Source organism: Taudactylus pleione, unplaced genomic scaffold, assembly GCF_031769625.1.
Source record: "Taudactylus pleione unplaced genomic scaffold, aTauple2 ptg000212l, whole genome shotgun sequence".
Classification (NCBI taxonomy): domain Eukaryota; kingdom Metazoa; phylum Chordata; class Amphibia; order Anura; family Myobatrachidae; genus Taudactylus; species Taudactylus pleione.
Window position 1 is genome coordinate 7108662 of NW_028284614.1, and position 238501 is coordinate 7347162.

General features: G+C 46.1%; 1 protein-coding gene across 1 annotated transcript; it reads right to left on the reverse strand.

Moving 5' to 3' along the window:
* Nucleotides 1-47618: 47618 nt before the first annotated feature.
* On the reverse strand, nt 47619-179953 carry ATXN10 (ataxin 10). The gene is made up of 11 exons (XM_088478372.1): nt 179785-179953; nt 158266-158451; nt 156071-156153; nt 126483-126579; nt 122833-122997; nt 106938-107018; nt 105195-105360; nt 103097-103205; nt 101801-101970; nt 73305-73368; nt 47619-47871 (listed from the first exon to the last, which is right to left on the reverse strand). The coding sequence occupies exons 1-11, from the start codon at nt 179922-179924 to the stop codon at nt 47690-47692; spliced, it is 1443 nt and encodes a 480-aa protein (XP_088334498.1). The 5' UTR covers nt 179925-179953; the 3' UTR covers nt 47619-47689.
* Between the last annotated feature and the right edge of the window lie 58548 nt (nt 179954-238501).

The window sequence follows — 238501 nt, forward strand, 5'->3', positions numbered from 1 at the left end:
TCTGGATCGTGATAGAGTGCACACACTGGACTATATGAACGAAATGTCATTTCGATATGTCGGATATCGTCTAGTGTGTAGGGGCCTTTAGGGTTAGGCTGTGGTTAGAGTTAGGGTAAGGCAAACCCTGTTTTAGGTATAGGAGCTCTTTTTTTAGGGTGAAGTTCATGAAAAATGCATTTTGGGAAAGACTAGCGTAATTAGCATCATCTAAAAAGGCTTCGCAGAGATTAAAAATAAGGAAGTTCATCGCATCACAGATCCGAAAACCACTGTTGTAGTAAATGCCATGTTTAATTAGAAGACCTGTTTTACTGACTAGGAGTAAACTTACTGATAGTTGGCAGCTCAGCTGGTGAAACTAGAGGGTCTGTTGATTGATTACACACAAAAAAAACACATACTGGGAGAGTGTCTTTATCAAAACCCACCTAATAAACTCACTAAATTCCAGGCCTCACCTTTGTGAGAGTTATGGATTACAATTGAAGTCTAATGGTGGGCCTTCTGTCCTAGTGGTCAAAGAGCAAATGTCCATTTTGCCCCATTACTAATATGGCCCCGACAGCACACGACTGACATTTTTTCCCAATGAAAAGGCTGGAAGGGTTCAAATTTTGTGGGTCTGAGAGGGCTTTCCAGGACCCTCATAAGTTGCCTGGTCTAATACGGGTCACTTGAATGGCACTTTCTCTGTCAGTCATAACGGAGACCTTTGGGAAAGTGAAGTTGGGCATGTTGGACCATCGGAGGTAGAAGGTGGATGCCCAGTTTTCCCCCTGATGGGCCAACGATAGGGCTGCAACTCCCAGGCTTCCTAGACATGACACAAGTAATAGCCTACAGGCAATAAGAAAAGAAGGTTATACATTCTGCTCCAAGAGGATGTATCATATATAAGCCTGATTTTAGGGGTTAATTGTCACCTGGGTGGTAAAATGTTTAATACTGCTTCAAACATGAGCGGATTACGCAGACTGCCTTTGGTCAGAGTAATTTGAAGTCCTTTTGTCTTCCTAATACCGTCCTATGTTTTTAGCAGAATAGAACGTTGTCTTCAAAAGGCCTGAGATCCATAATAACGTTTTTAAGCATCAAAGCCCTTTTCAGCGGTTTATAGGTGAGCCGGGCGGGCCGGCTGCTTTTGTCGTGGCCGCACTGAGCTGCTGTAATTATTAGGCTTAGATACTTTACAAGAATGTGGAGCAAGGATATTTGCAACGCTGTGATTCAGTGATGAAAGTGGGTTCTGGAACAAAATCTAAAAACACTAAAACAATGCTGGGCGACTCCTTCATGAGCCCAAAAAATTATCTGGAATTAGGGCACGTTTTTCCCCTCGATTTTGTCTATAGTTGAAGTAGACGGTACAGCAAAACGCCTCCTGTGAGTTTACGTTTATTATAGCTCTATGGTGATGTAGACAACCCAAGTCATTGACTTGGAAGAGAAGTGGAATAGGTGGATTGTGTCACTGATTTTATTGCTTGAACAAATTAATCAATCTAATTACTGTTGGATCAGCCCACAAGCTTGCTATCTTCTGCTGTGACGGGTGCACAATTTGTGAGGCGTATATGAGCTAAGGGCCTGATTCAGAGCTGAACGCTCTGACCAGAGCGCTCGCTCTGAATCAGGGCCCTCCTACCTTTTTTTGGAGCGTCCTCATGGACGCTCGCATAGCTGTGGGCTACCACCCACAGCTATAGCGAGCGTCCATGATGATGGCCGCGATGGTCTTGATCATTGGGCTTGCGACGGAGACCCTGCGGTAGGGTCTCGCTGCCGCAAGCCCTGGAGTGATTTTGGCTCTATCAGAGCCAAAATCACTCCCACTGACATCACTAGTGATGTCAGTGGGGCCGGCTTCAGACGGTAGGCGTTCCCATGGGAACGCCTCCGTCTGGCAGGCACGCCCCCGGCACGCTCACCAAAGGGGGCGTGATGTCAATCAACATCGACAGCACGCCCCCTTTGTGCGAGACCCGGAGCGATGGTGAGCCCGTCGCTCGCCGGGTCTCGCGCATGCGCACGACGGAGCTCCCTCCGTCGTGCGCATGCGCAGTGGGGAACATCGACCCGCTTGCGAGCGTCCTGCCGCTCGCGAGCGGGTCTGAGTGACCCCCTAAATCTCTACTGAAAGAGTTAGAGGAAGGCTCTCTCCCCACTTCTCAGATTTTAAGAAGAGGTTAGCTACAAAGAAATCACTTATTTTTCCAGCAGTATCTCATTTTCCACCAGGTATCGCCATCCACAGACACCTCTAAAGGGAACAGCAGCCATAGTCAATTTACTAAGCGGTAAGCGAATTCAGAGCATGATTGAGAGGTGTACGTTATGCACACGTCAGCTGTGAATTTGGACGCAGTTGCCGTATGCATATAGGTTAATGGTGCAGGAGGTTGCCCCTGAGTAAAAAGCATCTCGGATCCAATGAATGCGTCCGAATTCGCAGGATCGGATCAACATCGCGACCTTTGGTCACGATGTTTGCAGCATCTGCGATCTGAGTAAGCCTAAGGCTACTCAAATTAGTCGTCTCACCGGCGCTGCAGAAACTGGATTTGGCACTCCCAGAAAACGAGTACAAGACCCCGTTTTTGGAAACGCTGCCCAGCGCCACCTCTTCCCTTCCCCCACATTGCAGGGGGAACTGCATGCAGTGACACTGGACCCGTTCTGGCCATTTGCATAACGGGTTCTGTGCATGCGCAGTTCTCAAGCCATCACAATTTTACGCGGGATGTAGTCAGGATGCCGGCGGTTGAAATGCCGACCGCCAGAATTCCGACACTGAAAGCCCAGCATGGGACTAAAGATAGGCGTCTAAATACTGACACCTATCATTAACTCCACGCCGAAATCCTGATGCCCGGCATACCGAACGTAGGTTAGCCGGGCATTGTGACCTGTTAGCCATGAGGGGGGGGAAGGGTTAGGTTTAGGCACCCCCAGGGGGACTTAAGTTTAGGCTAGGGGAAGGGGAGGTTAGGGTTAGGCACCCCCCCGGGAAAGGTTAGGTCTAGGGTGCGGGGAGCAGGGGTTAGGCACCACGGGGAGGACTTAGGGTTAGGCACCACCCCCGGAGTCTTAGGGTTGGGCACCCTCAAGGGAGGGTTAGGGGGGGGAGGGGAGGGTTAAATATATTTACCAGCCGGCGTTGGCATTATGATCTGTCGGGCTTCCAACCCTTATACGCAAACCGTCGGGTTTGCGTACAAGCCTTGACCGCCCCTCACTACACAATGCCGAGATTACTGGCATTGTACAACAGGGGGTGAGGCCATGATGACGCAGTTCAGCACCAATTGGCAGCCGGCCGGGAAACTTGTCCACCTTTCCAGGTGGCCAGGAGCGCGACTAACATTTTTGGGAGTTCCGTGAGGGTAGGCAAGTATGAGTAATACCAAATAGCAACAAAAACTTTTGTTGCTGCCAGCTAGAGGTGAATGCAGTACTGGTGCTGTTCAGAGCAGCTGTCCCACCACCAAAGCATTACTAAATTGCTCCGATGCATTGGTGCCTGCCACCGTAACTCGCAGCGAGTTCGATACGTAACACTGGGCAATCTGGTGTTAATAATGAGTAGGGCCTTAAGACAAAAAAAAAAAGTTGCTCCACGATAAGCCAGCGATAAAAATGGTGCCTTAGTCCTGGATAATAATACTCCCCGGATGAAATGTATTTACAACACTTTTCATGCCTGAACTTTAATTTACAGTTGTCTTTTTGATATTTTGGGATTATGTCTCGTTTTCATTTATACATGTAAAAACTTTTGCTTATTATGTCCTATTTATATGCGATCACTTTTGTGCATTTACCGTAGGGCTTTCACATGCTCTGTACTACACAGGAACTTATGCTGCTACTGTGGAGCACATTTCCTTGCACTCTCCTGCCACAAATGAGACAATATGCTGCAAAACCGTATAAAAGGTTTCCCGACCTCCAGTGAGTCTGTTGTATCCTGCACGGAGCACAACGTATGTCCCGGGGACACAGATAAAATTAATGAGAGAACTCCGTTTAATTAATTAAATCTCCATACTTGCGGTTGACAGAAGCAAGACAAGTAAATCTTTACAAATATTTAAATGTCTCCCAGGTAACCAGAGGCTTCAGAAACGTTCCACATTCTGCTGGTGTCTTTCATTAAAGGGCTATATTTCCATACACCTCTTACTTCTGCTAGGGAAGATTAAATGCTTTTAAGTAAACGGATTGAAGTGTTTAATTTTTTTTTTTTCATAATGGGCACACAAGGTAATCTTTTCAACATCAATATAGTTGACAGAGAGTGAAACTGAGTCAACAAGTTGGCGATTGGAGATATTAATTACATTCTACGGGAATGTTATCAAATATACTGTATGAAAACAGCTCTATGGGCCAAAGGTAATAGCCAGTGACAATGGCACAATTTTCAGCGAGATCAGGTGCTAGATTTAAAGCAGCGATAAGTTTTAGGACAAAACCAGGTTGGTTCTAACTTAAACCGAATTGCCGCTTTAAACTAACATTCATGATATTTTTCTTTCACACAGGTTTTAAAGACGGAATGCAGTCACCTTCCCGGCGGTCGGGATGCCAGTGCTCAGAATACCGACGCCAGAATCACATCCACCGGCATCCCGATGTCAAGCATTAGGATTAGGGGGAGGGTTAGGGGCTAGAGTAAGGCATTAGAGGGGAGGGTTAGGGAAAAGCAGTGCCAGATTAAGGTCCAGATGGCACTGGAGCTGAAATTTATTAACGGCCTATTGTGTGATGACGCAAGGGGTGTGAATTCGGATGTGTATACACAGGGGCTGTGGTCTGTACTGTGGGGAGTGGCTAGCACCATAGAGGGCATACTGTAGCTACTGCCGTCAACCACCTAAGTCTCCGTCCCCTCATCGCTTATATGAAGTATGCGCCACCTGTTATATTATTGAGCACTAAATAAATTTTAATAATTTATTAAAGTACACACGCATATTATATATATATATATATTTATTGTGACAAGGTAATTGGCATCATAGTGGAAGGCATGTATATTTGCCCTAGATTCCTGACCTATGGCCCTGTTTCAGAGCCGCTCGCTCTGAATCAGGGCCCACCTCCATTAATATGGAGCGTCCTCCTGGACGCTCGTATAGCTGTGGGTCACCACCCACAGCATATACGAGCGTGCAGGATGATGGTCGCGATGGTCTTGACCATCGCGACCATCGCCACTGCGAGCAGAAGCCTGCGGTTGAGTTTCTCAACCGCAAGGCCAGGAGTGATTTTGGCTCTATCAGAGTCAAAATCACTCCCACTGACATCACTAGTGATGTCAGTGGGGCCGGCTTCTGACGGTAGGCATTCCCTTGGGAACGCCTCCGTCTGGCAGGCACGCCCACCAAAGGGGGCGTGCTGTCAGTCAACATCGACAGCACGCCCCCTTTGAAGAGACACTACGAGCGAAGGAAAGTCCTTCGCTCGTCGCGTCTCGCGCATGCGCACGACGGAGCTCCCTCCGTCGTGCGCATACGCAGACCATCGACCCACTTGCGAGCGGACAGCCGCTCGCGAGTGGGTCTGAATGAGGGCCTATGTCTTTTGAAACCTCAGGAAGATGTTTGTCTTAGGAGTTTTTTGGGTTATTAGCTTCACAGGAGGTTAATTAGGGTTTTCAGCTGTGTAGCTGTTTTTTAGTGCTGTGAGGCTGATCATTACAGGGAGACACTGCCTGGGGAAAGGACAGACTTTTGTGTCTCTGTGTGAGAATCAGGACTGATGAAAGCAGATAAATTAAACCTGAAAAAGCCTTCTAATACTTTGTTTAATAGTGAGCTAGGATCACTTCTGTATAGTTAGTGCCAGACGGCAAGGTGTTTATTTCTGTTTATTTTGTTTGTTTGCCTAAAGGTGCCCACACACATACCAACTTTTCATCCAATTTGGCCAATTTCAACGAATCGCGACGACAGGTCATGTAAAAAATGGCCAAATCGTGAGTTTCTACTCTTGATCACGATGCCGATGCTCGTCCCCGCTCGTCGTACCTCGCATCTTCAGATCTGCCATGCTGTAGGGCAGATTAGCCAATCTGGGATACAATGCACTAGCTGCAAGATAGATCTTAAGTCAGATTGGACATTTTTAACTCCAAATCATGACCATGACTGCCTGTGGAGAGTTCAGGGGAAATCGTGTACATCGGCTGATTGGGAGCAAGTCGGTATGTGTGTGGGCACCTTAATAAAACTGGTGGAGGCCAATTGCACCAGACCAGTGGACTTTGTGTGATTTCTCAGCTGCTGCGCAGTGCCATCTACCCCAGGAGATGGTACAAGTTTCCTGACCTTGCTACATGTGATGGAGAATGCGGGCAACAATGGTCTGCGTATAGGTGAAGATAGTAGCACCTTTGAGAGTTCTGCAGAAAGCAGGTCTGTGTCTGTCTGGACTGAAATTAAATGCAGCACAGAGTAAAACTGCAGGTGTGATACTCGGCAGAGGCTTTTGCACAGTGGGACATGCTGGGAGCTGTGGTGCCACACACATAGAAGCAAGTACAGGTGGTGCTTTGCCTGCAGAGTTGTGGAATCTGGTTCAGTTAAAGGGCCAGACATTCCTTTTTGCTGGAAACCAGTACTGATACATGTCCTTGGTGAAAGAGGCTACAAAGTTGCTGGAAAAACCCAGCAATATGGAGGATATTGTCAAGGCCTTGCGACAAGCGACAGCAGTACCGCAAGAAGCCTCTAGGGTACAGCAACTGGAGATTGAGGCGATAAAGCGGCAACATCAACTGGAAGTTGAGGAAACCCGGCGGCAACAGCACGAGGACCGTGAGGTCCTAAAAGAGGTGGTGCAGCATCTTGCAGCATGGCCTGGAAATGCTTTCCCAAATGTTCAAAACGGCTCCATAAGAGCAAGCCATTTCTTCCAAAAATTGACTGAGACTGATAATGTGGAGGCGTACAGTACTTGACTGCCTTTGAGAGGACTGCCGAGCGAGAGAGTTGGCCTAAGGATCAGTGGGCTGGATTGCTGGCCCCTTTCTCTCCGGCGAGCCTCAAAAAGCATGGCGGATACTTTGAACTATGAAAAGCTAAAAGCAGAAATTCTGACTCGCCTGGGAGTTACCTTGTCGGTCCGAGTGCAACGTGTGCATAGCTGGGTGTACTACTAGGACAAACCTCCCCGCTCACAAATGCACAACCTAATTCACCTGGCCAAAAAATGGTTACAACCAGAGACGCTAACTGAACCCCAGATGGTTGAAAGAGTTGTCATGGACCTTTACTTGAGGTCCCTGCCCATGGCTTTACGCAAGAGGGTGAGCCACAGATAGTGGAGATGGTGGAAAAGTATCTGGCGGCAGAGGAACTGCTGGCTATACCTCAGCGGTCCCAATATCCACGACAGCCCACTTCGGTGAAACCCGGTAAGACTGTTCCATGGGAAAAGGGTCCTGGGCGGTTAAGAGGACTTAAAACTGAAGAGACTGTGAGTGCTCGGTTAAAAGATGGCTCAGTGGGGCCAGAAAGGTCTCACATGCCTAAAAGACTTCACAGTTACAGATGTGCCCAGCTAGTTTGCTCATGACGTGGCGTTCAGGTCTCTGAGTCGCGCCATGGAACGTTACGTGATGGCAGGACTTTAGGCATACCGTGGTATTCTTCAACTAAGGAAATGCCACGGTATGTAATACAGCGCTTAATCGCTGGGTGGCTAGTGCTCCACTGTTGTAATTTGTACTGAATACTATACTGTTAAATTGTATGGATATCACATTCACACACTGTACAGTATTTGCATGTTCGCACAACCAATATTTTTAATGTCACATACATACAGTAAGCTCTTAGAACGGGACGCAAATCAGTACACATATTGTACATAACTGTACAGTAGTGAAGTTGCCCGAGTTGTTATCACGGTATAACCGATACTGTAGATTAATGAGATGCACGCACAGCTTTCACTGAGATGGGATGAATTATTATCTAATGGTGGAGTACTGTATAATATTTGGAAAGAAAAACTATTTTTTTTATTATTAAAACAGCAGCGGGTGGGTGGAGTGCAGAAGGATGAGGCCACTCTGTGCGGTTCTTAATATAGCTGGCTTGTGGGCTAGTGGTTAAGTGATCGATTTGCAACAATGCTGGTCCCGGGTTTGAGCCCTGGAAAAGAATAATCTTTTTTTAGCACTGTCGGATCTGGACACTATAGTGAAACTACTGTAGTAGTGTTGTTGTTTAAAAGTAAGACATTACAAACTGATTGTGCATTTAAAAAGTGCAAACTTGCGTCATGTCAGCTCCGAGGGGTTGCAATGGGATTTCTTGCGCATGCCCAGTGGAGGGGTTACAGTGGGATATGTGGCGCATGCCCAGTGGAGCCAAGCCATACGCCATGTAGCCCTATGCTATGGCGCATGGAAGATCATCACTGCGCATGCCCAGTTGTCTGTATTACTACAGTATGCTGTTGAAATTTCACACTTGCGCTGTCCCAGACTTGTACACAATGGTCAATTCATGACTTCAGAAACTGCTACAGTAGTGGGCTCTGTTTGAGAGGGAAGTCTCTGTATTACAAACTGACTGTGCATTTAAAGCGCAAAATAGCACCAGTTTCGATGCTGTCCTAGACTTGGACACTATAGTAATTTTAAGAGTTCAGTAACTGATAGGGGGTTCTGTTTGAGAGAGGTCCCTGTATTACAAACTGACTGTGCTTTTGAACCGCAAACTTGCATCAATGTTAGCATGGTTGGCGCTGTGGTGGCTGTCAGCCAGCTCCGCCGGGTTATAAATGGGATCTCTGGTACATGCCCAGTGGAGGGGTTGCAATGGGATTTCTGGCGCATGCCCAGTGGAGGGGTTACAATGAAAATGGAACCTGTGGCGCATGCCCAGTGGAGCCAAGCCATACGCCATGTATCTCTATGCCATGGCGTATGGAAGATCACCACTGCGCATGCCCAGTTGTCTGTATTACTACAGTATGTTGTTGAATCTTTACACTTGCACCACTCTGCGCTGTCCCCCAGACTGGTATACAATAGTCATTTCATGACTTCAGAAACTGCTACAGTAGTGGGCTCTGTTTGAGAGGGAAGTCTCTGTATTACAAACTGACTGTGCCTTTAAAGCGCAAACTTGCGACATTGTCGATGCTGTTCCAGCCTTGGACTCTATAGTGATTTCTCATGACCAGTAACTGGTAGTGGGATCTGTTTTACAGAGAAGTCTCTGTATTACAAACTGACTGTGGGTTTAAAGCGCAAACTTGCATCAATGTCAGCACGGTTGGCGCTGTGGTGGCTGTCAGCCAGCTTTGAGGGGTTATAAATGGCATCTCTGTTGCATGCCCAGTGGGAGAGTTGCAATGAGATTTCTGGCGCTGAGCAAACACAAGATGGCCGCTAGGACAAGACGGTCACTCACAGGAGACTAAAAGGGGCAGCGGGTGGCTAGGAAACGATCAGCGGTATACGGTGTGTGATAGACGGGCAAAGGACGGGGCATACTGAGGCAGCAGGACATTAAACACAGCAATATTGCGATTGAAACTAAGATGACCGCTGAGGAAACACAAGATGGCCGCTAGGACAAGACGGTCACTCACGGGAGACTATGAGGGGCAGCAGGAGGCTAGAAAAAGATGAACGGTATAGGGTTTGTGTGATAGAAAGTCTATATTTGAATAAGCGTCTACGGGGACGGGCAAAGGACGGGGCATACTGTGGCTGCATGTACAGCCCAGATACACAAGCAGTGTAAAGGGTGGAGATGTTTCCCATAGCAACCAGTTTCTACATACCATTCTATAGAAAGTACTTATAAAATACTACCTTGAAGCGGATCATTGCTACGGGCAACTTGTCATCTTCTCCTCTCTTTACATTCCTTGAGACATCTCCCCCTTGAAATGTGTTATTTATGAGATATGGTACAGTACTGTAAATAGGCACATCCCATATTGTACTGCATCATTTTGAGGATGCGGACCACCTATTCCCAGGTACGCACTTTGCCTTGATCTCTGGGCCGCTTTGTGCAGCATAATAAACAAAAAAAATAAAAAATAATCAAAAAGCAAAATAAAATAAAAACCTGCCATGTGTGTTTGATTTAGCTCAGTTTGATCGCATCCTGCAACAGATAGTAGCCTATAAACACAAAAGAGCAGACGTATCATTACACTAAGCCACAGCTTTCAGATTCTGATCAAAATTGGCGAAGAAGCCAAGACTTGCTTCTGTAATTATCACAAGGCACTGGGGAGCGCATTCAGCCCCCAGAACTGAAGACCTCTGTGGTCAGGGAGAAAGCCTTTGCCCAAACCTCTTGCCTGTAATGCAACATTTAATGCGAAAATCCCTACAATTATAAACTCTTGGGGTATGTGTTCCCCCGGGATTGCTAAACCTTTAAACCCTTTTTGAAGTGAAATGGTATCAAAAAGCAATGTCCTTTGCACATGCCTCCTCTCACACCACAGGGTCAGCAGGGTACTGTACAGCTCACTGAGTAGAGGAGAGATTAAAAATACAACATGTAGCATTACAAGTATTCAAGACACATAGGGATAGATTTACCATCAATTCTAAAGAGGAAATGTGGAAGTGTGCGCATAGAAACCAATCAGATTGAAGCCATCATGAATGTAGTACATTCTGGAAGATGATAGCTATAATCTGATTGGTTGGTTTAGGCAACACCTTAATATTGCCTTTTTAGAAGCTTAATAAATGCACTGAGCACAATAAAATTGACGCTAACGCGATTTTCACACAGTTCCAGCGATTGTTTGCCATTGCGAATGCGTACAAGTCGCACAGAGGATCCTATCGCAAAGTGACTGACAGGTTGTCAACGTTTGGGGGTGGTAACAAGTTGGTCAGAAAAACGCAGGCGTGTGTGACCGTTTAAACGGCGTTACATGGGCGTGCATAAATTAGCCCTTGTGATCTCCTACGCCGCATGAGAGCCCTCTGCATTATTAGGACAGCTGCCGAGGCTGCGGCTGTCCAGACCTTCCGCAAGGGCAAGATGGCCGCTCTATGTGCGTCAATGTTACAGATATTTACGCAGGTAAGCAACATCGTATGCAGGTAAGAAGGCAGCAGTGGGCGTCCCTATGCTAGAGTGATTTTTTTGAACCATTAGGATATTTTTGCAGCTGCGTTCTGTACGAAATCGCAGCTGCGATCGCATTAGCGGCCATCACTAAATCAGGCCCAAATCAATAGTCAAAATATCTCTGTAACTCTGTATACGGCCCTCAGTTATTAGTCCGCTGGTGGGTAGCTCTGAGTTAGAGAAACAAAGTGCAGATCTAGTAAACATGATGTGTATAACATTAATGCTCAGAGTCCTGTAAACCGCCATTACTTAAACACATTACGTACAATTTATCTGGGCGGTAACTAAGGCGCATACCTGAAGGACGGCACAGGGAATGAATGTTTTTATTTATGACCAGAAAGGATCAAAGCCAAAGGCTGCATCATGAGCTATTCTGGGTAAACCTAAGGGGGTTTCTGCATACTTGTTGCTTATACACAAATGAAGCCGCCATTTTGTGGGCAGAGGCAATATTTAACTTATCCATTCACCAGGACCTAGTGACATCACTGAGGCGTGACCTCTAGGTGGCGTCACTTGTTTCTAGAGCAGTCACATGTTGCATTCTCATGGATACATCATCCACTCATAAAATGGCTGCCTCCACTATGTCTATAGGATCGATACCCCCCCATTCCTTTAAAGCCTCCAGCGTTCTCTATAAATAGAATGCAGAGCCTACTTGAGGGGCCCTTAATAAAGGTCCAGTTGCCCATACCTGTGCTGAAACTACCACAGCATGTAGGAAGGTTAATCTAGAACTTTGCAAAGTGTACAAAGAGTTAATGATCTCTTCTAGCAAACACAGCTAAAAACTACAAAAAAACAATAAAGAATACTGATTTACAGATAAAACATAGTAATTGTAAGTTTCATTGCCAATAAAATAATCCAAGTTGAGTATTCCATTAACATTTGAAATACATTTTATTTATTTTTTTTACTGTAAAGCTCGGCCGGGCTTTTGTTGTCAGTGGGACCGAGCCGCACGCTGGTTACTACCCGCACAATGAAGAGGGGGCTTTCAGTAGCGGAGCGCGGTGTCACTCAAGGGATCAAACACAAAGGCAGCTGCACATTTTTGGCATTGCAGACAGTAGGGAAGCCACCCATAATTGGAAAGATTGTCTTGGTTTAATTGGGGAAGTATCTGCCCAACTAACCAGTAAATTATGCACTTTACAAAGGAGCCCTCTGCAGTATATTGAACTAATAATGCCATGTGTGCAAAGTGGAGGGTCTGATGTCAGCAGACGACCTGGATTGGATATTTGGGGCTCAGGCAACTAGGGAAAACCATAATTTAACTACTATGTCCAGGATCTCTATTGTCTGCAGTTATGCACCGAAATTAAGTACGCTTTGCAAAAGATTTTGGAGCAGTTAGTAAAGAGCAAGTAAAAAAAAAAAATATGAGATATGGTAAGAACTTACCCTTGTTATCTCTATTTCTACGAAGTCCATAGGGTTCCACAGGATACCTTGGGGGTATAGGTGTGACGTCAGTCATCGGGCACCAAAGAGTTAAGCTTTCAGCCTCCCAGGATGCACTAGGTCCCCCTCCTATACCCCGCCCCCGAGCCAAGGCATCTCAGTTAGTTACCAAGCCATAGGCCGGAGGAGGAGAAGGAAGAGAGAGAACAAAGATCTTTACACATACAAGAAGCACATTCTCACCAGAGGGAGACGGAAAACCGGTGACCAGAGCAAAGCCCATCTGCAGCACAGGTGCGACAGGGCGGGAGTCCTGTGGAACCCTATGGACTTCGTAGAAATAGAGATAACAAGGGTAAGTTCTTACCATATCTCATATTTTCTACTTCAGGGTCCATAGGGTATCCACAGGATACCTTGGGGATGTCCCAAAGCAGTATCCTTTAAGGGTGGGGACGCTCCTGTGCAGAAAGGAGAATCCGCCGCCCGAAGGAAGCATCCTGAGAGGCGAAGGTATCAAACCTGAAATACCTCACGAAAATATGGACAGAGGACCACGTAGCAACCTTGCAGATCTGGACTGCAGAGGCACCACGTCGAGCTGCCCACGAAGGACCCACAGACCTAGTGGAATGAGCCTTCACAGAAGGAGGAACCTGCAGGCCTTCATGAAGATAAGCTTCAGAAATAGCCATACGGATCCAGGCTGCCAAAGTTTGCTTTGAAGCAGGCCAACCCTTTTTACGGAAGCCATAGAGGACAAACAAAGCGTCCGACTTCCTAAACGAAGAAGTGCGGTCAACATAAGTCCTTAAGGCCCGCACAACATCCAAAGAGGCCTCACCCACGGAAAGACCCGGTGAGTTAAAGGCCGGAACAACGATTTCCTCGTTAACATGAAACTGGGAAACAACTTTGGGAAGAAACTCGGGCCGAGTGCGGAGCACTGCCCTGTTCCCATGAAAAACCAAGAAAGGGGGTCTACAAGAAAGAGCCCCTAACTCAGAAACACGTCTGGCCGAAGCAATAGCCAGAAGGAAAACAGTCTTAGCTGTTAGCCATTTAAGATCCACTGAGCCCAGTGGTTCAAACGGCGGTCCTTGGAGAGCCCTCAGGACCGCAGCCAAATCCCAAGGCGCCACAGGTGGAACAAAGGGCGGCTGAATGCGGACAACACCTTGCATAAAGGTGCGCACATCCGGGATTGTAGCAATCCTACGGTGAAACCAGACAGACAGGGCCGAAACCTGTACCTTCAAAGAAGCAAGGCGAAGCCCATGATCTAGTCCCGCTTGTAGGAAGGCGATAATCCGAGACAGACGAAACTCCTCGGTCGACACCACTGGAAGAACGTATGCCACACGCGATGGTATATCCTCGCGGAAGACGGTTTCCGAGCTCGCAACATGGTACGCACCACAGAGCTGGAAAACCCCCGGGACCTCAGCATGGCCGTCTCAACAGCTACGCCGTCAAAGACAGCCGAGTCAGGTCCGGGTGAAGACAAGGACCCTGAGACAGAAGGTCCGGTCGTAGCGGCAACCGCAGAGGACTGACCACGGACAGACCCTGAAGGTCTGAGAACCAGTGCCGTCTGGGCCACGCGGGAGCTATCAACAGGAGCGTCCCTCCTTCCTGTTTGAATTTCCGGATTACCCGTGGAAGAAGGGAGACCGGAGGGAACAGGTATGCGAACCGGAACGTCCACCGGACGGACAGAGCATCCACCAGAGACGCCCCTTCGTCTCTTGTGCGAGACCCGTACACCGGCAACTTGTTGTTGTGCCGGGACGCCATGAGGTCGATCTCTGGAAGACCCCACCTGTCCGCCAGCAGTTGAAAAACGTCCGGGTGCAGGGACCATTCCCCCGGATGAACGTCCTGGCGACTTAGAAAGTCCGCCTCCCAATTTAGCACTCCCGGGATGAAGACCGCTGATATGGCCGGAAGATTGCGCTCCGCCCAAACCAGGATCCGAGAGACCTCTACGAGAGCCGCCCGACTGCGGGTTCCTACTTGCCTGTTTATGTAGGCCACGGTGGTAGCGTTGTCCGACTGGACCTGTACCGGGTGACCCTGGAGAAACCGATGTGCCTGCTGGAGAGCATTGAAGACCGCACGGATTTCCAAGATATTTATGGGACGCTCCGCTTCTGTCGGCGTCCACCTGCCCTGGAACAAGTGTGGACCCAAAACCGCTCCCCAGCCCCGAAGACTGGCGTCCGTTGTCAACAGGACCCAATTTGGAACCCAGAACGGACGTCCCTTGTTGAGGTGGGTCGTCTGTAACCACCAAGCAAGGGACAGGCGAACTTCCGGGGTGAGCACAATCGTCTGGGACTTCAGAGACTGAGGCAGCCCGTTCCACTTGGACAGGATCAGGTGCTGCAGAGGTCTGGAGTGAAACTGGGCGTATTCCACCATGTCGAACACCGACACCATGGAGCCCAGTAACCTCATCGCTGAGTGTAGGTACACCCGGCGGCTGTGCAGACAATTGCGCACCCTTGACTGTAAAGCAGAGATCTTGTCCTCCGTCACGAAGATCCTTTGCTGTCCAGAGTCCAATAAGGCTCCAAGATGCAGAATCCTCCGAGACGGGATTAGAGTGGACTTCTGCCAGTTGATTAGCCAGCCGTGCCGTTGCAGCAGTGCAATGGTCAGGTCCAAGTGGCGTAACAGGAGCTCTGGAGATCCTGCCACCAATAACAGGTCGTCCAAGTACGGCAACATGCGGACTCCCTGCAGCCGCAGAGAAGCCGCCATGACCGCCATCACCTTGGTGAAAACCCGTGGTGCTGTCGCCAGGCCAAAAGGTAACGCCCGAAACTGGAAGTGGCCGCTGCAGATTGCAAACCTGAGGAACTGTTGATGGCGCAAAAGAATAGGGACATGCAGGTAAGCGTCCTGTATGTCCAATGACACCATGTAGTCCCCAGGTTCCAGCGCCAGAATGATGGACCGTAGGGTCTCCATCCGAAACTTCGGTACCCGCAAAGACCTGTTGAGTGCTTTGAGGTTGAGAATCGGACGATACGACCCATTGGGTTTCTGTACCAAAAAAAGATTTGAATAGAAACCCTGGCCCCTCTGACAGAATGGAACAGGCACTATAACTCCAGCCTGGAGCATAGTGTGCAATACCTTCCGCAGCTCCGTAGCCTTGTTCCCGTCTGATGGTAGACCCGTGGTGAAGAATCGAGTCGGGGGTCTGTGCCGGAAGGAGAGGGCGTACCAGTGGGAGACCACCTCCAGAACCCAAGTGTCTGTCGTAGTGGTCGACCAACACTGGGCGAACTGCAGCAGGCGGCCTCCCACCCTGGGATCCCCCAAAGGGAGGCCCGGACCGTCAGGCCGCAGGCTTGTCATCTGGCTTGGGGGCCGGACGTCTGGTACTCCATGTCTGCTTCCGGGGCTTGACCGATTTCTTAGGGCCAGCCTGTCGAGGAAACGACTGTGGTTTGGGCCTGCCCTGGGCCCTAGATGACCGAAAGGACGATGGTCCAGAACCAGAAGGAGCAGCGGCCGACAGGAGACAAGCCGATTTGGCTGCCGCCAGCGTGGCCACAATCTTATCCAGATCCGGACCGAAGAGAACTTCTCCGATAAACGGCAACGCCTCCAGACCCTTTTTGGAATCTGCGTCCGCCTTCCAGGATCGCAGCCACAAGGTGCGACGAGCAGCTACCGCTGCAGAAGAAATCCTAGACACCAGAGTACTAATGTCTAGGGCCGCCTCGTTGATGTAGGTGGCCGAATCATGGAGATTGCCAATCAACTCCGCCTGTTCAGCCGGACAGTTGGACTCAAAAGAAGCCTCTAATGAATCCGCCCAGCGCTCCATTGCTCTGGCAACCCAGCAAATGGCCATAGCCGGCCGTGCTGCCCCCCCTGCAAGGGAATAAGCGGACTTCAGGCAGATCTCCACCTTGCGGTCCGTAGCATCCTTAAGGGAGGACATGGATGGCATCGGCAATGTGGCACTACGGACAAGACGGGTCACGTGAGAATCCACCTGTGGAGGGGATTCCCACTTTGCAAAATAATTATCCGCGAACGGATAAGCCACCGCCAGGCGTCTCTGCGGCTGGTATCTAAATGGTCCACCAACTGACCCGAAAGAGGAAAGACTGTGGCATCGCCCTTCACATCTTTGAAAAAGGCATACTTAGATTTAGCCGCTGGGGGAACTTCGTCCTCAATCACCAAGGCTGTGCGGACCGCCCGAATAAGTCCAGGAATATATACTTTGGACTTAGCATCAGCGTCCTTAGCATGGAGAGGTTCCTGATCGTAAGGATCCAGAATCTCCCCATCATCAGACGTCCCCTCGTCATCCTCATAAGGAGCCGACAGAGACGCCACCGGCCGTTTATGCGGCCGCATCACAGACTCCCCTTGCAACACATCCGACAAGTGCTGTACAGAACTAGTCAGGGAGTTAACCCACGCTGGCTCCTGAGAAACCGGGAGCGGGGAAATAGGGAGACTGTGGGGTACCACCAATTGTCGTGGGAAACCCTGCATGGGTGATGACACCACTGACTACTGGGACAAACCCCAATCGGTGTAAACGCGGGCTGCGGAGCTAACTGGCCCACTTAGGCTGTAAGCGCTTGAGCGAAACAAGCCCAGGGCGGCTCCTGTACCGGTGCAGTAACCGTAAGAGGCCGCGCCATAGACAAACACTGCCGGCAGAGGCCCTCCGCGCTACCCTCCCCCTCCGCTAACGGTACTTTACACGTAGTACACTGTAGCCGGAGGGGAAAATCACTTTCAGACATGATGGCACCACGTATGTGACCCCTCTCACCAATTATATATTTAAGAGGCGAGAGACCACCCTGCAGCACCGCACCGCAAGGGCTTAGCAGAAAAAACAGGGACAGTATAAAGCTGACAGTTTAGAAAAAAAGTTACAGGCAGCGGCGCTAGCACAGTCACATACAATGCAGAGAAATAACAATTCCTGCACTAAGCACTGATCACTCAACTACACAGACACAGGGCCTGGTAGGACACAGCGCTGCATACACAGACCTGACCACAGCGAAGGAGAGGTATGCGGGGGGACCCAGACCACGATGCTTCCAATGCAGGCTTCCAGCAGCGTTCACCATGCTTCAGAAAAGATGGCCACCGAGGAGCAGAGAGAAGGCTGGCCTGGGGGAGGAGCGCTGACACAGGGCCAGTCAGCACAGTGCAGAGAGGGCTGTGTGCAGCGGGGGAGGCGCCGTCTGTGAGACAGGGAAGGCGCACTCCCCTGGCATGTATTTAACCCCTGGGACGCCGCAGCGCTACCGCTCTGCTGCGGTCCGCTGTCCCAGGGGGTAGTGGAAGCGCAGGTTGGTCGCCTGGCTCCACGCTGCAGCCAGTCCCCAGGGAGCCCCCTGCCTGGGGACTTAGGACCATGTGATCAGCGGGGACCCTCCGCGGGACCCCGCTGCTTACCTCTGTCCCCCTTGAATCCGGCCATGGTCCGGAACATCTGGGGTCACCGCTAGCTGTGACCCCAGATGTCCACCAGCATCCCCGGATCAGTACCGGCGTTCTGGTACCGGCGGGGTGTAGGGAAGACAGCATGGACGTCAGGACTGACTGTCCATGCTGTTCATCCAGATGTGCAGCCACAGCTGCATGAAGAAAAAGCTTCAGGGGCTCTTCTAAGCCCCCCTCTAGCAGGTGCCTCCGACTACGGCCGGGCACCAAACGAAACTGGGATGCCTTGGCTCGGGGGCGGGGTATAGGAGGGGGACCTAGTGCATCCTGGGAGGCTGAAAACTTAACTCTTTGGTGCCCGATGACTGACGTCACACCTATACCCCCAAGGTATCCTGTGGATACCCTATGGACCCTGAAGTAGAAATAGTGTATATATATATATATATATATATATACACACACAAACACACACACACACACATACATACATACACATACAGTCAGGTGCATAAATATTGGGACATTGACAGAATTTTCATATTTTCGTCTCTATTCACCACCACAATGGCTTTGAAATGAAACAAACAAGATATGCTTTAACTGCAGACTTTCAGATTTAATTTGAGGGTAATTACATCCAAATCAGGTGAACGGTGTAGGAATTACAACGGTTTCTATATGTGCCACCCACTTTTTAAGGGACCAAAAGTGATGGGACTATCAACTCAAAAGCTATTTCATGGACAGGTGTGGGCTATTCCCTCATTATTTCATTATCAATTAAGCAGGTAAAAGGTCTGGAGTTGATTCTTGGTGTGACATTTGCATTTGGAATCAGTTGCTGTCAACTCTCAATATGAGATCCAAAGAGCTGTCACTATCAGTGAAGCAAGCCATCATTAGGCTGAAAAATTAAAACAAACCCATCAGAGAGGTAGCAAAAACATTAGGTGTGGCCAAATCAACTGTTTGGAACATTCTTAAAAAGAAAGAACGCACCGGAGAGCTCAGCAATACCAAAAGACCCCGAAGACCACGGAAAACAACTGTGGTGGATGACAGAAGAATTATTTCCCTGGTGAAGAAAAACCCCTTCACAACAGTTGGCCAACTGAAGAACACTCTCCAGTAGGTAGGTGTATATGTGTCAAAGTCAACAATCAAGAGAAGACTTCACAAGAGTGAATATAGAGGGTTCACCACAAGATGTAAACCATTGGTGAACCACAAAAACAGGAAGACCAGATTAGAGTTTGCCAAACAACATCTAAAAAAGCCATTACAGTTCTGGAACAACATCCTATGGATAGATGTGACAAAGATCAACTTGTACCAGAGTGATGGGAAGAGAAGAGTATGGAGAAAGGAACTGCGCATGATCAAAACATACCACCTCATCAGTGAAGCATGGTGGTGGTAGTGTCATGGCGTGGGCATGTATGGCTGCCAATGGAACTGGTACCCTTGTATTTATTGATGATGTGACTGCTGACAAAAGCAGCAGAATGAATTCTGAAGTGTTTCGGGCAATATTATATGCTTATATTCAGTCAAATGCTTCAGAACTCATTGGACGGTGCTTCACAGTGCAGATGGACAATGACCCGAAGCATACTGCAAAAGCAACCAAAGAGTTTTTTAAGACTAAAAAGTGGAATGTTATGCAATGGCCAAGTCAATCCCCTGACCTGAATCCGATTGAGCATGCATTTCACTTGATGAAGACAAAACTGAAGGGAAAATGCCCCAAGAACAAGCAGGAACTGAAGACATTTGCAGTAGAGGCCTGGCAGAGCATCACCAGGGATGAAACCCAGCGTCTGGTGATGTCTATGCGTTCCAGACTTCAGGCTGTAATTGCCTGCAAAGGATTTGCAACAAAGTATTAAAAAGTGAAAGTTAGATTTAGGATTGTTTAGTTTGTGCCATTACTTTTGGCCCCTTAAAAAGTGGGAGGCACATATAGAAACCATTGTAATTCCTATACCGTTCACCTGATTTGGATGTAATTACCCTCAAATTAAATCTGAAAGTCTGCAGTTAAAGAACATCTTGTTTGTTTCATTTCAAAGCCAATGTGGTGGTGAATAGAGGCCAAAATATGAAAATTCTGTCAATGTCCCAATATTTATGCACCTGACTGTATATATATATATATATATATATATATATATATATAAACAAATGTATTTTTTATATATTTTTTTACTTTCAGACTAGCTGCTAAAATTGCTCACGAGTTGCTCATGGGATGCTGCCATATTCCTCTTAAGGTGCGTATCCACTACTAGACTTTAAAACGACTGCACGATTACGACATCGTTTCAAAGTCTGTGATGTGCATACAGTGAACGATCAGTCGTTCAGTGTAGGCACATCAAACAACCCCGAACATGGGCAGCCTGACGATGTCGTCAGGTTGTCCAGCCTGTACGGGCGATGACAGATGTCTAAAACGACCTGCGGGTGCGCGCACTGCTGGTCGTTTTAGACATTTAAATGCCCGATTCATGCACAATTGAACGATAACGAAATTGTTCAATCGGGCATAGAAATCGTCAAGTGGATATGCGACTTTACACTCCACCCCACTATTCCAGTTGCTGATTTGAATGAGTAATTTCCACTCCCCCCTGGTTAGCAGCTGGCTACGTTATAGCACCACCTCTAACTTGTTTACAGAAAATATTTTGTCAGATTCCATCAGAAGAAGCATTTCCACCATCCTAACAATTTCCTTGTGTTCGGATGACACATCAACACTCTGAGGATTCTCATACACTAAAAGCTAAGAGTGGAGAAGAGAACTGATGACTGCATGATGTATAAAATTACCCAGCTACCCACATTCAGAGAAGAGGGTTAGAATAATACTCGAGCCTGAAATTTGACTTAAATCATTAGACCTCCAAGTGAGGCTCAGTGCCTAAACAATGGACCTTCCCCTCGGGGAAACGATATACTTTATTCAAGAAAACGTAGGTGATAAGAGGCTGGAAAAAACAATAGGCAACGGGAAATTGCCCCCCTTCTCGGATTTAAACGCTGCACTCCGAGAGAGTTTGTTGGCAATTAATTTACTTGGGAGCAGATAACATCACTGAGATCCTTAATTAACAACATTACTGAGAGAATGGCTCCTGAACATTGAATGAGACACAAAAATATTAGCCACACTGGGGTTTCTTCTAAGAAGTGCAAAACAGCCTAGGCGCAGTGTGAAATCCTCTTTGGAGCGGCTGTGTGACCGTGTGCCTAGAAGTTTTCCAAAGCGCTCAGGATTATGGAGTAAGATGGCTCTGTATATGGAGGAGCAGGTGATCACACCAGTTGGAGGGAGAACTCAGAGGTAGGGTCTAGTGAGGGTGATTTTTGAAAAGTATGGGAGGCAGGGCAAAACGTTTACCGAGTATGTTTATTAAAATGAGATTAAAAGGGTAGGTGGGACGCTTTGTAAAGATAGCACAGACCACCATACTAGAAAATGCCATTTAGGCATCAGCACTGAGCTGGCGAACTTCAGTTCCTGTCTTCTACTCAGGGGTACCAATGGGCGCCGGATACCAATTACCCAGGCATGGTTAAGGGATTCGAGCAAGCCATGGATGTGGACCAACGGCCCCTTTTGCTTTGCAGCTGCGTACACAGTCTTTGTAGGAATATAACTTTCCGTGCCCGTTGACCACGCTCCCACATGAAGTCTAGCACCGGTGCCTGCAAGGATCTACTTTTACCCGTATGCCTTTGGAGGAGAAGTGCTTTTCTAGATGCACTTTGCTTAATGTAGGACAGCCCCAATGCCCCTCACTCTCATGATTCAATTAAGTCATTACTAAGGCTCCGACGAGCTGTATTTTAGGAGAAAAAAAAAATTAAAAAGTTTATATAAAACAAAATGAAATATTTAATGTAATGAAAGGGGTGATGGTCTATCGTGCTAGGTGGTTGGACTTTGACAGAGCCGTAACTAGTGTGCCCCCACCAGAGGCTGAAGAGACTCAGTAGACACTGTATGAACTTTTCGAATTGAAAAGGGTGAAGAGCTGCTCCAACTGCCACTACGGAGGAGATGTATCACCAAGGAGTGGACAAGTGGAGAATTGCCCTACAGTAGGAAGCATTCTATAAAAAGATAGGCAGAAGTGGATTGGTTGCTATGGACAATTTATGCACTTTTATGAAAGCAGCTACATCTCCTCCATAAGCCCTGACAGTTGGGGTGGCTCTGTGACACCCGACCGGTTCGGTCTCTGATTGAGCTCCAAATGGACACCCATCCTTAGCTTTCCTGATGAGTGCCATCTACTCCATTAGCCGGAGTGCCTATGTGAGACCTGTCAGTGGCATACTGTACCTTAGCAGGTGAAGACAATTTAGCTCCTAGGAGAGACTGGCATTTTTGAAATAATCCGTGTGCTCAAAAACCATAATGCACCTTAGTCATAATATTTAACAAAGGGCTGTTTACCGTGCAAAGAGGCTAGATGTATGCGGAACACATCTGTATATATTACAGAATAGTGTCATTCATAAACACAGGAGTCAGATTTACCATTCAAAGTATAATAAAATAGGACTGCCTCTTCCTGTAATATTTAAGGGGTCTATTTATTGAGCCTTAGATGGAGATTAAGTGGACGGAGATAAAGTACCAGCCAACCAGCTCCTAACTGCTGTCACAGATTGTTTTTTTTTTTTAAAAAGGACAGTTAGGAGCTGATAGGTTGGGACATTACCTCCATTCATTTTAGCTCCATCCAAAGGCTTAGTAAATAGATCCCTGAGAACCTTAAAAGTATTAGGGCTTGATTCACTGTGGATCGCTATCGTGATTACGGCAGCGATTACGCACGCAGAACCACTGCGAAAATATGCTAATATCTGCAACCGCTATGCCGTCGCAGCACAACATAAGGACGCCCACTTCCCCTTACTCACATCCGTAATACTTAGCAAAAACAGCAAAACCATTGGTAACATCAAGTCCCATCGGAGCCTCACGCACAATTGCACAAGGTCAGACCTTACTCAGAAATTGCTAACCTCGTTGCAGGCAGTGGGGGCCCAAGTTGTGCAGGCCAGCGCAGTGGCTAATTTATGCACACCGTTGAAACTGCGTTCCAACGCACTGACACGCCTGCGTTTCGTCAACCTCCCTCCCATCACCACCCCCCCAACCGCTCATTTCCTGTCAATGACTTTGCGATGGGTCTGCGTACTGTCTGTGATCGCTGTGTGATTGCAGTGAGACTTTCGTGCACTGCGACTCATACGCAGAACTCAACAATCGTCCGTTTGCATGCGTAATCACAGTTGCGATCGCTAATGAATCAGGCCCTAAGAACCTTTACGAATCTTAGCAATGGATACCACCTCTGTGTGAGGTGAATCTTTGTTGTTTATAAATATTTAATTGCTTTCTTTCTTTAATGTTGCTGTTGAAAACTTGCAGTTCGTTCTACCTCATTTTCTGTTGCTTTTTCTTTGGTTCTCATGTCGAAAATTTCTTTTACACCATTGAGGAAGCTGAAAAGTCTATTTACACGGAAAAGACTTTCAATACTTTTAATAAGGTGAAATAAAGTAGGTACAGGTAGTTTGAGTTGGGGCAATTTGCGTATTGAAAGGGGAATTGAAGAAAAACAAAACAATTCTCATAGGTAAACGATTAACTTGCCAGGTTTGATTTAAATTAACAAAATTCAATTCTAACAGGGAAGTATTTAGCTAAGTATGTGCAATTATTTTGTTCCACAGTTGTGATTGTGTCCCTTTTTTTGGCACTATCACAGGAGTCCGGGTATACTAAGGACGTGATACCAAGGAAGCATTTTTGTGTGTTGGAGTCAGAAGAGAAAATAGCTAAACAAGACAAGAATGCTCTATTGTACAGCAGAGATAATTTCAGATGGATAGCAAACATATGAGGAATGCTGGATTTATGGCATAAAATGCCGAAATCTGACAAGTGATCAGATGAGGTCCATTAAGTAATCCCAAATTACAGATCTGCTTGAGTAAGCTGAAAGCCAGTGACCGTGATCGGGGGTTGAGGCTGATAGCAGTGGTGTAATGGGAATGTTCGGGGCCGCAGCTTATGTATGAAATTAAAAGCAGGAGCTGAGTTTTCAGAAAACAAAGATGTTCAGATCAGTAGGATCTCAAAGTAAATCAAGTGTTAGGACAATTGCTTTTTTTGGGGTATGGTACAGGTACATGATCTGCAGGGGAGATGCTGTTTTTGGGTATGGTACAGGTACATGATCTGCAGGGGAGATGCTTCTGAAACGGAACCTCTATTTATTATAGGCTTGTGATGCAAACGTTTGTGGCCAATCACAAGGGTCTTGGAAACATTCTGGGCGCACACACAGGTTCTGTGTACTAGCACTGGGTAGCACACACATCCCTTGTAATCGGCATCACTTATCACTACGGGGAGCACATTCTCAGTAGCCACAGTTTTCATACTAAGGGGAGATAAAGTACCAGCCATTCAGCTCCTGTCATTTTTCAAACACAGCCTGTGACCTGACTGGCAACCTATATCCGTTCACTTAGACCCCTAAATGCTACTTGCACTCATGATCATCCAGAGTTATGCTCATGATTAATCCAGAGTTTAGTAAGAATGCTGTGGTACAAGGCAGGGCCATAACTAGGGTAGTGCGACCAGTGCCATGGCAGGGCAGGGGGCGCTGATTGGGCCTGTCAATTTTCCTATTATCATTCTCACTTGTAGCTTCCTCTTCTTTTATCCCCAGCATCTCCTGGCCTCTCCTATCTCTTCCCTGGACATTCCCCATGAGGTCATGGCCCTTTTTCAGGTGCAGTATCTTATGTCCCTATTTAAATATTTAAAAAATGGGGGGGGGGGGGGGTTACGGCTCGATTTGGGAAAGGGCATCTAGATTTCTGCCACAGGGTATAAATTTACTAAGCATATGAATGTCCTTGGTGAAGGAGCAGAGATTTGCATCGGTCAATGTGCAAAGACGGGTGAATCGAAGGTATAGCTTGGAAAGTAGGGAGTGGGTGGACTGCTGCACCTACTTTTCTGTAACAGTGCAAAACTGAGATTTACAGATATGTCCACATACATCTTACTACCTTGCACTTTTAACAGCCCATTCACATTGTTTTGTGAATAAGACACTTTTGAAGGCAAAACGCCTCACGTAATTACGCTACACTACAGTCACGCCACGGCATGGTGCAACTAGAAGTTGCACCATGCCGTGACGTGACTCTGTAGCGTAGCGTAATTACGTGAGGCGTTTCGCCTTCAAAAGTGTCTTATTCACAAAACAATGTGAATAGGAAGCACAAGCAGCTTCTGCTGATTAAAATGATATGCGGAGCCTATATATTGTGTGCGACTGCATGCAAAATGCTACGTTATACTACCACAGCCGCTGACACTGTAACGTAGCATTTGGCATGCAGAACCACCCGCAGCCGCACCAGCAGAAGCTGCTTGTGTGTCCCATTCGCATCATTTTGCGAATAAGACACATTTGAAGGTAAAAATTTGCACGAAAATTCGCTTGCCGCTTGTGCGTTATGTTTAACGCAGTTTGTAGCGCACGGAGGTAACATGTATGTGGAGACATCTGTATTTTCATGGCATTGAAATTAGATAAATGATTCAGGGTGGTATTTATTTTTTTGTGTGAAGTCTACACTGCTCTTCTCAAGGGAGCAGACAGCCATTTTCACCCCACAACGGAAACTTGATTTTGGAGTCATCTCTGAGCTGGTGGAGCCTGGGTGGTGTACTATACGTGTCCGCTCGCTTTTTCCAGTTGCATTTTGGATGAGACACACATTTCTTGGGACAGTTTGCCCCAATGTTAAGCAGATGTCACCTATAGGAAATGACCGCTTATCTCGAAGAACATCCCAAGGTACCTTCACTCTCAATTATGAGGTAACAAGACCTCTCATGTGTGTCATTTTCTTTATTTCATTCTAATTTATGCCATAAATGAGGTTAAACCGAGTAGTGTTTTATGAGAAAACAGTTTTATTGAATTAATTGGCTGGTTCTAAAGGGGTACAAGGTTGGACCTCGACGTGACGTTTACAATTTGCACAGCCATTTCTTTGTCTCTATGCGCACCTAGATGCACTTCTAGTTTGGAGGGGTCTGCAGAAGTGCGCGTTGTGAATGTAGTCCTTACGGTACTTGCCAATAAATCACTATGATGTGTATGCTCCGCTGACCATAAAGATGCACAACACGCTCAGTGGGCCTGATTCAGACCCGCTTACAAGCGCTATGCGCTCGCAAGCAGGTCAATGGTGGCCCAGTGCGCATGCGCATCGTGCGCACTGCGCGTGAGCGAGAGCAAAAAGCACTCGCTCCGGCGCTCGCATCCAAAAGGGGCAGTTGTCGATGTTGATTGACAGCTGCCCCGTTTGGAAGGCGGGGAAGAGGGGTGGCTGAGCAAACGGAGGCGTTCCTGCAGGAACGCCTGCCGTTTGTGGGCGGCCCTACTGACATCACTAGTGACGTCAGTAGGTGGACTTCCTGCTCTAATAGTGCAGGAAGTCCACTGGGGCTTGCGGCAACCAGACCCTACCGCAAGGGTCTCGTCGCAAGCCCGATGGTCGCGATGGTCTCGACCATTGCGACCATCATCATGGCCGCTTGCATAAGCTGTGGGTGGTAACCCACAGCTATGCGAGCGGCCAAGAGGACGCAACTAAAAAAAAAAGCACACGTCCTGATTCAGAGCGAGCGCTCACTTTTTGCGAGCGGCTCTGAATTAAGCCCAGTGTTCCATGGACAATGGACAAGTACCACATGTATGCTGCCTAAGCATACATGTACATTCGAGGGACAGCACACTTCATCTGAAACATAGGGCCTGATTCAGAGCCGGACGCTATTTGCGCTCTCTCGTTCAGAAAAAAGGGGTGGCTATTCAAATGAACCGTTCGCTCTTTGCGGTCTGTTCACACCTCTAGGTCTGAACGAGCGTACAAAACATGCGGTCGTTTTTTGGAAAACTACAGCCCCTGGCCGCTCGCATCCTACGTCATGTCCGCTATTTATTAGATTAACCGAGTACATCGACCAGAGTATGAACTGCTCGCTATTCTTGTGGTTGGTTTTTCCAACCGCAATCTTGCGAGCAGTTCTGACTATATAATAACCCAGTGACGTAGTCAATGACGCTGCTGTATTAATTATGCACACCCATAAAACGCCCGTTTTGACCGTTTGGCACTCCTGCGTTCAGATCTCCACTCCCCGTTTTCAAGCACCTTCCCCTGTTACCACCCACATACGCCTCCTCCTGTCACTCAAATTAGCAGGCATTCGCTATTTAGCAAACAAACGATTTTCGGCCGCACTGACTGGTTCGCGCATGCGTATTATGATCCGTACGCATGCGCAGTTGGGGAAACATCGCTCGGAACGAACGAGCGTCTGCTTACGAGCGGCTCTGAATCAGGCCCATATTCCATTCAGCTAAATTTAAACAGAAAGGGATTATTAAGAGGCTCTCACTGTCCCTGCAATCCTAATAGATCACTGATCCCTTTTTAAAGGAGCAATCCAATAGAGGGAAAAATAGTTTGGTAGTTAATGAGAGATATTCCTGCACATTTTCACGGTTATCACAGAGACGCTTTGGAATTCTGCTCTTAGCTCTGTTTTCACTGTAAAATCCTCCCCCTCTGGAATCGGATTGAAATACCGGCGGCTGAAGGTTCAAATCCCGACAGTGACAGGCCGACAGATGAAGATCCCGACGCCCGGTGGTAAGTATGCTAACCGTCCCCTCTCCCCACCCCTAACCCTCCCTTATGGGTGCCTAACCCTAACCTCCCCCCATGGGTGCCTAACCTTAACCCCCCCTCCCTGCACCCTAACCCTCCCGGGGAGGGTGCCTAACCCTAACCTCCCCCCTAGTGCCTAACCCTAACCCCCGCTTCCCCTAGCCTAACCCTAAATCCCCCTGGGGGTCTCTAAACCTTACCCCCCAATCCCCGGGCTAAGTGATAGGACGATCGGTCTGGTGTCCTCGGGATTAACATAGGCATTGGTATTTCGATGCCTATGTTAAATCCCTTGACAGGATTATGCTGTCGGAATTAAGATCTCATAACTACATCCCCTGGAATCACTAAGAGCATAAGTCTATGTAGCAGACTGTCTGGCAGCCATACTTTTGTGAAGAGGAGACAGGATTTACAGGACCATATCGCTGAAGAAAATGATGCAAAATTTAGCCCTTATTTGGAAAAAGTTTTTTTTTGCGAGATTTCTGTTTTTAATCTTTCTGAACTGATCCAATGGTCTATAAAACTGTACCTCCTGATGAAGTGGGGAGACTCCCTTGTGACTTGGGGCCTGATTCAGGTTGGATCGCAACTGCAACAGCGTACGCAGACGGCCGATTGTAGCGTTCTGCGCAGGCATCGTAGTGCGAGTGCGCAAACCAGTCACTGTGATCGGGACTGTGATCGCAGTGACTACGCAGACTCATCGCAGAGTGATTGACAAGTACCATTTGTGGGAGGTGACGGGGGTCGACGAAACGCAGGCACGCCAGTGCGTTTGAACGCCGTTGCAGGAGCGTGCATAATTTAGCCACTGCGATGGTCATACGCAGCATGAGCTCTCACTGCGTACCAGGAGGTTACCAATTTCTGAGTAAGGTCTGACCTTGTGTAAGCGTGCGTGAGGCTGCGATGGTACTCGATGTTACCGATGTTTTCTCAGTCTTGCAAAATATTACGGCTGAGTATAAGGTAAGGGTAAGGCGTCCTTAAATTGTCCTGCGATGGCATAGCGATTGCAGTGGGATTAGCATACTATCGCAGTGAGACTGCGGCATCTATTTACTGAGCAGTGTTAGGAGACAGAGTGAAAAGTGATAAGAAAGTGATAAGGTACCAGCCAATCAGCTCCCAACTGTCATTTTTCAAACACAGCCTGTGAGATGACAGTTGGGAGCTGATTGTCTGGCACCTTGTCACTTTCTTATCACTTTTCACGCTGTCTCCTAACACTGCTCAGTAAATAGACCCCTGCGTGCATAAATCACAGCTGCGAGGGCAGCTACGATCCAACCTCAATCAGGCCCTTGGTTACTAGTCACATCACAGTGCACCAAGGGGCACAACTCCCGGCCACATTCAGGACAGCCTCTGCCGCCATGTAAAAGCATGTCTTCATGCACCTGTCTACTGTTTAAAGTTCAGAAATTAAACAGAAAATGTTTAACTAACACCTTCGCTGGGAAATCGGGACTGATTCCACTAGAACGAGGACTATTTCCCTGTCATAAAGAAGAAGAGGGAATGAAAAAAAAAAAAAAAAAAAGCCTAAAAAAAACATAAAAACAACAAATAAAACTTCTGTTTGTTTTTATCTTCAGTAATGAGGATCCCATTATTAATTTATTAAGAGTTATTGACGTAGCACCAGCACACTATGACATGCAATAATACGGAGGTGGTTCTATAAGTAAGGTAGGAAGACCTCTCGTGTGTCATTTTCTCTATTTCATTCTAATGTTCTCCGCCAGACCAGAGCAGGTACTGTAAGACCACGGCTTCTCCTCACGGCCATTAGACTGCACCTTGGGATCGGTATGAAGTACCGCCAGTTCAAATCCCGACACCGGAAGACCGGCAGCAGTGAAGATCCCGACAGCTCCAAAAGGTATCTACTAACCCTACTCCCCCCAATGTTCCCAAACCTAACCCCCCCTTCCCCGCAGCCTAAACCTAAGTTTCCCAGGGGGGTGCCTAATCCTATCCCCCCCCTTCCCCGAACCTAACTAAAAATCTAACCCTCTCTGGGGGTGCCTAACCCGAAATCCCCCCGGGCAACCTAAAACCTAACCCTCCCCCCCGCGACTGTCCGCGCCCCGGCTTACCTTCGTTCGGTATGCCAGGTGTCGGGCTCCCGGCGTAGGTCTAATGACAGGCGTCGGGATTTCGACGCCTGTCATTAGTACCTTGCCGGGATTTGCCAGTCGGGAAGCCGGCGGTAAGCATTTCGACCGTCGGCTTCCTGACTGCATCCCTGCACCCTTATATGGTATACAATCGGGAAGTCGGCTGCCTTAATACCGACAGCCGGCTTCCTGACTGTCATATCCCGGCGAGGGTGAAATGCCGGGCGTCTAGATGTAGATACCTGACATTTTCCCGACGCCGGGAGACAGGCGCCCGGCATCCCGATCGAAGGGATGCCGGGCACCGTGAGCGGACAGCCGCGGGGGGGGGGGAGGGGGGGGGCTTTAGGGTTAGGTTTAGGGCACCCGGGGGGGACTTAGGGTTAGGCAGCGGGGAAGGGGGGGGGGTTAGGCACTTAGAGGGGGAGGTTATGGTTAGGCTCCCCTAAGGAGGGTTAGGTTAGTAAGTACTTACCTATCGACGATCGGGATTTCCAGCGATGTCGGGCTTCCGCTGCCGGGAAGTCTGCTTTTGTCGGCCAGGCGCTGCCGGCGGTATTTCATACCGTTTTTCCTTATATCAGTCATACTGTCCCAACATCAGTTTTCTGATGATGGGGCTGGCAGAAACAGTCAAACATTGAGGTGCGTCTAAAGGGCACATCTGCAGCTGAAACTCACTGATAACTTGGTGGAGGTGCACGGTGACTGTCAGGTCAGGGAAACAGCTTTGGGTTTGGTGCACTGCCTTTGCTGAAGGCAGGACAGAAGCTCAATTGTTACAGGTAATGAAACGTGGGTGCATCATGTGACACCAGGGAGACGAAGTAAAGAATCCATGACACGGGAACACGCATTGTCCCCACCTTCAAAGAAATTCAAAACAAGTCATGGCGACCGGTGTTTTTGGGATCATGCTTCTTGATTTCCTCACCAAGAAAGACACTGTGAACGCTGGGCAAGATTCATTAAGGATCGCCATTGCCAAAGCGTACGCAGATGGCCGACTGTTGCGTAATGCGCATGCATCGCAGTGCGAGAAGGCACCACTGCGATCACGGAGACCATGCAGAGCGTTTGACAGGCAGTGAGTGTTTGAGGGTGGCGACGGTCGGAGAAACGCAGGAGTGCCTAACCGTTTGAACGCCGTTACATGGGCGTGCATAAATTAGCCATACACAGCTTACGTAAGGTCAGGACTGCTGTAATTCTGCGTGAGGGGCGGATGGTACTCGATGTTACCGATGTTTATGGAGGTCTGCAAGGTATTACGGATGTGAGATAGCGGTAGTGGCAGGCCGGCACTGCGACGGCAATCGTTAGCATATTTTCGCAGCAGACCTGCATGCGATTACAAAGCTGCGATCGCAATAGCCATCCTTAATTAATCAGGTCCGCTATTGTGACACATTGAGCCAGTTGCGGAGGGAAATTAGTCGAAAACGACCTGGGTTGCTGCCAACAGGCGCCGCATTGCTGCACGATAACTCCAGGTCACACTTGCATGCGTGAGTTGCTACGGCGCTATCATTGGGAGTTACTGGACCCTACAACCCTGACCTGGCACCGAGTGATCTCCATCACTTTGGACCAATGAGTGATCTCCATCACTTTGGACCAATGAAGAAGCACCTGGGTGGAAGGCATTTCACTACCGACAGTGAAGTTCAGCAAGCCGCCATGTCCTGACTTCAGGCGCTTGACAACGATCTCTTCTGTGCCGGGATAGATGCCTTGGTGTACCGTTAGAACAAATGCTTAGACGCGTATGGGGGAAAATAATCTGCACCAAGGTCGTATATATGTACGAGTTTAATACATTTACGCAATGAGACGTCTTGTTACCTTATTTACTGAACCACCCTCATACATATAATATGGAAAGAGTTGGCAACTTTTCTAAGAGTCTTTTATTCTCTTTCCAATACACACACAATTTGGCATTTTAAAAGCTTCTACAAACATCTCCCAGTCCAATGAAATATGCTAAATATCAGCCTACTGAACGGATTGCATCAGACGAATACAGCTACAAACGGGAAGGGTTAAAAACGGCAAAGATGCTGTAGATTAGATCCTACCACAACTGTGTCTGCCGACATGAAACCATTATCATGACTCATGAAAATCATCCCATCTTTTTTTTTTTAGGGGGTATCTATTAATCAAATAAATATAAAATAGTCCAAGCGATACATAAATCCTGCATAGGCTGCAATCTAAGTTGAGAGGACAGCCCCAGACAGAGGACCTAGGGGAATGAAGGAAAGAGCGATATTAACATACCCATGCCTGTGGCTGGACCACTGGGCTATTACTAGAAATTTTTGCTCATGGCAGGACGACTGGGGCTCCTCTTTTAAAGTAACGATTTGCACAGCTTGCCAAAGGGTACATCTGGAGAGCAGCGTTGCCAGCCTTCCATGATAAGTATGATGAATCTGATGCTGGTGGCTACATTACTATAGGATGATGACAGTCCTCTGAGCTTTCCCATGAAATATGCATTCTGGTTGCCTCTCGTTACAGGAGCTTCCAGTACGGCGGGAAATGTCTTGAACTTATAAGGCACTTCTATAGCAGCGGCGGAGGAGGAGGAGGAGGAGGAAGGAGCCTGGTTTGGGCAGGGATGGTGCATAACTAGAGCCCTTAGAAACCAAAAACATCCTGTAAGTAAGGTCGTCACAATAACAATACAGTTACTGCGGACACCTAAATCGAAGTCTCAACATCAATAGCAGGACACGATAATTATAATGACGACGCATTGCGAAGCCGTGGAAATGTAACAAGTAGCGCACACCTGCCAGCATTACTGCAATGGAATTCAACGCCAATTAGTATGGTAGCAAAGACAAAGGGCCTGATTCAGCAAGGATCGCAGATGCCAAACCGTACGCAGATGGCCGACGTTTGCTTTCTGCGCACGCATCTCAGTGTGCGTGCGTAAGCGGCTCACTGCGAAACGGGAAAGCGATTGAAGAGATCACGCAGATTCATTGTAAAGTGATTGGCAGGCAGCGCCGTTTGCGGGTGGTTACGGGGAGTGGTTGGCCGAACGCAGGCGAGCCAGTGCGTTTGAACGCCGCTAAATTTGCTGCTGCGATGCCCTACGTAGCCTGAGTGTTCACTGCGTACAGGAAAGTTAGCAATTTATAAGTGAGGTCTGACCTGCCTTAATTGTGCGAGTGGTTCCGATGGTACCGATGTTTTGGCTGGATTGCAAGGTATTACGGATGTGCGAGAGGGGAAGCGGGCGTCTGCATGTTGTACGTGCGAGTGCTTTGCGATTGCAAACATTTGCATACTCTTGCATAGGCGATCCTAGCTGAATCAGGCACAATGTTTGTAACGAAGTTTTCCATTTGTATATTTACTTTACAGAAAATAACATTTCAATCAATCATGCACACCAGTCCCTTCCCCAGTGGAGCCTACATTCCATATTCCCTATCATATGGACACACACACACTGGATTAAACATTTTTGTCCGAAGCCAAGTAATCTACCAGTATGGATTTAGAGAGTGGGAAGAAACCAGAGCAAACCCACGGAAACCTGTGGAGAACTTACAACCTTCATACAGATAGAGCCTTGGTCAGGAATTGACCTCAGGACCACAGAGCAGTGAGGCAGTATTGCTAACCACTACTCCAACAAGGCAGCCAGCCCTTCCTGATCAGTGATAGCACTTTAAGGGCCTGATTCAGAGCCGCTCGTAAGCGGCCGCTCGTTCGCTCCGAGCGATGTTTGCCAACTGCGCATGCGTACGGATCGTAATACGCATGCGCGAACCAGTCAGTGCGGCCGAAAATCATTTGTTCGCTAAATAGCGAATGCCTGCTATTTTGAGTGACAGGATGAGGCGTATGTGGGTGGTAACTGGGGAAGGTGCTTGAAAACGGGGAGTGGAGATCCGAACGCAGGCGTGCTTAAAGGTCAAAACGGGCGTTTTAAGGGTGTGCATAATTAATACAGCAGCGTCATTGACCACGTCACTGGGTTATTTTATAGCCAGAACTGCTCGCAAAATTGTGGTAGCAAAAACCAACCACAAGAATAGCGAGCAGTTCATACGCTGGTCGATGTACTCGATTAATCTAATGAATAACGGACATGACGTAGGATGCGAGCGGCCAGGGGGCGTATTTTTTCAAAAAACGACCGCAAGTTTTGTTCGCTATTTCAGACATAGAGGCGTGAACAGACCGCAAAGAGCGAACGGTTCATTTGAATAGCCACCTCTATTTTCTGGACGAACGACCGCAAATAGCGTCCGGCTCTGAATCAGGCCCTAAGTGTGATCCCCGTCCCTCACTATTTTCTCAATTTAGTGGGGTCCAGACGCACACACATCTATATAGCTGGGAACTTTACGTTCAGCGTTGCCCAGCTCTATCGCAGGAGCGGTGATCTGCAGAGCCCCCGACTAAGGGCCTGCGATTCAGAGTCAGACACAATGGCGATGTTCACGCAAGTTTTTTTTTTTTTTTTTTTGCACGTGCGTGAAAATCCTGAAAAAGTTGCACGGCGCATGCGTTCCACGGCGTTTATGCACAGAGCTGCAGGAACGACTGAGCCCCGCTGACTCTGGAATGAGTTAGGCGTTCCTGGATGGTGGCTATACAGATGCCTGAAGATCTTCCGTCTGGTGAGCGCGTCATAGGCGTGTCGCAGGAGTGGTTTTGGCGCTTGATCTTGTAGATTGGAGGCCATACTTTGACGGAGATCCAGCACCTAGCATGGGGCTGGCGCAAGTTTCGATGGCGCTTCCAGTGCTTTCGACTGTAGTGGACAGCACAGCTGTGCGCATCCAGACTCACGGCGGTACACCAGGCTGATACAAGCATTAGCATAAAGTCGCAGGCACGACTATGGCAAAAAAAAAAGGCGCCGCAGCAGCGTGCGACTAAGAATCAGCCCCTATATGAGCATGCCTGGCATGCTAGTAAAATGTCATCATAAGTTCAAAGAGTCAATGCCAACGTGCGTAAGCCTCTGAATGACAGAGTGGGCCTCTCCAACCACACTGGCAGAGTATGTTGACTCATTGGGCCCGATTCAGAGCCGGACGCTCTGAACGAGCGCCCACTCTGAATCAGGGCGTTTTTTGGGGAGGTTTTTTGGTGCGTCCTCCTGGACGCTCGCATAGCTGTGGGTTACCACCCACAGCTTATGCGAGCGTCCATGATGATTGGGCTTGCGACGAGACCCTGCGGTAGGGTCTTGCTGCCGCAAGCCCTGGAGTGATTTTGACTCTATCAGAGCCAAAATCACTCCCACTGACATCACTAGTGATGTCAGTGGGGCCGGACCCAGACGGTAGGCGTTCCCATGCACATTTGGGTACCATCGACCCGCTGGCGAGCGTCCTGCGCTCACGAGTGGGTCTGAATGAGACCCATTATCCACAGTTTGCCTACCGCCTAAATGACGCAATTTCAATTAAGAGGTGGAAGACCTCGGACAGTTCATACAGTCACTGCTGCTGTTCCGAATAAAGAACCAGCTTAAGGTCTTTTTTTTTTTTTTCCTAAACAAGAAAAAAAAGAAAAACTGACTGTGGAGCACCAGCAGGGTTCTTCAATAAAAGAGGAATTCCAAAGAGTCATAAACTATGTTGTACCTGTGAGTCTCTACATACGCTTTAAAAAAATTAAATAAAAAATTGTTGAGCTGCTGGTGCAGACGTTTGTGCCCCAGGAGCTAGTTCCCATGGCGCGCGCACAAAAAAAAAAGCTATCATTTATAATGAAAGAATTATCAGGGGTAGCATAGTTCAGGGGGCTGCGGACGTCAGCCAGTAAGAACAGAACTGAGACAGTGTACAATGGCTCGCACCTGTTGGTTGATCACCACAATGGTCTAACTGGGACGTTTAATGTGATGGACGGGGGATGAAGGAACACAAATAAAAGCCTGTTCTAAGCTCATTACTTGAAGTTGCCGCTCAGTGTGACTGGTTAACACTGACCTCTCTCTCGCAGGGAGACTGGGGGGGGCTAAGACTTTATCCTACAAGAGTGTCGTGCTGAATGGTACTGCAATAAGCTCTTCTACAGCAGAGGTGTCGGATAGTATTATCCTGCCACAAAGGGAATTTTCATTAAAAATGGCAATAACGTGAATTAAAAATTTTTGGAGATAAAACGGTGGTAGCCGGGAGTCGGCTTTGTCATGCACTTGGATAAATCCGTCTCATGCAGCGAGATGAAAAAATCAATGTATAATCTTTTGGATGAAACAGTTTGAAAACCATACAAAATAACCTGCAAAGCTGAAGTGAACGTCTTCTCACCTGCTTTTGTGCTAATCTAGCCACCCTATTTCTGCCACTGAAGGGGGTAGCTCTACAGCACAGAGACTACAGTAATTGCCCCTCTGCGATTCTACTGTTTTGGGTGGTGGGTACAAAAAGGTGTGGAATACCACTTTAAACACGTGTAATTTCATGGTTGAACGGTAGTCAGGGCTTTTACACGGCTTAACCAATCAGATTAATAAAACACTCACAGTGTTAGAGGATCCTTTATCCAAATCAGAAAGTTTACAAGGCTAGACGGTCCTATGGTCAAAAGCACAAGAACATTCACAAGGCTCAACCAACCTGTAGCCAATTGGAGAAATAGATCGTTAACCTAGTTCAGCCAGCCAATCAGAGCATGAGAACATTCACCAGACTTGTGTTTCTGGTTAATAAAAAAGCCTGCACAACCTGTCAGGGGATAGAACTTGTAGCTCAAAGGGCTTATGAGACACAGCCTAAATAAAAGCTGTGTGCTGTAAAAGATGTTTAACACAGGGCGGGAGACAGACTGCCGATGTGCCTGGCCTCTGCTACAGTAAGTCATTTCTTCTGATGTCAATGGTTGCACATCTTCCTCGGCTAATGACATGATCCGGTTGGCTTTTTACTTACTCACTTCTGAATTTCGCAATATTTTGTCCACCCCCAGAGCTAACAAAAGCATTTCAAAAGTATTGGCTATTTTCCCATCAGAACCACGGACAGCTCCAAGTACCAAGGAGGACCCGGCTCAAATGTATTTATAGATAGATCATGTGTGAGTGTCTGTGTACATTTTGTGGCTCAGGGCCTGATTCAGAGCCGGACGCTCTGACCAGAGCGCTCGCTCTGAATCAGTGCCCTCCTACCTGAAAATGGAGCGGACTCCTGGCCGCTCGCATAGCTGTGGGTGACCACCCACAGCATATGGGAGTGGCCAAAAAGATGGTCGCAATGGTCAAGACCATCGCGACCATCGGGCTTGCGACGAGACCCTGCGGTAGGGTCTTGGTGACCGCAAGCCCTGGAGTGATTTTGGCTCTATCAGAGCCAAAATCACTCCCACTGACATCACTAGTGATGTCAGTGGGGCCGGACCCAGACGGTAGGCATTCCCACGGGGACGCCTCCGTCTGGCAGCCACGCCCCCGGCACGCCCACCAAAGGGGGCGTGCTGTCACTCACCATCGACAGCGCGCCCCCTTCGGTGCGAGAACCGGAGCGACAGCTTGGCTGTCGCTGTCCGGGTCTCGCGCATGACAGTCGATTATATGGTTTTAAACACTGGAAAATGGACAAAAACGATTGTTCAAATTGGTTAAATTTGTTTTATTTAACCAATTTGGCTGAATGTCCATTTTTGTCTGTTTTCCAGTGTCTGTGAACAAATGTTCGATTGTCATTTGCTCCCATACATTCCCAGGTTTTCATTCCAACCAGCCAGATTGGACAGATAATTGTGTAGTGTATGCCCAGCATTAGTAAATTTACCCCTGAGAGTTACATTTCTTCTGAGAACTAAACATATTCTTTACTTTTGGAAGTCACTTTAGAAAAACTAGACAATACACAGGACAACTTGGGTTATTTCCACAGTCCTGAAGGACTCTAAGGGTCGAACTGAGACTCAGTTGCTACTAAGTTCTTTCTCCCTTGAGGCCTCAATAAGGCCTCTTTTTAATAGCTGATTGGGGTGAAGTATTAATCCTTTAGCATGTAAAACAAGCATTGAAGACTGGGGCTGTATAGCATGGGGGACAGTGGGTCTGTTGTGTTGTAGGGGATTAAACAGAGAGAGAATCTAAAGCCACTCACAATAATCAGCGTGTTTTCACTGTGAAAGACCGGAATTTTTCATTTAAAGAACGCTGAACGTGCTTCCTTTCTATTCTACGGTGCAAGAAAATAGTCGCATTAAGTGCACAAAACAAACGTATACATTTGTAGTCTGTTCGGTTGCGGAGTGGCAAAATTGTCATTAATGCAGAAAGCAAGTACTTTTGGCCACCGCTTAAATGATCTCTGAATGTGTGGATCAGGGAAATCCAGACTGGGGTTTTTTTTCTGTACTCCAGGTCACTATTCAAAAAATCCACAAAACTTACTGTACATATAATAATGACATGGCTCTTGTTTTTCCTTAATGACTCTCCTGGCATTTCCCATCTAATTAATTTGCTTAGCAATATCCTTCATAGTGACTGGACACTTAGGGGTATATGTACTAAAGTGAGTTTGTTTTTTTAGGAATGGGGATGTTGCCCATAGCAACCAATCAGATTGTCGCTATTATCTTCTAGAACAGGGATGGACAATAAGCATCCCCCCAGCTGTTGTTGAACTACACATCCCAGCATGCATTGCAAGTTTTAGCATGGCCAAATGGCAAAACTGTGGCAGGACATGCTGGGATTTGTAGTTCTACAACAGCTGGGGGGGAGCGCTTATTGCCCCCCCCCTATTCTAAACGTTAAGTAGAATCTGATTGGTTGCTATGGGCAACATCTCCATTTCTAAAAACTCTCATTAGAGCCTTATTTAGTCTGAAGCATGCAAATTTATTTGTGGCGTACTTACATCCCACGCATTTCTGTACTATGCATGCACACCGAAATGCGTCTGTAACTAGACTTCTGCGGCTGCAGGTCTAAAGTCCAGTACTGCAAAGGTGTGTTCATGTAAATGTAGCTCCGCCCCTGGAGATGACAAATGCTGCCCTGTTCCAATTGGCTGCTTGCGTACTGCACCCTAGAGTCATCTATTGGCATTACTTGTTATTTCCATTTAGTCTACTGCAAGGAAGATTTAAATTTACTTTTAATAGTAAACAGCGGATTTGGGTGCTTTTTGTACAGAATTACAGAAATCGACTTTGCAATTACCTATAACACTTCAGGCACTATTTTCTTGTGCATTTTAATAACATTATTAGGCTGTGTACAAAGGAGTATTGGAACTTGCAAATTTAGCACTAACACCGTCGAGCCGCATCTGTACATGTTGGTTAAACGTACACGCTTACCGCAAGCCTGATGCCGAATACTGCGGTCTAGGGATACTCGCGACTTCACATCCATGCATAAGAACGCTTCTTTGGTGTCAGAATCTTTACGTTTATCTCCAAAGTGTAAAAAGGCATCAAATTTCTTCGTGATCATTTCTACTTTTTGAGAAAAAATTATTAGGGAACATCAGCATTTTTTTAAATCTTTTCTTCTTTGTCTATTTTTTTTTTCTCTTTTAGGACTTTCTGTAGATTTTTAATCCAAAACTTTTTTCACATTTAAAATAGGAAGCGTCTCTGCAATAAGGGACCAAGATAGAGATGAGCGCAAGTCGTCCGTAATTGCTCTCACATTGCATGGACAGAACTGATGGGAACCTCCAGCCGTATGCAGAGATGTGTACGTCTGTGGCCGACCACCTGTGCGCTTGCTTCCATGGTCACCGTCATGATCAGTGCCCACTTCTAACGCCTTATTCTTTTTGCAAAAGATCCATCTGGAAGTAGGCACCTAGCAACGATCTATGAATGTAGCCTATGTTAGAATGCCCCAGTTACACTTACTCAGTTGTAAGTGGAGATCTGTCTGTTTTGCATAGGAAACTGCATCGCCCGTACCTGTGGGTTGGGGACGAGATCCATGCGGTCGGGATGTCGGCAGTCAGAATAATAACAGCGGCATCCCGACATTTTAGAATCCTCACTCCTGCAGGTAAGTACCCTAGGCCCAACTCACCTTTCCTGGAGCTTAACCCTAACCCTCCACCTACTGCAGGGGCGGGGAACCTTTTTTCTGGCAAGGGCCATTTTGATATATTATTCGCAGGCTAGGGCAGGCCACGCCCCCTCCGTGTGACGTCACACAGGGGCAGGGCCACTTTAGCCAGTGATTACAGCAATGCCCGGAGACCTAAGGGCAGCGGTGTGACCGTCTGAAGCATCCCAAGGACGCTCCAGGCGGCACTGCTGCATAGATTCTGGCTGCAGGGTGCCATTCTAGACGCCCTGCTAGCCAGATGAGGCTAACAGAAAAAAGCTCCAAAAGAGCCAGACCAAATGATTCCGAGGGGCCTTATACGACTCCCGCGCCTGAGGTTCCCCATCCCTGACCTAGTGCCTAACCGCTACCCTAGTCTGTCGACATTCTGAACATGCAGACGTAGCGGTGTTAACATAATGATGGTCAACTTTGTTAATGTTGGCTGAATCCTCAAATTGTTCAATCAATACTCTAGGCACGGAGTTGATTACGCTGCATGTCAAAAATAGAGATAGCTGTGGATAGAAATTTGGGTCCGATTCACATTTTGCACTGCTGATCATGTGTCCGTAGCCTTTGGCGAGATTTCATGCAGCCTTTGCCGAGTTGTCATGCAACCTTTGCAGAGTTGTCAGGGATTGCAACTTACAATTGTGTGAACACCAGTGAGCAACTGAATATTAATTGTCAAATGGAGTGAAGATGAATGGAGGTGCTATCAGTGAAATGCAGAGCATGAGTAGAACAGCATAACCTGAAAAGATAGCTTAAACAACACATAAAGCAGCAACACAGCCCAAGAAACATGGTAGAAATAATTTTTGGGGTATTTATTAATCTTAAATGTATCATACTGGGAATAGACACTGCATGCTGTAGTATTGAACTGCTTGACACACGCATGTTATATTACCCAAAGACACAACCAGTTGTACTGGCCAGGAGTGCAAACAAAAGCTGTGTTTTAGGGATAATTGTATCTGGGGGGTTCACCTGCAGCCTATATAAAGAATACAGATCATGTCCTCCTACATCTAGCCTGAAACGCCAAGCAGCGCGTCTTGCCTGGCATGAGTGAGCTGCCAGGTCCTGTGCTACTCTGCTAGCGTCGGGCGACTTTTTTTTTTTACTGAAATGCATCTAAGTGGCAATGTGTGCGACTGAGTCTGTATATGAAGCACAACGGAACTTGGAATGTATAAAGCTGCGGCCGCTACATTGTATCACTTCATATACAGATTCAGAGACTCAGTCACACACAGATATACAAGTGTCACCTATCACATTAATCAGCACAGTCTGCTGGTGCGTCCCAGTTGTATTGCATTGTGACTTAGAGGCATTTTCGGTGCAAAAAATACTTAAGAATAGATGCCCGGCGTTAGCAGAGTCTCGCTGGACCTGGAGCGCCGGAGAGGAGCTTTTTAGCGCAACTGCAGTAAAAATGTTTAGAATTTTTCACATTTCTCTTTTTCATCGGTAAATGGTTTGAAGTTGAAAATATTTCTCCTTCAAATCAGCAAAATCCCTGATGACAACTGTGTAAACTTTTACGGCATTAGTTTAAAAAGGGGAAAAACGTGTTCTCTGGAGTCATTAAGTATTTTCTGTACATCATTGCTAAAATGAGGATAGCAAAAAAAAAAAAGATTATAGAAGCTTTTAAAAGGTAGCAAGATGGTTTACAGACAATATAGACCGAGAATACAATATGTGTATCCTTCAGAACTCAATGCAAAGAGACGTGGAGAATTTTCCCCTCTCTTTTCATTCAGCGGTACATTCCGTACAGCCTGGGCTCACAAACAATATCAAAAATGAAGAGGCAAGAGACTCCGTACTTTAGTGTCTCTTGAATTAATGAACTGGAAATGAGTTTTGTCAATGTTTTGGGAAGGCAGCTAGAATGAAAAGAAAGCCACAGAATTAATCACAGTGAGAAACTGGTACTTCAGTGACCTGCCGGGGCCCTGAAAACGCTTTTCTGGGAAATTTTTAACGAAAAACAGGCGTTATAGCGGAATCGCTAGCCCTAAAGAAATCTAAACTTAAGCCTGGCCTCACACAGAGCTGGTGTATGCTAGAACATAGTTTCTCAGCTATTCTACATGCACTAAACTAGGTTCCAGATCTGAAACCTGCATCGACCAGGTCTGAATGACTAAAAAGTAGCCTTTAATAAATTAGAGCAGAATAAAATATATCTAAAAAAAAAAAAAGTCTCACCTATAGCTTAATTAAAACAATGCCCCAATGGAAGAATTAGTTGTTTTCAACATAAGGAATGTTATCATTTTACATTTTTCCTTGTTTTGCTTCTTCAGGCAGCTATTAAAGATTTATAGAGCTGAACTTTGCCATGGCTACCACAGTTACATGTACCATGTAATTCCAGGTACTACCATGGTAACCAGTTACACGTAGTGAACAAAGAGGTTTTTTTGGGACACCCTCTGAGTTTGATTCTGTTCTCGCTGTGTACTGTAACTCCCCCCCTCCATCTTCACATGAGATTTTGAGGGCACATTACTGTCTATACTCCAGAGAGATTTTGAAAAGGAGAAAATGATTTGTAAGAAGACAGCTGAGAAAAATGATTACCACGTGACCACATTTGGTTCCCAAACTCACCACATGTGGTCCTCAAGGCACCTTAATAGTCCTGGTTTTAAGTATACCCAGGCTTGTACACAGATGGTATAATCAAACTAACTGAGGTACTGATTTAGTCACCTGTGCTTAAGCATAGATCGCCTTAAAACCTGGATTGTTAGGGTGGACCGGAGTTTGGGAAACCATGGTCTATGGCTTCTGGATAGAAGATAAACAATGTAAAGGTCGACAGTCAATGGGTCTACATGCAATAGGTCGACGGGTTCAAAAGGTTGACAAGGTTAAAAGTTTGACGACTTCAAATGGTTGACACTTTTTTTTTTTTTTTTTAGGGGGGGGGGGTGTTAGGGTTAGGCACTAGGGGGAGGTTTAGTCAGGAACACCCTCACTTCAACCTTCAACCAACACCAACTTCCACTCCTCTGTAAAAGTACCCTGGTTCTTAAACTCGTGTAAATTTTTGCTTTCTGAATTGGGTCTCTGTCACTGGCAAACTTAGTTTCAATACAAAATACTAATTTCATATCCTACTTGTGAAGTATTGGGTAAAGCTGCATACACACACAACGATTTAGTTAATGAACGATTTTAGTAAACAATTTTCTACCTTGAAAAAATGAACTAAAATCGTTTATTAAAGTTGTTCATTTACTATGTTCATTTAAATGTAATGAACGATTTTTATGAACTACAAACGATTTTTGCATATTAACTTAATGAAAATCGTTGAGTTGACAAGTCTGACTGAACTACAAACTACAAACGTGAACGCGCATGAACAATAATCGTTCATTGTTTGACTCAGAAAGTGAACGATTTGTTCAAACGATTATCGTTAAACGATAATCGTTCAAAAAATCGTTGTGTGTGTATGCAGCTTAACACATTTGAATTTCTAATCCAATTTTCTAATCTTTTTTTTTTTTTTGCAAATATGCAAAAAACCAGCATTACCGGTCACTCAGTAACTCAATACGTAATGCCTTCAGGAGATATGTCTCATCACGGTAGAAATGGCTTACAGTGAACTGTTAAGCAGAAGGCAAGACTAGACAGGTCTTGTGTATTAAAAAAAAAAAAAAGCAAGATTTCACTATTGGCGGGTCTGTCCATTTTTCTCCACTGATCCTATCAGTTGGCTCAGTGGTCTCCAAACTTTCGTGTATCACGGGGTCATAGAGAATCACAGCACACCCAAAAGTTTGTTATTGAGAAATTCAGGAAGCCACGAGCTCTGGTATTGCCCATTAGTCATTTTATTTCAAACTGGTCTACCAATCCTTGGCACCCCTACATTTGCCATGGCACCCTGGTTTGAAAACCACTGACTTGGCCTATCAATGTAAACGTTCCCACACCATCACTAAATAGACGATGCTTGTACCTGTATTTACCTTCATTACTTTTCTGCGTGCAAATTATTGTCTTCAGCTCAGGTAGATATTCTCTTAGATATCATTAATGTCCACTGTTGTCTTCACTGCACACAGAAAGGGCCTGATTCAGACCCATTCGCGAGCGGCTGTCCGCTCGCAAGTGGGTCGATGTTAGGCACTGAGCATGCGCACGACGGAGGGAGCTCCGTCGTGCGCATGCGCCAGACGCGACGAGCGAAGGAAAGTCCTTCGCTCGTTGTGTCCGATCAAAGGGGGCGTGCTGTCAATGTTGATTGACAGCACGCCCCCTTTGGTGGGCGTGCCTCCCTGACGGGGGCGTTCCCACGGGAACGCCTCCCGTCAGAAGCCGGCCCACTGACATCACTAGTGATGTCAGTGGGAGTGATTTTGGCTCTGTTAGAGCCAAAATCACTCCGGAGCTTGCGGTTGAAAACCTCAACCGCAGGCTCCGGCTCGCAATTTCGATGGTAGCGATGGTCACGACCATCGCGGCCATCAAAATGCACGCTCGTATAGCCTGTGGGTGGTGACCCACAGCTATACGAGCGTCCAGGAGGACGCTCCATGAAAATGGAGCCCGGCCCTCATTCAGAGCGTGCGCTCTGCTCAGAGCGTACGGCTCTGAATGAGGGCCAAAGTCCGGTGTTAATAGAGTAAACTTAAATGCATGTATATGTTAATTGTTTTCTTCGCTTAACTTTTCTTAGTATAGAGGTAATATCGTTAGGCATAATTTTAAGTTAAGTTATCTCTCTATGCAGACAACAAGAAAAATCAAGGACTTGTGCCAGGCACCTTGCGACATGTTCTGTCATTTTGTTTTTTTTCGGACCCCTACCCCAGCATAGACACTGTACTGTCCTAGTTATGCCATAATCATAACCAGCAATCGGGTCTTACCTCATACCCACTGTACTGCCAAAGGGTTGTCGCTCATGAATAAGAGTAACAGGAGGGCTCTGGGAGAAGATAAGGAGATAAATTATTATGTATGGCAGTTGTTCCCAAACTTTTTCAAAACACGGCTCCCTGGGAGTATCAGCATTTTTTTCATGGCACCCCCTATGCCAAAAAGTTTCTTATTGAGAAATCCTGGGAAAATTATTACATTAAGTAAATTTTGCTTATCGGTCATCCTTAGGGTCAGTTATGCGGTGGAGGACAAGGCTGCGATTCTGTTCTTCCATAGTTCATGATTGGCAGACACCAGCCCCGGTTTTGCCTATCACATTGACCATATATCATTTTATTTTGTCCTGGACCACCAACCAGTGGCATCCCTGCAAGTGCCCTCGGCACCCAGTTTGGGAACCACTGATGTATGGTATAGGATACTGTAAATTAGCATAATATATATATATATATATTCTACTAAAATGTGCAACAGAGAGACAGTTAACAAATAAGAATAAAGGGGCCTATCCATTAGTAGATAAAATGAACGATATATCGTTCAATCGTTCATTATATCTGCTAATGGTTAGGCCCTTAACGATGACAGATGCGCACTCCCGCGGCCAATAAATCGCATCTATCATCTCTCCAACATGCTGGTCATTTATCGCATATACAGTCAGGTCCATAAATATTGGGACATGGACAGAATTTTCAGATTTTGGCCTCTATTCACCACCACAATGGTTTTGAAATGAAACAAACAAGATGTGCTTTAACTGCAGACTTTCAGATTTAATTTGAGGGTAATTACATCCAAATCAGGTGAACGGTGTAGGAATTACAACGGTTTCTATATGTGCCTCCCACTTTTTAAGGGGCCAAAAGTAATGGGACTATCAACTCAAAAGCTATTTCATGGACAGGTGTGGGCTATTCCCTAGTTATTTCATTATCAATTAAGCAGGTAAAAGGTCTGGCGTTGATTCTAGGTGTGACATTTGCATTTGGAATCAGTTGCTGTCAACTCTCAATATGAGATCCAGAGAGCTGTCACTATCAGTGAAGCAAGCCATTAGGCTGAAAAATCAAAACAAACCCATCAGAGAGTTAGCAAAAACATTAGGTGTGGCCAAATCAACTGTTTGGAACATTCTTAAAAAGAAAGAACGCACCAGAGAGCTCAGCAACACCAAAAGACCCCGAAGACGACGGAAAGCAACTGTGGTGGATGACAAAACAATTATTTCCCTGGTGAATAAAAACCCCTTCACAACAGTTGGCCAAATCAAGAACACTCTCCAGGAGGTAGGTGTATATGTGTCAAAGTACACAATCAAGAGAAGACTTCACAAGAGTGAATATAGAGGGTTCACCACAAGATGCAAACCATTGGTGAGCCACAAAAACAGGTAGACCAAATTAGAGTTTGCCAAACAACATCTAAAAAAGCCAATACAGTTCTGGAACAACATCCTATGGACAGATGATACAAATATCAACTTGTACCAGAGTGATGGGAAGAGAAGAGAAGGAAAGGAACTGCTCATGAGCCAAAACATACCACCTCATCAGTGAAGCATGGTGGTGGTAGTGTCATGGCGTGGGCATGTATGGCTGCCAATGGAACTGGTTCCCTTGTATTTATTGAAGATGTGACTGCTGACAAAAGCAGCAGAATGAATTCTGAAATGTTTTGGGCAATATTATATGCTCATATTCAGTCAAATGCTTCAGAACTCATTGGACGGCGCTTCACAGTGCAGATGGACAATGACCCGAAGCATACTGCAAAAGCAACCAAAGAGTTTTTTTAAGGCTAAAAAGTGGAATGTTATGCAATGGCCAAGTCAATCCCCTGACCTGAATCCGATTGAGCATGCATTTCCCTTTATGAAGACAAAACTGAAGGGAAAATGCCCCAAGAACAAGCAGGAACTGAAGACATTTGCAGTAGAGGCCTGGCAGAGCATCACCAGGGATGAAACACAGCGTCTGGTGATGTCTATGCGTTCCAGACTTCAGGCTGTAATTGCCTGCAAAGGATTTGCAACAAAGTATTAAAAAGTGAAAGTTAGATTTAGGATTGTTTAGTTTGTCCCATTACTTTTGGCCCCTTAAAAAGTGGGAGGAACATATAGAAACCGTTGTAATTCCTACACCGTTCACCTGATTTGGATGTAATTACCCTCAAATTAAATCTGAAAGTCTGCAGTTCAATCACATCTTGTTTGTTTCATTTCAAAGACATTGTGGTGGTGAATAGAGGCCAAAATATGAAAATTCTGTCAATGTCCCAATATTTAGGGACCTGACTGTAGCTGTACGATATTAGCAATTTCGTGCAGTTTATATGCCGTAAGCGATGAATGATATTAGCAGCTACAGAGAAAAAAAATTCACTCCCTGAATGATGTCATTGCGATATCGTTCGTCGTCTGCCAAAATCTGTCATGTACATGACAGATATCGTTCAGCACAGCCACCAGAATTTTCAAGGGATATCTTTTGTCTTTCATCGCTCAGAAATACATCTGCTAATGGATAGGCCCCTTTAGAATTGTAATTTATTCACACTGGGGATTAAAAGGTACTCACCGGTCACCCGGTCATCGTTCCATTGCAGAATAAATAGCGAGATAAAGCCAGTTTGCTAAGAAGCAACATGCGTTTAGCAAAAATATATTACTTTTAGTTTGATTAATTTCAGGGCTTCCCTATGATCCACTACCATCAAAATCATCCAAGCTGGGAACTAATATCGTAATTTATTAATGTCCACAGTCACAAAAGAAGGTGTCTGTCTTATCTTCGTATAATTCACGTTTTCTTGACGGATTTCAGTATCAATTTGGAATCTCGTTCCTCGACGTGCAGTCCCATACTCTCCAGCTGCGAGGTGTCCGCCAGGCCCTGGCGCTCCATGCTGGCAATCAGCTCCTGATTCTTTTCATTCTGTTCCGTGAGGTTCCTGATGGCGTAAACCGCCCACTGGTTTAGAACTTAAGTTGCCATGGTTAAGGAACATAAAGAGAGAAGTGAATACACATAGGCCACCTGCTTGCTCCCCCTCCCACCCAATAGGAAGTAAGCACACTATTGGGAAATAACCTTTTTCAGTAACTGAATAAAGAAAATACATGAGAGGTTTTTGTAAAAGAATATATTTAGACACTGTTGGAGTGTTGCAGACTTAGAACATGATTCATGATTGTGGGAGGACGGCGCATTACGTAGGATGTGTACTTCGGGGGCGTCCCAGGCCAGTGTAACAGTTTTCCGGGAGGGATGAGGCCAGGGTTTGCATTGGTGGACACAGATTTCCTGGCCTTGTAAGCTGCCATTAACTGAATAAAGCTGAGTATACAGACGATTTCTCTGACGATATATGCCCAATTCCAACTGATCAGAACGACACATCGTCAAAATCGTCTAGTGTGTACCCACTATGTTGCGCTCCCGTTTGGTCGTCGGCTGCATCGTCAGGTCATCCCTACATGCAACTTAACCTGACGAAGCGACTGACTACCCCATGCAGCGGGTTGCGGCAGGGGCCAAAATATCAGGCGGTCACCCGGATCGTCCAATTCGTACCGGCCGCCTGATATGTTGCTAGGAGGTGGGGGGTGGGCGCCTGTTGCATCACTGGATACATATCGTCTAATGTGTACCCAGCATTAGTCTCAGCTTACGCAGTCTGGCCAAAGGAGTGACCATCGGTGATCCGAGGCAGAGTCTACAGACACCTCCTGCTGCATCTGCATGAGTTGGACGGTATTGCATGGTTGCTTCCTGGCAGCTGTGCAATATCGTCCATCTCTAAATCAGGCCCATAGTTGCTTAGGGGTCAATTTAACTAGAAACAATGGTGGTGATGGCGTTTGAATGCCAACAAAAGGCACCCTACATTGCCCCTTACAGTGTGTATTTTACCTCTGAGCCCTATAGCGGTATGCAGGAAAATGTATTATACAAGCCCACTGTATGTATGGGATTTGTGTGCACTAATCGTTGCCTGGAGATCGCATTGGATAGTAACCCTACATCAGCCCTAAGTGACCCCATAGAGTGGTGGCTGGAAGATATTATTTTCCAGCTGTTAATAGTTCCCAAGTTCTGGCTTCACCAACATTTTTAGCTCATTAAAATATATGCATAAAAAATTACAATATAAAAGTTACATAAACAAATACAAAAAAAAAAATTACACAGAACATCATCTACAAATGAAGATACGCACTCCAACATAAACATCTCCATCAGCACAGGGCAAAAATAAAGAATTATTATAGAACAAATATAAATCAAAATACAATATAGCAAAATAAATAGGATAAGTAAAATATGTTGTTTTTTTTTCTAAAATTGAAATAAAAAAGCAATGTAATGCTTATTTGCAAAACCACTGATGTACAGTATAATGACCATGTATTTGATTTTCTTTTGCATAATAACAAGCTATTCAATCACAAATCACATAATAAATAATAACTTTGAAATGTAAAAACTATTTAAAAGAACAACCAAACCAGTGATTTATTTTTTCCTTATTGGATGTGTGTTGTTTGATCTTCTGTGTCTAAACAATTCTTGGATAATACAGCTCCAGCTGCATACAGATGTATCCACATACATCTATCCTCCCTGCGCTACGAGTCACGCTACACATAACGTGTGCGTGCTGTGTGACTCGGCAGTGCAGAACGTCTTTCCGTGCAATGTTTTACCTACTAGTGTATCTTATTCGCACAGCTGTGCGGACAGAACGCATAAGAAGCTTCTGCTGATTAAAATGATATGCACCATACCTATGTTCTGTGTGTGACTGCGGGTGTATGTGCATGCGAAATGCTACGTTACAGTGTCAGCTGCTGTGACACTAACTTATCATTTCACATGCAGATACACCCGCAGTCACACACAGAGCACATAGGCATGCTGCATATCATTTTAATCAGCAGAAGCTGCTTGTGCGTTCTATTTGCACAGCTGTGCTGTCACTCATTGGAAGGTAAAAAGTTGCACGAAAATGCATTTGGCGCTACAGAGTAACGCCACGACATAGCGCAACTAGAAGGGCTGTTTAACGAGCAAGGGGACTAGATGTGTGTGGACACATCTGTACATGTGGACGGAATGTAAAACAGTTTAGCCTGCATTTGGAAGTGTTGGCGACGCGCGGCAATGTCAGAGAATCGGCAGTAGAAAGATGCAGCAAAATTTGGGAGGGCGGGATTTGGTGGGTACTATTATCTGTACCGACACATCACACCATTGTACAGTGTGTATGGTGCACGTGATGTATCGGTACATTGTATCGCGCATAGTGTGTACCCAGATTTAGGCTTCAACTGTAGCTTTTGTAAAATGTTGGGAATGTGCAATGATGTCACAGTAAACATGATGGAGGGCAGCCAAACTGCTAAATTATTACCCATTACCTTCTAGGAAACTGCAATGGAAAGTTCTGATTTAGGTTCTAGTATTCTTCAAACAGCAAATGGAAACAGGACGTTACCTGCAAATGTTAGGAGATGAATTTAAATCATCACTGGCTCCCCCCTTTAAAAAAAAAAAAAAATGAAACGCACCTAAGGGTAAAAATATAATGTATAATTAAGATTTCAACCATTCTTTTACTGAAATGTGAACAAATAGCAACGTGTTGAAACAATGCATCCCTAGTTGGAGTGAGCCACGGGCTTTCGCTAGCAAGGAGCTGTGCTTTTTCTGCGGCAAGAAGTTCAGAATTGTTTAAGGATTAAATGTTTATAAAAATTAAAAAGTGAGTTGTCTGAGTTCTCAACTCATTAAAGCTCTCGGCGACAGACAGCCCCTGAATCATCTGTATATCCAACAAGCTTTTAACAAATCAAATTTTTACAATTTTTTTTTTATCAGGGAAACAAATTATTTGTGGAGGTAGATTTACGTTTTTGTAAAATGCACACCCAGCGGCAAATGTAGGACAGCATCAAAACTTTGCCTCAGGCAACACAATATGGAGGTAAATCAGAGATTAGGTTCTCACCATGCCTCCTGGCCGAAGTACATATCTTCCTCCCTACCCAGTTCTATTCTCATACGGTTTAAAATTCATTGATTGCAAGAGGAAGCACAGTGTGTAACAAACAATCACCAGTCATCCATTGTGCCGCTGATACAGTGACCGCAGGAGGAAACACCAGCGTGACACATACACCAACCACCTGTCAGTCACTGCGCTGCTGATATAAGGTGACTGCAGGAGGAAGCACCAGTGTGACCAATCACCTGTCATTCGCTGCACTGCTGATATAAGGTGACTACAGGAGAAAGCACCAGTGTGACACATACACCAATCACCTGTCAGTCACTGTGCTGCTGATATAAGGTGACTGCAGGAGGAAGCACCAGTGTGACCAATCACCTGTCATTCGCTGCACTGCTGATATAAGGTGACTACAGGAGAAAGCACCAGTGTGACGCATACACCAACCACCTGTCAGTCACTGTGCTGCTGATATAAGGTGACTGTAGGAGGAAACACCAGTGTTACACACAAAACCAATCGCCTGTCATGTACTGTGCTGCTGAAACAGTAACTGCAGGAGGAAGCGCCACTGTGACACATACAGCAATCACCTGTCACTCACTGTGCTGTTGATATAGCGACTGCAGGAGGAAGTGCCAGTGTGACTCATACACCAATCACTTGTGATACTCTGCACTGTTGATACAGTGACTGCAGGAGGAAGCGCCAGTGAAACACATACATCAATCACTTGCGATTCACTGCACTGCTAATATGGTGACTACAGGAGTAAGCACAGTGTAACACATACACCAATCACCTGTCAGCCAAAGCCTCGCTGATACAGTGCCTGAAAGAGGAAGCAGTGTGGCACATTATACACCAATCATATATTAGTTACTGTGTTGCCGATACAGTGACTGCAAGAAGCAGCACAACGTGGAATATATAGCAATCACTTGTCAGTCATGGTGCTGCTAATTCTGTAACTGCAGGTAGAAGCATAGTGTGACATATACAGCAATCACCAATCAGAGTGCTGTAAGGAATGGGAATACCCAGCTACATATCCAACAGATATCTGCTGATCATTACTAACATTTCAAATTGCCTTCCCAAACCTAAAATGCAAAGCACATTTCTGTGAACTACCAGAGTAGTCAGTAAAAGTTGGCTAGCATGAGAGAGAGGTAGTTTATCATGTACTATAATTGACAGCGACAAGTCTACAAAAATATGTTTTCAGCGAACTACCGAAGCTGCATTATTTTCATATCATCGTAGACATCATTTCCACGTCTTCGCTAAAAGAAGTCCTTTTCGTTTCGGCAAAGCTCTACTGCCTCAATAGTAATATGAATATATCAAAACTATTCTGGTTTTTGTGGAATGTGGGTGGAAGCTGCCACCTACCAATCTTTTTATTATTTTTATATATATATATATATATATATATATATATATATATATATATATATATATACAGCTGAGGGAAAGGAGTGGAATAAATTGTAGGATATCTGCACATCCGTAACCTGGAAAATCAGAGCATGTGTTATGAATGGCAAGCACCATCTGAGGGTGGCAATTCCGCTCATACTTATAGACCGATAAAGTGTCAGGTAAAATTGTTCTACTGGCTCAGTCAGAGAGCACTGATTATATATAATGTAGGAGGACTGATCACTAAAACAGCACTATATATTACAGCACATTTACTTGTTAGTTTAACAGAAACAAAGGGCCTGATTCAGACCCTGCCGATGGGACGCAGTGTGTGTGCATTGTGCGTGTGCGCATACCTTAGCAAAAGTTCACAATGCATTCGCTCGCTGCGCATAGACAGCCCAGCAGAGTGAGTGACAGGGGAAGCCGTTATGTAGGTGGTAACAGGGGCTGGTCATTAAAAACGGGGGAGTGGATGTGCAAACGCAGGGGTGCCTGAGCATCTCAATGGCATTTTACAGCTGTGCATAATTATAAGACAGCCTCATAGTACACGTCACCTGGCTTGTTCTTATACTGAAGTGCTCGCAGTGCTTGCGGCAAGGTATGGTCAACCTCAAGCTCTGCGATAGCATCCGATGTTACCCGATGGTTGCATACACTTCCTGGACATGCCGTGCACAAGTGGGCATCTTAAGACAGACTGGTCGGTGTCAGCATACACTATGTGATCGCTCTCTAAGAAATACTGGGCGTGCTAATGCATTGCTGTGCGATAGCACTGCCTACGCAATTTGCATACACATCGTGCGAGCGGCTCTGAATCAGACCCAAAGTTCGATCTTGATACGCCGGGCTATGTTCTAGTAAGCCAGTTGCACGATTTGCATTGCTGCCCTGCAAGACATACTAAGCCCCTATCCTGGTTATCGTTAGTGTTCATATTCCTGGTGAAATCTGACACAGCATTGTCCATACCATAGATCTGTTCATGCTCTATGGTATGCCCATGATCTGTCAAGGCCATTAATTGGTCAGTGTTTTCCATAGATGATCAGCAAGACATGTGTAGAAAATATTGATTGGTCGGTACTTTCCATGCATGATAAGCATGACTTGTCATGATTGCAATGATTGGTCAATGCTTGACTCATTACATGTCTCTATGCGTCTCTAGTACCAAATGTCTAAACTGACAAAAAGTCGGGTGGTCAAACGCGTCGGGCTTTCCATTCTGGTAACAGGGAGGAGGGAAATTATTGTGCCTTCATGTTCGTCTTTTTAAAAAGGTGATCAGATCACATATTGTACCTGGCTCTTACCTATGGTTCTAGCCTAGCACAGTTTCCAGTCCTCCCCGCATCCCCGCCCCCAATATTGAATGATCCATCAGGCAATCGTGCTCAACGCTAAAGCCGATGCGATAATTACTATTTGTTGGCTAAATTATGAGAACAAAGGCCAAATAATCAATATTACCTGAAAAAAGCGCTTTAATAAACTGCAATTAAGGAATTCCCTTTTACAAAGATGCTGGAATGAAAACAAGGCAGAGAAAAATGAAGGAGCGCCATAAATAAATAATGCAGCAACAAAATATGGGCTAACAGTGGTCCTTTCTGGAGCCGGGAGAATCTGCCCTTGTCACATCTATGGTCCAGAAAACAAATGTAGTCTAAGATTTGGGAGAACCACGCTCTTAATCATTTTACGGAGTTAGCAAAATCAGACCAGGCCAAGTAACAAATACAATAGTAGTCGTTTTTAAAATGGCACTGACCCCCCCCCCCACACACACAAACACCCGCAAGCCCTCTTTTAAAAACATTCAATGCCGTTTACCCTAATGAGGTTTGAAACAGACAAAGGGATCAATAGGGGGCAGAGAGTGTTTCCCTTTTAATTTCTGGTTTGCTTGGAGCCGGTAGATAAATTTGATATACATAGTGGAAGAACAAAGATCTAAAAATACTGCCTGAACATTTTCCTCTCCCTCTAATTATTTTGTCTATTTATTTTGTTATTGTTGGATAAGCCTTTTTCTTAAAAAGATGAATATTTTCCTCACTTCGGAGCCGTGCCTACTGTTATCGTGTGGTATGGACTCCCAACGTTTCCTAAGAACTGGCACATTGTGTGATGTGTCCTATGTCTTCAGTGAACACTGTGGTTAAACTATTTTTTTTTGTTGCAATAGTTTCATGAAATTGACTTTTAAAGAGGAAGTGTCACTTCTGAAAACTAAATGATGCAGAGGTCTACAGGGACGGTAAAGTGAATGTGCAGTGGCTATGGCTTTATAAGGTGTGGGCAATGCTGAAAAAAATTGACATAACTGACTGTCTATAGGTTATAAATGCATTGCAATGGAATAGAAGTGACAATGTCCTCTCTCAAATTATAATGTGAGTACTTTACAACTGTAACCTGACTATGAGCTATGACTATGAGCTACTTACAATATAATCAAGAGTAAATTGGCCTCATATCAGTATCAAATGCTCATTATGCTATATACTTAAGCATTCCTGTACACGGTAAGTTCTGATGTCACGAGTATCATTTGAGAGTTCTGATGCCACGAGTATCATTTGAGAGTTCTGATGTCACGAGTATCATTTGTGAGTTCTGATGTCACGAGTATCATTTGTGAGTTCTGATGTCACGAGTATCATTTGAGTTCTGATATCACGAGTATCATTTGTGCATTCTGATGTCATGAGTATCATTCGTGAGTTCTGATGTCATGAGTATCATTTGTGAGTTCTGATATCACGAGTATCATTTGTGCGTTCTGATGTCATGAGTATCGTTTGTGCGTTCTGATATCACGAGTATCATTTGTGAGTTCTGATATCACGAGTATCATTTGTGCGTTCTGATGTCACGAGTATCGTTTGTGAGTTCTGATGTCATGAGTATCATTTGAGAGTTCTGATGTCATGAGTATCATTTGTGAGTTCTGATGTCATGATTATCATTTGTGCGTTCTGATGTCATGATTATCATTTGTGCGTTCTGATGTCATTCTGCAATTCCCGATTGTAATGCGCAACGGAATATACTGGTTCTATTTAAGTAATTGTTAATTATTATATCATTATCATGGCTACTAGAAGTCACCTTGGATATTCTCTGACGGACTCATTAAAAAAAAAAAAAGAGCGTCACCTGTCTTTAAATGGAGAAACCCCTCTGCGCTAACATCCATTATAATTTATAGCAGGTTGTGTATTATATGAAGTATAATATCCCCACTCCCCAGAGTTAAGTATAATAATATTAAGAACTACTGCTGAGTGCAGTATATATAAAGTTGCTCTGCCCACAGGACAGCCAGCTATGGTGACTGAAAATACTATTCTGATGTCCAATTGTACGTGTAGGTTATTTTTATGACGCACCAAGGGTTCTATAGGAATATATGCTGGTTTTATGGATGTTATTTGCTATGAAACAATTTAGATATAGCAATATCGCTTGCAGATTGTATAACGTGAGGTGTAATTGCCACAGACCATCCGACTACTCTGTAGGTGATAATGCATTATGAATGAGTCACAGACACTGAGAAGAGAAGCCCATTGAGAATAGCTTTTCTTCTTCAACACCATCCAGCCCTTGTATCTTCACACACATTAATGTGTCATTGTCGCCAGTGAAGGGGCTTCTCAGCGGATTGGCACACTTAGCGTGGCTCTGGTCAATGAGTTGTGATTGAGAGAACATAGCCGGCACTCACCCTTTGTAACTTGTGACTCTCCTCCAATGAATTTGCAAGCGGAGAACAAATGGCTTGTACAGGGTTCTCACTGCCAGGGGGATTTTCAGTTACTGAAGTTCCACAACAAGTGGATTACAACGAGTTTAGCTTCAATATTATACACTGGGCTGTATTCAGCCCCAACCCTCCACTTGACAAAGAAGTGAATGCTTTTTCTGTTGCTTGCCTGAGTCCTTATCTGTTCACATGAAATGAAAGCTTGAAAGGGATGAAGTTTGCGAATGTATCCGTAACTAATACCTATCAACAATTCAAGGGGACAATCTCTCATGTGCACAAAGAGGCAGGAGGAGACCCCCAGCCGGCTATTATCTGACCTCTCCGGAGGGAAGATCTCAGCGGCATCAATGACTTACTGTGTGCTGTGTGACAATGCAGAGGGAAGTGGCTAATTCTTAAAATGCAAATAGAAAAATATTCGCATACTGAGTAATGTATGAACATTACTTATACCGGCCTGCAAAACCGCAGACCTAAAACGCCACTGCCGAGGCTTGCTGTCTCTGTGGGTTTGTCAGCTAGCAGAACTTTCATCTGACAATGTCAGAGACCTTTACCGGCGAGGTTGTCTCTTTTTTTTTTATATTCTTCTAAAAAGCATCTGATAAGCGTATGAGATTTAGTGGGGAGAGTGATCGACCATTCAAAAGAGGACAAGTCACCCATAGCAACCAATCAGATTATAGCTATCATGTATTCAAGTATTGTATAACATAATAGCTAGAATCTGATTGGCTGCTATAGTCATAAAGTATCCTTAGTGTGTTAAACTTTTATCATGACTGTAGCAGCTAGCGTCTCACATTATCTTGATATTTGGCAGACTGTGTGTAACATGCAACCTGCTTTTAGTTTACATAGATCCCCTGGGTGGTGGTACACAAGTAAGCCATGTCACTGGGGGTTTTTTTTTGTATTTGTCTCCAGGGGGCGTGACTGGCCACATGAAGTGGCTGGTTGACTGGGTAACCAGCACGTACTGTGGGTAATGACACGTCATCCCCCGCGCACCTCATGTGTAGCAGTCAGGACTGGGCGTGGAGTACTTCACCTATTCACGGTAAGAGTTGTTACAACTTACTTGTCACCTTTAAAAAAGAACTTGGGATAGAACCTTTCACCGAAAGAAAACCTGGAGTGCTGCCTATTCTTTTTAATAATAAGTATTACGGGACCTCCAGTAAACAGAGACGCCGTGACGTGGCCTGGATTCTTTGAATTACACACCACCATGTAGTTTTTCAAATCATATTGCTGATATCATTCTGAGAGCTGGGGGACGCCCCTTTGCTGTTTCTTGCATAGGATAACCCCACACTTTCATGCACCGGAGTGATATTTCTGAAGTGATTGAGCAATTACCAACATGTACTGCTAATACAAGTATCTACCATAGAGGAAGGCACCTGGGAACTTTACAATTGCCTTTAACCGGGGTGTTGGTCCTATGTACCGAGATTATATAGATTTTTTATTTTTTTTTCAAACAACAAGTGGGTGCTTGGTTATACTGGACTTGTATAGCATTCCTGTAGTTACAGAAAACACCAGCACACCAAGTGGCAGGTGAAAAAAAATTGTATTATCAGTATTTGAGCAACATCAGCAAAAAGCCACTAGTCACATAACACAGTGCAATGTGCATAAGCAACTGGGATACTTATCAGACTTCATAGACAGCGTGCAGTCATGATAATAGCACCGAATGGTCATCAGCGGCTATGAACAATGTATCACTTATTTACTGTCTGCAGGATAATAAAATGAATACAAAACAATCTTACCTTATATACTAAAGGCCTCCATACATCAGCAATCTGAAAATCACAATTGAACAATTTGAAGATTTATTTCCCGATCTTAGGATTTCCCAATCGAGCAATCTGCGCCCATACATTACAGATCTTTTTCAGTGATTTGCAGATCGATTGCAGCAAACACAGATCTGGCAATCTTGAAAGGCCCATAATTTTGGTAGAAACGGTCTGCAAATCTGCTGATCATGTCCATACACTAGCAATCTACAGCCCCAATCCATCTGTGAAATCCAACATGTTGGACAATCTGATTAAACAATTCCAATCACTTTTTGGTTGCAATCTGCGATCTGTGAAGCCCATACATTGCAGATTTTTATACACAATCGATTGCAAATTGCACGATTGCTGCAATCCATCTCTGATGTATGGGGGCCTTTAACTTAACACCCCATATATTTATATATTCATGCAAACCAATCCTTTATGTATATCTGAGCCAACTACTGTATGTATTCACAATTGCCAGTTATTAGCAATTTGGCCACAGCTGTTTCAACCTCATTTGGTCTCATCAGTGCAAACTGTTTACAAAAATACAACAATGGTTATTCTGTACTAAATCCCTCATTTTATGTTTGCTGTGCCTGAACATTTCTAAAAAATTATCGCCCCCCCCAACCCGCCACCCGCTTTTAAATAGCTGGGCACCCAGCTGCGTTGGTACAGTGTGCCAAGCACAATAAGGCTTGCCATTGAAACTGTATTGTACAGATGTCAGGAATACACTGGCAAGGAAAAAGCCACACATTACAATACTCAAGCCTGACTTGTCTATGTAAATGAGTGTGGGACGTTTCCACTTATCCCTAAGAATAGAACCACGACTGTAGCGGAGTGTCTCGGGGGACGGTTGGGAATACAGTACAAATGATTTGGATCTGATTTTGTGTTTATCGTGAGTTAATCAAAAGACATTGCTCCCTCCTAGTTCCACCCCCTCTGGTTTTGTCTTGTAATAAAGTCAATTGGAGGATGAAAATGAAGTTTAATGAATAGCTAACTAACGCTGTGCACTATGGACTTTCAGCCCAGCTTGTGGTTGGGTTTGAAAGTCAATTGGTGGCCTCATAAAGGCTCTAGTGAATTGCTGTCCACATCACACAAATACCACGCATAATCTGGCAATGGCAAGAGGGTTGTTTTCTTTTCTCTCGTGTTCTTTCTCTGTGGCCAAAACGGAGGTTGTGACTTCACAACAAGTTGTGTTCTAGTCGGTCAGGTTTCTTACAGGCTTACGATGCCCACTCAATCAGCAGGTGCTGCGTTACTAGATTATTACGTATTATAATCCACATTTATCAACAGATTACGCAAAAGGAAAATGCCACGTCACTGCTTTCCACCCCAGCGATGTACTAATGTAAACGACAAACTTATTGGTCTCCAATAAAAGAAGATAAACAGGAGAAAAATAAAGAAAGATCCCAGTAATGTTGTTTCTTACAGAAGGACTATGCAGTGCTGGTAACTGCAGTTTTCATTATTTTTGATGAAAAACAATAAGTTATAATGGGCAGCTGTTACCCACTGGCATTAGGGAAAATGCCACTTCACTATCGTGGTTTGCTATGCAGTGGAAATCTGCCATAGTGGATGGAGTGGTGGAAGGGGGGGGGGGGTTTGCTGGTGATGACAGCTATAGAGGCAATCCGTTGACACCTTCACTTGGCACTAAGGAGAAGCCACAAAACACTGTCAAAGGCAATTGCAAGTGGGTAAGGGATGAGCGATCTAAGGGTTCCATTCCCGTTTACCAGCTTTTACCATCGTTGAGGTCATGTACTGTTATGTTTGGAATCTTTCAAATAGGGTCCCAAATAAAGACAATCCCCCTGCCCACCCACCCTGATACCAAGCAGAGGGTAGCCCAGCAAAACAGAATTACCACGTAAGGGTGGAGCACAGTGTCTGAAAATCTGGAGATAGAGGTATAAAATCTAAGCCAAGAGTTTCCTAAACGCCGCTATTACAGTCCATGTTTTAAGGATATCCATGCCCGAGTCCAGATGATTAAATCATATGGAGTGAGGTACTGATTAAGTCACCTGTGCGCAAGCATCGATATCCTTAATACATGGATGACGGGAGTTCGGGAACATCTGGTCTATGCTATTGCGGATTAGTGAAAATGTGGCTGTAAAAAAAAAATTAAAAATATTCTACGTCAAAAACAAAACAAAAACATCTAAAATAAGCAATAAATGTTTTTCCAGATCACGTTCTATTCCGATTATAGATCGCCCTTCGCCTACTCAGAGTGTAGGCAGCCATTTTGGTGTGGGCCGAATGTCCATGAGGATGCAGCCTACTGATTAATTAGCAGTTAGTGACGTCACTGAATTCCCTTCAGTCCACAAAATGGCCGCTTCTGCTGTGTGGAGACAACAGGAAGCTTAAAACGTACAAGCAATGAAAACTAGCCAAGATGTTGGCAAACTTCATAAGCCTACTCCTTGGCTTATAAATGTACCACTACATACAGTGATCAGTAGTAAAAAAAACAGAGAGTAAGTCAACCAAAAACGAAAAGCAAATGTTCATTCAGCTATTGATAGCAAGACACGAGCTAGCGATGAGCACAACGCATGGGACAAGGTTCTGAACGCTGCCAAGCAGGAGTTAATTAGCAGTCCTGCAGATGTTATCTTATGTTCTGTTGGACAATGTATCCTACATTTTTTTTTACAGTGTGGTGACAGAAATGATATACATTAGACCTCTGTATACGTCTGAAGTGGTGAACCATGTTGCTGTAGAGCATGCAGATGTGGTGACCAGACCACCCACAGGGAATGCCGGAATAACCTCTGTGTGGGCATCACACATTAAGATACCTATATATTGAATCACACATGCAGTAATATCGCATCCGCGTGTATGGGCCACGGACATTCCTTACAACCGTGGTGAGGATTCAGGACTTATTATGAAAACATTTCCTAGGTTACAACAGCTTTCGACCCACCACAATGTCCTCCTACACTCGCCAATTCCATCCAACGTTCTAAACACCTGCCGTTTAGATACAAAAGTTCATGGGAGTACAGTACTAAGCTATTTGCACACAAAAAGATATTAAGCACAGGGGGACAGCAATAGGAGATACAGGACACGCTCTTGTAAGCGGGCCTCTGGGGGATCCTTGGTGCAAACTCCACCAGTTTATCTCTTTATACGAATTTCGTCCTGTTCTAAATGGGGCGGGACTGATGGGGCCTCTATATTAAGCACGTAGCAACGGTTTGGAGATAAAAGCAAGAGACTGCTAGATAATCAGTTCGCAATCGCAGGGTCAGTAATCTTTAGGACAAGTGAAGTTATTGCCAATAGCAACCAATCATATTTAAGCTATCATTTTGAAGACTGTACTAAATGACAGCTAGAATACGATTGGTTGCTACGGGCAACAGCTCTACTTGTCCTCTATAAAAGGTATCATAAATCTCTCTCCCGTCTCTTTTAATCTTAGGATTAAATTTACGAAGATGAGAGTTTTTAGAAATGGAGATGTTGCCCATAGCAACCAATCAGATTCTAGCTATTATCTTTCAGAAGGTTCTAGCTAAATGTTAAGAAGGATCTGATTGGTTGCTATGGGCAACATCTCCATTTCTAAAAACTCTCATCTTAGTAAATTGACCCCTTAGTATCTTTTTTTTTTCTTCTCTCTCTGAAATATTTTATTTCAGACAATCGTCGGAGCATAATTTAGAGGTTAGTAGAAACAGACACAAGTGAACGACAAAAAGTAAACTAATGCTTCTCTTGGGCATATCTGAAAAATTGCAAATGACAGTAAAATAGTACATTATTCACTGGTAAGCTGACATTCAAATACTACCTCCCTATTCAATGATAGACCGCAGAAGCTACTGCTACATCTGTGTCTGCAGTTATTTGAGCTGCAGTGACATCACTGGCCCGCCCCTATGTTTGAAGCCTCCCTGTCTATTTTTGCAAAGCAAGTCTGCCAAGTGGTCAGTCACTATCATTTCAGTTTGAGAAGCACGCCCCGCCTAACATGGAAACCTGCTTCAGAGGAGCAAGAGCGTGGGAGTGGCCCATGTGACCAGCAGCGTTATACAGACTAGTGGCACCAACGCCTTCACCCACCACTTACACTAATGTCACTGTGTGCCCTGTAACATACCGCTACAGTATGTAGCCAATAATATTCAAGTGACCGCGGGCCCAGAGCACCTCTCCCCCCCCCCCCCCCCTTACCGGCCGTGCGCATAGGGCCACACCTATCTCTTGCATCAATGATGTCAATAGTTTTTGTTATTGCTCAGCTCTAACTTGACGGATGGAGATTAAACAAAGTGCAGGTTATTACGGAGAGTTTCCTCTACAAGAAGATGCACTTTCCATGAAAATCGATTCAATAGTTTTTTGCGCCAACTTGGAAGAAACAGACGCAACGTTCTTATTATATTAGTATAGATTAACCCTTCCGTTGTTGCGAACGGGATGTAGTCAGGAAGCTGGCAGTCGAAATGCCGACCGCCAACTTCCCGACACTGAAAGCCCGGCATGGGACTAAAGATAAGAATCTAAATACGGACGCTTACCATTAGCTCCACGCCAAAATCCGACGCACGGAACACCGAACGTAGTAAGCCGGGCATCGGGAGCAATTAGCCACGCGGGGGGGTGTTAGGGTTAGGGTCTCCCTGTGGGACTTACGGTTAGGCCCCTCCCTCTCCCCCCGGAAGTGTTAGGCTAGGGTACGAGGGGGGTTAGGGTTGGGCACCACCAGGGGGGGGGGGGGGGGTTAGGCACCCCCCTTGGAGAGTTCGGCACCCCTGGGGGAAGTTTAGGGTTAGGCACTAGGGGGGGAAGTTAGGGTTAGGCACCACTAAGGGAGGGCTAGGGTGGGGGAAGAGGGGTAGCGATAGCCTACTTACCTCCCCTGTCAGCGTCTTCATCTGCCAGCATTCCGGCGTTGGAATTTCAACCGCCAGGCTTCCGTCCGGCAGTATTACACACCCAACCAGTTACGAACACGTCACTAACAACCCCAATATCTTAACATGCAGTTAGTTTCCTGCAAAGTATAAAATTTATATTATCCGGGGTGATACATTGAGATTCTTTTGTACTTAGGAAAGAAGAAAAGACAGAATGAAATAATAAACTATTATCTTTTGCCTTTTTTCTGGATTTCTTTCCACGTAATCCTAGATATTTTTCTGCTAAGGTTTGCAATCTCAATGCCAAAATGTAAATGGATTAAAAGGGGAGGGGGTATAAAAACATAAAATATATAAAGTGGGTCCTCATATTGTCTTTCCTGGCATGGCACGAAAACAAAATGCCATTGTTGTAGACCGGAGCAACTGAATTTGGATTTGTTTTAGCCATAGGTTTTCCTAAACCACAATTATACGGGCAGCTGCCAGGAAGCCAGAAGTATTCTGCAGATACCTCATAGAGGCTTTTCCAGATTTTCACAGGAAAGAGAAGGAGAACAGAGAGAGAAAGTATCAGATAATGTGTTTATATCCTCATTCTATACATCCCCGCTCATCATATAAACAGTAGTACATGATGATAACATCCATTATGACCGCTGGGAGGGAACAGCCAAAATTAGAGGCAGGTAATGCCAGCCTCCAACTCTCGGTAAACAGCCAGGCGTTTGGTAGGGTGACTTACTCGTGCAAGCATGGCATTTGCCTTAAAGGAGAACAGCCCCCAAAATTTAGGGGTCAATTAAATTAGGAATGACTTCGCAAAAGCAAGTTTGTTTCGTGAAGCTTGCAGTGAATGCGCGCCCGAGAGAAATGCGAGAATAAATTACAAATGGCAACTGGCAAAGGTTCTGCAACTTTTCTAGTGACCTGGAAGAAAGTGCATGAAAAAGTGGGGAAACCATGCTGGACCCCCCAAAAATGGCTGACTTTTTTTGCACTTTTTTTAAATGGTTGAAAAAGCAAGTGTTTTTTTTAGCATTGGTCTTTCCAGCATTTTCAGGTACAGAAAAATGTTTGTATAGTAATCTCCAAGTTCTCAAACCCTGGACCTCTCCCAACAATACACTTCCACATACCTGTCCCACATCATTTACACCTCCACCTACCTGTCCCACATCATTTACACCTCCACATGCCTGTCCCACATCATCTACACCTCCACATTCCTGTCCCACATCATTTGCACCTCCACATACCTGTCCCACATCATTTGCACCTCCACATACCTGTCCTACATCATTTACTCCTCCACCTACCTGTCCCACATCATTTACACCTCCACATGCCTGTCCCACATCATCTACACCTCCACATACCTGTCCCACATCATTTACACCTTCACATGCCTGTCCCACATCATCTACACCTCCACATTCCTGTCCCACATCATTTACACCTCCACATACCTGTCCCACATCATTTACTCCTCCACCTACCTGTCCCACATCATTTACACCTCCACATGCCTGTCCCACATCATTTACACCTCCACATGCCTGTCCCACATCATTTACACCTCCACATGCCCGTCCCACAACATGTAACCCATTATTGAGCCTTTTAGAGAAATTCACCTGAAAACAGACATGTTGACCATATTATGCTATGTAATGATTATTCTTTGGGAGGGGTGTTTACCCATAGATTGCGCACTAAGGGCGGTATCCAATTAGCCCCGAACATTAGCCCTAATGGATAGCTGCGATTGGCGAAAAATTGGGATTATACCCGTTTTTTGCCAATGTTTTATCACCCTATCCTATTATTTTGGTCGAAATAATACGATAATGCTCCCGAAATCACATAGGTCTGCAAGCTTATCACGGGTGTGTTTTCGCCATTTAGGTGGTGTCCCCCATCAGTTTCACCTCCACATGCCTGTCCCACATCATTTTCACCTCCACATACCTGTCCCACATAATTTGCACCTCCACATACCTGTCCTACATCATTTACTCCTCCACCTACCTGTCCCACATCATTTACACCTCCACCTACCTGTCCCACATCATTTACACCTCCACCTACCTGTCCCACATCATTTACACCTCCACCTACCTGTCCCCCATCAGTTTCACCTCCACATGCCTGTCCCACATCATTTACACCTCCACATGCCTGTCCCACATCATTTACACCTCCACATACCTGTCCTACATCATTTACACTTCAACATACCAGTCCCACATAATTTACACCTCCACATCCCTATCCACGCATCATTTAAACCTTCACATACCTGCACCACATCAGTTATACCTCCACATGCCTGTCCCACATCATTTACACCTCCACATGCCTGCCCCACATCATTTACACCTCCACATGCCTGTCCCACATCATTTACACCTCCACATGCCTGCCCCACATCATTTACACCTCCACATGCGCGTCCCACAATATGTAACCCATTATTGAGCCTTTTAGAGAAATTCACCTGAAAACAGACATGTTGACCATATTATGCTATGTAATGATTATTCTTTGGGAGTGGTGTTTACCCATAGATTACGCATTAAGGGCGGTATCCAATTAGCCCCGAACATTGGCCCTAATGGATAGCTGCGATTGGCGAAAAATTGGGATTATACCCGTTTTTTGCCAATGTTTTATCACCCTATCCTATTATTTTGGTCGAAATAATACGATAATTCTCCCGAAATCACATAGGTCTGCAAGCTTATCAGGGGTGTGTTTTCGCCATTTAGGTGGTGATAAAACGGCACTCATCGTGGATTATTTTTCGGTACACATCAGGTCCTGAAAAATAGCCACAATAAGTGCCGGCGTTGGGCGACACTACGGGGCTAATAGGATAGCCTCGCCACGATCAATTATCAGCGCTACTTTAGGCACCTTTTGGTATCCAATTAGCAGCACTACACACATAGCGATGTACCCACAACCCCACGATGTGTACGATTTCTCCCTGAACTCTCCCCGGGAGCTCCCGGCAGTCGTGGGCACGATTTGGTCTGAAAAAGCTGCCGATGTGACAAACGATCTATCGTGCCTCCTAAACTATCCAGTGCATCGTGACTTGAGATTGTCAGATCTGCCCTACAGCACGACAGATCTGAAGATGCAATGTGCGACCTGCGGGGATGCGCATCGCAATCGTGAGTAGGGACTCACGATTTCGGCATATTTTACATGATCTGTCGCTCAGATGCGCCGGAATCGGCCAGATCGGGTAAAATATCTCCGTGTGTAGGCACCTTAAGTGTTTCTGACAGGAGCTGCGAGGAAATATCTGTGATAAGTGCATCCTCTGAGACTTAATGCGTAGGGATGCAGCAGTCAATTGGTAAACCCAACTGCTAATTGAAACTGCCCCTTAAAGTTTTTTTTTTTAGAATAAGAGTTACACAGTAAAGAACCCTGACCTAATTGCTGGGAGGCTAACTAAGAAAAAAAAATTGTGACACTTCATTTCAAGTAATTTCACTTAATGAACATAATATTGTTTTTCACAATAATACAGTTCGGTAATGTTCGGTTAGGTATCGCTCGAAGATAAATATTTTGCTTAAAACTAGTTTTGTATTTAACAGAAATATATGTATTGCTCTTCATGGCAGTGCTTGGAGATTACTAGGTCAAAAAAAGTTTTAGCCTTTCTAAAATGTCACTGACAGTATGTAAAAGAGCGCACTGTACATAAAACATTCACGTACAAGGTTGAGAAACTAAATCCAGGTGTAATAACAAAGGAGGGAGGGCCCTGCGCATCACATCTCATAATCTGGCGAGAAAAGAACAGAAACAGACAAATCTCAGGTGCACAACTCCAAATTATTAATAATATATAAATGCAATACAATTTTTGCAATCAGAGGTTTTTAGCATAATCTTGGCCAAGGTTATGGGCGTATCCACCATATCCAGGTAACCTCTGTAGGGTAGGTCCCTAACATACTACGATTCAAATCCAGAGCGCAGGACACCCCCAAACTAGCCCAGCTAAGCTGCCCCAGGGCACCGCCATAGTAAGAAAAAGTGCAGTGTGAAAGAGATAGTTAGGAACAGCTATTTTTTATTTTCATTCTTTATATGCAGCAGTAGCTGCTCCTAACTATCTCTTTCACACTGCACTTTTTCTTACTATGGCGGACCACAGCCAAATCCCAAGGAGCCACTGGTGGAACAAAGGGAGGCTGAATGCGAAGGACACCCTGCATAAAGGTGCGGACATCAGGAAGAGTAGCAATCCTACGCTGAAACCACACTGACAGGGCAGAAACTTGCACCTTAGGGAAGCAAGGCGAAGACAGTGATCTAAGCCCGCCTGTAGGAAAGCCAAAACCCTGGATATCCTAAACACCTGAGGATCATAGCCTCTAGGGCGACACCTTTCCAATAAAGTATGCCACACTTTGTGGTCAATTCTTTCAGAAGCAGGCTTCCGAGCTCTGAGCATGGTGTTAACTACAGAGCTGGTAAAACCCCTGGACCTTAAGAGTGCTGTCTCAACAGCCACGCCGTCAAAGACAGACGACCCAAGTCCGGGTAATGGCAAGGACCTTGAGACAACAGGTCCGGACGTTGAGGCAACAGCATCGGAGCGTCTATGGAGAGACTCCAAAGATCTAAGTACCAGTGACATCTGGGCCACACTGGAGCTATCAACAGGAGCGTGCCTCCTCCTTGCTTGAATTTTCGAAGCACTCGAGGAAGCAGGGAGAACGGAGGGAAGATGTACGCAAACTGGAAGGTCCACAGGACCGACAGAGCGTCTACCAGAAGAGCCTCCTCATTTCTTGTTCTTGACCCGTACACAGGCAGCTTGTTGTTGCCATGAGATCTATCTCTGGAAGGCCCCACCTGTTCACTACGAGTTGAAACACCTCCTGGTGAAGAGACGTGCACATCTTGACGGCTGAGGAAGTCCGCTTTCCAGTTGAGCACTCCCGGTATGAACACTGCCGAGATGGCAGGGAGATTGCTTTCCGCCCAAGCCAGAATGCGGGACACCTCTGTCAGTGCCGCCTGACTTCGGGTTCCTCCTTGGCGGTTTATGTAGGCCACTGTGGTGGCGTTGTCAGACTGTACTTGCACGGGTTTTCCGTTGAGAACATGTCTTGCCTGCTGAAGAGCTTTGAATACTGATCGAAGTTCCAATACGTTGATTGGAAGCGCAGATTCTGCTGGTGTCCACCGTCCCTGAAACAAGTGTGGATCTGTTACTGCTCCCCAGCCCCGGAGAGTGGCGTCCGTCGTCAGAAGGACCCAGTCCGCAATCCAAAAGGGGCGCCCCTTGTTTAGGTGAGCCGTCTGCAGCCACCAGGCCAGAGACAGACGTACCTCCGGGGAAAGCACTAGTGTCTTTATCCGATGGGGCAATTCATTCCATCTGGAGAGGATCAATTTCTGCAGAGGTCTGGAGTGAAACTGGGCATACTCCACCATGTCGAACATCGACACCATGGATCCCAGTAACCTCATTGCTGAGTGAATAGACACTCGGCGACTCTGCAGGCAACTGCGTACTTTTGCCTGCAATGCAGAGATCTTTACCTACGTCACAAAGATCCTCTGTTGTTGAGAGTCCAACAGGGCTCAGAGATGGAGCTTCCTCTGTGAGGGAACCAGGGAGGACTTCTTCCAGTTTATCAACCAACTGTGATTCTGCATCACTGATCTTGTCAGTTGCAGATGGTACTGAAGTATCTCTGGAGACCCTGCCAACAACAGAAGGTCGTCCAGATAGGGTAACAAGCGGACCCCCTGCATCCGCAGGTGGGCTGCCATGACTGCCAAGACTTTGGTAAACACTCGAGCGCCGTTGCCAGACCAAAGGGCAGTGCCTGAAACTGGAAATGTTGATTGACCACTGCAAACCTGAGGAAACGCTGGTGTGCTGAGAAAATGGGGATATGCAGGTAGGCATCCTGAATATCCAACGACACCATAAAATCCCCAGGCTCCATTGCCAATATGATGGAACGCAGGGTCTCCATACTGAACCGAGGAACCCTCAAGGACTTGTTGAGGGAGTTGAGGTTAAGGATGGGCCGGTAAGACTCATTGGGTTTCTGTACCAAAAATGTTGGATTAATTAAGATTGGAGTAATACCCCGTTCCCCCCTGGTGCAATGGAACAGGCACTATAACTCCAGCCTGAAGCATAGAGCGTAACACTTTCCGGAATACCAGGACTTTGTCTTGATCTGACTAAAGGCCTGTGATGAAAAACCGGCTGGGAGGCCTTCGCCGGAAGGAGAGGACATACCCCCAAGAGACCACTTCTCTTACCCAAGTGTCGGTGGTAGTCAGATGCCAGCACTGGGCGAACTGAAGAAGTCGGCCTCCCACTCTGGGGTCCCCCAAGGGGAGGCCCGTCCCGTCAGGCTGAAGGCTTATCGTCCGACTTGGGAGTAGGATGTCTTGTACTCCAAGCCTGCTTTTTTGGCTTGGCAGATAGGACCGAAAAGACGAAGTACCAGACCCTGATGGGACTGCAGCCGATGGCAGACACGCAGATTTAGCTGGGGGGGATATCATCATCCTCAATAATCAAGGCCGCACGGACTGCCCGTATAAGGCCAGGTATAAAGACTTTAGACTTAGATTCCGCTTCCTTTACACGAAGGGGCTCTTGGTCCGAAAAGTTAATAATTTCACCGTCATCAGACGTCATGTCATCATCATCATCATACCGAGCCGTCTGAGGCAATAAAGGCCGCAATGGTGACTCCCCCTGTAAAACATCCCTCAGGTTCTGTACCGTGTTGGACAATGAATTCACCCACACAGGCTCCAGCGAGACCTGGGGGGTGAAAGCGGGAGACACTGGCGTACCATGAACTGCCTCGGGAACCCCTGCATGGGTGATGAGACCACCGCCTGCTGCGATAACCCCATCTGGGGAAATGCAGGGGGCGTCGCCAACTGGCCCACAAGGGTTGTAAGTGCCTTAGCAAAACAAGCCCAGGGCGGTTTCAGAACAGGTGCCGTGACAGAAATCGGGCATGATAAATATAACATGCCCTACATAAACCCTCAGCGTTCACATCTCCCTCCGCTAACTGTACATTGCATTTGGTACATTTTAGCTGAAGAGGATATTCTCGTTCACTCCCAGACATGAGGAGTGTAAACGGAGTGTATGTGACTCCCCATACAGAAAAACACTTTTACTGTGAGGTAATGAACACCCTGCAACACCGCACCGCAAGGGCTTTAGCAGAGAAAGAACAGGGATAGTAAAATGGCTGACAGAAGTGAAAGTACAGGCAGACAGCGCTAGCATATAGTCACATACAATACAGAAATAAATCACCTGCACTACAAGCACTATGATCAACTACGCAAACAGAGCCTGGTAGGAAACAGTGCTGCATACACTGACCTTATCGGAGGAGAGGTATGCAGGGGACCCGGACCACAATGCCACCTGTGTCAAAATCCAGCAGCGTTTGCCACTTCCATGAAAATGGCCGCCGAGGAGCTTAGAGGAGGCGGGCCTGGGGGAGGAGCGCTGACACAGCCCACCAGACCGCTGTGGAAAGGCACTGTGCAGCAGGGGAGGCGCCGGCTGTGAGACAGGGAAGGCACGCTCTCCTGGCATGATATTAACCCCCTGGGACACTGGAGCGTATCCTAAACGCTGCGGCCCGCTGTCCCTGGTGGTCTAGTGCATGCGCAGGATCAGTACCTGGCTCCACGCACAGCCTATCCCTAGAGAGCCCCCTGCCTAGGGACAAATAAGACTGTGAATCGGTGGGTACCCACCACGGGTGCCCGCTGCTTACCTGAGTCCCCTTGAATCCGGCCACAGTATGGATATATCGGTGTCCCCGCTAGCTGACACCCCTGGTATCCGCTAGGATTCCCGGATCAGTACCGGCGTCCTGGCCCAGCGGGGTGCGGAGCGGCAGCAGGGACCTCTAATTAGCTTGTCCCTGATGTCCGCTCATAGCAGTGCAGCAAAGCTGCTTTGGCAAAATACTTCAGGGGCTGTCCAACAGCCCCCCTCTGAAAAGGTGATCAGACTTCGAGCCGGGCACCTACGAAACAGATGCCTTGGCTCGGGGGCGGGGTATAGTAGAGGGACCTGTCGCACCTGTACTGCAGATGGGCTTTGATCTGGTCAACGGTTTTTCCGTCTCCTTCTGGTGAGAATGTGATTCTTGTGTGTTCCAGATCTTTCTTCTCTCTCTTTCTTCTCCTCCTCTGGCCTATGGCTTGTTACGTAACCGAGATGCCTTGGCTCGGGGGCAGGGTATAGGAGAATGGACCCCAGTGCACCCTGGGAGGAAAAAACTTAACTCTGAGGTGCCCAAATTCTGCCGCCATTGCCTATACCCCCAAGGTATCCTGTGGATACCCTATGGACCCTGAAGTAGAAAAAGAGTTTAAGGCTGGGGAGAGTCTGACCAGTCATGGTAGGGTATTCCATTGGTGGGTAGCAGCATGGGAGAAGTCCTGCAGGCAGGAGCGAGATGCGATTGTTAGGGGGGGGGAATTCAATTGTTTTCTGTGCACCCGTTACTAATGGACACCTGACGGAGCAATTCAATAGTTTCTCCGAGTGCTGTGAGCGCACAGATTTCTGCTCGCACCCTCCTGAGGTGGCGAGGAGAAATAGTCGAAAAGTTGGGTTTTTAGTCACCCAAACTACCGTATGGACACGCTAACGAGGAGTCGCTTTACGCGTCTAAACCCAGTGCATTTGGGCGTGACATGCACAAACAATGAAGGGCGCCCAAAATAATGTGCTCACTTTAGACAGGAGATCGGGCATGAAAAAACAATTGAATTCCCCTCTTAGAGAGGAGGCAATAGTCAGAGGCAGCACGTAAGGATGGAGCATTTCATGATGTATTTAATGGCAAACACATTTTATATTAAGACATTATACCTGAACTAGTTTATACTTTATATTTATAGAATCTGCTCCGAATACCATCTGTTCCCTCTGCAACTTAAAAAAAAAAGCCCAAGGGAAAATTAAATATTTGGGGCTTAACTTTGGGGTTTATTGCAGTCTCCTATGTAACATGACTGTAAATCAACAAAAAAAATGTTCAAACAGATTCCCATGGAGCAATCAATATCTATGCTGCCACCTATAAACACAAGGGCCACCTAACCCTTATACATAAATCATATACAAAAGAAAAAATTATAGGTACCGGCGCTCAGTAAAATTCATCTCTATCACAGTAAAAATTAAAATACTTAAATGTCCAGTAAGGAATCAAGAATGATTCGGTCCAGTCTGTAACAATGAGTTGTCTTTCGTGATGTCCTCAAGTTGATAGGTTATAGTTGTCTCTTGTTGTGGATGTGAAAAAAACAAATCATGGTATAGTCTATCTACATATACTCTCAATGTAACACCACCTGTAAGTGTTGGATTCTAGCGTATTTGTGGCAGCAAAATCACAGCGCACCCAACTCACAGAAAGATATTGAAGATTACACATATAAAGGTTTCTTTACACAGAATATTGGGACTTGGTGATACATAACACAGAAGTAGACTGTACCATACTCACTCTTTTCAGAGTTGCAATCCTCCTATCTGGGTTCTTTGGGGAGTGGATTATTTGACTCCCTCTTTCGGGCTGACGTCGGCGGGCAAGGTAATCAGCGATCCCGGGCTGCAAAGAGAGCGTGGCTGCTGGGCTCGGGCTGTGGTGTGCTAGGGGAGGATGCGTCTTTGCAGCACACATAGTGCCCGGGATCGCTAATTACCTCGGCCGCCGACGTCAGCCCGAAAGAGGGAGTCAAATAGTCCACTCCCCAAAGAACCCAGATAGGAGGATTGCAACTCTGAAAAGAGTGAGTATGGTACAGTCTACTTCTGTGTTATGTATCACCAAGTCCCAATATTCTGTGTAAAGAAACCTTTATATGTGGAATCTTCAATATCTTTCTGTGAGTTGGGTACACTGTGATTTTGCTGCCACAAATACATTAGAATCCAACACTTATAGGTGGTGTTACAATGAGAGTATATGTAGATATACTATACCATGATGTGTTTTTTGCTTGTATTTTTCACATCCACAACATGAGAACTATAACTTTAGGACATCACGAAAGACGACTCAACATTACAGACTGGACCGATTCCTTACTGGACTTTGAAGTATTTTACTTCTTACTGTGATAGTGATGGACTTTACGTAGCGCCGGAACCTATCATTTGTTCTTTTGTATAAGACTGTGAATCAAGCTTGGAGGTTAAATGGCTCTCCACATGCTATGAAACTACAAGTCCCAGCATATCTGGTCAGCTATCAGCTCTTTGTCATTACTCTACATGGTGAGGAGTCAAATTGTCATAATGCAGACTACAGGGTGAGTTACCTTGCACAGATCTTACTGTACCAATCATTGCTGGGATGTACAGCAGCCGTACCATGAACTGCTGAAGAAAGGATACAGGGATTGTTGTCATCAATGCTGCAGTTATCCAGGATGAGAGGAATCCCTTCTAGCTGATAAACCTGGAGGGATAAACAAATAGCAGACATGTCAGAGGCATCTACAGGCTGGCACTACGGTACTTTCCACTCTTAAAAATGATCAATCAAGAACAGTTGTCATAAAAAAAAAAAAAAAAAAACATTTTGCTGAATTGTCAATGAGGCTACAATGGTAGGAGACACAGAAAACCCATTGGATCTCGCACCTCAGTGTTGTACAGTATTCGGTCGTATCTACACCTAAGGAATTGGTGTAGGATGGGGCGTTCTCACCTAGGCAAAGTGAAGTGAAGGCATGTTTGGGCTATGCAGGAAAGTAGAACAAAATCAGGCACACACACACCTATGAGATAAGAGGGAGATTGTGGTAGGGAGCGAGGCATCGCAACTCCTGGCCCCTCTGCTAGCTCTGCAGTGGTATAAAACAAAAGGTAGGGGGGGATCCAGATAAAGTCTTCAGGTTTGTTTTCTCTACCATTAAAATTTTTGAAGGACGCAGGTTTACAAAAGAGATACCTAGTGCAAGCGGTATGAAGTGTAAACCATATTCAGCAGAATAAAAGCACAGTGGAAAAAAAAAAAATATATGTTTAAAGTAGAAGGTAATTCCCATTGCTGACTACTATAGAGTGTGTAAATCAGCGTTGGATCGATGGCTACTTAACGCGTTTCGCCTTCTTCAGGAAGTATTACCCCCAGCATGGTCATTAAATGAATAAATGAAAGCGGACCAGCTCCTACTCTATTCCAGACAAGTGTTGCTCCTCCCACATAGTTAAGACAGTGTCCAAACGCAAACTGGTAGCAAAAGCAGACAATGCAGTTATTTGGGGGGCAATCTGACATATCTGGCTATGTCCCCATGGATTAAGCCAACCAATCCACACAATTCATTTCTGCAAAGCATATCTGTCCAACCATCAGTCACACTGGATAGAGACACTTTAGCTAGGGACCTTGGAGATGCACCTGTATTAGGCTACATTTAAATATCCTATAAAACTTAAAGTTTAGCACCTACACGACATGGGTGCACAGTGCCTGCCTTACAGCCCGAATATTTGTGAAAAACAAGGGGGTAGTAGTTCTCAAAGAGCTAAAAAACCAAAGAACTCTATTAGGGTGCACTCTATATAGCTAAATAACTTGCATAAAATGTAACTTTTATTTATTATCTGAGAGACTACCTGACAAGAAAAAGTGGGCCTAATTCAGACCCGCTCGCGAGCGCTGAGCGCTTGCAAGCGGGTCTATGTTAGCCCAGTGCGCATGCGCACGACGGAGGCGGCTCCGTCGTGCGCATGCGCGAGACCCGGATAGCGACGGGCAAGCCGTCGCTATGGGTCTTGCTACAAAGGGGAGTGCTGTCGATGGTGAGTGACAGCACGCCCCCTTTGGTGGGCGTGCCAGGGGCGTGGCTGGCCAGACAGAGGCGTTCCCATGGGAACGCCTACCGTCTGGGGCCGGCCCCACTGACATCACAAGTGGGAGCGCTTTCGGCTCTGATAGAGCTGAAAGCACTCCAGGGCTTGCGGCAGCGAGACCCTACCACAAGGGTCTCGTCGCAAGCCCGATGGTCGCGATGGTCTTGACCATTGCGACCATCACCATGGCCGCTCGCTATAGCTGTGGGTTGCACTCAATGAAGATATAAATAAACAGCCTCGTAATATTGCCAGTTAGGGTTGCAACAGTAATAGTAAATAGAAAGGGTATTATTATGAGATTCCTTTACTCACCCTTAACACTCTTTTGCTTGTCAGGTAGTCTCATACCTGTGTAAGTCCTTTTTAATACTTTATTCTTTTACAGATAATAAATAAAAGTAAAAATGGTATGCAAATTATTTAGCTATATAGAGTGCACCCTAATAGAGTTCTTTGGTTTTTTAGTTCTTTGAGAACTACTAACCCCTTGTTTTTCGCATCCGAACATATAACTCTGGGTAGCACCACCACCCCGTACCAACAGTGGTATCTTTGAACCACATCATTGTCAGGAGGTGGCTATAGCACTTCAACCATATACCATTAATTTAGATCTACTTAGGATCGGTGCGGTGTACTCCCCTGTCCCCCTTTTCCTTCCCCATTTTTTCAGCCCGAATATTTGCACAGAAAACTTCTGTGCTCTATATATTAATAATACAGGTTGAATCTCCCATATCCAAAATGCTTGGGACCAGGGGTATTTTGGATATCGGAATATTCCGTATTTTGGAATAATTGCATATTATAATGAAATGTCTTGGAAATGGGACCCAAATATACACACAGAATGCATTTATGTGTTATATACACCTTATACATACAGCCTGCAGGTCATTTTAGACAATATTTTTTTATAATTTTGTGCATCAAAAAAAGTTTGTGTACATACATGAAATTAATTTATGTTTCATATACACCTTATACACACAGCCTGAAGGTTATTTTATACAATCTTTTTAATAATTTGTGCCTTAGACAAAGCTTATGTACATTAAACCATCAAAAATCAAAGGTTTCATTATCTCAGTCATGCTGAAAATATTCCGTATTTCGGAATATTCCGTATTTCGGAATATTTGGATATGGGAGACTCAACCTGTAGTAATATGGACGCAGCAGCGAGCATCCACTCCGCTAATACCGCTCATCGGTTATCCTCTCCTGGTGGTCTGTTTCACCTCCATCGCTGCGATGGGAGCCGTTGGGTAGGGGGTTGGGCCCACTCTCACCATGCATGACAGAGACCGGCCAGAAAACCCTCCGCTATTATAGATTGCACATATTATGCTTCTTATGTACTACAACACAGATAGAATCTAAAAAAGAAAACTCCAGGATGCCTTTAATAGGAAGGTGAATATTCCGTGTAGTGGTAGAAGCTTACACTGTGACATCATCACACTACTGGAAAGCTATCAGGCTCCCGATTGGCTCTGAACGTTCACAAAGACCTTCAGCTCCCAACAACTAGACATATATTCGTACATAATGTCTAAGGGAAGTGCAGCACGGACTGAGGTGTAGACGTTAGCGGATTTTCTCAGCAATGCTATGTGTGTCAGGACCTGTACGTTGCATTTACGTTTTACTTATTTATTAATTTTTTTGCCCCATTTTAACCAACACAGAGCAGGTGCAAACCTCAGTGCCACTCAGCAGATTAATCCATTAATTAGAATCTACAATAGAACAGTTGATTTAAGATTTTTCTTTTGTCAAATAAACATGCATTAAGGGTGCGTGGCCCCTTCAGGGCTGCCCAAGATTTCATACATTCCTTCTTTTCACTTCACATATACAATCAAGTTAATTAAACAGGACACCTTGCATCTGGCTGGTCATGGGCTAGAATCAGAGCTTGCAAAGGTACTTTGTCAATGTCATTATATAAACAGCCATCAGCCTGCTGCTCCGCCCCCCTTCATCGCGACAGACTTCTGAGGTTCTTCAATCTCCTTAGGCACGGTAAACGTTTACTTTTAGAAAGCTGGGAAGTGACTTCTCAAGTGTTGTCCAAATACCTGAATGAGGGATTGCCATCCTCCCAAAAAAATGTGAAGTGTGGAGAGCATTGTATGAAAAGCCACCTCCACCCTTCGGCTCTGCGGCGAACAATCCCGGCCCTTTATACAGGCGTTTCAAGTGCTACACATATTTTCAATTAGCTCAGAGTTTGGTTTCTGCACGACAATTATCAGGCTGGTTCGCTTTCAAGACTATTTGAAAATTGTGCAAAGGAACACTCCTTGCTTTATTATCTAAATATTGGTTCACTTCAGGGCCAGGCAGGGGTATAAAACTTTTTCATTGAAAATAAAAAATATCACGGTTTTGTCCCCTTGGTACATGTTCCATAGCGAGACCTTTCCTAGAGGTATATTTAGTAAAGTGAGGGTTTACTTTACCATTGTTGTTGCCAATAGCAATAGCAACCAATCAGATTCTAGCTATTACCTTCTAGATAAATAAGTAGATTCTGATTGGTTGCTAAGGGCAACAACTCCATTTCTAAAAACCTGCGCTTTAGTAAATATACTCCCTGGACTCTTAGGATAGTTTGACCCTCTCACCTTTCTACTTCCTCATTCCGGTACATTTTCCTTTCTCTGTCCTCATTCCGGTACTATCGCTTTCCTTTCTCTGTCCTCATTCCGATGCTCTCTCTTTCCTTTCTCTGTCCTAAATCCGGTACTCCCTTTTTCCTTTCTCTGTCCTCATTCCGGTACACTCTCTTTCCTTTCTCTGTCCTCATTCCAGTGCTCTCTCTTTCCTTTCTCTGTCCTCATTCCAGTGCTCTCTCTTTCCTTTCTCTGTCCTCATTCCGGTACTCTCTTTTTCCTTTCTCTGTCCTCATTCCGGTACTCTCTTTTTCCTTTCTCTGTCCTCATTCTGGTACACACTCTTTCCTTTCTCTGTCCTCATTCTGGTACACACTCTTTCCTTTCTCTGTCCTCATTCTGGTACACACTCTTTCCTTTCTCTGTCCTCATTCCAGTACTCTCTCTTTGCTTTCTCTGTCCTCATTCCGGTACTCTCTTTCCTTTCTCTGTCCTCATTTTGGTACTCTCTTTCCTTTCTCTGTCCTAAATCCGGTACTCGCTCATTCCTTTCTCTGTCCTAATTTTGCTATACGATCTAAATATTTTTTGACTATTTTTCTTCCTTTTCTCTCACCCTTCCCCAGTGATCAATTTCCCCATGTGCATCCCCTTCATCTGCCCCACTTCCCTCCCTTCCTCCTCTGTCTCTAGGTATATTTTGCCCCTTACAGTCCTACCCCTAGCAATCTCATGCCCGCCACAAGTCTGCCCATCGTTCCCCCTTCTATAGGTTATGTAGCGTGATTACCTGTACTGTATTGCTTTCTGTTCACATTGCTTGATAATCTTTAATAAACCTTTACGATTTAAATGACAAAAAAAAAACAAAAAAAACACACATTTCAGGAATTGTCGTTATGCGATTTTTCTCGCCATCATTTCAAAAGATAAGCTGACAAATTAGTGAAACTCAAGTGGTCAGGGAAACGCATGTAAACATTGATGACTTCGAGGAGATGAAAACATTTTCATCTTTATATTTGAGAACATACATCAGTGAGCGCATTGAAGTGAATGGAATGTCCACCAATGACATGCTGAATGTGAGATGTCTGACACGTGGGGGTTCACGGATGTTTGGGGAGGCATTTTTAAAAAGCAAAACAAACGCCAGTGGGCATTTGAGAAGACCCTGCTTGCTGCAGCCCAGTAAAAGAGTGTGTTAAGCAAACATGATATATAATTTAACAATATAACACTTATTTATATAGCGCCTGCATGCTGCGTAGCACTTTAGTTGGGAATATTAACATTTAGCCTCAATATGCCACACAGCGCGACTTGACTGGTATGAGTAGGCTGTCAGGTCCCGTGCTACTCAGCTAGAGTCAGGTGTCCTTTTTTTTGCCAAAAATTTGTCTAAGTCACAATGTGATTCTAGGACGCGCCAGCAGACTGTGCTAATGTGACACTTGTATATCTGTGTGCACAATATATGTATATCATATATATCACAGTATATCATATATGAACAACGGAACTTGGAATGAAAAAAAAGCTGCGGACGCTACTTTGTAGCATCATGTATACAGATTCGGTGACCCTGTCGCACACAGATATACAAGTGTCACATCGCAATGCGACACAGATGCATTTTCGGCAATAATTAAAAAAATGCAAAAAAAGACACCCGACGCTAGCAGTGTCTCACAGGACCTGGCGCGCCGAGAGGGGCTTTCTAGCGCGACTGCAGACACACCTGTACAGTAATAAAACGAGGCACACAGACAGAGAGGACGGATGTCTCTGCTCATAAGCTTGCAATCTATTGGGAAATAGGAGGGTAAAAGTGCCACCTATTGCATATTGGACCGAGGAGATGACACAGGATAATAATGGCTTACTGATTTACACGATCGGCCCAGAAATATAATTTTATGTCAATCAGCGGCTATACTTGCTCTTCAAAGCCAAGCCTAGCAAGAGAAGGAAATTAAGAAATTAAGAATGAAATCAGAATACATTTTCCTAACTATTTATATATACAATTTTTTTTTTTTGGGGGGGGTGTTTATTGGGGTTGGGGGATTTTGTTTCTTGTATTGTATTTTCTCTTTGTCTTAAATTGAGTTTATTTATAAAACTTTAAAAAAAAAAAAAAAGTATCTGGAGGGAAATGGACGATGGGTCCATTTCTCAAGATAATTAAAAAAAAAAATAATGAGATTTTAAAGGTCACTGAGAGGAGAAAAACAAGGGGCTGATACATGTAATATATGATGATTAAGTTCAGCATCATTTATGTGGGGAACCTTTCCCACCTCTTTCTTTGATCTAAAAATGACACCATGGCTTCCTCTGAAACAAACGCTCAAAGAAAAATAAAAAGGTCATTACACTTCAAAGAAAACTTTGAGTGTAACATGAAGCAGCTCCCAAGTACCGGGAGAGAACTACGACGCTGCTGACGTTTTATTTTCAGTCCAGTTTCAAATAATAAACCCACGACATGATGACAAATGTAAACTTTTAAGTGTAGCGGTTGTCCGCTCACAGCGGAGGCAGCCATTTTGCCGACTCCTCCAGTAGCCATGAGACCGCAGCTCATCCATTCACTAGGGACTAGTGACATCATTGAGGGATGAGGCACTGTGTGCCTCATATCTTCGTGATGTCCCTAGCACCCAGTGAACCCATAGGTTTAATAGTGCTTCAGCCACTGAAAAAGGTGTGCAAGTGGCAGGTACATTGAAATACAAAGAGACACCGATTTTCCTGTGGCTTTTAATGTTGATTTTATCACGGCTACGCAGGCTGCAAGATTTGGTCCATGTCTGATCAGCCGCGTTTTGAAACTTTGACGGATGGGTGCTGCCAAGGAAAATATGCTATTGATAATATAGAACAAATATTATTTTTATTTACGCTCGCAGCTTAGAAGATTAAAATTAGCTGCATTAAGCACATTCATTCCTACAGCCAAAAGCACATGTCGTTGTACAGACTTGCTTTCCATAAGGTAGCAGCGAGCAGGCAATGCACTGTCAATCTGCAGTGCAAACATGATGAAAGGACTCTCCTTCCCCTGTGATGTGCAGCCCGTCACACAGAGCAATCTCAAATTAGGCAATCTGCTATTTATTTAGAAATTCTAGAGCAATTGGCTTCCGCTCCACCCCAGGACTTCTCTGCCACTGTAAGAGTGTTTTTAATAGGAATATGATGGATGATGCAATTGGGTGGTGAGAGGACAGTGCAGCTGGTGCATAGCGCTGGGGTGGTTAAATATTCCACAGCTGCACTGTCACGTCTTGGCAGTACCGGCGGAGGTTTAGAGGAAGGGCACCGATCCATTAGGCCTCGGGATACGCTAATCATGAAGTGCCCAGCTGCCAAAGCCCAACACTGATTGTATCCTTAGCAGCTTAAAATGCTGACGGATGTGATCAGCTTGAGCTTGCATCGTTTTTGTCAGACGATTGTGATTTTTCCTTTTACCCCCCTTTGAGTTCAACAAGCCTAAAGGGGATATTCACATCTTGGCGATCTGCAGCTATGATGCTCAACTGTGCATATCGCCTTATATACTATATGGTAGACAAAAGTTGCTACCACCGCTATCCAGCACTGACCAATAATGTAACGCAGTCTTCACCACTAGATCTCGGTCCATGACAGCGGTATACAAACGGGAAGCCGGCTACCGGAATCCCGGCAGCCGACCAGCGCCCGGCATCCAGATCGAGCGGATGCCGGGCGCCGCGAGCGGACAGCCGCGGCGGGGAGGGGGGGGGGAGGTTTAGGGCACCCAGGGGGGACTTAGGGTTAGGCACCCCCCCCCCGGGAGTGTTAGGGTTTGGCACCCCCGGGGGGAACTTAGGGTTAGGCAGCCCCCCGGGGGACTTAGGTTTAGGCAGCAAGGAAGGGGGTGTTAGGGTTAGGCACAGGGGGGAGGTTAGGGTTAGGCACCCCTAAGTAGGGTTAGGGTTAGGGGAGTTAGGTTAGATTAGTAGATACTTACCTTACCATGAACGGGATTTCCAGCGCTGTCGGGCTTCCGCTGCCGGGCTCTGCTGTTTTGTCGGGCCGCCGCTGCCGGGATTCCAACTCCCGGCCATGCGGCAGCCGGGATATCATACCGATTCCATGACAGCACATTATAATATAGCTCTTACCTTGGGCCATTGCAATACAGCCCATTTACGGTGAGCTATTAACGCCAGAGGCGTACAAACCCAGGAAATCCGCCTAACGCTCTAAGAAGCAGATACAATTAGCTGTGAGACGCCATGTCACTCCATTGGGTATTAGGGTAGGAAACCTTACTAGTGCCCCATCGAGTTGCGAGGAAACGATACAGAAGCTTTTACCTATCATCGTACAAGTCAATGCGTACAACTGCACATCGCGCTGCTGGGATTAACAGCTTTCAGCCAGGAGAGCCCGAGAAAACCGCCTGTAATGGTTATAATTTAGGAGTAGCTGGATTTTTAAACCAAACAAGGGTAAAATGATTTTCAGGTGGTAAACCACTTTAAAAGCTACAGTGGCATATACATGGGGTGCCACTGAATGTCGGCAGATTATGCCGACATTCAGCAGGTCAACACTGAAGTAGGGCCAAACGTAATAGGGAGAGAGTTTAGAAAATGCGAGAGAAAACTCTTACATTTTTAAACTCAACCATTTGAAGTCACAGAACATGCAGGTTTTTCACTCAAAAAACTCTCAAGATTTAAAAATACCATGTCATGCTGGGAATAGGTCACATTGCTGGAATATCAACATCGCCAACAGTGGCCATACAATGCCAGTCCATTCCTAAACTGCCGACTGCACTTACAGGTTGACGACCTGGAACTTATTATAGGTTTGTCATTTGTATGTTTGCGAGGACACCATCTCCTTGCAAAGGAAATCAGTAAAGCTAATAAGTAATGTTATATGCCAATTTTGATTAGAACAAAAGGGCTGCGATAGCTTCATAGCAAATCTGCCGTCCTGAGATGTGCTTGGGAACCGCGCCCATATCTTAGGAGAGGTGGGAGGGAACCGGAATGCAGCCCATACAGCGGGCGCTTCGAGGAAGCTGGTCTCCGGATGCCCAGAGAAAAGATCTGTTGCCCCGATGTGCTGTTGCCCCCATATCTATATGTAGGCATCAATGATTTTCTGTCACCTGACAAATACCACATGAGAGACGGAATTAATACTAGGATCGAACAGTTAAACCTTTCATCTCGCACATATGGGCACGTCCGTTTTTTGGATGGCATTGTCACTTCAACCCAAAATAATTATTTGTGCGTGCAAGAAGACATACATGTAGGAAACCGAAAGTAACACACAAAAGTACTTATTTAGCCAGTGCATACGCGAGGAGTGATCATAAGAACATAGAAGCAATACACTGTATTAGCGCACGGCCTCCTATAGGCTTTCCATTTAAATACTACGGTGAAAATGTTTGAATGACTAGATGTTACTAATTAGTAATAGACCATTTACCAACGAGTTTTATCATTCACAACGAGTGATAAAACTCGTTGCGTACGATAAATGGTGCTCCAGCCAATCAGCTCCCAGCTATCATTTTTCAAACATGACAGCTGGGAGCTGATTGGCTGGAGCACCATTTATCATACGCAACGAGTTATATCACTCATTGTGAATGATAAAACTCGTTGGTAAATGAGGCCCTTAATAAGGTATGGGATATTTGCTTTATTTAGAAGCTATTTCAGCAGGTGAACTGCCCTGAAGATATACTTTTCATGTTGCAATCACCACTGGAATAGGGTGTTTGAGTACGATAAGTGCACTATTTCCAGGAGAGCAGGAACTACGCATTGTTAATTCTTCTAGTACTGTAATGGCATTTATAGCAGCTATGCAACTGGCTACAGTATAGTAACATGCTAAAATTGTTCTACTGCAGAACACGGGTTTAGGTCATTCTAGGGCTTTTCCCAAATCCCCCTTCACATGGCACACGCCAGCCAGAATTAACTAAGCGCACATCAATAGGACATCTTACTGCTGTCTCTAAGCCATGTCCACCCTAGCATCAACCACCATGGCCAGGAAGCAACGCACGGCCTTGTCTCAGCCCAGAGATATCTGCAAGGAAGACTAAACTTCCTAAAAGTGCGCAGTCCTAAATCTTCTGCCGACTTGCAGAGACTGAAATCTGTGTGATCTGTAAGAGATTCATTTCTCTTAATTCCTGTGGTGATTTATATGGGTTGGCCAAGACATATTTTGTCTCCAGATGATGTATAACGAACAGTGTGTGCAGGCTGCCGTTCTCCCCTCCCGATCACCCTGGGGCACTTGCAGTAAGACGAGCTCCCACATGATCCCTCACAATTAGGAGAATGGCCTAGAGACATATATACATGCTATTTTATCAATGTAACGTTCAATTATTGCCAGCTCCATTTGACGTGCTTGGCAGCATGTGACTCAACGTCTGTGGAAAAAACAAGAGTAAAAGAGAAGGAATTTTTCTCAGGGAGGCTTCCAGGAGACGACCTGCTCGCCCCTACTGCACCTGCCCCCCTTTGTCTGGTTTCCATAAGACTTGCTCCCAAACAGTAAGCTCTTCAGAGGTTTGTCTAAAGTACAAGTTGTCTACATCTATGATCTCCCGTCTATAAGACTAGGCTGCCCTTTGCAGGCAATGATTAAGACGCCAGGGGCCTGATTCAGAGCCGCTCGTAAGCGGCCGCCCGTTCGTTCCGAGCGATGTTTGCACAACTGCGCATGCGTACGGATCGTAATACGCATGCGCGAACCAGTCAGTGCGGCCGAAAATCGTTTGTTCGCTAAATAGCGAATGCCTGCTAATATGAGTGACAGAAGGAGGCGTATGTGGGTGGTTAAGGGAAGGTGCTTGAAAACGGGGAGTGGAGATCAGAACGCAGGCGTGCTTAAAGGTCAAAACGGGCGTTTTATGGGTGTGCATAATTAATACAGCAGCATCACTGACCACGTCACTGGGTTATTTTATAGTCAGAACTGCTCGCAAGATTGCGGTAGGAAAAACCAACCACAAGAATAGCGAGCAGTTCATACGCTGGTCGATTTACTCGATTGATCTAATAAATAGCGGACATGACGTATGATGCGAGCGGCCAGGGGGCGTAGTTATCCACAAAACGAAAGCAAGTTTTGTTCGCTCGTTCCGACATAGAGGCGTGAACAGACCGCAAACAGCAAACGGTTCATTTGAATAGTCACCCCTTTTTTTGGAACGAACGACCGCAAATAGCGACCGGCTCTGAATCAGGGCCCAAGTCCGCAGTATGTGTGAGACAAAGATTATCAGGCAATGATAACTGAATGTTGATCACTACTATGTCGGTCATATCGATGGGCAAAGTGGACCCAGAACCAGATACTATGACAGCATAAATCACGATCTTTCTGTGGCGCCTTAATAACACAGAGAATTGATCTGGAAATAGCTGATAACGGAGGGCAGTAGCATTCAGTGCTGCAGATAATCAAGCTACAGCACTTACAGTAACCCCAAGACGGGAAGCAGTCGGGAAGCTGGCGGTCGCCGATTGCTTAATCCCGGCAAGGTACAAAAAATGCAGGCATCGACATCCCGACGCCTGTCATTAGATCTACGCCGGGCCGACACCCGGCTTACCGATCGAAGGTAAGCCGGGCACAGACAGCCGTGGCGGGGGGGGGGGTGGGCCTTAGGTTAGGGGCTCCCGGGGGGGGACTTAGGGTTAGGCACCCCCACGGGAGGCTAGGCTTGGGGAAGGGGGGTTAGGTTTACGCACTTAAAGGGTGGTTAGGGTTAGGCACTGGGGGGGGGGGGTTAGGGTTAGGCACCCTAAAGGAGGGTTAGGGGTAGAATTAGGTTAGTTTATACTTATCTTAAGTGCGGTCAGGATTTCCTCCTCTGTCAGGTTGCCGCTGTCGGGATTAGGTAAATCGTACTGATCCCCCTAAAACACCTCCAGTTTTGCAGAGATACACTACAGTATATATGAGCTTTCACCTGTTTGCTAATGTCATTAAGTGCCTTTTTTTTTATTGGAAAAACATCCGTTCTTCTCAGAATCTATTTATGCATTCATTACGTATTCACTTATGCTGGGTACACACTAAATGATATGTTGTTCGATCCAGCCGGATCGGACGACATATCGGGCACACTGTCTAGTCTAGTGTGTACCCTCAATGTCACTGACTAAGCGCCTCCCGCGCATTGTTAGCGAAATCGCTCGTCGGACCTGCATGCAAGTACAACGAGCGACAACGTTAGCGAGGGCCATGCTGCCGAATACAGCATGGCCCCTGCCGGCACCGGCTAGTGTATGCTGTCGCTTACGAGGTCAGTACACACTAGTCATTGTTTAGTGTGTACCGACCTTTAGGGGCTCATTGTGAGTTGGGAACAAAGCTTAAAAAAATAAAAAAAATAAGCACAAATTTTTGCCCCATGCTGCACTACGGCGGGGCAGATTTACCATGCGTGGGGGAGGGTTTTACAGTACACAGATCAGATAGAGTTCAAATGGGCCATTCACGTGCCATGTGACTGTGGTTGCCATGGTAGTCATTTGACACGTTCCAGAGCTGTAAAATTATTAATTGCAGCCTGAAGAAGCAAACAAAGGAAAAATATTACATACCAACATCACTGCTGTTATCGTTCCCCAGGCACCATTCTGGAGGGAATCTGTATGATTTACTAATCCCGACTCCAGCATCCCGTCAGCAGTGGAAATCCCGATCGTCCTCAGGTAAGTAAGTATTAGCTAACCTAATTCTACCCCCTAACCCTAACCCTCCCTTAGGGGTGCCTAACCGTAACCTCCCCCCCAGTACCTAACCCTAATCCCCCCTCTAAGTGCCTAAACCTAACCCCCCTTCCCCGCTGCCTAAACCCAAGTCCCCCGGGGGGGTGCCTAACCCTAACCTCCCGGGGGGTGCCTAACCCTAAGTCCCCCCGGGAGCCCTAAACCTAGCCCTCCCCCCCCCGCGACTATCCGCGCTCAGCGTCCCTTCGATCGGGATGCCGGGCGTCGGCCTCCTGGCATATGTCTAATGACAGGCGTCGGTATATTGAGGCCTGTCTTTAGACCCTTGCCGGGATATGACAGTCGGGAAGCCGGCTGTCAGGATTAGGTCCGCCGGCTTCCCGACTGGATACCTTCTGGAGTGCATGCTCTGGACAGTGAAATTAAATTTAATCGCCAAGAAAGGAACTGAAGTTCCTGAAGTTCTGAGCACTATTGCAGTTCCCTGCATGTGGTGGGAGGGGGGGGGGGGTAATACATGGCCACTGCAAACGATCTGTGGGCAAAAGATGATGGGGTTATTAATGGCATCAGTTTTCTGGCCTCTGGGGGGGTGGGGATGATTGATACATAATGCGAATTTAATGTCACATGATGCGGGCATTCTTCAGTGGGGTTCTACAAGCACAGGGGTTGGGGATAGTATAAGTTTGAGTTATGTTATTACTGTGGGGCTCTTAATACAATGGGGACCTATGAACACCTGGAAGGGGATGCTGAATACATCTAGGCACTTTTTTTTTCCCCTCACAAAAATACTGAAAAATATATATTTTTTTTAAATGATTTAGACTAAATTTAATTAACAAAAAAAATTCTGAGGTGTGTATCGGAAAAAAAATAAAATCAGATCTTGGAGATGGCTCGTAGCTGTGGAGCAGTGGCTATCCCTGCACCAGCAACCAATTGCTAGAATCTAACCAACCCCAAGCATACTATTCACTAGAGTCAGAACACAGATACACAGGTGATGCAAATAGCTCATCCAAATTAATATAAAACTAGCATATTCCGTGAAATATAATTGTGTAAAACATCCTATAATTAAAAGCATGTATATTTAAAGTCACCGCTAAAATTTAATTATGCGGAAATTTTTGTAGCACCAGAAAAGTTTTCCGGGTTGCAAGTTTTTGAAAAGCGAATTCTGAAAGTGCTTGTTCCCTTACTGCATGTAGGCTTGGGGATCGGTCTGTCTGCACTTTATTACACCATGTAGATCAGATATTTTTATCTGTACTTCTGTGATTTCAGCTCCTCCATTTGGAGAGCAAGCTGTGCAACACAAACTGCTTAAATGAAAGTGACAGCAATCTCCTATATGCTCAGTGATTTGCTGCGCCTCACAAACTTTCAGAAAAATATCATTTTTTTCTATTTCTCATTATGCTACATTATAAAGCAGAGCACCAGCGCCTCCTGTGGGCTACATGATTAACAAACCAGAACTAGACAGATAGAGACTATAAAAAATAATGTTGTATTTAATAATAATAATAATAATAATAATAATAGTAATAATAATAATAATAATAATGCTAGAGAGGAGCAGCACAGCAAATTGCCACACAGCCCAGTGGAACCCACTACAGAGCTAAATAGACAGTATAAGCTTTTCTAGGTGCGAACACAAAAAGTGGCAGAAGAGAAGTAGGTACTGTAGCTTTATTTATTATATTTATATTTTATTCATGCTAATGCCAATTAGCTGGAACCCTTGAATTTAAAAAAATTAAATAAAAAAAAAAACAGACAAATTGGTAAAATGCCTCAATATTAAATGGTGTATAATAATCCCAGAAAAAAAATTACTGAAATAGAATTATTGTCTCTAATAAAAAAATTATAGTAATAAAAACAATAAAAATTAATTATTAAAATTATTATTATTAAAATACATATTTAACATGAAATTATTTACGTGCAAGTGCTTTTTGTGTAGCTTCTGGTTTATCTCATCAATATATCCTCCCTTCCCTGCAAATGAAAAAAAAAAAAAAAAAAGTGGGGAGGGGGAAGATTTTTCAGAAATAGATCAAAACTTAAGGGAACTTTGTCTAATGGTCCTACCCCTAATTATCATTGTGCATCTCTTTCAAAAGGTGCATCTAGCAGGTAATCAGGGGATTAAGCTTTCCTTTTTGATGTACAGATGTTCCCTAGTCAGATCCTGCTCAGAATTTATCCACACTCCCTCAGACAGGTCTCTTTAACCCCTGAGGAGCAGCTTAATGTGACTTTCTCTATTGTACATCCATGGCGTTAGAAGCAGCGACCGGGTTAAAGAATTTAGGAATTAAAGCTGCAGAGTAAAACCAGAAGCACCAGATTGAATTAAGTTACCTTAATGCAACATAAGCTCTTTAAAGGACTTGGATAAGTACAGTTATTTTGCAGGCACTTGGCTAAGTGATGGGCACTGAATGGAGTATGAGAAGAATATGAAACTACATAATAAAATGAAACTAATGGGTTTATTGCAATGACAGGGATACAATACAATGAGAATATGATACAGTAAAATCACCGACGATAAATCGCAGTACATCGGGAAGGTCATTGCTGGTATGGAGTTTTAAAGCATCCCTAGTGCGAATAAGCATGATCACATTTATCTATACTGCACAGCGACATTATAAATATCATGTAGACCTGCCAACATGCCAGTAACCATTTATATGTTTATAATGTGTGTGCTCAGCGGGTTTGCACTGCCAGATGAGGATAATGAAAAAAAACAAAAAACTTTTCTCCAGTTTTCAGTCCCTCTAGAGAAGTTTATCAAATGCAGACATTACAATAACCTGTTGCTGTACTATTTATACACACCTAATAACCTACAATATCACAATTAAAGCCAAACCTGCTACTGGTTTCAACACTATACATATCTATACTATACTAAATCAATGAATGTAAGAACACATGGGAAAAAAACAAGTACATAAAAAAAAAAAACAGAAATGACAATAGAGCACATAAAGGGGGGAATTAAATTGTTTTAAGACACCTGGTCTCCCGTCTAAAGTGACGGGAGATCAGGAGGCGATATTCAATTCTGCTGGGCGCCCATGACTTTTCACACATAATGTGCCCAAATAGAATGGGTTTAGCTCAGGTTTGTGCAACCAAACAGCCGTTTGGGCGCCAAAAACCAGGACTTCTCACCGATTTCTGCTCGCCACCTCAGGAGGATGCAAGCAAAAAATTTGAGCGCCCACAGCATTCGCACCAGATCATATCGTCGGGTGACTATTAGTAGCAGCCGCAAAGAACTGAGGGTCTGATTCAGACCCGCTCGCGAGCGATGAGCGCTCGCAAGCGGGTCGATGTTGCTCAAGTGCGCATGTGCACGACGGAGGCGGCTCCGTCGTGCGCATGCGAGAGACCTGAATAACGACGGCCAAGCCGTCGTTACGGGTCTCGCTCCGAAGGGGGCGTGCTGTCGATGGTGATTGACAGCATGCCCCCTTTGGTAGGCGTGCCGGGGGCGAGGCTGCCCAGACAGTGGCGCTCCCATGGGAACAACTACCGTCTGGGGCCGGCCCCACTGACATCACTAGTGATGTCAGTGGGAGTGCTTTTGGCTCTGATAGAGCCAAAAACACTCCAGGGCTTGCGGCAGCGAGACCCTACCATCATTTTGGCCGCTCGCTACAGCTGTGGGTGGTCACCCACAGCTATGCCAGCGGCCAGGAGGCCGCTCCAAAAAGTAGGAAGGACGGCCCTGATTCAGAGCGTCCGGCTCTGAATCAGGGCCTGAATTACCCCGAAGACTGCACTTTCCCCATATTCCCACTAGATGTTCAAGGACAAGTGCCAAAATGGTACAAAGCCACCAGCAAACTAGATGCTTCTTTTTATTTCACCCTAGATGAATACGCTCATTCCTGTTATTAGTATCCAATAATTTTGTTGGCAGGTCATTTGATTTTGCACAGCCTTCTTACATGAGCTGTGCTTGCTTTCTGTAGTCATCTAATGTTGGATACTGTGGGTTGGCACAAGTACAGACCTTTCATTGTTTACAATAATACCTGCAAATGGAATCGGTATGATTTACTGCCGGACCCATGCCCGGCGGTTGGAATCCCGACAGCGGTATCCCGGCAGAGGAGGAAATCCCGATCGTCCAAGGTAAGTATTGTCTAACCTATTCAACCCCCTAACCCTTCCTTAGGGGTGCCTAACCCTAACCTTCCCCCCCAGTGCCTAACCCTAACCCCCCCCTTCCCCGCCGCCTAAACCTAAGTCCCCCTAGATTTAGACGCCTGGCATTTAACCCTCACCGGGATTAAGCAGTTGGGAAGCCGGCTGTCGGGATTAGGTCTGCCGGCTACCCAACTGTATACCCCTGCAAATCTATGAAACCTTGCTTCTATTAACAAAGCTATTTTTTTTTATGTAGATTATGTTATTCCCACGTGTGGTTACATGTATGAATATGCCCTATGTATAGTGAGGAAACTGGTGCTGTGCGATGCCTTAATTGTCAGTTATTAGGCGCGCCCAAATTAGTGCCGCCACTAAACATGTCTATATATGGCATTTTACAGTCACGAGGGGGTTAGGTGCTAGTGTACCCCCAAACATTGTTAGAAGTTAGCTCCTCTATCTCTTGATGTTACCTGAAGTACCTATATTGTTACAGTGGCCTAATATTGCAGATTTACTTTGTTATGGCCAATCTTCTCTGATCCGGCTAACAAAAATTAGCAGAATTTAAAGCGACACAATTTTGAAGTTAATTCCTGTTTTATTAAGTGGGAGCTGGGTATAGGGAACGCAATAAATACAATGGGCAATATAATTTGATCCCACACTGCTCATGTGTACACACAGACTCCCCATGTCTAAGGCTGGGTACACAATACCAGAGACGTCACCCGCGCAGTTACACACTGCGCGATCCATTGTTCGACGGCGCGATGTATCGTTACTTGCTGCGTGTAACAGCACCAGATCGTTCATTACATCCCATCTGCTGTGCAGAACAGCAGACGGGACGATGCAATATATGAGATGAATCAGACGAACACACTGCAAGATCCGTACGATATATATGGTTCCGATCCGTGTCTGAATGATATATCGTATGATGGTATGTACCTGGCTTAAGAGACGTTCTGTGTAGAAGGTACTCTGAAGCAAACACGACATGAGGAACAAAGAGTGGTTAGAGGTAAGTCCTGTACAGTAAACCTATAACTACAATAATTAAAAAGGCACACAATAAAAAGTTCCACATAAGGGGTAAGAAGTTAAACAAAGGTAAAAAAAATAAAAAAAAGTGTGGTCTGCATGTAATCCATGCTGCCCACCTACAACCAGAGTACGGAGAACAGATGGGGCTCAGAATGAACTGTGCACAGGACATACACAACGTTACCTGGAGGCAGAGGCTGAATCACACTGCAAAGCTTATGGAAAATAAGCACTCGATGGGAGTCCATACATTATAACTTTCGTACAGTGAAAATTGACTTTTGCCATAGCAACCAATCAGATGTTTGCTTTCATTTTCTAAATTGAACTAGAAAAATGACAGCTAGAATCTGATTGGCTCCCACAGGAAACACCTCAATTTTCCTGTGTAATAGTTTGAACAATGCCCCTCCATACATCTAGTGCTCAATATTAAGCACTATTAAAGAGTGATAAATGGAGTTTACTCCATTACAATGGAGTACATTACACATCAAGTTCACAGCAGGACGTCTACACATAGAGGAAGCAGACATTTTTAAATTAAACTGTGTTTTTAGCACTGGCGTGATTTGAAAACCTCAGCACAGGTAACAGATCTATTGCTGCACCAGTGCGGGCAATTACTCACGAACTTAAGGAGTCTGCGGCATAGGAGGACCCCATTGTTGTACTAGCAGGGAAAAGGCGGAGACTAAAATGAAAATAACATTTAACAAACCCCCAAAAAATACATATGTTGAGCGCAGGGCAGCTTAAAGTGAATTCAAATTATATATATATATATATATATATATATGTTTATTTCTTTTTTTATTATTATTATTTATTAGTGGTTGCACTTTATTTGATGTTAAGGTATCTCCATTTTCGATTCAACAGGCCAGTTCTGACAATGCTAAGTCCATATTTACAAACGTCCCACACAGAGAGGCTTAAGAACACCAGAGTTTATTCGCCGGCTGTCTGCGGAAATAGGAATAGTCCTCACGAGAGAATTCTATTTTCAATTGTCTGATACCAAAGCAATAGTTTATTAATAGCAGCATAAAATTATACTGCAAAAAAAAAAAAATAGGACGTGAAACATGCCAAGTCTTGCAGTCGACAACTCCAAAACGGACTTGATCTAAATAGTTGTAACACCCTCCCTGCAAAGCTTGTGCAGGAAACGAGAAAGGAACATGGGAGACACAAGGTGTGAGTCACAATGGGCCGTAGCGCACACAGCTCTAGGGTACGAATGTTTCCGGACTTCTGTGAACCTGGCGGACACGCTCTGATCCCATTCATTCATTCTTTCTTTCACCCCTGAAGAGATAATTTCATGACCGCCATCTATCATGAGAGACTGGATTGTACAGGCAGGAGAGGAGTTTTCAGGGGAAAGCAACAGACGTGTTGGAGTTCGGGGAGGGCTGTGCGGAATCTCCCCTCCGCATCAGCTCTGCCTGGGAGCCAATAGGAGCATCAATCAGAATGTTGACACTTACTACAGAAGTTAAGCTATGCTGGCCTGTCAGAGAGCAACTAAAAATGATACAGGGGGACACTAAACTGCACCGTCTTAAATCTAATTGAAGATCAGAACAGATTTAATTAGGGGCACATTCAATTAGGTGCGAGGAGAGCAAAAATCCTGCACCTGTGCGGTTTTTCCTGTAGGTGCGGGATTTTTGCTGTTCAATTAGGTACAGGATTTTTTAGATATTGACCCCGGGAGGGTTTTTTTCCACGCACCTCCAGAGCAAATCTGATTATTCCTAAAATCGTTAATTTTAGGAAAATTCAGCAGGACTTGCGCCAGGACCCACATCGGCACCCCCACCTGAGGGCTAATTAAAGCAATTGGAAGCTTCCAATAAGATTAATTAGTCCTTAATTACTCACTTGCTGCAGCGCTGTCTTCTTCCTCCAGCGTCGGGACCTGGTCTCCAGCAGCAGCGGTGAGTATGTCAGTGTGAGTGAGTGTTTACAAGTGTGTAAGAGTGTGAGTGTGTGCCAGTGTATGTGACCCCACCGTGTGAGTGTACATCCCCCCCATACCGGACGCAGGGAGAACTACATCTCCCAACAGCCCTTGCACCTCCCAGCACCCCACAGAGGCTTCCAGCAGCCCCCTCGCCAATGACCAGAATGAGAGGAGGCCACCGGGAGCTATGAAGACCACCGGACATGTAAGTTTCCTTTTTTTTTTTTCATGCGCCGCAGGGATTTCAGAGCTGAAAACCGTGTAACCGCTTTTTTTTTCCAATTGGATGCGTGGGTATCAGGTGCGAGCATACTCGCGGTAATCTTCACGCCCAATTGATTGTGCCCCACTCTGGAAATCATTGAGAGGTTGCGCTGAGTGTATGCGAGTCCCACCTCATTGCTTATGATAATATGAGATATGGTAAGAACTTACCCTTGTTATCTCTATTTCTACGAAGTCCATAGGGTTCCACAGGATACCTTGGGGTATAGGTGTGACGTCAGTCGCAGGGCACCAAAGAGTTAAGCTTTCAGCCTCCCAGGATGCACTAGGTCCCCCTCCTATACCACGCCCCCAGGCCAAGGCACCTCAGTTAGTTACCAAGCCATAGGCCGGAGGAGGAGAAGGAAGAGAGAGAACAAAGATCTGGACACATACAAGAATCACATTCTCACCAGAGGGAGACGGAAAACCGGTGACCAGAGCAAAGCCCATCTGCAGCACAGGTGCGACAGGGCGGGAGTCCTGTGGAACCCTATGGACTTCGTAGAAATAGAGATAACAAGGGTAAGTTCTTACCATATCTCATATTTTCTACTTCAGGGTCCATAGGGTATCCACAGGATACCTTGGGGATGTCCCAAAGCAGTATCCTTTAAGGGTGGGGACGCTCCTGTGCAGAAAGGAGAATCCGCCGCCCGAAGGAAGCATCCTGAGAGGCGAAGGTGTCAAACCTGTAATACCTCACGAAGGTATGGACAGAAGACCACGTAGCAGCCTTGCAGATCTGAACTGCCGAGGCACCACGTCGAGCTGCCCACGAAGGACCCACAGACCTAGTGGAATGAGCCTTCAGAGAAGGAGGGACCGGTAGGCCTTCATGAAGATAAGCTTCAGAAATAGCCATACGGATCCAGGCTGCCAAAGTTTGCTTTGAAGCAGGCCAACCCTTTTTACGGAAGAGGACAAACAAAGCGTCCGACTTCCTAAACGAAGAAGTGCGGTCAACATAAGTCCTTAAGGCCCGCACAACATCCAAAGAGGCCTCACCCACGGAAAGACCCGGTGAGTTAAAAGCCGGAACAACTATTCCCTCGTTAACATGAAACTGGGAAACAACTTTGGGAAGAAACTCGGGCCGAGTGCGGAGCACTGCCCTGTTCCCATGAAAAACCAAGAAAGGGGGTCTACAAGAAAGAGCCCCTAACTCAGAAACACGTCTGGCCGAAGCAATGGCCAGAAGGAAAACAGTCTTAGCTGTTAGCCATTTAATATCCACTGAGCCCAGTGGTTCAAACGGCGGTCCTTGGAGAGCCCTCAGGACCACAGCCAAATCCCAAGGCGCCACAGGTGGAACAAAGGGCGGCTGAATACGGAGAACACCTTGCATAAAGGTGCGCACATCCGGGATTGTAGCAATCCTACGGTGAAACCAGACAGATAGGGCCGAAACCTGTACCTTCAAAGAAGCAAGGCGAAGCCCATGATCTAGTCCCGCTTGCAGGAAGGCGAGAATCCGAGACAGACGAAACTCCCGCGGTGCATAACCTCTCGGTCGACACCACTGGAAGAACGTATGCCACACGCGATGGTATATCCTCGCGGAAGACGGTTTCCGAGCTCGTAACATGGTACGCACCACAGAGCTGGAAAACCCCCGGGACCTCAGCATGGCCGTCTCAACAGCCACGCCGTCAAAGACAGCCGAGTCAGGTCCGGGTGAAGGCAAGGACCCTGAGACAGAAGGTCCGGTCCACGGACAGACCCTGAAGGTCTGAGAACCTGTGCCGTCTGGGCCACGCGGGAGCTATCAACAGGAGCGTCCCTCCTTCCTGTTTGAATTTCCGGATTACCCGTGGAAGAAGGGAGACCGGAGGGAACAGGTATGCGAACCGGAACGTCCACCGGACGGACAGAGCATCCACCAGAGACGCCCCTTCATCTCTTGTGCGAGACCCGTACACCGGCAACTTGTTGTTGTGCCGGGACGCCATGAGGTCGATTCTGGAAGACCCCACCTGTCCACCAGTAGTTGAAAAACGTCCGGGTGCAGGGACCATTCCCCTGGATGAACGTCCTGGCGACTTAGAAAGTCCGCCTCCCAATTTAGCACTCCCGGGATGAAGACCGCTGATATGGCCGGAAGATTGCGCTCCGCCCAAACCAGGATCCGAGAGACCTCTACGAGAGCCGCCCGACTGCGAGTTCCTCCTTGCCTGTTTATGTAGGCCACGGTGGTAGCGTTGTCCGACTGGACCTGCACCGGGTGACCCTGGAGAAACCGCTGTGCCTGCAGGAGAGCATTGAAGACCGCACGGAGTTCCAAGATATTTATTGGAAGCTCCGCTTCTGTCGGCGTCCACCTGCCCTGGAACAAGTGTGGACCCGAAACTGCTCCCCAGCCCCGAAGACTGGCGTCCGTTGTCAACAGGACCCAATTTGGAACCCAGAACGGATGTCCCTTGTTGAGGTGGGTCGTCTTTAACCACCACGCAAGGGACAGGCGAACCTCCGGGGTTAGCACAATCGTCTGGAACTTCAGAGACTGAGGCAGCCCGTTCCACTTGGACAGGATCAGGTGCTGCAGAGGTCTGGAGTGAAACTGGGCGTATTCCACCATGTCGAACACCGACACCATGGAGCCCAGTAACCTCATCGCCAAGTGTAAGGACACCCGGCGGCTGTGCAGACAACTGCGCACCCTTGACTGTAAAGCAGAGATCTTGTCCTCCGTCACGAAGATCCTTTGCTGTCCCGAGTCCAATAAGGCTCCAAGATGCAGAATCCTCCGAGACGGGATTAGAGTGGACTTCTGCCAGTTGATTAGCCAGCTGTGCCGTTGCAGCAGTGCAATGGTCAGGTCCAAGTGGTGTAACAGGAGCTCTGGAGATCCTGCCACCAATAACAGGTCGTCCAAGTACGGCAACATGCGGACTCCTTGCAGCCGCAGAGAAGCCGCCCTGACCGCCATCACCTTGGTGAAAACACGTGGTGCTGTCGCCAGGCCAAAAGGTAACGCCCGAAACTGGAAGTGGTCGCTGCGGATTGCAAACCGAAGGAACTCTTGATGGCGCAAAAGAATAGGGACATGCAGGTAAGCGTCCTGTATGTCCAATGACACCATGTAGTCCCCAGGTTCCAGCGCCAGAATGATGGACCGTAGGGTCTCCATCCGAAACTTCGGGACCCGCAAAGACTTGTTGAGTGCTTTGAGGTTGAGAATCGGACGATATGACCCATTGGGTTTCTGTACCAAAAATAGATTTGAATAGAAACCCTGGCCCCTCTGGGAGAATGGAACAGGCACTATAACTCCAGCCTGGAGCATAGTGTGCAATACCTTCCACAGCTCCGTAGCCTTGCTCCGGTCTGATGGTAGACCCGTGGTGAAGAATCGAGCCGGGGGTCTGTGCCGGAAGGAGAGGGCGTATCCGTGGGAGACCACCTCCAGAACCCAAGTGTCTGTCGTAGTGAACGACCAACACCGGGAGAACTGCAGCAGGCGGCCTCCCACCCTGGGATCCCCCAAAGGGAGGCCCGGACCGTCAGGCCGCAGGCTTGTCATCTGGCTTGGGGGCCGGACGTCTGGTACTCCATGCCTGTTTCCGGGGCTTGACCGATTTCTTAGGGCCAGCCTGTCGAGGAAACGACTGTGGTTTGGGCCTGCCCTGGGCCCTAGATGACCGAAAGGACGATGGTCCAGAACCAGAAGGAGCAGCGGCCGACGAGAGACAAGCAGATTTGGCTGCCGCCAGCGTGGCCACAATCTTATCCAGATCCGGACCGAAGAGAACTTCTCCGGTAAACGGCAACGCTTCCAGACCTTTCTTGGAATCTGCGTCCGCCTTCCAGGATCGCAGCCACAAGGTGCGACGAGCAGCTACCGCTGCTGAAGAAATTCTAGACACCAGAGTACCAATGTCTAGAGCCGCCTCGTTGATGTAGGTGGCCGAATCACGAAGATTGCCAATCAACTCCGCCTGTTCGGCCGGACAGTCGGATTCAAAAGAAGCCTCTAATGAATCCGCCCAGCGCTCCATCGCTCTGGCAACCCAGCAAATGGCCATAGCCGGCCGTGCTGCCCCCCCTGCAAGGGAATAAGCGGACTTCAGGCAGATTTCTACCTTGCGGTCCGTAGCATCCTTAAGGGAGGACATGGATGGCATCGAAAATGTGGCACTATGGACAAGACGGGTCACGTGAGAATCCACCTGTGGAGGGGATTCCCACTTAGCAAAATAATTATCCGCGAACGGATAAGCCACCGCCAGGCGTCTCTGCGGCTGGTATCTTTTGCCAGGTTGTTTCCACGCCTCCTCTAAATGGTCCACCAACTGACCCGAAAGAGGAAAGACTGTGGCATCGCGCTGCTTACCTTTGTCCCCCTTGGATCCGGCCATGGTCCGGAACATCTGGGGTCACCGCTAGCTGTGACCCCAGATGCTCACCAGCATCCCCGGATCGGTACCGGCGTTCTGGTACCGGCGGGGGTGTAGGGAAGACAGCATGGACGTCAGGACTGACTGTCCATGCTGTACATCCAGATGTGCAGCCACAGCTGCACTGAAGAAAGCTTCAGGGGCTCTTCTAGCCCCCACTCCGACAGGTGCACCCGACGCCGGCCGGGCACCAAACTAAAACTGAGGTGCCTTGGCCCGGGGGCGGGGTATAGGAGGGGGACCTAGTGCATCCTGGGAGGCTGAAAGCTTAACTCTTTGGTGCCCTGCGACTGACGTCACACCTATACCCCAAGGTATCCTGTGGATACCCTATGGACCCTGAAGTAGAAAGTAACATTTTGTATTACAGGAGACATTAACATCCTCTCTCTATTTTACATATTTATGCTGCAGAGACATACTGGCAGGTCCCAGTTTGTAATGCACTGGAGCAGATTTTAAGCTGGGAACAAAGCAAATAAAAAAAAGTAACTTTGCACCTTGGTAAAACCATGTATACTGTAAAATGAATGCATTTGCACACCCCTTGCATTCCAACATAGCGTGTTGCAGAAGCAAATTGCACCTTGCCTGCTCTATTTGTTTGGTTTACCCCCTAACTCTGATTCAGGCCCATAATCTTCAGAGAACAAATGGGAAATGATCACTTGAATCAACAAATGCCTTTGGCTAATGCAATATTTGTAACCAGTTATAAATATAGGATGGTGATTTGGCGTGGCTCTAAATTCACGACATGGATCAAAATGCTATACAATCAGCCGGTGGTGACAGTATTGGTGGAAGACGCAACTGGGACCTGATATAGAACCCTCTCGAGGAGCCAGCTATGCTCTTCTAAAATGTGCAGTATAGTCTCATTTGGGATTTACAGTGAATGCGCCTGTCCAAGTACAGGAGAGCAGAGTGCTGGCCTCTTCTAATCATGCATAGCATCAGCACACGTATTGTGCAGTCCTAAATAGGCTTGTTCATAAGAGTACATAAGGGACTCTCAGGTGGGTGGCCCGTCAACACACACACACTTTATATACATTGGCTATCTGAGTTACTGTTGCCTTCCTATCAGCTTGGCCAGTCTCCTCTAATCTCTAGCTCTCTCATTAAGATACCTTTTTATCCACAGAACTTCCTGCTCACTGAATGTGTTGACCACTCTCTGTAAGCTTGGAGACAGTTGTGCATGGAAATCCCAGAATATCAGAGCAAATACTCAAACCACCAGACTAGAACCAACAATCATTTCAGTCAAAGTATCTCAAAGTCACGAATCTTCATTATTGTGGTATTTGGTCTGAACAACAACTGAACCTCTTAACCATAACTGCTTGGCTATATGCATTGAGTTGCTGACCATCCAATACGACTGGCTGATTAGATATTTGCACCTTAGAAGAACGCACGCCCCCATCCTCCTATGATCAAAATTGCCAATTTAATAAGAAGGGGACTGGCAGGAGCGTAGTGCATAAATACAGAGGTGAGGTTTGAAATTTAGTGTATATAGTAAATTACGTGGGTAAGGGAAGAAAGGGGGGGAAGGGCACCTTACCCGGAAAACCCAGAGTCGCTGTCTTTCCGGCTAATAAAATAAAATAAATACAGCTAAGTTATGCCTTTGAGTATGATTTTACATTTTGTCAGGATATAGAGAAATGCCAAGGATTACTGTCTATCACCAGAAATAACAATTCTATCTCCGCAGGCCCTGAAATATATACAGGGAAGTTTATATAGATTATATTTGGGGGGGAGGGGGGGGGGGGGTGCAATTGTACAAATAATCTTTTTCATTTCTTCATCGAAAATTCTTTGACTAATTGGGATGGGCTTCTGGTTTTCTTAGGGTCTTTGAAGGCCTAAGTGAACATCGACGTTTGAGAGCACTCAGCATATTTACCTTATCTTTCCTGCCCCTCGAGCTGTTTTCGGCAGGATAGAAACACTTCAGCAGTTAAAGGGGCTTCAGGTACAAACTCCCTTCAAGGAGCCGGGTTGTGATATGATAAATCTCTGGCAAACAATTATGAAATTTCCCATCAAAAGACTTGCTGTGGAGAGCAAATGTTGAATCAGTGTTTACCTTCCGCACAGAGTTAGACTTACAGGTCAGTTTAGCTTGTGACCCAGCAGAAACGCTGGCAGGTATCCTAAAGAGAACACCTGTACCTGCGCTATACTGGAAATGATACACCTGACTTACTCATGGATCTCCAGAGGTGTCGCACTACAAATTCCAACATCTAGGTCATCACTGACAGGAGGGTAACGACTGACGAGGTCTCATTCACGCATTTGTCTGCGCAAACCGACGAATGCAATCGCACTGCGATTAAGCAGAGGATGGTAAGCCACCGCAGAGTGATAGGCAGAGAGCATTTGGGGGTGGAAACGGGGGGTGGGGGGTCAGACGGAGAAACGCAGGCGTGCCAGTCCATTTGAACGCTGTTGCAGGGGCGTGCAGAAATTAGCCACTGTGTCGGCATATGCAGCTTGAGTACTCCCTACGTTCAGAAAGGTCAGCAATTTATGTGAGGTCTGACCTGCTGTAATTGTGCGTGAGGCTCCGTTGTACTTCGATGTCACCGATGTTTCGGCTGGATTGCGAGGTGCTACGGATGTGAGATAAGGGAGGGGGGCGTCTTTATGATGTCTGGGCGATGGCTTTGCCATTGCATTAGCATACTCTCGCAGCAGACCTGCGTGATTGCAGCCGCAGTCTCATTGGCAATCCGTGCTGAATCAGGCCCTAAAACAGCAGTAAAGACATGCATCCACTAGGTGATTAAAACGAGCAATTGAACGATAACGACATTGTTATATCGCTCATTAATCGTTCACAAATCGTGCATTAAAATGTCGAAAACGACCAGCGATGCGCGCTTCAGCTGGTCGCTTTCGACATCAATCATCGCCCTGAACTTGCTGGTCATTCTGCCGATAACGACAGATTGTGCATGTTTGGGGCTGAGGGAGGGTGCCTGCACTGAACGACATATTGTTCAGTGTAGGCACCTCCAGGCTGAGGAACGACTGTACGATTACAATGTTGTAATCGTACTGTCGTTACTATATCGGCAAGCGGATACGCACCTTAAGAGCAAATCGTAGAAACCTAAATGAGCATTGTACAGCGGGGACACAGATACCGCATGAAGAGCTGTTCTAGGTCAGTGATGTACACCGATAAATCATCTATTACATAGGCCAGTGGTCCATTACCCATATGATGATATACCGCTCTGAAGGAGCCCTGGGATTATTATTAATTCATTTTATTTGGTTGTCGGCTGTAGCTCATTTCCAGGCGTAAGTATACGGAAATAAAGGGTACCACAGCTAACAGCTGGGAGGGGGGGGGGGGCAAGTCATGGATCAGCTCTAAATCGCAATAAGGCTGCCCAGTACGTGTGCGCTACATGCAAACGTAGTCAGTATATTCCCTGCATGCCGGGTAACCGATCCCATACTCATTTACATAGAGAAGCTTCGTCATTTCATGACAGCTGTGTGCAGCCACTCCCAATGCTTCCTGTCCCATTATTGGATATAGCAAAAAATCACACAGTCATTTACGTGAAAGTGCTGCTGAATATGGCAGATAGAGACCTGCGTCTGTGATGTATGAACCTGGAAGAATACTGGCGTGTATTACAGCTCTCTAAATATACTCATTACGCCATGGCTTAGTGTACTTGCAAAACAATAACCCAGACATTGATCTAATTAACACCCCTACCTTGTCTTGGTTCTCCTTATTTCGGTAGCACAGGTTTGCAATGAGGCGAATCAGATGAGCTTTGAAACCAACGGCGGCGTGAGTCAAGTCCTGTCCGAGAGAGGCGCTGTGCACGGAGGTGAAGACGTTCCGACTTTGTTTCCCCGCCAGATGCGTCAGACGCAGAGTGTCTGCAGTAGATAATTAGAAGATGCCAATCAGCAGAAGACCACTTGCATGTAAGGAGTAATCAATACACTGTTTTAAAGTAAGCCCTGCTGGAGACGACTGTCCCTACTCCTTGCCAAGTAACCTACCAGAATACTACACCGGTGGCAGTGGCATTACCAGACAGCAGCCGCTATTCGGCACAGATGGAAAGGAGAAACTGGGACCTGTTAATGCTGCAGACTGCAACTACGCTGACACTCTGACCGTAAGCTCTCACGGGCAGGGCCCCCCACCCTGAACTATCCTGGTCTCCAGTGTGTTCCCAATCACAGTCAGCGATCCTTTCTGTCCCGGAGAGCTACTGCTAACGTTCTCTCATTTCTGGTATACCCATTTCTACGGTACAATATTTGCCCCTGTATTGTCCATTTGAACCTTTACATTTTTTTTTTTTTGATTGTTTATACCACTGCATGTGTTACAGATACTTAGTGGCACCATATAACTAAAAGATAATGATGATAATACATGAAGATGGTAGGTAAATACCAAATGCGTTATCTGGCTTTACATGATCTGCTACAATCCAACCAGGTGCCATGATGATTGCACACTTATGACAGCATAAATGCGGTCGGCAGGAGAAAGACATGCAGCACTAGAAAGTAGCAGGTCCTTCTAATGTGGGCGGCTGATGGCTTGTATTGGGAACTATGGGGTCCACACTGAAGCAGATGATTAACTCCCGTTAGTACAGTATAATGATCTGCCCATCACTCTGCCGGTGGAATCTGGGGGCTGGGGATAACATTGAACTGTAAGCTGCAGAGTAGCTACAATGAATGAAAGTCTGAGAACATACCTTATGACTTTTGTAGAGATTTTAATATACGTATATAAAAGTTATACAGTAAAAAGAAGGCAACATTCTTCTATGAGTGGATCCTTATATACAGCCATGTTTGCTTCACTTCTTAGAAATGTACCTAAGTGACACCAGCAGCGATTGTCTCCTGAGTCAACACAAATGGGCTTACAGCCTAGTTCTTGCCTTTGGCGAAGCACACTTTAAAGCATCAATAATCCTGTTCAGTGACTACATTAGGCCCTGTACTCTCACTGCCATAAGTTGAGCTATTTTCGTACCTACAACTGTGTCCAGCAAACCGGGGCAGCTCTGCAGGCAAGGAAGGTGCTCATTGTCGGAGGTCATTTCACATAAGAGATCCAGGAGTCTGATCACAACTAAAGGCTCCTGCGGAAACACAAACCCATATGTTACGTGCGCATTGAAGATGAAGTCTCACATAGGTATTACTAAGAGTAATGACCAGCACAACACTGGAGGAAAAGATATCCATATACTGGAGTTATTTTTGGACACATAACTTAAGTTCCCTGAATAAATTAGAATGTAAGGGGGTCATGCAGACCCGCCTGCGAGCGGCAGTACGCCCGCAAGCGGGTCGATGTTCCCCATTGCGCATGCGCACGACAGAGGGAGCTCCGTCGTGCGCATGCGCGAGACCCGGGGAGTGACGGGCTTCCCATCGCTCCGGGTCTTGCACCAAAGGGGGCGTGCTGTCGATGTTGATTGACAGCACGCCCCCTTTGGTGGGCGTGCCTACCGTCTGAAGCCGGCCCCACTGACATCACTAGTGATGTCAGTGGGAGTGATTTTGGCTCTGATAGAGACAAAATCACTCCAGGGCTTGTGGCAGGGAGACCCTACCGCAGGGTCTCCGTCGCAAGTCCGATGGTCGCGATGGTCAAGACCATCGCGACCATCATCATGGACGCTCGCTATAGCTGTGGGTCGTCACCCACAGCTATACAAGCGTCCAGGAGGCCGCTCCATTTTCATGGAGGAGGGCCCTGATTCAGAGCGAGCGCTCTGGTCAGAGCGTTCAGCTCTGAATCAGGCCCTAAGCTCTCACGAGCAGGGCCCTCTTCGCTCATGTGCTTCTCCTTCCCTTGCTCATACTATTACCTACCTCTAACTCCCCACAAGGGCACCTAACACTTGGCTGCTGAATCCCTGCTGCTTAGTTATAATAGTGAATGCAGCAATGTTTATAAACCGTGTCCTTGTCCTGCATGGTTTTGTACTTTTAATAACCGTTTTCTTGTTCGCTCGTTGGTTCATGTACTATGTAAGGCGCTGCAGAACCCTTGTGGTGCCATATAAATAAAGGATAATGATGATAATAACCTGAATACGGAGTGTTTACCAATCGGAGCAACTGTGGATGCCCCAGGCACTGCTGTCTGATAAGTAACGATAATATGTAAAGTTGTTCGGGATATTTAATGGCAGCCATGTACGTGACAAAATCATGTTCCCACTTTGTCATAAAACAAATTAAATTGTGCACCTAGGCACATGGAACCAGACCATCCGAGGAACAACGTGGTACCATGGAAAGACCTCAGTCTTGCTAATGCTGGTAGGAAGTAAATTCTACAATTATGTAGGTAGGGCTTATTCTTTTAAGACCATAAAATGACACAACTACAGTACTAGATGGACACTTCTCAGTAGGGGACTAACCTAACCCTCCCCCCCTCCCATATAACCCTAACCCCCCCTGTAAGTGCCTAAACCTACCCCCCTGTAAGTGCCTAAACCTAACCCCCCCTTTCATTGCAGCCTAAACCTAAGTCTCCCGGTGGGTTGCCTAACCCTAACCTCCCCTCGGGGGTGCCTAACCCCCCCCCCCCCCCTTCCCCTAGCCCAGTGTTGGCTAACCTTGGCACTCCAGCTGTTGTGGAACTATATATCCCAGCATGCCCTACCAGTTTTAGCATGCCCTAATAGCAAAACTGTAGCAGTGCATGCTGGGTTATGTAGTTCCATAAGAGCTGGAGTGTCAAGGTTAGCCAACACTGCCCTAGCTTAACCCTCCACAGGGGGGTGCCCAACCCTAAGTCCCCCCTGGAAGCCCCTAACCTAACCCCCCACCCCCACGGCTGTCCGCGCCCTCCGCCCAGCTTATCTTCGATCGGTATGCCGGGCGTCGAGCTCCCGGTCGTAGGTAAAATGACAGGAGTCAGGATTTCGACGCCTGTCATTAGACCCCTGCCGGGATTAGACAGTCGGGAAGCCGGCAGTCGGCATTTCGACCGTCGGCTTCCTGACTGCATCCCCTCAGAAGTAATGTTACATGTACACCAGTGGCAGCTAATGAGATCTCCTCCTCAGGCAGCAGGTGGGCGGATCGCATACTGAGCGGCCCCATGTTACCTGCTGGTCGCAGTCCCCGGGATCAGCCAGTTTTAGCACAGATCTGCACTGCTCCTGGAAGCGGTCACACAGAAACTCTGCTATTCTCTGCAGACTTATCAGTTCCACCTCAGAAAAAGGACTTTTCTCACTGACTTTAGCCATAATAAGTTCTAACAGAACCACCCTGTGGATATCAACACAGACTTCGTTAGTAGCTACCATTACACTAGTGTTCTACGTGCACCAAAACAAACCGCTCAGTGTACTGTTATAGCCACAATATAAGCAGTAACATAATATACACTGGACACTATACTCTGCTGTGGTGAATAGAGCACTGTAATGATATACAGTACAGGGTGCAAAATAGTTGCTGTATGCATAAGTGATTTCCATTAGTACCAACATAGTATATTAATCTTTATTCTGGGGTGTTAAATAACACTAGAACTGAAATACTGACTTTACTTACCAATAATGTATAAGCATACCTGTAAATTTTAAAGGCGGCTACCTAGCTGTATAATGGGCAATACTTTTCTTTCAGTTGGCTACCTAGCTGTATAAAGGGTCAATGATTTCTCTCAGGCAGCTACCTAGCTATATAATGGGCAATGCTTTCTCGCAGTTGTCTACTTAGCTGTATAATGGGCAATACTTTTCTTGAGCGGCTACCTGGCTGTGTAATGGCCAATGCTTTTTCTCAGTTAGCTAATTAGCTGTATAGCTACCTGGCTGTATAATGGGTAATGCTTTCTCTCAGGCGATTACATGGCTGTATAATGGGCAATGCTTTCTCTCAGGCGATTACATGGCTGTTTAATGGGGAATGCTTTCTCTCAGCTACCTGGCTGTATATCTTTCTCTCAGGCAGCTACCTGGCTATATAATGGGCAATGCTTTCTCTCAGCTTCCTGGCTATATAATGGGCAATGCTTTCTCTCAGGCAGCTACCTGGCTGTATAGCTTTCTCTCAGCTTCCTGGCTATATAATGGGCAATGCTTTCTCTCAGCTACCTGGCTGTATAGCTTTCTCTCAGGCAGCTACCTGGCTGTATAATGGGCAATGCTTTCTCTCTGGCGGCTACCTGGCTATATAATGGGCAATGCTTTCTCTCAGCTACCTGGCTGTATAGCTTTCTCTCAGGCAGCTACCTGGCAGTATAATGGGAAATGCTTTCTCTCAGGCGGCTATCTGGCTATATAATGGGCAATGCTTTCTCTCAGGCGGCTATCTAATTCTTCACCGTTACCCTACCTCACCAGTGCTGGAGTAGGTATACGAGAAGGGTGCACAGCTCGACTTGCATATTACATTACTTTAAACAAATGGGATCATAATATGGAATGCAAAAGGTAAAATTAAATATATAAGAACTCCTGCAGCATTAGGAGTGCAAACAATATAAAAACACTATATTCCCCCCCCCCCCCAGAAAAAAAAACCCGTAACAGCTCCCAAACTCGCTTAATTACGCTTCCGTCCAAGCTGTCAGGAAAGGAGATCGTACTTTGACTCAGTCAAAACTGCTCTAAAGTAATGGCGCCAACCTGGCTCCTGTAATCTTACATACATCAATGCCAGCTTGTGGTTGAGAAATAATGTTAACCAACCAATTTAAAACCATTACAGACATGCAAACATGTATTTAAGGAATCTGTGCCAGCTTTGGAACCACACTGTTTTTAAACCATGCCAAAAAGGGTGCTGATTGCGGGATACTGAACATATCCAGTTAAGATTGGCTAATGTGGGATTACCTGTCAGAATGGCTCTGCACGGCAAACATTTGCTTTACCAGCTCCGGGCACCGCAGGAAGCGATCTGTTACAATCAGGTGTCTGAAAGGGAAAACAGTTTAACTTAACGTGACAGAAATGGACCTGCTCAACATACATTCTCGTTTAAAGCAAAATGAAATGGATTCCTTACTGACTTCTAGAGAGTCTGGGGGACATTTAAGAGTGTACAGGGGCTGTAACCATAGAAAACAAATCCTGGGGCTTAAAAAAAAATCAAATCAAATGTCAAATAGGTTGCTATGGGTAACAACATATTTTGCCTGTGCACCAGGTTTCAAAACACATCCATACATATGTTATGGAGTTTTTGCTGCATTAAAAGGAGGAACGTTTGGCTCAAAGAGATATTCAATTCACTAGCTTCCACCATTGTCGATGATAAAGGCGCGGTCTATACATTGAGGGATGCAGTGAGATTGTCAACAATCTCTATGGGGACACCATAAAAGTCTGTCGCCATAACAGAGCCATTTCGGCATCTCAAATGCGATTGACTGTCGAACAATCATATTGAACCCCCACTAAAATCTCCAGTGAATTACTTCTGACAGACCACACTTGCGTAACATCACACTGAGAAAACCCAGCGCCTCCTCTAGAGAAAGCCATTAGCAAAATGGCTTAAGATTGGCTATGTAGGACCAGTAACCTGCTTAGGGAAAGTGAGCGATTGTTCTGTGAGCGTTCGCTTTGGTTTTGGGTTGCTAAACCACCACCAGGTGCTCAGTTCTTCCCCACGGTATTACAACATTAAGTTAGGCTGATTAAATAGGTTCTAGAGTGTGTGCATTGGCCACTTTGTTAGGGAAATTAGATTGCAAGCTCTACCGCGGCAGGGAGTGATATGAATGAGTAAACATTCTGACTGTACAGTGCTGCATGATAAGTTGGCCCTATGGAAATTAAGGATTATATTAAATAGACCCGTTTAGTGCTACTTTACTGCACAGCACAACATGAGCTGGAGGTGTCCTACACTATGGAGTAGATCTCAACTTGTTTAGCTGTAAACATCTCTCTATCCCCTCTCTGACAATCCAGTCAGCGAATATAAAATAGTGCATATCTGCCCGTTAGGACATAGCACCGAGACTCTAGCATGAAAAGATAAACCAAATAGTATATCGTTGGCAGCCATGGAGAGGGGAGTACAATGGAGTCTTATTTCAAACTTCCTTATATAAACAATTTGCAATGTATGAGAACAAATGGTTCCTACCTGCTCTAGATATGTATGTACTAAGGGCCCGATTCATAGATATATACGATGGTTAGCGCACATCTCTGATGTTTTGGGGTCTGCGTATTCAGGCCCGCTGAGAGCCGCGGCGGGCCCGTGTAATAGGGGGCGTGGCCTAACCGCGGGAGGAGTGGCCACGCCCCCTTCCCAAAAAAGAAAAAAAAAAGATTTGCAGCGCCGCAAGCTGGGGAGGGGGGTGCTCTGGGCCCCCTCAGCCCTGCTCAAAGCCAGGGGGGGCGCGATCAGTGTGATCGCTCCCCCCCACAGGCATAGGAGACTACGAGCAGTCTCCACTGCAGCTCAGCACAGCTGGGCTGCTGTGAGGGAGGGGGAGCGGCGCCGGACCCGGGCCCCTCAGGAAGCCCCGGTAATCTGTACCCACTCCCCCCCCCCCCCCTCTCGGCGCTCCTGTGCGTATGCACAGGATCCGTTCTAGTGCATGTGCACAACGGATCTTGCTTTCTTGCCCGCAGATCCTCCCAAGTCGCAGCAGGTTTGACATGCTGCTGCGTTTCTGGAGCAGAGGGGAGGAGTGGCTTGTCAGCATTTAGGAAAATGGGGGCGTGGCCCGCATTCTTTGTTACGGACTAGGCCTTGGTCTGCATTGGTGGACGCAGATTTTCTGGCCTCGCAAGTGACCAGGAACCGGCCAAGGTTGCAGTAAGCTTCAGCCTTCGCAGCCTGGCCAAAGGAGCAACCATAGCGTCCATCTGTCACGAGGGTTACCATGGTGATCCCAGGCTGCGACTGAGGTTGCAGTGCTGGGATGGCTGATGCAGCAAGGAGGTGTCTGTCTCCTACCTCCTGCTGCATTAGCATTTTAGATGGACGGATTTGCGCAGCCGCTTTTGTGAGGCTCTGCAATTCCGTCTATCTTTGAATCAGGCCCTAAATGCGGATCCTGATTGGTCAGCTAGGACAAGAGAGATCGCCCAGAGCCAGCAGCTCTCCTTTGAGCATATTCCCCAATGGTGGAAGCTTATAGCTGCCATGTAGTAATGATAAAAGGTCCGCAGGTATCCAGGAGGGGCAGGCTGCCTAAATAAGCAAGGTTCATCCAAAGGTGGACAATCCAGAATCAGCAGCTAACCAGCGGGCTCCTGATACTACTTAGAATTATCTAGGAAAGGTCTGTATTGCTGCCAATTTTCCCTGGCTTGTAAAAACTTGGCTTTAAATCTACGCTATGTAAGTGGTATCATTTACCTTATGTGTTTGTATACAGCGTTGTCATGGTTTGTATTTACAATCCAGAGCTATATACACAGTATGCCACCGTCCTTCATGGCAGCGGCCTGCGTTGCAAACGGTTACTCTGAACAAACAAAATATTTTCTGTAGCAGTAATAATTGCAACAATGAACGTGCGCAATCTTTGCGGCGATTGTGAAAGCTCTGCTGGAGACTTTTGGAAGTTGGTGTTGCCTGTACATATAGTCCTTATAAAGAGAGGCAACATTTGAACAGCACAAAAAAAAAAAAAAGTGCACCCACTTGTGAGAGCCATTAGTGGGAGTTAGAGGGTTTTATTTATTTATTTTGTAGCCGTGAAAAGTTTTTTTGGAAGCTGCTGAACATTTTTCTGCCATCTTTGTCTTTCGAAAAATTGTAATTGTGTCTGCGGCAAACGTTTGTTTTTATATTATATTGATTGCGTACTTACCTCCAGGTCTTATTGTCACAATATAACAACAAAGAAATATATACTACTGATAAAGATATTGGTCAATATTCATCGATTTGGCAGACGATTGCAGAAAATACACAGCTACAGTAGTAAATCATATCCTTATATTTAGTGGGTGGTGAGATACGTATGATGGTCACTTCTCACAATAAAACTTGATTTGTTTTAGATTGAAAGTTGTGCATCATAAAAAGTAATATGCTCCCTACAGTATAATAAAAAGAAATCACCATGGGTTTCTGTGAGCTGTATAAAAGTACTCAGTCTGTAGCCTCCTGCTGATTGTTTTATCACAAAAATCCTTGGTTACTTCTAATCATAGTTGCCTATACTGTGAAAACACTCCACCTGGAAATCCCGAAGTGCGGAGTCAGGGGCAAATTTGGTGGGGCCATCATCTACATCATCAAGGCCACTCCCCTGCTGCAAAATGCTACGGTTCACTGTATTTTCCCATGAAACGCGTCATCACAGCCCTGACCACTTCATCGCACAAGAGGCCAGGATGTGGGAGGGTTATCTTCTTTCCCGGGATATTGGAGTTTGGGGAGTCTTCCGGACATTCCAGGACAGAGGGTAAGTATTATTATAAACAGTTATTTATAGCCTATGCTTTACAAAAGAAGTACATTATTCCTAGTATATTCCATTTAATAAACATAATTCAAATTCATCAGGTGTCTGAATCCATGAGATGTAACCATTCAGAACTCATTCATGCCTGAAGCGGGCATCCAAAACAAGATGGATGGTTTCTTACGGACTCATTACACCTCTGCATTTTAAAAAATCTCAATGCCATATTTAAAAAATTACAGTGGGTCCTATTTCTCATACATTGATGCCCAGTACCAACAGATCGTATTGGGCTGGTAAAGACACAACGCGTTTTACCATCATGTTCAAAAGTTAAATACAGTAGCTCAAGGCGCAAAAATAAATAAAAGGACTGTCCTGGTAAAACCTAATCATAGGAGTGTGGACATCTGGTCATTACACACAAAGGTTTTTTTGTGGCAGCACAGACGGCGTAATGGTTAGCATTGCCTGTACTTGCGTGGGTTTCCTTCGGGTACTCTGGTTTCCTCCCACACTCTAAAAACAATATACTGACAGGTTAATTGGCTCCCAACAAAAATTAACCCTAGTGTGTATGTGTGTGAGCATGTGGTAGGGAATTTAGATTGTAAGCTCCACTGGGGCAGGGACTAATGTGAATGGCCAAATATTCTCTGTAAAGTGCTGCGGAATATGTGTGAACTATATAAATAAATAATAAAGGTTTCCATTTTTAAAAAACAGTGGATCCCAGTGACTTCAGTCAACATCTTAATGAATATATGGTGCCATGCAGTGGGAAACTCATAACTTGTCTTAACAAGAGCTATTATGGCACTGAAGGAAAGACTTACGCAATGCTGTTCTCTATCCTCCACAACGTAAGGTGCCATTTGTAGCAGAGGTTTCACTTTCTATGACTGCAGCCAAAACTGGGCGACTTCCCCTAAAACGGCTCCCTGCATCTTAAAAGCATCAGCGACGTACACAGGGAATAGAAGCATAAGTGGTGACTTATTTCCCCAAGAAATGCTAAATATATATATATATATATTCCTTACGACAAGTTAAATAACCATTAGCTGTATTACTGCTTAGTTTAAAAGCTGCGTAAATTTTGTATTTACCTCAATCCCTAAACGTCACTCATTGTAAACCTTTTACAAAACCCGGACTTAGCGCCGTAAACGGTTATACAGCTAGCTTGAGAGCGTAAGCTCTTAAGCCTGGCTGAACAAACTAGAAGTACAGAGTGAGAAAGAAATACTTACAGATTAGACATTTGTGGGGCTAATAAACTTCTTGCAATGTTAGGAGACAAATAATAACAGGCATTTCACCCTCCCCTTCATGACGTGATACATTACTGCCTAATTCATAATGAACAAAAGGTGAGCCTACTGAGCCCTCCAGCATCGGGGACGGTTCTCTAGCATGAAAACAGCAGTTAAACAAAGACGACAAACCTTAATAGCGAAATCTAGAGATAAATAGTCAATGCAATCTGACGCCGCACATGTCACGGAATATGGAGAAAACAGCTTATTTACAAATAATATTATATGCGCCAATGATTTGTCACAGAGAGAGGAAATAGGCCCATAAACTGCAGTAGAACAGTGCCACACTGTGACCGCATTATCATACAATGGCAGAACATTTGCATTATAAAGCTTTTTAATAACTGCAATCCCTCACACATCAGCGGGCATTTATATTTAAATCTGTTTAGATGCAAAGAGTTCATGGAAAAACAGTTAATCCCCATAAGAGCTGCACTAAATCAGGGTCTCTCTTTGCCTACTGTGTCTGGGGCTGACGCACAGGGGACGAATGACGTCCCAGACATTTTCGGAGCCACTGACAGCTGGTTAGAATCTTAAATGTGGCCAAACAGGACAGTTATGCCGATTCAACAGCCCAGTCTGGCTTCAAAACAATTACCGAAGTCCGATAATGATTTTAAAGTCTGACTGGATAGTTTTCGGGCAGGTCTGTAAATCCGGTTAGCAGGTGCTTGTGGTCATCTGCACCTGTACTAATAGATCCCAATATCATCTGGCTCAGCCACTGAATGCCTGTGTCTCATTCGATTGGGCACATGAGCGGCCAAACGGTTTGGCACAAGACTGGCCCGTCTGCTACCAGATAACGGACTAAAATGACTTAACATTAACATAGTACAAAAACTAATGTGTAAAGAAAAAAAAAAGATTGCATAAAGTTTACACTTCACTGGTAATCCTGGATTATTCTCCTGGAAGTACGAAATAACTGAACAGAATTCAGGAGCCACTCGGACACTTTGGGAGAGTAGGGCAAGTATGATGTACAGTACATTCCTACTTAACATACAGAGTTGGGTTAGAGGGCTTTCAGGTAAACACCATCCCGATTCCAGGCGGTATGCAGTCCGGATACCGACGGTCCAAATGCCGACCGTCGGCATCCCGACTGTCTAATCCCGGCAACGGTCTAATGACAGGTGTCGAAATCCCCACGACTGATTTTACCTACGCCGGGAGCCCAACGCCCGTCATCACGATCGAAGGTAAGCCGAGCGCGGACAGCCGTGGGGAGGGAGAAAGGGCTCCTGGGGGGGACTTAGGGTTAGGCACCCCCCCCCTGGAGGGTTAGGGTTAGGCTAGAGGAGGGGGGGCTAATTAATGAGAATGGATTAATGAGAATACCCCATCCAGGACCATCACAAGTACTAGTGTAAACCTTCGGTTACCCACACAAACAGGCTTAACTCCGTGTTTTCACCTAAAATGCACGCATGGAATTACAAAAGTAAAAGATTTGTTTTTCGTTGCTGTGCGTTGTTCTCATCAGTGTTTGCATGTGTGACCCAGGGATTGTATTAGAAAAGTGTACATCACATGGCGATAAAATATTGCCTGTCGGCTGCAGGTTTGTCCAATAGTAAAAACAAGACAGGGTATTATTGATTTCCCCATTACAGCAAACAGCACAAAACCCAGCAACAGCTGTGTCAGAAAGCTGAAATGTTTATCATTCATTATCACCACCACCCACGGTTATACCCCCTTCTCCCATCTCCCTTAAGGATGTTGGTACTGACCTACACCCCTCCTCCCCTCCCCCTATAACGCTGATGCCCACAGCCTGGATGTTGTCATTAACAAATACCTCAAGTTCACTGCCCACATTTAGTCCCTTGTCCAATCCGGTCACCTCCACCTTTGAACCATTGCCAAGATCAGTCCTCTCCTCTCTCTGTGTGTCACCAAAACCATTGCTCAAGCTCTAGGGATTTCCCACCAATCTCATCCCCTCTGGTCAGCCTATCACACGTCTGTCCCTCTGCAAAGTTTTCCAAATGCGGTACCATAACTAATCTGCCTCCGTTCCTCCTCGGATGAGCCTCTCCCTGCAATTGGCTCCCTGTTCCCACCAGAACTCAATTCAAGCTCCTCACACTTACCTACAAAGTCCTCTTTAAATAATATGAGATATGGTAAGAACTTACCCTTGTTATCTCTATTTCTACGAAGTCCATAGGGTTCCACAGGATACCTTGGGGTATAGGTGTGACGTCAGTCGCAGGGCACCAAAGAGTTAAGCTTTCAGCCTCCCAGGATGCACTAGGTCCCCCTCCTATACCCCGCCCCCGGGCCAAGGCACCTCAGTTAGTTACCAAGCCATAGGCCGGAGGAGGAGAAGGAAGAGAGAGAACAAAGATCTGGACACATACAAGAATCACATTCTCACCAGAGGGAGACGGAAAACCGGTGACCAGAGCAAAGCCCATCTGCAGCACAGGTGCGACAGGGCGGGAGTCCTGTGGAACCCTATGGACTTCGTAGAAATAGAGATAACAAGGGTAAGTTCTTACCGTATCTCATATTTTCTACTTCAGGGTCCATAGGGTATCCACAGGATACCTTGGGGATGTCCCAAAGCAGTATCCTTTAAGGGTGGGGACGCTCCTGTGCAGAAAGGAGAATCCGCCGCCCGAAGGAAGCATCCTGAGAGGCGAAGGTGTCAAACCTGTAATACCTCACGAAGGTATGGACAGAAGACCACGTAGCAGCCTTGCAGATCTGAACTGCCGAGGCACCACGTCGAGCTGCCCACGAAGGACCCACAGACCTAGTGGAATGAGCCTTCAGAGAAGGAGGGACCGGTAGGCCTTCATGAAGATAAGCTTCAGAAATAGCCATACGGATCCAGGCTGCCAAAGTTTGCTTTGAAGCAGGCCAACCCTTTTTACGGAAGCCAAAGAGGACAAACAAAGCGTCCGACTTCCTAAACGAAGAAGTGCGGTCAACATAAGTCCTTAAGGCCCGCACAACATCCAAAGAGGCCTCACCCACAGAAAGACCAGGTGAGTTAAAGGCCGGAACAACTATTTCCTCGTTAATATGAAACTGGGAAACAACTTTGGGAAGAAACTCGGGCCGAGTGTGGAGCACTGCCCTGTTCCCATAAAAAACCAAGAAAGGGGGTCTACAAGAAAGAGCCCCTAACTCAGAAACACGTCTGGCCGAAGCAATGGCCAGAAGGAAAACAGTCTTAGCTGTTAGCCATTTAAGATCCACTGAGCCCAGTGGTTCAAACGGCGGTCCTTGGAGAGCCCTCAGGACCACAGCCAAATCCCAAGGCGCCACAGGTGGAACAAAGGGCGGCTGAATGCGGAGAACACCCTGCATAAAGGTGCGCACATCCGGGATTGTAGCAATCCTACGGTGAAACCAGACAGATAGGGCCGAAACCTGTACCTTCAAAGAAGCAAGGCGAAGCCCATGATCTAGTCCCGCTTGCAGGAAGGCGAGAATCCGAGACAGACGAAACTCCCGCGGTGCATAACCTCTCGGTCGACACCACTGGAAGAACGTATGCCACACGCGATGGTATATCCTCGCGGAAGACGGTTTCCGAGCTCGTAACATGGTACGCACCACAGAGCTGGAAAACCCCCGGGACCTCAGCATGGCCGTCTCAACAGCCACGCCGTCAAAGACAGCCGAGTCAGGTCCGGGTGAAGGCAAGGACCCTGAGACAGAAGGTCCGGTCGTAGCGGCAACCGCAGAGGAATGTCCACGGACAGACCCTGAAGGTCTGAGAACCAGTGCCGTCTGGGCCACGCGGGAGCTATCAACAGGAGCGTCCCTCCTTCCTGTTTGAATTTCCGGATTACCCGTGGAAGAAGGGAGACCGGAGGGAACAGGTATGCGAACCGGAACGTCCACCGGACGGACAGAGCATCCACCAGAGACGCCCCTTCGTCTCTTGTGCGAGACCCGTACACCGGCAATTTGTTGTTGTGCCGGGACGCCATGAGGTCGATTTCTGGAAGACCCCACCTGTCCACCAGTAGTTGAAAAACGTCCGGGTGCAGGGACCATTCCCCCGGATGAACGTCCTGGCGACTTAGAAAGTCCGCCTCCCAATTGAGCACTCCCGGGATGAAGACCGCTGATATGGCCGGAAGATTGCGCTCCGCCCAAACCAGGATCCGAGAGACATCTACGAGAGCCGCCCGACTGCGAGCTCCTCCTTGCCTGTTTATGTAGGCCACGGTGGTAGCATTGTCCGACTGGACCTGCACCGGGCGACCCTGGAGAAACCGCTGTGCCTGCTGGAGAGCATTGAAGACCGCACGGAGTTCCAAGATATTTATTGGAAGCTCCGCTTCTGTCGGCGTCCACCTGCCCTGGAACAAGTGTGGACCCGAAACTGCTCCCCAGCCCCGAAGACTGGCGTCCGTTGTCAACAGGACCCAATTTGGAACCCAGAACGGACGTCCCTTGTTGAGGTGGGTCGTCTGTAACCACCACGTAAGGGACAGGCGAACCTCCTGGGTGAGCACAATCGTCTGGGACTTCAGAGACTGAGTCAGCCCGTTCCACTTGGACAGGATCAGGTGCTGCAGAGGTCTGGAGTGAAACTGGGCGTATTCCACCATGTCGAACACCGACACCATGGAGCCCAGTAACCTCATCGCCGAGTGTAAGGACACCCGGCGGCTGTGCAGACAACTGCGCACCCTTGACTGTAAAGCAGAGATCTTGTCCTCCGTCACGAAGATCCTTTGCTGTCCCGAGTCCAATAAGGCTCCAAGATGCAGAATCCTCCGAGACGGGATTAGAGTGGACTTCTGCCAGTTGATTAGCCAGCCGTGCCGTTGCAGCAGTGCAATGGTCAGGTCCAAGTGGCGTAACAGGAGCTCTGGAGATCCTGCCACCAATAACAGGTCGTCCAAATACGGCAACATGCGGACTCCCTGCAGCCGCAGAGAAGCCGCCATGACCGCCATCACCTTGGTGAAAACACGTGGTGCTGTTGCCAGGCCAAAAGGTAACGCCCGAAACTGGAAGTGGTCGCTGCTGATTGCAAACCTGAGGAACTGTTGATGGCGCCAAAGAATAGGGACATGCAGGTAAGCGTCCTGTATGTCCAATGACACCAAGTAGTCCCCAGGTTCCAGCGCCAGAATGATGGACCGTAGGGTCTCCATCCGAAACTTCGGGACCCGCAAAGACTTGTTGAGTGCTTTGAGGTTGAGAATCGGACGATATGACCCATTGGGTTTCTGTACCAAAAATAGATTTGAATAGAAACCCTGGCCCCTCTGGGAGAATGGAACCGCCACTATAACTCCAGCCTGGAGCATAGTGTGCAATACCTTCTGCAGCTCCGTAGCCTTGTTCCGGTCTGATGGGAGACCCGTGGTGAAGAAGCGAGCCGGGGGTCTGTGCCGGAAGGAGAGGGCGTATCCGTGGGAAACCACCTCCAGAACCCAAGTGTCTGTCGTAGTGGTCGACCAACACTGGGCGAACTGTAGCAGGCGGCCTCCCACCCTGGGATCCCCCAAAGGGAGGCCCGGACCGTCAGGCCGCAGGCTTGTCATCTGGCTTGGGGGCCGGACGTCTGGTACTCCATGCCTGCTTCCGGGGCTTGACCGAATTCTTAGGGCCAGCCTGTCGAGGAAACGACTGTGGTTTGGGCCTGCCCTGGGCCCTAGATGACCGAAAGGACGATGGTCCCGAACCAGAAGGAGCAGCGGCCGACGGGAGACAGGCAGATTTGGCTGCCGCCAGCGTGGCCACAATCTTATCCAGATCCGGACCGAAGAGAACTTCTCCGGTAAACGGCAACGCTTCCAGACCTTTCTTGGAATCTGCGTCCGCCTTCCAGGATCGCAGCCACAAGGTGCGACGAGCAGCTACCGCTGCTGAAGAAATTCTAGACACCAGAGTACTAATGTCTAGAGCCGCCTCGTTGATGTAGGTGGCCGAATCACGGAGATTGCCAATCAACTCCGCCTGATCGGCCGGACAGTCGGATTCAAAAGAAGCCTCTAATGAATCCGCCCAGCGCTCCATCGCTCTGGCAACCCAGCAAATGGCCATAGCCGGCCGTGCTGCCCCCCTGCAAGGGAATAAGCGGACTTCAGGCAGATTTCTACCTTGCGGTCCGTAGCATCCTTAAGGGAGGACATGGATGGCATCGGCAATGTGGCACTACGGACAAGACGGGTCACGTGAGAATCCACCTGTGGAGGGGATTCCCACTTCGCAAAATAATTATCCGCGAACGGATAAGCCACCGCCAGGCGTCTCTGCGGCTGGTATCTTTTGCCAGGTTGTTTCCACGCCTCCTCTAAATGGTCCACCAACTGACCCGAAAGAGGAAAGACTGTGGCATCGCCCTTCACATCTTTGAAAAAGGCATACTTAGATTTAGCCGCTGGGGGAACTTCGTCCTCAATCACCAAGGCTGTGCGGACCGCCCGAATAAGTCCAGGAATATATACTTTGGACTTAGCATCAGCGTCCTTAGTATGGAGAGGTTCCTGATCGTAAGGATCTAGAATCTCCCCATCATCAGACGTCCCTTCGTCATCCTCATAAGGAGCGGACAGAGACGCCACCGGCCTTTTATGAGACCGCATCACAGACTCCCCTTGCAACACATCCGACAAGTGCTGTACAGAACTCGTCAGGGAGTTAACCCACGCTGGCTCCTGAGAACCCGGGAGCGGGGAAATAGGGAGACTGTGGGGTACCACCAATTGTCGTGGGAACCCCTGCATGGGTGACGACACCACAGACTGCTGGGACAAACCCATCGGAGTAAACGCGGGCTGCGGAGCTAACTGGCCCACTAAAGCTGTTAACGCCTGAGCGAAACAAGCCCAGGGCGGCTCCTGTACCGGTGCTGTAACCGTAATAGGCCGCGCCATGGACAAACACTGCCGGCAAAGGCCCTCCGCGCTACCCTCCCCCTCCGCTAACGGTACTTTGCACGTGGTACACTGTAGCCGGAGGGGAAAATCACTTTCAGACATGATGGCACCACGTATGTGACCTCTCTCACCAATTAAGTATTAAATAGGCGAGAGACCACCCTGCAGCACCGCACCGCAAGGGCTTTAGCAGAAAGAACAGGGACAGTAATAAAGCTGACAGTTTAGAGAAGAAAAGATTACAGGCAGCAGCGCTAGCACAGTCACATACAATGCAGAAAAATAACAATTCCTGCACTAACAGCGCTGATCACTCAACTACACAGACACAGGGCCTGGTAGGACACAGCGCTGCATACACAGACCTGACCACAGCGGAGGAGAGGTATGCGGGGGGACCCAGACCACGATGCTTCCGTCCAGCGCTTCCAGCAGCGTTCACCATGCGTTCTGGAGAAGATGGCCGCCGAGGAGCAGAGAGGAGGCTGGCCTGGGGGAGGAGCGCTGCCACAGGACCAGTCGGCAGCATGCAGAGAGGGCTGTGTGCAGCGGGGGAGGCGCCGGCTGTGAGACAGGGAAGGCGCGCTCCCCTGGCATGCATTTAACCCCTGGGACGCCGCAGCGCTACCGCTCTGCTGCGGTCCGCTGTCCCAGGGGGTAGTGGAAGCGCAGGTTGGTCGCCTGGCTCCACGCTGCAGCCAGTCCCCAGGGAGCCCCCTGCCTGGGGACTTAGGACCATGTGATCAGCGGGGACCCACCGCGGGACCCCGCTGCTTACCTCTGTCCCCCTTGAATCCGGCCATGGTCCGGAGCATCTGGGGTCACCGCTAGCTGTGACCCCAGACGCCCACCAGCATCCCCGGATCAGTACCGGCGTTCTGGTACCGGCGGGGTGTAGGGAAGACAGCATGGACGTCAGGACTGACTGTCCATGCTGTTCATCCAGTTGTGCAGCCACAGCTGCATGAAGAATAAGCTTCAGGGGCTCTTCTAGCCCCCACTCCAACAGGTGCACCCGACTCCGGCCGGGCACCAAACTAAACTGAGGTGCCTTGGCCCGGGGGCGGGGTATAGGAGGGGGACCTAGTGCATCCTGGGAGGCTGAAAGCTTAACTCTTTGGTGCCCTGCGACTGACGTCACACCTATACCCCAAGGTATCCTGTGGATACCCTATGGACCCTGAAGTAGAAATCACCTTTTTCATACCTGACCTCGCTAAGAAATATTCCCCTACTCTCTTCTGTCAATGACCTCTGCCTCTCCTTTTATTACCTCCCACACTCCCTCTTTCAGGACTTCGGCCTTCTGCTGCCCACCTTTGGACCTCCCTGCCGACCCTGACCCAACTCACCCCAAACCTTCAAACAACACAACTTTCCACACTTTCATGCAGAGTTCCATGGCAGACTGTTCCACTCCTATGGTCTCCACCTGGCCCATCCTAAAACTACCCCTTCCTCAGCCTTCCCAGTCCCTCCACCCCTACCACAATGTGTGTTACATAGAATGGGGACTGGAAAAAATATAAAAAGGGAAGGGTAAACTGGAAGAGGAGAAGTTAATTAAAAGCCAAGAGTATGGGGGGTGTTGTTGGCAGGAAATTATAGACCTTATCAGGTGAACACTAGCTGTGTTTTTGGTGTTAACCAATGCGCCGAGACACAAATGTGTCATAGGCCCTGATTCAGAGCCGGACGCTCTGACCAGAGCGCTCGCTCTGAATCAGGGCCCACCTCCATTAATATGGAGCGTCTTCTTGGACGCTCGTATAGCTGTGGGTCACCACCCACAGCATATACGAGCGTGCAGGATGATGGTCGCGATGGTCTTGACCATCGCGACCATCGAAACTGCGAGCAGAAGCCTGCGGTTGAGTTTTTCAACCGCAAGGCCAGGAGTGATTTTGGCTCTATCAGAGCCAAAATCACTCCCACTGACATCACTAGTGATGTCAGTGGGGCCGGCTTCAGACGGTAGGCGTTCCCTTGGGAACGCCTCCGTCTAGCAGGCACGCCCCCGGCACGCCCACCAAAGGGGGCGTGCTGTCAGTCAACATCGACAGCACGCCCCCTTTGATGAGACACTACGAGCGAAGGAAAGTCCTTCGCTCGTCGCGTCTCGCGCATGCGCACGACGGAGCTCCCTCCGTCGTGCGCATGCGCAGTGCAGACCATCGACCCACTTGCGAGCGGACAGCCGCTCGCGAGAGGGTCTGAATGAGGGCCATAGATCGATATGAAATAGAAGATAAGTTGCATTCAATGGGAAAAACAAAGTTTACATTTTCTAAAGCTAAAAAAATAAAATTATTCCGAGACCAAAACGTATACCTGATGCAAATGCATACCTGGCTGTCAACGTAAAGGCTCCCAAAATAAAATGATAACATGAGATGTATCACCAATTGGGAAACATGCCCATCTCCCAACAGTTTAACAAGATGGAACGATCTGTCAATAAATGGATACTGGGGTTTCTCTCCATTAATGCCGTGAATCTAACCATGTCATTTACAATCTCCTCACACACAGATGGCAGCAGAGTAAACAGGCTTCTGATAAAGACCGAAGAGAAGAAGAAAGACCAAGGGGACCAATTGTCTCCATTTACACTGGACAAGCAAGCACTTGATTTTTAGGCTTGCGTCCAGTTCGGTACAATACAACTATTGTACGCGCCCGAGAGGAGTCAGTGGGATCTGCAACTGTGCCGCATTCTCGCCAAGCACACAGAGAGCGGACCGATGTTTTTTTGGCTCCCACAAAACCCGCAGGAGAAACTTGGACTGGGAGCAATCACTATGATCACCCGGTCACCAGACAAGCGCCCTCTCCCTCGTCCTCTTCTTTCTGTGTTTGGAGTGGGAGGATTTTCTCCTCTGCAAGCCATTCAATCATTCATTGAATGCCTCCACTTATATAAGATTAAGTCTCTTTTTTATCTTGGTAAAAGGCATTTCACAGGACCGACTGGAGGTCTCAATCGTAAGGAGGTTAAAGCCACATTCTTGTAAAACAAATGACCTCCCAAATAAAATAAGCAGCAGTAACAGGAATGAATGGCAGGAATTACACTTTTATCTAGCTAAACATCTGTTCAATCTAAAACAACCCCACAAACTCTTGAAAGACTTTTCCCTGTAATTCGACTTTATTCCTCAATCCTCTCTGTTTGGGCATCCAAGCTGGTGCGCTCTCAGCGAGAAAATAATGCACCGTATGTCAGGAGAGGGGCCGGCCCATAGGCCAGCACGGGGATGGATTGTAAACAATTTTGGGACACAAGGGCAGCTATGGTAAACAGTATATACATTAGGTTTAGTTTTACATTCAAGGATCCAGTGCTCGTCTACTTAAAAATCAACAGAAAACAATAACATGCATATACAAAATTCAAAAAGTTGCTTAAAACTCAGCCATTAGATTGACAGGAGGGGATGTAGTTACCATAACAGCAGTCGGAATCCCGCTGCCAGAATCCCGACCGCCGGCATCCCGATGGTAAGTATTTGGGTTAAAGGGAGGACTAGGTTTAGGGGTTAGACCAGTGATTCAGTCCTCAAGGCAAACTAACAGTCCTGGTTTTAGTGATATCCATGCTTGAGCACAGATGATTAAATCAAAATAACTGAGGTACTACTTAAGTCGCCTGTGCTCAAATATGGCTATCCTTAAAACCTGGACTGTTAGTGTGCCTTGAGGAGCGTGGTTGCGAACCCCTGGGTTAGACACTAGGGAGAGGGCTAGGGTTAGGCCACAGGAGGGGAGGGTTAGGCTGTGGGAGGGGGGGGGGGGGATTGGGTGGGGAGCGTAAAGCCACAGGAGGGGGGGTTAAGTTGCAGGAAGGGGGGATTTGGGGGGGAGTTAGGCTGCGAGTGAGGGGGGTTAGGGTTAGTATACTTACCTTTGGGCGTCGGGATGCCGCTGTCAGTATTCTGACTGCCGGCATCCTGTACCCAAACCAACAAGAGGACGTTACAAGGAGATAAAGGGCATTGAGGCAATAACAATGGCGCTCTGTTGACAGAGCTTTCAATACAGTTAGCAACACTCAAAGATAAAGTATTTCAATAAAAATATATTTATACACAGTCTTTATGAAGTTTCAAGATTATAAGTGGCAACAAAATGAATAAAAACCTGAAGCACCTACAACCATTCTGCATCTGTCCGCTTGCCGCAGGCAGTGATGACGCTTAACGCAACGCTGAGGTTTGCTGGATCCATGAACTCCCCCATTTTGTCGTCCCCCATGCAGGTGAACAACACCATGGAACCGTAAGCAGAGACTTTGTCATCTTCATGCATCAGGCAGGTCCTACAACACAAAACCAGCAGACATGGAGTTTCTTAAAACAAAAAACACACACGATATTAAGTGCCTTTGGCGGGCTCCCTAAGTTTCAATCTCCAGACTATGGCCGACTGCAAGACTTTTAATTTCGACAATCTATTGGGGCCCTATCCATTACCCGACTTTGTGAACAATCCGACCAAAACCAGGAGGTTTTGGTCAGATTGTTCTCAAAGTCAAGTAATGGTTAGCCGGCAAGGACCAGCAATGCGTGTGCACACTGAGGACCTCATTCAGAGTCTATCGCTTGCTGCAAGCGATCGCTCAGAATGAGGACGGCCACTTACTTTTTTAAGTGCCCCCTCCTGGTCGATCGCTAGGCTGTGGGTTACCACCCACAGCTCTTGCGATCAACCAGGGTGATTGTCCCGATGGTCAAGAAAATCGCGACCATCGTGGGCTTGCGACGAGACCCTAAGGTTGGGTCTCGTCAACCGCAAGCTCCAGGGAGCTTCCTGCTCTGATCGAGCAGGATGCTCCCCACTGACATCATTGCTGATGTCAGTGGGGCCGCCCCCAAACGGCAAGCGTTCCGTTAGGAACGCCTCCGTTTGGCCGGCCACGCCCCCTGCCCGCCTCCCAAACGGGGCGAGCTGTCACTCACCATCGACAGCTCGCCCAGTTTGGTGCTAGACCACTAGCGATGGAGCACCCGTCGCTAGCCGGGTCTCGCGCATGCGCACGTCGGAGCCGGCTCCGACGTGCGCATGCCCAGAGGGGAAACATCGACCCGGTTGCGAGCGCTTGCCGTCCCCGACTGTCTACTGAACATGCCAGTCAACCTGACGAAGGACATCAGGTTCGGCATGTTCAGGGATAGGAGGTCGGGCTCCTTCACTGAATGACGTCCAGTGCGGGCACCGCGCCTCGGCGACCTGAAGGTCTGAACGCTAGACGTTCAGACTTTCAGGTCGCCTAATGGATAGGCCCCTTAAGACAGGACTCCTTCCTTCCCCAACAATTAGACTCTGAAATACATAGTTCTTAATTAGAACATCACCCTGAAAGAACCTTCTTTAACAGTTAAAGAGGTTAGTGTGGCATCTGCTTCAGGCCCCGATGAATCCTAGGCCACTTACTACAAAAATAATATACACTCATGTTTTGACCATACACACTAGACGATAAATCTGAACGATATCGTTCAACGATATATTGTTCATATTGTCTAGTGTGTATGGTCTGAACCACCAACGATGCGCGCTCCCGCGGGTGGTAAACGATATCCCCAGTTGGCTGTACATGCAGCCCAATCTGGGGGTATCGTGAGCGATGCCATGCTCCTGAATGCAGCATGGCCCCACTCCCCCCCGTGCCATTGGCAAGTGTGTATACACTTGCCGATGCAGACACCCCCACCGCTGACGATATCGCCGCATACACACATCCTCTAGTGTCTATGTGGCTTAGTGGGTCATCTCTACGCTATACCATACTTTCCTAATGTATCAGCGGCCAAAGGACCAACATGAACTTAAGAGGGAAGAAAGTATAAGAGAGCACCCTCAACCCACAGGAGTGGGAGAAATCAGTCTCGACAACACATGTGAGCCCGAATTAAAGAAGGGAACTTAGAAGCTTCTTCATCGGTGGTATATTGTTCCATCATGCCTACACGCTATTTTTCGAAATGTTACTTGACAGCCTGATGGTGAGGTTGACTCCAGTGGAAACAATGTCCCATGTGTGGTGGAATTGTCCCAGTATCAGGTGTTTTTTGTGTGACGTTCGTAACCACAAAACAGCCATATGCCTACTTATGTTTCACACTCTCTACTTCCCCATACACTTCCTAATGTCGCTCTCCTCACAGAACTCCGTTAATCTGCCGTATTGTCAACGCGGAATCGGTATGATTTACCGGCGGAATTCCGGCGGTTGGAATCCCGACAGCGGCTGCCCGACATGGGTGAAAATCCTGATCGTCCCTAAGGTAAGTATTCACTAACCTAATTCCCCCCCCTAACCCTAACCCTCCTTAGGGGTGCCTAACCTAACCTTCCCCCCAGTGCCTAACCCTAATCCCACCTCTGCCTAAACCTAACCTCCCCTTCCCTGTCGCCTAAACCTAAGTCCCCGGGGGGGGTGCCTAACCCTATGTCCCCCCCAGGGGTGCCTAACCCTAACCCTCCCTCCCCCTAGCCTAACCATAACCTCCCGGGGGGGGTGCCTAACCCTGTCCCCCCCAGGAGCCCTAAACCTAACCCTCCCCGCCGCGCGGCTGTCCGCGCTCGGCATCACTTTGAGCAGGATGCCGGGCACTGGACTCTCGGCATCGGTATATAGATTTAGATGCCTGTCATTTAACCCTCGCCAGGATAAAGCAGTCGGGAAGCCGGCTGTCGGGATTAGGTCTACTGGCTTCCCGACTGCATACCGTCAATGCAGCTTATGGTCTGAGAGCAACCAACTGGAAAAAAAAAAAAATGCTCTCTCACCCTCCGTGCGGTGTAGCAGGTCCACAGTTTGGAATCAACCACTAGCATTATCCCTAAATGCCCTTCTGAATGTCATGGAGCTGTGTAATCTGTACAATTCTTGGAGATTTTGAAGCTTTGTTTCCCCCTCCCCTTTTCTATTTTTTTTAACCCTTTATATCATCGAAAATGGATAACATTTTCATAAAAGAAATATTGTAAATGAGGTAAGCGCTGTCCCTGATCCGCACTCATGGTCCAGCCAAGCTCCACTCTCCCATAGGGAATCCCTCATGCCATTAAGCCATGGTCCACTTATCAGCATGAACCCAGGACTCTTCTCATGAAAGTCAAGATAGTCGCAACCCATATCTGCACTCTCTATTTTAATTTAAATATAATAACATATACATAGCTAATCTAGTGTGTGCGGACAGGCACCTGTTATATTGATTTCACACTGTTGTATATCTGTGTGTAATCAGTTGTGAACTGAATGGAGTTGTAACCAGGCATTAGATTGGCAACATCAGTACAGAGTATGGGGTTTGTGGGTACCTAGTCTCAGGAGAAGCAGTGATCTATCCACTTGTGTAATTGTAACAGGGGCGCGGATCGGGACCCTGGCCACAGGGGCGGGGATCGGGACCCTGGCCACAGGGGCGGGATCGGGACCCTGGCCACAGGGGCGGGATCGGGACCCTGGCCACAGGGGCGGGATCATCATTGTGTAACAGTGGAACATACGAACACACACACATACGGTTTTACAAGCTTTTTGTGACAATAAAGGAAATTTACGTATTTATAGCCTACACCCAGTGCATGGTTTGTCTGCATTAAAACCGCAGTATGGTACAAATGCTGCTTAGGGCTGTTAGAATTTGTTCTGGGTTATCTCCGAACATAGAAACTGAATAAATCTTATCAATGAAGAACAGTTGGATTACAAATTGTGCCCGCCACAAAATTGCTAACTATAAGACAGGGGATTTAGTGCATAAGATGGAAAAGCGGCTAGTTCATACTTACAGGAAGAGATGTGGAAAAGCCTGCTTCCAGATGCTATTCTGGGAAGCCTGGTTCCCTCCTGCAACATTGCCAAGGAACTGAAGGCCGCAGCGGAAAGCTGAAAACGCAGAGAGAGAAGTTATTTCATTACAAATAAAAAAAAAATACACAACGTCTTGAAATATTCTGTAATGCAGAAGCAGACGATGTATAAGCAGATATATGCGCTGTTTTGCGTTAAACTGAAGACGTTGGACTGTCCGGTATGGTGGAATAATCAAATTGCCCCTGCGCTCGCGGGTTTTATCAAATCCATTGGAATGCCCCATAATTCGTCTTGCCTAAAAGGTGAAATTCCCTACTATGCTTATTAGTGATGTTTGACTTGTGTAATTTTTCATTATTGTACTGCTGTGTGTAACCAGATGTGAACTGGGTGGAGCTGTAGCTAGAACATTACACTGGTGACATGAGTTGACTTAGTAGAATGGTAAAGTATTTCAAGAATGGATATAAAACAAACACAACTGGTAATGGCTGTTTGTTTTATATCAGAATGTTCACAAAATGTGTCAGGAGATGTCTGCACTGACATTGTAGGAGGCAGTGACCTGTCTGTGTCAGTGAAGGGCAGCATGGAACCAACATGGTGGCTTCCCCAGCAGCACAGAGCATGTCAGGAGATGAGTGATGTGTTAGTGAGGCCAGGACCGCAGGGAACCCATGTGGTGCCATGATGTGAGGAGGGGACTGGGAGGCAACAGGAAGCCATAGGGGGGAATTCAATTGTCCACGATCATTTTTAGTGCGATAAAAACGGGACTTTTCCACAATTTATTTTTAAAGGCAATTTAATTACCCTCTGTTTTTACCGCACAAAAAAAAAAATCTGTTTTTGTGGGGGAAAACACATAAGTTCCCGGATCCATGTGTTTTCACGATCGCGGCCGCAGAAAAACTGCATTTATCTTGGGTTTTGTTTCACCTGCTTCCGGGCTGGGCTGCAATGAGACGAGGGAGACTGATACCGCTGAGCAGTAGTCTCCTCTCCTCTGCGGAGGTGGGGGGGAGGGGTGCGATCACATTGATCTACCCATGAGGGGGTACCATGGATCTACCACTGGCTGAGGTGCTCACAGAGCCCCCCCTTTTCCTAAGGGGGACGTGGCCACACCTCCCGGGATTAGGCCACATCCCTGATAAGTACCAAGTCTTCGAGGCTAATTGAATTAGCTCAGGGAACCAATTAGCCAGCGGTAAAGTACTACGGTAATTGAATCCCCCCATAAACACAGTTATATAGTGGAAGGAGCAAAGTCCCCAACAGCACAGAGGATATCAGGAGATGAGTGCTGTATAAGTGAGGACAGGGCTGAATGTGACAGGGGCAGTGACGTGATGTAAGGAGAGGAAGTGAGGCAGCAGCAGACTGAGCAATATATGGTGGAAGGGGCAGGGTCACCCAGCAGTACAGAGGATATCAGGAGATGAGTGCTGTATAAGTGAGGACAGGGCTGAATGTGACAGGAGAAGTTTCATGATGTGAGGAGGGGAATATAGGCAGCAGGAAGCATTTTATAGTGGCAGGAGCAGGATCCCCAGCAGCACAGAGTATATTAGAAGATGAGGAAAGCATTAGAGACAGGAAAAGAGTTTCTAAAATAATACCCCTTAGTTCAAGGTTTCCCAAACTCGGTCCTTAAGGCACCCAGACAGTATAAGCAAACTGACTGAGGTACTAATTAAGTCACCTGTGCTTAAGAAGTGTTCCCTCTTGGCTGTTTTAGCGACACACTGCATCCTGGCTGATTTAAAAGGGAAAAATGCTCCCCACTAATACAGCATGCCCTGAGCCTCCTCACCCCTGGGCCGCAGTATCCCACTGGGGGGAAAAAGTTGCGGTGACCGATCTCCGCCGAGTGAATAGACGCCGTGGGCATGTGCACGGCATCTATTCACTGTGAGGGGAGAGCTTGGGGCGGGGGGGGAGCCTAGCACCTCCATAAGTGCTGGGCACGCCTCCAAATGTGATGAGTCGGTGGGCGTGTCACAAGGACACACCCTCGTCGGTTAACCATGCCCACTTTTTGTAAGCATGCACAGGGGATACACTACCCGCAAGTCTGCGCATGGATCTTCTTGAAACTTGGACTGTTAGGGTGCCTTGAGGATCGAGTTTGGGGACGTCTGCCTTAGTTCATACCTGCATAAGAATACTACCCAAAATGTGCCAGGGCTTACAGAAGCAGAACTGAGATCATTGTGATAAACTGGGCTACATAGTTGCCACCGCAATTTACTGCTGCTTCCAATCCTGTCTCAGTCAAATAATCCCGCTCCCCCTCCCCAGCCCTCTAACTAGATCTAATTTGATCTATTCCCACTACCCTAAACAAAGCAAGTGAGACATTTCAAAGTTAAGAGCTGCACAAGTTAAAGTTAGAGGCTCCGTTCAAACTGATGGTGTCAATCACTTATCTGTATCATGACCAAGAATAACCAGCGGGCCTGGAGAAGTACGGGGAAACTCTGTGTTATGTCAAACACATCCCCCCAACGATCCTATATCTGTATCAGTGGGTAGTTTTAATTTTAAATAAAAAAAAATAATAATAAAAAAATAAAAGTAAAAAATACAGTGTGTGGTGGACCAGGCTATCTTTATCTCGCTGGTAAACCACGGCAGAAATTATATGTAGAAACAAGTCTTTACAGAACAAGAATATATATTTAATGGGCAATAATCCCATTAAAAACAAATTGTGCACAGAGGCATAATTACTATAAAAGTAGTAACTACATTACCTCAGACCCCAAATGCAACAGACACGAGAATTCTATTTTTAATCCGGAAAATTAACAATTGTTAAAAAAAAAAAAAAAAAAAAAGGAAAAACTGAAAAAGAAAACCCCAGAAAGCAAATAAACAGCCCTTTGTAGGAACAAACTGTAGCAAAGGAAAGTTAGAAAATGTCTGTACAAGAAACCACCGTATATAAAAGTACAATTTCCGCCAACTTTCATTTTTATTTCTATGCTGGTAGCAGTTTCAATACAGGGCATAGGGCTGATTGGCCTCCGTGGCACTGGGTGTAACGCGAGTACGCTATTTTGTTTATGTGAACAAATCCAGATGGGCCATTGTGTGCCACCTTGGTCCATTAGAAACGGTCCTGCATGTCACCACGGGTGCACTGGATAGTGCCCTGCATGCCACTATAGTACATCAGACGGAGCCCTGCATGCCACTATAGCACATCAGACGGTGCCTTGCATGACACTATAGCACATCAGACGGAGCCCTGCATGCCACTATAGCACATCAGACGGTGCCTTGCATGCCACTATAGCACATCAGACGGAGCCCTGCATGCCACTATAGCACATCAGACGGAGCCCTGCATGCCACTATAGCACATCAGACGGAGCCCTGCATGACACTATAGCACATCAGACGGAGCCCTGCATGCCACTATAGTACATCAGACGGAGCCCTGCATGCCACTATAGTACATCAGACGGAGCCCTGCATGCCACTATAGTACATCAGACGGAGCCCTGCATGCCACTATAGCACATCAGACGGTGCCTTGCATGCCACTATAGTACATCAGACGGAGCCCTGCATGCCACTATAGCACATCAGACGGTGCCTTGCATGACACTATAGCACATCAGACGGAGCCCTGCATGCCACTATAGCACATCAGACGGTGCCTTGCATGCCACTATAGCACATCAGACGGAGCCCTGCATGCCACTATAGCACATCAGACGGAGCCCTGCATGCCACTATAGCACATCAGACGGAGCCCTGCATGACACTATAGCACATCAGACGGTGCCTTGCATGACACTATAGCACATCAGACGGAGCCCTGCATGACACTATAGCACATCAGACGGAGCCCTGCATGACACTATAGCACATCAGACGGAGCCCTGCATGCCACTATAGCACATCAGACGGAGCCCTGCATGACACTATAGCACATCAGACGGAGCCCTGCATGACACTATAGCACATCAGACGGAGCCCTGCATGCCACTATAGTACATCAGACGGAGCCCTGCATGCCACTATAGTACATCAGACGGAGCCCTGCATGCCACTATAGTACATCAGACGGAGCCCTGCATGCCACTATAGTACAACAGACGGAGCCCTGCATGCCACTATAGTACATCAGACGGAGCCCTGCATGCCACTATAGTACATCAGACGGAGCCCTGCATGCCACTATAGTACATCAGACGGAGCCCTGCATGCCACTATAGTACATCAGACGGAGCCCTGCATGCCACTATAGTACATCAGACGGTGCCTTGCATGACACTATAGTACATCAGACGGTGCCTTGCATGACACTATAGTACATCAGACGGTGCCTTGCATGACACTATAGTACATCAGACGGAGCCTTGCATGCCACTATAGTACATCAGACGGAGCCCTGCATGCCACTATAGTACATCAGACGGAGCCCTGCATGCCACTATAGGACATCAGACGGAGCCCTGCATGCCACTATAGCACATCAGACGGAGCCCTGCATGCCACTATAGCACATCAGACGGAGCCCTGCATGCCACTATAGCACATCAGACGGAGCCCTGCATGCCACTATAGTACATCAGACGGAGCCCTGCATGACACTATAGTACATCAGACGGTGCCTTGCATGCCACTATAGTACATCAGACGGAGCCCTGCATGCCACTATAGTACATCAGACGGAGCCCTGCATGCCACTATAGCACATCAGACGGAGCCCTGCATGCCACTATAGTACATCAGACGGAGCCCTGCATGCCACTATAGTACATCAGACGGAGCCCTGCATGCCACTATAGTACATCAGACGGAGCCCTGCATGACACTATAGTACATCAGACGGAGCCCTGCATGCCACTATAGTACATCAGACGGAGCCCTGCATGACACTATAGTACATCAGACGGAGCCCTGCATGCCACTATAGTACATCAGACGGAGCCCTGCATGCCACTATAGTACATCAGACGGAGCCCTGCATGCCACTATAGCACATCAGACGGAGCCCTGCATGCCACTATAGCACATCAGACGGAGCCCTGCATGCCACTATAGTACATCAGACGGAGCCCTGCATGCCACTATAGTACATCAGACGGAGCCCTGCATGACACTATAGTACATCAGACGGTGCCTTGCATGACACTATAGTACATCAGACGGAGCCCTGCATGACACTATAGTACATCAGACGGTGCCTTGCATGACACTATAGTACATCAGACGGAGCCCTGCATGCCACCATGTTACATACGATAGGGCTGTGCATGCCTGGTCTATTAAATAGGTACCTGTATGATGCCATGGCATCACATCTAGGGACTTGCATGATACCACAGTCCATCAGATAGGGACCTGCACGATACCACAGTCCATCAGATAGGGACCTGCACGATACCACAGTCCATCAGATAGGGACCTGCACGATACCACAGTCCATCAGATAGGGACCTGCACGATACCACAGTCCATCAGATAAGGACCTGCACGATACCACAGTAAATCAGATAGGGACCTGCACGATACCGCAGTCCATCAGATAGGGAACTACACAATACCACAGTCCATCAGATAGGGACCTGCACGATACCGCAGTCCATCAGATAGGGACCTGCACGATACCACAGTCCATCAGATAGGGACCTGCACGATACCACAGTCCATCAGATAGGGACCTGCACGATACCACAGTCCATCAGATAGGGACCTGCACGATACCACAGTCCATCAGATAGGGACCTGCACGATACCACAGTCCATCAGATAAGGACCTGCACAATACCACAGTCCATCAGATAGGGACCTACACAATACCACAGTCCATCAGATAGGGACCTGCACGATACCGCAGTCCATCAGATAGGGACCTGCACGATACCACAGTCCATCAGATAGGGACCTGCACGATACCACAGTCCATCAGATAGGGACCTGCACGATACCACAGTAAATCAGATAGGGACCTGCACGATACCACAGTCCATCAGATAGGGACCTGCACGATACCGCAGTCCATCAGATAGGGACCTGCACGATACCGCAGTCCATCAGATAGGGACCTGCACGATACCACAGTCCATCAGATAGGGAACTGCACGATACCACAGTCCATCAGATAGGGACCTGCACGATACCACAGTCCATCAGATAGGGACCTGCACGATACCACAGTAAATCAGATAGGGACCTGCACGATACCACAGTCCATCAGATAGGGACCTGCACGATACCACAGTAAATCAGATAGGGACCTGCACGATACCACAGTCCATCAGATAGGGACCTGCACGATACCACAGTCCATCAGATGGGGACCTGCACGATACCGCAGTCCATCAGATAGGGACCTGCACGATACCACAGTCCATCAGATAGGGACCTGCACAATACCACAGTCCATCAGATAGGGACCTGCACGATACCACAGTAAATCAGATAGGGACCTGCACGATACCACAGTAAATCAGATAGGGACCTGCACGATACCACAGTCAATCAGATAGGGAACTGCACGATACCACAGTCAATCAGATAGGGACCTGCACGATACCACAGTCCATCAGATAGGGACCTGCACGATACCGCAGTCCATCAGATAGGGATCTGCACGATACCGCAGTCCATCAGATAGGGATCTGCACGATACCGCAGTCCATCAGATAGGGACCTGCACGATACTGCAGTCTATGAGATAGGGACCTGCACGATACCACAGTCCATCAGATAGGGACCTGCACGATACCACAGTCCATCAGATAGGGACCTGCACGATACCACAGTCCATCAGATAGGGACCTGCACGATACCGCAGTCCATCAGATAGGGACCTGCACGATACCGCAGTCCATCAGATAGGGACCTGCACGATACCGCAGTCCATCAGATAGGGACCTGCACGATACCACAGTCCATCAGATAGGGACCTGTATGATGCCACAGTCCACCAAATATTGATTTGATTTAGATTTATCTTCTGTTCATTCACTTTGCATTTTGATAAAAATAAACTATTAACACTTCTATTTTTTTAAAGCATTTTCACTTTGTAGCATTTTTTTACACCTGCCTCAAAATTTTGCACAGTATTGTGAGTACACACATTATATATATATATATATATACATACATACACACACACATTTCAAGATCAAGGCCTGAATGTTGCAGTTTATAGGCTATGAATGGATTAGTCCCCTGAGTAGTCGTCATCATTCTACTTTTGAAATGACGCACCTTGGCAGAACCCAAGAAGAAAGAGGATTCTATAACGCTCTATCACAGTGAGTTATCTTCATTAACTCTGCAAGTTAAACAGGATCCTTTGAATGGTTTAAGTAAAAATAAAAAAAAGAGAAATATCATAATATTGTGCTGTAGTTAATATTTCAGTACTAAGCAAAATTGTTCAGGAAACCAAGAAAACCAGCAAGAATATGTCAGATGGGTTGCCACCCACAGTGAACATAGAAATGATGCACTGCCGACCCGCGGTACGGAACTCTGGGCGACCAACATGGGGAACCCATCATTTATAGAAAACCCACCAACACTGACACTTACATGAAGCCGTTACACTGTCCATCACGCCTCATAAAGGAAAATCACAGCCTTAGCTTTACCTCAGCTGTATACCTTGTGTTAGTATATGTAAAGGTTTCTATGCCATGCTAGCGCTTTACAGATTTAAGGTGGTTGAGTGGTATCCACCCACACGAGGGAAGCATTTATAGAGCACGGTCAACGTTTCCATAGAGAACACTCAGTAAGAGAGTACAAATTACAACTAAGTTCCCCACAAGGTCATGTCATATTAAATGCCTTGCGTTCACTAACGGTATAGATGCGATTGTAAACAGCCTTATCGCTGTGTCAAATGAGAAAACTGGCCCAAGCAGAACATTACACATTTTCTACAGCTCTAACTTATAAGCAAAAGGAGATCATTTGATAAAAACATAAGGTTTGGTTAGCTTGCCACTATGTATCATCATGACCCGACACTGGGGGCAGTGTTGCTTTGAAGTCAATAGAAGTTATTTTTTATTTTAAAAGGGAAGTAGACCATAGGATTATAGGATAAGAAACCATTGAAGACATTGGATGATGTATCCTAGGAAACGGTAAAATGTAATAATTTTTCCTATTTTTTTTATTACAATCTTTTATTTTTAAGCCCCCACGGATTCCACAGTGGAGTACAGGGAATATGTGTAACAACAGTTAAAGCTGACATATCACTGTTACAGTAAATGTAACGGAATCGGTATGTAATGCCGCCGGATGTATTACCGGCAGACTAAATACAGACGCTGGAAGCCCAAACCGTCAGGATCCTGACTAGGGCTGGTAAGTACCCCAACTCTCTCCTCTCCCCCCAACCCTCCCTTAGTGGTGCCTAACCCTAACCTCCCCCCTGGTGGTGCCTAACCTTCCCCCGGTGATCCCCAACACCCCCCCCCTTCCTGTAGCCTAAACCTAACCCTCCGGGAGGGGTGCCTAACCCTATATCCCCCTGGGGTGCATAAAACTAACCCCCTTCCCGTAGTTAACAGTCCCCGATTACCTTCATTCGGGGATTCCGGGTGTCTGGCTAAAGTTAGGAGTCAGTATTTAGACGCCTATCTTTAGTAGAGAGTCGGGCTTCCAGCATCGGGATTCCAACTTCCGGCATTCCAGATGCTGGTAAATGAGCTGCATCCCAATGTAAGTTACCTATTTTAGGAACATCACAGAGCAATAAACTAGATAGTATGCGGATAATGGATGAGGGTTGGGTCACAGACTGTATATCTTTACTGGCAAGCGCAGGTGAGTCACCTGGAGGTGAAGGCAGTTTAGCGCTCAATAAACCTGTACCCAACATAGAGCGAGCACACAGAGCCGAAAGGGCCTGATTCAAATATGCCAATAACCTCCAGGAATCTCATATCCTCCGCTTAAATACTACAGACAAAATATCGGTCTCACATCGATCATCTGAGCAACCGCAAGCTATCTCAGAATGTCTCTCACCTAGGATGCCGGGGCCTCTCCAGCTGCGTACAAATTCGCAGAGGCTCACTAGGGCACGCCCAGAAAACAGTACCGTCACTTCTCGCTCCACTACGTCCAACATCGACCTCTGAACCAAGCCCAAAGTCACTGAATGGGACAAGGAACACTGGATGCAAGAACAGCTCTCCCTGAGAAGGGTCCTGATTTTTGAAAATGCTGCTACAGTACATATCAATGCAGAAAATTCTAACACGGTTCTAGAAATTAATGCCATAGATTTGCTATGTTTATAAAGAGAATTATGGTGTATATTTTGGAACCTGCGAATAGAATTTTTGGACAAAATGGCAGTACATTTGTTGATACAGCAGATACATGTTGTATGCAGTTTCAATCTTAGAGGATCTCTAAAGTGAGCATGCTGGTTTAAAGAATCCCTAAGGCTCCTACAAGAAGTAGAACCAATAATAAAAATAAAATAAAATGCTTGTTATCTTGCTGTGTAGGTGAATTATATGGTCAATTCTTACATTGAATAATAAAACCACTCGATTAAAGTCTCAAAATTAAACAATGACAGAGTGCCGCTCACTCGCACAGGGTTGTGTATGAGTTCTCGGCGGTCAGGATGCCGCTGGTCAGAACAGCAGAATCCAGACAGCGGTATACTCAGAGGTGTAGCATGTAGCCAGGGTGTCCGGAGCACGAGCGTGCTGCTGCGCCTTCCCCCCCCCCCCAAAAAAAGTGTGTGCTATATAATATAACCGCTACATAAATACACATACATACATATACACATACAGGAATGGTCACACATACATACAGACATGCATACACATACAGGCAGGGTCACATTCATACATACATAAATACAGATGCAGGCTGGGTCACACATTCATACATACATAGACAAACACATACAGGCAGGGTCACATACATACATACACACACACATACAGGCAGGGTCACATACATACATACATACACACACACACATACAGACAGGGTCACATACATACAGGCCGGAAGGGTCACACATACATACACACACATACAGGCAGGGTCACACATACATACACACATACAGTACGTACAGGCAGGAAGGGTCACATATACACACATACAGTACATACAGGCAGGGAGGGAGGATGATAGACGTAACTACTGGGGTATAACCTCTCTTATCTTAATGTTGTGGACCCTGCAGCTTCTTCCTCGACATGCTGCTGTAGCCCAGCCCCCTACTGGGGTCAGATGAACATGTGCTGAGCTCCACCAATCAGGGCAACAGCACGAGCTCCTCTAGTGACCAGGAGTCTCTCACTAGAGCAGGAAGGCAGGACAGGACAGGACGCTGCTATGGACCCGGCACAGGCTGTCAGCTATTTGACTGCTGCTCCAGAGTCCGACTTCAGGGCGCCCTCTGGTAAGTAAGGCGCCTGGAGCTCACGCTCCAGTGGAACTGCCCTCCCTACGCCCCTGGGTATACTACCACTAACCCTTGTCAAAGCTGAGTAATTGGTTGAGACAAGTTCAGTTTAAAATTGAATCGCGGTGACGCCATCTTGCGACTGGCCGCAAAACGAGATCTTGAAAATGAGATCGCAAGACGCCATTTTGCGAATGGCCGCCTAAGCGCCATTTTAGATAAACTCACTTTTTACTACATGTGGCGATAATACTATTAGCACCATGCGATTGCATCTCCCATCATTTCTCATATACACAATAATACGCATAATAGCGCTGTTAACTAGTCGCATATTAGCAAATGCGCAAGACCCCGAATGAAAACACAGTTTAGTAGCTAAATGCGCATGCACCCGTACCAAGTTAACTAGTGTCTTCATATCAAACCCCGTACACTCATACATTACATATTCACTTACAAGGTTCCATTAGCTTTAAGATATACGATTTAAGTTGGTTCAGTTAATATAAACGCTGTGAAATAAAGATATTTGATAACTAAGGTTTTATACATGCTAAACAAGCAGTGCTTGGTTTCGTACTGATGCGTACTCTTTCCACAGTATTCCGGTGTAATCGGTGGGGAGATCGCATCATGCATTCTCGAGTTATGGATCGCAGAGACTTCAAGCAACAAAATGTATTAACTGTTAGGATGTTACAGGCGGCGGGAAGGGAGAGACCCCCAGCTGTTAGAGGCAGGGAGAGTCTATTTGAACCAGCCTGTTAAATGCTCCGTAACAGATGGATCCCCCTTGGGAACCAATAGCATCAGCAACAAACGTCTATTGTTTTGTCTATTCCTGGGGGGTATAAATATGTGTGCTCAAACACTGGGTTTTTAGGTGCTGCATGCTGATAGACGAGGGGTTTCTTGCTGATGCCTAACACCTGGTACCGGAAGCGCTGCGTATGTATACTGTACTTGGGTCTGTATAATTCCTTTTGCGCCTAAGTTGTGTCTGGATCAATTGCGTGTAACTATCTGAACCTTTACTTGAATAATACTTGTGCTTTGGAACCACAGATTCCAGGTCTAAGTCTTTATTTACTGTATGACTGCGTACGCAAATTAGCGTCATCCTTAAAAGGTATAGACAGGTTATTAGAAGGTATAGGACGGTGTGTATAGAGGTTCTGATCCAGTATCGTTACCCTCCCTGATGCCTAAACCTAACCTCCCCCTCCAAGCACCCCGATACTTACATTCGGGATGCCTGCGGTCGGGATCCTGAAGTCAGGATCCCGACGCTGGGACGTATTCAATTAGAAGCGAAAAGCTGTTTTCCGCAGAAAAGTATTGCGGATCGAGGCTTATCGCGTGGTTGGAACTTACCTCCGTATTCAATTCCAGACGGTTTTCGCCTACGCGGAAAGTCCATACATTGTAATAGACTAAAAAGATTCGCCCCTGAATAGCAGGAGAAAAGAAGTGCAAAATTTTTGTTTTGGGGTGCAAAGGTGGGGAAACCGCTCAGAACCCTTGGGACAGTCCCCAAAGGACAACGGTGTCCAAAAATCCTGGGAAAAAACTTAACATCTCAAAAAAGTACTTTCATTTTAGGGGCGAAAAAGTTAAAAGTGGGGGGACAAGCATAAAAACTAGCGAAATAGACTTCTTGGGGTGCTGTAAGGATGGGTCAGGTGTTTTTGGGATTGCAGGTGCATGTATGAAGGTGGTTTTTCACGTTTTTTAAAAGTTCACTTTACGGACATTAAAATATGCTAGCACCCATTTACATGTACCCCAAATTAGACAGGACTACTTAATTTCACCAAAGAATACAGCTTAATGCCATTCTTCACCACTTGTGCAAAGACGCTAATAAGCTATTGAAACAACTTAATTACCCCAAACACTTTTATTAGGGTTATTCGGACACATTAATCCCCAATGTTAGTGCATCTTTTTGGTGGGTTCAGGCTGGATTTCCCCTATTCTGACAGCACTTTCCGCCTGGTCTGACTTTGCGGCCTGCCGTTTTCCGCGTGGTTTGAAATTGAAAACGGCGAATAGCGGGGACGCGCACGAGAAGTTTCCACCTCCAAAACACGTGATGTCGGATGGAAAGTCGGGCAGGCAACACTTTTCCACGGACGCGAAACTAATTGAATACGGCCCGCTGTCGGGATTCTGGCGCTGGTATTTTGAGGGTCGCCATCCTGCACGCCGGGATCCTGACTACTCCGCACACATAGGGCCTGATTATGAGGTGCAAGTAAGGCAATACAGCGCAAGTAACTGTGTACCTGAACAAACCATGTCGCAACGCAAGGGGGGGTAAATACATTTATTTTGTATGCATGCAGGGTAAATACTGGCGGCTTCTGCATGTAGCCCACAAATGCTGGGCAGCTTTATGTTGACACTGTAATCTAGATTTGACTTTGGACACGCCCCTCCCAAATCTAATGCTGGGTACACATTAGTTGATGTGTACTCAGCACGATATCGTAGAGCATCGATGCCGGGAGTGACGGTTGGGGCCATGCTGTATTCGGCAGCATGGCCCCCGTTTCACGATAACTCCTATCGGACGCATGCAGGTACAATGGGCGATGTCGCTGACAACTAGCGGGAGCATGCATAGTCAGCGACATAGCCGGTACACACTGGCCGATGTGGACGATATATCGCCCGATCCACCGGGACGACATATCGTCTAGTGTGTACCCCTCCCCTGCAGTGCAGCATGGTTTTGCCAGGCAGCAAAGGGCCTGATTCAGAGCCGCTCGCAAGCGGCCGCTCGGTCGTTCCGAGCGATGTTTGCACAACTGCGCATGCGTACGGATCGTAATATGCATGCGCGAACCAGTCAGTGCAGCCGAAAATCGTTTGTTCGCTAAATAGCGAATGCCTGCTATTTTGAGTGACAGGAGGAGGCGTATGTGGGTGGTAACAGGGGAAGGTGCTTGAAAACGGGGAGTGGAGATCCGAACGCAGGCGTGCTTAAAGATCAAAACGGGCGTTTTATGGGTGTGCATAATTAATGCAGCAGCGTCATTGACCACGTCACTGGGTTATTTTATAGTCAGAACTGCTCGCAAGATTGCGGTAGGAAAAACCAACCACAAGAATAGCGAGCAGTTCAGACTGGTCGATGTACTCGATTAATCTAATAAATAGCGGACATGACGTAGGATGCGAGCGGCCAGGGGGCGTAGTTTTCCAAAAAACGACCGCATGTTTGGTTCGCTCGTTCAGACCTAGAGGCATGAACATACCGCAAAGAGCGAACGGTTCATTTGAATAGCCACCCCTTTTTTCTGAACGAGCGAGCGCAAATAGCGTCCGGCTCTGAATGAGGTCCAAAGTTCATTGTTTTTTGGACACTCAGAAAAATTGTCTCGACTATAAAACTGAAATACAAAAATGTATATGCATATGCATAAATGTCCCTTTAAAAATGGGTATTTTTTGGAGCTTATTAGAGAAAAAGGGTCTAAATACCCTTTACTGTACATTACAGGTTTAAAACAGCTGCCTGTGGGTGTCTGTATCTAAATATATTTCTCTCAATAAATGTACATCTCAAAGCAAAGCTATATTAAACAAACAAAAAAAAAGCTATGCAAAGTGGAACTAGCCACCAGCCCACTGAAATTGGCATTTACGAATCAGGTTTGGGATAACCTCATTCTGTGCAGTGGAAATGTTACAATGAATCCCAGCTTGGATGGGTCAGACTGCACATGTAGAAGTTTCATCCACCCTCTGTGTTTTCATAAGGTGTTAAAAATAGGCCTTTACAAGTCATCGGTATCTGGAGAGTAGGAACAAAATGTAATCTTTCTCTACCTCTAAAACATTGGACAAAATTCGACTTTCCAGCCACTGACCAATCTGGCAAGAAAGCACGAAGATACTCCTTAAATTCAAAGCATTTAGGTGGATTTTAGGTCTGAAAACAAAATTCTTGGTGATGGAGACTTTGTAATAAGCCTTTTCCACTTCTATATTAAAAAGGGAAGAAAAAAAAATAAACACGACAAAATTTTGAACATAGCTGGAAATACATACCAATCTCTATAGAACGTCCTATTCTATAATTAGTTTATCCTAAACTGAATATATACACCTCTTTTTTAGATGTTTTCACCATTTTTATTTCAGCAATCACCCACGGATTCCTGCCATAATCAGTTTGCAACTGAAGCTTCCAGAGGCAGGAAAGACATACTGTATCTACCAGATATTACATGGGTCATTATTTATTTATTCATGCATCCCATGAATGGACAGTTGCAGTGACCAATCCATTTATGTTTCATATGAATTGTATATCTCCTATAGAACACCTTAAATCAGTGATCTGGAACCTGATGACGAATAAGGGCCACGTGTGCTGCCCTCTTACCTTCAAGGGCCACATAGTTATTACCCTAATCCAGAGGTTCCCAAACTTGGTCCTCAAGGCACCCTAACATTCCAGGTTTTAAGGCTATCCATGCGTGACCACAGGTGACTTAATTGGTACCTTGGTCAATTTGATTTAACCACCTGTGCTCAACCATGGATAGCTCTAAAACCTTAACTGTTGGGGTGCCTTGAGAACCGCGTTTGAGAACCTCTGCCCTAATCTCAGGAATAAATGACAATACATTATTCAGAGAGACCCTAAAATACACCGTGAGGTCAGTAATACTCTGTGAGAACAGTAAATTGCCTAGATCGGGCCACCCCCCTCCAAACTGAGCAGCCACAGACTAAGGGAACACTTAAGTGTAACAACTGAAGCCAACGCTAACATTAAATGAGTTATAGAAATAAAAGTTCTGCAATGGAAGATAATGTACATGGGTTAACTATCTCCTGAGAATTGAAGAATATGGGTTTTTGAAGAAGTTAAAACAACATCTAGAAAATATAGCAGAGATTCGGCAGAAACCACAGAGGTATTAGGTGTCCTAAATAGTTAGAGGTAAGTGTAAGGCACAAAAGCAAGCTTTGCACACCGGTCAGGTATGGTACAAAAGTCGAAACACGAAATGCTGACATGCACTGGGGGGTCAACATGGCAAAATTGTGAATGTCAACAGTCGGCATGTTGACTTTGCGGTTTTGCATTAGACGAGAAAGGAGGCTTTTGCAGTCTTAAACACTTAAAATACAGAATTCTACTTACTTAAATCCTACTTCATACATGTAAATGAAAGGAAAAAATATCATAGCTTGGTAACTTTGCTAATCTGTGTGAGCTGTGTCACTGGATCAATGCAGAGGTGAAAAAGAACCTCCCTCAAGTGCAGAATAGAGTTAAGGATTCCTTTTTGCCCATATATAACCTCTTAATTCTTTACGGGAACCCTTTTGGGTGTCTGCTTACACAACGACGCAGGAAAGCATAACAGTAGTGGTTTCTTTAGAATGTCACCACAGAAACTCCGCCAATGTAAAATGTGTATAGAAAAATAAAATAGATAATCTAGTAGTGAATTATTTCTTAAATTAGCTTTTATGTTAAATGCACACAATCAGAAAGAAAACTGAAATAAATACAAAACAGTACAGTAAAATAAAGAAAACAGCTTAGAACAAGTGGGGGGTTAGTCAGCCTAGCAGGGAAGGATGGTGTAAGATGGCAGATAGATAACAGTCCAGTGCAGGTCACCGGAACCCCATGCATCAACTGCTAATAATTGTGGAATATAACTCCAATCTCTGCCCTGGCATGCTAGAAGACCCCCGCGTGCTAGGAAATCACTGACTACTCTAATCTACTGTATGTAACGATTATAGGACACCAGATTCTATTAGAACTTAATGTTACAACAAATGTTAGTCTCCTCCCGCTTTGACAAATCGGCTTAACTGGGGAGCGAATCTGGCGCCCATCGCCGTCCCAATCTCCAGTAGATAGTTTGCATTATCAAAGTAGATATAGTTTATATATATTTTTGGCTTCTTCCAGAAATTCTATCAAGTTCTCCTGGCAATTACATCACTTTCGGCTTTCTTCCTGTGGTCCCATCAAGTACCTGACACGCTAAGTGCCCTTTCAGGCAGGAAGTACACAGCACGCGCCCACGAACCTCCACTGTCATTTATTTTGTTAATTAGTATTTGTATAAAAGTACTTTAGAAGACAGCATTCTTTCTTTACAGCTTGATAAAGACTCCGATAGATTAGAAATGAGTCAGTGATTTTCCTAGAGCATGGGGGTCTTCCAGCAAGCCCGGAAGGAGACTGGGGTTCTAGTCCACAATTATTAGCAGTGGCTGCATTGGATTGGGTATGGGATGCCTGCCCTCGGGATCAAACTTTCCAAAAAGACTACTGGCTGTAATAGCGGCTGGAGGTGGGTGAATGAAATGAGACTTCTGCAATTTATTTACAAATAGTATGGCACCTTTTTACAGGCTGAATGGTGTGTGCTGGGGGCTTTGTCTACACCTCACATTCTAGCGCATGCAGTAATTTATAATTTGATTGAGCATGTTCTATTTTGTGCAGCAAAGATTAAAAGTGACAAAACGCATTTTACAAGTCCGAGGACTAGCTCTACCTCGGGTCCCCAGATCATCTCTGCCTGTGTTTCAATGCTTCAAGAATTTGATTCATACCCTCCTTTTACTGAGTGGTTCTGAATTGTTGGAGAATAAACTTACACATTGTATTTACGTCCTTTTATATGATAATAGGGGAGATGCATCAAGCCTTCAAAGAGTGTGATGAAGTGGAGATGTTTCCCATAGCAACCAATCAGCTTTTACCTTGATAAATGCTGCCTCGGGGCTGACCGGTTGTGGTGGGCAACTTCTCCTCTCCGTAGTTGGCTCCATACATCTCCCCACGTGTTTTGTTTTTCCGTTAATTCTCTTTAGGGTAATTGCGCACAGGAGCCTATAGCAACCAGATGTATGCTTTCCTCTGTAAAGACTAGTAGTGATAAAACAGAATAGTTTGTACGGAATATGGCACCTTTTTCCTGCATACCATACTTCATAATTGTCCCCCATTAGAACATTTAAATATAATGCATTATCAGTGATCGCAAATACACGCTATAGCGCGCATTGTACCCGGTATTAAGGACCGGGTACTCCCTTTTTCAAAATGGGTGGGTTCTCAGGACCGCGCTCTGCTACAGCCAATCCCTGACTCTCTGATGATCTGGCCCGGGTGAAGGCTATAAAAAGCGGAGGTGGAGTCAGGGCAGACTTCATTGGCTCCTTTACTGGACCACGTAGCAGCGCTGCAGTGACACGAGGCTCCGTGATATCTGCCCCTGCTCGTGGATTGAAGACAGCCTCCAGTATGTAAAAATGGGTAGCGGGTGGGGGTTTGGTGCTGAGCAGGGTGACTGGTGCTCAGGGCCGGCTTGGGGCATGTCCCAGCTGAGTGGCTGCACAAGGGTGCCAGCACATAGTGGGCGCTGTGTGGCCGCCACCGAGACCCGCACACAGGGCCCGAAGTACATGTGTAAGGGGACCGTAGTGTTGGGAGGCCCGCTATTGTCTGCATCAGAGGAGGGGGGAGTTACCAGACGGCTGCCTATACTTGCCGGCCCGGCAGCATTGAGTGACATATGCGATAGGCAGCCTAGCAGAGAATCAGATTGGCTGCCTGTCACTACAGTGCGGTGGACGCGCGTAGCTCAGTGTGGTGAGCAGGGAAGGTCCCGAGACAGCTCACTACACTGATGTACAAAGTAATGCAGAGCTTCCCGCAGCCAGCGCACTGTAATGACAAGCAGCCAATCTGATGTCACTGCTGCTGACCGCTGGGGAGTATATAGAGCTGTCCCACACACTCCCACTTGCTGATTGTGTAGAATTTTTTTTGTTATCTGCAGTTCTTTGACACCCCCACAGAGAGAGAGAGAGAGATAGATTGATTTGGTGCTCATAGAGGGCCAATGGGTTGTCACCCCAGGCACAGCTTGATTGAAGTTTACAGTGTGTGCTGGCTGTTGCTGGGAAATATATATATATATATATATATATATATATATATATATACACACATACACACACACTTGTGTGCCTCTCTGTCTCTTCCACATGTGCCTCTGCCCCAAACCCCCATGTGTGCCTCTACCTATACCCTATGTGTGCCTCTGTCCACCCAGCCTTTATGAGCGTCTGTGTACCCCTGATTGGGGAGCACTACTAGTGTCATTTATACTGGGCCCCACAAATTCTGATGCAACCCTAGCTGCACCCACCATGCTGCATCCTTGTAGGCTGGCAGCGCTGGACTTTTCCAGGTGGCTCAGACGCAGCCCGATCCTAGCATGACCCAGAGACAGAAATGCGTCGACATTATGTCACGTAACTGCATGCCGCCTCCAGCTACAGTTATGCAGGTACACATCAAGGAAGGCAAATGCGTTTTTAGTTTTTTTCCTATCGGGGCCATTGTGTTTATTTTTTCCTATTGGGGCCAATGTTTTTTTTTCTGTCAAGGGCCATTGTGTTTTATTTTTTCCTGTGGGGGCCAATGTGTTTTTTTTTAATCCTATCAGGGCCAATGTGTGTGTTTCTCTTCATGTGAGGATTAATGTGTTTGGTTTTTTTTACTACCAGGGCCAATGTGTGTGTGTTTTTCTTTATGTGGGGGCCAATTTGTTAGTTTTTTTGTTCCTACTGGGACAATGTCATCTGTCACATGCTTCATGGTTTGTAGCTGCTAATTGTTAGATTTACATAAAACCTTCATTTAGATGGGAACCAGAAAAGGTCAGGTAGGACCTCATTTTTTTTTAAAAGTGAGGGGTCCATGGGACACACATTTTTTTGGATCAGCACAATCACAGCATTATACTGTCTCCTATGTTGTTAAAGGAGGACCTCAACTTTTTTTTCTTTTTTCTTTTAATAGGTTCCTAACTGGAAGCACTGCAGGGTTCCTTTTACCGGAACCCTATGAATGTTAGCCCAGTCTCTGTGGGTAATGGTCATTCTCCAGGCCTCAAGATCTAGAATAATTCTTCCTGCTGCTGAAATGATAAAGCAGATTGGTCAGCAATTCAGCTGATCAGCAATACTGGATGCATTATGCTTTCATTTTTAAAAAAGCAAACATTTTTTGATAAAAATAATAAAAAAAAATATATAAAAAAGGTTATTAATTTTATATTTAAATATTTATTACATTGTCTTCATAGCCTGTAATTTCCATATAAAACTGAATGCCATTAGGAGTCGTGGTCTGGAAACATAAATTATTGCATGTTTAAAATCCTGATCTATATCTATATCTTATTTGGAAGTAGAATTTCAAAAAATAAAAAAGGGAAAAAAGAAAATCTTGAAATTCCTTCTTTATTTTTGTAGTCATTAAGAGGTAAAACTGTCCAAGCCATGCCGAATAGCCAAAAACAACATCAATAACTCAAATGAATAAACATAAAAAAAATGGTTAAACCTATATTACATTTTCATGAGTATAATATATTTGTCACACTCCCATAATTATTTCCTGAAAAAATAATAACATAAATACTCTTCTGACAGAGTAATTACAGCCTTGTCTTCTGAAGCAGCAGCGCTGACCTGGCTTCATACACATAAATGAGGAAAATAATTATATTACATAAAATAAAATGAGCACGGAATATAAAATCAGTAGTGGATACACATATACATATTCTGCACAGGAGCGGCTTTATAGAAGCAAAACACAACTTGCTGTCTGTTCTTGGCAAATCAGTACAGTGAAGCAAAGTCTATGCTATAAATCAGGACAGGAAGTTCATCCGATATGCAGCACTAAACCGGATCACGTGAAGGGGGGGGGTTGTTAAAAATGACTATGTGCAAGGCTAAAGTCTTTAGAAGGAGCGCCAGCCTAACTCGACTCAAGAGTTCATAGGGAGTACAACCGATTAAAAAAATAAAAAAAAACTGGTATCCCGCAAAAATTAAATGTTTTCACCGCGGACAAATTTCAAACGCCATCGTAAACCTGCAGGTCCCGAATCCTGCCTAGCATCAGTGCTCCGGTTTAGTTTAAACAGGTTAAAATACATTTCAGAACATTTCCAAACATTTATCAAATATACCCGATTTACGACGGACATGGTATGTGTGTGTGTATTATATATATATATTATATATATATATATGCGAGCAATACCACTGTCAGACAGAAAATGGCAAAAAACACGTATTTTTCCCGACTTTTGCGTACCGAGTTGTTTTGCCATTCTCGGTCTATACCCCCCTTCAGACAGAAGAGCAAATTACCGGGTCAAAAATTTCAACCCGGTAATTTGCTGATTTACACGGGTATTTCTTCTGTCTGAAAGGGTCAACCGGGTCTAAATTCCCGTGTCTCCGACCCTGGTAAATTCCTGGGTCGAAGTCCCGGGAATTTAGACCCAGGATGACCCTTTCAGACAGAAAAAGGTCCTGTGTAAATCACCAAATTACCGGGTTGAAATGTTTAACCCGGTAATTTGGATTTCTGTCTGAAAGGGGTATAACAGGAGATTTCATTTAAAGAGCAACACACGGGTCTAATGCTCAGACGATTCAGCTAGAGAAGTGCATCTGGCATCGGAGCGTATTTTAGTAATCCCCCATGTGACGGAGAGGATTTCCTGCAGTTCCACCTGCCATACTGTAGGGAGTTATTGAGCGCTTAAAAAGACTGAGCTCTGCGACGTGGGCATGGATAAATATACCTTTATATGTGGAGAGCCATTTATTTCCGCTTTTCTAAAATCTGACCATAAATTTTAATGGGTATAAGATGCTCTGTGTAAAAGATGCCAGGGCTGGCAATCCAACCCGGGTAGCGAGCAGAGATGAACACGGGAACGACCCGTGACACAGTGTCCGAACAGGGTCCTCGTTCACACCCTATGGAGAGCCCAGCCCAAAGGAGCTTGGAGATTACATCATCATCGACAGAGGAGATTGCAATTACCAGGGTCCTGCCTGCTGTGTAAACAGGTTTCAGGATGCTGTGACACGGCTTGAAACAGTGACCCGGGAAATTCATGTAAGAGAACTAAAAGGATAGAGATGATTGTGCTAACACCACGTTCACATTCTGACTACTCAATGCATTCAGAGGTCATTTATGCCTCCTATATAAATAAAGAACATTTCAGACAACTTGGGCACAAAGAAGACCCGGGCAGATCAAGCCGGTGTAAGCAGGTCAGGGTCTGGGGCAAACTAAAGGTACGTATCCACTACACGAGAGTGGAACGACTGTACGATTACAAAATTGTAATCGTTAATCCTCCTGTGCAGTGGATAATGTGCCCACACTGAACGATATGTCGTTCAGCACAGGCACCCTCCCTCATCCACGAACATGCACAACCTGACGATCTCGGCAGGTTGGCCTGCATGTTCAGGCGATGACAAATGCCGACAACGACCAGCGGGAGCGCGCATCGCTGGTCGTTGCCGGCATGACTACTGCATGATTAATGAGCAATTGAACGATAACGATGTCGTAATCGTTCAATCGCTCATTTTTCTCGTGTAATGAATATGGCGCCATAAGCTATGCAAAAGATTTGTTTTCTTACCTTGATAAACAGCTACTAATCAGTGCTATCCCCCTTTCAGATCAGCTGTTTCGGGGAGCGACACAGGCAACTTATTATCAACCAGTTACATGATGAAACAACATGGTTGCAATTAAACACATGACGTGAAGAAAATCTCTTTCAACAAATTCAATTTCCTTTCCAATTACACTATTTTCAGGTGATTGCTACAGCATTAGAGTTTCTTCCAAGGAAGAGCTCTGCTGACCACTGTAGGGAGGTATGTGCCTGGATACTGGGACGGCTCAATAAAAAAAAAAAAAAAATTACGTCAAGGAAAAAGATTAAAAACAAAATAAAATAATTAGGCTGTGATTAATGGTGTAGAATTGTGCTGTGTTAGGCAGTTTGCCTCATACAAACAAAAACAAATAAATAAAAAAAAAAAAAAAAAAAAAAAACTTACTGGGCCTAAAGCTGGGTAGACCGATCATTCTGACACATCGTAAAGAGTGTACGTCCGATCCGTCGTTCACCACCTCGTCCAGTCGGCTGTTCTGCACGGCAGATGGGATAATGCAATAAACCCTGCAGTGCAGTTACATGCTGATTGTAACGATACATTGTGCAGTCGTACGCCAGACCGCGCAGTGTGTATGGCAAGCACAATGTATCATTACATCGCACCATCGTATGGCGTGTAGCCAGCTTTAGACTAGAAAATGGCGGGGATGATGAAAACATTTTGTTTATATTTTTAAATAGGAGTAGGGATTCAACAATAAAGTTTAAATGATTCTGCTAATTGATGGAAGCTGTATTTAAAATATTTACATTTGGACAACCCCACTCATTTCCACCTCGCTGTGCCATTTAGTAATTAGGGGGGACCACCATTTTTCTGTTACCATAAAGATACCGCTGCGAATTTACGATGAAGGGGGCAGATACATCCGCTAGTCTGCAATAGTTCTAAATATAGTTTTCCTATGCAGAGCTATTAGAGAGTACTAGAAGGATTCTGTTTTCACACAAACCAGGCCGGGGTCTAAAGACCCCTAAACACTAGACAATTCTTTGAACAAAATGGCCGACACTGACGCGTCGAAACATCAAATCTTTCAAATCGTCAAGTTAATACACACTATGGGCCTGATTCAGAGCCGCTCGTTCGCTCCGAGCAATGTTTGCCCAACTGCGCATGCATACGGATAGTAATACGCATGCGCGAACCAGTCAGTGCGGCCGAAAATCGTTTGTTCGCTAAATAGCGAATGCCTGCTATTTTGAGTGACAGAATGAGGCGTATGTGGGTGGTAACAGGGGAAGGTGCTTGAAAACGGGGAGTAGAGATCCGAACGCAGGCGTGCTTAAAGGTCAAAACGGGCGTTTTAAGGGTGTGCATAATTAATACAGCAGCGTCATTGACCACGTCACTGGGTTATTTTATAGCCAGAACTGCTCGCAAGATTGTGGTAGCAAAAACCAACCACAAGAATAGCGAGCAGTTCATACGCTGATCGATGTACTCGATTAATCTAATAAATAGCGGACATGACGTAGGATGCGAGCGGCCAGGGGGCAAATTTTTTAAAAAAACGACCGCAAGTTTTGTTCGCTCGCTCAGACATAGAGGCGTGAACAGACCGCAAAGAGCGAACGGTTCATTTGAATAGCCACCCCTATTTTCTGGACGAACGACCGCAAATACCGTCCGGCTCTGAATCAGGCCCTATGTGCGCTCCTTCGCATCTTCTCTATATGCAGCTCAGTCTGTCAATCTCGTTAACGATTCCCCGCAGATCGTGCAGTGTGTATGCTCTACCAGATGACCAGGCAATATAGTTACATTATTTAGTTAACGATCTAACCATAAAATTATGCAAGAGATATTGTTTTGTTGTTTGGTAGATTGCACAGTGTGTATGTACTAGACCGTTTGCCCGGGAGTTCAAGGGGAATCATTGACAACATCTAGTGTGTACCTAGCTACAAATAACATTTTGTATAATATCTAAAAGGCCAAAAAACCTTTAGAGAAAATAAAAATTTGAATGACAATGTACTTTATGAAAGTACTGTAGTGCTATATACTTATTTATATTCTTTATATCACCACGATCACTTACCACCATTTACATTCACCAAACAGTAAAATGCATCAATTCTATTATACTTTACCCCTTTTATAACAAAACCTTTGCAATAAACACGGATTGGGCCTATGTACCAAGTCGGAAGCATAAATTGAGTGCACTGTTGTAAAAGTCAAATAAACACAGTATTTAAAACAGACACTGGGATCAATCCTATTAACCGGCTCATGGTGCGACTAAGGCCACACACCATAATGACGTCCAAAAGACGCAATGGTCGTCCCCAATTTCCCTTTATGGCAGAACATATGACCTAGAGCGTACACACTATGCAATCTTCTGAATGACGGCACCCGTATCATGTCGGAGCATTAATCCTTTCTCCTGTACACACTACGCAATCAGTGTGCAGATCACTGGCAGCTCAGGTGATGTCTTCAGAAGAAAGATTGGACCAATGTACATCGTGTGGTCTTCCGGTTGGGCGTACACACTGCTCAATGTTCTCCACATCATTCATGACATCTTCTCATCGGACGTGGAGCACAACCGATGTGAAGATGTGATGGCACAAATGAATCAATGTAGTCTCGTCAAGCGGTTCTGTAGCATTGTTTAATTTGTGTCACATTACAGTGAAAAAGACGTAAGGGACCTGGTGAGACGCGAAAGGGGCAATAGTGAATGAGGACGCATCTGAATATGCCGCAGTTATGGTACCTCCAGACTCGCTGATTTTGTTTGCAGCCAGACAGAATTCTGCAAGTGCAGGGCAAGATCAGGCCATGAGGTGGGGGAGGGGTTTTGATAGCGTTATCAGGCTGCTTGCGATGGCAACACTCCTTGGACCGAATAGGATTGACTCCAATTCATGAATCTGTGACTAAAGGCAAAATCTGCCGTAATGGCATATAGTTATATAAAGCCATGGGCGTCAACATAAACCTACGCATCCCTTGCAAAATATATATTCACGGAACGGGAGAATTCTCCAGCGGCAGAGAAAGGAGCACATTCTACAAAGCCTCCTCCGTGGTGAAGGTCTTAGTCATTGTCCTGCAGAAACGTCCTGGCTGCACCATACGATTTCAGAACTACACGACAGATTTAACTTAAAACAGAGCTATTAACATAGAGGAACATTGGGAAGCTGGTTTTCATTTCCTATAGTTAATAAATCACTGTCTATTTAATGACAATGCTGCCCCTTCCCTCAGTAAGACACCGAGTGGAATATATACTTGTTGGAGACCGCGGTGCTAGATGTTTTGCCAGCGACTGTAACACAGCATTCCCCAGCCTCTTACGCCCTATAGCACATACTGAACCTTCACTGGCAATTACTAGGCCACAAAAAGAAAAAAAAAAAGAAAAAACTCTTCAATCATTTGCTCTTCTTAAGGTCAGTGCTGCGCCATTTCCCCCGTATCACCACCTATCGCTAGGTGCATATACACTAATATTTAAGTGACACGGACGTGAGAATATTATACGATATTCCTAAATTATATAAGCTGTGGTACTGCCCTGTGTTTTTTTTTATTATTATTTATTGTTTTTAATTATTATTATTATTTAAAAATATATATCATAACTCATTCCGAATTGAGCATGCAGTGACATATCTCTACTGTATGTGCTACCTGTAGAATGCACCATATCGATACATGGTCTGAAAGTAGAGTATTGTTACCAACAGCAACCGCGTCAGTTGAAATATTGTTGTAAATAGGTTATTGAGGGCTGTTATAGCAGCTTTTACCTCTAGTGGTCTGTTAGTCATTGCTGCCAATGACCGAATTCATTGGATAAAATGCACTTCTATTGAAATGAGCGTTATCCGGCAATCACCTGACCTACAAACAGTATCCCCTGCTGTTTATTTGCATTTTATACCTTAAAATAAATAAAAAAAATCCTTATAGATGACACTTATAAATGTAAGTGAGACCAGCAATTCTCCGCTCTGAGAAACAGCCAGTGATTATGGTCCGAGCACCTTCTATTCACTAAGCAACTCCTGCTTGCCTGGGACGCTTTCAGTTATGACGCTTGTGAGGATAAACAACCCATAGCCAATCAGATCGTCACAATGTTTACAGGTAGCACAGAGTACTTCAGGAGAATTGTATGCTGATGTTTTAGGCGACTGTGACCTGTCTAATCCTGTGGTTGTAGGCAGGGTTGTATGTGACAGGGGCAGTAACATGATGTGAGGAGGGGAATGGAGGCAGCAGGAAGCCACAGACTGAGAGTTATATAGTGGAAGGAGCAGGGTCCCCCAGCAGCACAGAGAATATCAGGAGATGAGTGATGTGTCAGTGAGGACAGGGCTGCATGTGACAGGGGCAGTGACATGATGTGAGGAGGGGAATGGGGGCAGCAGGAAGCCACAGACTAAAAGAGTTATATAGTGGAAGGAGCAGGGTCCCCCAGCAGCACAGAGTATATCAGGAGATGAGCGATGTGTCAGTGAGGACAGGGTTGTATGTGACAGGGGCAGTAACATGATGTGAGGAGGGGAATGGAGGCAGCAGGAAGCCACAGACTAAGAGTTATATAGTGGAAGGAGAAAGGTCCCCCAGCAGCACAGAGTATATCAGGAGATGAGTGATGTGTCAGTGAGGACAGGGCTGCATGTGACAGGGGCAGTGACATGATGTGAGGAGGGAAATGGGGGCAGCCGGAAGTCTGGAGTTTGATAATGAAAGCACAGCAGAGAGAAGTGATATAAGGCTCTTCCGTTATTAATTAGGGAAGATTATCTCTTAGAGTCATATTTAATCACAATCCACATTTTTAATGTGGATGTGATAAATATTTTTGTGTACATTTCCAACAGGAAAAATAGTTTCACACAAGTTTACTATTCTGCTCTTGCCAAGTGACAGGCTCAGGTTTGGGTCCTCGCCGCCCACTGCGCATGCACCGCCGTCGGCACCGGCTACAAATTATTAGACCTTGTGGCGTTTACCACTGTATAATGCTGTGTTGTCACCATGGATAGAGTTAAAATCTATACAGAAACCTTGGTTATGTTGTCGCTGTGGCTGATCGCCTTTGTCTGTAGTAATATCACAGTAACAGAAAGCAGAAACTGGAAGACGTAATGCCAGGAAGCAATTTATTGGCTCTCCATTAATGCAATAAAACACGAACAAGAGACTATGCTCGGGCTATAAAAATAAGACATAATCACTATACTGCAGCCAGGGTTGGGCTTGTGGGAATGTTAAATCACAGAAGAAGAAGAACATGCTCGGGTCTCAAGGACACACTATTTAGTTGTCCACCTGACCTGTTGGAAGCGAACCGTCCTGCCCTGGGTTACTGGATTATAACCATCACAGATAAAGTCTGCCCATTGTAAGTAGTGGGAGACCATCCTCACTGTGTACTATTCTGTCACTGACACGCTGTTCTACTATGGTGTCCACAAGTTGATGCAACCCTGTTTAATGTGTGTTGTCATATATACAACAAGAATGAACATCAAGTAATATACTCTCATGAAACAGGAACAAAATAAATGTTTCCACACTTGTAGCTTTTCCAGATCAATGTAGCATAACACAATGGTTATTCTGTAACGGTCTATTACACACTTTAGCTGTCAATCTATTATATAGTACTATTCATGTCAGTCGAACATAAAACATGTGGTGAGGTCCGATGGCATGTGCGATGGTATGATGGGCATGTGAGGAGCTGCAGTAACCATTTTACCATAAAAGGAGCATGCATGAAGGCCTAATGGACATATGACAAGGTCTGATGGGACTAAAGGGGCATGTGGGAAGGCCAGGATGGGTAAGTAAAAGGCATGTGGGGAGCTCTGGTGGGCCATGGACGGGCAGTTCTGTCGGGCCATGTAAGGGCAGCTCTGATGGGCCATGTAAGGGCAACTCTGATGGGCCATGTAAGGGCAGCTCTGTCGGGCCATGAAAGGGCAGCTCTGTCGGGCCATGAAAGGGCAGCTCTGTCGGGCCATGAAAGGGCAGCTCTGTCGGGCCATGAAAGGGCAGCTCTGTCGGGCCATGAAAGGGCAGCTCTGTCGGGCCATGAAAGGGCAGCTCTGTCGGGCCATGAAAGGGCAGCTCTGTCGGGCCATGAAAGGGCAGCTCTGTCGGGCCATGAAAGGGCAGCTCTGTCGGGCCATGAAAGGGCAGCTCTGTCGGGCCATGAAAGGGCAGCTCTGTCGGGCCATGAAAGGGCCGCTCTGTCGGGCCATGAAAGGGCAGCTCTGTCGGGCCATGAAAGGGCAGCTCTGTCGGGCCATGAAAGGGCAGCTCTGTCGGGCCATGTAAGGGCCGCTCTGATGGGCCATGTAAGGGCAGCTCTGATGGGCCATGTAAGGGCAGCTCTGATGGGCCATGTAAGGGCCGCTCTGATGGGCCATGTAAGGGCCGCTCTGATGGGCCATGTAAGGGCCGCTCTGATGGGCCATGTAAGGGCAGCTCTGATGGGCCATGTAAGGGCAGCTCTGATGGGCCATGTAAGGGCAGCTCTGATGGGCCATGTAAGGGCAGCTCTGATGGGCCATGTAAGGGCAGCTCTGATGGGCCATGTAAGGGCAGCTCTGATGGGCCATGTAAGGGCAGCTCTGATGGGCCATGTAAGGGCAGCTCTGATGGGCCATGTAAGGGCAGCTCTGATGGGCCATGTAAGGGCAGCTCTGATGGGCCATGTAATGGGCTTACAGGGCGCGCTGGTGGACATGGCTCTTTCCAATATCTATAGCTATTTTTGGCTCTTGGGCATGTGGGAAGGCCAGATGGGTATGTAAAAGGCATGTGGGGAGTTGCTGTGACATGTGGAGAGATCTGGTGGTCATATAAGGGGCATGTGTGAAAGAATAATGGGCTTTTAAGTGAAGGGCAGCTCTGTCGGGCCGTGTAAGGGCAGCTCTGCCGGGCCGTGTAAGGGCAGCTCTCTCGGGCCGTGTAAGGGCAGCTCTCTCGGGCCGTGTAAGGGCAGCTCTCTCGGGCCGTGTACGGGCAGCTCTCTCGGGCCGTGTACGGGCAGCTCTCTCGGGCCGTGTACGGGCAGCTCTCTCGGGCCGTGTACGGGCAGCTCTCTCGGGCCGTGTACGGGCAGCTCTCTCGGGCCGTGTACGGGCAGCTCTCTCGGGCCGTGTACGGGCAGCTCTGTCGGGCCGTGTACGGGCAGCTCTGTCGGGCCGTGTACGGGCAGCTCTGTCGGGCCGTGTACGGGCAGCTCTGTCGGGCCATGTAAAGGGCTTACAGGGTGCTCTGGTAGGCATGGCTCTTTCCAATATCTATAGCTATTTTTGACTCTTAGTCTGAGCGATTGACCACCCTGGCATACCTGCAATGGATTTGAAGCCAGTTTGTGTGATGAACAAATATTCATGGTGAGGTAGCCTATGACAATCACTACTATGTGTGTAGATGATAATTTAAGTGCCTGAGATAGAGGAGATATATTGTGTATGTGGCCAGTGCACCATTTTGAATTTAAAAATATTTCTGACACATTCACCAATCATTAGAAACATGATGAATTTGCGGATTGCTCACCCAGTAAACAGGATTCCTGTGACACGTTTGAAATACTGAAGACTTGGAGGAGAGATACAGATTCCTCAATCAATCCAACGCTTCTGTTTTAAAGAAATGCAGATTTTTTTTTCCAAAAAGTGGATAACATTTAATAATTCTAATTATAACATTTAAATGTTAAATATATTCAACTTGACATGTGTAATAGTAAGGTCATTGTAAAGTAGCTGGAAATATGCCAAATAAAAACCTGCTAAACAAGATAGCCCGATAGCGGTTAATGCAGCTCTCTCCCCGAGCTCCGTGAGTTTTAATTATTTTTAAATAACAAATTTCAAAGAAAAAAAAAAAAAAGAACCAGCACAAGCGCTTCTGCCTAGGCTGGGGTTGGGAAAAATCAGAGAACAAGGCTTGTTCAGCCAGGGTTAACGGAACCATAGACAGGAGATCCACCACCATGATTCCACCAGACCAAGGCCAGTTGGCACAAGGATCTCACACATTTTCTGTCAATTATTTATATATATACCACAAACACAATGGAATGCTAGCTATGTGGCTTCATAACCCGCCACACATCGCCGGCAGCTTGCCTATTACACCTCTAAATTGACGCCTATTACATTCTGCGCCTTTCAGAACAAGACCATGACAGAAACTTGCAGCCTATTACTTTTGTCCCTAGGGACTTTGGTTGTGGCCCCTCCCCTAGGAACACTTCCTTTCAACCCAATAAAGCCTGGTCCTATGAGTTAGTGGAGACCTCTGCTGGCCAACACCTATAATATTCTTCAGCTGCTCAACAATCTCATGCAGGAACAGAAATCATAACGGCAGAACTCTTCCAATCGGGATCTGGCAGTCATTTCAATGTGTGTTGGAGTTCTCCTCCTCCGCCTTCCAGAGATAATTACAGATACTGGGTGACAGAGGTCCTTACTAACGTCACATGAATGCTCCTCTTTAAAAGAGCCACAGCTTCAGCTTCAGGTTGTCAGTCTGATGGTCTCCCATAGACTATTTCCTGGATGTACTCAGCACCAGGTTCTCCAACCCTTGCTGGGACATCTGCTCAGCAGCTTCCTAAGCTCTGTGGTGAGTTTATGCAAGCTTTCCCTACCTAATTAAAAGGGAGAGCATTCAGCCCCACACAGTGAAACCGCACGAACATACAAGTATTTTATACAGGGCACTGCGTGCCAAGGCACTGAGAGCACGGATTATGCTTTCCTTTAACCTGTACAGTAACAGGAACGATCCATTCCCTCAGGGATACATCCGTAACTCTACAGTACTGTGACATGTTATGTGACTTCTAATAGCACAGTGACCAACTGCAAATTAATAACAGGTGATATAAAAATATACGTACAGCCTATGGCTATTGAGCTCTGCTTGTAACAGATGTATTAGTTGTTTAGAACCCTTTAATTACCTAATTGCTAGGGATCACCTGAATGGGCCACGAGTTTGGGATTTCTTTGTAATAGCTATATAATAATTCTACAAGGTCTGTCCTGAGCTAGACGTGCACAGTGCGAGCCCAGGGCCCCAACCCCCACCTACCAGCCAATGGCTCCCACGGCATGGGAAGAGAGATAAGGGTGAGATGCAGTGAGGACTGGAGTAGGTTGAATGATGTTGTGGCCGGGTTAAGTGTAAGTTACATGCCAAGAGGCAGAAGATTTGCCAATGTCCAATGTGCTATATAGCAGTAGTTCCAAAACTTTTCTAAATGACGGCGTCCTGGAGTATCAGCATTTTTTTTTTTTTTTTTATGGCACCCATAAGCCAAAAGTTTATTATTGACAAGTTCAGCCAACATTATTAAATTAAGTAAATTGCACTTCTAGGTCATCCTTGGGTTCGGTTATGTGGTGGTGGACAGGGTTGCGCTTCTGTTTGTCCACCTATTTTATGACTGGCAGGAACTGGCATTAGTTTCGCCTATCACATGGACTATAAATAATTTGATTTGACCCTGGACCATCCTCTGCAAATGCCCCGCGGCTCCCCAGGATGCCACAGAGCCCAGTTTGGTAACCACTGTTATATAGTAATAAATGTCCTTATATTGCATAATGCATAACTTTAGCAATAAACATCCAGTGTCATTCCTGTCATTTGCTAATCCTAATCTAACAAAGCAGTTAACAGTCAACTACTAGTAAGGTCACCGCTCCTAAACTGAAGGGACGCCATATAGCACCTACCTGATTGTATCCTGATTGTGGGCGCACTGCACGCAGGCATTCCTTAGGCATCGGAAGCATTCCGCCGACATATCAAACCAACGCTCTAAAGAAGGATCACATGCTCCAATGTGTGCTTGAATCTCCTGTGATCCTCTAGATAATATCTTTAAGATCAACGTGAATATCCGCTCATCAGCCATCTCTCTGCAACAGAACACACAAAAAGCCCCAAATAAACTAGATTATAAGTAAATCAGACACTGGTTTATAATGTATATCGTCACTGGACAAAATCCCTTGATTCAATCCTAGGACAAGAGATAGGAGCACCCAACCTCATCAACCAGGGATAGGTAAGGTCGTGTACACCATCAGATGCTAAACTACAAGCCAGCTGAGCATCATGGGGGAAGATTGGGTAGAAATGCTTATTGTGTGTTGGCATGATTACAAACCCAGCATTGCAACATAGCCACAAAGAGCGAATGTATACATTTACACAGGCTGTACCTGGAATTATGCCACAATACAGATTAGGGATATTGTGAACCTACAATCATTGTTAGCAGCCTGTACAGAAAAGAAGGACACATTTTACAGATACACACAACCAGAGAAAAATGTATAACCACACCTGGCAGTAGTGTACTTCGAACACATCTAAGATGGTAAAATTACACTTAATGGGCTTATGATTACAAGGCCCACCCGCACCCAGATGAATCTTTGTAACTGGTGAAGTGCAACCAACAGTCCACGTCTTAATATTATCATCATATATTTATATAACGCCACTAATTAAACAGCACTGTGCAGAGAATACTTAACAAGTGATAATAAATCTATACAAAGTGTCTTGGTCTGCCTACAACTATTTAGCTCTTCCTGTAACCAAAGTATTGATTGCTTAAAAGTCTTATTTACTGTGACTTGGGTTCCCCGTCTGAAAGAAAGCCTAATCCAATTGCTGGGGATCACTTGTATTAAGCCACAAGTTCCTTTGTTTTCCAGAAAAAATACCTCCGTGATGCTACTGGCTCTTTGCGAACCAATCGGCTGCATTGTCATAAATATCAGTTCAGTTCTGAAAACGGCCGCCTTAAGGTTGTGTAAGTAACAAGGCACCCGGGCTGGTGTGAGAATGGCATTTTAGGACATCATCCTCTCTTAAAAAACATGTGGCAATGCATGAGAGTTTCAGGGGCAGGTTAGCAGAGTTTCCTCTTCAAACTTGATCAACGGGGGAGATTAAATTCAGAGCGAAGTGAATTGCGCCGGGAAGTTGGTCCTGGAGATATTCAGTTCACCTCGCAGTTTAGTCGGACTAAAGTGCCGGCCGCAAAGCTGTTAGGTCCGCGCTAAGCCGTACAACAGCCTCGCGGCCGGCACTTTAGTCGGATTTCTGCTCGCACCCTCAGGAGAGTGCGAGAATAAATCCTTAAATTGACCTTACAGCGCGCTGAATTGAATAGCTCCGGGAGCTCCTTCCCGTCGCTATCAACAGCGCGCTGCAGTGAATCTGCTCCATTGTGGGATAAGAAGCCTATTTCTTTATTAAGATAAAATAAAATACAAAATATCAGGAGTGCTAGTAGGTGAGAAATCATTCAGAACAATGACAACACAAATTTATATAACTTCTTCCTTTATTGCAAAATCTACTTAAGGTGCCCCCACACGGTGCGATAAAGCAGCCGATCCGACGGATTGGTACGATTTGGCTGCTCTATCGTACCGTGTATGTGCATGATATCAGACAGAGCGACCACCCATGGGGTCGTACATCGCACCCCCAGATCTTACTGCAGGATCAGTCGACCTGTGGATGTGATGTGTGATCCCATGTGGCATATCGGGCGGTCGGCCACCCGATCGCATAGTGGACCTCATTCAGTGCCGCTTGCAAAAAGCGAGCGCTCGCCCTGAATGAGGGCGACCGCTTTTTTTTTGGCAGCTCACTAAGCTGTGGGTGACCACCCACAGCTTTTCCGAGTGGCCAGGTGATGGTCGCGACCATCGGGCTTGCGACGAGACCCTTGTGGTAGGGTCTCGTCTGCCGCAAGCCTCAGTCAGCTTCTGGCTCTGATAGAGCCGGAAGTCACTACTGACATCACTGGTGATGTCAGTAGGGCCGCCCACAATAGGCAGGCGTTCCTTCAGGAACGTCTCCATTTGTCAAGCCACCCCCCCACCAAAACGGGGTGAGCTGTCGATCAAGCGAGTGAATTTTTAATCGCATTGCGCACGCCGCACGCGCAATTGCACAACCATCGACCCGCTTGCGAGCGGGTCTGAATGAGACCCAGTGTGGGGACCGCCCGATATGTCGGATTCCCCATCACATCGCACAGTGCATATCGCACCCTGTATGGCCATCTTTAGACAGTAAACATTTCAAAATCTTATAATAAATAATAATATCAGCACTTTAAGGATAGCAGTACTAAACTATGAAGCATCTTCATACCCGCAGAGAAATTCGAACATGACCCGCTGCAACACATCAGACAACATGAATTAACTATTTAAAAATAAATATATGTTGACTTTGACAGAAATGTTATTTGCTGTTGTGCGCGATACATTCTTATATAGTAAGTTCTGCCTGGCACACTCCGCTGTGAGGTCCGACATGGAACCCCAACCACTCCTTTAGGCATCCCAGAGAAATTGCCACCCCTCTGAGGTCTCCATCCAAATCCATCCAGGGGAAGGCTAAGAACAGGCTCCCCGGGTCAAAGTTCTGCCCAACCTACACCAACTGGAGGTCCGACTGGGACCTTAATGCCCCTAAAACCCGGCCAGGATCCAACTGGACCACCTCGCATTGGTTTCATAGCAAACGGCGCAGGTGTGTATCTTCAAGTTATTACGTTTTATTATGTTATGTCGTCCAAATCCATCCAGTGGAAGGACCAGAACAGGCTCCCCGGGTCAAAGTTTTGCCCAGTGTCCCCAGGGCAAAGTTCTGCCCAGCGTAAACCAACGGGAGATCCGAAGGGCACCTCAACCCCCTAGTATGGGTTCTGGGATCCAATGTTACCACCCTGAAGTTTTTGTCCAAAGCCATCCAGTGGATTGCTCAGAACATGCTCCCCCCCCCCCCCCCCTAAAACCTGGCCAGGATCCAAATGGACCAGCTCGCATTGGTCTCATTTCAATCGGTGTAGGGGTGTCCAAATGCATACACCGGTATTTGTCGCTATGTGGTCTAATAGCTTACTTTTTTTGATACTAACTTTGGCAGCTGTGGAAGATATTCGCCAACAAACACACATATATACAGTATATATACATACATTCATTTGGCTGAATCGGCTGCACGTCCAATGCAGACGATTGTTGAGTACTAATTGCTTGACAGGCCAGCTAGAGCGCGGTAGGTGGTTCCAGCCCTAAGTGATACATAAGTACTTACACATGCCACCCTATGCCATGATGCCCATCGTAATGCTGACAATATGCCATCCTAGTCTGTCACTGTAACGCAGCCACACAAGAGGCGTACTGCTCAGGGAGATGGAGAAAGCATATGGCCCTGTTTAATTCATATTTACAGAGAGAAGGTTATAAAAATATATACCAGTACTTAGAGTACTTTTTCACCTGAGCAACGAGCCCAAAACCCCACACTCCAACGATGAAGGCATTAGTGGTCAGCCACTGCCCAGCAAGCAACACTCAATTATTTTCAAATAAGTTAAACAGAAAGGAAAGATTGCCCAATGAAAAGTATATAAAAATAAGCAGTAGCTAAGTATGCAGCAAAGAGTAATTGCACGCCGTCCTGTGCCAGATATAATGCCATCTCTGGGTTTATTATAGAACATGCTATACGAGCTCGCTGATGAAATATCACAGACTGGACCGTTCTCAACTATTTCCACAAGTGACGCAACCTGGAACAACACCAGCAGGATTAACCGATTGTTCACATGAAGAAATTGTAACGGAAAGCAGAGCCGGGTGGGTTGTCTAAGCTGGGGGCATGATATTTGGGATTTAAATACAGGTAAACCATGTTTGTTAAGGGTTGGGCTATGCAAATGGGCAGAAATCAGAATCCACTTTAACAACGATCAGCAAATGCTTGAAACACTATGGAGCCGATTAGGCCGGATCTCTTTGTACGGACGCAAATAGCGAATATATGCATTTTTGTGCATCTCTGAGCCGGCTAGATCTATCTTTGCGTGAGCGTATGTCAGGCGGGTAACTTGGCGATGACAATTCGCTCGACGCGGAACGGATAGCGATCTTATAGGAGTGCTGCGCGTGTGCAGCTCGTGTTCCGTGCTATTCTCAGTCTTGCATATGGAGAAGGGAAGTCTGTGCCAGACGGATCTCTCGCACTAAGCATGGGGCTGGTGAACGTGGTCTTAATGATGAGAGTTGAGACTGTGGTCCGAAAAAAGAAACAGTGGGTGGTGCGGCAAACCACTCCAACCAGCCAGCAGGGATCTTCACATTAGCCCTACGGAAACTTGCATAAAGGTAGTAAATAATACTCCCGCCAGCATCACGCAAAGACCCCCACATTTTGCGTTCCAAATCAGACAGCGCCTCTATGTATTATACTGCCCAATGAAAAGCACATCAGCCTACGGGAGTTCAATTGATTTTAAGAATGTAGCTCCAGTCTTACATACACGAGAGCTATTCAAATGCTTTGCACGACTAGGCAGAGGCTGCCCTTATCACAGATTTCTGCTCGCACCCTCCTAGGTTCTGAGTAGAAATCTGTGAAAAGTAGAACTGTGAGGCTGGTTGTGAGTGCCACACGTGTCATAACTGCAGCGAACCCGGCACTTAACAAGGGAAAAACTGCTTAACGGAAATAATCCCGTGCATTCTCACAGGAGAGAGAGAGACCATTATAGGAAATAATTGTCTGAAAGTTCTTTTAAACTACTATTTATCTATATTAACTACCATGGGTAAGTAATTGAAATAATTGAGTAGCCCCCCGGCAGCTGAATTCCCCATCAACAATTGAATCGTCTCTTATAAGTCGCCACAAAATGAGTTTCAGTGTTCTCCCCAGGCTGTTTTCTGCGGGCACATCACCCGGCAGAAACAGCCTACCGCCCGGCACTTTCCCTCGCCGACCCCTGCTGTAGAACGCTGGCCTCTGAAGTGACCTGAGGCTAAAGAGGCCTCCGATCGCCTCAGAGGCAAGCGTTCCCAGTGATGCGCTGCGCGGGTGACATCTTCTGCAACGTGAGGAGCCTGCTGGATCTAGTTAGATCCAGTCAGAGCGGGGCAACGAGAGTGGGAGCACGAGCGGCAAGTCAGTAAAGGCAAGTTCTGGGCTGGTACCGGGACCAGCACAAGTCTGGGGGCAATGCCTAAGGGGCGCTATTTAAGCCTGGGGACACTGCATAAGGGACCAGTCTGGGGGCACTGCATAAGGGACACTATTTAAACCTGGAGGCACTGCATAAGGGACACTATTTAAGCCTGGGGGTACTACAAAAGGGACCAGTCTGGGGGCACTACATAGGGGCACTACTTAAGCCTGGGGGCACTGCATAAGGGCAAAGCTAAACTACAGGGGGCAATGCATAAAGGGAAAAAACTACAGGGGGCACTGTATAAAGGGCACAAATACAGGGGGCACTGCATAATGGGCACTTTTGAATGACAGCCAGTGGGGGAGTAGCCTGAGACCTGTCGGACTGGACTGGTAAGGGAGACACCCCTTTTCCCGGCACACGCATAATTGCGAAGGCCCCCACCCAGCTCCTTTTTGATTCCACCCGGCTGGAAAAAAATTCTGGGGAGAACACCGATTTTGCATAGGCCCGAGCCACACAAACACAAAATGGCCTCTGTGCCCAAGATTATATGACCACAAAATGATTACACAAAATCCAAAGAATTAAAAACCAGCTGGCACTGGCACATCAACCAGTGACACCCCGACCACCAGAGAGATCTTGAACCACCAAAACATATATTCTGCCCCAGTCTGTGCCACAAGATGTTACAGATGAGCCAGATCGCCCCACCCCAAAATGAAAAAAAAAAAAACATACCATCGTGCGCCTCAAAAAAACACAGACATCATAAAAAATATAGTAAAAATGACAGAGGGGGGATTTAAAATCAGAAAAAAAGTAACTGAAGTGCAAAGTATAAATACAATGCAATAAAATCTAAGTATGAACAAACCCCAGGAGCACAATTATGTTTGGAAAGGTTGTAAATTCACATTTAACTAAAAACGGCAAACTCGGCGGACGTTGACAAGAGAATATTCTGCAGCTCAATGAAGAACTTGTGGTCTAGCTCCTCACTAATTATACTATTTATGACACGGAGTGTTATATCTATATATAAACCAGTGGGAAAGGAGAGGCAGTCCTGGTAATTTAAATGGAACAGCCATTACTAAATGATGGATGTCTGGGTCCCAACTGCTTTCTGTAAGCCAATAAATGCAGTCAATGCAGCGACTGATGCTTTTCTCTAGCAAACCGCTGAAAATTGCCGAACAGAATTCATTATGCTGGACGGCGATCTCAGTCATCATTTGGGGAAAGGAAGGCAAAGCCAGGGCCCTGGCAATGTGCATCCTGGTCATATTGGTCATATCACCTAACCATTTAAGAGTAAAGTATTGGCAAACTGCTCTTAGGTGTCACCATCTTGTACTTATTGCTATACAGTTACCATTGGGACCCCTACCATTACCATACATAAGACAGGTGCAGATCCTCCAAAATAACAGTTGGTTTAAGCAACACAAGTTTCCATGGTGTCCCACATCTGGAGAGCAGGAATAATATGAGATATGGTAAGAACATACCTTTGTTATCTCTATTTCTACGAAGTCCATAGGGTTCCACAGGGTACCTTGGGGTATAGGTAATGACGTCAGACATCGGGCACCATAGAGTTAAGTTTTCAGTCCTCCCAGGATGCACTAGGGTCCCCCTCCTATACCCCGCCCCTGAGCCAAGGCATCTCAGTTACGTACCAAGCCATGGGCCGGAGGAGGAGAAGGAAGAGAGAGAAAAAAAAAAGATCTGGACACACACAAGAATCACATTCTCACCAGAGGGAGATGGAAAAACCGGCGACCAGAGTAAAGACCCTCTGCAGCACAGGTGTGACAGGGCGGGAGTCCTGTGGAACCCTATGGACTTCGTAGAAATAGAGATAACAAAGGTAAGTTCTTACCATATCTCATATTTTCTACATCAGGGTCCAAAAGGGTATCCACAGGATACCTTGGGGATGTCCTAAGCAGTATCCTTCAAGGGTGGGGACGCTCCTGTGCTGAAAGGAGAATCCGCCGCCCGAAGGAAGCATCCTGAGAGGCAAAGGTGTCAAATGCATAATACCTCACAAAGGTATGGACAGAGGACCACGTGGCAGCCTTGCAGATCTGGACTGCAGAGGCACCACGTCAAGCTGCCCACGAAGGACCCACAGACCTAGTGGAAGGAGCCCTCACAGAGGATGGAACCGGAAGGCCTTCATGAAGATAATCTTCTGAAATTGCCATACGGATCCAACCTGCCAAAGTTTGCTTTGAAGCAGGCCAACCCTTTTTACGGAAGCCATAGAGGACAAAAAAGGCGTCCGACTTCCTAAACGAAGAAGTGCGGTCAACATAAATCCTTAAGGCCTGCACAACGTCCAAAGTGGCCTCACCCACTGAAAGGTCATGTGAATTAAAAGCCGGCACAACGATTTCCTCGTTGATATGAAAACGGGAAACAACTTTGGGAAGAAAATCAGGACGAGTGCGCAGCACTGCCCTGTTCCCATGAAAAATCAGGAAAGGGGGTCTACAGGAGAGAGTGCCTAAATCAGAAACACGTCTGGCCGAAGCAATGGCCAGAAGGAAAATTGTTTTAGCTGTCAGCCATTTAAGATCCACTGAGCCCAGTGATTCAAACGGCGGTCCCTGGAGAGCCCTCAGGACCACAGCTAAATCCCAAGGCGAAACCGGTGGAACAAAAGGCGGCTGAATTCGAAGAACACCTTGCATAAAGGTGCGCACATCAGGGATTGTAGTAATCCTACGATGGAACCAGACAGACAGGGCAGATACCTGCACCATTAAAGAAGCAAGGCGAAGCCCATGGTCTAGTCCCGCCTGTAGGAAGGCTAACACTCTAGACAGACGGAACTCCCGAGGTGCATAACCTCTCGGCCTACACCACTGGAAGAACATATGCCACACACGATGGTATATTCTTGCAGAAGATGGTTTCCGAGCTCTTAGCATAGTTCGTACTACGGAGCTGGAAAACCCCCTGGACCTTAACATGGCCGTCTCAACAGCCACGCCCTCAAAGACAGCCGAGTCAGGTCCGGGTGAAGACAAGGACCCTGTGACAGTAGGTCCGGTCGTAGCGGCAACCGCAGAGGAATGTCCACGGACAGACCCTGAAGGTCTGAGAACCAGTGCAGTCTGGGCCACGCGGGAGCTATCAACAGGAGCGTCCCTCCTTCCTGTTTGAATTTCCGGATTACCCGTGGAAGAAGGGAAAATGGAGGAAAGAGATAAGCAAACCAGAGCGTCCACTGGACGGACAGGGCGTCCACCAGAGACGCCTTTTCGTCTCTTGTGCGAGACCCGTACACCGGCAACTTGTTGTGCCGTGACGCCGTGAGGTCGATCTCTGGAAGACCCCACCTGTCCACCAGAAGATGAAAGACATCCTGGTGCAGGGACCACTCCCGCGGATGAACGTCCTGACGACTGAGAAAGTCCGCCTCCCAGTTGAGGACTCCCGGGATGAATACTGCTGATATGGCCGGGAGATTGCGCTCCGCCCAGACCAGGATGCGGGACACCTCTATGAGTGCCGCCCGACTTCGGGTTCCTCCTTGCCGATTTATGTAAGCCACGGTGGTGGCATTGTCCGACTGGACCTGCACGGAGTGACCCCGGAGAACCCGATGTGCCTGCTGGAGAGCATTGAAAACGGCGCGGAGTTCCAAGATGTTTATTGGAAGCTCCTTCTCCGCTTGAGTCCATTTGCCCTGGAACAAGTGTGGACCCATGACCACTCCCCAGCCCCGAAGGCTGGCGTCCTTTGTCAATAGGACCCAGTTCGCCACCCAAAACGGACGACCTTTGTTGAGATGGGTCGTCTGTAACCACCAGGCAAGGGACAGGCGAACCTCCGGAGTGAGCACCATCGTCTGGGATTTTAGACTCTGAAGCAGTCCATTCCATTTGGACAGGATCAATTGCTGCAGAGGTCTGGAGTGAAACTGGGCATATTCCACCATGTCGAAGACTGACACCATGGAGCCCAGTAACCTCATCGCCGAGTGTAGAGACACACGGCGACTCTGCAGACAACTGCGCACCCTCAACTGCAAGGCAGAGATCTTTTCCCCCATCACAAAGATCCTCTGCTGACTGGAGTCCAATAAGGCTCCGAGGTGCAGAATCCTCTGAGACGGGATCAGGGTGGACTTTTGCCAGTTTATCAACCAGCCGTGCCGTTGCAGTACTGCAATCGTCAGATCCAAGTGGCGTAGAAGGAGCTCTGGAGACCCTGCTACCAACAAAAGGTCGTCTAGGTACGGCAACATGCGGACTCCCTGCAGCCGCAGGAACGCCGCCATGACCGCCATAACCTTAGTGAATACACATGGTGCTGTCGCCAGGCCAAAAGGTAATGCGCGGAACTGAAAGGGATTCTTGCAGATTGCAAACCTGAGGAACTGTTGGTGACGTAAAAGAATAGGGACATGCAGGTAAGCGTCCTGTATGTCCATCGACACCATGTAATCCCCAGGTTCCAGCGCCAGAATGATGGACCGTAGGGTCTCCATCCGAAACCGCGGTACCCGCAAGGACTTGTTGAGGGCCTTGAGGTTGAGAATCGGATGGTACGACCCATTGGGTTTCTGCACCAAAAATAGATTGGAATAGAAACCCTGGCCCCTCTGGGAGAATGGAACAGGCATTATAACTCCAGCCTGGAGCATAGTGTGCAAAACCTTCCGCAGTTCCATGGCTTTGGTCTGGTCTAAGGGAAGACCCGTGGTGAAGAATTGGGATGGGGGCCTGTGCCGAAAGGAGAGGGCATACCCGTGAGAAACCACCTCGTGAACCCAAGTGTCTGTCGTAGTTGCCAACCAATACTGGGCGAACTGCAGCAGGTGGCCTCCCACTTTGGGATGCCCCAAAGGGAGGTCCGGACCGTCAGGCCGCAGGCTTGTCATCAGACTTAGGGGCCGGACGTCTGGTACTCCAGGCCTGTTTCCTGGGCTTGGCCGATTTCTTGGGCCCAGCCTGTCGGGGAAAGGACTGTGCCTTAGGCCTACCCTGGGCCCTATAAGGCCGAAAGGACGACGTACCCGAACTGGAGGAAGGGACCGTAGCAGACAGGAGACATGCAGACTTGGCTTCCGCTAGCGTGGCCACAATTTTGTACAGATCCGGACCAAAGAGGACTTCTCCATTAAATGGCAAAGCTTCCAATCCCTTTTTGGAATCAGTGTCCGGCTTCCAGGATCGCAAGCATAAGGTGCGACGAGCAGCAACAGCTGCCGAGGAAATGCGAGAAGTGAGGGTACTAATATCCAAGGTGGCTTCATTGATGTAAGTGGCCGAATCGCGGAGGTTACCTATCAACTCGGACTGTTCAGCCGAACAGTCGTAATCCAAAGACGCCTCCAAACTATCGGCCCAGCGCTCCATAGCTCTGGCTACCCAACATACGGCCATAGCCGGTCTGGATGCCCCCCCCCCCCCCCCTCCATAGCATCCTTCAAGGAGGGCATGGGCAATGTGGCACTTCGGACTAGGCGTGTCACATGAGAGTCCACCTGAGGGGATTCCCACTTAGAGAAATAATTGTCCGCAAAAGGATAAGCCACCGCTAAACACCTGTGAGGCTGATACCGTTTGCCAGGATGTTTCCACGCCTCCTCTATATGGTCTACTAACTGACCCGAAAGAGGAAACACTGTGGAGTCACCCTTAATATCCTTGAAAAAGACGAAACTGAGATGCCTTGGCTCGGGGGCGGGGTATAGGAGGGGGACCCTAGTGCATCCTGGGAGGCTGAACACTTAACTCTATGGTGCCCGATGCCTGACGTCATCACCTATACCCCAAGGTATCCTGTGGATACCCTATGGACCCTGATGTAGAAATTCTGAATAGAGCCACAGCTTGTTGGGATGGAACCTTCCATCAACCTTGGGGATCCAGGTACGGAACACCCCGAGACATGAGAGACTGGACGCTGATGCCTGCTGCCGACACAAACTGTGGTTTCCAGAGATATGCAAGTGTCTTATTTAAGGCAATTGGGGGACCCTAATAGAGGGAACACTTGTATTTGCAGGGAAACAGAGGGAACACTTGTATTTGCAGGGAAACACTTAATTGAAGAGGGCATATTGGAAGTGCAACATTCTATAATATAGGAGAATGATAGCTGAATATATTGAAAATACTCTTTTTTTTCTTCTTTTTTTTAAAGAATACATGATTGGTGTGAAATGCCACCTTGTCTTTGGCGATGGGTGCCCTCTTTCCGTTACAGAGAATATACCACCCACAACACACTCTACCCCATGGCCTTGAGCTTCTATAATGGAACTTTGGCATTAGCCTTATAATTTATGCTAAGGGGAACATGATCCCATATATCATGCCGTTTTATACACAACTACTCTGAAGTATAACATGAGCATTTGGAGGAGGTGTGTGGCAACTACTAGGAGACATGTTGCTTTGCCACAGGATGATTCCTTTGAAACATTTTCTGCAATAAAAAAAAAAAACGGTACCTGTGTGGCTTTGGTTGGGTTTGGAAAGGCATCACTTAAAGTGCAAATTAAATAAACGCAGGGCCTGCTCCAGAGATGTAGGCTAACCCGATGGTTAGCGCACGTATCCGATGGTGGAGGACTACTGCGCGTGTACCTCCTACCATCTGCAAGCTCGCTCGCAGGGCCTCCCAGCCGCAGCCTAATTGACAGGCTGTGGCGTTTCGGAGGCGTTCCTGGGCAGCATTCCCTGAAACGCGTGCCTGTTCTGGGAGGAACTAGGCCAGTTCTGAGTGCAAGGATGCAGACTTCCTGGCCTCGCAAGTCGCCAGGACTCGGTCAAGCTGCGGCATGCTTCATCGATGGTTGCGATTGTTCCGATGGTACAGAGTGTAAATGTATTTGCATTTTAGATGAACAGAATTGGCATAGCCACCTGCGTGCGGCTCTGCAGTTCTGTCCATCTCTGAACCAGGCCCACAGTGTGTTGGACAGGGCTCATGAGTGGTCTCTACGTGCACCATTTGCAAACATAAGAAGGTATACTCAAACCGTATGTAGGAGGCTACAGAAACTCCCTACTCACTGCCATATTTTTTAAAAACTTCTGGATCCAGCCAAGTGACAGACTCGGGCGGGTTGTATAATACACATTTTGGCACCTTCAGATTATATAGCTCAACAGACTTTTGGCTACAGAACGACATTTGCTTAAACACAGAAGCAAAGTAGATTCCATCCATCGCTCTCACTCTATAGACCACAGAGCTGACCATTTTCAGACAGATCATCATGGCAGCAGCCAGATAGTAAATGCTGAAAAATGATATATACGGCTGACATAAGCTTTTTCACTTTCAAAAGCCATGAAGATTTACCTAGTTTTTAATACAACTAAACACAAAAATGAAAATAGTTCTAATGACAGTGAGCTATAAAAAAAAATACATATTCCTCCAAAACATCATTAAGCAGTGCTATTATCAGTACACCATGGCATGCAATAATCCAGCATACATCATTGCCATTCACTCAGGCTTTGAATACAGCACTGAGGACGCAGAACTGCTTATGGTGCATACACACGGTCAGATTTTTCCTTCAGATCTGAACGATAACGATTTAAAAATCGTTCAGTCGTTCATATCTGAAGAAGAATCTGACATATCTGACGATGAACGATGCGCGTTCCCGATGGTCAGATAACGATATCCGACATTGGATGTGTTTGCAGTCAGACTTGGACAATTCCATTCATTTTAATGCAGTCAAAAATCGTTCAAATCGTTCAATCGTTCATCTGACAAATCTGACCGTGTGTATGCTCCATTATTGTTATACATATGGAGTAGCATTATATCATGGATGACCTATATACTTGTTTATATGTAAATCAGATTTATGCAGCATTAACATATTACTAGGGAGTCAATTTGCATAGAATATTCCTATTTACATTTTCGTATGATCTCTCATGAAGTTAAGCAAGTTGCCTGTAAAAACCCTTACGCAGAGCTCAGGGAGGGCTTATTGGATGGCCAAATGATCACATTTATCAATTTCCCAACAACTGTGATGGTAAAAATTGTTAATGAAGAACCAATTGCTTTAGTTTTTATTCCTAGTTCATCACCTAAGTGATTCTTCAGCGTTTTCAGATTTTCTTCTCCAACCTTTATGTATGTTCTATGTTATGTCACTTGTAGTGCACCTTTGCCCCTTTGAATGCATTCTATTCATCCACAGTACTGTAGAATATTCCAGCGATTCCAACTGCGCGCCACTCTGTACAGCATCGTGAGCGGTGAGGAGTGCTGTGGAACAGCAGTAGAGGCCCCTCTGCCTGAGGACCCTAGCACCCCTGGATCGCTTGGTGCACATAGCGGACAAATAACATTAAGTGCCCAGGAACTGGTTCACTTGTCCAGCCAGGAGTATTGAATATCCTCCCCCTTGGGGTAGATGTTAGGACTAATACGTCAAGCTACACTGGACATCATAAGGAAGTGGCTGGCTGGTAATGTACCAAACACTAACATCAGTTACCATCACAATACTAACCTTTTCATCTGCATACTAACTGGCTGTGACTGAATATTAATACTGCCTGCTAACTGGCTGTGACTGAATATTAATACTGCCTGCTAACTGGCTGTGACTGAATATTAATACTGCCTGCTAACTGGCTGTGACTGAATATTAATACTGCCTGCTAACTGGCTGTGACTGAATATTAATACTGCCTGCTAACTGGCTGTGACTGAATATTAATACTGCCTGCTAACTGGCTGTGACTGAATATTAATACTGCCTGCTAACTGGTTGTGACTGAATATTAATACTGCCTGCTAACTGGCTGTGACTGAATATTAATACTGCCTGCTAACTGGCTGTGACTGAATATTAATACTGCCTGCTAACTGGTTGTGACTGAATATTAATACTGCCTGCTAACTGGCTGTGACTGAATATTAATACTGCCTGCTAACTGGCTGTGACTGAATATTAATACTGCCTGCTAACTGGCTGTGACTGAATATTAATACTGCCTGCTAACTGGCTGTGACTGAATATTAATACTGCCTGCTAACTGGCTGTGACTGAATATTAATACTGCCTGCTAACTGGCTGTGACTGAATATTAATACTGCCTGCTAACTGGCTGTGACTGAATATTAATACTGCCTGCTAACTGGCTGTGACTGAATATTAATACTGCCTGCTAACTGGCTGTGACTGAATATTAATACTGCCTGCTAACTGGCTGTGACTGAATATTAATACTGCCTGCTAACTGGCTGTGACTGAATATTAATACTGCCTGCTAACTGGCTGTGACTGAATATTAATACTGCCTGCTAACTGGCTGTGACTGAATATTAATACTGCCTGCTAACTGGCTGTGACTGAATATTAATACTGCCTGCTAACTGGCTGTGACTGAATATTAATACTGCCTGCTAACTGGCTGTGACTGAATATTAATACTGCCTGCTAACTGGCTGTGACTGAATATTAATACTGCCTGCTAACTGGCTGTGACTGAATATCAATACTGCCTGCTAACTGGCTGTGACTGAATATCAATACTGCCTGCTAACTGGCTGTGACTGAATATTAATACTGCCTGCTAACTGGCTGTGACTGAATATCAATACTGCCTGCTAACTGGCTGTGACTGAATATCAATACTGCCTGCTAACTGGCTGTGACTGAATATCAATACTGCCTGCTAACTGGCTGTGACTGAATATCAATACTGCCTGCTAACTGGCTGTGACTGAATATTAATACTGCCTGCTAACTGGCTGTGACTGAATATTAATACTGCCTGCTAACTGGCTGTGACTGAATATTAATACTGCCTGCTAACTGGCTGTGACTGAATATCAATACTGCCTGCTAACTGGCTGTGACTGAATATCAATACTGCCTGCTAACTGGCTGTGACTGAATATTAATACTGCCTGCTAACTGGCTGTGACTGAATATCAATACTGCCTGCTAACTGGCTGTGACTGAATATCAATACTGCCTGCTAACTGGCTGTGACTGAATATCAATACTGCCTGCTAACTGGCTGTGACTGAATATCAATACTGCCTGCTAACTGGCTGTGACTGAATATCAATACTGCCTGCTAACTGGCTGTGACTGAATATCAATACTGCCTGCTAACTGGCTGTGACTGAATATCAATACTGCCTGCTAACTGGCTGTGACTGAATATCAATACTGCCTGCTAACTGGCTGTGACTGAATATCAATACTGCCTGCTAACTGGCTGTGACTGAATATTAATACTGCCTGCTAACTGGCTGTGACTGAATATCAATACTGCCTGCTAACTGGCTGTGACTGAATATTAATACTGCCTGCTAACTGGCTGTGACTGAATATCAATACTGCCTGCTAACTGGCTGTGACTGAATATCAATACTGCCTGCTAACTGGCTGTGACTGAATATTAATACTGCCTGCTAACTGGCTGTGACTGAATATCAATACTGCCTGCTAACTGGCTGTGACTGAATATTAATACTGCCTGCTAACTGGCTGTGACTGAATATTAATACTGCCTGCTAACTGGCTGTGACTGAATATCAGTGCCTCATACATTGCTGCTTATACCCCTGCTATTAAGATCGGTGCTTAACTTTTGTGTGTGTATCTTTTATACATAATTTTGATATTTTTTACATGTCTTGATATTTTTATCCAGAGCCGGATCCGTGCTTTATAGATATATTGTGGCAACAGTTTTATTAAATATTTTCCATCTGTGTATTTTGAGTGACAAAATAGGTTTTTTAACTGTAATATGTGCAATGAATATAATATTTCTTATACCAGCAGCCGTACACAAGCGCTCCTATTTTTTATATCTTTAGGAAACCAACTTTCATGTATCTATAACACGATCAATATAAATGTACTTAAAATTTTTACTTGGGCAATATGTCTTCACTGCAAACGTTTGCTGTGGACGGTCTCGCAGTTGAAGTGGAGGATGCTGCTTAGCTATGTCTGTGCACACACCCTAAGGGATCTGGGGTTAAGAGACTAATTTCAGTGAGCAGAACTGTTCCTTATCCCTCTCCAGCTCTGGTTTACCACATGGGAGAGGCTGAATACTGACACACAGCTGTAGCGTATACAGAGCTACCACATGGCCGGCCAAACAAACATAAATATGCTGGCAAGTGAGCGGCGCAGATGGCAGGAAATGCGGAACGATCACAAGAAGCTTATTAAAGGAACAACGGATAAGGTCAGGACAAGCTAGGCAGCCACAGGTTGGAAAGTGCAAACAATGGAACAACAGAGTGTCCGCACACGTAACCTTATCAAGGACACCGGATAAGAGAGGTGAAGCAGTGGGATAGAGAGAGTATAATAAACGCTACGGGATGATTTTCTGGATAATACCAACTCACTGGAGGAGCTATTGCTGCACCGGATCCAGGCGAGCGGGGGAAAGACGCCATGCACCAACGTTGCCGCAAAAATATACAAGCATGTACAGTACATGCATGAGCTATTGGCTGGCCAATATACTGTCCAAGCTTTTGATGGGAGGAACTGGGCAGGCCGATAATGAAAAGGTGCACTGTGGGTGGGATCCCTGTTTTAAAGATTTTTTTTTTCTCCACCTAATATAATTATAAATTACCACCTTTGAAGTGGGAAAATATCAGTCACAGCAAATGGCCCCATACGAAGAACCTGGCTAACAAAAATGCCATAATAGCTTAATGCAGATTTATTTAAGAAAAAAAGAAAAAAGTTGTTTGTGGTATAAAGCAGCCTAGTTTCACGAGTCGGGATTACCAGCTCCTGTGGGCTAGCCAATCCCCTATAGATATTGGGCAGCCTTCTCTGGAAAAATAGGCATGCAGGGCACCATCTCAGTTTAACTGTGAGCTGTCGAGCCAATCTCCTCCATTGTAAACTCCAGTCATGTGACCGGCTCAACCAATAACCAGCCTTTCCTCTTACATTCGGGCTATTTAACTCTGCTCAGCCGCAGCTCAGTGCCCTAACTTCGTCTTACCTTCCTAGTTTCTCAGACTCCCTTGCATTCTGTGCGCCTCCTATCATTCCATTGTGCTACTCTGTTCTTCAGTTTACCCGTGCCTTGTGCCTCACATTACTACGCAGTACATTCTCCATGACAGCTGATCTCCTGGTGCCTCACAGTCCTATCAATACATTCTCTATTACAGATGGCCTCCTGGTACCTTATGCCTCACAGCCCTACCCTGTACAGTCTACATTACAGCTGAAATACAGGTGCCTCTCTGTGTATCTTAGTAAGAATCTCCATTCCTGCGATCTTCTCAGCATCTTATGTCTCCCCATACTACAAAGCATCAGTCATCACATCTACTGAACTACAAGTGCATCATGCCTCCAAGTCTTCTCTCTTCCTTCAATCCCTGGCATTCATGGAGCATAGTTATTACCGATCATTTATTTTCCTTGAAATACTCTACGGCAGCCCTTACAATGGGTAGCTTCCCTTCTGTGTTAGGTAGGAACTGGTAGACAAAATTTAAGCTCCTGGATGAGATATATATATATCAGCATTTTCCGTTCTCCTGTGTCTGAGTGACTTCCCAAATTGTCTCTGAGAAATGTATACATAATTTCGAACAACAAGGGTGGAAGATTTCGGCGGCCATGGAGTACCTAAAGGAGAAATCATTTTATGTACTTCTAATTTGCAGGTTTACTCTAATTGTTCTGTATTCCTAAGACTTTCTGTCCTGGTTAATTATATAGCGATTGGTCGTGAATGCAGTAGGTTCTCTTATTTTCCGCCGCCTCTGGGTAAAAAGATGGCAAAATTACCTCCTGGCTGAAAATAAATGATGATACGACGTTTGGCAAGAAAGATATAACGGCTCCTGGTACCACTTTATATATTGTCCATATACGGCGGTAGGGCCAACATAGAAAGAATTCCTTCACACCTCTATGGGGCGTGAGGGAAAACTTCCAATGCCGGTGGATGCGATGTTCCGGAGTGTCACATTGCGTATAATCGAGTTCTCCCCATAGATCTTTAAAAAGGTGTTTTGCACCACATTGCCTGTAACTCTAAAACCCTTTTAGCAAAAGGCTACTACCACCAGCAAACACTACCTTCATTGTCATCCATCTCAGAGCCACTTCCTGAATTGAAGCATTAAACATTAGACTGAGATCCCATGGAGCCACAAAGGAGCTAATAGAAGGCGAAACCTCTTCACTACTTGAAAAATAAAAAAAATGAATGATAAATTTTCCTGTGGTCTAATTTGGTCTTCAATATAACACACATCTCTGATACCCATTACGTTGACTGTTGATAAGGCAAGATCTTTAAAAATCAAGTATGAGTTGAATGGTTACCTTAGCTGAAATTATTTTAGGGTCGCACCATCAAAAAACGCTACCACCCTGGAGGGTTTACATTGACCGCATGTCTCAAAACTGTTTATGAGACAAAATCTACCTTCTTCCCAAATGCAGTTTCCTCCACGTACCAGTACTGCCTATTAAGAGTAGGGAACGCTTAGTGCGGTTTAGGAATGACTATGCTTCTTTAAAGATGGATGGTGCGGCCTCTATCCAGCCGTACACTGTTTTAATTTTACAGCCAGATCTGCTCCTGGAGGTAGCCAAATGGTGTTACCCAGAAAGCCATCCTTGTCTTTGGCTTGCAGCAATAGATGATGGTATCCCTTGGATTGAAGAGAAGGTAAGGCCCTATACTACACAAAGATAAACACTACATGATCTACCTGTGCTTAATGACAGGAGAAAAACACTTGGGGAAGAGCTGCTATATATAAAATAAAGGGGAGTTTTCTATATACCGGTCTCTACCTAACTTAACAGGGAAGCAGCTACTCCTTGTAAGAGCAGCTATGGAAGAACGAAGAGACCAAGTGTGGCTTTCTTGAAATCCAATGCTTTGAGAAAAGACCCTGCAGCGCAGAAAAATCCCAAGGAAAATAAAGGAAACATTGATAGAGCATGTATTTGGATTGTATCTTCAGACTGCTATTGGTGATTTATAATTCTGCCATGTCACGCGACTACCATAGCAACAAAAGTCACAGGAAACATGATGTAGTGAGCAGAGAGGCTTTGAAACAACTTCCTGAGCTCCGTTTCAACTGTGACATCCTTCCCCCTCCTTTTACCACCTCTGCCATCACATGGCGAGTCGAGAGCTGTGGCAGTCATACTTGAATACCATCCAAAGAAGAAAAGAATATGGTTGTCCATCAAAGCACCTTCATGGTCTATGGTTTCTCACCATCATCAATGGTTCATGTCAGCGCATGCACACCGAAGACAAAACAACGAATCGTGGACCATATGTGTCCTGCCCTTAATGGTAAAGCCCATCAATCATCAATGACTAACTTGAGTATTAAAAAGGTGAGAATGATTTGAAGGAGGATAGCTAAGGGATTGGACATAAAAGGGTGCTTAAGTTGCTATTTGAAGGAGAAGTGGGCTATGTGGAATCACTGCTTCAAACAGACTTGAGTTGGCATTACCATGTTTCTACTACTGTGGGGCCGCTAGCTCCTTTGTTCCAGACCCTCCAACATAATCCACCAGGTAGAAAATGCTCTGGACTTTCCACTTCATTTATGATTGCAGTCACCTGTGTGAAACTAGTTAATTGATTAGAGTTGTGTTTAAACACGGGAGAGGGCAATCATAAATCAAGTGGAAAGTCCAGGACCAGAGCATTTTGTAACTGGTGCAAGAGGCCATGTTGGAGTCTAAAGCTGGCCACACACTAGACCAACTTACATCCAACTTGTTGATTGGTTGGAATGAAAATCTGGTAACGTATGGGAATAAATGATGATCAGCAATTTGCTCCTAAATGCAAGAAAACAGATGAAAATGGTCGTCAGACAAGTTTGTTAAATGTTTGATCTAAACTATTTGTTCAAACAGTTTTGGTCCATTTTCCAGCATTTGGGAGCAAATTGCTGATTGTATACCTTACCAGATTTTCATTCCAAACAATCAACTAGTTGGCTGGTTGGACAGATAATCTTTAGATGTGCGGAAAGCTTAAGCGACGTATTCAATAAGCGGCAAAATCAGGCGATTTCGCAAGAGGCAATAAAAAAATGTCCGATTTTCAGCAAAAAACAGGCGAAAATGGGAGGGGTGAAAATAAACAGGCGAAAAGTTTTCACCATCTCAGACCAGGTTAAGAAAAAAAAAAAAAAAAAAATGCAAAATCCCTATTTTTGCCTAAAAATGTGGGGATTTCTTTCAGAACCCTTTTACACATTGCACGGGGTTGCAACAGGCATTTATGAACGTTTTTTTTTTAAAAAAGTGTGCTTTTACGACACAAAAATATATTTGCACCCATTTTAACATACCCCCAATTTACGTGAAACAGTATTTTGCGGGGGGGAAAAAATGTCTATCATTTTTTTTAACACTTTTTCATATATGTTAATTACTGCCAACCGACACAATGCAAGTACCCTAAATACATTTATTATGGCCAATAATACACTTCTAAGTTTATTTCCGATGTTCGTCAGACATTTTTTGGGGTACAGACTCAATTTCCCACTTTTTTGCCCATTTTCGCACCTCCCGTTTACGCCTGTTTTTTTTTGTGAAAATCGCCCGATTTTGAATTGAATCCGGCCCCATTGTGCAGCTGCTACTCCACTGATCCTAAATTTGTTTGAAGAGTGGTAAAAAAAAGAATAATAATAATAATAATGTCATTACGACTGAGCCCACGTCACACCTAAGTTGCATGGTACGCGTAGTGGGAACAAGGGTACAAGCTGCTGTTTTCCACCACAGCCATGGGACAGAAGAACACCTGGAGATGATGACCAGGAAAAGGGTAAAATTATAAGGGGGGGGGGGGCTACAGGGATTGGCTGAGGTGGAAAAATAGGAGCTTTCTTTCTGATGGGATCACCTACAGGTCCCCCCACCCCCATATATTGGCAGAGGTGACCCAGAAACGTTGAGTCAATTTAATAGTTATCTATAATTGTACTAATCATCACCCACACACTCTGGTGTAAAGCTGTATGTACATTAACCTGATAGAAGGAGTTCTAGGGGGCAGTATACATAATGGACCTGACACTCACCAGCTGCTGCGTTACTAAAAGTCTCAGCAGGTCAGATAGACCTGCAAGGCATGCTGAGCCTTGTAGTTACACAGCAGCAATCAGTCTGCCTATCCGCGCCTCAGAGTGTGTAATAGAGAGGTGGACTCACCTGTACACTGCCTGCCTGAAGAGCTCGGTGAGCCGCTGCACCCCATCTGCCCCGGGATCCCCCTTCTCCAAATCTCCCCTCACCCATCTCTCTATCTCCGCACACACTTCAAACAGGCGATCCATGATGGGCGCCGCCATCTTGAAAGAAAGCCCGCCCTATTCGATGCCATAGTAACCCGGCGAGGTGAAGGATGTCAGTTGCCCATTGGAGGACGGTTCAGGAGACAAGGGATGTGATTGGATAGATAGGGGCCGGGCTCTGATAGGTGTATAAGAGCTGTTTGTCTGTCATACAGAGAGCAGCACATGGCTGTGTTTATTATTCCATCCTGACAGGCAGATGTACAGCACTGTACCTACCTACCTGCTGTGTACCTTGTGTGACAAGAAATTAGATCAACTGAGCCGCACACAAGCCTATTAGTGATTTACGTACATATATATATATATATATATATGTATATATATATATCACATGCTCATATAGGCAATTAATTAATTAATTGACTGTACATTGATTTCCTGTACAGATGCTGCATTAAGCACTCAAAAGTTGGAATTGATTTACATGAGTGCAAGCTACTCTGGATCTCTTGCGTGCATGAGAAATTGTATTTTACAACATTAACAAGAAATAAACCAACAACTTCTATGGGGCAGAGTGTTTAAGTTTGACAATTGATAAGTGTCTTTACTGATGGAGACAAGGAAGTGAGATTTGGAGAGTCGGGTATATTTACTAAAGTGCAGATATTTACAAATGGAGATGTTGCCCATAGAATTTTCCTTCTCTACCCCTGTCAGCAAATGTTCAAAAAGCTGTGCTATAAATATTAGTTGGATTTTATGTCTATCCCTCATAGTACTGTGTAGCACCATTATTAGGCTATTTTGTCGTGATTTTCAAAAAGGTTTGCTTTCTGTGTATTGTTATTTATGATTGCTATGCTGTGTGCGTGCATAAATAGTTCAATGGAACATTTTATTTGCAATGTGTTGGCTGTGCGACGGGTTTCAGTGTGGCCCCATCGTAGGCCAACATATTTATGTTTGAGGTACAAGATATTTTCTTTTCTAGCGTCAGTATTGCTAATAAGGTCGTCCTTTATTACCGATATATATAGATGATATAGATGACCTCTTGGTTTTCTAGAGAGGCACTAAGGAATCTTTTATTAAAGTTACTGAAGATCACAATGCGAGAGCACACCCTGCCAAATTTACATACAGTATTAGCAGTGGGGAGGTGACCTGTTTGGATGTGAGAATTGGCCTTATAGATGGTAAAACTGAGACCTCACTATTCACCAAATCTACGGATCGCAATAACTGATTACATATGACAAGTTTTCACCCTAAACCCATTTAAAGGCCCTTGCCATACTCTTAAATGTTACCTATTAGAAGAATTACGTCCAACTTTGTTAGCTTCCCTTCGTTACAGATTGATAGACCACATACTGTGCGTTATACGAGGTGGTAATCTTCCATTAATATTACTTCAATGTGAAAAGGAGTGAATTTTAGATTAGGCACATTAGCCCCTAGAGGTCTGAGTTGTTTCCGGTAAATTGGTTTATGAAATGCTTAGCGTGATAATATAGCCATATATGCTGTCTGTATAATTTATTTATATGTTATTCCCTCTTAGTATCTATCAGTGTGTCTCTAATGCTATATTTAATATTGTGAAATTACTTTTTATGGTACAGGTCTCTATTATGCCTTTATGTAATTGTGAGAGATGCTCATTCCCTGCATATTCATGTTTCTTAGTCTGACCGCGCTATTATTATATACGCTTTATATTTATTTTTATGTATTTTTTCGCTTGCGCTTCCTATTTACTTTGTTACTATGCTGATAGGCACTCTGATGAAGCTACGATCTGCCCAAGTGTCTCTGACCGTGATGACGTCACATTGACAATTGGTGCCCACATGGTGTTCGATACTTATACAAGTTAAGAAGTAATTTTATATCGCTATCCTGAAGAAAGTGCCGCTTTAACAAACAGGGTACTGAAACATTGGTGCACAAGCTGCTGTAAGAGTACATTATTGTGAGCCAGGAGTGCCGCAACATTGTAATGTACACTGATAGCAGCTTGTGCACCACTGTTTCAGTGCCTGTTATATATCGCATACACATAACAACCATACCATTAAAACCTCCAGCACATCCCACAGATGCTCGTTGGGATTGACACCTGGGTAAATTGGAGGTCAAGTCGACACCTTAAACTCTTTGTCATGTTCCTCTAACTATTCCTGAACAATGGGCCTGATTCAGACCCGCTCGCAAGCGGGTCGATGGCCGGGTAGTGCGTCCGGGGCTCGCTACAAACGGGGCGGCTGTCGATGTTAATCGACAGCTCGCCCCGTTTTGTAGGCGGCGAGGGGGGGTGGCTGGCCAAACGGAGGCGTTCCCGAAGGAATGGCTGCCATTTGGGGCGGCCCTACTGACATCACGAGTGATGTCAGTAGTGAGCTTCCGGCTCTATTAGAGCCAGAAACTCATTGGGGCTTGCGGCAGACGAGACCCTACCACAAGGGTCTGGTCGCGACCATCACCAGTGGGTGGTCACCCTCAGCTTAGCGAGCGGCCAGGAGGCCAAACATATAAAGCGAGCGGGTCTGAATCAGGGTCAATGTTTGGAGTGTGGCAGGGCGAATTATCCTGCTGACAGAGGGCACTGCCATCCGGGAATACCATTGCAATTAGGGGGTGTACTTGGTCTCCAACAATGTTTAGGTAGGTGGTACATACCCAGGGGCTGACTGGCAACTTTTAGCCTTGGGGGGCAAACACAAGTAAGTGGCCCGGTTTTTCCACCAGCACATTGCAATGGGGAAAGACACATGACAATAGCTTCTGTGGGTAAGGTTTGTCTAATGTGGGTGTGCTTTAAATAGCCAATTAAATACATGAAAAATTGTTATGTCAAAGAGCTATAAACAACTACAACGACCAGCCCCATCCCGAACCAGAAACCATTCTAGTGACCCCTACATAATGCACACAGCACTCTAGTGACGGATATACAATACAGGAACCATTCTACTTACCATTATACAATACAGGGATTATTCTTGTGACCAATATACAATATAGTGACAATTCTGAAAATGCAGAGAGCATCGCAGTGGCCGCCATATAACACAGAGAATATTGCAGTCACTGCCGTATAATACAGAGAACATCTCAGTGACCAACATATAATACAGTGGCTACCATAATACAGTGAACACCGCAGTGATCATCAATTAATGCAGGGAACATCACAGTGACCGCCGGATAATGCAGAGAGGTTTGCAGTGACTGCCAGATCAGGAAGCGTTGCAGTGACTGACAGATAATGCAGAGTGGTTCGCAGTGACCACCATATAATGTAGGGAACAGCTCAGTGACGCCTGGATATTGCAGAGAGGTTTGCAGTGACCACCAGATCAGGGAGCGTCACAGAGGCTGCCATATAATGCAGAGAAGTTCGCTCTGATCGCCGGTTAAGAGAGCATCGCAGTGACTGCCATATAATGCAGATAGCATCACAGTGACTGCCATATAATGCAGATAGCATCGCAGTGACTGCCATATAATGCAGATAGCATCGCAGTGACTGCCATATAATGCAGAGAGCATCGCAGTGACTGCCATATAATGCAGAGAGCATCGCAGTGACTGCCATATAATGCAGAGAGCATCGCAGTGTCCACCATAAAATTAAGATAAGATCGCAGTGACCACTGGATAATGCAGAGAGGTTTGCAGTGACCACCAGATTATCGAGCGTCGCAGAGTCTACCAAATAATGCAGAGAGGTTCGCAGTGATCGCCGGTTCAGAGAGTATCGCAGTGACTGTATATAATGCAGAGAGGTTCGCAGTGACCATCAGATCAGGGAGCATCACAGTGGCTGCCAGATAATGCAGAGAGGTTACAAATTACATACTGGAAATTAAATACTACACTATTGGTTTCCTTTCTCTTTCCCTTCTACTCACCCCTCTCCGAGGATCATTTATCTGAAGAATTTCGGTTGGGAGAAGAGTTTTTTGTGGATGCACACAAGAAAATTTTCCTTTTCCATTTGAATTATACCATAGAGCAGTTCCTGATTAGTCCATAAGTTCATCTAACTATAAGACACTGAATTGTTATTTAGGAGTTTTGTTTTACTTTGATGTACATGACCTTGAGTATTACCATACTGTTTACATCGTGATTATAGGTGGAGCGCAGTGACAGGGTATTACACATTTCCTTCAATTCAAAAGCTCCGCCCATCCTGACGGGTGCCTGAAACAACAAACATTTTACCTGAGGCACTCCAACAAAAGCCCTGCCCATTAGCTTTGCCTGCTCAAATCTCCCCCCACCCACTAGAAGCCCACCCATTCCCCTTGGACAGCTGAAGCCATGCTCATCAATGTCCCCGTCACCTGATGCTCCGCCCATCATGCCGGGTGCGCAAAGCTCCGCCCAAGCCACCATGAGCTCTGCCCCCAACCACCCAAAGCTCCGCCCATTCACCCTCAGCAACGTAACAAAGTGAGAGCACTTCCTGTAGACATGCAGAGGAAGAGTTGCCTGCAGCAGGAGGGAGGGAACATGCATACTTACTGACTACTGAGGGCAGCCAGGTCAGCGAGGCAGGGGTCGTGGGGTGGCAGAAGTGGTCAGTGTGGGGCATGATGGAGTGATCATGGCATTATGTCCACACCCCCAGGTCCGTCAACAGCTCTGCCGGGGCTCAGTCCTGGGAGGGGACATGGCCAACTCGGGGAAGTGTGGCCAGACATCCACCTTATGAAAAAATATAATATATTTTGCTTCTCTGCGGGTCTATCACTGGCTTGGCTGCCACAGTTACACAAAGCACAGCTCTGTCCTGGTGGCCTTCCCTGTCTCCTACAGGTATAGGCCTTGGTTTCCTTAGCCTGCAGCTTAGCTGCTTCAATGTCCCACAGTCTGAGATTTGCGGTCCTCCCTGCCTCCTGCAGATCTGGACTCAGGCCCCCAACGGCATGGCTTGGCCCCACTGGACTCTCTGGCTGCCACAGTCTCACTTAGACTGTTTCCAATGGCAGCCTGGCTGGTATGCCTTCTCATCAGCCCACATCTGGGCTCTCTCCGCAAGGCGGTCCCTAGTTGTGGCAAAACTTAGTTTAACTACCCTGTGCGGGTGGATTCCTTCAGCTCCACACAGAATCCATGGCTCACTATCGCCATCACTAGTGATCCTGTCATATATATATATATATATATATAGTTACCCCAAACGGGCGGCACTCAATAGACATACAACGCTTTTATTCCAGGTTCAATGTTTCGGGGTTACCCCCTTTGTCAAGATCAGCAGATATAAAATACACAACATACAAGACAATCATATAAAGACACATATGGGATTACAACCACTCTCACTTGGAGGACGCCAGCTGACCCGTTCATGGAGACACGCTCTCGTGCTCTACGTCGCGGCTCTCATGACGTCATCATGCCGCCCCCCCACGTGAGAGTGTACGCGTTGCTGAGCAACAAATCCAGCAATGTATCTCCACATCATTAAAACCAATAACAATAGCAATCGTGCAAATTGGGTACAGTATGAGCTATCTAGCCACCAGAATATACATCAATATAGTTAGATCAACTCATCCATAGAAATCAACCTCTAAAAAACACAACAGACAAAAGAATTTCTTTACCATCATATCTGATAGTGTATAACTAAGTCAAGACTAGAGTCCAACTGATCACCTATTAAAAATACCTGTCACCAAAGTTGGAGAACAATATTATAGTGAGAAAAGCATATTTTATACCAGATAAATATACATAATCAAATTCAATCAATTTAACCCCCTGATAATTAACCGGTAGGATAGGGCAGGATGCTCAATATAACATCAAAATTCTGCATCTTATATCTTACAGAGTATATTCAGAGGAAACATTGGAGCCCCAATGTTTCGTTTAACCCCCTCGGGGCAATGGTATTTAAATCATGAATCCATTTGCTCTCTTTTTGCAGCAACATTCTATTCCTATTCCTACCCCTAATAAGGGGGGGACGTGATCTATAAGGATCACTCAACGCCGCTACCCTGTGTTGCATTTAAGCCCAATGTCGGGCAACCGGTTGCTCACTAGTGCAACTCACTACGGCCTGTCGTATGGCACTACGGTGTAACGCCATGCGTTCTTTAAATTGGCGTTGGGTTTTCCCCCCATATACGACAGGCCACAGGGGCACGTGATCATGTAAACAACATATGTAGCAGAGCATGTCAATGCAAATTTGATCACATAACGTCTGCCGTATGAGGATGGCAAAATGTATTGCTGACTAATAGAGATCTACACGTCACACATCCTAAACAGCGATGACAACCTGTCTTGATACTCAAAAAATTAGTGGGTTTAATTTGTTTACCAAATCCACTAATATCCAGTTTAACAACGATATCCTTGATATTTTTGTTTTTTTGTAAAACTGGGCAAAAGTTTACTGTCCAATAAACCTGGTAAGTCTCTATCAGTATTAATAATCGGCCACCACTGTTTGGCCTGTTTAACCACCTGTGTGCTGTTATTGTTAAACCAATTAACCCATGGTATTTGTTTCTTTTTATATTGGATACCCTGATTATAAGTTGGTTTTAACAACTTTGCTCTTGGAATCGATAGAACTTTTTCTTTGATCTTAATTAATTCTTGTAACTGGTACCTCCGATTAGCAAATTTCAAAATCATGTCATCCAAAGCTTGGATAGTTTGGACCTCATCCGAGGTGATCCGTCTAACCCTTAAGAATTGGGAGTACGGCAACCCCTTTCTTAGGGGGTGTGGGTGAAAACTATCATCCCTTAAAATGGTATCTCGATCCGTATCCTTAATGAATAAAGATATGTCAAAAGTGTGACCACTGTAATTAATGGCCAAATCCAAAAAATTTATGGTCTCATGACTGAGCTGATACGTGAGTTTAATCACGCTGTCAGAGGTATTCTGTGTTCTAATAGATTAATAAGATCTTGCTCCAAACCTACCCAAAATATAAGTAAATCGTCTATAAATCTCAAGTATAAGACAGCTTCCTGTCACAACTGACCTTGCACATAAAACATAGACGATTCCACTGAATACATGAAAGCATTGGCATACGATGGGGCCACAGAGGACCCCATCGCACACCCAGCTAACTGGAGATAATATCTCCCATCAAAATAAAATTAGTTTCTCGTCAAAACCAACCATAACAATTTTAGCAGCTGTGTGTGTTGGTGGGGGTTCTGACTTGGACTGATACAGCAAATCCCCTGATAAAGTGACTCTCCTTTTCAATGTGGCATATTGTGTATCTTGGACACCATGATATGGCATAATGTGTATTATTGGCACTGCAATGTGACATAATGTGTATCGATATACTATGTTTTGGCATAATGTGTATGGGGGCATTATAATGTGGCATAATGTGTATCGGGGACACTATAATGCAGCATAATGTATATCAGGGGGCACTATAATGTGTCATAATGTGTATCAGGGGGCACTATAATGTGGTATAATGTGTATCAGGGGCTCTACAGTGTGGCATAATGTGTATTGGGGCACTATAATGTGTATCAGGGACACTATAATGTGGCATAATGTGTATTGGGGCACTATAATGTGTATCAGGGACACTATAATGTGGCATAATGTGTATTGGGGCACTATAATGTGTATCAGGGACACTATAATGTGTATTGGGACACTATAATGTGGCATAATGTGTATCGGGGACAATACTAAAAAACAATGTTGGTGATAATTTTTGCATCCTCAGTGTGCTGTTATTTAAAAGTCTCTGGTGTAAGAAATGAGGAAAAGCAAGTTTTAGTTGCAGTAGGATGGCTGTATGTGCATAGATCTGGTTCTTCTATTTCGCCTTTGGAAGATGATATAAACAAAAATTGAACAGCGGATGTCTTAACCCTCAGCCAAAGCCATCCCATCTTCATCTCCAACTGTTCTCTGCCCTGCATCCCTGATTCATGCAGTCTGTGTATATGATTTACTGCTTCCCTTGTGTCCTAAACTACGCTGCAAACATGTCTAGGGTGAGAGCTCCTTTTTGTTTGTATAAAATGATATGCACTGATTAAATAAAGCATAAGCACTGTGTTTTACAGAAATGTTGGTTACACTATTGTTTATTTCTCGTAAACTGTTTTACATTATGATGGGACCCTGAAACTGTGAGGTAGGACCTCCAATTTTATAAATTGAGTCCCTGGTACTCGCATAGTGTACTGCAATTTTCGTGTCAGTGCGCTCATTGTATGTACTGTATGTATTTATAGATAGATAATGTGTGTGTGTGTGTGTGAATATATATATATATATATATATACATATATACTGTGTGTGTGTATATATAATATATATATATATATATGTGTGTGTGTGTACTTTAATAAATTAAACCATTTATTCAGTGCTCAATAATATAACAGGTGGTGCATACTTCATATAAGCGATGAGGGGACGGAGATTTAGGTGGTTGACTTCAGTAGCTACAGTATGCCCTTCTCCACAGTACAGACCACAGCCCCCGTGTATACCACACCCCCACATCCGAATTCACACCCCTTGCGGCATCACACAATAGGCCGTTCATAAATTTCAGCTCCAGGCTCTCCGGGACCTTAATCTGGCATTGGAAGAGAGTAGAGACTTTGGCAGGGAGCCGTAGACTTTGCTATCTCCTGCGTCTTCTATCTAAAGACATTGGTGGAAAAATGTTGGCAGCAAGTAAATGGGGAGCTGACACATGGGCACGGTGAGCACTCTTTCCTGGATCCCTTCACCCAGGGTTCCAAGTGTACTGAACCCCGTGAACCCATTATAGACATACAGATGGAGTAGACCTTTGTCTTTTCATCTCTGTCGCAGTTTAGTGCTGTTTGCTAGGTGAGATTTTACACCTTTTTTAGATAGGTATTTTTCCATTGAGGTTAAGTAATAATGGCAGGGGTGGGGAACCAGTTTGATATATAACATTATTCGCGGGCCTGGTGCAAGCCACGCCCCTCCGTGTGAGGTCACATGGGGCGAGGCCACAGTGGCCGGTGATTACAGCAATGCCCAGAGAATCCTGAGGATGCTACAGGGAGCTGTAAGGGCAGCGATGTGACCGTCTGAAGCGTCCTAAGGACTCTCCAGGCGGCACTGCTGCATAGATTAGCCAGATAAGGATACCAGAAAAAAACTCTGAGGGCCAGACGAAATGATTCCGCGGGCCTTATACGGCCCCTGGGCCTGAGGTTCCCCATCCCTGAATTAGGGTAATCCTGTGTATTACATGACTCAGCAACACTGATTTCTGTGCTTGGCGTGACTTTAGTGTTGGAGAAGACCTAGTAAAGGGTTTTGTGGTTCTGTATTTTGATTTGGGACCCAGTCAATTCAAAATCTTCCCCTTTGCATGTAGCTCAGTAAAAATAAATGAGTGAGGCATTGCCTCACTTACACGTCTCAAGTAATATCCTCAAAAGTATGACCTGCTTTCAGCCATTGTGGAACATAGATTGAGGACATTACTATTCCGCACCATCGAACTTTGATTCAATTGCAACTGCGTATGCAGATGGAGCGATTGTTAGCCATTACGCATGCGTATAAGCCACACTGAGCATACGCATTGATCGCACTGCGATTACGCATGCAGAGAGGAATCCATCGCAGAGTGAGTGACAGGATGTGAGCGTTTGGGGTGGCGGGAGAGTGGCTGGAAAACCACAGGCATGCCTGTCCATTTGAACGCTGTTGCATGGACGTGCCTAAATTAGCCACTGCGATTGCATATACAGCTTGTGTACGCACTGCGTGTGACGAGACTTGCAATTTCTGCAACAGGTCAGACCTGCTGTAATTGTGCGCGACGGGCCGATGTTTTTCGATCATACCGATGAGAGCAGCATTGGGCACCTCTATGCTGGTTGTATTTTCGCAGCATCATTGCGTGCGAATACCCAGCTGCGATCACAATTGCGATCTGTGCTGAATTTTCGTCACTATATTTTTAATTAAGCAGTAGAGGGTTTAATTTAAAAAAAAAACAACACACTTTAAAGGACATCAAGATTGCATTCTTTTTTTTGAGTGTGCAATAATGAAATATTAGTAATCTTTCTGTCGCTGAAAGGCTTTCCAATGTTGTTCCAGTGCTGACTTGATAATTACTTACAACCGAAATCTGGGGGATTTTCCCTGTGACTCCTTTGCATTTATCTCTCACCCCATCTCACCTTTAAAATAAAACAAAAAGCCCTGTGATAATTTTAGATATTTCAGCAAAGTGCAATTAATCTCAGGAGACGCTCGCTGTGGTGCACGCCAGTGACGGTGGTGCGGGATTGACTGACAGCCCTTAAGGCTGTTTCTGTAGCTCCCGTCAGTTTTCTCCTCGATGTCGTCCGTGTGGTTTATGTCATTTTTGCAGAGCAGGTGTTGGGTTTCTCTAATCCTCATTTGGGGGGAGGGGGGATCGGAGATTTACCTTCCCATTGTTTATTATACATACATCACAGTGCCTGATTCATTACCAATCACAACTGCGATTACGCGCACAATCGGACGATTGTTGCGCTGTGCACATGCGTATGCATCGCAGCGCGCAAAGGCTTCACTGGGATCGCAGTGTCTACGCAGACCCGTTGCTGAGTGATTGACAGGAAGTGACCGTTTGGGGGTGGTTACGGGGGGGGCAACGAAACGCAGGCATGTCAGTGCGTTTGAACGCCATTACCGAAGCGTGCATAAATTAGCCACTGAGATACCATACGCAGCTTGGGCTTGCACTGCATGCGATGAGGTTCGCAATTCCTGAGTAAGGTCAGACCTTGTGCAAGTGTGTGTGAGGCTCCGATTGTGCTCGATGTTACCGATGGTTTCGCAGACTTGCAAAGTGTTACGGATGTGTGTAAGGTAAAGTGGGCGTCCTTATGTTAGGCTGCGACAGCATTGCGATTGCAATCATTAGCATATTTTCGCCGTGCTGCTGTGTGCGTAAGCGCAATAGCGATCCGTAATGAATCATTCCCACAGTCCGTTCTGTGTTATGTATCAGACACTTCAGTCACTGGAATGGCTGGAATATGGGTATTAGATTCAAAATGTCACCTTTCCACAGTGGAGTCAGCCATGTTGTGGGGGAACCAATACTCATTAGATTGTAACCTGTCAGTTAAGGCACAGGTTTCTAGTGCACTAATAGGCTGCAGTCTCATGAATAAGTGATCAATCCACAAAATGGCGTCCTCTACTGCCTGTAGGTGGCAAATATTTACAGAAAACAAAAAGTTGGTCCATTCTTACACTCTAGTTTTGCTAAACTAAAAAACAATTGCACCATGGAGGTTGTTTTTAAGAGATTGCTCTAATAGAGTGGAGCATCCAAAGGACATTGGAAGAGTAATTGATATTCTAACTAATTACTTCTTAATGTTGGAATATGTGTGTACTGGGGGTTGTGGTATGGCAGAGTGAGTGTATACACCAGCGGATACCCTGATACAACGAACAGCCCAGTGCCTAACCAGTGAGATGGTTTATTTATTAACAATGTGATTGTACATCTGTACTCGCAGTTATGCACACATAGGATTTGTTGCATCGAGTGGAGTTTGATGCACCATCTAGTGACCGGGCTGGATGTACTAAGCTCTGAAAAGTGATAAACTGCAAAGTGATAAACAGCCAACCAATCAGCTCCTGACAGTCATTCTTCAAACACAGCCTGTAACATGACAGTTGGGAGCTGAGTGGTTGGTCGTTTATCAATCTCCAGTTTATCACTTTTCAGAGCTTATCCCACATGTTTTTCTCTCCCACATGTTTCTTGTTAATGGTGCAGGATGCAAGTGGTACCAGCTCTCTAGCTGCGATAGCAGCCCTCTGGCGGCGTGGAGTGGCTGTGGTTGCAGGTCTCTCTGGAGCTAAGCTCAGCAGAAGACATCCATCCATCACTGTGGCACTCTAACACAGTGACAAGATGGCGCCAGGCTTGCGCAGTAATAAGGTTGGCGGCCGTCTTGGTTATGGATTTGAAGCCTCCCTATAGGACCCTAAGTATGACATATAACAGTAGCGCTCTCCAACTCCAACACTGAATAACATTGCGCTCTTATCTGCGCTCTCTAAACATCCGAAAGAGACTCAGGAAGAGCAAATCACTGTGACACATCCCACCCACTTCCTGATAATCCGGCTGGGACTCTCAGCAAATCATAATTTGGGTCATTGCCCCTCACAGTGGTCACCTGCAGCTCCCCTATCTACTTATTATGATCGCTGATGGGGGCAGGGCTGGGTGGCTTCTGTCATTAGGCCCAGCACCCTCACTGCATAAAGCCGTGTCTCTATGTTATATGAAATAGGGACCGGCCCTATAATCTATGATTATTATACAAACGCATCATATTGGACCCACTCCCTCCCCATGGACGTGCGGCATTGTCTTACTCATCTGCCCATTTCACTAGGAAACCTACTCTTCTGGGGGACCAGAAGACTCCTAAAAAATTTGGGTGTCTCTCACAGAGCCGTAACTAGGCTTTTTGGTGCCCTGAGCCAGAAAGAGCATTGGCGCCCCCCACCCCTACTTTTCAAATAGGAACATAAGACGTGCACTCAAAAAAGGGGCGTGACCTCATGGTAAAGGGGTTCGACATATATGATAAGACCCATACGATCATGAAGGGGTACCGATCCCCTTGTACCACAGTTATCCTGGTGTCACTGCCAAATACAGTGTGAATCCGGTATCGGTATGATTTACCGCCGGACGCATGTCCGGCGGTTGGAATCCCGACACCAGCATCCCGGCAGCAGTGGAAATCCCGATCGTCCTCAGGTAAGTATTAGCTAACCTAATTCTAACCCTCCCTTAGGTGTGCCTAACCCTAACCTCCCCCCAGTACCTAACCCTAATCTCCCCTCTAAGTGCCTAAACCTAATCCCCCCTTCCCCGCTGCCTAAACCTAAGTCCCCCGGGGGAGTGCCTTACCCTAACCTCCCCCCAGGGGTGCCTCACCCTAACCCCCCCTTCCCCTAGCCTAAATCTAACCTCCCAGGGGGGTTGCCTCACCCTAAGTCACACCGGGAACCCTAAACCTAACCCTCCCCCCGCGCCTGCGGCTATCCGCGCTCGGCACCCGGCGTCCCTTCGATCAGGATGCCGGGCGTCGGGCTCCCATCGTATGTCTAATGTCAGGTGTCGGCATATCAACGCCTGTCTTTAGACCCTTGCCGGGATATGACAGTCGGGAAGCCGGCTGTCGGGATCAGGTCCGCCGGCTTTCCGACTGCATACCGTGAATCCAATAGCTTCAGTGATGATACACAATAATTATGCAGTGTAGCTCCCCAGCTCTAGAAATAGGAGAGCGCTGGTGAAGCTGCACCTGCAGCAGCATTTGTCCATCAGAACAGCCGTGCACAAGCCTGGAGTTGGCACTGTAGATCACCGACTGATGGTATAGAAAGGGTGCTACTTGTAGTGTATATGCAACTAACGATACTGGATCAGAACCTCTATACACTTCTTCCTATACCTTCTAATATCCTGCCTATACTTTCTAAGGATGACGCTAATTTGCGTACGCAGTCATACAGTAAATAAAGACTTAAGACCTTGAATCTGTGGTTCCAAAGCACAAGTATTATTCAGGTAAAAGTACAGTCAGTTACACGCTATTGATCCAGACACAATTCGGTGCAAAGGAATTATACAGACCCAAGTACAGTATACATATGCAGCGCTTCCAGACCAGATGTTAGGCATCAGCAAGAAACCCCTTGTCTATCAGCATTCAGCACGAAGACTAAAGACCCAGTGTTGGAGCACACATATTTATACCCCCCAGGAATAGACAACACAATAGAGAAGTTTGTTGCTGATGCCATTGGTTCCCAAGGGGGATACATCTGTTACAGAGCATTTAACAGGCTGATTCAAATAGACACAACCCAGCCTCCAACAACTGAGGGTCCCTAGATTCCCGCCACATGCAACATCCTAACAGTTGTTATTCATATCATATACATTTTGTTGCTTGAAGTCTCTGCGGTCCATAAGTTGAGAATGCATGATGCGATCTCCCCACCGATAATACCGTAATACTGTGGAAAGAGTACGCATCAGTACAAAACCAAACACGGCTTACTTATCATGTATAAAACCTTAGTTACCAAACAATCTTTATTTCATAGCATTTATACTTAATGAACAAGTTTAAATCTTATATCTTAGAGCTTATGAAACCTTGTATGTGAATATTTAATGTGTGAGTATGCGGGGTTCGATATAAAGACGCTAGTTAACTGGGGACAGATGCGTGCGCATTTAGCTACTAAACTGTGTTTTCATATAGGATCTAATGCATTCGCTAATATACGACTAGTTAACAGCGCAATTGTGCATATTACTGTGTATATGAGAAATGATGAAAGATGCAATCGCATGGTGCTAATAGTAATCTTGCCATATGTACATAATTGTGAGTTTATCTAAAATGGCGCTGGGGCGACCATTCGCAAAATGGCGTCTTGCGATTTCATTTCCAAGATGGCGTCTTGCGGCCAGTCGCAAGATGGCATCGCCGCGATTCAATTTTAAACTGATCTTGTCTCAGCCAATTATCCAGCTTCGACAGTCCACCATTTGATAGCAAACAACATGCTATCACAATCTACTCTTTGAATTTAATTTAGGCTTACATTTACATATTATTTAGTGTTATTATGGGATGGCACAAGGTGGTTCTTAATCCATCAATAATGTGTCTATGGGTGGGGACATAAAACTACTATTATACGCACACCGCGGATCTTGAAAGATCATGTGAAAAGTGTGGGAATGCACCAGTCTTATAAAAGCAGTCTTGAAGGGGAATTGAGACTTTACATTATCTGAGGTGTTCTAAAAATAAAATTTCAATAATACATTCTATGCATGTCTAAATATAATACATCAAATGATGGTATTTCCTAGTTCAGGGTTGTAATGCAGTTCTATATTTACCTCGGTATTCATATTGTCATTACTGACCACCATCATAGTTTCGTTCTTGCATTTTACTCTATTTTTAAATTTTCCACACTTCAACACAATAGGAACACACCGGACGCATATACCAATTATTATGATGACAATTAGTATAAGGATCAAGAATTTGCCTATGCTAGCGATCACTTCCTGGACCCATTCTCCTAGACCTGAGAACCATTTTACTGGGTTCAGCCATGAAACCCATCTTTTCCCCTACTTCAGCCACTGAAGCGTTATGGTTCTTACGAAACTCCCATTTTAGCTGCAGAATTTCATCCATCTTTCGGTCTATCACCTCCTTGGGGTCACTGGTATCTTTGGTGACATAGGTGCAACATTTTACTCCGAACTGGGTGGCTAACGTTACGCAATACCCTCCAGTAACAGCAGTTAAATAATTCAACACTAGCCTGTGTTGCACGAGTTCTTTCTTGTACGCTTTCAATTCTTTCCCTGTATACCTGAATGTGTCATCGTACATCTCAGTGATATTATCTATCAATTTAGCAAGTTCCTGAATATACCTAAAATTTAATGTACCCCGAGCAATCCTGGTGGGATCCAGTGCGACTAAAACTTGAAAGCCAGTTGTCTCACTGATTAACTGAGTGGCTTTATGGACGTCACCAGGTATCATATTTCTTTTGCCTCTGTGTTCATATTGCGTGTGAAGATATGGTGATGGTGTGTTTTTATATATACCAAGCATTTCAACATGTGTGAGGGTCATAACTTCTGGGACTACTCTTCCCAGGTAACACAAACCTTCGGAACTCGGGGAGAGCCACTTATACGCTTTTCTTCCACATATAAAATATACATTATCAGGGAGAACATAAGGGATGGTATGCATCATTATCATTAAGCACATTTCTCTTGCAAACAATCCTATTTCTGGGTCTTCCATCTGGTTCATGCAAGTCTCTGGCTGTATTATTTTAGCACAATAACCATCTGGCACCTTACCAATAATTTCTTTGGTGGAACTCAATGTATACCAATACCTAAAATGTTTCCCACCAGATTTAATTGAGCGTAACAGATCATGGTTTATGGACTCATTATCATCTCTTTGTATAGAAGGTCATCGTCTGATTATTCCCCGTCACTTCCCAACTCCCGGGTTTATTGGGGTTGGTTATGTTTAAACACAAAAGTGATCTATCTACTTGGAACTGATAGAGTTTGAAATTAGGTCGTTTGGATGAGAGGAACTTTCCATCCAATGTTTTCCCTTTCTGTAATTCTAAAATTTCCGTGATATTCAGTGGAAATGGCACCAACCCTACGTTATGCTGTCCCTGTGGCACATGTGAACACACCCAGCAATCAGTTTGATTTAACACTTTGCCTACCATGCTATGATAATCCTCTAAAGGATACCCACCCCAGTACGGGTTATATTTAGGTTGGCACCGTTGGATACAGTTCTCATCAACTAGGGACCCACATAGCTCACAAATACAGGAATCTTCAGACGATAAACCTCTACACCGTCCCCGAGTATCCGGAATGACAGCTCTCTTAACAATAACAGTACTAAGATTGGTCAGACACTTCCCTGATTGGCATTGCACTCCTCCTGACTCCACTCCATCAGCACTGCCATCAGCTCCCATTTCCTCGATTGGTCTCCCATCACAGAAACTGGATATTCCCGAACCGACCAAGATGGTGAACACTCTAAAAGAGAATATGAAAATGAACACAGCAGGCCTGTCCATTGTCACAACAAAACCTGCAAGTTTCTTTTAGTTCAGGTATCTCACTACAACCTTTTCAATCCTCCCGGAACAAGCTCGCGAGCGACAGGTCCACACTATCAGCCTTGTCTCCGACTTGTTTCTCCACCGGTTGATTGACCTATTTGTAGTGAGTGGAATGGACCCAGGTATCTCTCTCGGCCTCCTTCAAAGATGTAGTACTTGTCAGCAGCACCTGGTACGGACCTTCCCACTAATCAGTCAAACAACCTGAACGCAAGAAATTTCTGATCATAAAATATTCTCCTGGTTCAACATCATGACAGTTAGTTTCAGGCATATCATTAGACAACAATTTCAGTTTCTGCTGCTGTTGCTTTAACTGCTTACTCATTGATATAAGATACTTTACAGTTACCTCGTTGTTACCCTTCAGGTCTTCCTGTGGACTTATAATCAAATGAGGTTGTCTACCGAACAGTATTTCAAATGGGGACAGATTTATAGGGGGTCTAGGAGTGGTCCTTATGCTATGTAGGACCAAAGGCAACGCTTCTAGCCATCCTAGTCCAGTCTCTGCCATGATTTTACTTAACTAGTTTTTAATAGTCCCGTTCATCCTCTCTACCTTGGCACTGGCTTGCGGTCGGTAGGGGGTATGATGTCGGCTATTAATACCCATCAGCTTACACATATTTTGAAAAACATCACCTGTGAAATGAGTACCCCTGTCACTCTCAATGATTTTAGGGATACCGTACCTGCATACAAATTCCTGAACTATTTTCTTGGCAGTAAACGCAGCAGTATTAGTGGCCGCTGGGTAGGCCTCAACCCAGTTAGAAAATACGTCAGTGCACACTAATACATACTTAAGGTTCCTGCAGGGTGGTAATTGGATGAAATCAATTTGTATCACCTGGAAAGGTCCATCAGTCGGTGGAATGTGGGACGGTTCGGTAGGGATCGCTTTCCTTATGTTCTTCCTCAAGCAGGTCAGACAGGACATTGCTATCTTTTCTGCTTGTGAAGAAAACCCTGGTGCGCACCAGTATGCTCTCACCAACTTGCACATACCTTGTTTGCCCAGATGAGTCAGACCGTGTGCTGCCTCAGCCAGGCTGGGGTAATATGCCTTGGGGGCTACTGGCTTACCTTGTTCGTCCCTCCAGAGCCCGGAGGACTCTTGCCCACATCCCTTAGACTTCCAAATGGATTTTTCCTGAATTGAACACAAATTTTGCATCTCAATTTCAGCATATCAATTGTTTGGAAAGACATAATTTTTTCAGTCGGAGAAAATATTTTTAACCCTGCTGCCCATTTTGCAGCTATATCGGCTCTGTTGTTGCCCAGTGACACCGGATCATCCTCACATGTATGGGCTTTACATTTAATTACTGCCACTGCTTTGGGCAGTTGGATTGCTTCTAAAATATGTTTTATGTGTCGGGAATGTGCAACTGGTGTGCCTGCTGCTGTCATAAAATTTCTCAGACGCCATAGAGCCCCAAAATCGTGCACCACCCCGAACGCATACCTTGAGTCAGTGTAAATGTTAGCAGATTTGCCTGCTGCCAGTTCACACGCTCTAGTTAGTGCTACTAACTCTGCTACCTGGGCTGAGTGAGGAGGACCAAGAGGCTTAGCTTCTATGATGTCTGTGTCATTTACAACAGCATAACCTGTACATAATTCATCTGTGTCTGTTTGTCTATGACAACTCACATCCGTATAAAAAGTCACATCCACATTCTCTATAGGTGTGTCATGTATGTCAGGTCTAGCAGTAAAGGTCTGATTCAGATATGTCATACAATCGTGCGTATCATTATGTCTGCTGAACTCACCTCTCGCCAGCAACTCCTCTCCTTCCACCCTTTGTACATCATGTTGTACATATAGTAAATACATTGCTGGATTCAGCGTGCTGCAACGTTTAACAGTAATGTTTGCGGGTGCGATTAGTGCTAGTTCCCATTTGGTAAACCTAGCCGAAGAGTCGTGTCTGGCTTGAGCTGAGTTCAACAGAGCAGATACAGCATGGGGAGTGTAGACAATCATATCATGACCCAATACTACGTCCTCACTTTTACTCACCAATAGAGCAGTAGCTGCTACACTTCTCAAACAGGTGGGGAGTGATCTTGCCACAGTGTCCAATTGGGCACTGTAGTATGCTACGGGCCTACTGGCATCACCATGTTTTTGTGTAAGGACACCTGCAGCACAACCATCGGCTTCCGTACAATACAAATCAAAAGGTTTTTCAGAATCAGGTATTCCCAATGCAGAAGCTTTTGTCAGACTATCCTTAAGATTAAGGAAAGCCTGCTCTGATTCCTCTGTGTGTACGACACAATCGGGCTTTGAGGAAGAGACTAAGGACCTCATTCAGAGGCAGTCGGAGGATGCAAGCGGTCTCTCAGAAACTGGGTGGCCACTTGCATCCTGACCGCCCGCCTCTGTTGCGGTTGTTAGGCTGTGGGTTAACACCCACAGCTCTAACGACCGCTCGGGTGATGGTCGCGACCATCGGGGCTTACGACGAGACCCTAGGGTAGGGTCTGACTTGTCGTAAGCCCCGGAGAGCTTCTGGCTCTGTCAGAGCCAGAAGCTCTCCACTGACATCACTAGTGATGTCAGTGGGGCCGCCCCCAAACAGCAGGCATTCCCATGGGAACGCCTCCGTTTGGGCTGCCACCCCCCCAGCCCACCTTCCAAATGGCGCGAACTGTCAATCAACATCGACAGCTCGCCCCCTTTGGAAAGAGACCCGCTACGACCGGCGCTGTCGGTCGTAGCGGGTCTCACGCATGCGCACTGGCAAAACATCGAGGCGGCCGTGCGGTCGTAGACCGTATGGCCGCCTCTGAATAAGGTCCAAATTCCTGTAAAGGTAATGCCAAAATAGAAAAACCTGGGATCCACATTCTACAGTATCCACACATTCCCAAGAAGGTACAAATTTGCTGTTGATTCTGCGGCAATGTCATGTTTTGTATGGCCTGGATTCTATCCGTTGTAAGATGTTGTAAACCCTGGGTTAGGCAGTGTCCCAAATATTTTACTCTGGATTGGCACGGCTGTAGTTTGTCCTTAGCCACTTTGTGTCCTGTATGCGAGAGATGAAGTAACAAAAGTTTAGTATCATTTAAACATGACATAAATGAGTCAGAACATAGCAATAAATCGTCCACATATTGAATTAGAACAGATCCATTGGCAGGTTGAAAAGATTGTAAACAGTCATGCAATGCCTGGGAGAAGATACTGGGGCTGTCTATGAAAATTTGGGGTAACCGTGTCCATGTGTATTGTAAACCTCTGTATGTAAATGCGAATAGATACTGACAGTCAGGGTGGAGAGGCGCAGAGAAGAAGGCAGAACAGAGGTCAATGACAGTGAAATGGGTTGCATTTCGTGGGATCTGCATCAGAATGACAGCTGGATTTGGCACTACAGGGAATTGGCTCTCTACCACCTTATTAACACCTCTAAGGTCTTGTACCAGCCTATAACCCCTCCCACCACTTTTCTTCACTGGAAAGATGGGACTGTTGGCTACACTAGCTGTACAAACTAAAATTCCCTGTTGCAATAATCGCTCAATTATTGGAAAAACCCCTAGTTCTACCTCCTGTTTTAGTGGGTACTGGGGAATTTTTGGAGCTTCCCTACCGCTTTTTAAATTTACCATTACAGGGCTTAGGTTTGCCATTAATCCAGTGTCCTGTCCATCCTTAGTCGAAAGGGAATCTGGAATTTTGGACAACATTTCATCTACCTGGGATGGATTTTCATTTAAACTTGTAGAGTGATACATTATCCTTTGGGGAGTGTTCAATATATCCCGCACCTCGTGTGCAACTCTCTCTGGGATATCTAAAAATACACCATCAGGGGTGCAGTATATAACACATCCCATCTTACATAACAAGTCTCTACCCAGCAGGTTAGTAGGAGCCGCAGCAGCCAGAAGGAAAGAATGCCTGGTATGCAACGGCCCAATAGTAACCTCTGTGGACTTTGTTAAAGGATAATGTTCCACTTTACCTGTTACACCCATTGTTGGTACTGTCTCGTTGATCACCTGTAAATTAACAGGAGATTTTATCACTGACCTGGTCGCCCCTGTGTCTACAAGAAAAGGATATTCAGTACCAGCTACATCAACCATCATGACTGGTTCTTCCCTAGTACTTCCCGTTAACCTGACTATCTGTAGACTACAGGTATGACCTGACCCCTAGCATTGGCTACCATTCTCCAATAAAGCATTTACGGCCACAATTGGAGCTGGTGCTTGCTGGACATTTGCTGGTCTCTGTGCATATCCCTTATGGGGATATCCAGGTCTTCCCTGACTTGGGGTTCCCACTCTTTTTACTGTACAGTTTCTACTTAAGTGTCCTGTTTGTTTACAGTTAAAACATGTTCGTGGATCGGGTGAAGACATGTGTTGTTGTGAGGTTTGAGCAGAGGGTAAAGGTGGTGGATATGGGTAAGGATAGGGAGGGTAAGGGTATTGTGGGGGATATGAAGTTTGTGAGTAGTATGGGACCTGTGGTTGTATCGGGTTAGTGGAATAGAGCTGTGATTGTTGTTGCGTAGGGTTAGTGAGGGCATATACTTGTTCAGATGTAAGTGTGTGTGCAGGTGCAAGTGTGTCTGTTGGCTGTGATGTTACCGTCATTCCCTCCAGAGCTTGGATACTGACAGCCATTAGTTTTTCGCTCTGGGCTTCTCTCTTCTTTGAGATGTTTTTATCATGTTCGATGGCGGTTTCTATGAGGGTATCTATTGTGAGTCCCCGCCAGTCAGGCTGTGAGGTCTGAACCCGGGTTTTTAAACTCTCTTTCAGACCGTCCACGAGTACCGTGACTATCATTCCCCTGTGGTGAGTGCTATCTTTAATATCATCTATCCCAGTGTACTGGGTGATAGCCTGCAGTGCCCGGTCGCAATAATCTTCTGCAGATTCACTCTCCTTTTGCTTAATGGTGAAATTTTTTTTCCAGTTAACTACTACTGGAAAATATATACCTAATTGAGTTACAATGCGGGAAATGTTACCTTGGTTTACCTGGTCTGTTAAGGGAACGTCACCATCCAATACACAATCTGTGATAAATTTTGTCACGTCGGTATTGTGTGGCAGACAGGCCCTTAACACCACACGCCAATCTTTATTAGTTGGCTCATGTGAACTACCCAAATTTCTCAAAAATCTTTGACATTTGGCTAGTTCCTTTTTGGGATCGGGGAAATCATTTATGATGCAATTTAGTTCTGCTCTTGTCCAAGGACAATGCATTACCACTTCCCTCGTGGGCACTATACCGTTCGCATCTGCATTTCCATTCAGAACGGTTATTGTCCGAATGGGATGCAGACAGGTAGCGCTGCTACCTTTGACCTGGTTACCTGGCTGGGGGTTTAATCTGCTGCTGCTACGTATGGTATGAACAACTTCCTCTACGGGTGCAGAGGGTGTTAGCACTTCCCTTGCTGTTACCGATGGAGATGGCAGCACCACCCGTGATTGTGGTGATGCAGCATCTATCATTTGCACAGCATGGGAAATGGCAGACATTACAATAGGCTCATCATCCACATCATAAACATTTTCTTTATGGTTGCTTAAGAGAGGGTACAAATTGCTTGTTACATTTTTATGGGTATTTTTGGTAACTGTACTTGCACCTCCATCCACATAAGGTGGGGGAGGTGAGTGTGAACTGCTGGCAAAACTCTCCACAACGCTACCTTGCCGCACGTGCACGCCATTTCGCGGCTCGCCCGTATTGCAGTTTAGCGTCGCGGATGTATTCTCTGGCAATGGGCTCACGACGCTAATTTGCGTTGCTTGCACATTTTTAAGCCACGCATCCCCTTCATGCTGCCACAATTTTAAACATTCATAATATTTAACCTTTTTCTCTCGGGAGCGCATCAGACTGATGTGATCCCGGACATTATCTAATACATTTTTATCAAAACTACCAATTCTGGGAAACGGTCTAACACTCTTCATCATCATTTTAAACCATACATGACAATACCTTATTGCATAAGTACCGTACTTATATGCATAATACGACGAGCCGATCCGATCGGCGCCTCCATTAGCAGCACATCATTGTCTAATAATCAAGATACTTTCACTTACCTGTGGATGATTTAAGTTGGCGGCGCCCACACACCTGGATAAGATTTGAAAAAGGCAACTTCCACACCCGGATAAGATTTAGTAAGGCAACTTCCACACCTATGGAAGTTTGTATGTCGGCTACTTCCACGCACCTCTCTACAACAAAGATAACATGTACACCCGCTACTGTGTATAGAACGGTAAAGCTACTTACCGAGCGGCTAGACTAACCCTTGCACCTAGCCCTTAAGGATCATACGATACCCTTAACTTTGTTCAACAAATACTCACTGTTACACACTTTTTTCCTGTGCAGAAAAATAATACACGTTAACCCAGATATTGATAACAATTGAAAAAAATGTAAACCTCAACGGCTTTATTTAAACACGTGGCAGCACAACCGGAAGTACGTATACGCCATTGTGCGACCAGTCGCATACACAATAATGCGACTACCACACAACCGTATGACAACCTTTAGCTGCGTACACAAAAGTGTGTCTTTGCTGTGCGCAAACCTGTGACTCAGCCGCGTACTCAATACTGCGGCACCCCTTTAAACGTTAGGTTCTATCAACAGAGGAAACAAACTTTTTCCTCTCTCTCAAATCCTGCATGTGGCCACTCCACCCTTTGCTGAAATATCCATAGCCGTATGTACCGTGTGAGCAGGTAAGTGACTTCACTACGAGCCCACAACTAACGATACTGGATCAGAACCTCTATACACTCCTTCCTATACCTTCTAATATCCTGCCTATACCTTCTAAGGATGACGCTAATTTGCGTACGCAGTCATACAGTAAATAAAGACTTAAGACCTTGAATCTGTGTTTCCAAAGCACAAGTATTATTCAGGTAAAAGTACAGTCAGTTACATGCTATTGATCCAGACACAATTCAGCGCAAAGGAATTATAGAGACCCAAGTACAGTATACATACACAGCGCTTCCAGACCAGATGTTAGGCATCAGCAAGAAACCCCTCATCTATCAGCATTTTAGCACGAAGACTAAAGACCCAGTGTTAGAGCACGCATATTTATACCCCCCAGGAATAGACAACACAATAGAGAAGTTTGTTGCTGATGCTATTGGTTCCCAAGGGGGATACATCTGTTACAGAGCATTTAACAGGCTGATTCCAATAGACACAACCCATCCTCCAACAACTGAGGGTCCCTAGATTCCCGCCACACGCAACATCCTAACAGTTATTCATATCATATATATTTTGTTGCTTGAAGTCTCTGCGGTCCATAAGTTGAGAATGCATGATGCGATCTCCCCACCGATAATACCGGAATACTGTGGAAAGAGTACGCATCAGTACAAAACCAAACACGGCTTACTTATCATGTATAAAACCTTAGTTACCAAACAATCTTTATTTCATAGCATTTATACTTAATGAACAAGTTTAAATCTTATACCTTAGAGCTTATGAAACCTTGTATGTGAATATTTAATGTGTGAGTATGCGGGGTTTGATATAAAGGCCCTAGTTAACTGGGGACAGATGCGTGCGCATTTAGCTACTAAACTGTGTTTTCATATAGGATCTTATGCATTCGCTAATATACGACTAGTTAACAGCGCAATTGTGCGTATTACTGTGTATATGAGAAATTATGAAAGATGCAATCGCATGGTGCTAATAGTAATCTCGCCATATGTACTTAATTGTGAGTTTATCTAAAATGGCGCTGGGGTGGCCATTCGCAAAATGTCGTTTTGCGATTTAATTTCCAAGATGGCGTCTTGCGGCCAGTCGCAAGATGACGTCACCGCGATTCAATTTTAAACTGATCTTGTCTCAGCCAATTATCCAGCTTCGACACAGCCCATATCAGTGGCAGTGAGATTCATGTATATATCCTGAGCCGGCAGCTAAACTCACCAGCAGAAATTCTGGGGCAGATAGCTCCATGTGTAAGGTGTCTGACTGCCATGTGAGAGGTGACAGGTCTGAGTCCCGGGTATGACAGTATTTTGAAATGTGTGTGTTAAATAAAAGGAGATGTGACTGAAAGTGCTTGGGTAAGTGGCCAGATGGTGGGGGAGTTGGCCAGGGAGGAGATAGGGGCGGCCAGGAGACACCGGGGATAAAAGAAGAGGAAGCTACAAGTGAGAATGATCATAAACAGAAAATGGACAGGCCCGAACTGCACCCCACATCCTGCGGTACCCTGTGCCAAGGCACTTGTCGCACCACCCTAGTTATGGTCCTGGTCTCTCATTTGTTCCAGGAGAGTAGTTAAGTATGTAGAGAGGACAGGACTAAAGTAACTAAGTACTGTATACAGTGTGAGATCCTGCTCATATACAAGTAGTCTCTTCCCGACCTAGGGTTAAGATTTTTTTCTAAAAAGGACACGAGGAGGTGTTTCCCATACCAACCAATCAGATTCTAGCAGAATGTACTAGATAAATTCTAGAAACTGATTTGTTGCTATGGGCAACACCGCCATAAATCACCTCAATAATCTTAGCACATACTTCTTCTCCCGGAGAGGAGATGCAGGTGACCACTTTGGGGGCGGGGCCTAGCTCTTTACATAATTAGGCCCCGTCCCCACAATGGAAAATTCCTAAATAGTGTGATTTGCGCCATTATAGCCCCGCCCTCTCACTACGGAGTCGCGATTCCTGGTATTATCGCCCCATTCTATGAACTTGCCTAGAAAGTGGGCGGGATGCGGGAGACGCGCCCACTCTTCTGGTACTATGGGGGACCACCCGAAAAAAATCATGAGTTTCCCTCACCTTCTGTGGGAGTTGGTAAGCAGGGGTGTATTTAATGGGTGCAGGGTGTGCAGGGCCCTGATATTTTTACCAGTACCCGGGTGCCCACACCTGAGGCGTGGCAGGCAGGGGCACAATATGTTCCTTTGCTGGTTCCCTAAATAGGCACTGCAGGCCCATGCTGACCAGGAGAACTGTTTTCCAGGAGGCTCTGCAGGATGCAGGTTGTTGTTCAAGGCATACTGCAAGCTAAATGAAGGGGTTGGGTACAGGATGCCAGCACTCAGGATCCCAGCGCTCAGTATCCCGATGCCAGCATCCTGACTGGGTTAGAATACCGACACCTGGTAGTAAGTACCCTAACCCTAATCCCCCCCCAGCAGCCTAAACCTAACTCTCCCCTCCCTGCAGCCTAAACCTAACTCTCCCCTCCCTGCAGCCTAAACCTAACCTCCCTCCCCACAGCCTAAACCTAACCCTCCTCCTAGTGCCTAACCCTAATCCCTAACCCTAACACTCCTCCTAGTGTCTAACCCTAATCCCTAACCCTAACACTCCCCCTAGTCCCTAACACTCCCCCTAGTGCCTAACCCTAATCCCTAACCCAACACTCCCCATAGTCCCTAACACTCCCCCTAGTGCCTATCCCTAATCCCTAACCCTAACACTCCCCCGAGTGCCTAACCCTAACACTCCCCCTAGTCCCTAACACTCCCCCTAGTGCCTATCCCTAATCCCTAACCCTAACACTCCCCCTAGTGCCTAACCCTAATCCCTAACCCTAACACTCCCCCTAGTCCCTAACACTCCCCCTAGTGCCTAATCCCTAACCCTAACACTCCCCCTAGAGCCTATCCCTAGCCCTAACACTCCCCCTAGTGCCTAATACTAATCCCTAACACTCTCCCTAGTCCCTAACACTCCCCCTAGTGCCTATCCCTAACACTCCCCCTAGTCCCTAACACTCCCCCTACTGCCTATCCCTAATCCCTAACCCTAACATTGCCCCTAGTCCCTAACACTCCTCCTAGTGCCTATCCCTAATCCCTAACCCACCCCCTAGTGCCTAACCCTAACACTCCCCCTAGTCCCTAACTCTCCCCCTAGTGCCTAACCCTAATCCCTAACCCTAACACTCCCCCTAGTCCCTAACACTCCCCCTAGTGCCTAACCCTAATCCCTAACACTCCCCCTAGTCCCTAACTCCCCCTAGTGCCTAATCCCTAACTGTAACACTCCCCCTAGTCCCTAACACTCCCCCTAGTGCCTATCCCTAACCCTAAAACTCCCCCTAGTCCCTAACACTCCCCCTAGTGCCTAATCCCTAACCCTAACACTCCCCCTAGTCACTAACACTCCCCCTAGTGCCTAACACTAATCCCTAACACTCCCCCTAGTCCCTAACACTCCCCCTAGTGCCTAACCATAATCCCTAACCCTAACACTCCCTCTAGTCCCTAACACTCCCCCTAGTGCCTAACCCTAATCCCTAACACTCCCCCTAGTCCCTAACACTCCCCCTAGTGCCTAACCCTAATCCCTAACACTCCCCCTAGTCCCTAACACTCCCCCTAGTGCCTATCCCTAACACTCCCCCTAGTGCCTAACCCTAATCCCTAACCCTAACACTCCCCCTAGTCCCTAACACTCCCCCTAGTGCCAAATCCCTAACCCTAACACTCCCCCTAGTACCTAACACTCCCCCTAGTGCCTATCCCTAACCCTAACACTCCCCCTAGTCCCTAACACTCCCCTAGTGCCTAATCCCCAACCCTAACACTTCCCCTAGTCCCTAACACTCCCCCTAGTGCCTAACACTAATCCCTAACACTCTCCCTAGTCCCTTACACTCCCCCTAGTGCCTAACCTTAATCCCTAACCCTAACACTCCCCCTAGTCCCTAGCACTCCCCCTAGTGCCAAATCCCTAACCCTAACACTCCCCCTAGTACCTAACACTCCCCCTAGTGCCTATCCCTAACACTCCCCCTAGTGCCTAACCCTAATCCCTAACCCTAACACTCCCCCTAGTCCCTAACACTCCCCCTAGTGCCAAATCCCTAACCCTAACACTCCCCCTAGTACCTAACACTCCCCCTAGTGCCTATCCCTAACCCTAACACTCCCCCTAGTCCCTAACACTCCCCTAGTGCCTAATCCCCAACCCTAACACTTCCCCTAGTCCCTAACACTCCCCCTAGTGCCTAACACTAATCCCTAACACTCTCCCTAGTCCCTTACACTCCCCCTAGTGCCTAACCTTAATCCCTAACCCTAACACTCCCCCTAGTCCCTAGCACTCCCCCTAGTGCCTATCCCTAATCCCTAACACTGCCCCTAGTGCCTATCCCTAATCCCTAACCCTCCTGCTAGTGCCTAACCCTAATCCCTACCCCTAACACTCCCCCTAGTCCCTAACGCTCCCCCTAGTGCCTAACCCTAATCCCTAACCCTAACACTCCCCCTAGTGCCTAACCTTAATCCCTAACCCTAACACTCCCCCTAGTCCCTAGCACTCCCCCTAGTGCCTAACCCTAACACTGCCCCTAGTGCCTATCCCTAATCCCTAACCCTCCCCCTAGTGCCTAATCCCTAACCCTAACACTCCCCCCTAGTCCCTAACACTCCCCCTAGTGCCTATCCCTAATCCCTAACCCAACACTCCCCCTAGTCCCTAACACTCTGCCTAGTGCCTATCCCTAATCCCTAACACTCCCCCTAGTCCCTAACACTCCCCCTAGTGCCTATCCCTAGCCCTAACACTCCCCCTAGTGCCTAACACTAATCCCTAACACTCCCACTAGTCCCTAACACTCCCCCTAGTGCCTAACCCTAATCCCTAACCCTAACACTCCCCCTAGTGCCTATCCCTAACCCTAACTCTTCCCCTAGTGCCTAACCCTAATCTCTAACCCTAACACTCCCCCTGGTGCCTATCCCTAACACTCCCCATAGTGCCTAACACTCCCCCTAGTCCCTAACACTCCCCCTAGTGCCTAACCCTAATCCCTAACCCTAACATTCCCCCTAGTCCCTAACACTCCCCCTAGTGCCTATTCCCTAACCCTAACACTCCCCCTAGTCCCTAACACTCCCCCTAGTGCCTAATCCCTAACCCTAACACTCCCCCTAGTCCCTAACACACCCCCTAGTGCCTATGCATAACCCTAACACTCCCCCTAGTGCCTAACACTATTCCCTAACACTCCCCCTAGTCCCTAACACTCCCCCTAGTGCCTAACCCTAACCCTAACACTCCCACTAGTCCCTAACACTCCCCCTAGTCCCTAACACTCCCCCTAGTGCCTAACACTAATCCCTAACACTCCCCCTAGTCCCTAACACTCCCCCTAGTGCCTAACCCTAATCCCTAACCCTAACACTCCCCCTAGTCCCTGACACTCCCCCTAGTGCCTAACCCTAATCCCTAACCCTAACATTCCCCCTAGTCCCTAACACTCCCCTAGTGCCTAACCCTAATCTCTAACCCTAACACTCCCCCTAGTCTCTAACACTCCCCCTAGTGCCTATCCCTAACCCTAACACTCCCCCTAGTGCCTAACACTAATCCCTAACACTCCCCCTAGTCCCTAACACTCCCCCTAGTGCCTAACCCTAACCCTCCCCCTAGTCCCTAACACTCCCTCTAGTGCCTAACCCTAATCCCTAACCCTAACACTCCCCCTAGTGCCTAACCCTAACCCTCCCCCTAGTCCCTAACACTCCCTCTAGTGCCTAACCCTAATCCCTAACCCTAACACTCCCCCTAGTGCCTAACCATAATCCCTAACCATAACACTCCCCCTAGTGCCTATCCCTAACCCTAACTCTCCCCCTAGTGCCTAACCCTAATCCCTAACCCTAACACTCCCCCTGGTGCCTATCCCTAACACTCCCCATAGTGCCTAACACTCCCCCTAGTCCCTAACACTCCCCCTAGTGCCTAACCCTAATCCCTAACCCTAACATTCCCCCTAGTCCCTAACACTCCCCCTAGTGCCTAATCCCTAACCCTAACACTCCCCCTAGTCCCTAACACTCCCCCTAGTGCCTAATCCCTAACCCTAACACTCCCCCTAGTCCCTAACACCCCCCCTAGTGCCTATGCATAACCCTAACACTCCCCCTAGTGCCTAACACTATTCCCTAACACTCCCCCTAGTCCCTAACACTCCCCCTAGTGCCTAACCCTAACCCTAACACTCCCACTAGTCCCTAACACTCCCCCTAGTCCCTAACACTCCCCCTAGTGCCTATCCCTAACCCTAACACTCCCCCTAGTGCCTAACACTAATCCCTAACACTCCCCCTAGTCCCTAACACTCCCCCTAGTGCCTAACCCTAATCCCTAACCCTAACACTCCCCCTAGTCCCTGACACTCCCCCTAGTGCCTAACCATAATCCCTAACCCTAACATTCCCCCTAGTCCCTAACACTCCCCCTAGTGCCTAACCCTAATCTCTAACCCTAACACTCCCCCTAGTCTCTAACACTCCCCCTAGTGCCTATCCCTAACCCTAACACTCCCCCTAGTGCCTAACACTAATCCCTAACACTCCCCCTAGTCCCTAACACTCCCCCTAGTGCCTAACCCTAACCCTCCCCCTAGTCCATAACACTCCCTCTAGTGCCTAACCCTAATCCCTAACCCTAACACTCCCCCTAGTGCCTAACCCTAATCCCTAACCCTCCCCCTAGTCCCTAACACTCCCTCTAGTGCCTAACCCTAATCCCTAACCCTAACACTCCCCCTAGTGCCTAACCCTAATCCCTAACCCTAACACTCCCCCTAGTGCCTAACCCTAATCCCTAACCCTAACACTCCCCCTAGTCCCTAACACTCCCCCTAGTGCCTAACACTAATCCCTAACACTCCCCCTAGTCCCTAACACTCCCCCTAGTGCCTAACCCTAGTCCCTAACCCTAACACTCCCCCAGTCCCTAACACTCCCCCTAGTGCCTAACCCCCCCCTCCCAACCCCAATACTTATCGTCGGGATATCAGCAGTCGGTATGCTGGCGCCGACATTCTGACTGGTGTCGTAATTCCGGCACCATTATTTTGAGCACCAGCATCCTGACATCTGGGACTATAATTACATCTCAAATGCAGCTCTGCTCGCACACCCCTAATTATGGCCCTGTTGTAGGTTGTAAATGTCTTAAGATAGGTGCACCTCAAAATAAAGACATTCAAAAAAAAGTGTACACATACATTTTTGAATGTTCAAGGTGCATATTTGTTTCTAACTTTTAATGAGGACTAAAGTGTTCGCCACCCACATCCACACAGCGGCAGCCAAGCCCAGTGGCGTAACTAGGGTATTTGGAGCCCAGGGCAAATTTGAAAAGGGAGCCCCCACCCCCCCCAACATCCCGAGATGTGCCTGCGCCTTCGGCGAGCGCGGGAAAATGGGCGTGGTCACTTAAAAATGGGGCGTGTCAACATGACACACCCCTTTATTTTCACGCTGAACATTCCTATCCATATGCACCTTAACCCCAGTAGTACCCCTTATACAGTACTCCCAGTATGCAGTTGTGGTCCCTCTTATGCAGGCCCATAGTAGTGCCCCTTATACAGTATCGCCAGTAGTGGTCCCCCTTATACAGCCCCCAATTAGTTCCCCTTACTCAGTACCCCCAGTAGTGGCCCCCCCAAATGCAGTGCCCCACGTAGTGTTCCCCCTTATGCAGTGCCCCCAGTAGCAGTCCCCACAATGCAGTGCACCCAGTAGCGGTATCCCCTTATGCAGTGCCCTTTATATGGTGCCCCCAGTAGCAGCCCCCCCCTATGCAGTGCCCTTTATATAGTGCCCCCAGCAGTAGTCCCCCCCCCATGCAGTTTTCCCAGTAGTGGTCCCCTTATGCAGGCACCCTGTAGTGATCCCCCCTATCCAGTGCCCCCTGTAGTGGCCCTTCCTATTATTGCCCCCAGTAGTGGTCCCCCGAGTGCAGTGCCTCTAGTAGTAGGCCCCTTTTATACTGCCCCCAGTGGTAGTTCCCCCCAAGTAGTAGTCCCCAGTAGAGTAGCCCCTCCCCAGTAGAGGTCCTCCCAATGGCGCCCCCAGTAGTAGCCACCCCTCCCCCAGTAGAGGTCCCCCCAGTAGTAGCCACCCCCCTCCCCCGTTGTGCAGATAGGTTAAAAAAAAAATAATAATATATATATATATATATATATAAATATATATATAAAAATATACTTACCTGAATCTCTGCTCCTGGTCTTGCACGCGACGCCGCTCCCGCCCGGGCTGGCGCGCTCAGCATTATGGGACTGACGTCATGACGTCAGTCCCATTACCCACTGCAGGCTCTTGCAGTGGGTGCTGCAGCAGTCAATGAGAGTCTATCTGACTCTCATTGGCTGCTGTTTAACACACGCATCGCCGCCAGCGCTGGCGGCGATGCGTGTGTTATGCACAGCCTGAGCCCGCCTCCTAGCGCTATTGGGCAAGCGCTCAGTCGGAGGGAACGGGCTCAGGTGTGAAGCACTCATTGAGGTCGGCGCTACACTGGCTAACTAGGGCGCGCGGGCCGGTACCGTGGCCGGCGGCGCCACCCCGCGCCGCCGGTCCAACGGCGCCCAGGGCACGCACCACGCTCGCCCTGCCCTAGTTACGCCACTGGTGACACCTGTAATTACCTTGCAGGATGCCTGGAACGGCAACTTGCAGTCAGTTGCATTGCTGCAGAGCCACCTGGAGCATCCTGCAGTTAGTAGAGCTGTCCGGAGCGTCCAAAGGATGTTCTGGGCAGTGCTCTTCGTCCTAGTGCCAGCGTTACCGTCCCCTAGGCATGACATTATGATGTCATGGGTTTGGGGGCTGGGCTCGGGAACTGGGTTTTTACCCTAAAGCTGGGTGAACACTAGATGACCTGTGTACCTGGCCGATGGCAGAAGTGACTGAACGACATATCACGCGATCCGTAGACACCACACGATCTTGTGAACGACCGCACAATGTATCGTTCACCCGCCACATCCAAATACATGGGGTCGTCAGTTACATCTTCAGTTTGAGCAGTATGTTCGGCAGATCAGAAGATGCGACGGACGCTGACGTGGGACCGCGCATAAGGCGTACACACTGGACAATTTCAACGATTTGCCGTTCCGATCTATCGGAAATCGGCAATTCATTTAAAAAAATGTCTAGTGTGTACCCAGCTTAAGTCAATGTGATGTGTTAATGTCTATATGTATTTTTTATATGATTGAATATTATTAATAAATGTGATTTTTTTTTTTTCCCTTAAGCACAAGATTATTTGCGCTTCTGTTGGTGATTCTAATATATCACCATTCTCTGTTAGATAATACAGAGAATCGGAGGGAGGTGGGGGCTAAAATGACATTATTCGTCGTTTTAGTCCCATCTCTCCCCTACGGACCCACGATTCGTGGCATTTTGCCGTGATGGGACAGGGCCTAATGACATGAAGAGTCCGGCCCCACCCCCAAAATGGTCATCACTATCTCCTCTCCAGGTTTCTGCCAGAGAGGAAAAACATAAAGTCGTCTAGTGTGATTAATGGACGACATTCTCATATATACTGATTCAACCCACATCACGGCGGACTGCAGGTGTAAATACTATTACGTGGCCAGACAAACAGATGAATTCTTAAGGCTGGCTGTTATATACATTCTTACCCACAAGTACTACATTACTCCCCGGAGGGTCTAATAACTAGATACACGTCTTACTTCCTCCACTTTAAATTATAAGATGACAGGCCTTTAGCGTTTCTGGGAATACCTGTCTACACCATAAGTGCCAAACTTTTATAAATGACATTACAGAACATGTACAGTCACTATAATATTCCAAAAATGTTCAAGACAAAACACTTCTCCAACACTTAGAAGACTTTTTCTGAAGATACTTGAATATCAAATAGAACAAAAGGAATACCAAAGTTCTACCAGCTTCTGTAGTGACATCTAGTGGAGAATATAGGAATAGCGATTTCATGTGAGCCCTAGAAAACTAAGCAGATTATTACACTAGTCAGCCCACAATATTCAATATTACCTTAAGCCATTTTCAACTCCCCACATAACATGCTCTGCCTCTCTCCCCCGCAACGTCCAGTTCCTATCCACACACAAAAATACCTAGTACTTTGATGCGTATTAGTGTTTTACTTATCATCATTGCTCTTGGTCTGGGCCGGAATGGCACTAAATAAACACTGGAAGTCAACAGCATCAATGGCAGTGGGCTCCCTGCAAAATTCCATTGAATCCTGATTGGGGCGTTTCCAGTGATCAAACCACCACGTTAGATACTTGCATACTTTCCAAGAGTGGCCGATAGGCTCCCAAATCTCGGGTGGTACTCAAATTGTGATCAAATTAACCCTATCCTAAAAGTGCTATAGTTCTATTGGTTTGTGTTAAATAAAATGAAAGCATTCTTTATTCAGATCTTTGTGATTTACATTGGAAGCAGAGGACAGACTGTGAGGACGCCCGCACTTACTTGGTGCAGGAACTCCTAGAGGGGCATGGGGCATGTACTGATTACCCGGGACTGGGTATACCGGAGAGATATAAGGACAGCCATGGAGTTGGAGAAACTTCCCCCTACAGCGCCTGCCGACACGGCAGCACAAAATCGTCTTACTAGTAAAGCTAAATCCGGGCGGATGACTTGGCCACGGCCACTCTCTAGCAATGGGGCCCGTCTGATGTCTCAGCGGCCCTCTCTGTTCAGTGTGGGCAAATAGCCTGTGGTTACCCTGGTATTGTGACATTAAACATGATGGGGAGGAGGGAGAGATAGGATGCTGGAGAGAGAAGAGGAGTTTGGAGAGAAGTGAAATGAAAGAAAGTAGGAAGTAGACAGACATTAAAATTAGTAGATACATGGGGGGTTGATACATGGGGACTATCTTGGGTGCTTGGGAAGGGAAGAGAAATAATTGAGGGCAGCCAGAGAAAGAGATGGAGGCTCCTGGCTGAGATAATGGAAAAGGTAGCCTCTGTTGCCTGGACACTATGGGCCTGATTCAGACCCACTCGGGAGCGGCTGTCCGCTCGCAAGTGGGTCGATGTTATGCACTGAGCATGCGCACGACGGAGGGAGCTCCATCGTGCGCATGCGCCAGACGCGACGAGCGAAGGAAAGTCCTTCGCTCGTTGTGTCTGATCAAAGGGGGCGTGCTGTCGATGTTGATTGACAGCACGCCCCCTTTGGTGGGCGTGCCGGGGGCGTGCCTCCCTGACGGGGGCGTTCCCACGGGAACGCCTCCCGTTAGAAGCCGGCCCACTGACATCACTAGTGATGTCAGTGGGAGTGATTTTGGCTCTGATAGAGCCAAAATCACTCCAGAGCTTGCGGTTGAAAACCTCAACCGCAGGCTCCGGCTCGCAGTTTCGATGGTCGCGATGGTCACGACCATCGCGGCCATCAAAATGCACGCTCCTATAGGCTGTGGGTGGTGACCCACAGCTATACGAGCGTCCAGGAGGACGCTCCATTTTCATGGAGGGCGGCCCTCATTCAGAGCGTGCGCTCTGCTCAGAGCATACGGCTCTGAATGAGGGCCTATGTACGGGGTTATGTGCATCCCGCAGCCATAAATGTTGATGGCAACAACTATGACATTTGATCTAGAAACTAAATAGAGATGGTTGTCCTGTAGATCCTTCAAACCACCTTGCTCTTGGTGCAATGATACTCCTCTGTGTCATTTACCACTGGTTTCCGCAACTGATATAGTGATGATATACAGTATAATTATCTATTATTTTCAAGATCATGGATATAAAATGATCTAAGTCCCTGAGCATGCCCAGTGCAGAGTCAGCTCTCCACCCACACACCCACCTGTGACAGCTTAAGCAACCAAGGTGAGATGTGGGAGTAATCCAAACCTGAGCGACCTCTAACGTGCTGTAACCCCTAGCAGCCAATCACATTGTAATTCTCCTGACTCTCCTGAGTCAGTGCACACCCCCGAGCCCTGGCAGTAGCAGCGCGACTCCAAGTGAGCCGCTGACAGCTCCGCCCCCTGCACTGCGGATCAGCAGTGTAGGGGGCGGAGCTGCCACTGACTCAGACTCCCACTGACAGAGAGGCTAGAGAGGTGGGTGTCTCGACGCACCAATCGCTGAGTGACTCGAATAATTCGAACATCTGAATGATTCAAGTCATTGTGTTGAGAGTTGCGACACTGACTCAGTAGCCGTCTGATTTGTTGTTTCAGCACACTCATGCATACTGCAAATCCATATTACATAAGTTCTACTGTGTGGGGGGTGGAAAACAAACAAACAATTATTTTATGTTATAAACTTATCTAATCATTTCACAGACAACAAGATATTCTATAAAATTTATAAGGGGTGGAGAAGGGGAGTTCAAGAGTACTATGAATGACTAAGGTGCGTACACATTGGGCAATTAAAGTGGACGACTGAACGATAATGACGATGCGTGTTCCCGCGGGTCGTTCGTCATTATCGTTCATCGGGTAAACATGCAGGCCAACCTGACGATATTGTGAGGTTGCTGCATGTTGGGGAATGGGGGAGAGAGTCCGGTGCTGAACGATATCGTTAATGATATCGTTCAGCGGGTGTGCTCAATGTCATGAACGACATTGAGCACACCCTGCCGGGGATACACTAGACGATATCGCTCAGGGAGCATATCGTCTAGTGTGTACGCTCCTTAAATATTCTCTGTAAAGTGTCGCGTGCGCCATATAAATAACTCTTAGTAAATAAGTGATTGCCAGAAAAGGATATAGTATAGTGAATGCTCAGATCAAACTCCCAGTAGGGGGAGGTGGAGAAATAATAGTAAATGTAGTGAAACATGCTTGGCATGGAGACTGGTCCGCTCTGAGAATAAACCATTGCATTATAAAACGGGCAGGCTGGGCGGGCTGCTCATCTGTAGCAATACTTTCTTACTACGCATATAAAACTGCTATAGTATGACTCTTGTTGCTCAGGATACTGTATTGTTTTGCCACCTGCTCAACGTTGCAACTAGGGATAATTTATCTGCCGCTACTCTGACGCAGCACAGAGGGTTACGATGAATGTTTCATTGCACTGTGTGTGTTTATATGTCTAGCTCACTGCGAGAAGAGAAGCTTTATCCTGCGCCTCTCACTGTGTGCCTGATTCAGCAAGGAACGCAGTTACTTATACGCACGCAATCGGGCGATTGTTGCGTTGTACGCATGCATATCCATCGCAGTGCACGTGCGCGAACTAGCTATAGCGATCGGGACAGAGAATACGCAGACCCAAGACAGACTGACAGGAAGTGCCGCTTGTGGTTGGTGACGGGGGTTTGTCGGCCGAACGCAGGTGTGCCAGTGAGTTTCAACGCCGTTGTAAGGACGCGTATAAATTAGCCACGGCAATACCAAACGCCACCTGAGGTCTCATAGCGTGCGCAGAAGTAAGCAGTTCCTGAGTAGCATCCCGGCTTCCTTAACTGTGCGTCTGGGTCCGATGTTTCTCGATGTTACCGATTGTTTTGCTATGTTGCCATAGTATACGGATCTGAGTAAGGGGAAGTGGGCGTCTTTATGTCAGGCTGCGATCGCAATGCGAATGCAAACATTTATACAGCACCGCTGATATTAGCAACTGCGCTGCGTGCGTATAAGCTGAATAGCGATCCGTAGTGAATTAGGCCCTGTCACTTTACACAGGTTACCATCGACAGGGTGACTATTTGTTTTATCAGTTAGTAAGATGCGATATACCAAGAGAAAATATGTGTCTGGAATTACAACCATCCAGACTAAAACATTGATTACAATCTAGATCAGTCTGATACAGTCAATGTATGAACTGAGTTTAACCAACCATGAAATGTGCACTTGTCTTACTTCTGTATTCCAGGGACACTGGATGGAGCACACCTAAATATTTCAGCACATTTGTAAAAGTGCACGGGAAGTGTCCGCACCCCTCAGCAGGACTACACACATGTAAAGCCTGCCTGCTGCGTATTTCCATGGTAGACTTGGGGGGAAATCATCTTGGTTTATATTTATTACTGCTATGATTTATACCGGCTCTTTGGTGACTGGGATGTTTGTCAGCTGAGGTAGCATTCAGACGGGAAGGCCTCAGTTTACGTCTAGATTACACCTCACTTCATTTTACATTTTGAGGTACTAGACGTTTGTGGTGGGTTCTGTTAGGAACTCTTAGGGTGGGTACACACTTGCACGATATCGTTCCGATTTGGGCAAATCGGGACAACAAATCGGGCATACCGTGCAGTGTGTCTGCCCGACTGCGCGCTTCCATTTGTCGCCTGCCATATCGTTCGATTGGCCGTGCTGAAATAAAATATCTGTGGAGTTACAATAATGGCATAAACTTTACATGGCGTGAAAATATAGTTAAGTCATTTTTTTTTTTGCTTTTTATTATTTTTACCAGCAACAACCAAATTAAATAAAATAATTTTTCTCCCAATATACGTACAATTAGTCCAGGTAGAAATAAAATAAAAAAAATCACTAATACCCTTTACAGACAGAGAAAAAGACCCGATAAGGACCCGATAATTTGCCGGGTCCTTTTCTGTCTGAAAAGGGTCTGCCCAGGTCGAAATAACTGGGCCTTCGACCCTGGTCGCAACCAGGGTTGAAGTCCTGGGATTTGCCACCCAGGTTGACCCTTTCACACAGTAGAAAGACCCAGATTGACCTGGCAAATTATCAGTGCACAATGCTTGACCCGACAATTTCATCTTCTGTCTGAAAGGAGGTTATGGCCTGGGACCGGGAACCGTTCCGTGCTCCAAAAGCCAGGGCTTCTGTGTGAAAGTCAGATTAGAATACAAAAATAAAATAGGATATTGGGGAAATCCCCAGAAGTCCGCAATAGAGTGACAAAATGCATTGGGGAGTTTCCTGTTGCCACCTTAATCAATAAGGCACATAAACAAACTCTTTTTTCATATATTGTACGAGTCTATTGTTTTTTATTAAATCGTTATTGTTTTTATGCTAAACCATTGGAGGCTGTTCTTTTTTTAGCTTTTTTTTAATATATGAATTCCTGCACCTTTCCGTAAATAATGGAAACGTACCTATGAGATGACTGCCACATCCGCGATTTAATAAAGTTGGCATAGACTTTATACTATATTCTGGGATTTATTTCTGGTGTATTTTGAATCATATGAACACGAGTGGGGTGTTTTGATTGCACCAAAGGTGTTTTTAAAACTTGCGCCATCTAATCACTTTTATGAGATGGTATAATCACTTTGCACAAGAGCACAAAATTATATTTAAACATTTTTAAACAGTGTTACACTATTATATGTATGTTTCTTCTCTTTTCCTGTTTTATGCATCCACGTCCTCAATACCACTAGTGGAGATATAAGGACACACTAGGACACAGGTTCTCAAACTCGGTCCTCAGGACCCCAAACAGTGCATGTTTTCCAGGTCTCCTCACAGAATCGCAAGTGAAATTATTAGCTCCACCTGTGGAACTTCTAAAATGTGTCAGTGAGTAATGAGTACACCTGTGCACCTGCTGGGTGACCTGGAAAATGTGAACTGTGTGAGGTACTGAGCACCGAGTTTGAGAACCACCGTACTAGGATATCTTTTGAGAAACACGGCTTTGTATATTGTGATAGGCTGTTTATACTGAAGGTGCTGATTTCTTCTGACTGATTTGTGCTGATATTTTCTGACTGGTTTTTCCATTACTTTTGAAGATTCTTGAATATAATAATATTTGAAGGATATAGTAACCACCGCATATCTGGAGGGAACAGTTTATATCATCTAAGGGCCTCATTCAGACCCACTCGCAAGCGGCTGTCCGCTCGCAAGTGGGTTGATGGTGTGCACTGCGCATGCGCATGACGTTGTGTCTGATCAAAGGGGGCGTGCTGTCGATGTTGATTGACAGCACGCCCCCTTTGGTGGGCGTGCCGGGGGCGTGCCTGCCAGACGGAGGCGTTCCCAAGGGAACGCCTACCGTCAGAAGCCGGCCCCACTGACATCACTAGTGATGTCAGTGGGAGTGATTTTGGCTCTGATAGAGCCAAAATCACTCCAGGGCTTGTGGTCGAAAAACCCGACCACAGGCTTCTGGTCGCACTGGCGATGGTCGCGATGGTCAAGACCATCGCGACCATCATCCTGCACGCTCGTATGTGCTGTGGGTGGACGGCCCTCATTCAGAGCGAGCGCTCTGCTCAGAGCGTCCGGCTCTGAATGAGGGCCTAAATGTTTGATGCATTGACAATTTTATTTTATTGTATTGGACAAATTTGACTGTTTTCTGTGCCCCTTAACTTATAATAGTTATCAATATGTATGTATATTATAATGAATTATAATGGAATTCATATTAATACTTAATATTTAATGTACTGATAAAAATATTTAAGGCCTGATTCAAAGTTACACGCAGCTGCTGCCAGTGGCTGCGTCTATTTGCGGAGCCACAGTGGCGATAATATGCAAATGCTAGTTTCAGTCTTGCCTTTGTGATCTAGCACCGGATGTGCAAGCCCAGAGATGCCCACTGCAACACCGCCAGTGGTTCTGAACAATTCACCATCGGTGCAACTTCATGTGCACCACCGACACTTGTGCCAGTCTATAGTAGGTGCACTGTCTCCGTCTAAACATGGCCTCTGTTGCTGCTCTGTAAATGGGCCCTTAGTATAATACAAAATATGAATAAACTATGTTTGATAAATAAAAAATCCATATTAGTAGAAACAAAACAAAAACAATTAAAACTGAAAATGCTATGACGTCACTGTGACAGAAAAAGGATAAATAAAATAGAAAAAGTAAGAATGTCAGAAGAATAATAATAAAATGCTTAGGAATTATTACAAATCTGAGCATCTATAATATTTATCCTTCTGACCTAGGAGGTAGCCAAGCGTAGCAGTAGTTTGATAAGAGCAGTGCAAAGTATTTAAGCGAATCTCCTATGAATCTAGGCGAGTGGTTCTCAAACTCGGTCCTCAGGACCCCACACAGGTCACGTTTTCCAGGTCACCCAGCACAGATGTAATCATGAGCACAGGTGTAATCATTACTCACTGACACATTTTAAAAGAGCCACAGGTGGAGCTAATTATTTCACTTGTGATTCTGTGAGGAGACCTGCAAAACATGCACTGTTTGGGGTCCTGAGGACCGAGTTTGAGAACCTGTGATCTAGGCCAATTGAAGCATTAAGTTCAAGGTTCTCAAACTCACTCCTCAGGATCCCAAACAGTTCACTTTTTCTCGGTCACTCAGCAGGTGCACAGGTGTAGCCATTACTCACTGACACATTTTAAAATATCCACAGGTGAAGCTAGTTATTTCACTTGTAATTCTTTGAGGAATCTGGAAAACATGCACTGTTTGAGAACCTGTGATCTGCACATTCACCTAACCACAGAGCACAGAGTAATAAAGGGAGTCTTCTGCCGTATTGGTATAGGAAGATTGTGATGTAACACGGTCGGGAACCAATTCGTATATACAGTAGGTCACGCAGTGCGAATACTCTTGTTTTTGCGTCTCCAAGTGTATGTAAGCCCCGCCTGCCGTGCTGGGATTTCTCTTACCGCATTTCACGGTTTCCTATCCATTCTTTATATGACATAATGCTTCTAAATTTGAATTTCTGGGACTTAGAAAATCAAAAAAAGCTTTTTAGGGTGGTATGTTATTTTTCTCCTTTCAGTAAATGATATTTTGTAATAGGAATGACAATGCCTTGGGGAAATGGTCTAAATTGTCAGTTTGCTTTCAGCCTTCTTGTAAAACCAGCCAGTACATGCTCTGAGAAAGCCAGGTAGCAGAGGAAAGAATGTGTGCGGGAACTGACAACTGTAACGAAGGAAACAGGAACAGACTTTGGAAATATGCCTGAATCCCCGAGAACCCTCGAAAAACTGCCGAATACCTAAACGCAATAATAGACATTTTCATAAATGAGGCATTGAAACACTGATGTTCCTCTTTACATTTTATTTAAAAAAAAATGTGGTATCTCCATTTACTGCCTAAAATAATAAATTTGTGTAAATCAGGAATTCCTATTTAAGAGAATATATGACGTCATGCTGGGGGGGCGGGGCCTCAGTGACGAGAATAACAAAAGCATAGTGGGATCATCCTCAGGATGCTTCGGGGTTCTGTAAAGGCTGCATGGTGCATGTTGAAAGATGCATGGACCAGCGGGCAGCGACTGTGACCCCCATAGAGGCCTGAGCTCTGTGCGCCGACCCCTCTTGCGCACCCCTATTTGTGGCCCTGAGTATGATTTTTAGACATATATTAGCGCTATTAATATGAAAAATATAGTCTGCAGATAAACAATACATTAAATATAACAATATTTTGAATAGATTAATTAAAGTTGTAGATGTAATTGAAATAAACATCAGTTGTTTTGTTTCGGTTACATAGGACCTCATTCTGAGTCGGTCAAAGCGGCCGCACGGTCGTACACCACCGATGTTCGCTATACTGTGCATGCGTAAAGTTCGCAATGCGCGTGCGCAAACTAGCTGCTACGATCAGAAATTTCTCTCTCCTTGAACACAGCCAGGTCGGTAGTTTGAGTGACAGATGGAGGCGTTTGTGGGTGGTAACAGGGGAAGGTGCTTGAAAACGGGGGAGTGGAGATCCGAACGCAGGCGTGCCTCATTTTGCGAACGGCGTTTTATGGGAGTGCATACGGTTTATGGAAGTGCATAATTAACAAAGTAGCATCATGGCACATGTGACATGGGAGGTTTTTACACTGACATGATCGTAGCGCTTAAGAGAGGGTATGGTCAACCTTAAGCTCTACGACCAGCTCCGATGGTTCCTGATAGTCTCGATTAATCCTTATATGCCCGGAGATGACGTGTAATGCGTACGAGAAGGGGGCGTATTTTTTTGTCTTCCGACCGCTTCCTCCCCTTGGTCGGTCAGCTACCGATCCGAACTTAGGGACGCAACTTGCGAGGGAATCATTTGCATATCCGGCCCCTTTTCCCGTACGACCGTGCGGCCGCTTCGACCGACTCTGAATGAGGTCCATATTCCTGGTGATTGAATTCTGCATTTTGAATGTAAAATGTCCTCAATTTTAAGTATGCTATGCAGACAATCACACCCTCTAATATAACCCAGCCGCAGGGCATTATTCTCAATGGCACGCTCCGTCTCCTTCGATGTAATACAAGAGGTGCGCGCCATTAACATGTTTTGTTTGCGTCCAGTAAAGCTCTGTCTCATAATAGCTGGGATTTTCTTACAGTTTTAAGTACTGTTTTCCTTTACCCACAGAGAAGTTATTAAATTTGGCTGTGAACAAACACTGTAGATGTTTGTAGCTAATATGCCAAAAACCTCAATGGTTTCAGGAATGTTAGTTGAAAATGACGTTTATAAAAAGAAAATTAAATAATAATAGATTTTTTTTTTTTTTAATAAATAGTTTTCACGTTCTGTCTGAAATCAGAGACAACAACTATGAACTTAGGGCCTGATTCAGAGCCGCTGGGTCGATGGTGGGGTACTGCGCACATGCGGCGTGTGCATGCGCAAGCCCCGGAGCGAGAGAGAGATTCTCTCACTCCGGGACTCACTACAAAAGGGGCGGCTGTCGATGTTGATTGACAGCTCGCCCCGTTTTGTAGGCGGGGGGGGTGGCTACACAAACTGAGGCGTTCCCGAAGGAACGCCTGCCGTTTGTGGGCGGCACCACTGACATCACCAGTGATGTCAGTGGGGAGCTTCCTGCTCTTAGAGCAAGAAGCTCTCTGGGGCTTGCGACGGACGAGACCCTACCACAAGGGTCTCGTCGCAAGCCCCGATGGTCGCGACCATCGCGACCATCACCTGGCCGCTTGAAAAAGCTGTGGGTGGTCACCCACAGCTTAGCAAGCGTCCAGGAGGCCGCAACCCCCCCCAAAAAAACGCCCTGATTCAGAGCGAGCGCTCTTAAAGAGCGTCCGGCTCTGAATCAGGCAATTAGTTCTACAATTATCCTCTGGGTAATTTGTGGTGTTTGTGCAATTATTCAGTCTGAAAAAAATTGGAATTGCATGGGGAGAAGGGAAAGTTTTCAATGTATGCATTGATTTATGTAATTGCTGCAAAACATATTTTATTAATATTTAATTAATTAAATGAATTAGTTTATAAATGTAATAATGTGCAGGTGTAACCATCTTCAAAAAAAAAATACAATTCAGGCAAACTTCAAATTTTAACCCCCCCTTCTCTTCCCCACTAAAGCCAGATTATTTTTAAGGGGCAGAACTTTTTTTTTAATAACACCAACAAGGGTGTTTTTTTGTAAAAGTTGGATACCGCGGGTATCGGGAACGTGCATACCCGCAGTAATCCAAAATTGGGCGCAGGGTTTTTTCTCTCGCTAAACCTTGCGCCCAATTGAATATGCCCCCAAGGTTTAAAAATTATTCTCCAAAGAGGGCTGTTGTGGCACTGGAAGCGCAAGAAGGCTCTATTTATTTGTAAATGTTATTACAGTCATGGTAGCTCAAACATTGGGCCTGATTCAGACCCACTCGCGAGCGGACAGGCCTGCACTGCGCATGCGCACGACGGCGGGAGCTCCGTCGTGCGCATGCGCCAGACGCGACGAGCGAAGGACTTTCCTTCGCTCGTTGTGTCTGATCAAAGGGGGCGTGCTGTCGATGTTGATTGACAGCACGCCCCCTTTGGTGAGCGTGCCTCCCAGACGGGGGCGTTCCCAAGGGAACGCCTACCGTCAGAAGCCGGCCCACTGACATCACTAGTTATGTCAGTGGGAGTGATTTTGGCTCTGATAGAGCCAAAATCACTCCGGGCCTTGCGGTTGAAAAACTCAACCGCAGGCTCCAGCTCGCAGTGGCGATGGTCGCGATGGTCAAGACCATCGCGGCCATCAAACTGCACGCTCGTATAGGCTGTGGGTGGTGACCCACAGCTATACGAGCGTCCAGGAGGACGCTCCATAATTATGGAGGGCGGCCCTCATTCAGAGCGTGCGCTCTGCTCAGAGCGTACGGCTCTGAATGAGGGCCATTGTCCGCTTTGGGCTATCGCGTCTCTCATAGCCACCTTTATTATTCCAGCGTTATACATTTTAGGCTATATGTGTTCTTTACATGTAAAAGAAAATCAGGACGGAATGTCTACTGTGACGTCTTATAAAAAAAAAAAAAAAAAAGATTTTGTTTCCACTGTCTTGGCTTTTAGTAAATCTGGGGCTTTGAAAATCAATCAAAAACTTGCAGTTTAATTACACCGCAAAACAGTACATTTTTCCCATGTGTCTTCAGCGTGATTGATGCTAAAGAAACACATTCTTCCAGCCGCTGGCAACTTTAACCTGTAGCTGATAAGTTTATACTGTATGTTGGTTTCCAAATTCCAACAATAAGGGTTGACCAAAAAAAATAAAAAAATCAGTCTTTACATTTTCCCTTATTAATAATTAAAGTTTTTACAGAGAAATGTAAATAGAGGTCTCCTTAAATGATATGTCTTTATTAGAATGGGCAATAATTTATTTACATTTTTATTATTTTATTTATATTTCCTCTTGCGGATTTCACGTGTATTTGCATGCTGGGAGTTGCAGTTCAGTAACAGCTGGATACCAGTGAAGGTTAATCCAATGCTGTACACAGATATAAATGGCTCTATTTACTAAGCAGTGTTAGGAGACAGAGTGAAAAGTGATAAGGTGCCAGCCAATCAGCTCCCAACTGTCATTTTTCAAACACAGCCTGTGAGATGGCAGTTGGGAGTTGATTGGCTGGCACCTTATCACTTTTCACTCTGTCTCCTAACACTGCTTAGTAAATAGACCCAAGAGTTGCTCCGACAGACGGAAGGCTTCGACCCTGGCACCAACCATTTAGAGTCATCTGCAGCACTCACCCTGTGCTGTTTATTTGGTCTGTGCTGCTACATATTTCGGTAGTCGCTGCTAATCCCTGTCAGAACACGACCATCACAATGGGGAGGTCACAGCACAGGTTGAGCGGGGAAGGAAACCGCAGTGATGACTGGTGACAGAAAGGTGATAGGCCTGTTGTTGGGGCTACAAACTCCTGGTTTGCGGTCCAGAACTAATCTTTAAGCCTTGGGATCATTCACACCATGAAGAGGCTTCAGACTCATTCACAAATATTGTCTCATGTTCAGGCTGCCTGACCCTTGGGGAATTTGTTCATTATATCTCTCTTTTTTTTTTTTTTTTTTGGTATACACAGTAATGTAGATGTCAGGTATCAGTACAGAAGATAAGGGGGGAAGCAGATGCACACCCTAAGTACTAAGAATAATAAATATCAAAAATATATATAATAAACTATCAATTAACATGGCTTTCTATAGAGCAGTGGTCAGGGATCACAGGTAAATTACCCCACATGGGGTAAAAATGAAATTCCTGGGGGTAATGGACGGACAGCCGGGCATGCATATGAATCACTCTGTAATATAGAATGATACATATGCATGCCCGGCTGTGCCGCAGGGAGGCTCTAAACCGGACGCCCGCTGAGATGTTATTACCAGCGGGCGCCCGGCTCCTTCCCTGCAGCGCCGCGTTAGCCGGAGGCTGGAGTTCTCTTCTGAGCTCCAGCTTCCGCCTCTCTCCATGAGCACTATGGGAGAGACGTCATGATGTCTCTCCCATAGTTCCGAGGAGCAGCTGGGCGGACAGGACGGCGGCGGATGCAGGAGCGGGGATTAGGGAAATGTTTTTTTTTTGTACAAGCGGCACTACAGGGGCATTATATGAGGGCACTACTACAGGGGTATTATATGGGGGCACTACTACAGGGGCAGTATATGGGGGCACTACTACAGGGGCATTATATGGGGGTACTACTACAGGGGCATTATATGGGGGTACTGCTACAGGGGCATTATATGGGGGCACTACTACAGGGGCATAACTATGGGGGCACTACTACAGGGGCATTATATGGGGGCACTACTATATGATTTCCTTCCTTTCAAATCAAGAGGGTAACAACGGCGTATCTAAATATATTTTGTGGTAAAAGGTAAAAAAGTTCCCTGACCCCTGCTATAGAGGTTCTTAGTACATGTTTGGCCAAAGATGTTTGCCCACCTACCACGTCACGGTGACCTCATCAGGTGGGTCCCTAACATCTCTAATAGTGACACATTGTATAAATTTATCTAGGACTTACCTGTAGTAGTGTCCATTGCATGTGTGTACTGCAATGCAAAGGACCAACACTAATTAAAATCACCTGGGACAGGTAGGAAGAGTGCTAGCCCAGGAGAAGTGGTCTCACACCTTCAAGTGTACCTAAAATACACACATACATAAGAAAAAGGGGGGGGCTGACATCCTAATTACAACAGTATTAGAGATGTTAGGGACCCACCTGATGAGGTCACCGTGACGTGGTAGGTGGGCAAACATCTTTGGCCAAACATGTACTAAGAACCTCTATAGAAAACCATGTTATTTGATAGTTTATTATATATATTTTTGATATTATTTATTATTCAGCATTGTAGCACCTCTTATTCCCCCCCCCCTTTTTCCATCAGTACAGAAGATGTCAACCCTAAAACTAGCCAGGGTCAGACTTTCGTGTATATATATATATATATATATATATATATATATATAGTTACGGGATATTCAGCGTTGAGAAAACATCCTGAAAAAAAACAAAAGGATGGAGAAAAAAGACAGAAAGTCACCACTTACCGTTTGCACCAATTTCCATACATCATACCGATCCCGAATGACCTTTGCCACCAATGGCAGAGCTGGAATAGTTAGATGGTTCATTCTGCACCTTTCATCCACAATGAAGAAGCCACATGGTCATTTATGATGTACTATAAGAATGCTGAAATCTTGCAACGTGGATTGATACTGCGATGCTAGTGACAGCTGCTTAGTGGTCACAAAGACTCATCATCATAGTATACACTTAAGAATGTTACTATGCATCAGTATTAACCATATAGATTGTCTGTGTAACTGTTTTAGATGAGTCAACTCAACAGCCACACTTTAACAAAAGAACTGGGTATGCAATGATGCATGCATACAGCAAGTGCTAAGGGCCTTAGGCACTAGTATAGGTTGCTTTGAGGAAACTCTGGGCTTGGTATCTGCTGGCCAGGAGTACACAGCAAACCAAATTGTGACTCTGGTTTTAGGGGTAACAAGGGCATGATGCACGTAAATGTATGAAATCGAAAGTGTGGTCTAGAGTGGACAATGGGATAATAGGTGTGTGGTGGTAGATGCCCATGACTAAAGACCAAGGATGAGGGCATCATAATATGCTTGCAAATGAACACTGGTCAGTGGTCACTAAAGCTCCAGAAATTCTTGACGTAGATGGTTGCAATGGTGACCCAGATTATGTCCGTATAGTCAGGGTTATATCCCTTACATGGGCAATAGATTCTGTAAGTGTTACACGCAACAATGTTTTTCTGAATTATTTCTTTCTAGTTTAATTCTATGTGAAGCAAACGGACCCAGTACGTAGACGATAGCTTCTGCATTTCTTGAAACCATAAAACAAGGTTACGATAGAGATGTCTTTATTGGTAAAACCACCAAAATGAAAGAATTTTTTTTATGCCTTTCTAGGAATCAAAGAATAAACAAACTTGTTAAAATCTCTTAGTCGGAGGTTCCTGCGTCCAAACCTATTTTTGGTTTATTTCTCCTTAATGATAGGCAATTAGCCTGTAACTCTATATTCTGATCTGCATTCCTTTCTGGGTCAACGAACCAAACGTTGCCTCCATCTGGTTCAAGGTCGTGCAATAATCAGGCACCAAAAGACACCATACTGATTTCCAAGGCTCAGGCAGGGATTTATTGACAACACACTGGAAAAACCTAGTTAGGTTTCATGTGGCTTGGCCGACCGATGTGCTGAAAAGAGGAGGCACTCGTTTTGTCCAACAAAATCTAACAAAATTCAAGGCCTGTCCTAGGTATTAAATAGGGTTTATGATGGAAGGTTTGTGGTGAGAGCAATGACCTGATAAATGGGAGATCACTGCTCAAGGATTTCTAGATCCCAGACTAAGTCCTGTTCTTTGGGCTGATACACGACCGCCTGTTGGGTGCAGTTTAATCGACAGCTCACGTGTCAGATAGATTTGACTGTGTAATATCTGACGATGCAAACTGAATCTGCAGTATCAGAAGCTTTCACATGCTTGTATAGAGTCTGAACAGTGAGAGTTCCGTTTACGATTGTCAATATATCTTACCTAGATTAGATATATTCTGCAGCAATGTTGGAATTTAGATGACCTAATATTCAATACACTGTGCAAATAGTACTCTCCACCTCTCTACAAATCTTCAAACAGACTCTCAAGACCCACTACTTCATCAAAGCCTTCCAGCTCTCATCCTAACCTTCTGTTAGATGCTCCTTCCTCTCGGTCTACCCAATCTGTGTCACGCCTGTTTGTCTGCCCCTCCCCATTAGATTGTAAACTCTCACGAGCAGCGCCCTCTTCCCTCTGGTGCTTCCACTTACTTATACCTTCAACTACTCCTCACTCCCCACTAGGGCACCTAACACTTGGTTGCTTACGCCCTCTGTTGCCTATTTGAGTGTTATGATCGCTAATGCAGCAATGTATATAAACCTTGTCCTGCATTGTACTGTACTGTAAAGGCCCCCATACACGGTGCGATATAGCAGCCGATCCGATGGATTGGAATGATATTGCTGCTATATCGTTCCATGTGTGGGTATAATGTCGGCCAGTGCGCCCTCCCGTGGGTTCGTACATTGCTCCTCCAGATCTTTCTGCATGTTCATTTGATCTGGGGGAGCGATGCACTATTCCATGCAGCGCTATGCGGGAAGGGGAGGGGGGTGCTGGCATATCTGGCGTTCGGCCACCCGATCGCTCTGTGAGCTGGGACCGCCCGATATGTCGGCCATCGAAAAGGCCCTCGCGTTGCAAGGTGCATATCGCACCATGTATGGGGGCCTTAAGTCACTGATTTCATGTTCACTAATTTATTTATTTACTTTTTAAGGTTCTGCGGAACACTTGTGGTATCATATAGAAAATATAATAATCATAGTAATAACAACCTACAGTTAATACTGCTGACCTCCTGAGACACACAGGCCCTTGTTGGGAGTTAATGCTGTCCTATGCATGTTAAGCTAAACAAATTCTGGAGCTTGACTGCGGGAACATTCGCCATCCTCAGATGGCGTTTGTTTCAGCACTCTGCTCCTTCTCTATGGGAAGGAATCCAGGGTTGCGAAGAGGGATCCATTTGGATCATTACTTCACTGCCTGAATCCTTTTGCCGGACACCGTTGCTTTGTGCGCCTACGTGAACTCCAGGTGCACTACGGTAGTGCTGGTGAGTCAGATTCGACAGTGCTAGTTTTCACCTCTAATTTCCCATCATGAATTGCTCCGGCACTCGCAACGAGACAGAATGTTAATTATTGGGGGCCCCTAAGTAACAAAAAAATATATATATATTACAAAACAAAAAGTAAATATGTGTAATCATATCTCTGCGTATTGCTTATTTAGTGCGCCCAAGATGGCGGCCTTGACAGGTACTTTCATGGATGGGATAAGCAATCCACAGAAGTGAGGATTCTGCCCATATCATGTATCTTACGCCCTTTATTTCATATTTTGTATTTTATACCTTGTACTCTATATTTTGTGTTCACCATTGTAGTGTGCCCAAGATGGCTGCCTCCGTTGTAATATGGCTTCTTTCCTGCAAATATAAAGCGCTTTGAGTCCTTCTGGAAAAAAGGGCTATATAAATAATGAATTAATTGAAGTAAATATTATTATTATTATTATTATTATTATTATTATTATTAGTTTACATAATATGGTAAATAAAGCCAAAATATCCTAATCGGATAGATATATAACTTACAAATTGCAACTTCTGCCACCCAAGGGGTTATGCTTTGTCAGCTCATTACCAGCAAGAGGAAACCAAATGTGAAGACCTCTGTACAAGAGCAAGTCAGGTATAGGTAACTAATCATGCCAAGGGCCAGGATCAGCCATAGGTCAGTATGTGGCCTGGCGTCCTTGGGCTTAGTGTTCAGTCGCTGGGAGTGGAGGTTGAGTGGTGACTGAGTATGCTCCCCGGGGTCTGCTAGGGCTTCCGTGCGTGCGTCCTGGTTCACGGGGAGCCGGGCATGGGCGCAGCCATGTTGGTCCATATCACCTGACTAGTCTCTCCCAATGGTAGTCCTGCGGTCACATCCTCTGATCCAATGACCAGCTACCTAAGGTTATTTAAGTCTGACTCCAGGATCAGGAAACTGCTGTTCAACTTCGCTGTTCCAGTGATTGTTATGCTGTCCGGTGTTTTACACTAAGTATCTCCAGTGCGTCGTTTCAGCCCTCACGCTGACCTCCAGTGTTACTTGTATTAGCTCCCATGCTAATTCTCAGCTCCCATGCTAATTCTCAGTGTGTTACTTCAGCTCTCTCACAGAACTCCAGTGTTTCATGTAACAGTTTCTGTGTGTCTTTTAGGACCTCATTCATAGGCGGTCGCAAGAAGCGATCGCTCTCTCTGAATGAGGGCGGGCGCTTCTTTTTTTTTTGTGCTGCCTCCTGGTCGCAAGCTAAGCTGTGGGTGGCTAGTGACCAGGGTGATGGTCGCGATGGTCAAGACCATCGCGACCATCAGGGCTTGCGACCAGACCCTAAGGTTGGGTCTGAGCACTCGCTAGCCCCAGGGAGCTTCCTGCTCTGATCGAGCAGGAAGCTCCCCACTGACATCACTGATGATGTCAGTGCGGCCTCCCACATAACGGCATGCGTTCCTTAAGGAACGCCTCCGTTTTGGAAACCACCCCCCCGGCCCGCCTACAAAACGAGGTGGGCTGTCGATCAACATCGACAGCCGCCCCTTTTGTAGCGAGCTTCGGAGCGAGTTTCTCCTCGCTCCGGGGCTTGCGAATGCGCATTGCGACCACTGCGCAGGGCTACCCATCGACCCAGTTGCGAGCACATTGGTGCTTGCGACCATGTCTGCATGACCCCCTTAGTGTGCTGCTCAGATCTCAAGCTGCCTCTCTGTGTTACATGTGTCAGCCTTCAAGCTGATTATTAATTTAGCTGTCTAGCTGCATCCCTTCGTTCATATAGTGGTTTCTACTGTGTCTGCGTTACAGGCTCTGCAGTGTTCCTTCCTAGTGACCCCTCCTCGTGACTACCACTACTATTCAGCTATTCATACTAAGCGCTGACTAGCACCGCTGTTCAACTATTCTTACCTAGTGCTGACTACATTTGGTTCTCAGTGTTCCATATCAAGTACTGACTACCATTGATTCCCAGTGTCTCATTCCAAGTGCTGATTACCATTGATTCTCAGTGTCTCATTCCAAGTGCTGATTACCATTGATTCTCAGTGTCTCATTCCAAGTGCTGATTACCATTGATTCTCAGTGTCTCATTCCAAGTGCTGATTACCATTGATTCTCAGTGTCTCATTCCAAGTGCCGGTTACCATCGATTCTCAGTGTCTCATTCCAAGTGCCGATTACCATTGATTCTCAGTGTCTCATTCCAAGTGTTGATTACCATCGATTCTGTGTCTCATTCCAAGTGCCGGTTACCATCGATTCTCAGTGTCTCATTCCAAGTGCTGATTACCATTGATTCTCAGTGTCTCATTCCAAGTGCCGGTTACCATCGATTCTCAGTGTCTCATTCCAAGTGCCGATTACCATCGATTCTCAGTGTCTCATTCCAAGTGCTGATTACCATCGATTCTGTGTCTCATTCCAAGTGCTGATTACCATTGATTCTCAGTGTCTCATTCCAAGTGCTGATTACCATTGATTCTCAGTGTCTCATTCCAAGTGCTGATTACCATTGATTCTCAGTGTCTCATTCCAAGTGCCGGTTACCATCGATTCTCAGTGTCTCATTCCAAGTGCCGATTACCATTGATTCTCAGTGTCTCATTCCAAGTGCTGATTACCATCGATTCTGTGTCTCATTCCAAGTGCCGGTTACCATCGATTCTCAGTGTCTCATTCCAAGTGCTGATTACCATTGATTCTCAGTGTCTCATTCCAAGTGCCGGTTACCATCGATTCTCAGTGTCTCATTCCAAGTGCCGATTACCATCGATTCTCAGTGTCTCATTCCAAGTGCTGATTACCATCGCCACTCAGTACCTCATACCAACTATCGATTACCATTGCCATTCAGCATCTCATACCAACTATCGACTACCATCGATTCTCAGCATCTCAGTCCAAGTGCTGACTACCATCGATTCTCAGTGTCTTATACCAAGTCCTGATAACCATCGCTATTCAGCATCCCATACCAGGTGCTGATTACCAGTGCAACTCACATCAGTCTTTGGAGCATCAGCCTTGCACATCAGTGTTTATATAGTCCTCCCATATCTGTGTTTTCTCCAGGTACCTGCCTCAGGGACCCCAACCTGTTCACTTGGTGTAGCGAAACCCACATCCCGCTTGGAAGGGTCAATGGTGAATGAATACCATCAAGTGGACTAGACTCCGCGCCCAGGGGTAGGTCTCGCCAACACCTGGGAGAGACCTATGAAGAGGACGTATATATTGCCTCTCCGTTTCCACTCACTCGCTACCCTTAGCCCACCAGCACAAGTTCCTGCAGTTGAAGCCTATATATATCCGGATGTGACACCATAGAGTTGTGATGTGTTTCCAAATTCAGTTGCTATTATTATTGATAGTATTATTTCTTTTATTTCTAAATATTATATAGTGCTAATATATTATAGACACTTTACAGACATTGGGGTCTATTCATCCAAGGATAAATGGCCCGGTAACCATGCGGAAACGCTAGTTACCGGGCCATTCATCATCACGGGTCTGAAAGGACCCCCTTGGTATTCAGCAAACTCCGAAAACTGAAAGTTTTCGGAGTTTGCTGCCGAGAACAAGCGCCATTTTCAGACAACGCTTGCTCTCGTAGCCCCATTCCAGGAGGCCATATGGCCTTCGATGATGAATAGGACCCTATGACATTTTGATTATCTACTCCATCCCTTGCCCCAGTGGAGTTTATAGCCGTTTTATATATGTAGGAGTATATCTGGCCCACAGTCTGTTAAATAAACAGCCTTGAACTGGAAACAATTGGTCTGATTCGGAGATGGACGCAGTTCACATGGCTAGAGGCTAATGCAGCAGGAGACATCGGGTGTAGATAGCCGCCTCCTAGGAGCATCGCAGATCCGAGTGCTGCATCCTAAGATCATCTGTGAGACCATCGGCCATCGATCACTCAGATTGCCCCTCTCGGCGCTGTAGTCGAGAATTCTGCCACAGCAGACATAAACTCTGTCCTCGGCACCTCCAGAAAACGGGGGGCACCCACCCCCCAATCGTCCGCAGCCTGTCAATCAAACTGCAGCTCATATGGCACTGCGTGCGACGACGCTGACACATGCACAGAACGGGTCCTGCATAGGCGCAGGCGCCCCACCATCGGAGACGAGTCAATATTCATGCAAATGGTCAAGGTTTTTTAACTTCGCCTGCAGTGGCAGCAGCGTCTACCGGCAGCCCCCCGTCTGCAAGTATATTCCAATTGATTACAAACTCCTTCCCTTGTGTACATCTCTGCGGCGGATTGTGCGAGGACTAAGACCCCCACTTTAGCGTCTGTGCGCGCTGTAATACTGATTGGCAGCGTATGAGGACACATCATCGGTTGCACCATAGAAAATTGCACCAGCCCCATGGCAGCTTAAGTTTCTCCATCTGACCATGTGTCTCCGTGGCCTGCGTTATCGCAGTGTGAACGCAGAGCTGCCTTCACGCACGCAAACTGCGATACATACGCCTGCGCAATAGCAATCGCTCCATCTGCGTGAAAATTGCATTAGCGTCCATCTCTGAATCATCCCGGTGTACGCAGCTGCATTCACTGACATCTCTGTGACACTCCCATAATACCGTCTGACCCGAATGCAGCATCATCTTTGTCCGTACACTCCGTGGGACGCATGCACCGTAGGGGTCTTTAGAAATTTTTCGTGCATGCGCTGTTGCAAATAGTCACTTAACTACATGAATACCGGCATTACGTGCGGATTTCGTTCAACACAGAATCAGTCCTTATGTCAATAAAAAGTCGCACGGCGCACGCGTCACACAGTGTGGTGCACACACAGAGGCGCAGTTGTGTTTGAGACACATGACCTCAGAAATATATTGCAAATGTGCTGGGCATTCCCGGGCTGTGACAGGGAGGTGGTTATTCAGATGCACGGAGTTGGTCCGTCTTATGGGCGTGTTATAGAATATTCATCTAGTATGGGGCTGGTGCAAGTTTCCATGGTGCCACCGGGGTTGTGTCTAAAAACAATCAAAGTGGGCGTCTCAGTCCTTGCACAATCAGATGCACGCTTGTACACCAGGGGAAGGTCACTACGCCAAAAAACGCTAAAGCAATCGCAGCAGCATGTAAAGTGGAGAGATAAAGGGCTCGATTCAGACCCACTCGCTAGATGCGTATGCAAATTCGGCTAAGTGACGGCATGGCAGGCGATCGTACGGCAAGGCATAAGCATGCCCACTATGTGTTGGCGTGCGATCGCTCTGTGTATGCATTCGCCCACCAGCCTGTCTTAAGACGCCCACTTGCACACATCATCTCCAGGAAGTGTATGTAGCCATCGGTACCATCGTAAGCGAACGCAGCGCTTGTGGTTGACCATACCCTACCGCAAGCACTGCGAGCACTTCAGTGTGAAGTACAGCCAGGTGACATGTACTATGACGCTGCCTGTTAATTATGCACGCTTCTGAAACGGCGTAGAGACGCTCAGGCACGCCTGCATTCGCACCTCCACTCCCCCTTTTCTAGCGGCCTGCCCCTGTCACTGCCCACAAACGGCTTCTCCTGTCTCTCATTCTGCAGGGCTGTCTATGGGCGGCGAGCGAAAGCTTCCCGATCGCTCGCACTGGTTCGCACACGCGCATTGCGATGCGTATGCATGCGCAGAATGCAAACAATCGGCTGGCTGCGTGCGAACGCATCCTAGCGAGCGGGTCTGAATCAGGACCAAAGTCCCAACCAATTAGCTCCTAACTGTCATTTTTCAAACACACCCTGTAAAGTGACAGGAGCTGATTGGTTGGTACTTTATCTCTCACCAAGGCTTAGTACATCTACCACTTATTCAGATACATTCCAATATTCTGTTCTCTTCAGTGCACAAATCTACAGTATGTTAGTCTGGGGTAAAACAATATACTGTATAAAATATATATAGTTTGTCAAGCCATTTCTGGATGACCGCGTTGAATTCCGGACCCTGCCTTGGAAACCATGGCTGCACTTTGCCTTCATACAAGCCATACATTTTTTAATGGAACCTAATTTTATCTACAGCGTATATATAACATAAATGTAGCCGCAGCGAGAGAAACCTTGACCTTTTGGGTTTATGCATATTTCTATTTAAATTAGTGATATGTGCTGAGTCATGGTATCCGCACTCCTGTTTTATCAACAGCATTATCTGGCAGCGGAAATATGGGCTGCAATAATTTGTATGTAATTTGCAATATGGCTTCCCACTTAAATCTGGCATGGCTACTATAAGCGGAATATTTACTTAGGTGTAAATTACTTGTGTGTTGGCCATTGGGTTTTCCTGTTCTTACAACCTTGAATATGAGACACGTAATTTGGCTTTCATTTAATATGTTTTAAAAAAAAATTAAAAAAAATACAGTAACTTTGCTGGATGAGAAAAGTAAATTTGATGGCGCTGTGCGGTTTTGATTGTGACTATAGTATGTCTTCATTCTGTTTTATTGTTTAGTGTTTCTGTCATTGTATCTATTAGCATAGTCTGTTAATTATATATTTGCAATGCGTACATAATGTCGACGACATTTACAATTAAACGCGACAATGTCGTCAGTCTTGATGTTGACACTGTTGTAATGTTGTCATTAGACATGTCGGCATATGTTGAATGTCGACATGTGAAATGTCGACATTCTGCACAGACCGTTAGCGGAGGATTAGGGTTAAGCTGTGGCAGCGGAGGGTTAGGGTTAGGCAGCGGCAGCGGAGGTTTAGGGTACGAGAGCGGAGTGTTAGGCTACGGCAGGGTTAGGATTAGTCATTCTTACCATCGGTAGCACTGCAGGATCTGCCGCAAGTCATCAAGACGTCATGGCGGGACCTGGAAGATACTGCTGGAGCCGCCGTACCAGGTAAGTCAATACTAGACCACCAGGAACATTTTGTTGACAGTCTAATCATGTCAACATAGGGCCTGATTCAGAGCCGGACGCTCTGACCAGAGCGCTCGCTCTGAATCAGGGCCCTCCTCCATTAAAATGGAGCGTCCTCCTGGACGCTCGTATAGCTGTGGGTCACCACCCACAGCATATACGAGCATCCAAAAAGATGGTCGCAATGGTCTTGACCATCGCGACCATCGGACTTGCGAGGGAAACACTGCGGTCGGGTTTCCCAGCCACAAGCCCTGGAGTGATTTTGGCTCTATCAGAGCCAAAATCACTCCCACTGACATCACTAGTGATGTCAGTGGGGCCGGCTTCAGACGGTAGGCGTTCCCATGGGAACGCCTCCATCTGGCAGGCACGCCCCCGGCACGCCCACCAAAGGGGGCGTGCTGTCAATCAACATCGACAGCACGCCCCCTTTGGTGCGAGACCCCGAGCGATGGAAAGCCCGTCGCTCGCCGGGTCTCGCGCATGCGCGCGACGGAGCTCCCTCCGTCGTGCGCATGCGCAGTGGGGAACATCGACCCACTTGCGAGCGTACTGCCGCTTGCGAGTGGGTCTGAATGACCCCTATTGACCACACTCATATCTATATAATAAGCAAGAATATTTTGTGTCCTTTGTGCACGGCCAGAATTTTGTACGTAGCTCCACCAAATTCGGCATGGTGGTGTAGTTTGACCAGGATTAGATTTTGGCTATGCTTGAAGTTCGTTAGGGCCATGGAGGTCTACATGGTGCCCACCAAGTAGGACATGGAGTCTCTGATTTGAAATTTTTGTTTAAGCAAGTTCGATCAGGATGTAATTCAGTTAGGGATGGCCATCAGTGGGGTGTCCATAAATGGTTTCCGTTAGGGGAAAATGCTGGGTCGCGGGCCAATCAATAAAACAGAGGCAGGGCTTAGCAGCGACAGTGGATGGGACTAAGCTTTGTCTTATCTGGGGAAAAAAAAACATTAGATCCCACTCGTTCATCGATGGCTAAGAACCATTGGCTCTCAGCCATCGATGATTAAAATATTCAACATTGGCCATAAACCATCGATGATTTCAAATAATCAATGGTCGATGGCCATCCCTACTTCCAGTGTCTAAAACTGCACTGATGTGAAGGCATAGGCTGATATGTACCAGTGGGGGGCAGGCAGAGCTCCAACGGAAAAGCAGTGAGTTGGAGGATCAACTGTCACACTGCACCTGCACTGACAGTTACTAATTTCCTCCAAGCACATTTTCATATGCCATGCTCTCCAATGTTGGTCTCCAGTGTAAAAAATGAAGGGTGCAGATGTACTTCAAGGTCTATTCCTCAACCAGGGAAACACCTGGTATCCCAGCTAGTATTTCATATATGGAAACTCCCCTAGGTGCACCCCTGAAAGTAAAAGTTATAAGCAAACTAGCTACCCAATTGATTAGAGAAAGGTGAAGAAATAAAGCTCAACGTTTGGGTTTGTTGTTTTCTTTAAGTCAGTGTTATTGTGCTTCACTAAACAAGTTTTGTGAATGCACAATCAGCAATAAAAAAAATAATGGCATCATCTACTTTATTTACCAAATAAACATGCATCTATCATAGGAAATCATATTCCAGTATTTTGGAAGCTTATTTATTCAAAATTTTTATTAAAATATAGAAAAACAACAGTAAAGCGAACAAAACAGTTGCAAGAAATCATTATAGTAATGTTAGC

Excerpts from the sequence above, each read along its gene's own strand:
- ATXN10 (XM_088478372.1), bottom strand. The coding sequence starts at position 179,924 with ATGGCGGCGCCCATCATGGATCGCCTGTTTGAAGTGTGTGCGGAGATA. Across the intron at positions 158,452-179,784 it reads TTCAGGCAGGCAGTGTACAG|AGAGATGGCTGATGAGCGGA; the intron begins GTGAGTCCACCT and ends GTTCTGTTGCAG. Across the intron at positions 126,580-156,070 it reads ACAGGAATCCTGTTTACTGG|CTTTCCGCTGCGGCCTTCAG; the intron begins GTGAGCAATCCG and ends CTGCGTTTTCAG.